General features: G+C 37.1%; 9 protein-coding genes and 2 long non-coding RNA genes across 17 annotated transcripts in view; 5 read left to right on the top strand and 6 right to left on the bottom strand.

The window, feature by feature from the left end:
- LOC579087 (teneurin-3) overlaps window positions 1-120,832 on the top strand; it is a 123,893-nt gene extending 3,061 nt beyond the window's left edge. The window contains exons 2-34 of one of the 7 annotated variants that reach the window (XM_030980405.1): window positions 36-129; window positions 24,313-24,465; window positions 47,504-47,586; window positions 66,715-66,779; window positions 83,921-84,377; window positions 84,792-85,002; window positions 94,514-94,668; window positions 96,140-96,254; window positions 96,624-96,896; window positions 97,533-97,770; window positions 98,202-98,419; window positions 98,951-99,088; window positions 99,546-100,049; window positions 100,433-100,531; window positions 100,909-101,103; window positions 101,548-101,760; window positions 102,298-102,444; window positions 102,848-103,070; window positions 103,558-103,677; window positions 104,094-104,379; window positions 104,810-105,083; window positions 105,496-105,636; window positions 106,136-106,385; window positions 106,775-107,007; window positions 107,415-107,572; window positions 107,884-108,818; window positions 109,248-109,423; window positions 109,885-110,129; window positions 111,881-112,054; window positions 112,598-112,726; window positions 113,174-114,773; window positions 115,189-115,340; window positions 116,736-120,832. In XM_030980405.1, coding sequence (XP_030836265.1) covers window positions 84,075-84,377; window positions 84,792-85,002; window positions 94,514-94,668; window positions 96,140-96,254; window positions 96,624-96,896; window positions 97,533-97,770; window positions 98,202-98,419; window positions 98,951-99,088; window positions 99,546-100,049; window positions 100,433-100,531; window positions 100,909-101,103; window positions 101,548-101,760; window positions 102,298-102,444; window positions 102,848-103,070; window positions 103,558-103,677; window positions 104,094-104,379; window positions 104,810-105,083; window positions 105,496-105,636; window positions 106,136-106,385; window positions 106,775-107,007; window positions 107,415-107,572; window positions 107,884-108,818; window positions 109,248-109,423; window positions 109,885-110,129; window positions 111,881-112,054; window positions 112,598-112,726; window positions 113,174-114,773; window positions 115,189-115,340; window positions 116,736-117,530 — 8,700 coding nt within the window. In that variant the 5' untranslated portion in view covers window positions 36-129; window positions 24,313-24,465; window positions 47,504-47,586; window positions 66,715-66,779; window positions 83,921-84,074 and the 3' untranslated portion in view covers window positions 117,531-120,832. Of the gene's footprint in view, window positions 1-35; window positions 130-24,235; window positions 24,466-47,503; window positions 47,587-49,168; window positions 49,280-66,391; window positions 66,455-66,476; window positions 66,612-66,714; window positions 66,780-83,920; window positions 84,378-84,791; window positions 85,003-89,323; window positions 90,137-94,513; window positions 94,669-96,139; window positions 96,255-96,623; window positions 96,897-97,532; window positions 97,771-98,201; window positions 98,420-98,950; window positions 99,089-99,545; window positions 100,050-100,432; window positions 100,532-100,908; window positions 101,104-101,547; window positions 101,761-102,297; window positions 102,445-102,847; window positions 103,071-103,557; window positions 103,678-104,093; window positions 104,380-104,809; window positions 105,084-105,495; window positions 105,637-106,135; window positions 106,386-106,774; window positions 107,008-107,414; window positions 107,573-107,883; window positions 108,819-109,247; window positions 109,424-109,884; window positions 110,130-111,880; window positions 112,055-112,597; window positions 112,727-113,173; window positions 114,774-115,188; window positions 115,341-116,735 lie in introns of those variants that run through there. The other 6 variants (XM_030980406.1, XM_030980408.1, XM_030980407.1 and 3 more) reach the window with 6 other exon arrangements.
- A 1,707-nt stretch (window positions 120,833-122,539) lies between these two features.
- On the bottom strand, window positions 122,540-125,251 carry LOC115918482 (fatty acid hydroxylase domain-containing protein 2-like). The gene is made up of 4 exons (XM_030980403.1): window positions 125,153-125,251; window positions 124,433-124,641; window positions 123,441-123,713; window positions 122,540-122,786 (listed from the first exon to the last, which is right to left on the bottom strand). The coding sequence occupies exons 1-4, from the start codon at window positions 125,213-125,215 to the stop codon at window positions 122,681-122,683; spliced, it is 651 nt and encodes a 216-aa protein (XP_030836263.1). The 5' UTR covers window positions 125,216-125,251; the 3' UTR covers window positions 122,540-122,680.
- Window positions 125,252-126,543: 1,292 nt separating this feature from the next.
- On the bottom strand, window positions 126,544-128,532 carry LOC115922160. Its single transcript, XR_004063345.1, has 3 exons — window positions 128,514-128,532; window positions 127,721-127,841; window positions 126,544-126,785 (listed from the first exon to the last, which is right to left on the bottom strand). It is a non-coding gene; the product is annotated as an uncharacterized LOC115922160 (long non-coding RNA).
- A 4,815-nt stretch (window positions 128,533-133,347) lies between these two features.
- On the bottom strand, window positions 133,348-140,629 carry LOC115922347 (fatty acid hydroxylase domain-containing protein 2-like). Its single transcript, XM_030981240.1, has 8 exons — window positions 140,520-140,629; window positions 139,037-139,141; window positions 137,494-137,701; window positions 136,506-136,624; window positions 135,319-135,527; window positions 134,528-134,800; window positions 134,198-134,470; window positions 133,348-133,495 (listed from the first exon to the last, which is right to left on the bottom strand). Exons 2-8 carry the CDS (start codon window positions 139,112-139,114, stop codon window positions 133,348-133,350), a joined length of 1,308 nt encoding a protein of 435 aa, XP_030837100.1. The 5' UTR covers window positions 139,115-139,141; window positions 140,520-140,629.
- A 2,784-nt stretch (window positions 140,630-143,413) lies between these two features.
- LOC115922346 lies at window positions 143,414-155,696 on the top strand. The gene is made up of 6 exons (XM_030981238.1): window positions 143,414-143,786; window positions 144,384-144,542; window positions 145,048-145,135; window positions 145,743-145,850; window positions 154,729-154,923; window positions 155,682-155,696. The coding sequence occupies exons 1-6, from the start codon at window positions 143,638-143,640 to the stop codon at window positions 155,694-155,696; spliced, it is 714 nt and encodes a 237-aa protein (XP_030837098.1). The 5' UTR covers window positions 143,414-143,637.
- On the bottom strand, window positions 146,053-146,638 carry LOC115922159. Its single transcript, XR_004063344.1, has 2 exons — window positions 146,482-146,638; window positions 146,053-146,146 (listed from the first exon to the last, which is right to left on the bottom strand). It is a non-coding gene; the product is annotated as an uncharacterized LOC115922159 (long non-coding RNA).
- A 673-nt stretch (window positions 155,697-156,369) lies between the features above and the next one.
- On the top strand, window positions 156,370-169,154 carry LOC105437990. The gene is made up of 12 exons (XM_030980401.1): window positions 156,370-156,533; window positions 156,888-157,058; window positions 159,058-159,218; window positions 159,679-162,262; window positions 162,638-162,743; window positions 163,358-163,470; window positions 164,102-164,189; window positions 164,991-165,402; window positions 166,155-166,233; window positions 166,746-166,823; window positions 167,497-167,586; window positions 168,512-169,154. The coding sequence occupies exons 1-12, from the start codon at window positions 156,429-156,431 to the stop codon at window positions 168,590-168,592; spliced, it is 4,068 nt and encodes a 1,355-aa protein (XP_030836261.1). The 5' UTR covers window positions 156,370-156,428; the 3' UTR covers window positions 168,593-169,154.
- A 2,417-nt stretch (window positions 169,155-171,571) lies between these two features.
- Window positions 171,572-181,330, top strand: LOC594706 (aminoacyl tRNA synthase complex-interacting multifunctional protein 1). The gene is made up of 7 exons (XM_030980400.1): window positions 171,572-171,661; window positions 175,694-175,836; window positions 176,137-176,238; window positions 177,450-177,614; window positions 178,035-178,249; window positions 178,748-178,916; window positions 179,990-181,330. Coding segments are annotated over exons 1-7 (969 nt in total). The 5' UTR covers window positions 171,572-171,659; the 3' UTR covers window positions 180,163-181,330.
- A 4,687-nt stretch (window positions 181,331-186,017) lies between these two features.
- Window positions 186,018-205,531, bottom strand: LOC115922158 (phthiocerol synthesis polyketide synthase type I PpsD-like). The gene is made up of 5 exons (XM_030980399.1): window positions 204,788-205,531; window positions 196,724-197,178; window positions 194,644-196,130; window positions 192,548-192,641; window positions 186,018-192,117 (listed from the first exon to the last, which is right to left on the bottom strand). The coding sequence occupies exons 2-5, from the start codon at window positions 197,145-197,147 to the stop codon at window positions 186,302-186,304; spliced, it is 7,821 nt and encodes a 2,606-aa protein (XP_030836259.1). The 5' UTR covers window positions 197,148-197,178; window positions 204,788-205,531; the 3' UTR covers window positions 186,018-186,301.
- Window positions 205,532-212,105: 6,574 nt separating this feature from the next.
- On the bottom strand, window positions 212,106-225,270 carry LOC115922157 (glutathione S-transferase C-terminal domain-containing protein-like). Its single transcript, XM_030980398.1, has 9 exons — window positions 224,859-225,270; window positions 223,390-223,940; window positions 222,033-223,066; window positions 221,199-221,353; window positions 220,402-220,517; window positions 217,155-217,328; window positions 216,059-216,226; window positions 215,193-215,262; window positions 212,106-214,373 (listed from the first exon to the last, which is right to left on the bottom strand). Exons 2-9 carry the CDS (start codon window positions 223,906-223,908, stop codon window positions 214,216-214,218), a joined length of 2,394 nt encoding a protein of 797 aa, XP_030836258.1. The 5' UTR covers window positions 223,909-223,940; window positions 224,859-225,270; the 3' UTR covers window positions 212,106-214,215.
- Window positions 225,271-226,563: 1,293 nt separating this feature from the next.
- On the top strand, window positions 226,564-276,532 carry LOC583760 (probable phosphorylase b kinase regulatory subunit alpha). Its single transcript, XM_030980397.1, has 26 exons — window positions 226,564-226,765; window positions 228,951-229,109; window positions 230,982-231,198; window positions 231,772-231,854; window positions 232,315-232,395; window positions 233,319-233,459; window positions 234,409-234,567; window positions 235,321-235,539; window positions 236,961-237,147; window positions 238,063-238,197; window positions 238,939-239,048; window positions 239,566-239,710; window positions 240,514-240,669; window positions 241,344-241,697; window positions 244,401-244,631; window positions 248,576-248,727; window positions 249,652-249,761; window positions 250,733-250,811; window positions 251,787-252,023; window positions 252,504-252,633; window positions 253,161-253,259; window positions 253,817-253,917; window positions 254,464-254,622; window positions 255,274-255,380; window positions 256,630-256,780; window positions 272,132-276,532. Exons 1-26 carry the CDS (start codon window positions 226,688-226,690, stop codon window positions 272,360-272,362), a joined length of 4,011 nt encoding a protein of 1,336 aa, XP_030836257.1. The 5' UTR covers window positions 226,564-226,687; the 3' UTR covers window positions 272,363-276,532.
- The last annotated feature ends 11,826 nt before the right edge of the window (window positions 276,533-288,358 follow it).

Below are 288,358 nucleotides of genomic sequence, written 5' to 3'. Positions count from 1 at the left end.
TCATTTCCTTCTGTTCTGCTTTATCTCTCTCTCAGGTAGCAATTTCCAGAGCTGTTCTCCATTACCATAAATTAGGGCTCAAACTGCTCTTCGCCATGGCAACAAGAATCTGCTGAATATTGAAACCAGGTAGGTATCTGTAACATGTGTAAGTCAGTTACACTATGTTTATATTGTTTTAGATCAGCTTCTTTATTATGATTGAAGATGTAATTCTTTAGATTCATCTTGGATTTTGTTTCCTACCAACGATATTCAAAGTGAAATTATGGTGAGATATTTAGGGCATCTGAAGAAAGATTATAAAATTAATCGCCATCAAGGTACGTGACTTTGAATGCTCATCCATATGTTCATACTTTTGAAAAAGAAAATGGAATCAGTATCTCTGAAGTATTTGAACCATATGTAGTTTGACAGAAAAGAAAAAGGACTAGACAAAATGACAGTATTAAAGTCAAATTTGCTGCATTGATTTCTGTGGATAGTTTCGATACGGTACCTAGTGACATTATTCTGAAGCATGTAAGTGGACCATAATACAGCAGAACATATACTTTTCTAAAACAGAATTATCAGACATTTTCCTCATCAGTAATTACTGATTTTGTTTTGAAAGGGAGGAGGAAAAAAAGGTTTTTATATATGTACCCATGATATGCACAATGCTGTTCCATTCAATGAAAAGAGAGAAAGAAAAAAAAATTGACAAATGAAGTCTCAACTTGAAAGAGATGTCAAATTCTCTGGAATGCAGACAACCATATTGTATCCCTTCTTTTTCATTGAATTTACGTAAATTTCCAAACTTAGATCCAATTTTCGGTTGCAAATAGTCCCAAATTGGCTCCCCACTGAAAGACTCTGCATGCATCTCTATACCGATCAATGAACGACAGAACTTCCTTGCTTCGCTGTATATGAATTTGCATGCGTGACACCTATTCTTTTCTTTTTTGTGGATGAAATCTTTCAAGTGATGGGATTTATTTTTCATCAGGAGATCCATCAAGGAAACCCTTTTTGCCTGGTGAATGTTTTATTCATGGCCCGTTGGAAGTATCTCATACACCTTTCATTCATTGAATTGAGAGGATGAATATCATTGCCTGCCATAGCCTGTAGCTTTCTCACTCTGTATTCTATCTCTAGTAATAGCATATTTAGCTATAATACACACCTTGCATATATTTTCAATTCCTCTTTTTATCTCCCACATCTCTTCTTGTTTGTTATTTCATTTTTTATATTGCCAAAACTCATCATCTCTCTTTCCCTGATTTCTTTCTTCTTTTTACAATCATCTATCAATTCTCATCCATTCCTCTTCTCTCTTATTTGTTTCTATCAATTCTTGCCTATCTCTCTTGCGTATCATATCTTTGCAATTTCATGCTTAATACTTGTTCTGCGCTTATAGCAAAGTGCTTTTTATCATGAATTAATAAACAAAAATTCATTAGGATTTCCCCAAATTTGATTAGAGTATATTTTCTTTGATGAAAACATGCATGAAGTCCTTGTATTGTAGAGAGTCTTTGAGGTACATAATGTATGTGGGGAGCCTATTGTATGGTAAAAATGCATTAGTTTCTCATGTTTGATTGTAAGTTGATTATGTCTTTGTAAAATTATGAGCAAAAGAAATTTGTGAGAAGTGGACTTTTCAAGATATTGGGTGTGCTCTAAGGTATTAATTTCACACTTTTCTGTTTATTCTATGTAATTGAAAACTCAATGCATTGGAGCTTTCAGCAAACAAAAAGTTGAACTCTGTAGGGATTAGCAACACAATCCACACACTAGGGTATTTGAGGGTCTTGTTTACTTTCATCCATTGTGAGCTGATAAGTCATCATTAATCCGTTTGTAAGAGAGAATTTAACTGATTTCATCCCAAAGTACATTCTTTGAAGTTCATCTAATAAAGTAGATTATAAATTTTATATTGAAATCTTGTAGAGAATTATATGCCCATATGTGAAATTATTGAAGCTGACTTAAGAAGTACAGGTACAATCAGCATGATATCCCTCTGCAATTTTTTTTCTCTCAACAATTTAAGCATTTATCGCGGATTGCGAAGTCAGTGCGGTTGCCAAGACGAACCCAGCCAAGCATGAAAGATTCAACGCACTTACGATTGAAACCGATATATTTATTCTTAGCGCTCACCCAGGTGTGTATTGCCATTATCAATTTTCTGATATTCTGTCAGTGAAATCGAGTGAAAGATATATGAGGCAAGTCAGGCGGAATGCTTTTGTCGAGTTAGACTCTAAGGTAGATATTAAGAGGAGCTGTAGAAGCTTTCTAAAGCATGCCAACGATTCTACAATTTAGAGAATCTCATGCATATTTTGCTTTGTACATTCTGATATTTTCCTCACATTTCATGTGTACATTAGTGCAGCCTATTCTCAAACCGCAACAACACAGGGGAGTGCAAATTGTGTGTGTTTGAATTAATCATAAAAATAGACAGAATAGCAAGATTGTAATGATATTTTTGTATTGAAATTAAAAAAAGAAGTACATTGAGTTTTGAAGAAGAAAAAAAATTATCAGCTTTGATTGCACCCAAGATAAAAATCTTTAGATTCAGCCTGAAAGTGGCAACTGATCAAAAACATACATGTATCATGTATGAACAAATGCCAAGATGAAGTGCTCTAACCATGTATCTCAGAAGCTACCAATACAATCTGGGTGATTAAGTATTTTGACAAATTTATGACATCCTGGCTAGTTGGAAAATTTGCTTGTGTGATCATGCGCAGATGCTATGATCCACTGATTGTAAATGTTGGCAAATCTCTTTTTGTTTTGAATACAATTTTAGCTATTTTTTCTTCACAATTTGGTCATTTCTTTCTACAATTGTTCCTGAATGGCAGACTTTAGGGCTGTGCACAACAGTGTAATGAGGTACCCGAGTACACTCCCAGGCTCACAGGCGAATACTCGAGTATTCGGATGCCATATTTTTTTATAATTTTTTTGAATTTTTTTGATTTTTTTGAATTTTTTTGAATTTTTTTTGAATTTTTTTGATTTTTTTTTAATATTTGGATTTTTGGATTTTTTTTCTTTTTTTTCTTTTTTTGCCACTACCATACCTCTCGGCAGTTTCTCAAGTCCCTTGCTGAAAACGCATGCAACTTTACTTTGAGTTGCAGTTGAAGGCGCCGATTTAATAAGAATAATAACAGTAAACAATGCTGTTTTAAAAACCAAAGATGGCAGAATAATCCATTTTCCTCCAAGTCCAAACAGAAATCTGGACATTTGGTCCCAGTTTCTGAAAGGTGAGTTTGACAGTGCTTGAGTTGGGAAACATTTTTACCGACGGTACCATGCCAGCGGACGCTGCTCTCCCTGGCACGGGTAAGCGTGGGCCTGGACATTTTTTTTTTTTTTTTTTTTTCTTTTTTTTTTTTTTTTTTTTTTTTTTGCGGCCGAATATTCGGGTACAAGAAATCGTACCCGAGTAGTTGTCAACCGTGCGGGTACTCGAGCATTCGACTACCCGTCGCAGCCTTAGCAGACTTGCTATAGCATGAGCCAGGGGATAAATAAAGATGGGTGGATATTGTTTGTGTGAGCCCTTCTGGCTCCAAACAAATGTTGTTCAAATGACAGCAAGCAAGTTAACCCTAGAATGTGAAAGTACTGATATCACTCGTTTCAAATTGCTATGTTAACCAGTTTAAAACATTGCAGAAATGTCTTATATATAGGACTTTCATTGCTTCTGAAAGATTGTTATTGTGTTCAGTTTCATTCATATTTCATAAGGAGAAGCTTTCCAAAATTTGAGGCCTTCAGTGCTCTTTCACTTCAGCAAGTCATACAGGGTAGGGCATGCACAGAATAACTTCTAGGTCCATAGGCAGGGTCAGACTCTAATTATCCAAGTTCCAAATTGCAAAGTTAGTCAGATTAGTCCATGCATACCCATGGCATGAACAAGCAGATGGTGACTAGCCACTCAAAGATGTCAACAGTTTAGCTTTTGGAAAGTTGTTTCTTCCAAACTCAAGGAAACTTCAAACACTGTCTGTTTGCAGAGTGTATTGTCATGACTAATTCCAAAGGGGTAGAATCAACTATGACTGGAGTCCCTTTCCTGGTCTGCTTATTTGGAGAGTGGTCATTAGAATAATCCAGGACTGTTGTCTCCACTTGTTTCCATTTTGTGGTGGGCAGTTGTTTGCCAACATTTTCTACTTGTTGGTGTTTTTGAAAAGAGGTTTTATTTGCAGTTTTTAAGACTTTAAGAGAGGAGAGAGTCTGAGTTGTTTCCATTAGTTGAAAGAAGGAAAGAATGTGGAGCGATTTTGGAGTACATTGCATAACGATACAGTTCACTGTACCTCTAAAATCTGTTGACATTTACATTTAACAGTGATTTTAATGATTATATGTAACACCTGCATAAAGTAACAACTGATCTGTACCCATTTACTCTGTAGAGCACCTTACCTGATGAAAATTATTTCAGAATGCTTGAGATACTGAACAGACAAGAAAAACAAACACACAAACAAAAAGGAACTGAAACAAAGTAACGAAAACGAAAACACAAAAAAGACAAGATAGACAGATAGATTTTGAAGCTCTCCCTATTGGACAAATGCTATTTACTTTGCGTACTCAATGTATTATGAGCATGGAATATACACTGTAAGGTGTACAGAAGTGTGCAGAGGTGTTGGTAGCTTTGATGATATTGTTTAGGTACTTCGGGTCAAGATGACCTAAAAGTGCTCTGTGAGTTATTGAAGATAATGTTTGAGATGACTCATAGGTATGTTGTGTAAGAGTGGAATGTCATCCATTGTGGTAGGGACCATGGTCTGACAGACGAAAGCCACAAGTAATAGAGCAATAATAGGCCTGTCCTCATCAGCTCGAGTTTGCCAAATAACCTGCTATTTGCTGACTCTTGATATTATCCCAAAGCTCGAAATTGCATCTTCACCAGACCGATACACTCATCACAAACTAGCTCGGACGAGCACAAATTAGCCCTCTTTTTCCCAAATAGCTGATATTTTGTTTAACAAGACCAAGATTTACTCTACCAAATATCCCGCTAATTGCAACTGTAGGCTGATGAGGACGCAAATTAAAATAGCGGGTTATTTTGCAAACTCGAACTGATGAAAACAGGCCTCTTGTCTGTTGAGAGCCAGAAGGGAGTTAATTAACCCCATGTAAAAGGATGACTTAATGGCCTTCTGGCTCTAAGCTGATGATGATCATCTTATGAATTCAGGTTGTGGGTGAAAAGACTTCCCATAAAACGTATCAGTCTGCAACCCTGCACTGTTGTTAATACCGAAATGTTGATATTCTTAATTGTCTTTATGGTTATTTAATAGTAATGATAATAAAGAGGAATTTTTTATAAATCGCATATTTAATAACTCTTCAGTCACTCTATGCTATGTATATAGAAAACGATTCAATACAGCCATGCTTACACATTCTAAACATTTTGTTTATAAATTGTACCACTTTGAAATATCAATATCAATATCAATTGTACAGTTTCAGTAGCACTGATGTTGTGTTAAGATTTCTCTTTTTATTGTTGAGATTTTGATCATTATATAGCCCCAATCACGTCACTTTTAAATGATCCATATAAATAAAGGAAATTCGCTCTTAACCCTTGCGATACTGCTGTAACTTTTATGTCACAAAGACCTGTAGAAGCAGAGGTGAGACAATTATGGAGATTTTTAAACAAGGGAGAAACTTTAATCAAATTACCTAGACTATGAGGTTTTTGTTGAATAGCCCATTAATATGTTTCACTAACCAAGAGGCTCCTTATGGTTAACCATTATTGACTGTCGTGTCTGTCTTAGTAAATTAGTGGACACTTTTAATTTAGACACCCTTGCAAATGGATTCTGGCGCAACCACTTTCATTAGATGTTGTCTTCAACATTTTGTAAATTCTGTTAAGGCATTGTGCAAGTGATGCTGTCACAATATGAATATTATTGATTTTGTGGTGCAGTCCTTGTTCCAATATTTCACCACATTTAGGTTTATTTAAAAGTATTGCAGAATATGACATTTCTCTGCAACCGCAATTCTAGAAATTTCATCATGAGAATTATGTTTGGTAGACCTTTAGAGATGTAGAAATCGATTACTTTGTCAATCCGTAAAGTTACATACATGTATTACCATGATAACAGTGTATGAAACAGTATTAATCTTGTATCTTACAGTCACACTCAATCTATTGCACGATTCTTTGAAGAAGATGTCATGAAAAGTTGAGTTATACTTAGATGATTATTGCTTGTTATTTGATAATATTTACTTTCAATATTTTGAATAATTTCTACTCAGCATCTGGAAACTAAATGTTTCATTATCTCCATTCGAATATGTGGCTACAAGTTACTTGTTTGCTGATTTTTTTTTTGATAGTGATTTATTCTGAATTTGGAACAAACATCACAATCAGAAATTCTTTTACAATGATATGCTGAAATCACATTCATGCGGTGGGCAATGTGAGGCCATTTAACAGCCAAATCATGTCATCCAGGTTCTCAAAAATGTATCTGACAACCCCATTATGGAGTGGGGGACATGGCGAGATAAGGCGAAAGAGAGAGGCGAAAGAGAGAAAGACAGAGACACAAAGAGAGAGACAGAGATTTTAAAAAATGAGAGAGAGATAGAAAGAGACAGGGAGAGATGTATATATTGTTAAAGAGAGAGAGAGAGAGAGAGAGAGAGAGAGATTTGGATGGAGATATAAACAAAAGTCATGATGGATTGAAATGTTCTGCTATTACCAGCAAATTGAGCCCTGAAGATTCCATTTTCAGACTTCAAAACAAAGTGAGCTAGTTCACCTGTGATTTTTGCAGTTTGTGCAGCTGAATATTATGGCATTCTTATAGGATACAGCATAGTATACAACATTTCTTTTGGCCTAAAAAAATTCTTGACAAATTGATGTGAATTTGCTTTTTAAATTCTTATAAAGATGGGTGAGTGTTAGTAACCTGTTGAATATATAAGACACTTATCATATATATCATTACTTTTGATATGATTATGACCACTTTTGAAAGTTCTCACAATTCACATTTTCTCATTCCAATATACATACAATAGCTAGCTTGCCATTGCGCTGCCACAAGTCCAAAATCGTGATTGACTTTTATAGACATACAATTTACCCATTGTAACAACAGGACTTTTAAAAGTTAGGACCATTTTGACAGTGACCCCTCTTGCTCCCTCAGCAAGACCCCTCTGCCAGAACGTCTGGAGTTTCACCATCAGCACTGCAACATGGGGCACTGCAGGGAGGGCGTTGACCTAGGCAGAGGAGGGGTGAGGGGTGACAATGTGGTCTAGCTCAACATCCCTCTCAGGGCCCTTCATGTGAAGATGACAGGATTTAAAGGGTCCATTAGCGAGCTTGACGTGGCATGGAAACTAAAGGCAGTGCATGCATGGATTAGAGGGATTTTGTAGGCAAGAATGATAATGGAGGTATATTAGTGCAGCCCCACTCCCCCAAACCACTGGCATATCAGACACGACAGGCTTTTTCAGCTTTTAATTTTTGTTTTCTTCTATAAAACGAATGGCAACTGCACGGAACAAAAGGCTTGCACATTTTCTCTAAGCCCTGTGTTCGATAAGATGTGAAGTATGTTACATTTAAAGTCATCTTGAAAAAAAAAAAATGCATTCTTGCTGCGTCATATCTCAACATGAAATTAGTAGGACATGGTGTTGACTGAACGTTAGGGGGGGGGGTGAAACTGTATCCATTTGATTTGATGAAAAACTTGAAATTCTTCACACCGAGAGCGTAAACTTCACAATTATACCAATGATTATTTGAATACACATTAAGCATAACAACCATAGTAATAGGATGTTGACACAGAAATCCTAAATACAGGTGCTAAATAGAAAACTATTATCATGTTAATGACCCTTTGACCCCATTGATTTATGGTACTTAAAATGAAGGGGGAAATTCCACTACATTTCTGGAAATGTGGAATACAATTATCATGTTAATGACCCTTTGACCCTATTGTTGCATTGTACATGAAATGAAGGGGGGGGGGGAATCCAATAATTTCTGGAGATCAATTTCTATATTAAAATTTAAATCTTTAAGATTGTATCTGACGTCACAGGAAGGTGACAGTCTGTGTTTAATTATACTGATTGATATCATTACCATTCCCAGTGCTCAAATTTTCTCTCCTTTTATTGTATTTTGTGAAACTGAAAATAATCTGGCCCTGTATTCCCGTTCCATTTTCTGGTTCATTTCCAAGTGATTGAGGTCAGATGAGGTTTCCACCTCACAACGTTCACCGACAGAAAACGTACCGGCAGATAGCGCAAGGGTGAAATAGCAAGAGAATGTGTCAACATTTCTAGGGAAGTTAATATGTCATCAAACTAGGGTATTTAAAAAAAGTATTTATAAGATAAGAATATTTTGGTCAAATAGTTTTGAATACAATGGAGGGCAAAAGCATGTTAACAGATTTATGACAAATGGTTTTAGGTCCTTCTATTGTCGCAGGCAAAATGGAAGTTATTTATGAATGTATAGGGTAGTAATGATTTCCATATTTCAGTAGAAGCTTGGTGGTGGAGAGGGGGGGGGGGGAGGTCTGATTTGTTTCTATTCTTTTGTAGATTGCTATGACTCACTGTAGGCATTAACATGTTCTCTCGCTTCATTCCTTTTATGTAGGTCTATCTAAAAACTCACCCTCTGACTCTGTTGAAAGAAATGGTATTTTGAAACTTAAACTTTCAGTTCAGTTATAAAAATCAAAAATTATTTATATTATGATCCTGATCTCTTCTTTGATTCTAATTTTCCACTGTATTCATTCTCCAGTTTACGAAACTGACCTAATTTTATGAGATTCTTTCATGATGTATCACTCATGGATACGCTTGGCTTGGACTGGTCTGGAGAGCGCAGAGGAAATGCCCCTAAGCTTAGAAACCATCGAGAGGCAGTCCCTGCAACAAGACATTTAGGCTAAAGACCTACCTGATATACAAGTGATTGGGGTGAACTGAGTGATGGTTTAGAGTAGGCAGTTAACCTGTGGGTTAGCAACACACAGACAGTCATTAGTTGACCTTGAATGACCTATGACCTTTAGGGTTTACCCCAAGGTCAATGCAGCCATCAGGGTTATGTTTATGGGATGAAGTTGGACAAGGGTGTTCTTTGTGTCTACTTGGTAATACCTCTTTGGGGGAAGTGGATATTGCTGCTTACGTTTTGATTTTTAAAAATGGAACAGGAGGTCTAGGCAGTTGTACCAGGATTTCCTAACTTTAAGCTACAGCCTACAGACAGATACTGTTGAAGTACGTTAGACCTGTTTATTTCAGGTCAAGAGGGATAGAAAATGACAAAAGTAGAACGCTTTAAACTTATTTTTAAAACAGCTTAATATTTTTAATTTGAAAAAATTATAAAAGTCCAAATAAATTATTAAAGAGTAGAATTGCACAATTTTGTTCTTCTTTTTTTTTGTCTTTGAATTTAAATTATTGGGCACTTAATTACCCTTGTCATTTGCACACACAAAAATTATGATATTAATGTAGGGTCTGATACTTTAAGCTTTAACATTATATAGTGGAGACCATTGATTTGACCAGGGAGGTGAAAAGACACCTCCCTGATTTGACTGACTGGTCTTTATGTGAGCAGCTACCTACAACTTTGATTTTAAACATTCTATTCCATATTTTCATCACATAGTTCCTTGAAACAAGTTGACATAACCATCACAATGTCCTTGCTACGTAATATCCAGTACTTTGTATCCAGTAGTTTCACAAGTTTCACTCTTGATCTAGAGTTTCGTGACTGTGGCATTATTACACCATTATACCTGCTTTCAAAACAAGAAACTACCACTCGTGCACTTGTTCACAGAGTGCGTACTAACCACACTGACAAGCAAGCTTGGAGGGTGACTGTATACCACACAGCATGCCGGAAGCAAGGAGATGAGAGGACTTTAGATTCCAACTTATAGCTAGAATACCTTGTGTGGTAGTACCAAACACTTTCTTTTATCGGTGAATTTTATGAACTTGTCATCACAAGAAACTTGTTGGCAGATATGTTGGATTTCTAATTTTCATTGGTTTTGGAGAAGATAACATTCTCCACTAGGACATCCTGACCTTTATTCATAGGTAAGTACAATGCATACTTTTAGCCATGTAAAACTTGTAAACTATCCTCTAAACAAATAAATGTGTATGACACCTACATTTTTTTCTCTCAAAAGTTCTCTTCTATGGTTTCATTGTATATGAATACATGAGTAGGAAACACTTTTGGTTGTAAACTTGTAATAAGAATACACTTTTCTGTTAAAACCGAAGACTACTAGAAGTTGATTTTGTATTTGCCAAGCAAACATGAAAACGATCAATCTGTGTTAGTAATCTAAAAAAATAATTCTGTTTTGACATTTAGTAGATTTAGTTTCCTTTGTAGATGTGGATGTTTTTCATCCTAATTTTGTGAATTTCATTTGAAATGTGGCATTGTGTTACAATGCTTGATTTGTTAAAATTCAGGAAGTGAAATTTAGCATGTTGATAGATGTGTTGAATGTTGAGTAGGGACAGGACAGGGTGAAATGTGCGGAAACCTGTCCCTTTTCATGGTAGACTTGATGTGATGTAAATACCGGGCTAATGGTTGAGATCTGGTAACATTCTTGCAAGGCCACTGGGTGGATGTTTACCTCGCTATGTTCTTTTCAGGTTCCTGTTTATATCCCCCTGCGATTGGTTTGGACATAAAAATGTGAATATGAAGACAATGGCATATTCCTCACTAATCCATTATCAGATGTTATTGTGGATGATATCATTTGCAAATGCTGTGAAATAAAATATGATAATACAAAAAATTCTTTAATTGATATCTTTATAACAGTAACAGTTAATAGGCCTACATGGACATATTAAAATAATGATTTCCAATTTACCAAGTTATAAGCTCAAGTCCTTCCAACAAAATTCCTTTGAGTTAACATTACATAATGCATCAAAATAATGTTCATAAAACCATAATTACTTACAAACATACCTTCTGCGTTGAGGCACAAGGGGTTTACTGGTAACCCTACTGGCTCTTAACAGATGAATTATGTTTCCATTATCTCCTCATTATCTTTAGTACTGGTAAGTGTATTACCATTATGTTTGTTATTACATGTGCCATCAATCGACATCATCAGTCATCAGTAATTAGCTAGTTTTATACCACTGTCATCAGTATAATTGTCCTAGCCATCATCAACATGATCTATTTTATGAACAATATTATGGTCATCACCTTCATTACATCATACAGTAATGACAGCAGAATCTGTGTACTTATCATCCTGCTAACCGATGAATGTACAATATAAATATTTATTATAGATTGGAAGTGATGTCATCTTTCTTAGACATTTTCAGATAAGTTAATTTTAATGAAGAAAAGGTCCATATTTCACAATTCATCTCTCTTTCATTTTCAAATCTTGTAATGAAAAACACTGTGTGATTATCATTGCCATCCCTAGTATTTAATTAATTTTCCTAATATGCATTTATCTTTTTAATGATGTATAAACCCTGCCAGAGTGCATTGTTATCAATTACTTATAGATAAACAACAATAACAACTATAACAAATTATGAAAGAGCATTCATACTATTGGCTTTGTTTGTGGTGCTTATATCACCAATACAAATTTATTGAGCGTACAAATTCTCAAGGCACTTCAAGTTCAACAATACCTGGGCTTTAGCTGGAGGCTTTCACATCGAGAAATCTCACTTGAATGAACTTGAAGAGTAACAAGTATAAAATATCTTTATATTAAAAGAGAGCTTTGTTTCTTTCAAAATTTCAGCTCATTCGTAAATTGCCTAGAGCAATGAACACATGAATAATCACAATTGTTTGATGCAAATTACATTTGATATTTATTAATATTATAGTCATAATCATCAAATTGGCTCCTAACATTGGTAAACACCATTCGATAGTGGCTAGAAACATTGACACCATTTCTCAATCATTCAAAAATGTAAGAAAAATAACTGACTTAAAGTCTTGACTCTTGAAAACAGCCTCCTTTGTTATTGAGGGTGATTACGATGCAGCTCAATTCTACAGTGAGAAATTTATAGAACAGTTTTGATTTCTAATAGCAATCCTGGGGCAAAGGTTCTCGTTTATTTCTATATACCGACTTCTCAGTTAGGTAGTATCATATTCACTTTCTGGACAGCTGAATGAAATACCAGTGGTGTGAGGTCATTGTGATATCTTCCAGAAAATTACTCTGGAAATTATGACAATGGTGTTGGGTGCAAACTTTCATATTCTGAAAATATTTTGTTCGGAAGAGGAAGAGTTCTGAACTTCTGAGGCATTTGTATTTGTGCCCTCTTTATGCATGTATGCCTACATTCCATTTTTAGAATTTCAAACCTGTCTTTTTTGTAACGACCTGTTCATTTATTATTGCATTTAACAATATCTTCTGTTTGAGCTCATGAAACAATTAGTCAGTGTTTTTCACCGACTATTATCATGTTCACCGACAATTCTTTTGTCACCGACTATTTTCCAGGCCTGTGATTGGTCAAATTTAGTCAGCGCTGACTAAATTGTTGGTGAACATGAAATTAGTCGGTGAAAACCACTGACTAATTGTTTCATGAAACGCCCCCCAGGTAGTCATCCTGCATGAACAACATTTATTTAAATTGTTATATTAACTAATTCAAGTTTTTTTTTTTTTTGGGGGGGGGGGATTATTTTCAATGATTTTAATGAAAATCGTATTGAAAAAAACTTTTGTAATGAAGTGATTCATCTTTGAAGAAATTGAAAAGAAACTTTTTATCGTCAATGCCAGGAGAAGAAACTTTGGATCTCTTCCCAGCATATTTTATGACTATTTAATCTATCAAGCTTGTGAAATATCCCCTTGATGTTCATGCTCAGTTTGTAGTCCTGATTGGAAAGACTTCATCTTGAATTAGCTTGTGTCATAATTCTCTAGTCTATATCAGGTGCAGCCCAATTATTTGCTGTAGTCCCACATGTCCATAGTGGCGTTATCAGGTTACATGGAATGCTTACACCATAGCAAAAAAGAGACTAGCTCTGTAATTGATTGATGGGAAGATACAAAATTGTGATACAAAATTGTGAGTCACCAAAGCTAGTTGTATACTCTCTTTCAGCCAACTCTCTTGGTGTTTGAATATGTTTTAATATAGTACCCCATTTGATTTAACCTTGTCAGTTTTTGACAACTTGTGTTCTTCAGATCTATTCTCAATGTATCTTTTTTGTTTATTTTGATTTCTAATATTGGGAAAAGAGATATTGTTGCTTATTTTGTGTAAAATTATTTTTGACATTCTATTTACAGATTCCTCTTCTGCCCAGTTTATGCATAATCGAAGGGTCAAAACTATTTCCACTCAGTCTTTCAATAGGGGGTCTTAATTGTCTGTAATAAGACCTCAAATTGTTAAGTTCAAGTTATTACCTTTGTATATCTTGCTATGCTGGAATATAAGAACAAAAATTGTATTTTGTGATGACATTTGCACATCCTAAACACATCCTAAACACTTCCTTTGAACCTGTCTGAAATGGAAGACACATTGTCAGACTATAGTAGTCCCATCCCTTCTGTTCTATGTTCTCACATTCTTGATTTCAAAGCCAGATATGAATACAGAAATGAGATTTGTTTAGAACATCTTTCCTCAGGTTGCCTGTTTACTAAACATGTGCAGTCTGCGGGCGTTCTAGGACAAACAAAACCTGACAGTGACGATGACAAAGTGACGCGGGAGGAGGATGGGGAAGGAGGAGGGTATGCACCACATAAGAAAAGAGTTTATGTTAGAAAAACAAAGAGTATTGTCAGAGTCAAGGAATGATTAGTTTGTGTTTGGAGGTTGGAATAGTCATGGTGTCTCTCAGACAACAAAAGCACTGTTCTTTAGGCTTATTGACTATCCATTAAATAGATGTAATGATTCCCAGATGACAACCATTTTTGTAGTGTGCCTGCAATGCCTCCATAAGACAGTGTCATTAGCTTGAACAGGATTTCTAATAATATTTTAGTGTCTATCAATATTACATTTTTATGAAAGTCTCAATGTTTCATTTTTTTAATGTTCTTATAAAAGTTAGAATGGTATTCCCGCCTTGGATTTCAGATTTATTTACTGCAGATTTACCTGTTCATTTGGATAATCATAAGTTTTGTCTACTTTAAAAAAAAAAAAAAAAAAAAAAAAAAAAAAATGAAATAAAGAAAAGTCATTTCTTAATTTTATAGATTACAAATAAGGTTTCTGATGTTACAAACCTTTCACGCGTCTCTAAATAATGAAATGCATTGAGATCTTGTTCACATTTAAGATGTAGCCTAGCTAGAAAGCCCCCTTGTGCAAGGCCAGCACCTTATTAGATTTGTAGTGTTCTACAATAATTCCTCAGCTGTGATCAGCGCTGCAATACATTTTCTTATTTGGAGGGTGGATGGAAGGGGGAGATTTGCTGTTATGTGTGATACAGACCCAGACATTACCTGGGTCCTTGGGGAAAAGAAAGATGGTTTGATTTGTATTTTGAAATATGAATATATTACTGCCTTCACTATAGATGTAATGATGACCTCTGCCTTCTGCCTACATTGGACTATTCATTTTGCTGAGCAGATTTTGTTCTGCAGGTTTTGATTTTCTTCCAAGAGGATTTTGCTAATACATGCATGAATGATATAGCAGTATTCTTGGATCATTCATCTAAAAAAAGTATATTCTAGAAAAAAGTTGATACGTTGTGAATGTGACATATCGTCCGTATTTTCACATGTGACGGTAATGAGGAAAAGTATATGCGATTTTCCTCATGACCGTCACTTCGTGAAAATAGGGACAATATATTTCAGCACATTGTGATATATTCTTGCTCTTCATATGTAATATTAACCTGATGTTATTAATGGCCCTGTTTACACTGGACCAGTCTTGTGGCTGAGCCTTTACTTCCTGACTTATAACAAAGGTTAGACAAAACAGCTCCTTGTGTGCCGCAAAGATCCCATAAGGCGCTGTTATGTTGTAAAACTGGACAATAAAATGACCATGAAATCTCATAGTTGCTAGGTTGTTCCAAGACATAAACCCTTTTGCGGTATTCATTTAATGTCAACTAGTCCAAAACAGTAGTCTCCCCTGTCCCCCCCCCCCCCCCCAGACATGTAATTTAAAAATAGCTTTTAGAGGGTCTAAGTTTTTATTTGTTATCTTTAGTGTACACTCATTCAAACCATCAATCATCAATCAAATGGCTAGCAACTCAACATGCTATTTGAAGGGACAGGATATGTTCTGGCCCCTTCCAATGATGTTGTTATGCAATTGTATGCTGCTGAAATGTCAAAGTTTGATATCGTACGTTCAGAACCACAACTTTAGAGGTACGGAAGGAACATTTTACCTCCTAGAATGTATTTTCAAACTACTAATACTATTGGGTTTATTAACAGACTAGTAAGATTTTAGTTGCAGAATCTATAACTTGCTTTAGGATTGATAATTTGTGATCTCTTCATAATCAAAGTGAATATCTTTTAGCAACTTTTAAAGTAAGTATCTTTTAAAACACTGTCTACACTACAGACTTATGAGGAATTTGATCCGCGATTCCTTGTAAAACAAGAATGAAAGAGAGAAGAAAGAAAGATACCTCAAATAAAACTCAAGGTTGTAGCAGAATCTATTGCTTCCCAAAACCTTTCATCTTGTTCAAACAAAAACAACTCCAGTGAAGCTAACATGTATTAATGGTAAATCAGTAGCATTGTATTGAACAAGCTGTGACAGTCATTTACCTGACAAATAAACATTATCTATAGAAAACGGTTGGATTGCCTTGCAAGATGTTACACACTATGTAAATAGAGCTCCAACAGAAAGAACTTGTTTATAGTTTGCTTACCGACTAGACACTGAAGAGATTGAGAAAAGAAGTCTCTTCAGTAGTGTATGATACTCAGGGTCTTACAGTCAAGCCGACAAAGCCCTTAGATTTAATTGGTACCTCATAATAAAAGGCAGGTTTAGATTGCTCATCAGAATCTCCTGGAATGGTAAATATGATACTTTATTTCTGTGCCAAATTAACTTCTTTTGTGGAATTAAGGGGGAAAAGGATTATTCAGTAGTATTTTCAAATTTGCTGCTTATTTTGTAGAGATATGTTTGGCCTTGTTTTAAAAGAAAACAAATTTGTTTTAGAATTGTTCATGTCTGCCTTGTATTCTAAAAAAATATTAATATCTACACATTTGTTATTGGTTGCAAGTATGGTAACTGTTTTTGTTATTTTCTATAGACCTGGCAAATATGACTATTTGCTTCACAATAAGGCAAACAACTTTTTGGTAGCCCTTGGAAAGGGGATAGTGGACTTGAAGTAGTATGCCAATTATCTTTCATTAGTCTTCAAAACAGTTACAATGAGAAATAATCCATATTTTGCAGCTCACATCTCTTTCATCTTCAAAAACTTGTTATGACCCAAAAGTGCACTCAGTGGAAAATATTGGCATTGTCACTGTTGCGAGTCTTCCGAACAAAATATTTTGCACAAATATGACTATAAGATAATCTACTTTGCACATTTGACTTTGAAAGTGGGCGCAACCTTTGATGGAGCTAGTGTTGCATGGCATCAAATCTTTTGTGGAAGAGTCTGATTTTGATTCCCTCACGCTCGAATCAGTTGTTGCAATTACTGGCTATTGTGCCGGCATAAACCATGCGTGAATACGCTGAAGGAATTGGTTTGCAACAAGGTTCTTTTCAAGCTGACAATGCAAATAAAAACAGCAATGTTCAAAATAATTTGTAAGTAATCCCCATGTAACAACTGTTTCTTTGACTGTGGGTTGAACAAGCTGGACTCCCCTCAGCTACCCTAAAGAAACTGAAATATTAAAAATGTTGAATTCCTTTTTATCTCTCCTGTGAATGGAATTCAAATGTAAAGTTTGACAGTGATTTATAAATCCGTTATTGAATCGCAAATCGTTTCTGAATGATGTAATTCTTCACTTATGACAACTGAGGAATATTGCCTGTGACATTCTGACTCTCTGCTTTTGTATCCATAAACGAGGTTCATCTAAAAGTAGAATTGGAGATTGGTTGCTCAAATATGCGGAACAACACATCCTTTGATGGGAGTTTAAATGGGGTTAATTTTCACCCCTATATGAGTTTAAGTTGATACCTCGGTTGAATTTATTGATAATCCATCATGAGAATCAGGGGATGACTAACAAGTTCATAAGTCATTCCAAGTTCAGCGGGTCAAATCACTGGCCCCCTAAACTATATGAAGTGATTTTATACTAGCACACTGAAATTTATCTCATCTGCAGAGAACACTAAGGATGTTTCAGTCATTTACTTTCAGTTCAGATTCAGTTTATTTCCATATTTCACATGTTGTATAATACATCATTACATTTGGCAGGTTACATTTTTGTACTCATTTTAGGATGCGTTTATACAAACAAAAAGAAAAATACATAAGACTAAGTTGTATAAAGGAAGAAATATGATGGAGCCTATAAAAGAGAAAGCAATGCTTGTAGGTCATAGCAACGAAAAAAATACACGGTGGCGACGGGCGATTCGCCCCCTAAACCTCTGAAATCGCCACGGTAAAAATCAAGACGAGGGCGAAAAAAAATCAATATATCTTGAAAAATCGCCCCCGCCATAAATTGATATTCCCTATGAATTAATAAACTAATTTATTGATGTGTCTGAGTGAAATCTCCGTTCCAACTACCAACTCCAAAACTAGAAACTTCCATCAACATTTTAAAAGTTTTGTGAGTTGCAGCGGATAGGCGGTCGTACCTACTGTAGCTAGATCTACAGCGGTATCCGCCTGCCTGCGCCTAAGCTCCCGGCGGCGTTATTTTTTTATGCGGCACAGATTGGGGCTTTTTTTAAAAAGGGGTCTTGATTTACAGACTATTACTGGTCGTGTGCGTACTAGACAGTATAAGTAGTAGAGGTCTGTTTTTAATAGTGTTACATTTAATCCACTACCGCATGGAAAATCATTACATCAACAATCAAAATCAAATTGGAAATCTGAAGAGGAGGCAGCACGTCAATAAGGAGAACATCACAATAATCAGTCAATGAAACTTAACTAACTTAAACGAAGAGGAATGTTATCTAAACACATAGTTCGCGATGGATATACAAACTTCTTCGCAGCGCTAATGCGCTTGCTAACATGACTAGTCTCACGTACGTGCAGACACTATTCACAAGGGAAAGAACGTACTTCCCATAGGTTTAACACGCGCCATGCCCCAATCTGTGCCGCATAAAAAAATAACGCCTCCCGGCGGCCGGACGCGCGTTTCCGTTTTACACCCTGCCCTAGGCTTTTCTCCAATAAAATTTTACAAACCGACTGGTATTCGGAGTCTAGTCGTCCACATCTTGCCTCGGCGCTCTGCACACCACCAGAACTCTGAAAACGTCACGTAGCGCTAGCTAACTCTCTATACTAGTTGATCTTCCTAGTCGTATCATTTATTTTTATCCATTAATACGCAATACTCTAAGAGCGTGAGGATGCGTGATCAGCTCGCAAAATTTAGCCCAGCGATAACAAAACAATAATATATCGGGAAAACCGTCTTGAACAAGAAGACCCTCGCATCCCCAATTGAAATTGTACTTTGGCTTCGCTATTCTTGACGTCGATATAAACCATAGAGATATATACTTAATTATCTCTATGATATAAACAAACTTAGACTTCGGATACAGCATGTTTCGTGTAATTTCTTGCCGAAAAGCCTAGGGCAGGGTGTAAAACGGAAACGCGCCGGCCGGACAGGCCACCGGCCCCGATGTAGTTTCGTGCACAGCATGAATGCATACGCAGTTCGCACACGTTCAAAATACACAGAAGCGTACTAGCTCAGCTCCAGCGCGCGCCCGCACGCTCTATCCTTGTATGAAGCAAATAAGTATTTGCGAGTGACGAGAGCTCAACTGCTAGCGACCAAATTGGTACGTAATATGTTTATTTAGTCTTTTTTCTGGCCCTAATTTTTATCATGGACAATGCAATCCCATTAAAAAAAATGTTATTCCGTCTAAAATTGTGTTATTTATAAGTTAAAACCATTAAATGCGAGTATATTTTTACTGTTGTCCCACATACTGATATATTTGTAATAACGAAACGTGCAGAATCAATGCCGGATTTTTTTCCTGTAAAATCGGTATAAAGCAAGTTTCGTACACAGAAATTGAATTTTGTTATAAAAAAAACCGTAAATAAATATATAAAGGGTGTTCCTACTCCTCAGAATCTTTCTTACAACTGTTTAATTAAATTAAATTATTTATATACGATCGATGCGCGATGACAGGCCAATTGTCATGAGTGATGATGACATCAATTTCTGTCTACGAAATGAAACTAGCTTTGGCTTGGCCTTTAGAATTAGAGTCTATAAAAAAAAAATAAGGCCATGATTTTGCATGCTTCGGCATAACAAATAGACCCTACATCGGTATGTGGGACAACAGTAAAAATATTTACTCACATTTAATGGTTATAAATGGTCTAAATAACACAATTTTAAAGGGAGTTGGTCTACATTTTTTTTAATGGGATTGCATTGTCCATGATAACAATTAAATTTGGGACAGAAAAAAGACTAAATAACATATTACCTACCAATTTGGTTGCTAGTAGTATGATGGCTAAGGAAAAACACAACTTATTGTTACAGCTTGCAATATGGCTTTAAGGAAGTAGCCCCTTGGTTTTTTTTAGGCAATGGGGAAAAGTAGCCCCCATAAAAAAATTAATTCCTAGCCCGCGTGTCAGTGATAATATTTTCTTAGGATATGAAAAACGAACGGTTAAACAAAACAATCCTTTTGACAAGTTTTAGTTACATGTATATGTAAATCATAAAGCCACACATTTAACACAAAGTGAATAAATCATGGGTATCTGAATGTCTGCAATACTCTACATATTATGTACGCTACAATTGTATCTATATTTCCCTTTGCTTGGAATTTAATTGGGTAAAACCGCGTTAAAAAAAAATACAACCTTTAAAAAAAAAAAAGCCCCCCTGAGCTCCAAAATAGCCACCGCAAAATAATTAAGGGGGGCTATTTTTTTAAGGGAAAATCTGAAAAGAGCCCTCGAAAAAAAAAGAGTAATTTTTTGGTTGGGTCATAGGCTCCGGAAGTTATAACAATGATGGTGACTATGGTTACTGCCCTTATGGCTCTCAATCAAGCACTACTTTGTGTCCCCAAAAACCAATACTATATTCTATGGGGGCTGATCTTTTGCAGTTGCTGGACCATAACTTTGGAACAATCTTCCCAAATTCATATGACAGGCACCAACTTCTGCAACGTTCAAATCTTTACTATAAATGCACCTCTTTGGCCTTAATTATTTAGCTTAAACTATCCTTAATTACGTTATTTGTTTTGACCTTGTTTGCTTTCTTTTTATTATGTTAATATTTACTATGTTAAGTTAGTCATTTTAGTAGTTATAAGATTTGTATATTTCTCTTTGTTGATTCCTTTTATGTGATTATGTTTCTTGTCATTCATGCTTGTACAGCGCATAGAGAAACTTAAGTTTATTATGCGCTTTATAAATATTGTATTTTTAAAATTATTATTATCTTGGAAATAAAAGGGCTTGACACCTATAGAGGTCTAGGGGTACACTTTGACCCCCACAATAACACTCGGACCCCTCAAATATCAAAATGTATATAAGAGCCTAGTGTCCACATCCCAATTTGATTCTCTGCACCCCAAGTATTTGAGGTTAGTGTGGAGCTGTGGATATATTGGGGCAGACGGAAATCTCTCAAAATTCTTGTTTTCCCTGAAGCTAACAAAGGTCCAAGTAATCTGTGATGTAGTGCAGACAACTTTCTCATTTGTTCCAACACACAAAATGACTAAATTTCAATTTTTCATGAATGTATGACTCTGGAATATCTATTCTCTCTTGAGTACCTATGATGATAAGCTATCCATACTATATTTTGAGTAGCTAGTACCCCAAGGGAGAATGCATTACTAGGAGTAAAACAGAACTATTCATGTTTTTGAACACAACAAAAGGGAGAGTTGACGGCGACTAAGTCACAATCCACTGACAAACTGCCAATTTGATATGTTAGCATATACTAAATGATCTCATATTTCCAACATTCATAAATTTCTTATGATTGGTTCGATTTATTTCAAACTTTCGCCATTCTGTTTATCTTATTTTTTGTTTTCATACAAATGAACTTATTACAAGGGTTAAATTGCCCTTTAAGATTATATCATCGACCAGGTTTGCTGAAATTTGAAAGAAACTCAAGTCATCTATAAAATCCATGTAGTAATAGTTCAAACCTGTTTACCAACCCTTATGATGTGGACTTATAAAGTAAGGTAATAAATCTTCAATCACATGTCCTAGCTTCATATTGTTGTGTTGTTTCATCTATTCCCGCAAAAGCTTTTCTACTTATTTCTAATCTGTTAAAAGGTAAACTTAATCCTCATGAATAATTCCCTTTGTGAGTTATGCTTTCTTTAGTTTCTATATTTTTTCAGTGGCATTAAAATAAGTATCAATATTGAGTATGCCATGAAAAATTGCTTATTTGTGATCCTTTATTTATACATTTTGATCATCTTGTGATAATGCGATCAGAGAATGGGACCACTGGGCAAATGCCAAAAAAAAGAATAAACAAATAAAAGGGACAACTGAATTATCTATTTTTAACAAAATATACTTTAAATATTGTTTCATGAAGATTGGAAAGTGTTAATCACATTATGCTTTTGCCAGACAGAAAAAGTTAGACTTTGTGTTTATAGGGCAACTCCAATATGTCCAATATCATTTAAACTTTCACCAGACGGCTTCTGTGATTTGTATGTCAAAGCTTCGGTACTTTATTTGGTTTGGATTTCCCTTTAAGAAAGAAAAGGTTTAAGATGAAACATTCCCAAATATTGTTAAGCCAAATAATCAACACCATAAGAGCCAGCAGGTGGTTAATTCTTCTTATCTTTCTTTCCAATGTTCAAAAGTCTTCATTATTCAAGACGATCTACTTGTTTCTCTGTTCAAATAGATCTTAACACTTGAAAAACACCGAAGTCCTTCTTTTAAAAAAACCTATAGTGTGTCTATATTGTTGACTGAGCATAAAGCCTGTCTTTCTAATACCCCATTCACAGTGGCCTCAAACACCGCGACAGCAGCGGGACTGTCCCGCTGCTATCGCGGTGTTGTCTTCAGTGTGAAGGCTCGGACCCGTTATAAACTATCGCGGGATAACACCGCCTCGCGATAACGCCGCGACAAACTATCGCTAGGTTCGCCTAGCTACAGCAGCGGGACAGTCCCGCTGCTGTCGCGGTGTTTACTCAGTGTGAAGGCTCTCCGCTATAACACCGCGACAAACACGTGTGATTTGTTTACTTACATGTACCTATCACTGACCTCTTTTCTCCAGCAATGGGGAACATAAAGTGAAATAGAAATAAAGTAACCAGTGGATTCAAATTGATTTTATTATTATGTAGATATTATAATTATCCAAATAAAAATATTTCACACTTCAAAAAATTAAAATATTCTGACTGGAAACAATAAAAATGCTAGTTTTTTAAAAAGTAAAGTAAAGTGTGTAAAGTACAGCTAGCGCGCGCGCAAACCCAGCGCTGAAGTATTTCCGGTCATATCGGGGTCACTCGCGGGTCATGAGCCATGCATACACGTGTTTGTTACGGAGGTAATAAAAATCACCCGCTGCAGCGTGAATGGGTACATGATATTTATCCCGCTGCTGCAGCGGGATAACTTTTCTACTGTGAATGCATTTGTAGCGGTGTTATGGCGGTGTCGCCGCTCCGCTACAACGCCGCTACAAATTTCAAAACCACTGTGAATGGGGTATAATGAAGATAATCTGAATTTTCTCTGTTGTTGTTTGATTTGCAGTCTCCTGCATAGTTTCAGTTTCTTTGCTAGCCTGGTTTTCAGGAGAAAGATTCCTCTATCCCTGATTGTGCTATAGTTCCAAGTTTAATTTAATTCACTTTCACTAAATCACTTTCTGCACCTCTATGCTTTTGCATTTGAATATCTGTTAACGTCAACAAGTGAATTATCATATTCTGTATGCTTATTGAAGGGCCAATCTGGTTTCCATAGCCATTAGTATGAATTTATTGAGAAGGTCTTGTATACCTCACAACACTCATCACAAGAGGGCATATGACCTAAGGCATTTCAGGAAGTTCAAGCTAAATTAACCAATTTTGATCATTTAACGCAATTCAGTAGAAAATTATTGTCATGCTGTCGATCTGGATGTCAGTGGTGTCGTTTAGTTCATCATGCCGTGTATTGATTGTACTTGCCAGTATCAGTTGTACTTCCAATAGCCGGGTTGTAAAACGTGTAAACTATATATGTAACCAATGTTTACTCTATGTGTTCTCCCAACAATGAGATGGGAGGGGAGGATGGGGGAAGGAGGGAGAGAGAGAGAGAGAGAGAGAGGGGGAAGAAGAGGGAGAGAGAGAGAGAGAGAGGTGAGAGAGAGAAAGAGAGAGGGGGAGAAGACAGAAAGAGGGAGAGAGAGGAAATAAGACATAAAGAGGGAGGGAGAGATGGACATCAGAGAAAGAGATAAAGAACAGACCAAACTGATTATTGCTTCCTATTATGGCACAATACCACAAAGTCCAATGAGCACCCCTTCACCCCTTACAATATAATCTATAGCACCCACTTAAGTGACAGGGGGTCGTTAACACCCCCTATAGAATCTCAATGCGGTGGAATCGTACCCCATTCATCCCACCCTCTTGTCTAGTCGACCCTTTTCAAGAGTGATCTGGGCAATTGGTTACCCCACAAATAACGGACACGTCTAAACAATACGCAATTGTGGGCACCAAGAAGATACCCCTCCTCCGAGCTCCCCACTCCCCGATCCCATGCCCAACTGTTGCCAGCAGTTGGAAGCTAGAGACGCCGAGTTCACCCAGGCGATTAACGCAAGGTGCTATCTCTTTTCTTCTTCGTTCGTACAGTGAGGAGACAGTTATACGAGTTCTGCTTTAGTTTAGCCAAAGGGATCATTGCAAGAGGATACTATCAGCTACGTCCAGGGAAAACGGCTCTTCTGTCATCATTGTGCCATCTCTTTGTTTCCTTCGCTGACTTTACAGTTGTATTACTAGCAGGTAAATATTAGTGTCTTCATCACTTTTATCTCTCTCTGTTTCCATCCCTCATTCAGTATGTGCTCTCTTTTTTTTTGGCTAGGGGAGTTATTTGGTGACCTGCTCTGTCAACCATAGCCAGCATTTTTAGAAAGTGGGTGTGAAATTTAGAAGTTTACCTCCATATACCCTGTGCCCTAATCCAAGTACAGTCAACTACCAACTGCTTGGTGAACATCTTTCATCTACAGGTGTAGGAAAATGCCTCTAGAACTACAGAACCATTTCTTTGTGAAAGATTTTTTGTCGTTTTGAATGATATCATATCAATGTACCTGCAGTGAATTATAGAGTGATCCACAGTCTTCATTTTGGATTCTTTATAGCTAAGTTATACATGAGGTTAGCTGTTATGATTATCAACAGGCTTGTGAAGCCATTCTTCAGTCCAAAATTGTATCATTTGTCATCATTTCATGTGCGGATGCCTTGATATGTGCTAGTGTTTCTATAGGCCTCGAAACTGCAGTCAGCATGAAAATAGCATTGTTAAAATATTACATTTAACTGATTTTTTAAAGATTTACTCAACTCCAATTCATATTTTAAAGGAGAATATACATTGACTTCATGTGATTTACAAAAAAACACAAAGTCTACGGTAATCATCTTGTCAGCATATTCTTTGAGTTGTAAATTGTTGAAAACATCTGTGAACATATTCTTGCAAATGATAATTTCTACACTGTTTTAGTTTGGATGTCACATAAACACAGCATTCTTTATAGCCTTTGCACACCTACAAAAATTATGGAGGAATAGGCTATTTTCGTAATGTAACCAAATCTAATGAATACGTCTTTGTGAAGTGCCTTGATACATATTATTTAATTTACCCATTGCATTCTTACTATTCTTAACAGGTGAATGAAATGATTTTTATTGGAGCACATCAGAAAGACTTATGCATCAAATTTGATTACATTATAAAAATAGCCTAGTGTGAACATGATGTATTTGAATTGTGCACAAATTCATGAATTGTTGGAAGACACATATTAAAAAGTTTCAGTCAGAATTGGAGCATTTAGAGACCTATATAATGTTTTTGTTCATATTTTTTTGGTTGCATTTTACAATGTGTCTTCTGAATGGATTTTTAAAAAAAAGATATAGAGAATATATTGATTATGTATCCTTTCAAAGGTGTTATTATCTGTCTTTTATACAACACCTATGTGGATCCTTGTCATTTGATTGGAGGATTGTTGGTCACATGATATTCAATAGATGTTATATTGCACGACCGTGCATTTTTGGTTATATGCAGACTGTGTACCTCTCCTCCGTGCGCATATTCCTGCGTGTATCTGACGCGAAGGCAATCTGAATGTAATCGAGAAGGTTCGACTCCAACCTTTATTTATCTTTAATATAAGGAGTAAAGCATAATTTGTTGATCAACGTTCTATTAGATCTTCTTCGATGTTGTATAAAACAAATAATGAATGTTTTTCATTCGTTCAATAGTGCGAATATTTTCATTTGTTGAAAGATTAACGCTAATTCTATTCAACTCCTGAAAATATTCGCACTATTGAACTCATAACCATTCATTATTTGTATAATATTGCCCATCGATTGAATATTGATTGAATATGAATGTGGATTGATAAGAATGCCACTGATGCATAAATATTATGATGCCAGCTAGATATAGATGATGTGATGAGAGACTGAGGTAGGGAGAGAGAGAGAGAAAGAGAGGGAGGGGGGGAGGGGCATATTTTATGTAGCAAATTCAGCTTGAATGAATCATAAATTTATCATTTCACAACATCAATAAGTCTAGTGATGTGAAAGAAAAGGTACATGAATCAATTATCTTGAGGTAGATTTATATTTAGCATGAAAGGACACAGTACCTATTCCTACCTTGGTATTGAGACATGGATTCATTGGAAGGGGGGGAGGGAGGGGTGCATTTATGTGCAGTGCTCCCGGTAGCCCTTTCCTGCAGAGCAGAAATCCCCTCCCATTTACAACATGCTGTGGCTCTATACAGGTTTCAAGCATTCTTTTATTGAAATGGTGAACCAGTAAAATGAGTTTGAGTTAATCTGTAACTAAGTCTCTCTCATCAATGACCAGACATAGCATGGTGTACTTTTCTTGACTCAGTAAAACGATACATGTTGATACCGTTTTAAGGGTTTAAAATTTCAATTGTTGTCTAAGAATGGAGTCAATACAGTGTGCAGACTGCTTTGTGTTAGTTTGCATATAATTCTAAGGACAATTTAAAGTTCAGATTAGTCCTTTTTATATTTTCTAAACACTGCATTTTTAGTTGTTGGAAAACTCCTGATTTTGTTGGGAGTAACTGTAGAGGTATTTGATGGATAACCAGGTGTCGTCTGAATAGTTCAAATTAGGCAAGATAAATATAATTCCCTTGAATAAACATAGTTGTATGAATGTATGTCAAGTCAGATGAAGTGAGGAGTGGTGAGGGGTTTTTGAATGAATTCTTGTTTGAAGAATATAAATTAATTGAAGCAAGGAATGTGAAATTATGTTTACCGGTAGTTCTTACAATAGATCTTGATAAAAAACACTAAGAATAAGGAGAATGGAAATGCAGATGTTGCTGCTGAATTAAAAAACATTTTCCCTTTACAATTTTCACTAATTTGATATGCTGGAATTTTTCATCATTTCTGCTTTATTTATTGAAAAAAAAATAGTTCAAACGACACTGGCAATTGTCGTTATTAAAGAAAATGCTTCACCCATTGAAAGATATTATTGTTGTGTAGGTTGTAATTTCAACAAAAAAACAAAGAAAATTATTTTTTTTTTAAATATAATAAGTCCTGTTTAAGTATGATATCAGCATAAAGTTCCTGACCTTCCTAGTGCAAAATCAACAATGTTTGGACTTGTGAGAGCAAAAGGGTTAAATACTTAAATTCTATAAAAAATGTGATAATTGAAAACTGATCCCGAGAAATGTGAGCCATATTCCAGGTGTGTTCATTCCCAGTATTATTGGTTTTCACCAAGGTTATGAACTGCTTGGTTTTTAGTATTTTACAAATTCAGAGGTTGGACATGAAGTGTTGTCTTTGTCACATACTACAGTTATTTGATGTTGACTTTTAAGAATAACTTCTGAGAGATAGGGTAATTGCTTAATTCTAGTAGTATAGCGTAATGTAGTATATAATCCCTTGTTATATTTTGAACGATGCGTGAAAGTATTATTCATTTAGAAGCTAAACCAAGATTGAGCGTTTTCTATTTTGATTTGATTGTGGACTGAGATGAGACTACATCAAGGTATGCATGTAATCATCATGTGCATGGGTACGGTCTGCGAATTGAAGGGTTGCTGAAAGATCATGTCATGAAGTGGAAATCTAATCTACCTATGGTAGTTTGTTCGTTTGATATCCTTACAAGAATCAATGTTTGTGGGGATCGGTTCAAGAAAGAAGATTGAACTTGAAGATAAAGTGAGAAGGAGAGGAAGAAAGGACAGTGTCTTAGAAATGTAATATGGTTTGTTTGGTGTGTGTTTTTTCCATTCAGTATGTGATTTACGCTTATAAATATGTACACAAAGTAGCCTTGAAATATGAGTAAAATTGATATAGTTTTGACCATGACATTTATAAATATTTTGTCTTGTCTGCATTTGCTTGAACAATCGTAAAACACTCAATTATATTCTCCCTCATTTTTATAAAACGGGGTTGAAATACGCTAGACTTAATTCAGATTCCTATTTGATATTGATCTAAAAGTCAATAAGCAGACAGACTCCAATGTAGCTATTTCATTTCCTCCATAAAACTCAATAAAATAGGGAAAACTTCCTATATTTTTGTATTTATCCCATATAATATCCCATCATGATACAGGTCAGATTTGAAATTTGATCATGATTAACGACATATTTTGGCTGAATGACCAGCGGCTCTCTTGTCACAATTTTTTAATCACACTTGGCTCAGAGAAGTATTTGGTGGTGATGAGAGATTGATCAGGCCCTAGTCCCACATATAGCAGATTTTTATGGGCTTTGAAAATGCAATGGAGAGAAGCCGTCTGAATCAGAGAGCGCTAACTTTTACTATTCTTTTATTTTAACGAAGAAAATTGCAAGCAATTGACCTTCCAGTAAAATTCAAGGGATATTAATTGCACTGTAAAAGTACACTGTAGTGTAAGCAATCATATATTTGAAAGAAAGTTTATAGACTAGTCAGATCTGGAATGGAACGCCAAACGTAGAAATCCAGATAATTCTTTGAGTTTGAAGTAGTCTTCAATATATCTCTGCTTTACAAGGCTCAAAACACAAATTGCAATCAATTAAAGGAAAGGAAGAACCAATTTCTCAACTGGTATTCATGTGTATACATGCAATTTATTCTCGTTATTTTCAAGTGTTACTTTATAGGCCTGTGAATCTTCACATGGCTACATGTAGCAATTTATGCTTTTAATGTAGTTGATTATAGATTTGGGAACATGGGCACTTACGCTTCATTATATGTCTACCTGGTACAATAACGTCTCAGGGAGGATCTACAAAAGCTTTACAGGTATCTTCATCTATCATCATAATAGACCCAATTAAGGAGAAATCGACTCCAAATTGCTCAGTTCATGATCCTTTGTGATAGCTGGGATGGGAGTTTGGTGTTCATCCATAAATCTATACAAACTTTTGCCAGTTAGGATTTATTATACCTCATTAAAATGAGATAAGTTTTTGTTTGGTATTGTTGGTGGGATTGGGGCTCTTATTTAGGATTGTCCTGTTGAGTGAGTTGTGATTGATGGTAATGATTATCATTGGGAAGCCCCCATGCTTTTTATTCCTAATGCGGGTTTACAATTTTGACGGGACTCTCTGACAGGCTAGGTTCAGAAGAGAGTGAGAAGGAAGAGGAGGGAAAAGAGACATAGAAGGGAAAACTTGAGACACAGGGGAGAGGTAGAAATAGAGAAGGGGAGAGGGATCTTCAAGTTGGAGAGGGGATTTGAACAAGAGTAGGGGGGATAAGGTGAATGGGAGAGCAAGAGAGGGTGAAGGAGAGAGGGAAATGGAGAGGGATGAGGGGTGGTGAAGGAGAATGACTTGAGAGAGGGGAAATGAGGGAAATAAAAGGAAAAAAATGTAGAAAAAAATAAGGGAAGGAGAGGTTGAAAAATACATGTGGTAAAAGAATAAAGACTAGATTGAAAAACACATGAACCGAAAATTGATACCTGAGAAAAAAATTACTGAAGAATCTTTTAAGGATGTCCCAGAAAAGAAGAAAGGAAATGTTAGGAGAGGAACATCAAGTATGTAAGATATGCTATAATATCTATAATGATGAAGATTTTAGGAGACCTGTATTGTATAGGTGTATAATAGGGAGTACTTTAAAAGAGCAATGTCAGATAAACAGAAATTGAAGAAAGTGATGGAAAAGTTGTTGATAACTCATCTGGACTCTTACTGGAAAACCAGAAATCTAAATACCTGTAGCATTAAAAGCATCTATGAAAAAGGATATCCGGCCATCCAAAGCCAAAGGAATAGCTGTTACATATCTGCATTAGTTCCAAGCATATGTCCTTCAGACAGTACAATATACAGGCCTTCTCCACATTCCGGTATCCCCAAGATTTTCCTTTTTTGGCCACTTGAAAGGTTCTATCTCCTTCAAGACAAAACAGTCTGAAAGCTACTGGGCTTTCGACCAAAAAAATCCATACTATAACAAGTGAAATAAATGAATAAAGATAAACGACTAATCCTGGTGCGGAATTAGAAAGTTTTATGCTGGAAAGGAAACTTTTTCTACCTGTCTGATTTAATTCATTAAGGTACATGGATGATTGGATCAGAAAGGCAACTGTCCTTGTTATTGAATGAAGTGGAGTAGAAGGAAGGAGAGGGGGGGAGAGAGAGAGAGAGAGAGAGAGAGAGAGAGAAAGAAAGAGAGAGAGAGAGAGCGATCAAGCAAGAGAGACAGAGATGGCATGAAATATTATTGAGAGGAAAGAAAGAGGTGGAGAGAGGGGGAGGAGAGAGAGAGAAAGAGGGGAAGAGAAAGAAAGAGAGAGAGAGAGAGAGAGATGAAGATTTTTTTTTTTTTTGGGGGGGGGGATAACGGTTGCAGCTGAATGGTTGTAATAGTGGAGACAAATATTGAAATTTATTTTGTCTACAGATTTAAAAGAAAAACTGATTGGAAGAAAAGAAAGATAGTTGTTGGTGGTATTCCATGAATCTAAAAGCAAGGCAGTTTTCTGAGGTTACCTCACTTTAATTCTACTTTGTCTTGGCATTTTCATGGCTATGTGGTGGTTGTTGCTTCAAACGAAACTCAATATTATATAACCCTGAGCAGCAACATACCCCTATACTGAGTCAAGTGATCGATCGATCATCGATCTCTATTGTTACCGTCACATGAATAGTGTCACAAAACCGCCGTTCAAATCATGCTATGATATCATTCTTTGTCCCCTACACCTTATGATTTTAGGGAGGGAGGGGGGGGGGGGGAGGGGGAGGGGGTTAGTGACATCAAAGACTCTCTATTATCTATGATTGACCTTCATCCCTTTCACAACTAATCCCTTTTACCCTTTCACAGTTAATCCCCTTTTCCCTTCTCTGTATAGGGGCTCCAGGTCCTGCCCCCTTTCTTAGCCGGGTTTTCAATAGATTAAGGGCGCGTTCATGCTTGATTTTGACGGCCAGAATCAGGCATCTGTTACGCGTTTAGTTTAAAACACGGTTGCGTCTTAGCTCACTTTTGTAGAATCACCGAAAAACGGCGATCACGATCGCCGATCGTAAACTCACAAAAAGATGCGTTTACAATTTGTAAACGCGTTTAAATGGGGTCAACGCACTGACCTCTAGTGGGTCTACGTAGCATGCACAGTGAAGGTTTGCGAATCCAGCTGGAAGACCAATTAAGGCCACACACTGAGAATTGCCTGGGGGAGCCAGAGAAGTAAGCATGAACACTACATCGTGGAACTGCGATCACGATGAGCGTTTACGATGAGCGTTTCAGATCGCTCATTCTGCCTTCAAAATTTAAGCATGAACGCAGCCTTATTGAACCATTGGGGTCTTTCCAGGGAGAGAAAGAGAAGTGTGTTTTGATGATCACCTTAGTGCAGATATCTACCTATTGATACTGGCTATTGATTGGTAGGATCAATTGAAAGAGGATTTAATTCTGTATTGAGGTCTACTCATGTAAATGTTGAATGTATACCCCCAAACAGTTTAGCAAGTTTTGTGTTGGATAAAAGAAGGAGGAAATAACTGTTTACGGTTATTTATCCGATTGAAACTTCAATTACCGGTATGTCATCATTGACTGTCAATTGAATGCCTGAGATTCTTAGGAATCACCCATATCAAAATATCATGGGCAGAAGCTTCTCTCAGCAATTCTTGACCGGTGAGTTTTGGAAATCATTTAAATTTTGTGTGTTTGAATTGAAAGTCTGGTCACAAAATTTGGAGGAAATTTCCTTTGGCAAAATGACAGTATCCGCCAGTAAACAAGTTGACCTTTATTGCAGCTATGAGGAGAAGCTACAAAACTATTGATTTTTTTGTTCTTGGGCTAAAAAGATTATGTGTCCATTTTTGCAGATACAGATAAAGAATTCCATTCGTTTACTAATCCATATTTCCTTCAATTCACTCTTTGCGAGGGGAAAATAAATTGATGTGAAATCTTTTCAAAAGAGTTGTTTTTAATGTGAGATAATTTACATTAAAAAGTACATGGGAGGGGAAAGATGATATTACTCTTGAAAATTTAAATAGAGATCTGGCAAAAAAATTAATCCCCATCTAGAAAATCTCTCTTATGCAAAAATTAATCCTAAATGAAACTCCTATGAACAAGAAAAAGGGTAATTTTCATACTGATCAATATTGTCACCGGTGTTTATACACTCCAAATGCTGTTCATTTATCAACTGGAAAGATTTTTCACCCCGCCAGCAATTTGCGTGTGACTAAAATTAACATAATTACTTCTTGGGCTTTAACTGTCATACATGATGTATTGCTCATTAAACGAATGTAATCCCCCGGGTTGTGCTGAGTCCCGATTAGTGCTACCCTTTCCTTATCCTCCTCTAGATTACTGTAGAAAATAACAAAGACATAAAGGCTAGTGCAATCTGGTTTCCATGGCAATCAAGATCCATGCTCTTGATTCAGTATACACTAGGTGGTTACTGAACTACGGATTTAGTGCAAATTGAATTTCTTGCGAACCTTGATTATTGGTGGCGATTTTTAACTATATTTTCTTTTTAAAAGATTAGAAGGAGTTGAGAAATCTCAGTGTTACTTATCAACACTCTAATGTGACATTTAAAGGGCATTCGTACTAAAGGACATTTACATGAGATTCGTATCAAGAAACATCATTAATTTGTAGTTTCATTGAACAAAACTTGAAATTAAACACTGGTGTTTAGGATATACTCCTACAAATGAAAAAACAAATTTGTTCACAAACTTGAAAGAAAAATGACTGTTAAGAGAAATTTGGAATGAAATGTTTCTTTGAAAGAAATATTAATTATGCTGGCAGTAGACAGCAATTATTTTATTTCTGGTGTGCATCATATAGACTCAAAATGTTATTACTATTTCTACAACTTGCACAACAAATCTCTGAATATTGTAGCTTGTAGTTTCAAAGTACAGAGCTAAAAATGGAAACTTGCATCTAAGATGCCATTACAAAATAATATGCTGATGTAGAAATTCATGAAGAAATACTGATTTTAAAGAAAACCATTGTAAAAAAAAGTGCTTTCTTGAAAGGAAGCATGATTGTTGTTTGTAACAATTACTTTGGCATATGGTAGTATGAAAAGTGCTTTGCATTCATTTCTTGGATATTTTCCCTCCAATGTGGTTTGAGTCTCAATTGAAGTGCCTGTAACCACAACTTAATCATTCTTGAAAAAATCTCCATCTTCATCATCATCTGACGGAATGGAGTAGAGAGCTGCGGACTAGAGCATTGATTTGAGCATCTTGTAGTGATCAAATGAACTGGAAGGTTGCACTGATGTGGTCTCTTTCTCAAACAGAGGAGAAACGGGGGAGAAATTAAAATATTGCCATTTTTTTGTTGTTTGTTGCTTAGGACTTTGGAATATAAGTGGGAATGTAGATTGTTGTGTGATGTACTATAGTGGTGTTTTGTTCGAATACAAGTACATATTTGAAGTGAGCAGATATTAGTGCTCACCTCAATTTTTTTTAAACTTTCTTGATTTTTTTAAGATTGACTTAGATTTTTTAAAGTTATTTTTTGCTTATGATTAAAATGAGGAGATTATGGTTTTGGAGCGTTTTTATTCCCCAGGTTTTATTGTTCATACTTCAGTTAAGATATTCATAAACTTAAAGAAAGAGAGAGAGAGAGAGAGGGGGGGATAGCAGATGGGTAAAATGATGACATTCCTTTGGTTGTCAACTAGGGCTGTGCACAACAGTGTAATGAGGTACCCGAGTACACTCCCAGGCTCACAGGCGAATACTCGAGTATTCGGATGCCATATTTTTTTATAATTTTTTTGAATTTTTTTGATTTTTTTGAATTTTTTTGAATTTTTTTTGAATTTTTTTGATTTTTTTTTAATATTTGGATTTTTGGATTTTTTTTCTTTTTTTTCTTTTTTTGCCACTACCATACCTCTCGGCAGTTTCTCAAGTCCCTTGCTGAAAACGCATGCAACTTTACTTTGAGTTGCAGTTGAAGGCGCCGATTTAATAAGAATAATAACAGTAAACAATGCTGTTTTAAAAACCAAAGATGGCAGAATAATCCATTTTCCTCCAAGTCCAAACAGAAATCTGGACATTTGGTCCCAGTTTCTGAAAGGTGAGTTTGACAGTGCTTGAGTTGGGAAACATTTTTACCGACGGTACCATGCCAGCGGACGCTGCTCTCCCTGGCACGGGTAAGCGTGGGCCTGGACATTTTTTTTTTTTTTTTTTTTTCTTTTTTTTTTTTTTTTTTTTTTTTGCGGCCGAATATTCGGGTACAAGAAATCGTACCCGAGTAGTTGTCAACCGTGCGGGTACTCGAGCATTCGACTACCCGTCGCAGCCTTATTGTCAACCACTTAAAATGATTGGGGGGGGGGGGGTCATATCATTTTGACAAAATAAGATTAATGCAATTTTCTGATTTGTCTTGAAATAGTCTCAGTTTCACAAAAACAGTACAATAGTGAATTAGTGATGCATGACTCTCGTCCTCATGTATGACAATAGTTTTTGAAAATGAAAAATCTTATTTTTGGGGTGAGAATAAATCACCAATGGGAAAACAAGTCGAATGAATGAATGATATAGAATCAGTTACAAAAGTCATAAATTGTGATGATATCAGCCAGTAAATATGGATCTGCCAGCCAATTTGTGGTTGCCAAGTGGTGAGGTAATTACTTGTTGTTATCTTGAGCGAGAAGAGACCTATCACCTTATTGCGTGGCCTTACTGACAGTTGTTCGTTGTTTTATGATGTGTGGACAGACAGGCTCCAGACACTTCAAAAAAATGTGGGATCCGTGGGATCCGGGTCGGACGTGAACTTGCGGTTGGAACAGTTCTTGTGACATTTGTAGGATCTCATAAGTTTTAATTTAACAGGTTAAAATGTACACAGGTATTTGATCTTGTTCCGAAGCTTTTAAAAAAAAAAACACATACATAGGGCCTAATGAAAGTTCATTTTAGATTGTGCTTCATTAGTTGGAGACCTGTAGGGTGTAGCTTGAATGTAGGTCTGTTAGGTTAGTAAGCTGAGATAGATTTAAGGGATGGTGTAACATTTAGCAGGCATTTTTATCAGACTTGATCCTTAGATATTCTTAACTTTAAAGTCTTTGATAGATCAAATGAAATATCTAAAAGTTTATTGATCTCACAGTATGGTTGTTTTAAATTCTAAGAAATAGAAAGAGTTTGCGCTGGGTCTGATCAAAAGCAACAGGGATATATTCTTAATTTACTGGTACAAAAAGCGTTGACAGTGGCAATAGTTTTGGAAGCTGCAGCACTTTTGACATTTATTAATACATCAATCTTTTGCCTGGGTCCAACATCAAAATAAATCCTGTTTTGCTTCCAAGAATAGCATAGAAACTAGGTAATAGAAACGCTGAGCTTTTAAATGACTTTTAAACTTGATGATTGATAATGTATTACTACGGCTCATGCCTTTTTGAAAATAAGACCTTTTCAAATGATTTTAACAGATTTCTGAACCCAGTGACACTGATATGTGTTTTTAAGAAAAGTGTTGATGTATCCCAAAATTTGGAGCAAATCTTGGTACATAAGTAAAACTACAGACTTGGTTATTTGTTTGTCTAAGCATGTTTACTTCATCAAATCGTTTGATCGATTTTCATTTTTGCCAAGTCTTACTTGTAGTCGATCAGGTAGGCCTATAACCTTAAATGATATTGAAGGAAATTTCAAGAGATATGTTGATACAAATCTTGTTTGTTAAACCCTCCCCCCCCCCCTCAATTTTTTTTTTTTTTTTAATTTCATACTGTGAAAGTGTATTTCAAATGATAGACTTTGCTTTATGTTTGCTTTATGTGAATGCACCCTGTAGATGAGACATAACAGCCTAGACATAAACAGCAACAAAGCAGGCCTATATACTTATTTGATGATAGGGAACCTCTGATATATCTGCTAACACTTTTTAATTACTCCGCATCAAGTCGCCTGAGAATAGTTACCAGACCTTGTGCATCATCGTCCCCATTCCCCAAGCAGAGAGTCGGATGGAGGCCACTTTCGGCAGTAAATGAGGCAGGGTCGAGCAGTGCTACGCTTGACTTAGATTTCAAACATGAGGGGGGTAGCCTTGTTAGCAGAATGGACCTGGTTTTTAACGGTCTGTAAGGTGCAGAGTTCAGATTAGCTCATTCCAAAACATATTTGGGAAGTGCCTATATGTTCTGCAAGTCATTTGATCCTGAAATTCTTAAACTTAAAGTCTATTGTAGGAAATATCACTGCTTCACTCAAATTCACTTATTTTTGGCAAAGTGTCAATTAATATGTGATTATTTTTCTACGGCATGAACAAAGCATCCGCTCCCATATCTTCTCAAGGTACAATATCTTGAGTTTAGAAATTAATTTCAGTTGCTTTGCAGCCTTCTTTTTTTTTTTTTGGGGGGGGGGGGATCAATCAAGTATACTAGTAAGGGGTCATAAGTATTTCTCTTAATCTCATACTGAATCGGAATTATAAGCTAAAAATTTATTGTTAAGTCTTACGTTATAATGGATCGTGAAAACACACCAACTTAAACATTTCAAACTTAAACTTTTACAAGTGAAAGTCCAGATGGAAAAAGTATTTTATCGGTGGAAAGCATGTTGTGTGTCCTTCGCTTCGAAGTACATCATTCCTACCATGTTCCAACAAAAGGCATGACTTTGTTTTCACAACAGTAACCCTGTTCTATTTTCCTCATGTGTTGTCAAGCTGTCTAGCTTTGTGAATGACATGTCAGGGAATGTTCCCATTAGCTGCATTTACACTGCAACCAAAAATCATTGATTTTTCTCACAGCCCGCTATTTCTGATTCTGGAAATTAGCCCCATCACGAAATAGCAAGCTATTTGGCAGGTGAAGACGCGAATAGTGGGCCATTTGCTCCAGAAATCTACCCAAGATATCTTGGGCTAGTTTGCAAAATTACCTGCTATTTGTCCGGTCTGTTTTCACCAGCCCGAAGACTCGCAAAAAAGAAGGGAAAAATAAAATCTAGCTCTTTTTGAGCTGATGAAGACACAATTTGTAACTTGGCCTTATTTCCCGAATCAGAATTAGAATAGCAGGCTATTTGGCAAACTCAAGCTGGTGAGGACAGGCCTATTGTGATTGTGATCTCAAATCCAGATCTAAACCCAGTAACTTTTGCAAGGTTCGGCATTGATTATATGCAAAGGTTTAAAGTGGCAAAACTCTGTGGTTTTACAGTATGTATACCTCATATGATGCTGTCATATGATCACCATTGTATTTCAATCAATCTTCTACTCAGTATTATTCTGAAATCAAATTGAAGAGCTTAAATCACCCTTTCTACAGATTATGGAAGAAAATCCTTACGCCAGAATCACTTCGCACTTCATTTGAAAGGGATGATCTAAAAATTAGATGAAGGATAAACAAAATCGTCCTCGTTGCAAGTCATTAGATATTTCCCCCTTTTGATGTGAAGGAGATTGCCTGTAGCGTATGCTGATCTACAAATAATACCTTTGATATTTGACAACTTGTCCAAAAGAGCCGCTACCATGTAAGGATGTAGCGTCTCTGATACCTACTCAAATTACCATCATTTCACAGGCTTCGTTTAGTTGAGATGCGTTTGAATTCGAAGCCATAAATGTCCCTTGTAGTAGTTCATGAAATCTTGTTCTTCACATCATACCTTCAGGGTACACCTTGGTATTCATGTTATCCATTTCATCAAGGAATCTCATGAAGCCTTCTTTCAAGGGCTCCATCATCTTCATCATCCAAACAAGATGATGGTCGATAATGTGGTCCAGTCCAGACATGATGACAATGGCATGTTTGCGTATCTAATCTGTACGAGATTAGCAAGATAATGGGCTCTTGTAAATATTGCAATTCGTGTATAAATCCTTTTTTTTTTTTTATATATACTTCTGTTATAATAAGTGGGCAAAAAAGAGGATACTTTGAATAATTCTTTACATCTTCTGCAGGTCTTCGGAACTTTAGAGGAGAGACCATTTATTATCTACTGAAGTCTGTTGTATACAACAGAAGGTCAGACAATAGGCGAGTCTGCAGTAGTATTAGTAATAAAGCAGTGTATAATGTGCTTTGCAGTATGTGGGGGCCATGCAAAATAAAAGACATTGCCTAAAAGAACTGTATACTCATGGGAATATTCTTTTTAGTCCCTTTGATTAATAGCTGTAGAAGTGTTCTTCTTTAGACATCTCTGTCCCTTCTCATCATGGGCTCGTGTGCAATAGGGCCCTTTTATTGCATTGTTTGTTGGTTAGACCTGTTTTCACTGAATGATTTATTGCATTAGTGTGGGCTACACTATTCCGTATTCAATTTATCTGCAAGTGATCTGCAAGTGATCTGCAAGTGATCACCATCACTAGCATACTTCCATCGTGCCATATGTTCAGAGCCAGAAGTGGGTTTAAATTTTTGTTTAATTAGCTGAATTAAAAACCTCACTCCAAACGGATGATACAGGGGCTAGCAGGATGCTACAGTTGTACAAACAAATTCACCCGCTTGTCCTAGGTAACAGAGTCTATGCAACGTTCAATTGCAGCCTACATATGTATTCACCCACTTTGTTTACTAAAGCATTTTAATATATCTTTAAAAAGTTGAACAGTAAAGTTGTAAGTATGCAGTATAGAGTTCTGCCTATAAACATGGGTGGATCAGGGTTGTTTGCAATCCTTTTGTCTGTTGTTTAAAACGAGTTGTTTATTAGTTTGGACCAGGAAATCCTGTGATCTATGAGCTCCCATGAGGACTACTATCCTTGCTTACATCTTTTTTCATTAGTCACCTGAGAGCATCAGTTGTATGGAAACAGAAGCCTCATGTCTCTGACAACATTATAAATGTTCTGGAATTTTATTTTCGAGAACGAGAATACTTATTTATTATCATTGGAGCGAAGTGACTTACTTTGAATTTCTTAGGCTAGGAATAATATTTTTTAACCATATATATTGTTAATGATGAGTATCTTCTTATCTTACATATAACCAAGACACTTGAGCTGGTAAACCAAGCCATCTTCAACAATAGTCCCATCAATTCATATTCTTGTTCAGTTCTAACAACAAATTGCTCTTTTTCTAAATTGCTCCGGATCTGTCCTGTGGGAGTCACAGCCATCTTTCGCCGTCATTTTTCATCACCATTTCTGCTCTTGGATTCTTCTTCTTCACGTCGTCGCAAGTTATCATCGTAGCCACCAGAGAGAGATTGGTAGCTAGCGTCCATTACCCAGAATTCTCTACGGGAATGTGATGAGAAATGGAAGTACCAATGATAGAAGCATGGCAGAAGCGATAGTTGAGCTTTTAGTCCAGAATTACGGCATCCATTAATAGCACTTGATGGTTGATGTGACTTCTAAGCGGATATCATTTCAGCTTTTCCTTTATGTAATATGGTTGTAGACATGAAAAAAACAACTCTAACTAGCAGCATTTTCTAGAAGAGAAAAGGAAAACCATAATGGAATATTACCAATTTTATTTGATGGAAAGACATTTACAATGTAATAGCTTTTTGCTTTAACTTCTGGATGTATTTATTGTTTATTTGCTGCTGCATAAAACCTTGTCCATCTTGAATATTTGAAGAAAAGAAATGACATTTCCATTCATCTATTTAAACGGAAAAATATACAATTGGGAACTGCTGAATCAATTCAAATTCCTAGTTATATACTTGTCAATCTAAAGAAATATAGAGGAGTAGAAATATGCCGGGAGCTATAGAGGTAAAGAAAAAGTCGTTCATTGGTGGAGAGGAGGAAAAGAATTATTATTATGATGTCAGAGAACACTGGGGTTGAATTGACATAGAGGTTAAACATTTCACTCTCTTATTATTGAGTGCCCCCAGAAAGGATTTAGCCAGCCCCAACACAATCTTTGTTCCGGGGATATTTGGTTTTTGTCAGAGTAATTAGGGGAGAAATGGTTACGAACTCTTGCCGCATTCTTCTCCCCTGCCTGGTCAATTGTTTGCTGTGGCTTGCAAGTACACGCAATACGCTAACATCCCGAGGCGAGAAAACCCAAAGACTAACCCGCTGCGCTCGTTTATGTCATGGTGGGAGTCCCGTCGAGTCGCTCCATAAATATAAAGATGATAGAGAGAGAGAGAAAGAAATTTTGTAATATATTTGAAGAAAATAGCAGGCTATATTTTTCAAGTAGTTCAAAGCAAATGATTATGGCATAGTGTCCTAATTCGATACCCTATCGCGACGTTGCCTAATTATATTTCTGGAAATATTACTACCTGATTTTCTACAATGTATCTGATATATTTGTGGATACATGCAAGTGTAATAACTATTTCTCTTTAGCTCTGAGAAAGGCAGCATGACTGGGAAACTTGCATGTGTAGAAGTTAGTTCCTCTTGTGTTTGGTTCATTTGCTATATTTAAAATATTGAATGAAAATTAGCAGGTACATTTTGAATAATTTTAATAAATGAACACCTTGAAATACAAGGGAACAAAACCATTTGAATTATGAATTCAAACCCTTCCTGCTTTCTAGTTATTGAAGTTAATGAGAGGCTTATAAATTGCTTTGAGGTTAGAAATGATTTTTGCAGATATTAAAGCAAGTGATTAGAATTAATTACGCACAAATAAACAAATATATATTATTTGTGGTTTTCTGGATGGAAAGTCAATTCTTGATATCAGTTTTTGCTCTGGGAAACAATTAATGGCAGAGAAAAAGAAAGAGCAAGGGCTATGCATGGAGAGAGTGATTATAATCTGGCTTTAAATTTTTAGTTTTTCATAAATAACATTTATAGAGAAATGTCCGCTTGCATGAACAGAGCTTTTTTATTGCTGCACGATCTAGAAGCAGTACATTTCTTGTTAATTTTACTTTAATTTACTTTTAGCTTTCTAATCTCTATCCTATACATCAAGTGAGCCAGGATAAACTTATGTACATGTACTTCTGATCCAGAGTACTAAGTAATAATGCTGATTTGTCATTAGCATGACGATGGTACAGTGTGACCAGGTCCAATATAGTTGGTTTTGCCAGTAGGGTCCCATCGTGACCTCAAGTTCATGAACTTAGTTTGGTCTAGGACAGAGTGCCTCCAGGTCTAGAGGTTCCATGTCTGGTAGAAAGACTCCACTCTGCCCCTCTTGTCCTCCTCCCTCCTTTGTTGGAGCCTTGCAGGGGGCGTGTAGCGCTCCCCTGATGACTCCCACCTGAGCCCCTATTATTTTGGTTGCGCTAAAGCAAGGGGAGAAGCAAGGGGGAGCGTATTAGAACCAATGCTGTGAGTTCTCAAAGTCTTATTACGTTAATCAAGGTTGGATTGTTGGGAAACATGATTGTGGAATTTTCATTTTGCTTCAACTGTTGTGTGATTCTGTCTGCACTCTGGAATATTTACCTTTTGTTCAGAAATCTTTAGTGGAGATTTTTGTACTACTGTACATGGGTGTGGGAGCTAAATAAAGTGAGATGTAATGAATCGTAAAATTTGTGAGTATGAAATATATTATCTTGATTTTTAATTGCAATAGGTCTAGTAGCACCCACGGCGGCGCATGAAAGTATTCAGCCTTTTGATTATTTCCTTGGAATTAATTTTGAGGAATAACAGAAGCAGTATGTTGGTATTTTGAGAGGAGGTGAAGATGGAGGGTAGAAAAATGGAGAGGGGAATTGGTGGAGGGTGGGGGAGAAGAGGGGCCAAATTAAAACATGTTACAACCAAAATTATGATTCCTAATGAATATCTTTTTGTATACACATAACATGAAAGAAATGAGGAAATTATCAAGCCACAAACTGTAGTAGTCAAGTGAGCGATATATACCCATGTTATTAACTCATTCACTCTCGACATGTCATGTGTAGAGGATGACAAAAGATGGGAGCTGAGAGCGATTCAGACAAGACATGTAGTTTTAAACCTGAGTTTATAGTGCAATGATGATGTGAAGAAGATGTTGGAGAGAGTTGGAAGGTATGTGACTGAGCATGATTGAGTAAATACATGTAGATGGAGAGATGGAGAGATAGTGGTGGGGAAGGGTAGAAAAATGGAAGGAAAATGATGAGGTAAAGACTAAAGACACAACCTCAGCTTGTTTCAATATTCCTAGATCTCGTGATAAGACCCACTTTGCACATGAGCTTGGTTTAATGTTATCAAGGTGTATTTTCTCTACGCTAATGTCTTGTGGAAGTAGAGATGTAAACAGCTCTATCAAGATGGTGGGATTTGACGGTTCAATGTTATAGGTGCCATCTTTTCCATCTGTATCTCCTTAGCAACGAATGCCTGCTTCATATTCAACAGTAGGCCAGTTCACACTTGTACATAACTTTAAGAAATTTTTTTTTTTTAAATTTGAACTCAAGATGTAATAATTTTGCAAGAACATAATTTATTGGAGTCTTTAAGCTCTCTCAAAATTGGTGAATTACAATGATGACTTTGTCTTTAAATAAATATTCCCCTGGTAGGCATTTGCGGTCGGTCGTCATTAAATTGAATTGGAAGAGAGAGAGAGAGAGAGAGAGAGAAGGAAGGGGAGGGGGAGAAGGGGGCAGAATAAAGTGAATATGTATTCTCTCAGCACTTTAAAGCAAAAATGTGTATCGTATCCTGAAACAGCGCCAACAGCTTTCCCCTCCAAAAAAGTATTTTTCTTTCTCCTGGAGCAACCATATTGTTTGTCATCACCTTCCGCAACTCTGGCCAAACTGACAGAAATTGAGTATCCACAAAAGTGCAAGACTGCTTCTCGATCGTTTATTAGGAAGTGCGAAGGATGGACAAAGTTGCCATTGTGCGAGCCTTATCCAGACAGGGATAAAAGAGATAGTCTGGTCTCATCGCGCAGGAATGTGATGTAAATGTTGGTGTTTGTTTGGGATTAGAGACTCAGGATATAGGGTGTTTGGGTTGGGGGTCTTTATAGGTTTTTACAGGATGCCATGCTGCAGGTTGAAATGTGTCTTCTTGCAGTGCTTTCCTGGAAGCGAAAGTTCATTGCTACTTTCTTTCTTTCGCTCATTCTTTCTTTCATTAGGGGCTTTTCGTTTGTGTGGACGAGGACGGCGTTCACGTCCTCTAACGATGCCAATTGGCGTCAGACACCCGTCCTGTTCACTACCATATAACCCTTTTCGTTTTAAGTCGACACCCATTCTCTACACGATGACGTAATGGCCCCCGCACGCTTAATCAATTTCTCCTTCTTTCACTTCTTATTTTGTTCTTCGTTTATTATTCTATTATACTCTCTCTATTTTCCTTATGTTATTCTTCGTTTTTCCTTCTTTCTTCTTCTCTTCTATCTTTCCATTGTCTATTCTTTATCATTTTCTCTTTCTGTCTTTAATGTTATTGTAGTTGTTCTTTCTATCTTTCCTCATACTATTTTTTGTTTCTTCTTTCTATCATCTTCTCTTATGTTATTCCTTGTTTTTATCATTCTATCACTTTCTCCTTTTGTATTTCCTTATGTTATTCTTTGTTTTTTTCCTTCTTCACCTTCTCTTTCTGTCTTTCCTTATGTTATTCTTTGTTTTTTCCTTCTTTCACCTTCTCTTTCTGTCTTTCCTTATGTTATTCTTTGTTTTTTCCTTCTTTCACTTTCTCTTCAGTCTTTCCTTATGTTAGTCTTTGTTTTTTCCCTTCTTTCACCTTCTCTTTCTGTCTTTCCTTATGTTATTCTTCGTTTCTTCCTTCTTTCATCTTCTCTTATGTTATTCTTTGTTTTTATCATTCTATCACTTTCACTTTCTGTCTTTCCTTATGTTATTCTTTGTTTCTTCCTTCTATCACCATTTCTTATGTTATTCTTTGCTTTTTTAATCATTCTATCACTTTCTCTTTCTGTTTTTACTTTCTGATTTACGCTGCGATGTAGCAAGATGACGTCATTCTGACGACGGGTCACTAGTTTTCTGACGAACCTCAAATCATCGATGAACGGGTTCGCAAATGTGGCCTGACGACGCCAGACGACCCGACGCATGCGCAGATCGCCGACATGACGTCGCATATTTGACGTCGACTATGTCGACGTGACAAACGAAAACCCCTATTGATTGGTGGTGTTGGTCAGGTTCATGGCTGTGCATGGTTTTCAAAAGCACTTCTTGTCAATTTTGTAACAATCACATTGGTGAAGTCCTTCAAACATGAATACAGAGGTGAAAACTATGAGTTTCGGGTGATAAGATATTCTGTTATAAGCCCTTTGCCCTGGAAGTTATTTATAGCACTTTTCAAAAAAGACAAATGGTCATTTGGAACTACATGTACATGACAAATTAATCCTACACTGCATATATATGTCTTATGTACTCAGTTCAGATGTTGTGTTTAAAAAAAGATCTGTTGAAATTCTGAGAGAGAATGTGCATATCGTTTTTATTTCCTTGTTTCCTTGTGCTATATTGTGCTTAATTTAGAACAAACAGGTAAATCTTTTATGTCTGGAACTATCTTTCTAAAACTAGATATATGCCTATGCTGCCATATAGGAAAACCTTATAATCTCATGATATTGGTGCCAGAAGAAGTAAACAATTATTATTATAATTGAAATATTATGATCTTCCTTAATACTATTACAGTAATAATATCCAGAGAAGTGTATGGAATATCATACATGACAATGTCTATGTCTGATCTTGATGATAACGACTGGTCTATATAACTTTTATTTATCTTTACACAGTGTTGGCAGTTATTTGAAGGGAGTGGAGATCATGTCTGGTGAAAGGGAGAATTTGTTTGATGACATTCACACTCTCAACAATGGGTCAATAATCCTAATGTATGTTTTGATAGACTTGTTCAAATACTCAGGAAGCAAGAAGTTTACGCAAAGGACAATTCCCATCTTGGCAAAGGGATGTTCAGCCGCAGTATAACGGAAAGGGAATGTATTGAATGATGGTTTTATTCATTGATTCTCTATAATCAAAGTTTAATGAACCAGCATAATGCACAACTGTAAATAAATAAAAATCAAGTTTTATCTATTTGACCAAATAACATGGAAATATTATCTATACATGGAGGCCTTGACATATAAGGGCTCTACTACTTTGTAGTAGAGTCATGTGAATGTAAGACAGACCTTGTTCTAGTCAGACAGGTTCTAACTTCCCAAGAACTTTGTATTTGCACAGGATGAAAACTTGTCAATTCTTGGTTGTGGCCGTGATTTGTTTAATTTAAAGGTTATTCTGTGATACAGTTATCATATCAAGCTATCAAAAGTGACAGCACTGCCATCTTCTCTTTGTTATCAATATTTTAGCTAGTTACTCTGCGGCCTTTATCACTTCATATATATATACTCCTGTGTGCCTTTAGTTTAGGTGCACTCACCAGATTCCAAGGTTGGTGATATCAGAATGCATCACTCTTTTTTCATTGTTGAGAAGATAAAATATATTTATGGGACCACCAGACACCCAAGGAGAAATATCAACACAATTAACCCACAAACATCTACAACAAACTCTACATCATCTTAAAAGAGATCATCAAAACATTGAAGATACCCCCTTGATAAACAGTTCCATCATGGTATCTTCTTGTTGTTCATGATGATGATGCTGATGATGGTGCCACTGCTAGCACAGCCATTACAGTGATAAGGAGAAAGCTTTTAGATGGCCGTGATGACACATTTACAGGTCGGACATGTCTTCCAAGGGAGAGGACCCTGGTCGTTGATCACCATTCATGTTTTTCTTGAGCGTCCATAAACAGCACTTTGTACTTGTTAGTGTCAATTTCACTGGTGCCTTCCTTCATGCTTAGAGTCATTTCGGTAAAAGTTGTGTTATTTTATAGCTAAAGTACAGATAAACAGTTGAATTAGTGGATAATGAAAGTTTGTGGGAGGTTGAGCCTTTTTAGGGTACAAAATTGATGATAATTATAGGATTTTAAACAAAATTAAAAGAAAGCAATTGACGAGAAATTATTAGGCTATTGAGTTTTATATAGATAAGTGATCATGCATTGTTATGGTATGATTTAAGTTTAGTAAAACATGCATTTTTCCAAAGAATCCAGACCAACCTTTGTATTCATTGGTTTTATTTGTGGATTATAAGGATATATACTGAAAACCATCTCTCAATCACATCAGAATTCAACATTTATTTGAAAATGAAGATACAAAGAAATGTAAGAAAGCTGTTCAGATCTCAAAACAATTCAATCTATTATTTGGAGTTTAAAATGTTTGAAAGCTTTCTGAATTTAGATAAACGATTTCATTAAACATTATTGTTTAAATAAGGCTGTAACATTAGAGTATCCGCATAGGATAGTATCTCTGATTGGAGTAAATTAATTCAGTTATATATATCAACTCGTATGTGATATTAAATGAAATCAAATATGTTAGCATACATGATGTATCCATGATTAAATTAGAGGTGATAGGCTCAACACCAGTCTCTAATTGATAATGATCTCTCTAAAGAGAGAGACGGCAAGCATTCCAACGTCCCTGGTACAGTTTGACTTGCTGACTCATAGATGTATATGGCATTGTCGTATAACATAATAATGTTCAATCTACAAATATTTGCTGCAATTTCAAAACTGGATTGAACTTTGAAGTTCTTGTCATTTTGTGCTTGCCAATCTCATGATCTGGTGATATCAATTATGATTTACTCAAAATATAAACTGTCAGGGATTATGGTTAAGGTTTTTGTACTTTGATAAATTATTCATTTAATTTCCTAGAGTAATTGGTAATACTACTAGGCCAGTAGACCGACAGCCCATGAGACTTGCAATGTAGGTCTGATGAACCCTCAGCAAGGCTCATGGGTCCAAAACATCAGTCTCATTGGCTGCCGGTCTTGTGGGCCCTCTGGATCGTGGGCTGTCGGTATCGCAAGCCTTCTGACGACTTTTCATCAGGTTTGCTAGACTGACTTTAACGGTCCTTTGGATTGTTGGAGGCATGGGCTGTTAGTTGGTCTCTTGGGCTGTATACATTCTTTTCATTGATACTTGTAGATGTTTGTTCAACTTGTAAAGTCTGATGACTGGAAGTTAGTTGAACTTGCTGTGATTCCAGTTTTATTCACAATAATGTTTTTGTATCTATACAAATATTAGTTATATTCCATTGTTTTACATTTTTCTTGCTAACAGGTCTTCTTTATGTGATGATACTATGGATGCCTATTGATTGGTAATGGGTGGATCTCTTTGCCCATTAGTGTTGAGTTATTGAGGTAAGTCAATTCTGTGTGTTATTTAGCTTCTTTCTTTTTTTTCATCTTTGATTAGTTCAAAATAGTTCCTCATCACAGTCAGTGCCTCTTTCACAATCAATGATTATCATCTTTATAATTGTTTCCATTCATCATCATCATAATCTTTTTTTGAATGTTTTACATTTCATATGGCATGTCTTAACTATTTCTTTCAATATCTTCATTGAACCTGAAAGTCCAATTCGTCCTCGCATATTTTCCCTATCAAATCTTTCTCTGTTTTTCCTTCATCTCTTTTGTCTGAAATAGCAGAGGAGTTAATCTTCGTTTTAATCTTCTTTAGTCTTCACTGACTCTTAGCTGTCTGTCTCCCTCTCTCTGTCTCTTTCTATAAAGTGCCCTACTTGCTCCAACCATGGATGGACCTTACCACAATTGCTCTAACAATGAACCTAGCAAGCTGCCTTTTGAATTGTTAGATTGGTATTATTTATCTGCCTTTGTGTTTGCTGGGTATCACCTCAGAGGTTTATCTAATGATAGCCTATCCTCCCATGCTTGGACTCTAATCTTGGTTGATTAGGTGACTCATCAGGCTGGTAAACATTAGTCAACTATTTCATAGAACTGTGCTATTTTATTGGTCGGTGGAGGTGACTTCAGGGTCCATGGGTCTTACAAGTCCTGTTCAATGTGACCTCTATTATATTGGATGTAATCAGAGTGAGGTTTAGTGCATCTTGTAGCTCTCTGTTTTGAAACTTCAGAGGTATAGAACTATGTAATGTAATGGTAAAAAAAGCAATAAAAGGCAGATGAGACCCACAACAACAAAAAATAATCTAGCTTATTTCCCCCACTTGCATATTCCAATTACATACTTGTTCTCTCCAAAAGTATCGCCTAATCCAAAAATGTTTGTTGTTTTATCATACCGGTTGTTCATCAAACCTGAACTGTTGTAATGGTCAGATAATGTTATAACAGATAACAAGGTCATTCTCCATATGTATGCAGTGCTAATGTTGAAATTATGTGATGTAGCCACATCCTTATAAAGTCTTCTAACTTTTAAAGATTATATTATGACATCATTAATGAGATATTTCACTTATGAATACCTTTGCAAGAAATGCATGTGGTCAATTATGGATTTTGAGGTTTGTGGTAGCAATAGGGTTACCGCAATGAAAGGGATGAGGTATGTGTTAGATTTTTTTAAGACCCTGAAGGCTGAACAAAAACAGTGGTCAGTTTAAGAGCATGTGATATTTGTCCAGACAGAGACATTCATAGAGATAGAACATGAATAGATTCTGACCAAGGTCTACAAATTGAGTCCACTTTTAGACCTGGTTTAATCCAAGCAAACCCCAAATTGAAAAAACTATTTTCCTCGCATTTCTATCAAGTTATTTGTGGGGAGACCAAGGACAGGTTTAGGACCCCAAAACATACATCATGTATGCTTGTGAGTCAGGAATTTATCTTCTTCTTCATTATCATACTGCCTGATACCCTGTTCAAACACTGACCCAACTCAGCGTACAAACACTCGTCATACATGTGTTGCTTTCGAGTGTATCTACCAGGAGTGAAGTGCTTATTCTGGGCCATTGTCTTGGAAACGTGGGCCGACATAGTTTTGACGCTTTTCCACTAATTGTCGCCCCCTCTTGATGAGGTAGCCCAGCATCCTTTGTTGTGGAAGGTAAGATAAATGCCTTACATAATCCTGCAAATATTTTCCCAGCTTTTGGGTTTTTGAAATCTTCCAGAGCACTTGATAGGTTGGAGTGATACTTAACATTCAACTGCCAAGAAAAATGGGTGTGACCAGTCCTATTATCGATTGGTAGAGAGAAAGTGATACTTACAATTCTTATCTCGATTCTATGTGAGAATGTGATGAATTGCGCAGGTATGTTACTTGGGTATCTAGGAGATAAAACTTTGTGGAAAACTGCATGAGTAATCTCCACTGTCTTTTCTGAGTAATTGACTTTGAATATCTTTCAGAGTACCTTCTCTAGATTATTGTAACTACATTGAATCTAGATAGTCGTGGATTTTTGTCAGTCCATATACCATTTACAGAAGCTATTTCAGTTGACTCCAGAAAGAAATGAAACAAACTAAACTTTCACACTATACTTCAGTCAAACAAACTACTCTGATATTATCACAATTTGAGATAGACAATAACATGGCCTTCTATTGTAAGAATGAAATATTGCACAGCCTTGATTTCCATATCAAAACTATGCTGTCAATAAATACCTCAATTCTAGCATCAGCACATAGCATGAAAGCTTTTCTCTATGAAGGAGAGTGACTCTTCGTCGACCATAGATAACACACCCTGTGAGCGATATAAAATGACTGAAGAGCCAATATGACAAGAGCATATGTCTGATAACCAACTTGAACCCTCCATTTAACTCCTAATTAGTTCCTTTAATTGGTATGGAGTTTTACAGATTGTTATTATTTTGCTTTCAGAGCCCAGACGAAATTAGATAAAAATAGAGCCCCATGATAAGGATCACACGTCTTGGGGAGAACAACACTATATTGCAGATGTCACCAGGGATGTTTTACATGAGTTACATGACATTCTATCTGATGTTATCAATTAAACTCTTTCATCCATCCACTCCCCAAATTAATTAAGCAGGTGTTTAATCAAGATGGGTCTGAGATAATCAAATGCATCCAGTTGTCTAGTTTTATTATCTGGACTGTAGGATAGTCTCCTCGTACAGACTTTTGGTTCAAATTCAGCCCTATTTTTTGTAATCGTTTCATGAATCGGTTGGGAACAGCATTGAGTACAAAACTACTCCTTAATATGATATTTGTTATTGCTACATGTTATATGAAATCCATCAGATACAAACAAAGACATGATTATTGAGGAAAAGAATTGAGAATATGAGATATAGGGAGATAAGAAAGAGATAGGTTAAAAACAAAAATGAAGGAAAGAACAAAATTAACAGACAGAGATTAGCTCAGTTGGATTTAAGAAGTTTTTAGACACCTTTGTACAAATTTGATTTTCTACCTCTATTGGTGATAGTTGCCATGGAGATATCTTATTAACGATGTTTTTGTGATTTGGGTATGAAATAGATTGGTTTGCACAAGGGCTATGCGTACCACAATGAGGGTGATAATCACTTTGATAATGATGTTATCTGGGTAATTTAGTTAATTTGCATGTGTATTGACCAGAAGGGTTTTGTGCCTTTTGTAATGAAAGAGAATTGTTCCTGTCTTTAACTCTTGTCTTAAATGGTATCCAACATGTGGTACCTTCAAAATAGAGAAGAAAAAAAAATTAAGTGCTAACATTTGAACATTGAAATGAAATCCATTAGCAATAGCAATAAACAAGTTTGATCAACCTTTTGGAACACAAAAATTGTACTATTAAGGTAATAAAACTTCTGCATGATTTTTCTTGTTGACACTGCTGCTGGGGATACATATAACTACAGTATGTTTATTATTCTTTATTTATTTTTTTTAAATTTATAACCTTTCTAACATTATTACAGAAAATGATGATTGTCATATACTTCTAATCTCAAAGCACTCCCCTGCATCTATCAAATATAAAAGAGTGAGAACATTTAGAGAAATTAGTCTTATTGTCTTGTAAGAATACAATAGATTTACCTTTAAGACATTCTCTTAATTGATTTGGATTGAGGTGATTTGTAAGTTGCATTTTTCTTTTAAAAAAACTTTTTTTTTTAAATTAAAAAAACAGAACAGAGGTAGGATTTTGGTTGGATTTTGGTTGGATTTTGGTTGTGTTCACCGGTAATAAGTTAGCAACTTCTAACAACACCGGAATGTGAGAAAAATCAAAGATTTTTGCTTGCACTGTAAATGCTGCTAATGTTTACTTGGGTCATGAACTGGTGAAATATTTACAAAGTTGAATCCTACCCATTAAGATATACTCCTCTTCACTAGTAGATCTGAAACAATCAGGCAAAAAACTCTGTAAAGATCTTGAGTAAATATTTATAGCTAGAAAGAATATAACAGCTTTTGGCAAGATTAGCTTATCAGGAAAATACAAAAACTGAACTGCTTTGATGAATGAAGTTGTCAGTTTGTAAGGAAGAGTGGATCAAAAAATGCATTAGACGAAGATCACACAGATAGGGTATGAAAGGAATAAAAAACGAACGTCCAACAAAAACTAAATCCGTTCTAACTAGAAATTTTATGGTAATGGCCTTTATCTGAAGCCTCAAGTGGGAAGATTTGTGTAATGCCCCAACCTTGTAGTTTACATGATATTTCAGCAAAATTTGAATTCCCACAATCACTGTAGGATCATTTTTGTGAGGGATTTTAAGTAGATTGTTATGATTTATTCATTTTGAAATGAATAAATCCCTGTCATCTCTTTCCATTAGTAGGGGAGTGCTAATCCAGTCACTATTATCAAATGTTAATTTATAGAATTTTCTACCTTTTCTTTCACAAGATGTGTTAATATGCTTAGAAGTATTGGCATTTAATATCAGCTTGTGACGGTAAAGCTTTAACTGACTGCATCCCTTCTTAAAGCTCATTCCCTCTGCTTTGCCGTTAGTAGTTTGTTGTCATCAGAAGTTGAAGTCTGAGGGAGCTTGCTTAGTAGTGTATCTTGTTTCTCTTCCAAAGACACAGCGATTGGTTGGAGGGCATCAATGATTGAATTTAGAGGCACCCCAGTACGAGTTTCCAAAGTTGAAAAAACAGTCGAACTCTCTTCGGATTAAAATTTTGACAGCCCTGTTTTGAGAGGATTTGTAACAGCCATTGCTTTCAAAACAAGAATGTCAAAATTCACAAGTCAGAAAGGGGATTTCTTGCTGTCTGTGCTTGGACAGGGTCTCAGGTTTTATAATTCTGGGACCGTAATGGACTAGAACAAAGACAACTGTCAGCACTGACCTACGACCTTTGAGGAGATTTAAAGAAATAAAGAGCGCCATCTCCGATTCCTGTCTAATTGCTTCAGTGATGTGATCTTATTTAGTTTTCGTCCACCATGACCAGGTATGTATATAAAGACACTGAAAGATGTCCATTGCACAATTTATCTGTCGCACCACCCAACCATCCAAATGAAATATAAGGAAAAAAAGGAAACTTTAGTCTATCATTAATGGAATTAATTAATTGACGAGAGGCATTAATTGGCAAACATAGCATTTTTCACCATCTCTCCTTCAATCTGTCACTGATTGAAATTAATAATATTAATAATATTTGGTTCTTATATAGCGCATATCACATTTAAACGTCTCTATGCACTTCAAAATTAACAAGGTAACAATTTATTTAGAAACCTTGGACCCTATTTAGCTTTCAAAACATCAAATGACATATGCAATTAGTCAGGTGTGATACTTTGTAATAATTTTTGTTTTTAAGTGAGAAAAACGAGGTCGTGCTGACAATGGGTAATGTTAGTTCTATGCAGAGATACGCAGAAAAAAGAAAGACACGAGGATACATTTTAATCACTATTCTTTAACACGTGTATTCCCAGATGTTCATAAGCAAGTAGTGTATTTTATATGCTTGTTATTAAGTTGAATCCTTTATATATTACATTTTTAAATCATTGAAGAAGTTTGAACCAGCTAATGAATGGAGCATGTTCTCATGGATCCCAATGACTCATTAAACGTTCCAAAAGGAGCCAGCAATTAACTCAAGATAAAAAGATGACTCTAGAGGATTTCATGGGCACTAAATCATCAGTCTTTCAAGGAATTATTTCCAGCTCCACTGATCACGCGAGACGGTCCCAGACAACGGTCCCGCGCCCAGTGCGGTCTAGCAGCACGGAGAAGGAAATACCCCATGACGGTATTATCTCTGAAACCCAGATGGACTTCTCATTGACTTTTGACTCTGACATTTTGCTCATGCACATTCCCCTCCTTCATTCGGCATGGGATGAAGTCACCAGAGGTATCTTCATTATTGTCTGCTGCTAATTTAAAGCCCCACTGTTCTACTTGTAGCTACTTGCTCCCTCTATATAGAAAACTTCCCCAATCAGTGCCTGTTGGTCCCCCATGATCCTCTTTTTCTTATGTTAGTTGAGAGCTCAGTTAATGAGATAGCCACCTGTCAGTGACCTTGCAGGGTGGCCTAATCCCTTCTGGCCCAGTAGTATTGACGGTCTTTAATGTCACTTTCCAGTTTCCATTTCTAGTTTATATCACAATCACCCAGCATTGCTGCTGAATGATATTGTTTAATTAAAACTGTTATTATAATGCCGTGATCCACCCATGGGATGATGCAGGGCTATGAAATATATAGTTTCTTTATTACAATGTACTATTTCACAGGATACCATAGCATCTAGATGCTGAAATAAGTCATAAATTAAGTGTAGCAGCTTTAAATGGACATCCTCACTGCTAGCACTGGCATTATTTAGGAAAATTCAAGGTACCCAGTATACTTTCCAGATATTTAGTAACTTTGGGGGGGGGGGGTATTTTTTTCCACTACAGAATGTATGACATATCTGTATGTGTCATTTCAGAAGTTATATTAAAGTCTGTGGCATATAATTGAAAATTGTTTTTTTGAGTTGATTTTACCCCTGGAAACATTTTAAAAGAAAACTAAAATATTTGATTCAGTAAGATTTTTATGGACCTCAATGGGGGAAAACAAGGCTCTAATTGTTACCAGGATACAAAGTACTGAGCAGTTACACCAGGTATGATTTTTATTGTGACTGATGGTGTCTCTTTTATGACCCATTTTGTGGTTTTTATACAATATTAAAAGAGTCATGAAAAAGTACACTCACCTTAGTTCTATTGACAAAGGGACACCAGTATCAGAGATTGGTAGGTGTGATGTCTCATATTGACAACTGTTGACAATATAAAGGGACTGTTTGTAATATAATTTGACACTTTAATAAAAAAAATAGTTGCATTTGCAAAATGACTCTGAAATATTAAACGTCCAGTAGGTGAGGGTTTTAAAAACAGCTCACTTATGAAAGGTGAATAAGATAGCATCTGTTTGACAATATTGATTGATTTTTAACTTTTCAAAACTCTATGTCTATTACAGTTCTCGCACTATATTGTAAGAAATCATGCAGTAGTCTACTTTCAGAATAAAAGGGACATACATGTAGGTCTTCATGAATACATGTCTAAATAAATTTTAGAATTTAAAATAACACCAGAAACTTTACTGTGTATGAAATATTTGCAAAAATTTGTGAGTGGTTCACCTTCACAAAGTTTCAGGACACAAAATGAACTAGAAATTTAATTCGTCACGAAGACGAATAAGGTGGTCTGTCTTCAAGTCTTATAATTGATTATAATATTTACTATATTGAAAAAGGGAGAAGTTATATAGACATGTAAACAATGATGATTATGATGATGATGATCTTGATAGTAGTGATTATGATGAGGATGATTATCATCATTATGATAATGAACATGAGCGTGATTCTGACATCTGATTGAAAAAATGAGGAAATATTTAGATAGAATATAGTCTCAGCTACAACATATTAAGATTTGGTTGAAAACTGTTTTGAATAACAACCGAGACACTGGTCAAAACACATTGTCATGTAGATTCATGTTTTGAAAAAAGTGACCTCCCATAGACATAACACGCAAATATGACAAATTATGCATTGCCGCCTTTAATCGAATATTATACTATGATGACGTCATCGAAATGAAATATGAATGGCATATTTTTGATAGAGAATAATCTCAGCTACAACATATCAAAATCTGAGAGAAAAGTGATCACAGATAAGTGAGATAATCTCAATTGAACAAAGACAAAAATGACGTCATCAACAAAATACATTTTCTTTAGTTTAGATGCAAATATGAAGATTTTGTTTCACTTTGTACGAGTCAGGGTGGTATGAAATCATATTTCCAACTCATGCTCTTTCCAACCATGATATAAAAATTGGGGGTCGACGGACTATCTGAAGAGCTATTTTGATTTATAAAGTAGCATGTTTTTGATCAAATTTACATTATATTGCCCATAGCAGCACGCGCAGAATTTGAACTTTTACGCGCGCTCACAGCCTTATGAAAGGTCAAGAGTGACTGAAATTAATGTAAATTGTCATTTACGGTAAGAGGAATCTAAATCATGTAAACAAATTGAATTTGACCTTTTCCGCGCGTTGTGAACGCGCGCACCGCGCGCGGGGACAAGTACGGACGGAAAATTTTGAAATGCTTCGAATGACCTGATTCGTACTCTCCTTTAGTAGTTAAGTGATTTTGAGCAATTTAAAATTTTGATGTGCGCATACGCGCGCGTCATGACCTTCATGTGACCTTTGATGACATGACTTGTTGACCCTTGACCTGAAGTATATGTGATATGAATATGAATGACCTTTGCTTAGGCATCATGAAGATATGATGGATAACGTGATTTCACAAAATGGCGCCTGGATGACGTCACGATGACCTGATGACCTTGAAAAGGTTACTGTCACGTCTCATGACAATGACCTATGACTGTGTCAAAATTGAAAAAAATTAACACAACCGATCTTGAGTTAACCGATGAACAAAAAACGGGGAGAAATAAAAATAAATAATAATAATAAACTAGATTTGTAATACTTGTTTGGAACGAGTATAGGTGGGCTGATCCAACAAAAAATTGAGACAAAATAAAGGGTACATTTGAGTAGTTTTTTGTCTCAGCTACAACATACTCGAAGTTCAGCGTAAATGAAGCTAAAACGACGTAGATATTGCTCGCGAAAGACGGGAATGTAGAATCGAGTTTTGAGAAAAAATCATGTCCCATAGAGAATACACGCAAAATGTGAAAATTGACATGCCTCCTTTAATCACAAAAATACGCCATGATGCTTTTGTCAAAATTAATAATTGTTACGACTTCATTTGTAGAAAATTGTCTCAGCTAGAACATTTTAAAATTTAGAAGAAAATCAATCACTATTTACAGAGATACAATCAATTTTCCATAAATATGCTGACGTCATAATATGCAAATTGAAATTTTGAGTTCGGAGGCCATTATAATGACGTCATGAGTTAATTGAAGGTCAAATGTGACATGAAACAATATCTCCGAATCATACTCTATCAAATTATGAAAACAAATTGGGGTCACCTTGTATCCTAAAGAGCTACAATGGATTTTGTATAGGCATGTTTTTGCCCATATATGCTATGTATTACAAGAGCTCGCGCGCACCGAGATTTATGTTAAACGGTCGATCATTCCGTTATTAATAGTCATAAAGAGACAAACATGGTATCAATTTGTTTGTAAATATATGTGGAATATCATAAAAGAAAAAAAATGGCGATTCTATGTTATGTAATAGTTTTACGCGCGAAAACGCGCGCGCATGAGCGTGTGCGCGATTTTTTATAAAATGCTTAGAATGGCCTAAAACGTATGCAAAATGATTTTGAGACGATTTTGAGCATTTCAAAATTTTGCGCGCGCATTGACGCGCGGACGTACGCGCACGCGCGCATTATTTGAGCTGAAATTAACCGGACGGATATTGACCTTAATCATGATAAATATGAATGAGAATTACCTTTTGGTTATGAAGATATGATCATGAGTTGATTTTCGTAAAATTTTACAAAATGGCGCCTAGATGACGTCATCAGTCAAGTTCAAGGTTGAAAACATTTCTGTCCTTTGTTCATATGTTTTTACTTATATGTGCTTAATTTCAAGGATTTTGATCGAGCCATTTTCGTGTTATCTTGTTCACAAAAAAGTGGTTAGAAATAAGAAAAATATTTAATAATAAATAAATAAAGGCAATTCTAACGAAATTATAAGGTGGTCTGTACGATATACAGCCCACCTGATGAATTACAACTGAATGCTTGCAATTCATGAAATTTTCTTTAAATGAAAGTCGCTGTGATGTACATCATAAAAGTTCCATGTCATGAACATTTCTGATTTTCAAGTACTGCTATTATACTGCCATTTCCCCCTGCTCATGTGCAGTGTATGTGAACTACAGAGTATGAGGGTCCATTAACAAGGCGAGGTAATCAGCGTGCAGTCTTTATACATGATAGCATGGGCTTTTCACATTCAATTTGGTAGCATCATTTATAACCATGATTGACCAACTGGTCTCCAGCATGCCAGTCTGTCACTGTACAGCCCATGCCCTAGCTGTTAGCCTCTTTCATGACTCTTTCATGACTCTATCTCTGGAACATACCCTTGTCGTTGTAGAATATAGTACGTGACAGTATACTAGAAAGTTTTAGAAAGTATAATAACATTTCCCAGAAGCCGATGGATATAGACATGATACTAAAATTAGATATTGAACTTCAATTCCCTACATAAAAAAAGAAGTGTAGAGATTCTAAATGAACATGACAACATAAAATGGTAGTCTAACTCTAAACACAACATTTCCCTTGTTTACAAGTACCCAGTCTAGGTCTATAGGATTCTTCACTCATTAGTCATCGGGGTATGTTGAGATAATGAAAATGTTTACACAGCAGTTTGCTTCCAAAATTAGCATGGAACAAGTTCCTTGAGAAAAGTTCACGTTTGCTTATGCTGCAGTTGGAATTACCCTGGCCCATATTTTATGCCACATGTTAGCTGGTGTCTAGATGCCTCAAAGATACTTAGGTAATAATAGTGCTACTAAATATTTAGAAATATAACTGTGTGGAAACTTTTCAATGAAAGCAGGGATCTATTTATTCTTACTTGCGTGGACATTGATGAAATGTGTGCTCTCAACCTTACTCATTACTAGAGAGGTGTTTTAAAATATAACTACAGTTAATTCCTGTCTTATTGGCCACCTCTCTACAAAGGCCCCCTGTCTATAGCAGTCATTCGCTTTATCTCCCTGTAGAAAGAAATATGTGTTGTAGAACCTGTCTTCAGTGACCAGTTTCTATGTTACCCTTGGGTTGCCTTTATAGACGGATTTGACTGTACTCGCTCCAGACTCTAGTGTTAACTTTTTTTTTATTTATGCGGGATATTCACTTTGTCCAATGTGTATTTCTATAGGATATTTCAAATCCAGGATTTGGAGCTACAAACCTCTATCTATTCTCCCACGTGATATATTTGTTGAGGCATGAACAGATGATCTCCCAGTGCCCTCATTATTTTTTGCTCAAAGTCCCTTGGGGCAAAGGAAGCAATGATGATCATGAAATTGAAAAATATCAGGTATCATTTTCTTAGCCATGCTGCCTCGCGGTAACTAAAGAGAAGGCTGTGATTAGTGTGTAGATAGTCTGAAGTCATGACAGCTCTCTCTCTCGCGATCTTCTTTATGCTTGTTTTGGGTGATACGCTAGAGGGAAAATATAAATCCTGAACACTCTATGCACAAGTTTATGGAAATATATGTACTGTCATGCTCATACATGACTTTATAAGCAGTGTTGTCCTTGTGAGATTTTAGTTATTGCTAAGATGGTATAAAGAAATATTGTACAGAGCATTAAATAATGAGCCCTATATAGACTTTTGAACATTTATTTTCACTTTTATTTTGTTTACCTTGATTTACATTATATATGCTGCATTATGTATGAAATATAATTAGAATTGATATGCACTATGAAACATGCCATAACCTTAACGTGTTTAAAAATGGAATTGTTATAGTTCATCTATAAAAGGAATGAGATGATAAATTAATGAGGGAATTCATAGATGCTAAAATGTCTGTAGTGGCTTTAGGTAATCTATACTTTCAATTTGTCTCATTTTGTCTATTGTAAACCTCCTCGCTGGCTGTCATCGCCTCCCACATTTCAAATTGCCTCATTGATCATACCTAGCAAGGTTTACAGGTATAGAAATAATGAAGGTGAAAGTAATGATATTTCAATCTTTAAATGACTGTGTAATGATCTGCAATCATTCAATTAATATCATTGCTGTCACCACATTCTTATGCTTGACTTCTCAGATTTATCATCATATCGTATTACTTATTTTTCTGCCAAGAATCTCAACCGTATCTATATTTGTTACCGGAATGATCATTTAAAAGAACTTAAAGAGATTAGTATGATCAATCAATGGAGAAATTATTATTATGTTGTTAAAGACATAATGATATATTCCTTGTTATGTGAAGAAAGGAATGGAGTGAAGAGAGGCAATAATACCAAAGTGTTTATCATTTACAAGTTTTAACTGTTAAGAATTATTGTGTCAGGAATAAATCCATTCTGTGTTTGTCAATATACCTTTATTTCCAGCAGTGCTACTTTTGAAATGTGTTACAAATTGGGCAAAACATGGAAACAGAGCAATAAATCAGGTTTTGTACAAACCACAAATAAACGATCTTGTATTAGAAGGCATTGCCCTGATTGTGGTGTGTATCAAGTTTCTAGTGAAAATGTATCCAAATTAAAAGCAAATTTGTACTTAAATATCCCATTTTGAGACGAATCAATTACTCCTACATGTGACACTTCTCAACTTTAGGTATGAAGTGGAGACATCATACATGATTTATTAGACACTATAGGAGCTCCTTCAGCCCCAAATTGTTGAGCTCCTTAGGCCTGTCCTCATCAGACCGAAGTTGCAAAATAACCCGCTATTTTAACTACCGGTAGCCCGATCTCAAATTAGCCAGCTCTAGAAATTTGCGTTTTTATCAGCCTGCAGTTGCAATTAGCGGGTTATTTGGTCAAGAAAATATCCCAAGAAATCTTGGTCTTGTTTCCAAAATAATCCAGGAATATTTGGGAAATAGCAGGCTAATTTGCGCCCATTCGAGCTAGTTTGTAATGAGGGTATTGGTCTGGTGATGACGAAATTTTGATTTTGGGGATAATATCCCAAGTCTGAAAATAGCTGGTTATTTGGCAAACTCAAGCTGATGAGGACAGGCCTATTGAGCGGTCTCCTCAGAAGGCATATCAAGTCTGACTTCATTGGATTGGTATGTTCACCCAGGGCTTGTAATAAATGGATTCCGCATCTAAGAGGGCCCTTTGAAGCAGTCCGTTGCACCGAGAGTCTTTTTTCCCCCTATCATAATCCCGTTAATCCCCCACCCGGACCGCACAGCTCGTAAATCTCACTCCCGAAACTGAGTGACATAGGGCTCGCGAAATGCATTGTTGGAAATACACATCGGCTGCTATCGACAAAAATGGCGGCGTACAGTAGGGAAGAGTATTTGGTAGGCGACGATTTAGACTTTCTGACTGATTTTGAGGAAGATTTTCTTGAGCCTGGTGTATGGGAAGTTGGAGACCAATACAAGTTATGCACGTGTGAAATTCCATCAACGGAAAATCTTATTCGTTGCAGCGAACCAGAATGTACGGTTAAATGGTTTCATCGTGAATGCGTAGGCCGCTCCATGTAAATAGGCAGCATTTGAATACATGAATAGTCAATACACTCACAACATACAGTACAAATGCACATAATCATCCCGATGCGGTTGATCGGCAAGTTTGACAGTAGACTCACAATTTTAATTTTTAAATTATTCTTTCTAACATCAGAAAGTTGAACAAATTGTATTTTAATGCTCTTTAGGTGTCATCAATCGTCACTATAGTACTGCCTTTGAATGAAATCAGTTGAGTTTTGTACAGTGGTGTTTGAAATGTTGAGAATCAATAGCACAACTTTCAATACACGGCCAGGGTAGAAATGCAGCTATGTGTGTTTCCACCAACACATCCAGCATGTACAGCCCAGCGAGCACGGCGGCTTTCGCGTCGCCGGCCCGTACTCGGGGTGAAAAGTGGTGATGAATTGACAACTTCTAACCCTCATTAAACCAAATGCGCAATTATACAACACAGTTTCATTTAGTTATTTTAAGAGATAAACTTATGGACTACCTTCCTAGCTATGTAAAAATTTCGGAAACTTTCGGAAAATGTCAATAATTAGAAGAGAACGTGATGATGATGAGAAACTTGCATTCACTCTAACTCACGATTTCCTTGGTCGATTTCGCTGGTTCAGATGGCTACGTCTTCAGAAGAGTTATCCGAGCACAGCGAAAGCATTTGATAACCAATAGCAGGTTGCCTTGTGCCATAAGTTGTCGATTTTGTATTTTTGTCTGTTATAGCTATATACATCTTCAATGAGTATGACGTCATTTTCTCGGTGACTCGCATGGCTTCAAAGCCTTTTTTTTACGACCAAGTGTTTGGAGAGCTTAGGGAAGCAGGCCGCGTTGCGTAACACTTCGTAACATTTGGATCGCCAGAGGGCATCTGTGGTCTGATAAGGGCGGCTGTTGATGGATTTGATGGCTGAAGAGGGTTACATTACTTGTTGTTAAGCCAAGTTAATCTTGAATATCTTTCCCTCGGGAAATTCTTTCGAGACGGAATCTCCATTTAAAGTCTCACCTCCCTGGTTCACCTCGTATTTACTTTTCTGGGAGGACATCTATAAATTTTACGATCTGAACAGGTAGCTGGAATGACTGGTGGTGACCCTTGTGCCTCTGTCTTGATTAGCAGGCCAGTGAGATACAAAGTATGGTTTCATGTGACACCCATCTCATGATTCGAGTTGATGACTTTTCTTCTATTTTTTATTTTTCAAGTTTAGAAGGACTTATCTTATTCCTAGTAAGTGAAAGAGGCATTCATTCATAAACATTAGTTGTAAAAAATGTTAAATCAAAGAGAGTGATTCTGGAGGGAATTGCACTTTTGTGTAGGCCCTACAGTTCTTATACTCTACAGGAAATCCCATAGTAAAATACATCTAGATTTGTTCTCAAATTTTGTGTACAAAACAACGCATGAACCATTTTAATACACATTCTTTCTCACAAAAATATGAAATAACTTCACCTTTTAATGATTTTCATACATCTTAAAAATTCAATAAATATCATTTTGTCCTGCGATTAGAAGATCTGAAACAAGTTGAAACTTACCAACCCATAATTTACGCTCAATCTGCTTGTAAATTATATTCAGTAAATAAACAAGAAACCAAATTTAATACATCCAGACCTTCCAGTTTGATGGAGTTGAGTTCAATTTTATGCTGTAATCATTTAGTTTTTGATTAGTCTGTAAGTACAAACGTATTGACCTTTATAAAGTTCATGGTGTTTTTTTAGTTGCTGTTTCTTTTTTGGCTTCTTCTCAGCTCTGAAAGAAAAAGAGAAAGAGAAGTCTTTGCAACCAGAAATCACAAAAATTGTATGATAAACTGAATTTGTGAAATTTACTCAAATTGATTTTCCTTATTTGTTGGGGGGGGGGGGGGTAAAGAAACATTGTCAAATCATCCTGTTCTAGCTATATGTCAATGGTGAAATAGGCGTAGGTGCAATCTGAAATGAGTTCAATTTAAAAAAAAAATCTTTTTCTGAACTGTTACCGAAATTATCCGTAAATTATCCTATTCAAATTCTGAATATGCTTTAATATTCACTGATGTAGCATGAGACAGCACTGAGAGGAAAACTTTTCTTTAATTACAGTGGTTCACATTTTGCAGGATATAGCTTTGATATAAAGTTTTCAGATAAGCACAACTGCTGTCTGGAGATAACACATATTAGAGCAATTCTGTCTTTCTAAACAAACATCAAAGTTCCTGGCTGAAAAATGTCAACTGCTGAAGTTCCGAGTCCGCAAAATATGTTTACCAATCTGAGTCACAGAGATAGGGTCTCTGAAAGAGACTACTCCCTTGCTTTTGATTTCTCAGACTTCTGCCTGTTTTTTGGTCCTGTTTGTTGGTAGCCTCTTGACAAGTGATCTGAATTATATATTCATGAGACCCGATTTCCTACTGAATTATGCATGTCTAGACCGCAGCGATTGTGTGTGTGTATGTGTGTGTTCGGGATTGCCCAACTAGGCTAGTCTGCAAGCACAGACCCTAATTTGACACTTTATCAAAAAATCATTGTGCCTTGAGAGAAGCCTAACCCAGCTATCTACTGGTACCTACTGGTTGTACCAATATAGGTCAGGAGCAGCTATAGTACGTGGCATATGGTAGTCTTATAGTGCACACTCTCTTTTACGACTGACCAGGGTTTGTGCTTGCAGACTACAACTAGGCGGCCAGTCTCGCTCTCACGGAAGGAATTCGCACAGAGCGGTAGATATTACGTCATAGTAGCTCTTTCTGATTGGATGACTTTCACCGAACTCTGCTGGGTCGGAATATTCGCCAAACAAAGTAAAACATAAGAAATTCATATCACTTGTCAAGAGGCCCTCCGCGCAAGCGCCTCGGTTTCTCTGACTCGCTTCGCTCGTCAGAATTTAGAGACTCCAACAGCGCGAGGGCATCGACAAGCGCCTCGGTTTCTCTGACTCGCTTCGCTCGTCAGAATTTAGAGACTCCAACAGCGCGAGGGCATCGACAAGAGGCTAGTTTGTTGGATGAAGAAAGGACTACAAATCTGTCGTCAAGCTCGTAACTGGGCTCCAATCTCAACCAAACTGGTATCCACAGGTTATACTGGTCAACAGATATATCATTGGGTTTGGATAGCTAGAATGCTGGTCCTATCTGAAAATGTGTCCTGAGGTCTACTTTTATATATTCTTGAAGATTTGTACCACATTATTATGCCTCATTTGATTATCGTTGATTACGAAACTAGAAGTCTAAAAGAACTATATGTATTGCTAGTGTAGATGGAGGCTCCTTTTCAGCATTATTCTTGTTGTTTCTTATTCGATTATGATGAAGAACCTTGACTTTCAATCAAGAAACCTAGTGTTTCTCAAAATCTAACAGTACACACTTGATGGTTAAAATGGGACATGTTTCGTGTGGACAATAACTCCTCATACATAAATTGGAAGGTTGGACTAAATAGTGGGCTTTTAAAAATAATTTTTAAATCAAGAAATGTTAGGAATGCGATTTAATCCTGCCATTTCTCTCCCCTTGAATGTTGATTTCATGAGTCATATGTCATCACAATTTATGTGGTGGAATAAATTGGCAGAGTTAGGGCGCGTTCATGCTTGATTTTGACGGCCAGAATCAGGCATCTGTTACGCGTTTAGTTTAAAACACGGTTGCGTCTTAGCTCACTTTTGTAGAATCACCGAAAAACGGCGATCACGATCGCCGATCGTAAACTCACAAAAAGATGCGTTTACAATTTGTAAACGCGTTTAAATGGGGTCAACGCACTGACCTCTAGTGGGTCTACGTAGCATGCACAGTGAAGGTTTGCGAATCCAGCTGGAAGACCAATTAAGGCCACACACTGAGAATTGCCTGGGGGAGCCAGAGAAGTAAGCATGAACACTACATCGTGGAACTGCGATCACGATGAGCGTTTACGATGAGCGTTTCAGATCGCTCATTCTGCCTTCAAAATTTAAGCATGAACGCAGCCTTAGACAAATTTGAATATAATGCTGCGAAAACCTGGTATTTTGTTCAATTTGTTGATGAACTTTCTATTTATAGTCATTGGTTCAGAGAAGTTGGGGGAGGGGGTGGAGGGAGGGGGGGGGGGGGGTGAGAAAATAATGTTTATGTCTTTCGAGTATATGTTTTCTCTTCAGGGCCAGAATGGCTTTAATTCTGATAAAGTATATGTATAAGTGTTAGCGCCCTTCTCGCTCAAATCAGTTGATGTGAGAATCGGCTCATCAATTATTAAAAATGAAAAGAGCACTCAGACATGTTAAAATACTGCATCCAGTCAAATGTATTAATCTTTTTGATATCTTCAGTTAATAATAATAATAATACATAAGATTTATAAGGTGCCAAATTCACTTGACAGTCAAATGCTCAAGGCGCAGCTTGTGCAAAAGATGAAAAATACATACTTGATACATTTATACAAAGTGCGATAGGAAAGGTACAGACATGAAAGTTCATGTAGTATTCTTTTTTGTTGGGGGGGGGGGGTATGGTGAAAGGTGAGTGTGATCTGTTCCTGAAAAGATTCCAAGAAAAGTTGTATTTGATTGTTTTTGACAAGACATAAGTGATTTAAATCGCACCCGGAAGTAGTTCATTGACCAGCATTTCCTTCCTGAATGCATTTAGGCTTCCAAAATGATGGAGATTTAGCCATCAAAGGAAAAACGCAAAGCATGTTGATACTTTTTAATATCATTCCACTTGCTTAGTTTAAAAAAAAGGATATTTAAATGTTATTGTTTGAATTTGTTTAGGATAAGTTTTTTGTTTTTTTGTTATTGTGTTAGGGGCATTCTTATGAATACCGGTATGGAAATGAAGCGGCAGACTCCCTAAAAAGGTAGTGAGATGCTACATAATACATGTAGGCAATTGGACAATCAGATTAACACAGCTTTTCCATGAAACTTTAACTTGTACCTTGTATATATAGTATCTTTATTGTTCTTTCAGAACAGGAAGTCTGAATGAAAAGACTAATGACTGCTAGCAAATGTTCTGATACCAATACAGTAAAACAATTCAATAGGGTCTTTAGACAAGAGGATAATGACCCTAGCTGGGGATTATGCTCAGAAGTCAGACAGCACCATTCTTTTGAACCACACTTCACCTTTCATCTATCATACACCCTATATTCAGCGCTTGAATGGACTAATCCGAAGTCTGGCCAGTGCCTTTTGTTTTCCAATCATTTGAGGCTGGCCAGCTCCATTCAGAAATAGGGGGGGGGGGGGATCAATGAATCTCTATTAAGTCAGGAGGGGGATAATCCTGTGGAGAACAAAAGGTATGTCCTATTGATCAAGAGGAGATAAGCTGATGGTGCCCCACTCATGTTTATATTGTGATGAATAGCAACGCAGCTGTGGTTTTCTTTGAAGTCTTCAGGTGAGGTGAAAAATCACTTGTAAGTACATCCAATGGACTTCCTGTCCAGGTATTGATTATAGGGTGTAAATGCAACATACTTCAAACCAAGAGTGGGCTGTTTTTATGGTCATCGAGGACACTTCAACCATTCTCTAAAAATCAATCGCATCGATCTTTTGTGTTTTAATCAGAAGGTGATGAAGATATCCAAATATGTGAATGTGGTATAAACACCTACATGTATTGATGAATCATGTTTTAAACAACTTTTCTTTTCATCTTTGATCTTGTTTTCAGAGCGAGAAGCTGTCAGACCGAGATAGTGCCATGGAGTAACTGAGACGAAGACAGCTTGTATTACGGTGAGTTTATTGTGGGGAGGTAGTTTTAATTGATAAGTTCCTTTTTTGTTTCTGTTGTTTTTATCTTTGTTGTATTGTGTTTTTTTTTTTGCTTGTTTATTTTGTGGATGGGTTTTATGTTGAATTTAATAGAGTATTATTCGCATCTTTGCCCTAATGCCCATGAATGTGTAAGGGAAAAAAAATACTTAAAAAATTTTGGGGGCTACTTTTCAATAATAATAATAATAATAATAACCTAATAGTCCACTCCAAATTTTATTAAACCGAAACGGAAATTCTTTTGGCCCAATTGATCGTGAGCCCGGCAGCCACTGAGCAGCGCCAGATCGACGTTGTTCTATCCCCTTATTGTTGAACGCCAAACAAGGTAGCAACAACTCCCATCTTTTAACGTCTTTTGGTATGACGCGGCCGGGGTTCGAACCCATGACCTCCCGGTTGTGAGGCAGACCCTCTACTTACTGAGCCAACACTCCGGTGTTTGCTTGCATGAAAATAACACTCTTTAATTTGTTTTACATTGAACTCTATGCAATTTTTTTGGCTCTTCTATGTCTTTTGGGGGCTAATTCGCCGCGAGTCCCAATTCGCCCCTAGCCTCCATGTATTTTTTTCACTGGAATGTGTTCATCACAAAGACATAATAACAAAGCAGAGGTCTATTCAGACATGTAGAATATACATCACAAAGATTGTGTGATAAACCCATTTACAACAGATTATGTACTTAGGCTTTCTTGTAGCAGTCACATACTACATCAATTATGTGGGATTATGCCAGTATGAAAAAGAAGTGTGAGAGAATTTTCCGCACTACTTTTATGCAGCGTCTTTGTTGTAAAAACACACATGTCACATTTGGCTCGACATTGGGAAAAGGAAATTAGATTATGTTGCGCTGTCAGAAGGGATTAAAAAAAACCTGTTCATGAATAATTGCACAAGAGGTATTTACGCTACATGTACATAAATTCCGTTTTACAGAGCACTTAAGTTTACGCTGTAGTCCTATTCAAAGTAAACCCATTTATTTCTGTACGCAATGTGCTTATATAGAATTGTCTTTAGATAGCTTGTGCAAACTTCCTAAATGGCTAGTTTTTGGAATGATAAACCCTTGTTAAATGTAGAATGATAGATTGAGAGATGGGTTAATCTAGGATGGAATTACTGTCATTCAATCCCCATTGCACTGTCAAATCTGTGAACATTTTTGTGGACTTTGTTTCCTGATTCAAAAACATAGAAAGATATTTATCATGAGGACTTTGATGATGGTTCTAGTATTGTTGAACAACAGCAATCCTTGTCATTCACTTTTTTCATTTTTGAACAGCTAAGATATAAAAATGATGCCATCAATGTGTAATTTTGACTTGGCTAATGCAAGTTATCTCATAGAGGGCTCATAAAATACGGTCTATAATGTATTTTGATACAATATGAAAGAAAATAGCCCTGGCTTTGGTTCCCAATTGGGACATTTGGGTTCGATTAAAGAGTCGACTCTTACTTCCAGTATTACTAATGGACTTGGTTATGGACTCTTAATTCCTTCTCTCTCATAAGAATGATTTTCTTTCCCTGCTAAAATGGGATGCATGCACATGTTCTTCCTTTTCTCCTCAAAATGGGATGGATGCATATATGTTTCACAATCTGAATAGAATGTACGCACTTTAATCCCCTCAACTTCTCTAGACCAAGACTCCTTGATTAGTCTAAAAACATGGTTCTTAAATGATTGGTTATTGTATGATTCTTTATTTTTAAAGTGACTAAAGTTGATTTGTTCAAAATTCAAGATAAGGCTCAATATATAAATATCATAACATGCATGCTACATGTATTTAATTGTTAATTACAAAATTGGAAGCCTTGTCTACTTTTCTTGCCACAGATACTTTTGTCTACATGACTCTACCTTTGGTTTGAGAATCAAATTTATTCCTAAAAATGGTTACAAATTAAGTATGCATCAAATTCTTTTATATGATGCAAACATTTTGTCAGTGCCTTGCTCCTATAAAGAATAAGTCATTTTGCACAGAAATATAAATGGACTGTACAGTAGCTCATTCAAACTTATTCATATGCTTCTTTTTTAAAACCCATCCGTGTCCTGGTGCTTTAACTGTCATGTTAACTCAATAGATTGTTATAATAGATCCTCTTAAATGAAGTTGCCAAATTAAATTGAGGCATTGAAATCAACTTGTAATAATCCTTTGCTCCCAAAATAGAGCAAATTGAGCAAATATTTCAACAATGATTTTATCTATGTCTTCTACATTAGAGCTAAACCCCCTTGTGTCAAAGTTGAATTCTCAGATAAAAGTCCTTGAAATGAACAGATTTTACTAATAAATGGCAGGAAGCTACAAAAGTGATTTGACAAATAGCTTAAATTTTAATGCAGACTGGATCTTTTTATTAAATTTATCTGCAAAAAGCCCATCTTGATAGTACTCAAATGATTATAAAGAAAGTGATAACTCTATCCTGGCATCAACTATTCTTTATACTGATAAATTACAAGGAAGTGCGGAATGGATTAAAGCTTATCTGCCATAGTTTACAGGAGGGATTAGAGCGCCCTGCAAGGTCACTGGACAGGTGGCTATCTCATCAACTCAGCTCTCAGTTAACATAAGAAAAAGAGGATCATGGGGGACCAATGGTCACCGATTAGGCATTGTTTGTTATATAGAGGGCGCAAGTAGCTACAAGTAGTGCAGTGGGCCTTTAAGAAAGACACATTAATCATGAAAAGTAGATTGTGAGTGAGTTCTATGGGGTTGTGGCATCGCTTTGTTATGACCATTTAGAAGTATGCCAAAATGATTGTTTGGGCCCATTTCACTTCATGCAGAGGGGTGGAAGTTTTTAGGGGTTACGTAGGCATCACTTTCTTGGAGTTGAATCCATTCCAAATTACAGTGGAATTCATTCCAAAGTAGTGGTTCATAAGCTTTTTGGAGAGTGGATTCATACTCAAATAATGTGATCCCTAATATGATTCCTGAACAAGTTGATTATCAAGGATTTATTTCAAACTTTATAGATCCGAACTACATTGTGTAGTGTAAAATTGCGTATAATTTTTCTTAAAGATCAGGAAGGTGTGAAAATTCTTCACAGGGATTTGATGTCAGTTCTGAAGGATAGGTTTCACTTCACTATGGATTTCAGGTTTTATAATGCTATGGATTGAAAGCTTCTTTATCATGCCAAGATGGCAGCACAGGATCTTCTTGTTATCTCATTTTCCTCTTATAAGTGTTTCGGTGTGGCTTTCAAACCTGAAGGGATATTTTGAGATTTCTAAAACCCTCTGAAAGGTAAAGAATAATGAAAAGGGGTTTTATTTTATAGCAAGTGCAATTTAAATTTCCGCATCCAATATAGTTTTGTTCCCCATCTCACTTCTTTATACATATACCGGTACCTAAAAAAAGAGCAAGGATAAAGTTGATATTGTATGCAATATTTGGCATTGGTGGGCCTATTAGTGGCCTAGCGATCCTTCCCAATTAGACCCATGTGGAGTTCTGTTGAAAAGCCAACATGAGGATATTATCTGCTGTTATGGATCCCATCACCAAACAGGAATGTGTTCACACTTAAATTGAGATGCGTATATAATATGTTTCTTTGCCCTTTTAAAATGTATCAGTAAGTAAGGGTGAAAAGGTGTTCAAAATAGCACTTATTGATGAACTTTTGACGAAGTTGGACCCTGATTGGATAAAAAGCAATGTGAATGTCGTCATGAATCTTGGCTTGGGCTACTGATATTTTATACCCTATGAAAGTGATGTATTTGTTTTGATAGTCCTAAAGGCCTGTATTTCAAGCTGGCTAAGTCATTTGTTTGGTCTGATATTTTGAATTATCCTTTGTAATTGTTAGTATGCACATAGTACATACCGGTAAATAAAAATTTGATGAAAACCCACAATAACATTATAGAAGTCGATATTCACTATATTGTAAGAATATTGTTAATCTTTAGTGCCTGTTGCATAAATAGAGAATATGTGAACATGTCCATTGTCTACATGTTGGCAGATTATCCACTTTCCGACACAGTCAAGATCAAATTATTGCCTTTAAAGAGGCGGTAATTGGAGGCCAACTATCACTAGGAGGAGACGAGGAGGAAGGAGGGATGTGGGATAGGGCAAAGCCAAGATGTAGTCCTCCAGTAATGAAATCTTGGCACCTCTGGGTGGTGAGTGAGTGAGAGGTCTTGGGTCGAACAGTTTTAGCAGCGGGACGGGATTGGGGGAATGGGACTGGGATGGAGAACCGGGTGGAGGATAATGGACACCAGTGGGGAGTAGGGAGAGGGAGCATTGCAGAGTGATTGCTGCAGTTATTAGGAAAATATACCCCCTCTTCCATCTTCTTCTGATTTACTGGAGGGAGGAGAAGGCCATTTATTTGAGCAAAGAATTTAGCATCTTTTAGGCGGTAAAGTGGAGAGAAAGAAATAGAGAGTGGGAGAGAGAGAAAGTGAGATATTAAAGGAGAGAGAGAGAGTGAGTTAGAGATTGAAAGAGAGAGAGAGAGTGAGTAAGAGATTACATGTGAGAGAGAGAGAGAGAGAGAGAGAGGGGGGTGCAGGGAAGGAAGACAACAAAAGAGAAAGAGAGGAAAGAAAGAAGGTGAATAAGCAATCAGTGAAAACAAAGTGAAAAAGAAAAAGTAATAAACAGAAAACATATACCGGTACAATAAAAGAAGGAGATAAGATAACTTTCATGCACAAAAGTAAAAAAATCTTTGTCTGAATTGCGAAAAGAAGGTCATTGGCATGAGTAGTTACAGGTGAGAACCTATCACCTAGAACCATTCCCCAGGCCTACATGTCTATGTATCCCTAGACCTCTATTGTTACCAAGAAGTTTTTGAGACTCCTTAGGCGTGTCTGCACTATCTCGAGATTGCCAAATATCCAGCTATTTGAATTATCCCGATCGCAAACTATCCAGCTTATTTGCGTCTTCATTAGACCGAAGTAGCAAATTAGCTGGATAGTTGGTCGGGATAATATCCCAAGATATCTCGGTCTAGTTTGCGGTTTTCCGTGTTTACTCGAGGTCAGTGTTTACGAGGTCAGCGCTGAGCGGTATAGATCGCATGTGCGAACCGGAAATCGTTGTGCATGATGGGATCGGGATAATTGACTCCGTACTTCGGTCTAATGAAGACGGTCGCAAACTATCCCGCTAGTTCGGAAATAGAAGGATATTTTGCAAACTAGACCGAGATATCTTGGGATATTATCCCGACCAACTATCCAGCTAATTTGCCACTTCGGTCTAATGAAGACGCAAATAGCTGGATAGTTTCGATCGGGATAGTTCAAAATAGCTGGATATTTGGCAATCTCGAGATAGTGCAGACACGCCTCATGATCTCAACTCTTATCACACTCATTTGTAAGAAAACAGCTGAGGAGTCTGTCCTTATCCGTCATGGTGTAGATGGTAATCCTACCAGAAGTTGTGGTTAATTGCTCTGTTCCAGCTCGTTCTCAAGAGTAACATTCAGAGAAAATGTAACTCTCCATCCCTCTCTGAAAAATGATATTCATCAAGCAGGCCCACAGGTTACCAATAGAATTACATCTTAAACATTCATGTAGTAGGACAAACAAATATTTCCCTGGAATAATCCTACATGAATGGAACCAATAATTGTTACTTTTACCATGACAGTTTAAAATGGAATGGAAAAAGCTTGGAAGAAATAGACTTTTTATTTTGTCACTATAATGTGATAAACATGATGATATGAAAGGCACAAAGAAAAGTGAGTATTTGCATAAACTTTCAAAAAAGTGAGTTGTACAACAGAGAGAAAAAAAGAAACTTGAGAAAGTAAATCAAATGAGTAGAAAGAAAGAAAGTAAATCAAATGAAGAAAAAAAGCATTAAAATCCTAATGTAAAATGAAATAAAAGCTTAGACTGTGTGATGATAGTAATACTAATATGATTAAAGTCTGTTTTAGGGTGAATTAGATGTGAGTGTGATTGTATTAGCCATGTGACGACTCCTTGGTATTAGAGACTGCATGCATGTATGCATATGAGACATCTAACGTGTTCAGATATCACAAATGTTGTCCGAACCCTACCCCTCCAAACCAAATCAGTTGGCATTCCAAGCAGAGTTGGGGATTATCAGCTGTGGCCGAGCCGCCGGCAGGAGAATTCCTGCGTTACGCAGCTCCCTTCCGTCCCGTCCTGGGCCTTTCATCGCGGCAGCGGCCTGCGTCAGATGATCGGTAGTGTCGTTGTTTACCTTTAGTCCCTTCTGAATCAAACTGGCATCAGATTGGGCGCTGTGTATGTGTCGGATGTTGAGTTGGGTCTTAACCTCCGCTTAGTACCAGATTTAGCTACAAATGAGAGACATATTCTGTAAACATTTCTGGTTTATTTCCCCTTTGTGTCTCTATCCAGAAACTGCTGGAAAGGGGCAAAAAGTTCGAAGAGGAAAAATCACGCATGTAGAGATTGTAGGACAGGTTGAAAAACAGAATCCCAAAACTTGTTTTTGATTTTTCCCCATTAAAATGGATAAGTCTACCCCTTATCAAATAATTCTTTGCGGCTACTTGATGAAGTGAGTTGACGGGAAGGGTGATATTACAATATTGAAAGTATGAAGCATTACTCATCCTCTGATTAATTATTGGAGATCTTGAGGTTACCTAAAGATTGAACATTGTGGGAATGACGCATCAAGGCGTGACAAGACATTCATCAATATGGTAAGACCAATGAACAAGATTCATCACTGTCCGTGTAATTATTTATTGATCAAAGGTTCATCATGTTTGTTTGTTTATTGTAAGGTAAAATGTGGTGAAATATTATGAAACAGAAAATAAACTTGTTTATTTCGTTGAATTTTATCCAGACCTCATTTTAACGATCGCGGAGAAACCATAATTTCTTTATTATTAGTCATCTTAGGTCGAAATCCTCAACAGGTTTTGGACATGCTCCAGCTTGACGAAGGAGCGACATGATTGGTCGCTTAGGCGGCCATTAACATTCCAGCGAATAATTTTTCCCATGTCACAACAAGCCCAGTTGTGCCAAAGATATAAACGATGGAGTCGTTAATAATCTCTTTACATTGATAGCAAGGCATCTTATTTCGCTGCTTCCACGAGTCCACCTCTTTAGTACAGTCTTGTACCTGAAGGGGATCTGAGAGAGGGTAGCAGCATCTGCTGCATTCCTCCTGGGTTAGGGAGACTGAACCCTTCCCATGAGTCATAGCAATATATCCGTCATCACCTGTGATTTGGGCGCAGGTATGCACCCCCTTGCAACCTCTCACAGACTGGGAGAAGGGCGCAAAAACAGGACTTGGGCAAATGGTCCTGGGCTTCGTCCATTCTCTTAGATGGGGGTGTAGAGGTAACACCAAGCTACCACCGCCAGAAACTTCAACTCGAGCTTAGAGAGATCTTGGTTTCGCCTCACAGACTCTTCACGTATGGGATGATATGCTATGCACGTTATCAATCAATCTTGTTTTTCATCCACTGCAATTAAAAACATCTCAAATCTAAATTGCCATTAAGATAAGTCGTAGGACAGAGATGCAGGCATCTGTAGAAGCTGTGCCTGTTTTCTTGTGAAAGGTAAATCTTTCATTACCCTCAAGTCAGGCAAGTTGAACTCCTGGTGCAGATTTGGAGTCTAGCGGGCCGGACGGAAAATCACGGTCTACCAGACACAACTAGTGAGTTAGTTCGGAAGGAAGGAGAACAGCGAGTTCAGGGATTTGTTCGTTCTTCGCTGTAGGCATTCGGTGTGGAAGGAAGATACTCTGTTTGTAGTAATGCCAAGAATTGAAAGGGAATGACATCCACTTGCTGTGTTATGTAGAGATTGTGATATTGTATACCGTTCTGTGCGTTCACGGTGGTGTATTGTTTCGTTAGCGTTGCGTTGCCTGGTACTGCCTTGGAACTGCCTTGGAACTCCCCTCAATTTGCTACAGGTTCTTTTTTATGGAATAACCATCTATGTAAGCAATTTACTCATTTCTGTTTCTTTTTATTACTTCTATATTTCTAGTTTATGTTATAACTATGGCTTGCTGGCATATTCATGCATCTGGTGTGAAGAGAAAACACAATGTTTAGGCCTACATGTTGACCTTATATTTACTTCACCAATATGTAGTATCCATTGCAACAAACATATTTATTTTTACATATTATACCTTGGTACTTGTATGAAATATAACATTGAAATGAGAAAATGACTTTTTATTGTGATACATAGTTATTTGAAACATACTGAAATGATGGCTACCGGTAAATAAAAATGTTGAGACACAAAAGCATGCTGTATGTTTAACTGCATTATGTAGGGAATAGGTATATGCCATTCTTTGGACTAGATTCAACAAAGTCATCCAATGTTATGCCCTATAGGCTTATACTGGTTAGTCATTTCACATAAAAAAGTTGCGTGCATATCTTTTCTTTAATAGGGCAATGTGGTTGTGAGATATCTTCAGTAATAGACATTCTGTTTAAATATGAAATTATTCAGCCCAGTTTGGAAGATTGTCATTGATTTCAGCGTCAATAAAATCCTACAAATTTTTCCTTTAGAAGACAACTTCTTGAAACCCTTATTCAAATACAGGTATTCTCTTGACTATATTTATGAAAAAGTCATACTTGTTACAAAAAAAGGTGGTGAAGAAAAGGATATTTCTTTTATAATCATTATATTTCTTTGGTTAGGATGTGCCTCTAATTGCTGAACATATTCCACCCCCACGTTATAATGGAAGAGACCACCTGTCAACAGATAGCATATGACATGGTCCACCTAGATATATATTATCACCAAACTATTTTCCTTTCTCACTGCCAATGTCATATCGTTACTTTCCCAAAGTACATTAGATAGCAACCCTTTCAACTGTCACGTTTATCTCGCTTAAGATTACGCAAATCGCGAGGCCTCGGTCGTCCAATCAGCCGCTTGGTGCGGTGGCGCTGGAGATTTATACTCGTACACCGCCCCGATGATGCAGACAACCATCTCAGACCAAAGCGATTTATTACATGAGGTTTTATGGAACTGATGATGGCGACGATTACAAAGCTGTTTTCGAAAACGGCGTGATCTCATGGGGCAAATGATAGCAGACTTAGATTTGACCGTGACTCATCAGCCAATCAGAATTACCGATTGATCAGTCTCATCAGGAGAGACTGGTAGGCTTACGGCGAAGGGCCACCAGTCTTACCTGGTTTCCAGGTAGCCCTTGGTGACTGATAGACGGATAGACAGGAACAGGTTCACATACCAATTACATTTAGTCATCAGAGAATTTGGTCTGAGAGGAAGAAAGATGTGTCTTTGTTATGTGATGCTCCAGTCAGACACCATCTACTTACTAACTCATCATTTCCAAGATGTTAAGTGGGGAACACTTGTGCTTTTTCTTGCTATGAACAGCTGCCATTCTCCACCATTGCCCCCTACCCGTGCTTTACCTTCAATGAGGTTGTTATGATAGACTTGACAGTTATGTTATTTGGTATGGACACGCAAGAATATTTTCTGTAAGTCATTCTATTTGAAGTCTTAGGAGAGATCGTATTTGTGTGATGAAGTTGCAGTTCTCACACTTCTTATTAATATATTCAAGGGCATTTTGTTAGTTGTATTTCAATCTCAAAAATTGCATCTGAAAATTCAAGTTTTTGCCAATGAGGCACAAAAAAGGAATAGTATTGTAGCCTTCACTATACATCTTGAAAATAATTATATTTTGAAGAAGGTTTAGCACTTGAAGAAACCAAAAATCAAATATGTTGACAGGCAGATTCATATAGCCTTTTTTCCTTTTACTTTTTTTTCATGCTTAGGTTTTCCACACCAAACACCCACTTTCAATTACTTGCTTCCTGTATTTCCAGCTATGCGTACTCTAAAATGGTTCAAGAATGCTGCATACACTGACAAATTATCATCTCGTGGTGTGAATAATAAAAGTCTACAATTTACTATCTACAAGTATACCTGTCCATTTGGTATTGAATAAAAAAAAACTGCTTGAATTGAGCATCACTTCATTGTCAAGATCATTGAATTGCGCGAAGGCATGTTTCAGACAATCAAAAAGTGCAGATCGTCCACCTATTAAACCATCACAATAGGAGCTAGCATCGTCATACACGCAATCTGTTGATCGTAGCTGGTATGGGTATTCACTCGCCTTCATCTACCCCACACTTTCTCTCTCTCCACTCGTCAGACGCACATCAACCCTCAATTGGGAGTGATTACCAGGAATATTTCCGCACGTGAATGTGATTGAGCCGTTTTGGAGTGTAAGAACTTGCCTCTCTTTTCATTTTCTCTTCAGTGATATCTTCTCCAGATGTCTCTTCTCCAAGCGGTTTCATTAAATCGTTACAGCACGCTGCCAGCTCTGGGTAAATGTTAGCTGTATTTTTGATTATCCTTGTCATTTGTAGAGAAAGAATCGAGGAATTGGCTGCTGTTGACAAAAGGGTCTATTGTTCCCTTCAGTTATTTTGCAGTATATTCAGGTACCAAATTGGTGTTGTTGTTTTTTTCTTTCTTAATTCACATCTGCCCTTTGTCAGCAGCTTTACTGGAAAATGCGTATATACTGTAGATGACTTACAATTTTGTTTAAAGAATTTTTTCTAATTGAGGTTTTGGTGTTGTAATGAAGTGTCAATGTACAAAGACAACACTTACATGTAGTACATCAACTTTTTAGATCTTTCTCTGTTTATACAAAGGTTTGTAGCAAGGTGCTGAAATGTTTTGAATTACTTACAAGTGATTTTTTTCATATTATTATTACCAAGTGACTTCCTACATATAAGTGTGTAATGCAAATATAGCTTAATACTTCTGCATATTGTGACTATCTACAGAAAGTCAAAACAGTCATTGGGAAAAGGATTTGCCAGTTAATGCATAATTAAGAGCCGAACGTGCCGAAGCCGGGTTAGGGTAGGCAAAAACAAAACGTTGATAATGCACGCAGATGGTATCTTAGGGAGATGTCAAGATACTCTCGTTTGTGAGTGCAAATATGATGATTATATTAAGTAATTAGCAGTGCTGCTGGAAAATACATCATTACACTTTTTCCAATTTATTTTTGTTTTCCTGTCTTTTGTTAAGTCTAATTCTTGCTGTTTTCACATCAACAGCGTTCACTTCTAATATTATTTTCATGGATAAGGTAAATGGAAGTTTGAGATTTGGTTTAAAGACAATTTTATCTTCTTGTTTGTAGGCACAGAGTCTTGTTTTCTACAGATGCTTTCTTCATTTGGTTTACATCACATGCATATTTTATCAATAGTAATATATCAAGTTTTACACTGTTAATGTAGAAAACCCCTTTTCTATGCGTCCTTTGTTTTCTAGAATGGTCTTTTTTTATTTGTACTCTTTACGTTTCCAATGTTGGGATTCTATGTGATATTTACGCAGCTACCATAAAGACCTTCACTGTGACTTGACCCTGATCGCCAAGTAGTCCTCCCTGGAGATCCCAGGCTAGAAATTAGTTCTAAATCCCAGCAAACCAATTAGTTGAAAGTCCCTAAACACCGGTCTTACCTGTGATCACCTATTGGTCTTACTTGATGGGGTTTCAAGCTGTGGAATGGCTAGATGGAAGCTCCTGAACTTGCTCCAAGGGATGAAAGAGATTCTAACCCCATTCTCCAGGAGCCATCAGAACACAATGATGCTTGAGATTGAAGACGGTGATGTGGTAGTGATGAACATTGCTTAGGATTAGTTGAGAAATCTGTAGAAGATTTGGTAGAAGATGGAAGAGGGGATCTGATTGTGATGGTGAAACACTTTGGGTGCTTCAGAAGTATTTTACTTGGGTTTTAATTACACTCTTCTTAAGGCAGAAGATTATTGATATTCTAAGTTTTATCTCAGTGATTATAATCCTCATCTGTCTCCTTTGTCACTCACATGTCATCACCATCATCTTGACAGCCATCAACATCACTACCGTTTATCCTCGGCCATTACCATAGTTTGGTAAGCGTTATCATTGTAGTTTGATCATTGGTAGGATTACTACTATTATCAGTATCATTATGATCATTAAGGCTTTCATCTTAAGTACCAACATGAAGATCATCTCCTACATCGCCTTTACTAAAACAGCATCTGTACATCTGTGATGATCTGTCTTTCTAATCGTTCATTCTGTGATGATATAAATAAAACCAGGACTTGACAAGGCACCAAATAGCAATGTCCAAACTTCCCCCACCCCCCCCCCCCCAAAAAAAAAAAAAAAATATATATATATATATATATATATATATTAAAAAATACATAAAAATGATAATATTAATAATAATTTTTTTTTTTTTAAGTTTTCACATTGGGCCCAGCATACAGCCTATAAAATATTCTGCCAGGACCATCTTCCAAAAAAAGTTAGTGTTATAATTATTCATCAATATCATGCTCTCACGATCTCTCACATCTACATATATATTATCGTGACACAAACAATTGCTTTCTTTTACATCACAAATGTTAATGATCACTGTCTGTTTGGTAAAACCTACCAAGACTATCCTTTAAAACAAACTCCTTTCCACTCTATCTCTGTGGCTTTCACTTGACAGGTAAGATGGATGATGTTTTTGAGCCCATAATGCCAGATTTTTTCTTCCCTCTTTGCTCCTCCTTGACAACGTCTGTAAACTTGCAACTATTCTTGTTAGCAGTAATCAGTTCATGCACACCTCAATTTGCGTGAGAACTTCTCCCAAGGAGTTCTTTCCCATCTTACCCCTCCCCCCCCCCCCCCCCCCCCAATCCTCTCTCTGCATCCTAACGAAACTTGGGTTGTCTCGGAGGATGATGTATTGGATGGAATGACCCGGCATTGACCTCTTAATGAGGCAATGCTCACCAGCACTCGGCACATCTGGCAAGCATGACACCAGGAGATGAACTCATCAAAATACCCCCACTTACATATACTTACAAGGAAGGGCAGGGCATGGTGGGAAGGGGAGGGGTCAGAGGTTACATCTTGTAAATATTGAGTTATGACCTACATAATCAGTAGATACAGTATAGGCCTATACAGTGTATATGGACACCCTAGAGGCTAGAACAATGTTTTTCTTTCTTCAATTGTTAAAACTAGTTTAATGTATTTTTTTTAAACTCAGGAGTGACTTGTGTCGAATTTACACACAATGTGTAATTCCAATTTACTTTACCGGTAATAATATGTGTTCCAAGATGAAAAGTATTGAATACCTTGCATTTCATGATCCTAGTATTACTTCAATTGTGTAGTAAGGGATGCCTTCTGCTGTTGGATATCAGCCATGTTGCACAGTTTCCTTCACTTGGCCCTTCTATGTCATCTCAATACCCAAGGTCCCGTCTGACTCAGAATGTAGTCTGATCCAAATTCCACTTCCTTTTTGTGTCCTGAAGTCTTAAATGTGCAGTTAGCTTCTCTTTTTATCATACTTACTGGTAGATGTTTTCATCACATCTTGAATGTGCAGATTGCTTCTCTTTATATCATACTTACATGTTTTCATCATATCTTAATGTGCCGATTGCTCCTCTTTGTTCCGTCCTTAGTCGTTTTCATCAGATTTTAGAATATATCCTTGTTGAGATCCATACTGACAGATGAAACAGAATTTTTCTTTCAAAATTGTTTTGTATCTCTTGATGACGGAGAAATTTTGAATAAAAATCTGCTTGAATTAAAGTAAATTAATTTCCACAAAGATTATGATCGTTTAGTACACAAAAAGATAAAGAAAACTTTTTTTTTTTTAATTAGGCATTTTCACCCCTCTAAACTTTAGTATGAAGTCTCCTTGTGGCGCAGTGGAGAATTTTGATTATGAAAAAGACAATTTTGAGCATATTTTGTGTCGGTAGAAAACCTCTTGTTTCACATTGACTTTATGTCTGAGTATGGTTAGTAAACTACATGTATTGATTGATCTGTACAAAATATAATTTAATATATTCCAACAGGTTTTCTGTTTCATTTCTACCTGTATTTAGCAGAATTCACAAACAAGTATATGAATAAATTATAACTGAATAGATGAAGCCTTATTGAAATGAGGCTTCTTATCCTCAGGGTGGAAAAAAACCTGTCTGTACCCAGGAAGATGACAGTAAAATTTTAAAGACTTAAAAAGTGCACTATTAGCAATGTTTAGTCTCGTTCATAACTGTGTCATTAGTTTCTCACAGGGACCAAAACAGGAAGTAACTGTAAACCATGTGCTACCTAGACTTAGCTGCAAAAGTCAAAGGCAAAAGGGATGCCAAAATCTAGGTCTGTCCTTTCTCTTCTGAATGACAGCACTGTCCTGGGCCATCTCTTCCTCTCGCCCGTCTCACTCGGTCTGTAGAGGATATCCTGAATAGGGGAGAAAAACCCTCCATCCATTGTGTCTTGATGAGGAAGACAGCAGCACCGGCTGGGTTCATTGTCTATCTCAGAAAGTTCTTTGACTCTATCAGACAAATCTCTGTGGTTGGGAATCCATTCCGCTCCATATCCTTGACTGATGCACAACTTGATAACTGTCTCATCTTCAGAGGCGTGTACGTCTTGCAAATTCATCCTCCATCACCGAGGTTTCTGTAGGCATGGCGATTGAAGTACTGGTTAGCTGTTGACAGTTGTTTTGTACAAATCTTTTATCCTCCCGTTTCGAGATAAGAAATTATGCATGACAGTGAAGTTCAAGTGTTTCTAGCTTGCCTAGTAAGATTACTTGATGGTCCAGTGATTTTCCATCCGCAGTCACTTTACAGATGTAGCCAATAACTTTTCTATCATGCTCAACGGGCTTGCTTTTGAAAACTCTAGATGTGGTTCTATACAACTTATTAGTTGCTACTAAGAGAATATGGGTTGTAGCAACATCTTTTTCTCAGGGTTGCCACTTGCCACAATGTATGGATGGGCAAGCAAAGAATTAACATCGTTTGGACCAAGTAAAATTGATACTTGATGAGAACAGTGGAAATAATTTACTTGGCTTTATTTTCTTCCTTGGGAGAGCAATGATATATTTCTTATTTCTTTGATCAAATTCAGACTAGTGAGTTGTGTACAATGTAGTTGAGCAAGTGGTTTATAAAATACATATACACGAAAGTATCACAGATTGGCAATTTTCTCTAGCATCTTGGTATGTGCTTGCATATTTTTGATATATTTATTGAATTTTATTGTTATAATGAAGACTTCTGTTTATTCATCTGCACAAGTTTGTTGCAGACTGTGAACTTGTTCATGAAGAAAACTATTGGATTTATTTTGCACAGACATTGAGAGGTTAATTTAAACTTTGTTGTAATGTTTAAAAATAGAGTGTTCCAGCAGACTATTCTTGAGTTTTTAAGACCAAACCCATACTTCATCCACCTACATGGATGTCATCTGCAAAGAGCTGATGTTGTTTTCCAACCTATTTCAAGAAGATTTAAACATGAAAATAACAAAACCATTACCGAGCATTCACCTACGTGTAATCCTTTTTCCTTTCATGGAAATCTCATTGCATATATTGGGATTCATTGAATTCTATTATTGTTTATCAAAATATAAACCTACGGCACAAACCTCTGCAACTGCAAATCTTTCAAAACCTCATCTCGCGTTGGGATGCAAATGTACTATCTTGTACAACTGTATTAGGAGCTTCTACATCACGTTTCCATGGAAACAGCACTAAAGCAGAAAAGCTGTTGCTAGCAAGAAACCACTGAAATATACATTACATGTAGGTGTGCACGCTTTGTGGTAAAGAAGAGAATGAAATAAAGATGAAATATGTTATCTAGGCTCTTTGAAAGTATTGGATAACATTGCCTGAAGCTTGTTTTATTTTTTAATGAAAGACATAAAGATTATAGTTGTAATATAAGTCGCGAACCAGCTAGCAAATTCACAAACACTTCTTTTTTATGGGGGAAAAGTGATCTTACATGCTTCATTGAAAGTTTAAACCTGTTTGTATTTTTGTCCTTTCATCTGTTGTTGTGTTTATGAAATCAGTGCTCCAATTTCCAGACAAATGCCATTCCATAAATTGTTTAGTACATCACCTACATGTTTTCCATCCTTGATATTTGGTCTATTTAAGGTTCTATAACCTCCTTTTTTCCCTTCTTTTTTAAAACTATGTATTAGGTTGTTAAGCTCAGAGTTTTGTACATCTCCCGCATCCATGCTGAATGCCAAAGTACCAGTATGGTTTAGAGATTTATTTTTGTTTCCATAGCAACACCACTCAAGCTGAAATACAGATTATCATTTTTCATTTATTTGCATTTATACATAAACCCTGTATTCATCTACTTTGTATAGATGGCAAAAAGGGAATAAGCATAGATGTAAATGCTGTGCAGTTGAGAATGTGTAATTATGGTTTTTACTATTTTTCATCGTTTTTCATGGAATTCTTGGTGAAATGACCTCTCGTAAAAGTCCAGACTTGCTGGTCTGAATGTCACCCTGACCCGCATCCATCCATCCATCCACTCATCTAGCGGTAGGTAGCACTGAAGGGTTCCCTCTGGGAAGGTAGCAAGGATTAGAGAAAGGGTTGATGGATAACCGACTAATCCAACTCACCAAGTAGCAGGAAATGAAATAGAAGATGGTTTATTTGTGAAGGATATGGAAACATTAGGTCTGTCCTGATCAGCCCGAGTTGGCCAAATAGCTTGCTATTTTGTGATCCAGGAAATTAGCTGTAAGTTACAAATCGCGTCCTCATCAGCTCAAAAACTCAAGTTCAAGAAATTTGCTCATTGTCCATGCATAGTGCGAGTCTCTGGACTGGTGAAGACAGACCATAAATAGAGTATATTTGACTATTTGGCCATCTAGAGCTGATGAGGACAGGCCTAATAGTTTTTGTTACTTCCCACTTTTGCTTGTACTGCAAGGTACTGTGAAGACTGCACTTATTGAATTCATTGATAAAGTAGTAAGTTCATACATGACTCTATGCATTTGTTGACTGTTTCCTCTTTATCTTTGCAGGTGTGAACTACTTGTTTTCTAGGTGAGGATAAAATCAAGTGGAACATTATCATCAGTGAGAATAGCTATAAGGACAATTTTTGAAGGAGCAGAATTAAGGTGGGCTATCGAGTCCCGTACTTGAGCTTTAAAAGTGACAAAGCTCAGCACCCCTATGGCTGCACGGGGCTCCGTACTGGCCTACTCAGTTCAACCTGTACCCCAGGAGTATTATCCCCAACAACCGTTGCAACAGTTGCAGCAACAACAACATCATCAGCCACAGCAACATCAGCCACCCTATCAACAACAACACCCACCACCACCACCACCAGAGGGCAACAGGAAAAGTCTGCATCACAGGCAGCGTCGCCAGCGGCAACCGCATCATCAGCAGCAGCAGCAGCAGGGGCAGCGTCATCAGCAGGCCCGGTCGTCATGTAGCAGCTCCTCACAAGAGGACGATCAATCGCAACAGGTCAGTACTATCAATCTATCAGGTCTTACTAGAAAAGATGAATTCCCTGTTGGGTGTCTCCACTAATTCCTCATCACCTAAGATATTTCTTGTGAAGTATTGTCTCTGAAATTTTTTGTGTAGGGAAACCATAAAAACAGTCTTGGCCCCAAATTTGTGTTTTATATGTACTTTATACTCATCTAGTCTCCCATCTAGAGTCAATCACTTAATCTTAGATCTTATTTATGACATGTTGATATTTCTAAATATCTGTCGTGTAGATTTTGAGTTAAATGCTTCAAATAAAAATCACAGCAAATGTATCGACTCCAAATAGCAAGAGATATCTCATATTGTAATCTAACCAATGTAGCAGAAAATTCAATAAAACCATTATGTCCACATTTTCCTTTACTTTGATTATCTTTGAAGGGATACGGTGTGAGAAACGGAGGCTATAGCTCCAACGAGACATTGCGGATGAGTGAGGTACCTATCTCCCCAATGAGTGAGGACGGGAAGGAAGCATTCCCTAATCAACAGCAGGAGGTACATCCCAAGGAAGAGAGTCTGTGCCACCCTGCTGTCAGAATGGAACCTCCCATTGCAGAACATATTGCTGAAGAAAGGCCCTATTATGATGGTATGTATATTCCCCCTTCCTGGATTTTATGTTTTTTGTTTTATGATCAGAGAGAGGAAGGAGATATGGTGAGGATGAGGGAGAGAAAGTGAGAGAGAGAGAGAGAGAGAAAGAGAGAGGGAAAGAGTGAGTTTTTCTGGGGGAGGGGGGGACATAACACAGATTTTTAAAATCTATGTTTAGTTGTAAATATTTTTTATGAAATGAGATAGTAATTAAAGTAAAAGGTTGTTATCTATCTCTAGTCAAGATTTAAAAAGCGGGCATCAGAAATGGCGCAGATAAAAAGTACCGTACTTCAAATAAAGAAGAAAGAAGATTCTGTGTAATATCAAACTTGATGAGTGATATTAATGACATAGTCTGGAATGCAAGAGAGATAGAGGGAGTGTGGAGAGATATGGGAAAAGAATACAATTCCCAATCAAATAAAGAAATCCCAATTACTGAGCATATCATGTTATCACTTTGTTTACAAAGGCAAGGATGAATCATACAACAATCTATTCTTCCTGACATGGCGATAAAAACACAAAAGCTGGTAGAAATAGATATGAAGCTGATGATTTGGGTGCCTAATTGGAGACCATTGCTAATTGATTAGAGGCCTATCTTTGTATTTGTCTTGATTATTAATCACCTTGCTGCAAGTTCACGAATGGATGACAAGGATTAATGACTTCAATGCTCAGCAAATATTGAGCTGTTGTAGAGTAGTTGTCCTGTCTTGGCAAAGATAAGACCTACAATTATATGTAGTTTATCTGTTCCAATTCCTCCTGATAACGTGGAGTGTGGATGTACAGACTAAGATATTAGCTTTCTGTACAGAGTGATCTTGAACTTCTTCAACACTTTGTAGTCTTGCGCAGTAGCTTTTCCCTCTCCTTTTTTGTTTCTTTTTAGTTACTTTAAACAAAAATATGATAACATAAAATCTTGCTTTTTAACAAATTAATTGTAAGAAACCTGATAACTTTATTGATTTTAGATGCTTACAATTTTATTTTATTTTATCAAGAAATTACTTTATTTTGTGTTTTATATGAAAAGACTTCTTTAGTATGCATGCTCGGTGGTTAGGGTAAATGGTAAACTGAATACCAATCAGCACTCGATCAATCAAAAGAATCAGTGCAGACACATGAATATCAAAGATAATTAAAGTTTTCCTTATTAGTTCTCGCTGCATCATATCTACACTGTACACCTGACCAAAGTGATAATTGGGGTAAAATCAATGTTGAGATGATGAAAACATGTTCATCTCTATCGACCGCTATCGGGATACCACAATCGCAAGCAAATATTATATCATGTTTGAGCATTCGTCAGGTGATGTGCATACTAATGGCTTGATCGACAGCCACAAAGTGAGAGAAGGATCCAGAAACGAAGGGAAAATGAGGAGGAGAAAAATCAAATCATTGATGATTCATTAACCAGTCCCGGAGACAAAGAGCATGTTTAATTAAGAATATTGACTTGGAGTAGAGGTTGGTTTGTTCCTCTCATGTAGTGATTGGATCGCAATGATTGACAGATAAAAGTGATGATTCTGGGAGTCCGAAATCATCCTGTTTTTCTTAATTTCTCCCCCTTCTTCACTATTTCTGCCATGATGTACAAAAAAATGCGTAGATTCATCAAAATAGTTTATTTATTCAACGTTTCTTCCTGAAGAATAAACACACATTCGATTATTGTACGGAATGACAACTTTAATTGCAACAATTTTTTAATATTCTTGGTCACCGAAATGTAATTTAAAATCATTGTTTCTTGTACATGTATGCCTATAGGAAGAGAAATACATCGAAAAGATTGGACTTGTCGCAAGTTGATGTATCCTGAAAAAAAATTGTCATTAAACCATTTCTTGATAAGGACAAACTATTTTGAAGCTTATACATATGGCTGTATGACTACTTATGCAATATTATTTTAAGAATTCAGAATTGTATGCTTCCTGTTGACAAATGTTTTTGTTGCAGAAGAACTATGAGAAATCTGTCTCATGCAAACATTGTCATACATCCTGAATACCATAGAATACCATCAAGCAAAATGAAACGACATTCTCAAATAGGAATAGACTCAATGATGTGAGGAATATGTTTATGTGGTTTTCATGTACTGGTATGAGGAATATGTTTATGTGGTTTTCATCTACTGGTAATCAATATGCATATTGTTCCTGGTATTTTCAAAAGTAAACTTCCATGGAAGAATGAACTCATCAACAAATGGGATAGGGCAGTGGGAAAGACCATGTCCATGGATTCCAAAACAAACAGAAGCGATAATTTATCAGGCGTGATGAGTTAATTGAGTCGGACGTCTAATTATACAAGAGATAATTGATTCCCTTGAAAAGAAGGATCTTTTGTATTTATTCAGTTAGCTCGCGGGGGTTGCTGCACTATGTCAATCATGTTAGACACTGGGAGAAATTAGCGAAACAACAATCATCAGCCCGAGTAAATATTTTACAGTGGTGTAAATAGAGAGAGAAGATTACATGCTAATTGTTGTTGGGCAATGGTGGTAGGTGGAAGAGAATTGGAAGATGGACAGGAAGCCAGAGGAATGGGAATGAGAGAGACAGAGGCAAAGAGAGAGACCGAGGCAAAGAGAGAAAAGGGGGGGGGGGGAGGAAAGACAGAGATGCTCAAGAACAGAAGTGAGAGAAGCCAAGACAGAGTAAAGAAAGAGAGAGAGAGGAGAGGAGAGAGGGAGTGAGGGAGAGGGAGATGAACATTGTATACTATTCTGTATGATTTTTATACTTATATAATAGCAGAACGTTAGAAGAAAGAGAAAACAAATGTGAGAAAGATACCATAAAAATGGACAAATAGGATTATAGTACAATGGCTCTAAAATAGAGGGAAAATCAGATAGTGCTAAAGATGAATGTGAATGAAATATATGGACAAATAGGATGGACAAGATTGACAAGAGAGTGAGAAAGAGAGGAGGAAAGAAGGATGGAGAGATGAAGAGAGTGGGAGAGTGAGAGAGAAAGAGAGAGAAAGAGAGAGAGAGAGGAAGGAAGAGAGAGAGAGAGAGCATGAATACAGAAGTCTCAAGCATTCTAAAGGCAATGAAAATAGAATTGTGAAGACATGCGTTGACAGATGGAGAGAGTTTGATGGACAGGTATGGTGTGTTCTGTGAGAAGATTGTAAGAAGTGGAGATTTGTGTTATTATTACCGAGATGTCAGGACAGAAATAGTGAGATGAAGAGATGCTCGACGTGGACTTCATTGCATGTCTAACATTTCTACTATTTGTTCGTCTTGGAAAGTGTCTCCATGGTGACATAAAGTGAAATGAACTGAAAATGAAATAAAACATAAATATGTGCAACACATGCAATAAAAGAAAAAGGTAAAAGGAGAGGGTGGTTTCTTCATAACTACAGTACATTTTAATTTGAATAGCTGAAGAAATAGATGGGGAAAAGAAAAGAGTAGAGTACAGAGTGAGGAAGGGAAAGAAAGAGACGGAGAGATGAGAGAGAGAGAGAGAGAGAGAGAGAGAGAGAGAGAGAGATGTAGAGAAAGGCAGACGGACAAGAAGAGGGGAATCACAAATGGAGGTAGGGGAGGAGGAGGGGGGGGGGGGAATATTTCATTTTCAAAGGAATTTGTGGTTTAAGCCAATGCTGAGGAATTGAAAATGTATTTTTTTTAAAGGAAATACTACATGTAAGTACATGACGTGAAAAAGAGATGATATCAAAAGGAATAAAGCAATTTGCTGAGGTTTTTTAAGAATGTAGGTAAATTGCTTGAAGACACTCGAGGGGGACATACAATATGGACTATGGTACTCAGTAAATTAAAGTTTAACAGGAAGAGAATGAGATTATGGTTAAAGGAGCAAAATATAAAGCAAAGCACAACATGGAGCAATTAGCCAGCTATCTGTTGGAGGTCCTCCAAATAGATACCGATGTTTGCATTATGCATACAATATTGATGGAAGTTTTGTTAATGATTTAGCTGTCTGTTGTTTATTTATCTGGCCTGACTCCCTTATCAGGTGCTAGGATCTGGGGCATCTTTGCACAACTGCAGGGGCTTAGCCCCCCTCTTCCTTCTTCATGTTAGTTAAGCATAATCCTGAGAACATACATACACCAGATTACTGATTGACCAACCCTGATGTGGAAACACAAAAGAAAATACCAGCAGTATCTTGCCTTTCTTTGTCCAGGATTCACCTGATTCTAATCCTAACTTCCAATGTGATGTTGTTGTGATATGTATCTTTGTCTGTTTGTTTAGGTTCTCTCTTTCTCAGTGCAGTGCCATGGGGTAGCCTTTATTGTGCTTTAATTAGCGAGGTGGTCGTAACTTTGTTCACAGTTCCAGTTGGCCTATTGTTCGGATGACTTGTTCTAGCTGCTTGTCTGTGTAGTGACTCTTCATTCATAGTCCAGTTCTTGTGTAAACATTGCACTTTGGTTACCTGAAATGCCTGTAACACCAGGCGGAGTTCATTTTATTACAGTGTTTTGAGTCAAGAGAAGAGCAAGGAAACATTCATTCATGTTCCTGCTACGTGTTTTTCTCACGCTACGTCATAGTGTCTTCTCCTAATTCTTGCCTTGCGTAGTTTGTGGTTGAATGAGGAATAGTTGCTCTTTGTTTGTAACAATTGGAGTTTGACTTGTTCATGCAGAGTCATGTCACAATAAGGATGGAACATTTATTTATATCCTCGCTGGTATCTCAAGCTTTTCAAGGAAAATGTGAAGGAAAATGAACAACCTTCAATTGGCTATTACTACTTGGGAATGATACATGTATGCCAATAGTTTCTGCTCATCGTCTCACAGAAACAGTGCATTTGATAAAATTTGCTTGGATAAATTTGCAATTGGATGATTGGACTTCTGAAGGAACAAATGAGTCTGAAGGAATTATATATGGAACATATTTGCATTTTCAATTAGACGAGCATTGTGAGTGACTTGTTGTAGGTGTTGAGAATCGTTTACAATGGAAGTACATAGAACAATTACCCCGGGGGAAACGCAAGGCGGCTCTCTCATGCGAAAGCCCTATTATCGTCTTCGAGATGGACAACCAGAGATGGCTGGGTGGATTGTGTTTGAGAAAGGTACATTCTTGTTATCATTTCTTACTTTCATAAAGCTGTTTGTCAGAGTCAATTATTTCTACCGTCCATTTGAATGGCACAAGATAGGATTTCATTTCCTTCATAAAAGAATATTTTTAATTTATTGAAGGAACATACCTTTTTTCTATTAATCTATTGGAAGCCTACTCTCTCTCTCATTGAATAAGAATTTAACTTCCCATACTTTTATTTATAGTGAGCATATACATGTAGCATCACCAGAGCACATTTTCTCTCAAATATTTTAAGGATGATTGTAAATGAATTGCATCCAAATTCCAAAGTAGGAGAGAAGAAAGCATTATTTTCTGTGAAATTGCAGATTTTTAGATTGAAGATGCCAGGTAATCATCCCAGTGATCCTTCGTGATACAGTCCAGTCCCCCACACAGTGACTCATCAGAGGGTCTATCTCGCACTCTGGTTGTGCCCGTAATCCTCTCGGTCTTACATTCTCATATCGCCCTCGGCAATGCCAAATACTGCCATCTCATACTTGTCAAAAACATGATGCGAGATTACGGTTGGGGAGAAAAGTTGCCTGTTTGGGGTGTTTATACAAGGTGAAATCCCCATAATGGGTGCACTTTAGATTGGGAGGAGTCAGAAGTTACATGGTACAAATCAAGATCTGATGTTTTAACCCCCTGGCATCTCTCCACTTCCAATGCGTGCACTCGTGTTTGGATTATTTTGCCACCAGAAATCCAATGTGGAGATGCAGGCTACTTTGAAATACCAGACTAAATTTGGCAATTCGTTTTGAAACTTGAATAAACTAATATCTTATTTGATAAAACAGAATAGAAAGAATATGTTTCACATCCATAAATGAACTCTCAAGATTTGACGTTTAACCCCCTGGCATCTCTCAACTTCCAATGCATGCACTCTGGTTTGGACTATTTTGCTACCAGAAAACCGACATGTAGTTTAATGCTACTGTGAAATACCAGACTAAATTTGGCAATTCATTTTGAAATTAGAAGACATAAAACTAAGATCTAATTTGATAAAAAGGAATGATAAAAATATCTTTCACATCTATAAATGAACTCTGCTTGTTCTGAATTGAAATTGGACCTACTCTATATTTTGGGGAAAAACATGTTTTTGAAAAAAAATTAGTCATTCTTTATTATTCATTTGCAAGTTGCAAAAGTTGCAAAACCACCGGATGTATTTATGAAAATTTGTTATATCAACACCCAAACTGAGATGAATACAACACATTTATTTCAAAGTAAAACTTTTGAATACAAAAGAATAATACGGTAGACCATACTGTGGTTAATCTTATATTTGTCTATGAATGCATTGGCTACAATACATTTATGTAGAACAAGATAAAGAATAGCTGATATTTTTAAAACATGAAGGAGAGACGGAGCTCATGAATTTAAGAGAATGGGCTGGGTTCGATATTGTTTCCATGTGTTCTGGCTGCACCATTAAGTGGGATGTCAGGCACGCTTGAATTCTATTCTTTTCAACATGCCCACGAGAGCATGAACTATGAAATGGGCCGTCATCACAGACAATCGGCAACACAAATATCACTGCTGCCTCATGGACAAAGTAAAACCGCTGTATTGTCAGTACAATAGTATCTAAAGTGGACAATACTCTGTGATTCCTAGTTGTGGTTATGTGTCAAATGGGAAGATAATAAAGGGTTATTCTTTATGGATTTGGAGTATTGTCTGTAATGCTGTCAATTTTGATTTATTTGTCCATAATTAACGGTATGACTTTTGGAAAAATGTAAACAAATCTAGTTATACTATACCTTGAATTTATGAATACTGTAGTTCTTCTGTAGAGCTGTATAATTTGTACATGCAATGTTTATTACTGACACGAGTATGAAATTCTACCAGACATGATGTTAAACTTTAGAATTAGGGGGAAAATGGAAAATGCTCATAGTCAAAACTAACTACTTCTAATTCTATAAAGTCAAATTCTTATTTTTGAAATGGTTAACCCTAAACTACTGCTGCTTATGTTATATCTGGAGGAATGGAATAAAATGACCTCCATCACTGCCATTTTTTGACATGTAGCAGTCTAGTGGTCTTGTTTATGTATAGCCTTTGGCATCACACCTCAGATAGCCGCAGACAGGTGTTTGGTGCGATGGAAGGCACCGATGACAAAAGAGAATAGTTGTGAAATGTTTTAAAAACAAGTTTTGGAATCCTACAGAAGCTACATGGATTTGGGATGTTGGATTGTTATTTTCTATCAGGTGGTATCAGTTGAAAGCAATGGGGATAAAAGATTTTGGTGTGGGGTGGTGGCTTTCTTGACTATTTTTGCAAGGGTTCACTAACTTGAAACAAATAACATTTAGTTCTCATGGATCTCTCTTATGTTTCATCTCTATTTCTCCTTATGTCTGTACTTTCCCATCTTTTCTAATCTCTATAAATTTCTTTCTCTCTTGCTCTCTGAGGCTCAACAGCTGATTTCTTTTTGTGTACTGTAACCACTTTGCTCTTGTTCCCAGAAAATTTATATCAATTTCATTTGTCTTCTCATGTTTTCATTATCTCATCTATCACTGCTATTAAGTGGGCCTTGCATTTAGCCAAATAGTTTATAAATTTGAACATTTGAGAGAACATGGCATATACAGTACGGATACAGCAATGTGCAAGTTAATTATTACAATTTTTGTTATCACCCTTACAAACAGAGTGGGCCTCATTATTTTATTTAGATTATACATCTAGATACCCAACACCAATCTACATTGTTAGCACACTCCACAGACACCCAACCATGGTCCTCTCTTTATTCCACATGATCTTCCAAGTTTATTTAGCTTTTCCTAATGAACTTGGCTCTCTAAGGCCTGTTTTATCCGGCCTAAATGCAGAGGTATATCGTTTTACAGGATAGACGTCCATTACCCTGAAGTGTAAGCTACCATGAACCCCCTCTTGCGTCTTCCGTTCTGATGAAAGGTCTCAAATCCGTATGATATACAGATATTGTTTATATGCTGTTCATACCCAGAACGCTTTACATCCATTAGCAAATGGATGGAGATTCCTCTGTCAGCCATTCCATTTCATTGTTCTTATATAATTCTTATCATGATGGTATATTATACAAGCGATTTCCGATTTTTGTTTGGTTCGGTCGATTAACTCTTACTTTGCCCAATTTACTCCAAGGGCATGTCATAGATGTGATTCATTCATTAATCAGAATACAAATAGCAATGATTTGTTCTGTATAGCAACGTTATATCTGCCAAATTAAGCCTTTTCAAACTTTTTGATAGGTATAGGAAGACAATGGACCAATATAATCATTTGGGAGTAATTGGCGAAACGAAAGACCTTTTGTATGAAGATGTTGTAAGGAAGAACTTGGATATTCCACCAGATGTTTACATTTCCTAATGATGCTGTGAGACTTGATAGGTTATGATATGGTGTGATCAATATTTAAGATAGTTATAAACTTGTCTCTTGTGATAATCTTGAGCATAGATTTGACTGACTGACCAACAATTGGAGCAATTATTTTGGGAGATTGAAATATATCTATCTGATGGACTTACTACCTTATAACACCCACTCTATGTTTCTTCTTCCTCTTGATCTAATGAGGTTGAATGCCATATTGAATCCTCCCTCCTCGCTCACCAGCGAGGGAGCACTCTACCCGTTAGATCCGCCAAATCCCCGGTCCCATCTGACGTGAGTTAGGACCTGATCTCAAGCCAAGCTGCCCGCTAAAGCTCTAACAACAAACCCTGTCGTCGCGGCGACAGCGGCTTCCACCCCCACCAACTTCCTCTAGAGTCTGTCTCAGATCAAGTGTCAGACAGGAGATTGTTCAAATTTCAAGAATATTTGGTAGAAATTGGGTGTTTTCATTTCTCTCCGTTGACTTTCTGTATTATCAGCCATCCTCATGGTTAGGGATTTGTTAAATGGATAAAGCAGGATTCACGTCTAATTGTCCCTTCTTCTGAATGTAGTTTTAAAGAAACTGTGACCTTTTTAGGAAAGATCCTTCTCGCCTCTTCCCCTGCCTTCATCGTTTCTTACTTGACTGCTGTGTTTTCTATGTTATTTTTAGTGAAGACTTCATATGTGTGAGAGCTTGAGTTATGTACCGATAAATTTTAAAAAGTACATCAAGTCATAAATACTTATAACTAGTTAAGGCAGTTGGAACATATTCTTAAAATTAAACTTTTTTATTTTTTATTTTACCAAGGTTTTAAAAAAAAGGTCAAATTACATGGAATACAATTATAAGCTTTTACAGAGGAGATATAATGAATGATAAAATTAACATATCTCTCCCCCTCTCTCTCTCTCTTTCTCTCAGGTAAAGAAAGGCCTTCAGATCTGAAATGTCCCTCAGTCTCAGATAACTTTGACTCCACCCTCGGAAGTATGGAAGGGTCCATCAACGTTAGCACCTCTACAAGGGGCGACATGAACCATGATCAACTACTACAAGAAGTCGATCACTATTTACATGTAAGTAGTCAAATCTAGTTAAATGAACAAATGTTTACATGTATATTTTGATGGTCTTTGTTTTTTTGCTCAAGGTAGCCTCATCGTTTCTATTTAGGGCCTTGTCAATCATAGTTTTATCCTGGCTTTAGCGGAACTACCATAATGAGGTACTTATATTAAGCAAGGAATTTGTTTCTTTTGGGAACCCATTAACTTCACTTGGAATCCTACGTAGAGAGTGGAAATTGTAAATTAATGTTCGAGTAGTTGCAGTCAATGAATATTTTATGATATAAAAAATGTGCTCAAAATCTTGATTTCTTGTTATTCTTTAGTTCATTTTTTCTCATTATTTTCTCTCATTTCACTCTCATTAAAAGAAGGAATTTAGGAAAAATTTATACCAATCCATCTTGAGCTTTTCCCTTCAAAGAAAAAGAATGACTATATCTTGTGATTAATCATCACTTGTGCATGATCCTCAGGAGTACTGAGTCTGCAAGAATTTTTGTGAGATACATATGAAAAGATAATCATTATCCATCACAAGCCTTATCCGTCTCTCACACTGCTTCAGTCACGAGGTTCTTCTGACTTGTAACTAGAGGCCCTCAATGTGGATTCTAATCCTTGCCTTCCAAGTTCCATCAAAATATTTAGAGCAGATTGGTTCTTTAAAGGCACTGGCATCGATTTCTAACAAATCATAGTTGATTCATAGTTTCTCCTGGCTAGAGCATATTTCTTTAAGAATACATAGTATAAAATCTTTGTAGATAGCGAAGTGTGAATGTTCATTCACAACCAAATAGATTGATAATATCCTCTGTCTTCTTAATGTGGTCGAAACTGGGTGAGAAAAAGCTGTTGCTGTGTCTAATTCAAATAAACCATTCAATGCAATGAAAGGCTGATGTAAACCCTTTTGAAAATCTCGAGTTAGTTCAGTTAGTATACGTATATACATTAATAAAGAATATATTCCTCTTTGTGTAAAACATGCATCTTAGATTAAAATGAACTTCATTATGAGGTAGAATATATCAAATATCTTATTTTAAAATGCTTTGTGATGAGTGAGAATCTCCTTGTGAGCTGAAAGTTCTAACCAATGCCAATGCCTTTAAACGTAATCCCTATTCAAACACGTTCTAACTGTGATTTAAAGCTCATCACCGACTTTCCAAGAAATTCATGAATACTAATGATTTGATGGAAGCAAATGAATAATGATTGGGTGTATCTTGTGAAGCTGCATGTATTTGCTTGAAAAGAAGAACGACAGAAATATCAGACATTTTATGCATGTTCAATCATCACACTCCAGATTGCAATTAAACAAAAAAATTCTAGATAGCCATCAAAATATTTGTTTGACATCACACTTTTTACCAATATTTTCTTTTTGTAATTATGTCATTACAAAGACAGTATGAAAAGCAGTGTTTGGATTCTCAATCATTTTTATTTTGATGTTTTCACTCCACAGAAACAGAGTTTAGATGGCCATTCTACAGGCAGTCGCAGTACAAGGTCTAGTTTGACAATGACAGAAAATGAGTTGGACCATGATATGTCATTACATAATCATGAAGATCAACAAGGTAGGTGCAATATATATGTGATGATGATGATGATGATGATGATGATGATGATGATGATGATGATGATGATGATGATGATGATGATGGCTTCTTGTAATACGCTGGTACCTGCCTCTGCTTTGCGCTCATGGACATATGACTTAGTTAGAATTTTATTCATGTCTCATATTTTGTGTTTTATTCTGTTTTGTTTCATTTTAAGCAGTTATATTACTTATGTACTTTTTTGTACAATTCACATAATGACCAATACTGGCTATGTCACACATTTTAACTGTAAATCTGACCCTAAGCAGTTTGTATCTTCTTTGTAATAACTATGAAATCATTGAATTTAGAGTCATTTCTCTTGTTTCCTACCCCCTCCAGGTGCAATAAGACTGGACCGTTTATCCAGCATGCCAGGCTACCCTCCTATTGGCCTCTCCACCTACCCCCACCTACAAAATGGAGCATTCCAAGGCATACCAGCCAATCAGATGCGAGGAGCCAGTCTTCCAACCAATGGGGTGCCTTACCCTCCCCATGGTATTGTTTATCATCAGTTGCAACCCACCATTGAGGATGAAGAAGAAACTACCTTCATGGGTTCATTACCACAATCATATAGTACTGGAACTGGCATTTATAGCTCAATAAAAGGTACATTTCTTCAGCCATTACCCTTCTAAATAAAATGGAAAAATTTACATTGTAAAGATTTTGTTTTTTAAAGCTTATCTGCCATAGTTTACAGGAGGATTAGACCGCCCTGCAAGGTCACTGGACAGGTGGTTATCTCATCAACTCAGCTCTCAGTTAACATAAGAAAAAGAGGATCATGGGGGACCAATGGTCACCGATTAGGCATTGTTTGTTATATAGAGGGCGCAAGTAGCTACAAGTAGTGCAGTGGGCCTTTAAAGTAACAGGTGGTGTTGGAAAACACCATGAATTAGGTGAAAATATTTCTTGATGCATCTAGGTGGCCTAAAACCTCATTGATGCTAACTTCTTCTGTTAGGTTAGAATGCTTTTTTGTTTTTTAACAAACCAGTCAGAAAGTACATCATGGCCACCAAATGTATTTTTTAGATGAAGAAATTTTGACAAACATTGTGCAAACAACAAGATATTTCAAATATAGGATATGGCAATATTCTTCTATCATGTAGCTTGTATTAGCGCAAATATTGTATTAAAAAAAATACTTTAAAATAAAGCTGTTGCCTGCACCGACATGTAATCCCTTCATGCAAGATGACCCAAATGTCAATTTGTTATTAATTTATTCTCCAGAAAATCAGTACAACTCAATAGGGGACCCTAACTCTCTGCGGCACTCCATGTCCAACACCGCCTGCCAGACGTTACCCGGAACCAGCGGGATGTACCTGCAGCCACGGACCGGTAACATCATCCACGCCGTACCCCTGATGACTACCTGTGATCTTCAGACGTTACATACAACCAGCAGCCTGGCTACCAACAGTGGTACCCTCAATGAACTCAACAATGCCAGGCATAGGCAGGAGAGGTAAGATGGCGGTGGTGGTGGGTGGTAGTGATGGTATCGGTTATGAAGGTGATGGTGTTCATTATAGTTTTGGTTACAATGCTTATTAGGATGATGATGATGATAAGGAAGAGATTTATGATGATGTTGATAATTATGAGGATGTGATGATAAGGAGGATGTTGGTAGCCATCATAGTTCTGGAGAAGGGGACCTTCGATGAGTAATTGCTGTTGTTTAGTGATGATGGTGTAAAAGATGAGGAGAATATACTTATGCTCCTTTTTCAAGATGTGAAGTCACATACAGAATAGTTATACAAACATTTTATACTCATTTCTGATATTAGTTATAATTATCAGATGAAGTGAAGGGCAATGAAATAACAGGAAAGAAGAAACTTAGCTTCATTCTATATCGTACCTCTCTTTTTCTTCCCTATTTTTCTGCAGGTTATTTGAATACCCTTTGAGCATGGGTACAGGAGTCCCCATGCCTGTATACCCAGGTATGAACAATGGTAAAGGGACCAACGAAGCCTCCGAGCTCAAATATCCAACGATGAAGAAGAAGTATGGCTGTAAAAAGGACAACATGTCGTGGCGCTGTTTAGCCGTCATTCTTGTCTTACTCACCATAGCCCTTCTTGCTCTTGTCGCATACTTTGCAGGTACGTGGAGTCATTGTTCTCCTGCTTTACTGTTGGTAATAGCTAAGATGATATAAAAAGGAAGGTGCTAGGCTTTTCAGCTATTGTCTAAACTCATTTTATTTCCACTTTTGTTCCTAATAAAACTAGTATTGTAGGAATATGATATTTGGGATAAATCTGTTACTTTGAACATGTGCATATATTAGGCATATATGCTAATATATTACTTTTTAACCCCCTTGTTCAAGATCATTTGTATATTCAATAGGGCAATTAGTTCAAAGACCATGTACTTGTACATTTTTATTTGTATCAATAATAGCTAAATGAGCCCCATTCCCTTCAAATCTGATATATCGTTATAACCTCTGTGACAGAATTTTGCATTCATTTAAATATATTCACGTTTAGTATATACATATATGTTCCAGCACACATATGAATATATCCTATATGTTCTGTATTCAGATATAATCTTCCTGTATCATCTTCAAATATAATCTTTTATGTTCTTCTTAATCCTTCACCCCTGTGACCTTTGTACCCCAGTGACCCTGAGTAGACCTCTAACCGGCATGCCCAACACAGTCAGTATTGATACCTGGCCAACATCCTCTGGTAACCTTGGTAACGAGGATAGAACAACAAGAAGGCCAAAGAGGCCTCAACCTCCATCCAATGAAATAGGTAAATGTTTGTGCTTTTGGGGAGTGCTGTGAAGTCTGTTAAAAAATGTCTAGTGTAAATATTAAGATATCTTGATAAAGATATTTTTGTGATATATATCTTTGATTATGCTGTTGTAATTAGATTGACATCGGTTCAGTACTGTATAAGTTTACATTTTTACTTACAGATTATTTGCAGATGACAAGGGCACAGATATTTTTGTGAGTTGTTGGTTTTGTGAAACTAAATCCAGGATTTTCAAAATGCAAAATGCTAGCTCATTTTTGCAAGGTGTCTAATTTATGACCGAGTTCATTCAAGAGTTGCATGTAATGCACAAAAGTAATTGGCTTACAATATTCTTAACCAGTCTATTCATTCAATAGATCTGTGTGTGTAAAGATGAAGAATTCAGAATTATATTGATTGAGGAAAGGGTAATAATCATTTACCGGTATGTTTCATTCCTGCACAGAATTAACGACGACATTGACCACAACCACAACACTCGTCCACAGTCCTGCCGTACCTTACACGTTCGGCTCGACGGCACGGAAGGAAATACCACCAGGTCACTTCTGGACCCTCTTCAGTCCTGTTGACTCCTCCACCTTCATCCAGTTCAACCTGACCCTGTCAAGACGGAATGGATTCGTCATGTACGGCCAGCAGGCGAGGGCGCCATCACACAGCTTCTACGACTTCATGCAGGTGCACGTCGGCACGGGCAGACGAGGGAAGCGCAGCGTCGACACGACGCTAGATGAAGAATTGCCTGAACTGACTTACCACGATGTGCTTAGGCTTGGTGGATTGAAGTATGAAGAGAGCAAGGCAGAGTCAAGGGTCAAGAGGTCAAATAGTCACCTGATGCATACCTGGTCATTCATGGAGGAGTTAAATGCTGGAGAATGGTATATTGCTGTATTCAATGATGGACCGTATGCTGAGGAAGTCAACCTCGTTACCAGACATAAAAGTAAGCCTCATTTTACAAATTACACCCAGAAATTATTTCTTTCATGAATGAAAATAGTACAAGGTAATTTTAGAATAAATGTGTGCAGTTGTGAAGTATTACATTTCTTTAAGTCCAGGAAACAAAAATTCTTGTAGGGAAAATCTTTTTATTGCATTTTGTCCATCTTTGCCACTATCCCTCTCTACTGCAGTAGCTTCACATCTCACTCAGATACTAGTCAATGTCACCGCCAAAAGAAAGTACACCATCAATAAATGGAACTACATATTCATGCTTCATTTATTGATAGACAAATATTGCAAAATGTAATTCAAAAGTGGCAATAACCCCAACAAAGTGTGTTAACTCCTCCAATTTTTTTTTATTTTTTTTTATTTTAGGTGGTTGGAGTTGCCCTGGAGACTGTAGCGGCCATGGTGAATGCCTTAGAGGGCAGTGTTTATGTCAGGAGCAGTATACAGGCGATGATTGCTCACAAGGTAATTCCCCAACCTCTTTTTATCCACAGTTAAATTAATGGATTGTGTATAGCTCCACTGTGAATCTTTGTCATACCAATTTGCTATTGAGATTTGTATTCAGCTCTTAACTGTGCTACAAAACATTAGAGTTGGTTCATTAAATGTGTTTAAGACAAGTGATTTTGGTGGAAAATGTTATTCGGTTCTTTTGTCGGTCCTGTTGGTATTTCTTATTTTCTTTATGGTAATTTTGAATGATTTTGCTGCTAGGAAATAAAATCAATAAATCTGTATAACAATTTTTTGCCAATAGGTTTATGTTTGAAGAAAAAGTAGTGTAGGTAATTTCCTTTTTAAGAAGTTTAAAATAATATGAATTTATACATTTGTTACAGGTGTATGTCCCGTGCTCTGTTCTGGCCGTGGTCAGTACGTGCATGGATTCTGTGAGTGCGTGGGAGGCTGGAAGGGACCTGAATGTAGCATCCCATGGGATCAGTGCCTGGTAGCTGACTGCAGTCGTCATGGGGTCTGTCTGGAGGGAGAGTGTGTCTGCAGCAGGGGATTCACAGGGGAGGCATGTCAACAAGGTGAGGTCAAGGGTCAACTTAAAGTAGAGGAACAAAATTGAATACAGAGCAGTGAAATATTGCCTTCCTTAAAAGTACTATACATCCCAATACTAATGTGAACAAGAAACTTTCATGAGTGGTCCAGACTAACCAAAATGTCATATTTCAGACCTAACTTAACTATTTTCTTGCATGAGTTCCTTGCCTTGAAACTGTCAGTTATAATGAATAAAGAATTGTTCATGTCTGAAAGTTTCTGCTATTTCATTAGAGAAAGTGCTACATTTTACTACTTTATGGACACCCCTACGATTGGAGAAATTTTGAACATGGAATTTTAATAAGTTATAATAAGTCTTATGCAGGCTTTTTTTTCTCCAACTTTTACTGTCCTGTTTATTCTTTATTCATCAAGACCTGATACATTGTTAGTTATAATTTCTGTTTCCTTCCATCCCTCAGAGGTGCTGGTAGATGACACCCTCCATTGCAGTAATGACACGGACTGCTTCCCCAATGCTCAATGCTTATCTGGAATGTGCCATTGTTTGGAGGGGTGGACAGGCTCAACCTGTGAGGAGGAGGAGTGTATCCTACCCTGCTCACCCCATGGAGAGTGTGTGGACAATGCATGTAACTGTGAAGAAGGCTGGAATGGAAAGCTGTGCGGACTTGGTAAGATTTTCATTCGTATTTTAACCCATTGAATTCCAAATTCTCTCACTTCCATAGGTTTAATACAGGAACCACTTATTTGGTGGACAGTGGGTTAACAACAAAGGTATTGATATTTTGTAGTGAGACAAGCTGTATAAACTATCACTAAGATAGGCAATATCTAGCTGAGATCAAATACAAATCCAGTTGATGAAATTCTACATGGAGATTATCACTCGACCATCTATATTATGAAATTTGATCTCATACAAAACAATTTGTTACAGTAATCATAACAGAAATAGAAGAAAAGAGTACTAATGATGTCGGGTTTAAGAATTCTTTTGTTACTCATTAAAGGGTAGAGGACTGAAATTGATCAAAGAATTCATTGATTTACTACTATTCTCGAGGTCTGAAGTCTGAATCGTTATGGTTACAGATTGCAAAGAAATTGTTTGATCAGGATCTAATCAGTGTTAGTTTTCGACCTATCATGTTTTCATGTTATTAAGATGTTTTGATGATCATTATGTGTGTGTTTTTTTTCAACAGATGGATGTCCATTTGGATGCAGTGGTCATGGTACATGTGAGATGCTCAATTCTACCTGGAGCTGTGTATGTGAGGGGCTCTACCATGGACCTGGATGTAGCATCGGCACGGAAACAGACTGCACGGATGAGGTGGATAATGACGGAGGTAAGAGAATCAATTTTTTTTTTTAATTTATGCGATTAATTAATGATTATAGTGGTAAGTGGTGGTTGATATGAGAATGATGATGATAACGATGATGATGGTCATGTTGATGACGATGATGATGAGATGAAATTATGGTTAAGAAGATGATGGTGTTGGCGTTGATTACGTTATGATGGTGATGATGTTGATGACAAAGATGGAAACATTGGATACAGCGATGATGTTGACATGAAAGATATTGACAGAGATAATAGTAACAACAATATTACTTTATACATGATATTTATGATCATGTTTACAACCTGTTGGCTATCATAGTAATTAAATGAATGATATTAATTTCATAATATGGGGTGTACTTGGAGAAATTTCATCTGTGCTTAACTCTGTTCCATCTCAGATTCCCTGATTGACTGTGAAGATCCAGACTGCTGCCTCAGTGCATCCATCTGCATCGGTGATGCCCTCTGTGAAGCGCCCCCTGACCCCATAGAGGTCATCCGCTCGTCCAATCAGTTTTCAGCCTTTACTCCATCCATCCTCTTCTACGATCGGGTCAAGTTTCTCATCGAGCCAAACAGCATCCATCGCAGTCCACCCCAGATCTTGTTTAGTAATGACAGGTAAGAACTGGTAACAAATGCAAAGAGAGTCGGTCGACCCAAGAGTAGAAAAGTCTTTCCCTTTAATATATCTTGAGAAGGGATGGAATAACTTTGCTTGTGATTTGGATACAGGAGTTGATAGCTTAAAGATATAACTCTGGTCCAAAATTAACCAGTTTATTTTCTGATTTGTTTACACCATAAGTGGAATTAATTTCAAATGACTGATTCATAAATTCATGTATTTGAGATTTATGTTTGAGTGCATGTTACAAATCTAAAATTCTCATCTGAGGTTTATGTTAGACTTAAACAATTTTGAGTCAAAACTAGCAGAAACATACATTCTAAGTCTTACAAAGTGATATTATAGCTTGTAGTTTACTAATGATATTTATCTATCTCGATGGTTTTCAATGGAAAATGTATTATTTCTTCGCAAAAGCGCTTTTATTGTAATGTTAGTAATATATATATATATTGATGTATTGTTTGCTTTATGCAGTGTGGTCTCTGTGGTGAGAGGTAAAGTCCTGTCACACAAAGGGTCACCAGTCGTAGGGGTCAGAGTTCAAGTGGACAACCGACCTTTCATGGGATTCACCTATACCCGAGAAGATGGAATGTAAGTGTGTCTCTGAGATCATTCATTGTATAATGTCTTTTCTTAGTTTATGCATTTGCAAGAATGATTTATAAATTTTGAATTGTATCATAGAGCTTGGAAATGTGACATCGAAGATTTACTTTTCTCTTTTCAGGAGAGAATTTTTGTCTGTGATAGGAGCTAATTGAACAGAATATATATACTAAACCAGAATAATGCTGAGAGTTGGATAATATAGTTACATAATCTCTTTCTAGTTAATTCATGAGACAATTTTACTAGTTTTCTGTCATTCTGCATTCTGCATTCAGCATTCAGCATTTGCTTTGTAAACCTTACGATTAACTACGGTGGAATGTGTAACAATGCATCATGATGGAGTGATGATTATTATTACTATTATTATTTCAATTGTCTTCTTTTTATAATCCTAGGTTTGACATGATGGTGGTAGGAGGTGGCTCCATCTCACTCTCCTTCGCCCGTCATCCCTTCATCACCGCCCACATTCCTACCTACATCCCATACAACGACATCGTTCTCATGGAGAACATCAACATGGAACTCCTCCCGGGTCGTCGCAGCGTGTCCTACTCCGTCCCTGAGACGATCCACTGCGTGGGCAGTGCTTACATCAAGCCTGAGTTCTCTCTCCTACCCCAGGCAGTGATGGATAGTTGTGGCTCACAGAGCATCCAGGGCGCAGTACTAGACCAAAGGGTAGGTAGCAGATGATGTTTGGAGAGTCATTGAATCCTTCAGTGTTGAGTTGTGCCATTTGTCTAGGGCCTGGCAGCTTTGGAGGAGGTTGCTGAGAATCAAGAAATAAAGTTAAATGTGTTGATAGCTTTTTATTTGTTATTTACATATTAAAGTAGTATATAGTGAAGATCATAGAACAACAATTTCAAGAGTTATGAGAAGTGATCAGAAAAGGTCTAGTTGATAGCCTGTCTAGATCAATCTACTTCTTGGTCTGTGAGAATTCAAAGACCCAAGACCAAATTGTTTGTCCATCACCATATTTAGTTTAACTAGCATCTCAACAATTCCTCATTCCTGTTCATAGAACTATGCTTATTCCAAGATATATTTTTAGTAACGATAAAAGAAATGGTTACTGATCATCTTGTCTTTTGATGACCTGCAGGCTATGCATGAGCAAATAGAAATCCCAGGCACCAGAGCTACCCTGGACTACTACAGCCAGCAAGCAGCGGTCAACAGCCTCCCGTCCACCTTCAGCGCCCGACTGACCGGTCACTTCATCCCACGTAACCTCAAGCTTGTCCATGCAGTGGTCTCTCTGGCTGGACGAAGGTTCCACAATGTCCTGGAGCCAGAGCCACTCCTGAACTACACCTTTAGCTGGGACAAACTCAATGCCTATGGGCAGCCTGTGTATGGGGATGAGGAAGCAGTGGGTAAGGATTCTATAGTTCTTTTGTGCCTATGGGCAGACCATATGCATCATGAATCTTTTGTTTAAAAGGGGAAGTTGATGTTCATTTGGTAAAGAAGTTTATCTTTGAATATTGATTTGACCAGGAAACAAAAATTAAGAGAAGGGGCCTTTATCAATATTCTTAAATTGATATCTGTGTGAACAAATTTCTCATTTAAAAAATATTATTATGGGGAGGCGTGAAAGCCTTGACAAATTCTGTGAGCTTTAAGGAAATGCTGTAGTTCTTGACATTGCATTTAATGCATTATGATTATTGGTGAATCATCAAGATTATTCTCAAGCAAATTACTATATTCAAGAATGGATACATGCACCTAGTTCACCATCGGTCATTTACCCCTGTGCCTTGATCTTTGTTGTCATTTCAGTTGCCATTGGTTATGAGTACCACACCTGCACAGAGATTATTTGGTCCCGACAGTCTACCTCCCTGCCTGGATATGACTGGAGCACAACATCACTGGCCGGTTGGAATCTACCCATGCATCATACATACAATCCCCAGAAAGGTAGGTAGACTCTCAAAGATATGAAGGAGTCTTGAGAATCAGTAAGATCATACCAATCGTCCCATCTTAAATGTTTGTGATGCTGTGCAAAAAGAGAGGTTTTCTCAACACCAATATAGTTTTGGATCTATTACCACTTTGAAGATTCATGATGTTTTTCCTTAATCCCTAATTAGATTATCCATAAACTTTCATTATTCTGTTTCTCACAAGTTGATTCTGTTGGAATGATTTGAGAAGCTTCTGAGATATGTCATAGTTCATTTTCATTCTATTTCAAATAAAAAATAAAGCACTTTCAAAGGACAATCATTGCAGTGCTCACTGAAGAACTTCATGATGTCATTGCTAGTGTTTTTTTATACCTTCTGGGCATGAGATCTTATATCTAATAGGATGGCACCAGTTTTTTTTAGTTTACACAATCTGTCTCTGATATGTATGCATCAAGTCTCTATTCATAATATAAACATTTTCCCGCTCTCTCTTCCTCATCCAGCCATTCTTCAGCTTGGTGACGGTTGCCAGGTGAAGTACTCCCAGCATCGTCCCATCATCCAGACCATCGTTGGTAACGGTCGCCCTCGTAATGCAGACTGTAACCAGTGCGAGGGCAAGGCTAAGGGTGCCCGGATACTGGCCCCAATGGCTGTGGCTAGCAGCCCCGATGGCGGCTACTATGTCGGAGATGGAGATTTCATTAGACGAGTCGGACCGGAAGGAAACATCACTAATGTCCTTCATCTTGGGTTAGTATTAATACATGAAGTTGATATGGTACTTCCTGTCAGCTTTTTATTGTAGCGTGTTTGTGTCTAATATTCGAAAGATATTTTTCAGTGTCTCATCACTATTCAATCAAAAGAAACAAACTAAAAGCAAGCAAAGATCATGTAAAATAATTGGAATGTATTTGCTGTACACAAATTCCCTTGTAATGTAAAAACAATAACTTTAATTATCTCCCCTGTAAGTCCCGTAGTTCCGAGAGCTCAATTCTTTTATATCATGCACTGTACCTAAAATGTATCTTTAAAAATATTGTAAAAAGTACATATGTTGTCTATTTTTCAACCTTTGTGGATTAACATGAACAGCATACAAAACATTTACACCTTTCTTCAATTGATTTTGACAGGTACATGCCAACGTACAAGTACTACTTAGCAGTGAGTCCTCTGGATGGCAAGGTCTACCTCTCAGACTCTCAGATGAGACAAGTCTTGAGGCTCAGAGACCACAAAGATGTCCCAGACATCAACAACAATGTGGTAGTGGTTGCTGGTACGGGTGAGGCGTGTCCACCCGTTGATGGTAGGGAGTGTGGCAACAATGGAGATGCAACGCAGGCCAGGCTGATTGCACCAAAAGGTAGGTGTTGAAATTGACCATCTAACACGTTACGGAGATCATGGATAGTGTTAAGAATGCTTCTAAACTTTGCTGCAATTTCTTTATTACTCTGCTTTCAAAGACATTTTTTTTTAATTGTCCATATTGTCCAAATATTTGAAAGATCTGTAAGTAATCAACTGCGAATAGTCATTTTGAAACTCCAAGACTGTTGGTACATTTAAATATGTCTTTGCTTCGGATTATGGATAGTTCTTTCCTGCAAATTTACTTAGCACATTGTGCATGGCTTTACTGCAAATGTAGATTTTTTTGTGGTGTGATATATTGTGAACATTCATGTAGTTGTCAGCATCAAATTGCTTTATTGACAAAATGAATTTCAGTGATAATAATCTCTCTCCTTTTCAACTTTTCTCTCTCAGGCATAGCAGTTGGCAAGGACGGCACGGTGTACTTTGTGGATGGTACCGTCATTCGTAAGATCACCACCGATGGTATCATACATGCCTTCCTTGGTACCCCTGGTATCCAGGGACCTCTCAGACTACCACAGTGCAGGGGTACCATGGCTTTCAGTCAGGTAAGTACAGAGGTTATGGACATGCTTACAGGAAGGGCATCATTAGAAAGGGTAATAAAGTATCTTAGATGACCATAAATTCTTGTAATATATATATATATATATATATCTCAGATCTTCATACATTATCATTTTGGAAAGTCAGCCAAAAAAAAAAAAAGGGGGGCTGTCGTAAAAGTCTATTTGATTTTGGCATAATCCTGTGAAAGTCTAGAAATTGTTGAAAAGATTTGAAGCCTATTGACAATTCAGTAATCTCTATTTTTGTAAATAACAAGTATAAATTATTAGTATTTCTCATTCTACCTCAGGTCAAACTTCAGTTTCCAACTGAGCTAGCTGTCAACCCTCTGGATGACTCTGTCTACGTTGCTGATGATGACATCATCATTCGTCTGGGCCAGGATAAGAGGGCATCGGTCCTTGCAGGAGTTCCTTACAACTGTCCCTTGGCATACTCCATTGACCTGGGTGAGTCGGACGGCAGTGCACCAGATGATAACATCAGCACCTATGAATACCTGAGGCCTAGACCTGCCAATGAGGTCGCTCTCATCATGCCCAGCTCAATGGCATTCTCCAGGAAGGGGGACCTCTACGTTGCAGAAGCCAACCATAGGGCGATCAACCGCATCAGCAAGATATCAACCGATGGATTTATCTCCAGGTATGCAGGGCAGGAGACAACTTGTGATTGTCTGCTGGAGGATTGTGATTGTTTTGCTGGTGATAAGTTCTATGCCATGGATGCCAGGCTACACGGACCCATCGCCCTCACAGTCATGCCCAACGACGAGTTGATTGTTGCGGATCAAGGAAATTTGCGTTTGCGAAAGATCGCGCCAAGGACTCCGAAGCATCGCCTGGGTCGCTACCATGCCTATCAGATCGCGTCGCCTGATCGCGAGGAAGTTTACTTCTTTGACATGTATGGCGTTCATACCATCACCAAGAACTTGATTTCGGATCAGGTGGTATATAACATCAGCCATTCAGGCATCCTTCTAGACTCTGTGACAGATTCTGCAGGTGTCGTCCTAGGGGTTCATCGAAGGCTAGATGGCCAACCTTCTAATATCATCATCTCTGGGATGGGCACTCTCTTACAGACATCTATAGATTCTTTGGGGAGACTGAGTACTGTCCAAGATACCCTGAGGAATGTCATCCATCAATTTGGTTACCATGGAGACACAGATTTGTTGACATTGAGATGGGAGGGTCAGAGCTTGAAAAGGATGTATGAGTAAGTTATGCTTCTACATTGTTCTCAATCTTTAGTCTGTGTAGATGATGCATTTTATTAATTCTCAATTAAATTCAGATGACTCTTTCACAAAGAAAATATTTTCTTAAATTCAGTGTAATGAAATTGCCTGAAATATCATGATGATAAGTTCATTGTACATCAATGATTTGAAATATTGGAAACAGAAAACAATGGTATTAGTACAATTTATGTGTGAAATGTAGAATTCAACTTTTAGCAATCTGCACTGATTGATATCCCTGCAATAGTTGGTGCATTTCCAGGTATAGATTGTTCCCCCAAATTGTCGAGCCTTAGAAAATATCTGTATAGGCCTCTCTCTATCTTATAGTTACAATGTTTACAATAGAAAAGAAGCTTTATAAATATTATTGTAATGATAAAATCCCATCATGTCATTTCCAGGTATGAGGAGAATGGTCAGCTGTCCTCTGTGAGATACCTCAATGGTCAGATGGTCACTTTGGAATCAGCGGTCAACTCATCGGCATCATCGGTCATCATCAACCAGCCTTGGCAGACAAGCCTTGCCTCTGATGTCATCCATCTGGCTGGATACATCTCCAGCAATTTCTCTCAAGGTATGGATGGGACTTCATCATTAACAATTTTTTTTAATGAAGCAGTAAAATTGGTGCAGTCTTAGTGGCCACCTCTTCATGAAGGTTGTTTGTCCTAGGTAATCTTTTATGATCTCCCTCTAGAAGTAAATAAGTAATGTAGAACCTGTCTAGGAAGTTGTCTACTTGTCTGCTTGGCTCCAGTGGCAATTTTTAAAATCTTTTTCCTGTAGATACCCTTTCATAGACAGGTTTGACTGCTTTCATCATCCTCCATGCTAATTGTAACGGGATGACTGAGCAGTACAAAAAGATATCTCCTAGTTGTGGTGCATTTGGGAGGAAAGTAACTACAAAGGCTTGGATCGTAGATACATACATGCACTAAGACATCTCCATCTGTGATAGAATGAAAGACTTAATGAAATCAACACCTTGTTTTCCTGCAACTTAATGTGACTCTTATTCTGTCACTTACACAGCTGACCTTGTTGATTCTGTGGTCATCGACCATGACAAATCGACATCGATCACCTTCCCCAACGGACTGATCATGGGTATGGAGTCCCAGCCTCATCCCTTGCTTGAGATGGAAGTAGAGGGCTCGCTCTCGAAGCGTAAGATCAAGCTTCCTGAGACGAGCCCCCACCGCTTGGATTGGAACTTCTACGTTAGAAAGGGAGGCCGTAACAGGGATAGAGTACTGGTTGTTGGACGCAAACTCAAGGTAATTAGTGTGGCAGTTTGTAAGAGTCATGGTGGGATTTCTGTATGTTGACCACTAAATGTGAGCCATTAGTTGTTGTCGGTCTTGTCTCAATTTTTCTTACACTAAGGGTTAGATGACGAAATTCGCTTCTATAAACAAGATGACAAGATTCCTTTATAATTCTTCTTTTTCTTTCTTCTTTTCTTTTTATTACCAGAGCTATTTTCAATTGTATTGTCTTGGGATAATCACTTTCTCAAGGCTCATTCCACAAAGCAACTGTTTTTATGCCTCCGCCACCGAAGGTGGTGCCGGAGGCATCATGTTTTCGGGTTGTCCGTCCGTACGTCCGTACGTCCGTACGTCCGTCCGTACGTCCGTCCGTCCGTACGTCCGTCCGTCCGTCCCGTTTGACCGTTATCACAATATCTCAAGAACCATTTAAGATTTAAACTTAAGACTCGGGAATAGTATTTATCACCATAGGAAGACGATCTGATTAGATTTTGGAGTACGTAGGTCAAAGGTCACAGGTCACAGAGGTCAACTTATGAAATTCCTTGTATTGAGTTTGTTAGCGCGATATCTCAAGAACCATTTGAGATTTAAACTTCAAACTTAAGGATAGTATGTATCACCATAGGAAGACGATCTGATTAGATTTTGGAGCATGTATGTCAAAGGTCAAGGGTCACAGAGGTCAACTTATGAAATTCCATACATTGAGATTGTTATCATGATATCTCAAGAACCACTGGAGATTTAAACTTCAAACTTAGTGATAGTGTGTATCACTATAGGAAAACAATCTGATTAGATTTTGGAGCACGTATGTCAAAGGTCAAGGGTCACAGAGGTCAACTTATGAAATTCCATACGTTGAGATTTTTATCATGATATCTCAAGAACCACTGGAGATTTAAACTTCAAACTTAGTGATAGTGTGTATCACCATAGGAAGACGATCTGATTAGATTTTGGAGCACATAGGTCAAAGGTCAAAGGCCACAGCGCACATTATGAATGCAAAAACAGCTTGTGATCGCGTTATCTCAAGAACCGATTGATGGATTCATGCCAAAATTAGGTCATGTTTGTTACTTGCAGAGCCAATGAACTGAGTAGATTCTTGGTTCATAAGGTCAAAGGTCAAAGGTCATGGGCCCATTATGTATGCAAAAATAGCTTGTGAACGCATTCTCATTAGAACTGACAGATGGATTACTATTTAACTCAGAACATCTTGCAGAGCCAATGAACTGAGTAGATTTTATGGTCATGAGGTCAAAGATCAAAGGGTCATATATGTATATGAGAAATTGCTTGTAATCACAATATTCTGAGAACCTGTCAATGGATTACCATTGAACGTGAATTCAATTTTTTTTTTCTGTTTTGGTTTGTAAAATTGCTCTTTAACGGAGGCATCATTTTCGACTGCGCGCAGTCGAATTCCATCTAGTTTAATTGTGATATATTTCTGCTGATTAACTAGGCTAGGACTTCATGATGTACACAAATTTCCATTTTACACAAGCAAATCAGGGCCTCGTTTTATAAAACCTGTTATCAATAACAAGTTAGAATAACTGTTACAAGCTACTGAAATCGTAGCTTTTGTTATTCATAACAACTTTTATGAAACGGCCCAGTACAGCATTAATATATGTACTGTGTGAGGAAATGATAGGACTAACAAGTCAAAAATTGTCTTCGATAGAATGTAACTTCATTGAAGTTCTAATTATCAAATGTGTCTTTTAATACAGATCAATGGTGAAAACATCCTCTCCATGGAGTACAACCGTCTCCTCCGTAAGGACACCGTGCTTGACCATGATAACTCTCAGCTCCTAGAGATATCCTACAACAGTGCCAAGCTTCCCATGGAATGGAAACCTGCTTATGGATTCGTCCTTACCAACGCCTCTTATGACTCCCAGGTATATAACCACTTTGAAAATCGAAATGTAAAAATGCCTTTCAAAAATATAGCTTGGTGGTTTCTTGTATCAATTGTTAAAAGACCTTTGGGTTTCAGTTATTTAGTTAATCTTTTTCTTTCCCGGCATCCATGTGACTCTTTTCCAAATGTACTCTTGTCTTGTATTCCATAATTTTCTTTGTTTTTACCGAATAAATAATAATAATAATGATATGTTTTTATTGGCGCAGCTTAGTGAATTATTCTTATTGTTAAGTGGAGCTAATTGCAAGTGCTTTATAACCTCAAGGAAAAGAGGATAAACAGATTTTTTTGTAGATTGGATATGATTGGTTTATATTAGACAGGATGCACTTCATTGTATGAGTGTTTGTACCCAAAACTTTGTCAATAATTAAAAAATAGTATGTAGTTTTGAAATAGAAACAGCTGTATCAGTATGACACTGCAACTGTATCCTACAGATGCCAGTAATCTTCCTTTTCACACCAATATCTGAATTCCATTCATGACCTATTTTATTCTTGAATTTTGATTACAGGGGAGACTCACAAGGTGGCAGAGGGACCTTATCTCAGAGTCGTACGGTTACGATACCTTAGGCCGCCTCAAGAGAATCCATCGTGGGAATAACGGTACATGGCGCTTCACCTACAACACAGGCATGCTGGTAAGAATCAGACCGATTGTTTTTTAATTTGTCAATCTTAAGTAATTAGTCAATCTGAATCTGAATGGCTTTGGAAGTGAAAACCTAAGCTTGTTCTGAGTAATGTACGCTGATGGTAATACAATGTTTGATTAGTAAATTACAATTTTATCATTTTTTCAATTTTATAAAGTATACATCATACGATGATGATGACATTCAGCAGTAGAGGGAAATTAAGGCTTGGGTGGTGATTAATTTTGCATTTGATATGCACATTATTTGTGCCTAGTTCATCTACATATCATTTCTTTTCCAGTTCGATTTTTAAGGTCTTGATATGGTTAATATATGAAATATACTTCAGGAATATTTTAGAAATGAATGTTTTTGAGGTCCTATTGTAATAAATCTGTACATCATTGAGGTATTAAAACAAGAAATTCTTTTGTCTCACTTACCTTACAGCCCTCTGAAGTAGCTTTACCAAACAGACAACATTATGCAATAACATATGATGGAGCTGGTAACGTAGCAAGGGTTACCATGCCAACAGGAAAGCATCACTACATCAATTCAATACCGTCAGTAGGTTATCAAAGGATCCTCTACTCTGATGGAAGTAGGCCGTGGTTGATTCTTGACCAGACCGAGGAAGGCTTGCCTCTTCGGCGCTACAGTCCAGGGACAAGTCGGAGAATGGCATACGTCTACGACAACAAGGGTCGCATATCTGAAGTGTACCATGACCAGACCAGCGTGAAGTATAAGTACAACAGAGAGGAGTCCCAAGTCAAGCTGCTGGAGCTTCAGGTGGGTGACTTCCAGAATGCTGAACGACTGCGTTACGATGGTCCCATGGTCAAGCAGAAGATGATCCGTACCAGTGGCTTCGGGGGCTTCATGAATGGAAGGTTTGAGTATATCTACGATCGCAACATGCGCCTCCTGAATGTATTCGCAGAGTTCAACACAACGGTTCTTCCAGAGCACAACCGAGCTTATGATCCTGTCTACGGACGCCTGACGCAGCTTGGAGCTTTTACGCTGTCTTATCCTCACATCACCATCCAGAATTATACTGATCAGAATTTCGAGATGACCAAGAAGTTTGGAACATACATTCTTCTTCAGGAAGTTCAGTACAAAGTCAAAGCTGTAACTGTTGGAAGACTTGAGCTTTTATTTGATATCTCTAGTCGTATCATTTGGAACCAACTTCAAGTTGGAGATTCTTCACACACAACTGACTACGCTTATGATGCGAATGGACAGCTCATGGAGGTGAAGACAGATTCCCAGATCGCATGGCAGTACACCTACGACAGCAATGGTAACCTTGCCTCGTTCACCCACAGGCAGAACACAACACAGCTCTACTATGATGACTTTGACCGTATCACACGCATTGGTCAGATAGAGTATCTCCATGATGAAGATGGCTTCCTTCTGCAGCGTGGCGGTGAACGCTTTACCTATGACTCCAGAGGTCAGCTTGTTCATGCCTTCCAGCTCAACGTATATGAGGTTCGTTACAAGTATGATGGAGTAGGGAGGAGAATCTGGCGAAAGGACCACACTGGGCGACAGATTCAGTACTTCTATGCCGACATTTACCACCCTCACAGAATCACCCATGTCTACGACCACAGCCGCCAAGAAATCTGGTCCTACGAGTATGACCTTCAGGGTTACCTGTTTGCAGTGAAGCAGAATCAGCGCCAGCTCTACGTCTGCGTTGATCAGGTCGGCTCACCCATCGCTGTCTTTGATGAAAACCGAACCCCTCGCAAGATAGTGGAGTATGATCCTCGAGGAAACATTCTGCACGACTCCTCACCGGCATTCATGCTCCATGTCGGCTTCCGTGGCGGTCTCTACGATGCTCACACCAAACTTGTCCAATTCAATGGCCGTGACTATGACTCGCTGAGTGGGCAGTGGACGTCTGCGGATGAGAGCTTCTATGAGAACATCGCCAGACCACAGAAGACGATGTACTTCAACTTGTACACCTTCCATGGAAACAACCCTATCAACCCCAAGCTAAACCCCAATTATCTCATGAGTAAGTATACCACAATTACATAACTTGTTATATATATCTCAGTTATGTCAAAAACATTGTTAGACATACAAGTTTTGGATAATACCTTACAACCAGTTTTTTCAAAACTCTTAAAATTATTTTGTTTAGCTTGAAACTGTAGAAAGTACTACATTTATGATATTGCTTCCAAGCATATGGATGGTACTTACATGACCCTCTAAGAAGATTCATAATCGCCTCAAGGTTCATCTGAGGGGTAAATAATTATTACGGGGGTAGTTGAGCCAGCAAAATTTATTCCTTGACTTTACTATTAAAACAAAAAGCTACCCAATGATCAGATTATGATGTGATGTGCCCAAGAATTCTCTCAACAAATGTCAATAAGCTGCATTTTATATCTCCTCTCTCCTCTCTCTCTCTCTCTCTCCAGGTATGGAAGACTGGCTTCCTGTGCTAGGATACGACATGACAAGCCTTATACCTGAGGTCAATCGATATGGCAACCCTCTACCCTCCGTGAGTCTGGGACGATACAGAGATCTCGAACAGTCTGCCACTCAGGACTATGTCAATTGGGCTAAGGTAGGAAATTAGTTTGAAATTCTCTTTTTTGCTCTTGTTAGCCATAGTGTTGATAACAGAAACGATCTAATGAATACCGGTAGGTAGTTTTAGGCTATGTCAAAAACTAACTCTCAAGATATTTGCAGCATTTTTATGCCTCCGTTACGAAGTAGCCGGAGGCATTATGTTTTCGGGTTGTCCGTCCGTCCGTCCGTCCGTACGTCCGTACGTCCGTACGTCCGTCCGTCCGTCCGTACGTCCCGTTCTCGTGATCGCGTTATCTGAAGAACCGATTGATGGATTCCTGCCAAACTTTGGTCATGTATGTTACTTGCAGAGCCGATGAACTGATTAGATTTTGGGGTCACGAGGTCAAAGGTCAAAGGTCACAGGGCTCATTATGTATGCAAAAACAGCTCGTGATCGCGTTATCTGAAGAACCGATTGATGGATTCCTGCCAAACTTTGGTCTTGTATGTATCTTGCAGAGCCGATGAACTGATTAGATTTTGGGGTCACAAGGTCAAAGGTCACAGGTCACAGGGCTCATTAGGTATGCAAAAATAGCTCGTGATCGCATTATCTCAAGAACCGATCGATGGATTCCTGCCAAACTTTGGTCATGTATGTATCTTGCAGAGCCGATGAACTGAATAGATTTTGGGGTCACGAGGTCAAAGGTCAAAGGTCACAGGGCTCATTATGTATGCAAAAATAGCTTGTGATCGCATTCTCATTAGAACAGATTGATGGATTCCTGCCAAATTTCGATCATGTATGTATCTTGCAGAGCCAATGAACTGAGTAGATTCATGGGTCATGAGGTCAAAGGTCATGGGCTCATTATGTATCCAAAAATAACTTGTGAACGCATTCTCATTAGAACTGACAGATGGATTACTATTTAACTCAGGACATCTTGCAGAGCCAATGAACTGAGTAGATTTTAGGGTCATCAGGTCAAAGATCAAAGGGTCATATATGTATATGAGAAATTGCTTGTAATCACGATATTCTGAGAACCTCTTAATGGATTACAATTGAACTTGAATTTGAAAAATTTCTTCTGTTTTGGTTTGTAAAATTGCTCTATGACGGAGGCATCATTTTCGACTGCGCGCAGTCGAAGTTCCATCTAGTTAATGTATATGAAAAACAAATATGCGGATGAAGGGATTATACCTTTATATGTTAAGTCAAGGCTTAACCACAAACAAACTTTGCCTGGTGTGGTATTTTTGTATATCCGTTTATCGCTGATCTTTTTTAAACCTTTGTACTTCTGACAGGTTTTGTTGGTATGGGCAGTCTTTCATCTCATGCATTGGGACAAGTATTTTCTGTAATTTTGTTGTACTTAATAGTAAAATGCTGGACAGTCTGTCTTATGATTTTTTTCCTTTTTTTTTCCAGGTAAAATGGGGATATGAGCAGCAGGTGATGGCGGCCAGTTACTCTTCCAATACCAACTTCCATGCAATCCCTAATAGACACACTGTCTCAGAGACTTCACCTACCAGTGACCTAGGGATGTCACCGGTCAGAGAGTCATCGGTCCATTATGCCACACTACCAACGCTTATAGACAAAGGGGTGATCCTAGCTATTTCTGGGGAGAGAGTCATCTGCCAGAAGGCTCCTGATGTAGAGAGCGATGCACTGAACATTGCCACTGTGGTAAATAATTCCCTGGTGCTGGATAGATGGCATTACTCTGACGGGCAGCGCGAGGTCAGGTTCTTTGTCAAATCAGACTTGACAAGGTACGTGAGCGATTTGAGGAGCCTAGGATACAACTCCAATATAACAGACACTTCAGATGTTGTGAACCTTCATGTAGGCACTATACACATTGCCGCGCAGATGTACGAGGTGCCTTACGAGTTCGTGGTGATCTCTCTGTCAAACAATTACACCACATGGAAGATCTTCTACGGAGTGACCATGCGTCAGGCGGCAGAGGTGGTATTGGAGTCGGCGCGAGAGGTAGCCATGCACCAGGCCTGGCTCAATGAACGGCGAGTCCTGGCTAGTGGTCTTAGAGGAACTTATTTCTGGACAAGCGAAGAGAGGATATCATTGCTTCAGAACAATATGGTACCAGGGTATGAGGGCCAGTACACCCTGGATCCCATGTTATATCCAGAAATCGCATTTGATGGAAATAATATCAAAATTGTTAGATCACCTTCGGAAACAAGAAGGTGATCGAAGGAAGAGACTGAGGTTCTTCCTAGGACTTCTTAGTTTTATTTCTACCGTCTGTATATTTATTTCCAAACGATTTACAGGATGTAGATATCAGAAGTTATTTGAAACTCCAATTCCTTTTTTGCCTTGTGTGTGTTCATTTTGTTGTCCAATAATAAGAATTAATAACTGTATCAACACTTGTTTAGGGAAACTTCACAAGTGGCAACCCCTGTGATGCATTAGCTACTTGAATTATTGGCCAGCTTGATTCTGTATTCAAAAGGAGCATACCAAATTACTTGTGGGAAGGGCTTATTAATATATATATTCAGACTTATGAAAGATACTGGTTTTAGTTCCCATATCACATCATGTCTTAAGGAGATCTTCAGGTGTTAGGAGATTGGGAAATCTAAATACAACAATAATTTAGAGATACTTGGTGTTTTTTAAATCTGGTGCTTTTGTGCATAATACATTACTTGGCCCTGAAAGAATATACCACTATAATCTTCCTTCTACGTAAGGGAGAAAAAAGATGATATGTGATGTCTTTCATAATGGACAAGAGACGTATGTCCATGGCGATACTACGAATGTGGCACTTATTGATATTATAATCTGATAATTTATTTTTTAATGTGTTTTTAAGCTGTATATTTTTTATTGATAGGTGAACGATATTGCCAAGACTTATATAAATAGATTAGGAAAGATAGATATTGAATGAATAGCTAGCATATTCGCCGAATTAAAGAATGCTACAATTACTGTTAAATGATATTACTCCAAAAATGCTGTACAGATGGGAAAGCATATCTTTAAAGCATTCATTGTGGGAGGCATGTATAAAATGATAGTTCTCAATTGATGTCACCTTGAAGATGTATAAATGAACTGAGAGTTTAGAGGAAGAGATGAAAAAAAATTGAGTTTATCATTTGTGTCTTGCTGGATGAATTCCATTTGAACACATCAAGACAGTATGCAAATATATTGAAATGCCATCACACAAGAGCTTAACAGGTACTTGGTGCTATAGACAAGGTCGTACAATGAAGTCTCAAGACAAATGAGTAATGAAACAACCGTTTAGATCAAGTACATGTAATTTGTGAGATCATGTAATGGATCAAGTTTATTGTTAACCCTGCGCATCCTGCGTTGGATCAAATTTATTGTGAAGTCATGTCAGAAATCATCAGTCAAATCAATATATTGTGAAACTGTGTATTATGTACAACCAAGTACACACCGAGTAAAGTGTGAAATCATGTCTCAGATCAAATTCATTTTGAAAAGCACAGTCAGATCAAGTACATTTTAGGCATCAAGAGCATTGTAAATTATCTGATTCTTTATTTTGTTGAATCATTTATCAGCTAGAGTATTGATGAAATATATTGATGAGATCCAGTATGTTTGTGATATAACTGAAGTGATCAATTACATCATGGTAGATCAAATTAAGTAACTGCACTGTGAAGTCATGAATTTGATTTTTGTGGACCATCAATCGGAAGTAGGATTCATTGAATGACTTTTTGACAACAAGCACTAGGTGTTCGGACAATGAAGTTGTCAAAGGTCTTTTTGTATGTGAACATGCATATATTCACCTTTTTATGTATTCCTATCTTTAATGTTTTACATGATGTTTTATTGACTTGATCCAGTTGGTAGTAATGTTTGTTTCATATTGAAAGGTTTTAATAGCGACAAGAAGAGACGTGCCTATTTTGTAGAAGATTTTGAAGACATCAGACAAGATAAGCTTGAAGTCTTCACGTATTGATTATGTATTTGTAGATAATTGAAGAGCCTTCCTTGCCACGATGATATGTGTTTCGATCACGTTTTTGTGTATTTGTATTTTCTCTTTTGACAATCAAGTGTGCTAATTAGTGTTTATTTTAGAGAAAAACACTGAATAATTTAGAGGAAGACCAGTCCCAACTTCATTTAGAAGTTAGGACTTAATTAGGACCATAGCTTTATATCATTGTTAAGAGAAATGCATCATGAAATAAATTGTCAACTTGTTTTGAAGAAAGGACATCTTCAAAACACTAGCTTTGTTGATGTTAACTTTTCAATCAATAGTTGGGTCTATGCTTCATGAGTTATGACTATTTTATAGCAAGTTTTTATAAATGAAAAGTGATCTGAATTGAGACATCTGGTGTCCAGTCTTTAGGCAGTATATGCTTACTGCAAAAGGAAATCAAGACTTCAGTGAAGTTTTGGGATATTCTTGTCTCTTACGTTGATTAAAACCTAGATTTAAGATTATATTTATGTTAATTGCAATCATGTAAATAAAGTCATGATCAACTCGTGTATATGCAATAATTGTCTTAAGATCAAGTGTGCCAAATTTTGTTTTTCTCGTACTGCGTCATGCATTAGCTGTACTATGAATTATGCACATGTAATGTATGTACAAATATTATTGATCAAATGTATTCTAAAAGGGAAATGAATTTTTGCCTTAAAATTCACTCTGAACAAGTTTTTTCTGTGAAATCATATTATCTGTTCCGTGTTATTCAGATTAAGCGTCACAAAACCAAACTCACATCCTTTGATTCTTTTAAACAATACAAAGCTTTTTATGTATCAACAACAAAAATTGGAAGAGGGATTTTTTTCTTCTTGATAACAGGGCTACAAATTTTGTTGATAATTCTGAAAAGGAAGGGACATACGGTGAGTGGTTATGTTTTCACACCATACTCACTTGTCAAGTTGAGGCAGTTAGAAATTGGAGCATGATGAAATTCTACTTAAATTTGATTATATATATATGTATTTATAATTTATGGTGGATGGCATTTTCAGTAATGATCTAGGTGAGATGAATTCCTTTTCTAAAATCCAATTTGAAATGTCCTCCATTCCTGCATCACGTTTTTTGAGTCAGGAACTCAATAAGTGTATGAACCGTTTGACATTTCAGATATCTTAATAAATCATTACATGGTTTTTGCTCATGTATCTTTAAAGCTTTAAATGTGGTTTGTGAAAAAGGGGAAAATATTATGATATGAAAATAACATTATGTATATTTACTACGTAATTTTGTCATCGATTTCCATCCACTTTTGTCTCTGTAATGTCTCACTTAAGTGCATGTAGATGATTATAGATCAGTGTGTAATTGATGAGAACATGTGTTTCTTGTTGAAAAGAAAATATGTTATCCATTATGATGCTTTTGACGATGTGTATAAACCAACTGCTATGATAAATATATTTGTACAAAAAATAGTACCAAATACTTTGTATAACTATATTAAATGTTTTATAATCAATGACGTTGGTATGATTATAGTTTTATCTTTGCAAACTGAAAGTCTGTAATGCTATGTTCGGAATATGAAGAGAAAGAGAGAACTTAAAGAGAGAGAAACCTAAAGACAGACAGAGAAAGAAAGAGAAACCTAAAGAGTTATAGAGAAAGAATGAGAGAAACCTAAAGAGGGAGAGAGAAAGAGAAAAACCAAAAGTGAGGTGGCTTGAGAAAGAAGGCAAGAGACTGAGTTCGAGGAAGGAGAGATACATTGATGAAGGAAGAATATACATGTATTTGAAGAAATCCAGAGAGGGGGAAAGAGGAGAGAACATGCAAAATATAAGCAGTAAAAATGGAAAAGGGGATAATTGGAAGACGGAAGAGTAATGCATTGCTATAATGTGAAGATGGTCATTTACATTTCTCATTGTGTACAGTTTGAGAAAGCAAAGAAAGCAATATAGAAATGTCTTATTATTTAGGAGAGATATATTTCACTTGCTTATTGTGATGTCCATAACAGTATGAATATGTTTTAGGTCATAGCCGCTAGAACAGACTATAACTAGAGATTGTACTGTACTGAAAGGTTTGAACAAGTTGGCATTTAATCATTTTAGACACGGCATTAGAAACTGCATAACAAAATGATATCATTATAAAACATTGTTTGTTTGATACTACATACGGCTATCATGTGAATACAAAAATGAAAAATAATAATTTTAGACGAATAATTTATATATTTATACATGAGTTTCTAATCAATTAAAACAATTAATCGCACCAATATTGCGGCTATTCGCAAATAAAAATGACATTCTACATTGTTATAAGACATACAATTTATGATAATCTTGGCTAGTAACCTTACAAATCCACATATCAAGTAGAAAATCAGTAGGTCTTATATGGAATGTATACATGGATACGGCATCCAACGAACAAGGATGATTTTGCACAATCTTTTGATATTTTGAATTTCAAGCTCAGCTTTTAATGTATCTACATGTTGAGTAATTTAACAAATACTGGTACCTTACACATCTATAACTATGGAGCTTGACTGCCAAACATGTGATTGATTTAATTCTTATTATTTCATTTTCACAGTCACATTAGGCACGTTACATTATATCAAAACTCATGTTGGCTCCAAAGATGTTAATATGAAATGCTTGCCCAAATGGCTGATGTTTTTAAACTGCATTTTGCCAAAATGCAGCTTACCAAAATGAGAATAACAAAATGAAGTTATCAATAATTGATTACTTGGCACTCTTAGGGTAAACTGGTACAATTACCAGTATGATCTTCCCATCACATTTTTTAAAACACAGTTGCAAAAACTTCCAAAAATTAAAGGAATAGACCAGTTCTGGTCATGCAATTTCATTGTGAAAGAAATGTTGTGGAATTGATCAGAAAAGGTTGATCTAGCCAGGGATATGTAAACTCACATATCCCTGATCTAGCATATAAGTATTGGTGTGTACTGCAAGGTTCTGGAATCATCAAAATGATAAGAAATTTGGCCCAGTCTTGGTAAAGTTACAAGCACTGTACACAGAAAGATGTATATATATATGGGACTACCCTATATCTATCCAGTCCGGATAGATATAATAATTTACCAAATATATCAATTAGAAGCCGGTTTCCCGCCTATTAATGTATCATCACGTATTAGTCAAAACATATTCTTTCACAGTCATGATTGTTAAAAAGAGCTTCCATCCGAACAAGATTTCTATTGGATATCCAATAGGGTATTGAAATTGCCCATTGGGTTGAATTTCCAAAGTCTTTTATAACGATTGTGTTTTTGCTTCTTTCGTTTTTAAATTAGTCTTGGTTGTCAAGAATGAGTTTACTGAGTGATCTGTTGGCGTTGGAGTTCTTTTGATTTCCTGAAGTGTACATCTGTTCCGTGTAGCCAGTCCAAGATCCCAAGAACACCATAGTTGTTTGTGAATCTGAAAAGGGAGGAATCCTTCCATCATCAAAATGATAATACCTAACATACTATCCTACGACTCAACCTTCCTGCTAAGGTACAACCATATATCGCCTTATGGTCACTATCATCATTATTATCATCATCATCATCATCATCACAATCATCATCATCATAATTATCATCATCATCACCATGATCATCATGTACTGTACTGCCTCTTCCGACGATCAGTACTACAATCACACCAGAACTACCACTCACTGCAAGTATAACACTTTTGACACCTCAACACACACATACACACACACTCATTTAGTCACCAGGGGTGTATGATCTACGGTAGATGTCAAAGTTACATTTTACAATTGGATTGATATCCCACCGCTGCCACCATCATCAAATATTCAAAAAAAAAGAAAGAAAGAAATCCAGAACATTTAGGCCAAAGGTGAAGTTCTACGAGTGCCTTTATTTGATTACCTTCATCGTGGTGAAGCAAAGAGGCTACTATTTTAACACATATTATGAAATCTACTGTAGATCATACATCGTATAAAAGACATCGACCTAAGAAATCTGTGGAGGATGTATGCATAGGATGTAAATACATAGTAGGCGATCTGACATGTTTAAGGCGGGTATTTTTATAAATGACTAAGAAGCTACTTACTTGAAGTGATGATAGTCATGATACTCTGGTGAGGGCAGGAAGGGCAGATAGTAACCAGAGTGAGTGACGATAGTCACGAAGAGAGTAATCCTAAACCACAGCGAGGTTACAAGCATGTGGGAACCAGCGACGACCGCGCCCAGGGCCACGGGGAAGGTGTTAGACAAGAAGTAGTCAAATGGATGACTGTAGAGGGACACCATACCGAATGGAGCAGTCCACTCGTGATGCTTCTTGTGGAAGGTCTTGTACATCGATGGATGGTGAAGCAATCTGTGAATATTCAGGAAGAACAGTGTTATGAGAGTGGATGGCATGACACTTGTTTCACTGGCAATGGTGAATGATGTCAATGGTTCTTATGCCGGTGGCATGTCGGGGCAAAGAAGGATAAGCCATTCTTCCTCGTGTCTACGTTAATTCTTCTTCTTCTCTGTTTTGGCTTATTGGCAATTAGTCAGTTGTGACTACCATTAAGGGTACTACGAAGAGCATTTCCCCAAAAGATATGACCAAGGAAGCAATGAAGCCAAGGAAGCAGAAGCCAAAGAAGAACACATTCTGATACACTACATCGGGTTTATACAAGTTACCTTAATGGATTGATGGACTCACACTATACATCAAACAGTATATGTTTTCATTTGGTATTAAGACCTTAATCGATAATGACTTTTGACATTTAATCTTAAATAATTAACATGAGTTACAATTTAAACAGGTATTTTTAGCAGCTTAAATGCAGATTTATATTTCAGTTTTAGTCTGTTGGACGAAAGACTCTATATTCCTTTTGACCTCTTTTTTCTTCTTCTCAGTAACCTACAAAAGAGTATCTAACCATCCGAAGGTTATATTCTGCAAGTAGAGTCATTGATGAGTCTCTGATATCATGAGAAAATGCTTTCAAACAAAAATTTAAAAATTAGAAAAATAAAATAGATCTCGATATCTCATTTAAATATCTGTAGAAGGCATGTGATAAAGCTTACCTGTGAGTATAGTAGAAGCCGATTTCTTCAACCACAACACAGATAGCCAGTTGACAGATTGCAGTCTGGAAGCTTGGTAGCTCATCGACAGTGATCCCACTTCCTCTCCATACAGTACCATAATGAAGAGCAACCAGAATAGGAAGACTGTAGATGGTTTGGTTCAGGAATACTGTCCATAGGGCCTTCAGCAACCTACCTGTGGGAATCTATATAAAGATATTACAGGTTACTTACTTTCTTACCCTGTATCTTCTCTCTCTCTCTCTCTCTCTCTCTCTCTCTATCGCTCGCTCTTTCGTTCTGTCTTCTCTGTCTGTCTGTCCCCCTATCCCCCCTCTCTCTCTGATAATCAGCACCAGATAAGTTTTAACAGACATTGCTAATCTCTTCTGTCAATATCCATGCATTGATCGAATTCAATGACACAGCATCTCCATAATAACAGAGATGGTTGCAATGGTAAACATTTTGGGCCAGTTTCAAACGTACTACATCTTTACACATATAATTTTGTAAATATTGTGTCCTGAAAGCTTGATCTTTCTATATTCTGAATCTAAACAATTATATTTATTGACCAAGAAAATATGTATGCAGTTTTAACAATTTATAATATGAAATCCTCCCTGAAAATATATAGGAGTATATTCCATGTTAATACAAATGAAGATAACATTTCTTTTCGCTCTCTTGAGGAGCGTGCTTTCTTTGCTTTACCTCGGTTTGATCAGCTTGAATTTTGAGCTTGGTAATGAACTTTGGTTTTCCAGTCAGATCCATGATCAGGAACAAACATCCCACAAACCAATGCTCCAAGACAGAATAACAATGCAGAACTGAAAAATTGCATCAAGAAGAAAGTAAGAACTTATATCATCAAAGCAATATTTCCGCGTTGTTCTAAACTCTAAATTTTTGAAATACATAACTAGAGCCCATTAGAAGGATGGTTTAAGTAACCCACCAATTTTTGGCAGTGTTAGTTTGGCAGCTGGGTAACATTTTAGTATATATTTTTCTACTTAAATCGGGAAAACTATTTTTACTCGAAAAAAGAGAATGCATCTATAATTATGCATCCCTCCAAACATTCATGAGTCTCTAAGATTCAAAGTTTTCAACACTGTGCATTAGGCAGAGGACTTGCCTCTTGAGTTGAAGCTGAAGCTGAAACTGAAAGGGCCTGATGATATAGAGGAAATATCTTAAAGGTATTACAAAGTTTTGGGAAATTTTGAAAAATGGGTTGATAGTGATTCTTTACAATTTTGATATATTTGGATGCCCCTGTGGATGTATTAAAAGCACTAGAAATTTTAGCCCCTAAAATACCTACGGCCGTACAATAGTAGCTGCGTTCTCGGCTGAATCAGTTTGTAACTTCCACTGTTAGCTGGATTACAGGCGCACGCCACAACGCCTAGTTTTATAGCTTAATTAATATCTTGATCTTGAGAGGGAGCTATACCACATAAAGTGTTTATTATTTACAATTTCATATTTTTAGAGTCGATTTCGACCGCGACAACGATCAGTGAATATTGTTGGATCACATTATGCTTCCAATATGTTCATTCGAACCAAATTTAAGACCCCATACCGAAACTTTGTATTACCTTTAAGCTCATTATACTCTCTTACGATTACCGGAACAAGCCAAATTCAACTTATGAAGTCAAAATCACTCCTCAAATCAGTTTTGTTCTTGTGTATTATTTACTTGCCAGAAAATCTCCTATGCAAATACTTTGAAGAACAAAGTGCTTACACTGATAAGATTGCTTTTTAAGGGCACTTGATTATCTTAATGATATGCGTTTGAGGGCAAAATAGCTACAGTAACTACACTGAAGATAGTGTGCATAAGACATCAGACAATGTTATACCTCAAATTATAATAAATGTATACAATAAAATACCATGTAGATAAACATTTTGACAAATTTAATGTTGTGTAAGGGTTCAACAGATTATATGCAGAATGAGTTAGAACGCCTGCATCTCGGGAGATCAAAGTCAGATCATTTAACTTATGTGAGTCTCTGATGATTATATTGTGTTGTGTTGGATGATTTACTTCGATATTTAAACAAAAACATGATCTAGGTGACACAAGTGCTTTGTACTTAAAAATTAGAATTTACATATACGACATACCTAAACCCATTTTGACCTGATTTCCTTCGAAATAGTCATAGAAGTTTCCCCATTGTCTGGCTATGAAGTTCCCTGATGAAATCCAGAATGATTGGCCGTGGTGAAGAAGAGAGGTTCGAAAGACAGCACAGACTACAGCTAATGTAACAGCGAGAAGAGATAGAACTGCAGTCATCATGCTCGCTTCGTGCTTCTAAAGATAGAGTTAGAAAGGGAGAGTGGGAAATCGATGATTAGAAGAGAGAGAGAGGTGGGTTATAGTGATATACTAGTCTAACGAAACGCAGGTTTGGGCATCGTTTCGAACTGAAACTCAATAAAGAATCACGCCTAATCACGGAAATGTTGTGTGTGGACAGGGGGACCCCCTGGGGGAGTGTAACTAGTGTAACTAACTGGGCGGGGCTTAACGTGACCTCGAGCGAAATGAGACCAGACCTCTTATCACTATCGCGAAACTCTATAAAGAATCACGGAAAATGTTGTGTGTGGACAGGGGGCATTTTATACGATGATTCTTTAGTGACGACGTTTCTTGTGTGTGGACATCCTGGAATTTATACGATGATTCTTTATACGACGTATCGTTATAGAGTTTCGCGATAAATTGTTTTGTGTGTGGACACGCTGATAGAGTCATATAAACATACAGAACAAAAATTGACCTTGGGTTTTGTTTATTAGCCGACAGAGGTGAATAATTATATAACGCGACAGCAACCACTTAGGACAAAATTACTCAGGGCAATTTCAGTACCGGTACCTATATTATTGTATATCCCATAGAAATGTTCGGTTAGTACGCCATGATAAAGTTCGCACAGCTCAAAAGAAGATCAAGAAGGCTTTTGAAAATGCCTATGTCTTAAAAAAACATTACTTCAGACTGCCTGAAATCGGGCATGGGTGACTTCTTGATAATGGTTTTGGTGTCATAAGAAGATTCTCGAGTAATTTACCAACTAACATAGGTTTCCTTTTTACGGAAACACTCTTTATATAAATTGGATAAACCTCATCCCAAAACCGTTACAGTGGAGGTACGATCGAGTGAGAGTTTCTCTACATAAATCAATAGAACACATAAAATTCCTCATCAACAACAGATATCCCCATTTTACAACTTACCTTCGACTTAAAATTTTCGTCGGGGACTGTCTTGTCCTTTTCAACATGGCATCCATTATTCTCCTTTTGGCGACGAACCATGGTGATATATCATGGATGATTTCTTCGAATTTGTATGACTCTAAATTGAGAGAGACGATTTTCATATAGTAAATGTTTACTCCTCTTCCAGTATATACGGTTAAGACCATCAACGGCGTATCATCGTACCTTATAGAGATTGTTGGTTTTTCAAAACACAATACATGTATATGATTAATCAACTATACCAGCTAAAGTCTATGAAGTCTACATCTCCAAGCTCTGCCTTATGTTTCTTGGAATAAATTAGTATGTAGGATATGTGGTAAGGCCGTAAGGAATTCATTAAAAAAATCTGCAGCTTTTCAACTGTTCTTGTCTATATACAATTATACATTGCAAACAATATTGATTTTCGTCCTTCAAACACCACCACAACTGGTATTTGACCTGAACACAAAAAGAAATTGAAAATTGAATGGGATCACACGTACATCAGAAACACAACACATTCACAATACAAATACACTCAGTCGTACAAGTATACAGTAATAAGGAAAGATATATATCTGTTTACAGTGGTTGTTTCACTGGCCCGTAGAGTTGTTATCGCTAGTACAGTGTCATATTTTGTATAGCAGAATCCGCCATAAATTAACCGACGCTTGTGTCTTCTCTGTCTTCAGCATATATAGCACTGTTCACGTACATTTAACATGGTTATTATTATAACTGAAATTCACTTCATAACATAAACAAATAATTTACTTACGACTCTGAAGCGACGAGACTGAGCGATCGGCACTTATAAAACTGAACCCCTTGTGCTATGGCCCAACTCGTCACGGACGAGTTCTGTTACATAATAACAAACTTTTAACCGACCTTTGTCATCATGTGTATGAATTGTTGACATGATTATAACAGTCCTTGGTATACCAATCTACATAGGCTGTAATTGTATTCAGGGATGTTTTGTATAGACCTACGTATGTAGTACCCAGTTCAAAACAAATCAAAACTTGATATTTCAGGAAATTGTCAACCAATTTTCCTTTTAAGATGCTACGATCAAGTATATATAAAATTTGGAGCCTTTCAATATGTGTCGAATTGAAGCGTATGTAATAGTTTGTGATGGTATACGGTTAAATCTTAAATAGAAGTAGTTAATGATTAGTGGATGTTACTTGTTAGATTAGATGGGTACCAAATCGTGCAATATGTAATCCTATCATAGCTTTTTTTTAATTATCTAAAATGATTACAATACCTAAATTATTTACGTTAATGTAACTCGATTTAACTGAGTAAAAATTTATTCAGCAAAATAAGTAAATTCTACTTAAGATTCCGTAGGTAATATTTACTTAATAAAAATAAGGCAATTCTTTTCCTCAATTTTATTGAGTTATTTCGACTATTATTTTTTTACAGTGTACGTAAGAACGTAAATGCATCACGTGATTCAGTAGCGTAATATTGGTCAGTGGGTCAGTATGTTTTCCTCTCGTCCAATCAAATATCAGGACCTTCCTAAGCAATAACTTTCAACCAATCAGAAACTGAATAGGGATGCATACAGCGCTGGCGTTAGTTGCAGGGCTCAAATTAAATTTGTGTCCACGGGGGCTCTTCCAAAAAAAAATAGCCCCCGTGAACCTTCTCACGGGGGCTCTTTTAGTGCTGACGGGGGCTCTTATTTTAATACAAATTTCCATTGGATTGGTACCCATGAAACTCCTAAATTCCTTGGTATTTTATCATAATCATTTATTTAGGTCGGCATTCTCCCTCTTAGAAATTTACTTGTTACATAGCTGTATACTGTTATCCCCGTGATCAGTGGCGGATCGAGGGGGGCGGCCCGCCCGCCCCCCCCCCCCCCCGGGAAAAAAGAAGGGGGACAAAAAGGGGAATTTTCTTCTTTCTTTTTTTTTGAAAAAAGAAGTGTTCCTTTTCCCACTCGTATCACAGAGAAACAACAGTTTAAGTTAAGTCTAACGTTAACGTTAATTTGTTATTAAAATGTAGAGTATAGCCCTTGGCCTTAGGCCTAATTTAGGTCGTAACTGTTACTGTTTAAAAATCTAAAGTAAAACTAGACGGTTTTCATTGTTAGACCAAGTAATTGAGAAAAAAAAGTTTACCCGTCACTGAGACCAAGTCAATCAATCTTCTAGATCCATTATTAGGGTCTAACGTTAGTAGATATAAGGTAGATGCAGGCGCGGAACCAGCGGGGGTAAGCGGGCCTTGCCCCCCCCCCCCCCCCCCCCCTTCCGCAAAAGAGAGAGAGAGAGAGAGAGAGAAAGAGAGAGAGAGAGAGAGAAGGAAAAGAGGGAAAGGGAAAGAGGAGAGAAAGGGAAAGAAAGAAGAGGAAGAAGAAAAGAAGAGTGGGAAGAAGGAGATCGGGGGAGGGGGCGAAAGGGCCTTGCCTCCCAGGCTGTTGCCTCCCCCCAATAAAACAAAATAAGAGAGAAGGAAGGAAGGAAATGAAAAGAAAAAAGGAAAAGAGGAGATAAATGGAAGGAAAATCGAGGAAGAAGTAAAGAAAAGAAGGGGGATATCACTTGCAATTTTCCCGCCAACAAGTTGCGGATGGGAGTGAGGCAAAAGGCCTTTGCCTCCCCCGCCCCCGCTTAAAAAAAAAGAGAGAGAGAAGGAAGGAAAAGGAAAAAAGGAGAGCTAAAAGGGACCAAAAAAGAAGAAGAAGGAAAAAAAGGGTGACAAGAATTTCGATGCGGTGTTCGAGTAGAATTCTGTGAGATGATGATATACTTTCTCGTAGCTTGATGTGACGAAGTGTCTCTATCCAGATATCTGTTGATAGTATCATAAAATATAGAAGCCTGATATGACCTTCTGCTCGTAACCGACAAGTCACCGCATTAAAATTAAATTGCAAATAGTTTTCAACAACACGATGGTGGATGAAACTTTCTAATATTCGAAGATATATGACCTTCAGACCATATTGTTTCATTATTTTTTATTCAATCAATCAACGTCAAAGAATTGATTTATCATCGCACTTCAATTTATTATTTCACCTTTTAATGTACTTTCATTCTTATGCATCACGAAAGAACACTGAATTGGATTCTTCAATGTTTGTTTTGATTAATTTCCTCCTCTTTCCTTCTCCCTGTTTAATACTGATAACATTTTCAATTTTTCTTAATCAAGGCAAAATATTATTTTCATATTTTCTTTATGGAAGACAGGAGAGAGAGAGAGAGAGAGAGAGAGAGAGAGAGAGAGAGAGAGAATATGTTAAGTGAGAATTATCGAGTACAACTATGAATTGCATCCTTTTCAATATTATTCAATTCGCTGAAAATCTTTATTTTATAATTCCACGGGGGCGATTTTTAATTTTGCAATCGCCCCCGTGGACAACCTGATGGGGGCGATTATGGAGCTCACGGGGGCGAATCGCCCATCACCCCCGTTTATTTTGAGCGCTGGTTAGTTGCATGGAGATCGAAGACCATTATATTTCTGAGCTTTTCTATCTAACGGTTTATATTTTGATTTAAGATTCTTTTGACATCCTTATATTTTTGGATTCAATGATAATATTTTCAAATTTACAGAATGAAATCATATACAAAATTAAAATATACGTCAGTCAGTAGAAAGGGAAAAGAGGAGAAAAGAGTATGAGCATTCAGACTGATAAAGTCTTGAATGTAATTATATTTGATGGATAAAACATTATTGCTGCCTTTCGTGTTAAAAGTCAATTTGGTGCATAAGTTCATTATAAGTTCATTTTATCGGTCAATTAAAACAATATCATTAAAATGTATACTTTAAGTGAAATAAAATGGGTTTGAACATCGGCCTATTTTTTAGGTAAAAAACAACAACAACAACAACAAGCTGAGTATCGAACTCGATACCTTCCAATTACCAGGCGATCATCTATCCACGAGAGGTGCCTCAAAAGATGTAGATAAAATGTTACGACCACAAAAACAAAAATAAAACAAAACAGAAAACTGTGACAGCTTGAGAAGGTTCATATCTACATAATACTGATTGGTTGTGTAAAGATATTTAAAAAAGTAGGCCTACTTCTAAACAATAAACTATAAAGCCAATCATAAGCGGTCTACACTGTTACCCATAAAGTTGATTTAAAGTTTGTTTACCTCTTTTCATGAAATGATTGTGACAATATGATTTGTAGCCTACTTGACAGAAGAGTTTTTACATTTCCTCAGAGTTTTATTTATCAATCTTTTGATTCTTAAGATTGATCAATACAATTCTGAGAAGATTTAAACTTTATCTATCAAGAATAAATCATATTGTCACAATCATTTAATGAAAAGAGGTTAACAAAAAAATATTCCAACTTTATGGGTACCAATGTTTCATACAAAATGAGCACTGCATGAGTAAGCGTAAAGGTTAAATTGCAAAGTACGATAAAAGAATATATTTCAATATGAAATAAACAAACCCTCGGAGTGAATACAAAATTACTAAAAAAATTTGCAGTGTATCAATTTTTAATGGAATGGAATGCTTTAAGTGCTAAAAGATTTAATGTACTCCTTCACAAGGAGAAAAATGAAATACCATTTGAGATAATACGATTCAATAACGATAGTACAAATAATAGGTCCATTTATATAGCGCAGTTAATACTATATGAATATACTCTACTGCACTTAATACAAACTATCATGATTATTGGGCCGGCTGTTGCTGAGCTGCCAAAACAAGGCGCTAAAATATTCAAGGAATTTCTTCCTACCAGGTACACAATTACTGCACCTGGATGGAGAGTGGCAAATGCAATAAACTAGTACACGATTGCATAATAACTCTCTCATGTAGTCAATTATTTCAGCTTTATTCTATCAACAGTCTAGAGCTTCATTTCCTCTCCAACGCAATATAGGAGTTACAGAAAATTTGTAGTTATTTATTATTTTGAAGTCAAAAGGAAACTTAGTCTTAGGGTGAAAAGCAATGTATTATAAAACAGTATTTACTTGCATACATTCTGTTGGAATTAACAATCTCGCATAAATCTGAAATTTGGGGTTTTAAGATATACATGTACGTCTACTTAATATCTAGAACATTATGATTCATCCTCTTCGAGTATTAAGAAGCTCACAAATGATTACATGTACTTTGTAATATTTTGAGCATTACTATATATTATTTCAGTGCAAGATATGGTACATTGAGTTATCACCATTTTTTGTGGTATTTTTACCCTGCGATATATATTATTATTATTGGAATGCATGATAAATTTGAGTGAAAACATTGAATAGCCATGTATCTCGTAATTTTGGTTGTACAAAAAGAACACTCTGCATGTGTTTGTCTGTGAAGACTTGGTACGGTTTATTATCGAGTAAGTTAAATGGTATCAACATCAAGAATAACAACAAGAACACAATCATAGGAATAGTTGAGAGCCTTAGATAAACTAAAACACAAATTGTCCACATCTGACAGATCAGGCTTTATTCACGGTGTTGTAATTACTAACCATTATTTGCATAGTTTGAAAAGAAATACATTACGCAAAATCTTTTCATTTTTCCGTGATCACAGATTGACTTAAAAGTGCTTTATTTTGTGTTGTCAGGAATGACTTCGTTGAGTGGTTTGACTCCAAGAAGGGCCTTGTGTCTCTGGAACTGTTTGGATTTCCTGAAGTTGACATCCGTCCCGTGAAGCCAGTCCAGGATGCCAAGTACACCATAGTTGTTATTGAATCTGAACGAAGAAGAAGAAGGAATTGCAGACCAATTATTATCAAATTTGAAATGTAGCTTCCACGACCACCCCTTAAATGACTATTGTTTAAAACTTTACCCCCTTACAGTCACGACGGAGTCGGGGAAACGGCACACGGCAGTGCCATTGATTAGACGAGTTTGGCCATCCTGGTTTGAATTGGCCACAATATATAGCGACTACTGCTTTATTGAGCAAGCACGAAGCAAAATAATATAAGGCATATTGTGACCGAGTGAAACCAAGTTGGCTAAACTCTGTGTATAGATGACTTTGTCGGAGGCATTGTCTTACTAAGTGGATGTAATATATAAACGAGCAAAGCGATCTAAGATTAGCTAGAAAGTAAGCTGTGGACGCAAAAATGTAATGTGTAGGAAATGGTGAGTATTCTAGGTTCATTTTTTGTCAGTTCTTTTTGCTTATGAATAGTTTGTTTCATTTTGATGTATGCTGCCGAATGAATAATGATAACATGGATGAAAAAAATGTCAAGCAGCCTTTTGTATTTTATTACTAATATTTCCAATATACAGAATAGAGCCACATCATGTACTAACATATCAAATAAATTCTACACGCATGTGATAGCAAACACAATGAATCACGGACTTGTATTTGACATGTTATGGAAATAAAAACATACAAACAAACAGTGAATGAATGAATACGTGTACTTACTTTAGATGGTGATAGTCATGGAATTCTGGTGATGGAAGCAGTGGAAGATGGTAGCCAGAGTGAGTGATGGTTGTTACGGTGAGAGCAAGCTGGAACCATAATGATGCTACAAGCATGTGAGAGCCAGCAATGACCACACCCAAAACCGCGGGGAATGTGTTGGAGAGGAAGCTCTCGAATGGATGACTGTATAAGGACACCAGGCCGATAGGCGCCGTCCACTCGTGGTGTATTTTGTGGATTCTCTTGTACAGCCATGGATGATGGAGCAATCTGCGGATTTACAGAGAGAAGATGAGAGGAGGGGTGTGGATGAGGAATGGCACTCACTTGAGATGGTGGTAGTCGTGAGCTTCTGGAGACGGGAGAAGGGGAAGGTGGTATCCGGAGTGGTGAATCATGGAGACATATTGAGCCAGCAGGAGCCAGATGTGGAAGGTGAGAAGATGAGAGCCTACGAGGAGAGGACCGGTGATGGCTGGGAGGGAGCTGGCGAGGAGGTTCTCCACCGGGTGGGCGTACATGGTGACTAGACCGATGGGTGCGGTCCATTCGTGGTGCATCTTGTGGACGTTCTTGTAGAGGAAGGGGTGGTGGAGCAACCTTCAGAAGGAAATTTAGTAAAAACTCTCCAACTATACAGCTGCTCACGATTGCACTGAAGATCTTGGGTTTGATTATTTGTTAAATTATAGCGGAAATGAATTTTATCTTTTTAATAGACAGTGATGCGAAATAGATAGTAAGGTGTTGCATCATAATATAGGGAAATGTTGAAAGATAAAGACAGATGTTTAAACATGAGTTAAAATCAAACCTACAAAGATAAAAAGGAATGGAATGATTATAAGAACATAATACAAAATAAATCATGGAGCCGAAAGGAAGACTGGATACGGAAGTGAGAGAACAGATAGAGAAAATTAATCAGGGTTAGGCAATATTTCCTGTGGTATAATGGTAAAAAAAAAAGTTTATCAGCAAATTGCAATTTGTGAGGACTCCCTTGAATCCTATTTCGATTTTTTTTCTTAGAAATTACGAAATGCACTCCCTGTTTTTAAACACTTCAAAGTAATTAAAAGCAAAAGCTTGAAGAAAAAAAAACCTCTTGTACCCACCTGTGACTGTAGTAAAACCCGATTTCTTCCACTACAACAAAGACAGCCAGATGATAGAGGGCGGTCTGGAAGGTTGGTAGCTCCTCGACAGTGGATCCGCATCCTCGACGTACTGCAGCATAGTAGAGCCCGATCAGGATGGGCACATTGTAGATGGTTTGGTTCAGGAAAACAGTCCACAAAGTTCGTCGCAACTTGTCTGCCGGAATCTAAGAAAAGGTTGAATCAAAATTAATGTTACCTCAGTATTATATGAATCCTTTAACATGACTTAATGCGCATATTATGGTACAGTATACGGAATTGTATACCATATGTTGTCAGAGATAAATTCCCTTTACCATAATTATAACTGCCTAAACTTGAGAAACTCAACTACAAATTGAAGTAATAATGTTGTATAAGAAGAATATCGGTGTATTGTTTGTACATGTCTCTTTCTTTTAGGTTCTCTTTGTTACTGTTATATTTTGCCAGTTTTGCATTACTTAAATAATATCTAACCAAGTTTGATCCTAATTTGGCTTCAACTTCGGTTCAACAAACTATTGCTATATAAATATATACAATGAAAGATAACACTCTGGTATTATCTTTGAAGTAATGTATGCATACGTTACATCCCAACGTCTGTCAGTAAATGTATTTGTTCTATGAACGAACATATAAATAAGTTCATTGTAATCATATCAAGTGTGTCGATTGTAATCGAACACCGATAGGATTTTAGATACAATATATAGAAAATAATGACATTGTTGATCGGTAAAGTCATTACAGTGTTGAGATCATGTGATCCCACTGTCTTCAATCATGATGACAAAACAAAAAAGTTTGCTTATATATCTGTCAGCTACCATTCATCAAGTCACCAACTTACTTGCCATCTAATGATAAAGGATTTATATAATGTATAATGATGCAAAAAATGTAAAATCTTTATTTCGGAAACTTCACAAACCATCTAATTGGTTAATATAACTGAATTTCATGACTTCAAAACTTCTTCCAGAAGTTCTGGCCTTTCTGAACATAGATGAAAATAATAATGTATTTACATAATAATTATGTATGTATTTTAACTCCTTGAAAATCAAGATTCGTAAATCGTAAATAAATTCTAGTCAAATTAGAATACACAAGTACATATTACTCATCTTATCATTTTTAATGATATCCCTTAATACCTCGGTTTGATCCAACTGCACTTTGTATTTGGTGATGAACTTGGGTCTACCAGTCAGGTCTATGATTAAGAACAGTCCTCCTAGCAACCAATGCTCCAGAACAGACAGACAGTGAAGAGCTTGGGAGTCACAAGAAGCACAGAAAATAAGAAATGTGAATTTGATCAGAGGTCTGGCAATCATTACTTATCATCGTTTTCCAAGCTTTAACTGGATTGAATACCTGACATAGTATGGCGGTAAAGCCATCAAGAGGCTTACAATAATTATTGTAAGTCTTGCGGCAGATAATCTAAAGAAAGCCACCTACAGGTAATTCTTTCTGAATGTACCCTGCAGGGAGACAGCGTCCATTTTGGGAAACAGTTTTTGAACTACTTTTTGAATAAATCATTTGACTAACTATTTTGTATTAGTTTAACTATCCAGAATATTTTAACATCATGGTTGACTGATATTTAATATCAACCTTTAAATCTATAACATGTTAACCACAACAGCAAGAACAAGAACAACAATAATAATAATGATATTAATAATAATAATAATAATAATGATAAAAAGATTAATAATAATGATAATAAATAGATTGATGATGATAATAATAATGCTGTATATTCAGGGAAGCCTCATCAGCTACCCCAGTTACAGTTACCCCAGCAGTTGCCAGGTACCCATTTGCACTTGCGCGGAGAGCTACAATTTTTAGATAAAGCTATTAATAAGCAGGAAGTTTGCCAAATCTTTCGTAGACATGGAGATAACCCAAATCTTAAAATGGAAAGCAAATACTTCAAAGAACAAAGTGCTAAACTGATAACACGATAATGAAATATTATCGCAGTAACAATAAATTGCAATAATATTAATCAAGATGAACGTTGAGAAGAAGAATATTATGGTGCATCGTCATGGTTAAAGCATTTTAGAAAAATTGTGTTTTGATGAGATTCCCATATACCGACATAGAAGGGTTGTCCATACTTACCTATCCCCATTTTGGCAAAATTTCCCTCAAAATAGTCATAGAAGTGTCCCCATTGTCTGGCTATGAAGTCCCCTGATGAAATCCAGAATGATTGACCATGGTGAAGCAAAGAGCTTCGGAATGCAGCACAGAATATTGCAAACATTACAGCTATGACTGACAGGATGGCAGTCGTCAGGTTGGCTCCTTGCTTACCGAGATGCGGTGACTAAATAGAAATTAAAGAGTAAGAAGAAAGACAGAGATAGAAAGAGAGGGAGTGGAAGAGAGAGAGAGAGAGAGAGAGAAAGGGAGAAAGAGGGAGAGAGAGAGAGAGAGGGAGAGACACTCAGAGAGAGATAAATAGAATAGAATAGAAAGGTTTTATTGAACAAATTCCATCGTCGCAGTCTTACAACTGAATTGCCAGTGGAATACAATTGAAAAGTACATGTATTTACAAGTTAAAAGTACAATAGTCTTAGGTCTATGACATAATATATATATATATATATATATATATATATATATATATATATATATATCATATTACATCTCTATATCAAAATTCAATAAGTATGGAAAGAAAGAAGTGATGAATGAGGAATAGGAGCAAGGAGCAAGAATCAACAACAGGTGAGAGAAGAATGAAAGGAAAAGAAAGGAAGGGTAAGTAAGAGGAATATATCAAGAAAGATGAGGTGAAAAAGATGTGTAATGAGCCTTCTATTAATTAGCTTTAAAATGTACAGATCCTCATGGCTTGTACAAAGAAAGAAAACAAAAAGCAAATTAATACAAACAGGTTAAAGGTTTGAAAGAAAGAAAAAGACAACAAGTTTTAGAAAAACGAGGCGATATAATTAGAGAAAGCAATAGAGATAGATGGAAGAGGAGAGAGAGAGAGAGAGAGAGAGAGGGGGGGGAGAGAGGGGGGGGAGAGAGAAACAGAGGGAGAGAGAGAGAGAGAGAGAGAGTGTGTGTGTGTGTGTGTGTGTGTGAAAGAGAGAGAGAGAGAGAGAGAGAGAGAGAGTGGGAGAGAGGGAGAAGTGGGAAAATGGTGAAAGTGAAATGGGAGAGAAATCAAAGAAACGGGAAAAAGAAAGAAAACATAAAAAGAGATAAGGATAACATGAGGTACACAATATATAATGAAAGATAGAGAAATAATTAGAGAGGCGTATAATAAAAGAAAAGAGCAGCTAATATACAAGAATATAGACGAGGGAGGTAGATAGAGAGCGAGAGAGAGAGAGAGAGAGAGAGGGGGGGCGAAAGAAAGGAGGGAAATATATATAATATATTTATATAGAGAGATGGGGTATATGATAACAAAAATCATGAGATGGATATAATGAAAGAAAAGACACACATAATAATTATGCTCGACTGTCACCAGTACTAATTTAGAGATGGTGTACACAATAATGTAGGTTATTTTTAGAAACTAAAGAAAATAAAGCCAGATTTTTAAAAAATATCGGAAATGTTTGTTTACAGAAGAACAAATCGCAATAATCAGTTATTGTTTTTTCTCTGACGTTTCTCCTGGCGTTTCTCTTACCTTTAGCTTTACATTCTCATGTGGATCTCCTTTGTCTCTTTCCAAATGTACTCCATTCTGCTTGTGGTGATTAGCCATGACTGCTCACTTGCTTGTTTGTTCTAACTATGAACAGAAAATTGTGAGTGTGGAAGCACACACACAGCGTTATACTCAAGTCAGATACCAAGGCAGTGACAAATCATGTGATAGAATTCAATGGTAATGGAGGCAATAATCATAATAGGCCTGATTCACAAAGGAGGTTTAAATTTAACCCATGGTTTAAACATAAGCATGGGTTATGTAAATGAGGGTTTAAACCATGGGTTAAAATGTAAACCTCCTTTATGAATTCGGGCCTATTAGTCCGATAGCAGAAACTTTGGAAAAAATCAACCTTTGGCAATTTGCATATCATCGACCATTACCTATAACGTTAAATCCAAACGTGGTTTCTGTGGAATATACATTATAGGGTATTAAAATTGCCCTCTAATGTCTCTCGATAAGCTTTGCGATTGTGTTTAATTGTTCATGGTTAAAAATCGAATAGTCCGAATATTTATATATTCTGTTTATGTATAGCGCATTTGTATGCGTTTCCAAAAATAGATTATGTTTGCATGGCTTCTTGCTCAATTGATCGATTGATTGATTGATTTTTATTCGACAAGCTTCCAATATACAACAATATACAATAATAATAATAGATCAAAATTAAGTCAGCTTGAACAGGATAACCCACGAAAGCTCGAGAGCTTATTTCCGATGGGGTCCCCTACACTGCATGTACAGAATGAATAAGTTAAAATAGTAATATTTACAGACAGATAATAAAATTCAAAATAATTACTCACAATAATGATAATAATGATAACTGATGATAGAAATGATAATAAGTACAAGAAGAAAAAGAAGAAAGAGCAGAAGAAAAAGAGGAGGAGGAAGAAGAGAAAAATAAAGATTTTGTAGAATTTCTATAACGTACAAAAACTTCAATCATATAACATGTCATTCACTTCTCTTTTCTGACTCTCAAGTATTAGGTATTCCTTTAATTTCCTCTTAAAATGAGCATAGTTTTTTTTTACTTCCTTTATACCATTGGGAAGTGAATTCCAATGTTTTATGGCATTGTAATAAAACGAATTTCCAATACTACCTACTCTTTCTAGTATAGTCAAAGTTGAATCGGCTATTTCTTGTATTATAATCATGTAAGTCAGTAACAAGATCGAAGTTGGATCGAATATAATGATTCGACCTAGTATGATATCAACAGTGCTGGCAAAATATAACAATCTACTCAACATTCAGCACGAATACAACGCAACCACTATTATGTCCCAGTCGTTCCAAGTTACTATAGCACACAGCACAATAAACAAAGTATCTCAAATTCTTACGTATATTATTACCGCGTAATATCGTATGCCCGTTGAACAAATTAATATACATTATGAAATTACCAAATGAATTATAGAATCTGAATTACTCTTACTTTTTATTCGGAAACGAAGAAAGATTTGATATTCTGGTTTCTGATACGCAGTAACTGCACCTAGTCAACTTGTCTGAAGCAAGTGGAGGCCTTCGGCTAAGTATTTATACATGAACCATCACATTAATAATCGACCTTTGGACTTTGTGAGCTTACTTAGCCTTTCTATAGTTTCTAACCTTGACCCAAATTCACTTCTATAATCGAGTTTGAATATTAATAGTATAATACAAAGGTTGCTCAAAAATGAGTGCAAAGCACTTTACCCCCCTCCCCTTACTACCACCACCAGCCTATAATTATATACCTCATAAAGACAATGCAAAATGTTATCTAAAATAAATGCAACATAATAGAGAAAACACAATATACAGTGGCGTAGCTAAGTAGTAAAAGACTAATCCGTGACAATTTGGAGTCCTCTGTTGAGCAGTGGCGCAATTAGCAAAAACCTTTTTTGGAGGGGGGGGGGGGGGAGAAAGAAACCTCGGAAAATCATGTAAGCCTAATTTCAGCAACATCAATTTGAAAATCATTGGTATCGAATTAGAAGTAAACCACGTTTGAATGTTTTTTTTTGGGGGGGGGGGGGGGGCAACTGCCCCGAGCCCCCCCCCCCCCATCTGTACGCCAGTGCTTTTGAGTGAATTCATTTTTTTCCAACATCCGAGTTGAGAAATTATAGTAGTTTGAAGCTCTTTGCTTTTATCACATAGACTCTATATCACTAAATTTGTATTTTATGAAATAAACCGGGAACTAAACACCCTAGATAAGATAAGATATCATGTATGCGGGCACCTCGCTGCCCAATACATGAATCAAAAGTCATATATTTAGTCACCTCGATCCCTATAAAAAAAAAAAAAAAATAGACCTATAATCATATAATGTTGAGGGTTTAGTAAGATATTGACCTGACTCCAGATCATTTTGGAAGAGTCGCTGTCTGGGCATTAGCAAAAGAAGTACATTTCAAACTAGCAATGCAGTGTGAAAAATAACTTCGCACTGGCTGATTTTATTTGTTATAAAGAAGGGGGAGGGGCCGGGGAGGGGGGGGGGGGCAAAACAGGGTTGTTGTTTTTTCTCATTTTTACCACATTACGAACAAATTTGGCCCGTGCCGACAACTATATACTAACTCACCGTTAAAAAGTGCTGCATATTTTTGTCATTATATGTAAGTATTGTTGGGGCCCACGTTACCAAGTTTGATTATAGGTCTGAATGATAACGATAATGATAACGATAATGATTAATAAACCATAATCCTCTCAAAGCGGCAGCCCTTGTGAATTAGCAGCCGGCCTAAAAAAAAAAATCGGCAAGCGAATATACAAAACAGAAAGGAGAGTATTACTACATGCATGGCAATTTAAATTTGAAACTAACACTAAATAGCCAAGTCGTCAATGACCTATAAATTGTGGCGTATGGATCAAATTGACATAAAAAATTGTTATTTCAGTCGATAATGTGATCCAATCTCTTGTAGACCTAAGGTCAGATAATGTATAATAAAATATGTGATACATGTATTATGGTTGGAAACTTGTGGGGCAAAACATCGCCGAACAATTATACAATTATTATATTGCGTACGCCAAGGGCAAGGTGGCGGGGGGGGGGGGGCACGGCCCCTTTGTTGCCCCCTCTTGCCCATGCATGCACTGCCAGCTACGCCTATTTCTGTTTTACCTTTTGACTTACAGCACTTGTAGAATTAAATAGAATAATTGGGCTAACTTCAATGTTCGATTTAAATATGTGTACAATATTGGTCGCTAAATTCACTTCACGACTTGAAAGAGCTAGAGCTGAGAGTCTGCTTGAATGAAACGGCCTAATCTTTCTACTATTCTACATCAAACTCTTCTCTTTCGAAGTGTTTTATTGTAAGTTGTAGAATGAAATGTTTTAGTGAAGTACTGTTTTTATTGTTTACCTGCAGAGGCCTATTTGATTATGATTATACAATTACAAATGAAAAATGATAAGATGGCATTTTCAGTCTAGTCCCACATGTCTATTTTTGTGTGGTATCTGACTTAGAATAGAGTTAATGGCCCGAGCTGTTGTTTGTTGTTAGGGAATTTAATCACCTAAATTTGTTTTACCTGACGTACTGCTAAAAAGCATGTGTATGCTTGTATAAAGTACACAACCAGGAACCAGGGACAGATGGCTTTAAGTCCTCTCTAAGGGCGTTAAATTTGCTGGATGATTTGACTCTGCATTCTTCAAATAGGGTAGCGCGCCCAGTATTCGGTCCATTCCCAGTATTCGGTCAGAGTCAGACAGCCATTTCAACAGCTGTAACAATTTAAAAAATAATTAATGAGCCGCGAAACTTGCACAAATCAGGCAGCTAAACAACTTTTCTTAACTCTCAAAATTAAATCAGATATAGACCTAGTGCCCCGGAAAGATCTCCAACTTAGCTCGAAATTGGTCAGTGTCGCACCACTTTCTGCACTTCCGCATTCTGTTAGCACATGCGCTAACATGCATAGCCATATGTAGAAGTCTATTGCGAAACAACTTTGTGTGCTGTCGCAATGAATTTAGTATGTGTGTGAAGAGGAGCTCTTCCGTGTTCGCTCCATCGCAGCGAATTTGCAAATGACGCACATGCCGATGTGCAAGAGGTATTTATACGATACCCTTGCCATGCGGTATCGCTCGTCCAGTATTCGGTCAACGCATTGACAATCAGTGCTTTATCGCGCAATTGTGTGAAAATAGCGCACAGAAATTCAACGCACAAATCGCGTGACCGAATTCTAATCGGCGCGACCGAATTCTGGGCAGAAAAATGCTCCGTCTTCTTTCGGAAATATTTTTCTTATCATCATTCTTTATTTTAAGTAAAAAAAATCCTGTCAGAGGAATATTTTTTCGTTCTTTTGATGGGTAGATTGGAAAATAAAAGAGGTAAGAATTCAAAATATCAGTGATTTCCCCTTAAGTGACCAAATACTGGGCACTCTACCCTACACTCAATTTTAGAGTTTCAAAAGTCAAACTCAAAGACCCTTTGCCTTTGTAAAGCCACACAGCAAAAGTGTTTCATGTTTTTTCCTAGAAAGTAGAAACCTATGATTCTACTGCATGCATGATGGATGAGCATACTCAGCTTGCTATGGCCTTGTCCATATCAATGATAGGGGATAAGGAGCAAGGTAGCACAGCCATTGAAGTACCCATCAAGGATCCAGCAGTGAAACCAAAGAAGAAGAGAGGCAGGAAAAAGAAGAAAACAGAGTAAGTTTTTTGCAGTCCATACCATCAAGAGATGGCTTCCTTGATATTTAATTAAGAATTGTGTGATTGATAATGATATTAATGATAGTATAATCCATTGACTAATTAACTATTTATTCCCATGGGGTTTATACAGGAGACACTCAGTTCCCGTAGGTGATTGGATAAAGTGATTTTTCCTGAAAATACAAAAAAAAAAACGCTTAACAGTATTACCATCCTGGCTTTAGCTGAGGTTCCATGATAAAGTGCTCAAGCATCTTCTTGCTTGTGAGAATTTTTTTATTTCACCAGAGGAATGCAAATTATAATTGAAATTGGTGATCATGTATGAATTATATATTTTAGTATTAGACACTGTAGCATAGTAAAGAAGAAAAAAAATTCAGGAGAACCCTTTTTAGATTTATGTATAGGTAATCTGGACATGATATAAATTTTCCAAAGCTCTATATTTTATCCCCACTTTGAATTCTTGGTCTGGGAATTAAATTCATAGCTTTAAGAATGGATTCTAGTTTTGCTTGCAATATTGAAAACAACAATTTTGACCAGGAACGAGAACGTCATAAATCTAGATTGATGTACTTTTTACAGTGAGGACCCTGATGAGCAAACCCGGATTGCCATGGCGATATCGGCATCCCTGGCTGATGAGACGAAGCAGAAGAATAAAGATCTTGGGAAGAATGAAGAGAGACCAGGAAAGAAGACCAGGGCTAAGGCTAAAAAAAAGCTCAAGAAGATTCATGCTGAGTAAGTTCAGTATTCAAGGACCATACTTCAGAAAATGATATAAATCATTGCATAAATTTTGTACAATTTCATTTTCTTGCTATTTCTTTATTAAAATTTTTTTTTTTTTCCTTTTCATTTTATATTATATTTAACATTTGATATATGTTGAATTCAAGAGTTAGAAAATCATATCTGATTGAAAGCTATTTTCAAATTGTGTTGTTTAAATATATTTCATAGCAACTATAAAGAAGTAAATTAAACCTGGCTGTCTGGGTGCTTTTTCCTTTTCATTTTATATTATACTAAACATTTGATATATGTTGAATTCAAGAGTTAGAAAATCATATCTGATTGAAAGCTATTTTCAAATTATGTTGTTTAAATATATTTCATAGCAACTATAAAGAAGTAAATTAAACCTGGCTGTCTGGGTGTTATGTCTGTTATTCATATATCATAATGTAACAAACATTTTTTAAATGCAGCTTTAAACAAGTATGAGTTTTGATCGTATGTTCAGATTTCCAGTTCTGTTAACAAGGCTAGATGATGAACGACAGAAAATTTTGGAAGGACGCATCAGTGCTCTTCTGGAACCTAAACACTCTGTAAGTATATAACATGTCTCTACACAGTTCTGTTTCATAGACCTTTAAAATCAGATCTCCAATACTTTCTTTAACTAGCATTTTAGTTGAATTAGACACCAGGAAAAATGAAGTCCAAGCTTCTTGCTATGTACAAAAAGATGTGAATTAATTTTTACCAGCTCTGACAAAATTATCAGTTTGATTTCTTAGCTGGTCTCAAATGTTCTAGAATAGTATTCCCATCGAGAAAAGCAATTTTTGTTTTTGTTAGTGTTTAAAGGAAAATTTAGCCACATTGTTCATTAAAGAACTACTATGCGACATTCTTTCTTTCCTCTACAGGGTGTGTGAAGTAAATTTCCATAAACCTTGTAGTCAATGAAAGTATTGTTTTACTATATAATGTATGTATTTTTTTACTTTATAATGTATGTATTGTATTCAATACACACTACCAGGTTTGTGAAGAAATATGAACATTATCATAGTTGATCAAAGAAGTTATATCTTTACAAATTATTAATTCTTACTAAAGTACAGGGAACATAGATAATTTTTTGCTACCCCCTAAAGTGTTCTATGAAGTGATAGCCTAATGAGTTGTTCATTTATGTTTTTAACCTAGGAGGACATTATTTTCTCTGACCATGTGTTTCAACGGAGTAACATCAGGACAAAATATTCAGACCCTGACAGTCGGCCTCTCACAGAGACCTACCCTGGGAATATCAGAGTAAGCTTTTTTAGTTGATAAAATATAGAGTTTTGCTCACCTTGTCAAGTGATAAACACATGCAGTCATTAGCAAGGATCAACTGCCAAAGAGTTAGCAAAAAATTAGAAATACTAACAAAATACCCTGTCAGATATTAAAGTCAAAAGTATGGTAATCAATACTGTAACTGCAGCCAATCAATAACGACAAGTTAACAAGGTTTTTACGGGAGTGTTCTTTTATTCTTTGGTAGGAGCGTAGCTTCCTTTCTTTGACTCCTTTCTTTTAACTCTGTTCTTTTCACTCCGTGAAAACTGTGAGAAAACAAACAACAAAAAATGGGCATTAATTAAAATGCAATAATAATTACAGGTTCCTTATCCATGTAATAATTACAGGTTTCTTAATACAAATTTGGGCGTGACCCATAGGCATTATACCAAACCTTGCCATTTACTTAACCTTACTATTTCTTTGTGTTTCCTGAATAGTCTTCACACTTCTATAAATTAATACAACTTAAGTTCTTATACACAGATTCATCAACATAAATTCTTATACATGGGCACCTGCCTCAAAGTTATGGCATAAATATCAAAATTATACACATATTTCCCACAACTGAAACACTGCAAGCTTAAGTACTGACCTTCTTGCCTCCTTTTAGTCAATTAACTTGTCTGCAGCTAAGAATATGTTGCAATTAATCATCGATTTCTCATTGTTCTTCATTGATCATTGTTTGACTTTGAAACTCTGTCTATAAAAGTCTGTCGCCGAAGATGGCGCTCTAAACTTTTGGTCGACTAAATCAAATACACTTACATGGCTCCTTTAAATTAGTACAACTAATTTACCATAATAAACTATTTGACATACCTGCGATAAATCTTACGTGTTCTACAAAACTAACATTTCTAACTTTGTATATATACAAAGCACATCTAGAAGTAAATGTAATGCATCTAGCTGTACTCGCTAGCTTTATATACTAGCTTCAATCTATAAGTTTAACTGGTTTTACAACTTATAATGTTCAATTCTAATCCTTCTATAACAGACGTTCAGAGATCAAGAATCTAAACAAAGGCATAAATTTGACTCTGTAACCAAAACACCATCCATGTATTGTATAGTAATACATGACTTCAAATTTTGTTTCAAATTAGTCTCGGCCCTTAATCTTAAAAATTATTTTATGCATGTATAATTTTTGTTAAATAACATTAACTCCTTAGTCTTGCATCAGACACATAGATATGATTTAATGAGCATCAACCTTATGTCTACAATTCATTTTGCAAACAAATGAAATGTCACAAAGTTACAAGTCTGACTTCAGACCCTAGTAAGTTTACACTGAAATGAATAATCTTAAATATAGTCTCACTTGACTCTTAGATGTAGTTTTCATCTCAGACACAGATATACCTTTACTAAGGAGGGAATAGTTTTATATTCCAAATTGACCTTTTCAGAAAATAAAGCATGTTTAACCTTAAACATTTCAATTTAGTCTTACATCCAGACTCTAGCATTATGATCAAACCAGTATACATATACATAAAACAAAGCGGCATTTAGAAAATTGAAGGTATTCTCCCTTTCAGACTTTAGAATTTTGGTTGAAATCACATTTATCAAACACAATGTCTGCGAAAATTCAAATTGGTTTCAATTTCAGACACAATGAACAATATCAAATGATAACATAAATTAGTCTTAATTCAGACCCCTTGGCTCCTTGTTATCCAATGCCAGGCTCAATCTCTAAACATGGCGTTTTGGACATAACAATTATTACTTTAGGTTAATTAAGTTAAACCCCCTAGCCTCGTGGCTCCTTGTCAATCAAGTTCAACCTCCTAGCCTTGTGGCTCCTTGTCAACCAAGTTCAACCCCCTAGCCTTGTGGCTCCTTGTCAGGGAATTTCCCCTGGTCTTCATGCGCGACTAACAAGATAAGCTTATGTATTGGTCGTTCGAAATAACGTTGTTGGAAGATTCGCTTCCCGCGACTGTTTATCTTGGGGTCACCCATCACCAATTTAACCTTACGCACATGATTGTCCGAGGATGGGTAAACATCAACTACTCTGGCTAGCGTCCATTGGTTTCTTGGATTGTCGTCTTTCATTATTACGACATCACCTATACGGGCTTCACGCTGTGGGCAAGTCCATTTCTGACGTGATTGGAGACTCTGGAGAAACTCTCGCTTCCAACGCTTCCAGAATTCGTTAGCGAGATGCTGAACTCTCCTCCATCTTTTCCTAGAGTACAAGTCCTCTCGTTGGAAGTGTCCTGGAGGCGGCAACAGCACGTTGGTTTTCATCGTCAGAAGATGATTCGGTGTCAGGGGCTCAGGATGTGTAGGGTCATTCAAATTGTCGACAGTCAGAGGTCTGCTATTTACGATAGCTGCTGCTTCGTTCATGAGGGTGCGCAGGGACTCATCATCAAGCTGCTGTCCAGCTTCATACAGCAATGTTTCTAGCACACGACGTATACTGCGTATTTGTCTTTCCCATACACCTCCCATGTGACTAGCCGAAGGGACATTGAATTTGAAGTGAATATAATCACAGTCGTTCCTCAGAAGAAATTCCTGAATCTTGTCCTGGTGTGTATTACTACCTTCTCTTAGCTCAGCTATCTGAACGAAGCTGGCGCACAGGACCTCTAATGGATAGGAATCGTCGAAGAGCGTTGATGAAAGAGTCGGTTGTCATCGAATTTAGTGTCTCAATGTGCACAGCCCTAGAAGCCATACAACTGAAGAGGAGGCCGTACCTTTTCAGTTCCTTTCGGCCTTCTTTGATTACCCATGGACCAAACACGTCCATACAGCTGTATGTGAAGGGTGGTGTAGGCTCAACTCTGTCCTTAGGCAGGTTTGACATCTTCTGCCATTGAGATTCGCCACGTAGCCTACGACATGTGACACACTTCCTTATGAGTCTAGAGACTGTTGAGCTCCCAGATAAGACCCAGAAGCCGCTGGACCTCAGTTGGTTGATGGTCATACCTCGTCCCTGGTGTGCTGTCTGAATGTGACAATGTCGTATTATCAACTCTGTAATATGGTGGTCCTGAGGTAGAATAGCTGGATGCTTACTTTCATAGGAACCTTCAGCACAACTTAGGCGTCCACCTACTCTCAGTATCCCATCAGCGTCGATGAAAGGGTCAAGACGATGAAAGCGACTATACCCTTGCTGCTTACGCCTGTGTCTCTTGTTTGCATTCATCTCACTACCTTTACCAGACTGGTTCTGTATAGCTGTCAGTTCATTACTGAATGCATCTCTCTGTACGGTCTTCAGGATTTCACATTGTGCTTTGTTGAGTTCCTTTGTAGTAAGCTTCTGTAGCTCACCATGGAATGAAGTCTTCCCAGTGGTGGATGACTTGCTCAGACCTCGCTCTCGACATGGCCTTCTCAAATGCGCCTTCAGTCTCATGCAGTTTGCTACTGCTCTTTTAGCTCTGTGCCAAGAGGAAAATCTGTCCAAACGATCGATTTCAAAGGTACAAGGCTTAGAGTGACCATGTACAACGTTTGCATGAGCTTTCTTCACTTCTGGATCATCCAACTTCACATCAAACTTATCACCTTGAATGAACTTCTCTGCGTTGCTCTCCCACAGGAACTTTGGGCCAGTAAACCAAGAGGAAGACAGGAGTTGGTTGACTGTAGCTCCTCGAGAAGCAATATCAGCTGGGTTATCCTGTGTACCCACATGTCTCCATTGTGAGGGGGAAGAGTGTTGTCTAATCTGATGCACACGGTTGGCAACAAAGACATGAAAGCGCTTTGAGTCGTTACTAACGTAGCCCATTACTACATTGCTGTCCGTCCAATAGAACTCTTCAGTGTCTGAGGGTACAAACTCTCTCTGAAGAAATGCACTGACTCTAACTGAAACAACTGCAGCTGTCAGCTCCAGACGTGGTACAGTGATTGGTTTGAGAGGTACAACTCTGGCCTTCCCCATCAGGAGTGTACAATGCACCTTTCCTTTATCATTAGTCAGCCTTAGATATGTGCACTCGCCATAACCAGTAGTACTGGCATCAGAAAAATGATGAAGCTGCGTTGTCTTTACTTCTCCGAAATGTGCAGGCTTGTAGCATCTTTGTATGGAGATTGAGTCCAGATTATGCAAATCAGCTCTCCATTTCTCCCAGCTGCTTCTCTGTTCATCAGGCAGTTGATCATCCCAGTCTACTGCTTTCCTGCATAGTTCTTGCAAGATCTGTTTTCCTCGCAGTACAACTGGCGCCAGCAGACCCAATGGATCGTAGATTGACATAACTGTTGCTAAGACTCCTCTTCTTGTCAGGGGTTTGTCATGTAGAGTGAGCCTGAACTTAAGTGTGTCGGACTCAACACACCATAGAACTCCCAGAGCCTTTTCCATGGGTGAATCAACTCCCATAAGATCCGTCTTGGAGACTCCCTTCGCTCTATCAGGCTCCGGAACAGATTCCATTACTTCTCTGCTGTTAGATATGAACTTGTGTAGATGCAGTCCACTTTTCTTACACAGTTGTCTTGTTCTCGAAACTAGGTCGATAGCATCCTTTGTAGAAGGAACGGATTTCAAGCCATCGTCCACATAGAAATCCCGATGGATGAAGTCCTTCACATCATTTCCAAATTCGGCTGCGTGATCAGTAGCTGTCTGCTTCAAGCAAAAATTGGAGCAGCCTGGGGAGGAAGATGCGCCAAACAAATGGACAGTCATACGCAGCTCGATGGGTTCTCGAAGAATATCTCCGTCTTTCCACCACAAATATCTCAAGTAGTGACGGTGGTCTTCTCTCACCTTGAATTGGTGAAACATTTCCTTTATGTCGCAACTGAATGCAATCTCGTCTCTCCTGAATCTGCAGAGTACGCCTACGAGAGCATTTGTCAGGTCTGGTCCAGTGAGAAGATAATCGTTAAGGGATTCCCCCTTGTACTGTGCACTGCAGTCGTATACGACCCGAAGTTTGTTGGGCTGTATAACACCGTGGTGGGGAATATACCAGACTGGACTATCAGCTGTCTTGATTTCTGGTGCTAACTCTGCGTACCCTTTCTCTAAGAGTGCTTCCATCTTTTCTGTGTATCTACGGTGGTAGTTTGAATCTCTTTCAAACTTTCGTTTGAGATGTTGTAGTCTCTTGTTTGTCATATACCTGTTGTTTGGCAGATCTGGTTCCTTTTCCTTGAAGGGAAGTGGAGTTTCGTAATGTCCATCTTCTGTTAAGCGAACATTATTCTTCATGATGTTCATGAATCTGACATCATTATGTGAGGAAGGTTCGCTGTTGTCTCTTAGGTCCGAGAAGTCTGCTTCCATTATCCTCAGCACCGATGAAGGACTTATCTCTTCCTTGATGGTGACGTTGTGTGAGAACATCACCTTTTCCTTGGTTGCAGTTTTGCTTTCAGTCAGCTCAGGGAGTATCTCACAGGTGATTAATCGATGACTGAACCCTATTCTGTCGTCAGGGCTGACAGCAAACTCCTTCTGACTTGATATACCCACAACACACCAACCTAGATCTGTCTTCATCCCAAAGGGTCCATCATCATCGTCAGGAGAAAGAATTATGCTGCGAGGAATTAGAGCACGTGCACAATCATATCCGATCAGCAATTCTACCTCACAGTCTTGTAGTGGTAGCAGTTCTTCTGCAATTTCAGTCAGGTGAGGAAAGGACATAGCCACTTCAGGCACTGGAATATACTCCCTATTTGCGGGCATGATGTCTCGTGTATAGACTGCAGGGAGATCAATCGTCTTCATACTGTTGTGAGCACGAACCGTGAGTCCTTGAATTTTCTCACTAGGGATCCTCTCATCCTTCTTGGACATAGTAGAAAGAAGAAGATTCACCTTTGAACCTTGTAGATTCATGGCTTCCTTGGTAGATTCCAGCAAGAATGTGGTGTCCGACTGAGTATCCAATAATGCATATATCAGCCTTTCATCAAATCTGCCCTTCTGTGATATCCAGACTGGAACAACTGCTGAACACTTTACAGCCTGTTTCTTCAAGGTCATGTGGTTTACTGTTGTGTGAGAACTCGATGACCGGAGTTCTTCTGTTGCGTTAGAACTCTCATGATCAGACGATTGGATCTCCATTCTCACATCATCTCTCTCTTGTACTACTTGATTACTCCGATTGCAGTCTTCATGAAGAGAAGTGGGATGTCGCCGTTTGCAGACACTGCATGTGTCTCTCCTTCTGCATTCTCTTGATGTGTGTCCTCTTATGAGACAACCATAACACAGTCCATTGTCTCGTACGTAGGTCTTTCGCTCCTTCAAAGTCATTGAAAGGAACCTTTTACAAACTCCTAGTTGGTGGTTTTCCTTACAGAGCACACATACATACTCCTGCTTCTTTCCCTTTCTTGGATGCTGAGGGCGTTGATCTGTCGAGGCATACATGGATGTTGCGCCCGGAATCGTCCGCTGCTTGTCTACCTTCAGCTCCTTTACACTATACAAAGAGGTAATTGGGTCGCATGCGATATTGGCCTCCTCCTCAATGAAGTCACTGAACTCATGAAATGATGGGAAATTTCCATGGGTTTTCTTCCAATGAGCAACTTTCCTACCCCAACTCACAATCAGGTGGTCTGGGAGTTTAGCCAAGATCTTCCTATTTTCCCTCTCATCATTCAATTGAGCCAGATTTCCGATGGTTGTCATTGCTGTACAGCACTGTTTCACAAAGTCAGACAGCATTCGAAGACCTTGGCCATCTCTGTTGCTGATTCTGGGCCAAGAGTCCAATTTATCCCTGTAGGCGCTAGATAGGACAAAGGGATCTCCGTACCTCCTTTCTAGGGCCATCTTTGCTGCAGCATAAGAGTTGGTATCACCTAGCAATGCGTATCCTTGTACCAGTTGCAAGGGTTGGCCCTTTATGTACTTCAGAAGATAATAGAACTTATCTGCTGCGTTTATCTCTCTTCTTTCTATTAGGAGGTCGTAGCTTCTTTTCCAAGTTGGATATTGGAGGGGACTTCCATCGAACTGAGTGGGCTCTGGAGGGGGCAGGTGACTTATTCTCATCTGGTCCACTAAACTCGCTGCTAACGAGTTTCCCGTCTCAATGTCCTGAGCTCTTGGGTTAATCTTCTCCATCGTAGGTGGGTCATCTTTTGGTTCGGCGTTGACCCACTCTTCACAATCATTCTGTCGTTTTGGAGAAGGTTTAGAGGATTGTCTGGATGACGTCGATTGAGTTACAGAGCCTCCTTGTAGAACCTTCACTCTTTCGTGGGTTTGTTTCATCAGCTCTGCGTGCTGCTCCTCCACCTCTTCAATCTTGTCGAAGCTGTCATCATGCAATTTTAAGGACACCTTTATCTTGCTGAGAGAATCCTGAACTACCGTTGCCTTGTCCATAGCAGCTTGGACTTCATCTCTCTGTTGCTTGATAACCAATACAAGTTCTTCATCACTTAAAGCAGCTCTCAACTTATTGGCCGCTTGACGCCAACCTCTTAATGAATAACGAAACTCCAGTTCACGTTGGTCGTTTTGGTGCTGGAGTCCAAGTTCGGTTGGCTTCGGGTCGGATCTCGTTCGCTTAGCCTCTTCTTCCTCTGGCATCTTGTCGACAGTGAACAGTAACCAATCTTAGAGCCAGAAGTTTTCACTGTAACTGCAGCCAATCAATAACGACAAGTTAACAAGGTTTTTACGGGAGTGTTCTTTTATTCTTTGGTAGGAGCGTAGCTTCCTTTCTTTGACTCCTTTCTTTTAACTCTGTTCTTTTCACTCTGTGAAAACTGTGAGAAAACAAACAACAAAAAATGGGCATTAATTAAAATGCAATAATAATTACAGGTTCCTTATCCATGTAATAATTACAGGTTTCTTAATACAAATTTGGGCGTGACCCATAGGCATTATACCAAACCTTGCCATTTACTTAACCTTACTATTTCTTTGTGTTTCCTGAATAGTCTTCACACTTCTATAAATTAATACAACTTAAGTTCTTATACACAGATTCATCAACATAAATTCTTATACATGGGCACCTGCCTCAAAGTTATGGCATAAATATCAAAATTATACACATATTTCCCACAACTGAAACACTGCAAGCTTAAGTACTGACCTTCTTGCCTCCTTTTAGTCAATTAACTTGTCTGCAGCTAAGAATATGTTGCAATTAATCATCGATTTCTCATTGTTCTTCATTGATCATTGTTTGACTTTGAAACTCTGTCTATAAAAGTCTGTCGCCGAAGATGGCGCTCTAAACTTTTGGTCGACTAAATCAAATACAAATACCCTCCTTTATGTTTTCCTCCTTTCCCTTAATTTAAATTGATCTTAATTTCATGTGTGTGTTGCTAAAGATCTCTGTATTTTCAGGGGAAATGATGTTATTTAATGGAATATTAATTTGCCATTGATAAGTGTATAATCATTTTCTGTGGAAATTTGTCCTTCTGATTTTTGTGATATAAAGCAAAAATGACATATTTTGGAATCACCTTAAAATCAACCACTGGTCTCCTTTGCCTTTTGGTGCAGATTATAGCCACAAAATATAATCTAATATAGTATTGCACGTCCACCGTTTTATTGTAAATCATAGACTTCATGCACTGCCACTATGCCAGCACGTTGCACGGACATCCCAGTTTAGCTGTATGATAGCAGCCATCGGGATTATATCTACAAGTAACAAGCAATCACCATCTGGGATTATGCTCCAAATTCAAATTAAATGTATTTTTAATTTATCACTTCATGAGCAACCGACTGAAGCATATATCAGAAGAACTAGTCATGAAATTCAGTAGGAACCAAACTCTCCTTTCTTGCAAATAAAGTATTAGTTTCCATTATTGCCAACCTTCACAGATAAAGTCTGGTCTTCAGCTATGGAATGCCACAGGAGCAGACCTATCGTGGAAGCAGACTGGTAGGTCACCCTTTTATGTAGAGCAGCTGCAGCCAACGATTGTACCCTTGACTCCAAAAAGCCATACCAGTCCCATCTCACATCAAGTTTTCAGCAAGACTCCTACTAAGACTCCTATCAAGCAGTCTCCAAAGGTATGTGTACTTCTCTCTCACAAAAAAGTATGCCTTCCAGAATTCATCCTCAAAGTGTTTTCAAAGGGGATTGAAAGAATTAGTCAATATTGTCTGTTTAGAGCCAGGAGGGGGTTAACTCTGTGTATAATGATATGGTTTACAGGCATTTCGGATCTAAACAGATGATATATATAATCTATTTCATTATGTAGTCACTGTGTAGTTTACCTTTGATTGAGAACATGTCTGTAAGCCAGTATGGTGATGAATCAACTCCACCTGTGGTCAGACTAGTCATACAAATCTGTCTTAAAAAGTTTATCTTATATTTTCATACTAGTACAGAATTCTAATTTCAGGAATAGTGCCAGATATTTTAAAACTATGCAATCAGTTTAGTTTGATAGTATAGTATTAATGATTGCTTTGAGATAAATAGTTGTTTTTATACGCTCAAGGGAAGGTTACAATTGTGCTATTGCCCCGAGGCGTGCCGAGGGCAATAGCCCAATTGTAACCTTTCTCGAATACTAAAGCAGTCATTAATACTTTTATATGCCGAAAACAAAAGAGTCAACTAATGACACCACCTTGGCCTTTCTCTAGTTTATCTGCACGGTTGTTTTTTATGAGTGTATCTTTGAGAGTAGACTAGATCTAGATTCTAGTCTAAGCAAGATATTTTTACAATTTTGGGGGTGGGCCGGCCCTGTGGGGAATAGAGAGAAGAACCTGCGCTTTCATATGACATCTCACTTATTGAGTATCACCTTCAGGATCACAACAGATAAAAGTTTTAATCTCGAATCGAAAAAAAAAACTTGACTTTTTTTGCATGGTCGCGCAGTGCACGTAGACTGCATAGAGACTGCATTGCGTGTAATCTCTATGGGAAGAATATAGCACACAACATCGGGTGCGCAATCAGACACCCTGACAACTAGATCTATTTTCGTCTACGTCTATGCTGGTACTCCATTTTCAGCAACTAAACTCATGTTTATGGATAATTTCACGTACCTTTTTTGTTGTTCTTGCTGTCAGCGAGTCTTGCATTTGATAAGTTGAAATCTTGGGACAGTTTCTTTAGCCATTTTTGTCTTGTTTGGAATTGTCTTGTCTTGTATGAAAATACCGACCAATTCTTCGCACACGTACGGTATCTTTGATCAAACCATTTTTTAACATGTAAACCTATGGGGTAACCATGGAGACTGAACTATTTTCCCGGTAACCATGGTTACTGGGATTTTAGAACTGTTTTAACCATGGTTACTGGGAATTTTACAGAAATAGTTAAAGTTTATGAATGCAATTTCGACCAATCAGATGGCTGGATTTCTTAAGTGAGGTATATAATCTATTTTATTTTGATGCTATTGTGTGGTATGACATAGGTCTTAATGTGCAATATTCAAATCACCCCTCATAAAGTTTTTTTTTGCTTGTGAATTTACCAGGCTGTAGTACTATCAAACATAGGGAGTGTAGAAGAGAGCTTCAGTACGACGCAGTCCTTGGGTATGACGGTGCAATGCCTGGCTGAGCTAGCGGAGGAAGGACTGCTAGACTCAACATCTATGTCATCAGATAAATGTGGGTTTATTCCACAGGAGACAGCTCACAGGGTATGAATTTTGTATCTGGGGGTAATGTCCTCATGTTAGAGTAGAATTAGAAGTAGAAATTTGTAAACAATGTAGTAGAAATGGTAGTGATATTAGAATAATATAAGTGGTAGTGGTAGTTGTGATAGTGATAGTGGCAGTGGTAGTGGCAGCAGCAGCAGGTTTTAACACCAACAAAGCATCTCCTATCACTTAATGCAATCATTTTGATATGAGCAATGACGGTAATGTTTTCTGTCCAAATTCAATTCAACCTAGCTTTTTTACAGACATATTTTTTTCCTTGAAATCATGATGTAGATGGTGTGAATAGCAAAACTATTCATACTAACTTTTGATGATGTTTTTTTTCAGGTGGACAGCCCAGAGAATCGGCTGAGTGATGACCAGTTGACCCTCTTAGAAGATCTGTCTAGTTTAGTGAACTCACCCACTATGAGTGATGCTGTCATACAGATAGATGATGGCAGTAAACTTCATGTGCATAGCTTCATGATCCAACTGAGATGCCCCGCCTTAGCAACGGTAAGTATGCCCATTAGGTTGGGGAATTGCTTTGGAAATGATACTGTGACACAAAGAAAGTTTGGTTTTCATTTGGTTTATTCTCATTTAGGTCATTGTAATTAATCTCAAGGGTAATATAAAATTATTACGATGTTGATTCATTATTGGATATTGATATTGACATAGCTGCCAACCAATGTTATTACGGAGAAATTATTCTGATGATTCTGCCTTCAAACTAATGTTATGAACCCTATATTCCTCAAGTTTTCTGATCACATCTGTATAAAATGATGTCAATACACTATATCCTTAATTTTGGCATTGGAAATTCAAGTTTTGCTGTGGAAGGTTGCCAGATGCATTTAAAACCCTCTAAAGTGTTGGGGGCCTAAATTCGCCAACAATTTGATGGTAAAATTTCACTTAAATTGTATCATAATGTAAAAGAAGATGTCATTTAAATGTCATACTTCTGCAAAAAACAAAACAAACAAAAAATGTGTTTGAAGGCAAATATTGATAAAAGAATACAAATTGTGGGTTTTTGTCTCGCCTGCGTAGCAAAAAGCGAGACATAGGCGCCGCTTTTCCGGTGACGGCGGCGGCGACGGCGACGGCGACGGCGACGGCGTCAACATCAAAAACTTAACCTAAGGTTAAGTTTTTGAATTTTTGGTATAATTTTTAAAGTATAAGTTCTTAGTCAATGAAACTTTGACTATATGGTAATCAAGTATCCCCAATCATGTGAGTAGAATTTCAGATCACAAAGTCAAGGTCAAAGGTCATTTCAGGTCAACAGACTTGGACTATGTTGTAGCATCATCATCGAAAACTTAACCTAAGGTTAAGTTTTTGAATTTTTGATATAATTTTGAAAGTATAAGTTCTTAGTCAATGAAACTTGGACTATAGGGTTATCAAGTCTCCCCAATCATGTGAGTAGAATTTCAGGTCTCTAAGTTAAGGTCAAATGCCATTTAAGGTCAACAAACTTAGACTTTGTTGTGGCATCAACATTAAGATTTTCAAAATGCTTCTTCTTAGTTATTTTTCAACCGATTTTGATTCTGATTGTTTCATATGATAGGGCTAGGAGGGGATTTAAAATTTCTACACAGAATCGTGAAATTCATTATCTATGCTAATTTATGCTAATTTATTCGAAATCACAAAAAAGGCTTCTTCTCCTTCATTTCTCGACCGATTTTGATTTGGTTTGCTTTATATGGTAGAGCTAACTTTGGTACACTAAACTTCTACACAGAATTTTGAAATTGTTCTCCATTAATTAATTATGGTAATTTATGCAAATTTATTCCAAAAATAACAAAAATTGCTTCTTTTCCCTCATTTCTTGACCAATTTTGCCTTATCTGGTAGAGCTAAATTTGGAGCAATAAACTTCTACACAGAATTGTGAGATTTTGCTCCATTGATTATTTATGGTACTTTATGCAAATGAAATGAAATTATGTCCCTTCCAGGGCATCAAATTTCTATTTTTTGACCAGTTCAAAAGTGTACCACATAAAATTTACGATATTTGTTGTTGTGAGATGCGGATGAGCGCTACGTCATTGACGTTCTGGTTTATCACATTGAATTGCGTTATGCAGGCGAGACCGCCGAGAGCGTTTCCCTTGTTTGTTGTACGCAGAAAACCTAAATTTTGTATTATTTCATCAATATTCGACTTCAAACACATTTGTTTTGAAAATCCTTAAATGACATTCTCTCTCACATTATGATACAATTTAAGTGAAATTCTTCATCAACTTTTGGGGCTCCCAACACTTTAGAGGGGCTTTAATGAGGATAGGGATGATGGTGGTGGTGGTGGTGGGGTGGTTGTGGTGGAGGTGGTAATGATGATGACGATGATGATGATTATAAAGAAGATGATGATGATGACAAATATAAGTAAGACGAAGGAGGTGATTGAAAAGTTTGATAAGTCAGATATTTCCTTTCATTATCCAGTAATGTTTATGTCGTTTTCATTTTCCAACAGCTTCTGGCTAAACCATTTGGGAGAAAAAGCACCGGCCTTCCATCCATTGTTGTGAGTGATATGGGCTATGAAGCAATGGAGAACGTTCTGAGTTATATTTATTCAGCCACTGTCAATATTACCAATGATACAGCAGTCGAAACCCACAAATTCGCTGAAAGGTAAGTGAATTTCCCTCTTAGTAAAATTATGTTTTAGGGTACAAGAGCTTCATTTTGGTGCATAATACATGAGCTTGTAAGTTGCTAATTCTGGGAAAGGTCATTGATTTGGGGTTATCAAAACCATAAAGAAAATATGGGTTGAGAATATGTTTGTACATACATTTTTTGAAAAAAATAGACAATTAAGCTATCTAGAGACATTTCTGAGCATAAAGTAAAGCTACGGAAATCTTTCTATCTATCTATCTATGTTCCATAGCTTGAAGGCCGTTGGGGTGACAATGAAACGGACCTTGAGACACAGGTTCTACATAACTTTCTGCCTTCAGCTGTTCTAGTTACCTGCTCAAATGGCACTCACATCCACTGTTTGATGTTATTAGTCAGAAATAGATACAAGCAATTATTGCAAGATAATGTTACACTTTACTTTTACATCTCTATGTTTGCCAAATAGATTTGAAATGGCCGATTTAGCCTCACACTGCAAGCCATATCTTCAGGATGACACTGACTCTAAGATAACACGGAAAGAAAGTGAGCTGGACATTGTGGATAAAGACCTCAACCAACTCATCGACAGTCTGTGGGAAGATGAAGAAGATGACAAGGAGGAGAAAAATAGAGATGCTGGTAGAACGTCGGATGATGACGTGAATGATGCCCTCGACGATGATGAGATCAAAGAGATTTATGAGTCATCCCAACGATTCAGGACGATAATGTTGGAAGATGAGGAGTTGGAGGATGATTCCCCCTTTAGGGAATTTGTCCACTCTAGTGTCAGCAGCCCGAAGAATATCGAGAATGATGGTGAAAGGATGATGGATGAGGAGGAGAAGGAGGAGGAGGAGCTTCACAAGATGATGTTGACACAAGGGTGTAGACGGGGTAATACCAGTAGTTACTGTTCCCGTGACAACAGCAATAGTGATGGTGATAATGAGGATTGGAGCATGGCAATAGATGATGAAGTGGTAGTACAAGGTGAAGTAAATGCCCAATGCGTGACCCCCTTAGCAAAGAGGACTACTGATGAAAGGAAAGATATGATTGGAGAGAACTTAAATGAGTGTACTGAAGACATCGTTGATGAAACTCCAAAGGAAACATATCATAGCAGAAGGAGGGTCAGTGTTAGTTCCTCATCAACAAATGAAACAATTACTGATGAACATCATCATATGTCGTTTGAGGAAAGTCATCATTCTTTCTTAAATCAGACACTAGTGTGTGAGAGTAATGTCAGTGCAATATCCGTGACGGACCGTCAGAAGAAAAGGAAGGCATCCCCAGAGACTTCAAACATATCTAAGGGTGGCAGTATGGGTTTAGAATGTGGTGATGGGGTCAAAGTTTTGCATAAGCGCTTTTTGGATGCTGGTGTAGAGCACTCAGAGAGTCCTGATGACGAAGTACTATTCCTTCGGATGGATTCTGCAGAATCTGAGAGTGATGGGCAGAACAGAACTTTGGAGAAGAGTCTGCAAAGTGTACGGGAAACAAGTTTACAGGTAGAAAATAGTACAGGGTTGAACGGTAAGGTCCAAGATCGTGGCTTTGATGACATTGATCAAGGGAGATTAAGTTCTTCAAGGAAAAAGAAACTGTTGATACAGCAATACTCTCCACAGACTGATTCTGATGATAATCGCTCACCACCAGAGCAAGTAGCATCTCATGATGGGAATGAGATACAAGTGGTTAGGATAAAGGAATCAGAGTCTGGAGAAATCATAGATAAGATCCATCGTAACTCTTCAGTAGTTCTTAAGAAACTCTCCATGACCTTAAAGTGTAATAAGCTTGATAAAGATGGCGAATCAAGGCAGAAAAGGCTTGCATCGCAGTCATCAACAGAAAACCATGATGATCGAGGATTCAAAAAAAGACAAGGGTCCTTAGATTGGAGTCTCTCTGAAGATATTCTATCTCCATCACCACCACCATCGCCCAAATTTTCCAAGGCATCTCAGATTCCAAGGTTGGAGAAAATGGTAGAGAGTAAAAGAGGTCCAGTCAGCAGAAATAATCATTTAGGATTGGATCACAGCAGGAGTTTGAAAGCATCCCCGAAGATCAAAGCAGAGAGCCTTGAGGAGGAGGAGGAGGATGATCCATACCAACTCTCTCCATCATCTTCAACTTCTTCAAGAAAAGGGAGCAAGCATCCATCCTCTTCCAAGCGCAAGAAGAAAATGAGGGTTAAAAGAGAAACCCCGCAACGTGGGAATGGCAGCAGCTTGTCTAGCCCTTCCTTTGAATCCAGTGCAAGCTCCAAAGACACTAACAGAAGATGGTCCAGTCTAAAGATGGACCAGGATCTTCCCTCCTGCAGATCTAGAGACTCGTTTCATTGTGAAGCATCACCTGAGCTGATGCATGACTTATCTCCTTCCACTTCTCCACCCGTATTGCATAGAATATCACCGTCTCCTTCCTTTGAAAGGTCTCCACCTCCTGGAGCCTCTTCTGTTCCATTGCATAGAATATCACTGTCTCCTTCCATGGAAAGATCTTCAGCTCCTGGAGCCTCTCCTGTTCCAGGTGCTTCTCCTGCTGTATCAACATCTCCTTCAGTATCGTCCAGGCAGTCTCCATACCCTGCCATGCAGGACATGGATGAGGAGCCAGAAGAGAGATTTGCCTATGACATGGAGGAGGGATGCGGTTATAATGACTTCCATGTTGGGATGGATCATCCAAATGATGAGGATGATGATAGTGATGCAGGAATTGCACACCAGAATGAGAAGTCCGTGAAAGATGGGGAAGGGTCTCACAGAATTGGTGAAATAAGTGAAGGCATTATGACTGGGAGTCATCAAAATGAACACTTTGAAGAAGAAAATGAAATTGACTTAACACATGAGGAGGAGGAGAAGGAAGACAGACTCATGGATGATGTTCACCTCCCTTCTTCAGCCTTCAGAGATAGGAGTCGTGATGGTAGTGGTTTTCCAATGCAAGTTGGTCACAAAGAGCCTGAACAGAAAGATGAATATAACAATATCGGAACCCCACATGTCAAACATTATCAGGTGAGCTAATGACATAGTTACATGTACAATTGCAATAATGGAAATTAGTTAAATTCTTCACAGTTGTAATGGGATAATGGTCTTAGGATTATTAATTGCAATTAGGGCACCCCTATATATTTTTCATGACACATTCAGGTATATTGATTCCTCATAATTGTGTCCCATATTTGTATTATTAGTGAAATAACCTATAAACTGTTTTTAAACTAATAAGGTGGTCTATATATGGCACAAAAATAGATTAAAAGTAACCTTGTATATACAAACAAAAAGATGTCCACTTGTGCCAGATCCTCTGATAAGTGCTGGACTTTGTGTATGGTATTATGGAAACATGAAATAAATATTGACTTCTGTTAAAAATGTTTTCAGAGACCACTTTTAGGAGGAGGACCAGGAGATGGACCAAAAGGTCATAGACTTTCTCAATCATTGACAACAACCCCTAGAACTTCACAGTCAAACGCAGTCTCCACAGGTATACTTAGTTATGTTAAAACCAAAGTTGTACTAAAGTGTATTTAGAGCAAATAAGAAGACCTTGCAGATTAAAAACAAAATTGGGATGCACCTGTAAAAGTGAAAATAGGGCCTTTAAAAATATTTGTTTGATACATTTTGAAAAAAAATTACAATTTCTATGTATGTTTTTGACAAATAAATGGCCAAACAAATAAGATTAGTGTTATTGGTAGGGTCAGTTGGAAATTCAAAATTATTCAACATGGTCTCATGACCACTCCCATTGTTTTATTGATACTGTATTGTTATCAGATATGATCATCACAAGGAGGTAATTATATTCATTGAATACGCTTAGCTCCTTATGGCAGCATATCTAAAGCCAAGATACTAGTATTATTTTGTAGGTGCCTTGAGCATCCCCTGGGACGGGTATGTGTGCAACATGAATGTAGTTATTATTGTTTTTAAATCGATGGAACACTACCTATAATTCATTCACAATTTGATCAGACTTTATGGTTGAAAAGAACAAAATATTAAGTTAAAGATTGGTGCTGCAGCGTAATGCAGTGTGAGTGAGCCGTCCATGTAACAGAAAAATTGCTGTATCCTGATTGACATTATTAGGTGCTGTTCTGAAGACACCGTCGATATCCCGTCTGATAAGAGACGAGTATTACCCTCCAGCTCCAATCACCCCGATGCCCAACTATGACTCTATGATGACTCCAGAACTCAAGGTAGGCATCACTAATAGTTTTCTTTTCTAAAGCCAGTTGTATCAGTTTGACCTGGTTATGAAAGTAGTTGAATTGCAGTAAACTTTTTCTCTCAGTGTCATCATCATTTATCGTCCATTTTTCCCATGCAGTGGAGTTGGACGCTTCATTTCCCTTTAATATGGCTTCCGCTTGAGTGAGGTCTCCTTCCAAGTTGTAGGTTTTGAAAATTTGGCAGCATGAGAAATATATATCCCTGAAAGTTTCAGGAAAAAGGATTGATGTTTAGAGAGAGAAAATTTGATATTGATTTACAGTAAGAGTTCCCTTTTTGAAATGATCTATGCATAATATTGGTGTTGTTTGATTTAATCTGATTTGATTGAGTTTTATTTTGACGAGGTAGCCTCATCAGAAAACAAAATACTTTTCTTCCTTGGGGAATTGTATGAAAGCCAGATTAAACGGTTGAATTATAAATTCATAAAACATAATACAGAATCAACAAATAGGGTAACAAATGTTGAGATATATTAAATATGACATTAGTTTAGTAATAAACCATTGTATCACATTATTGTGATTCATTTAAGAATTTATTAATGGATTTCACAACATTACTTATAATGTTTTATACTATTTTTACATTCAGAAAGAGCTGAAGAGGTATGGAGTTAAGCCCCTAGGTAAAAAGAAGGCCAAGCTACTACTGTCTGAAATATATTCTTATTTACATCAAGGTAAGAATTATTGAGGTGTTTTTTTGTTTTATAGGAATATTCTTTATCATATGGCCAAGATTAAGAAGCTTTATGATAACCTATCTAGGAAGGGCATTCCTCAGAGTCACTTATTATTACCATTTTTATAAGTAGGTTCAATCTAAAAATACATGCATGTGTCTAAAAAGCCTATTCTCAAGCTTATGTATCTGTTTTTCATTTGCTCTATGTGTCAAATGTATAAAATGTATTTTCTTACCTTGTATATTCTTCTGGTTTTTAATGTGGAAAATAAATGAAATGAAATGAAAAATGAAATATGTGTAGGTGCAATGTTACAGGGAAGAGGTGAATATTTCTCTCCCTATGATACGCCATATTTGTCCCAAAATGTTGACACCCTGTTTGTTTTGTTTTTTAAATTTTTTATTCATTGCTTATCAGAGACTTTGAACACTTTAATGCTTCATAGAAACATGAAACTGATTTTCTTTTGATTGTTAGAGATTTTTTAAGGTATGTGCCCTCATACAAAGAGTCAGCTTACACCAAGGCATACATGTACATGCATACTTATACCCATGCTTCTCAAATGAGAAACATGACTATTAGTATATACAGTCAAACTTGTCTACGGCGACCGCCCAAGGGAAACATAAAAAAGGGTCTTGGTAGACAGTTGGTCTTTGTAGACAGGTTCATTTAGTACATGTTTCAATGAGAAACCATTTTCAAGGGAAACAAACAATGTGCTTGTTGTAGACAGGTGGTCACTAAAGCAGGTTAGACTGTATAATCATCTTTCTTTCTTTCTCCCAGTCATGCCAGGAGATGAATCCGATGAAGACACATCATCCACCGCCATGACCAAAGCAGAGCCGGAACCATCCAAGGGAAGATCTAAAAAGGGAAAGGCCACAACAAAGCAGAAACCAGCAACAAAGAGAGGCAAAGCTCAGCCAAAGCCAAGGGAGGAGTCTTCATCCGATGATAGACAATTCAAGGAAACGAACAATAAGAAATCCAATATCCAGAAGAAGCAGACTAAGCCAAGGAAACGCAAGAAAGCAGAGGGATGTCTGGACGAGACACCGACGAAGAGGGTGAAGACGGAGATACCTTTGAAGGAGAGGATCCTGGATACTGCCAGGAGGGGCGTAGAAACAGAGGATAGCACAGGCTTGGATGAGCCAGTGTCTAGCCAAGGTAGTCATAGCTCAAGTATTGATAGGTGAGTCGAGTCTTTCTTGTGAGCAACTGCCTATCTTTTTAGAAGCATTCTTGGTCTGTCTCGTAAAGAGTTCCAGCCCTCCAATCAATCGCAAGTTTGCAGTCTCTTATCTCTTACGTACATAGTTCTGATTGATATTGATTGCAAATAAGTTGAGATTGATAACAACTGTTTATAAGATGGGGCCCTAGGACCTGTTTTACAAAGCCTGTTTTCAATGACAAATGACAAAAATCAGTAACAAATCTGCTGATAACCAAACAGAACCAAGGATTTCACTAGCTTATAACAAAAAACTGTCATTTGTCACTGATGACAAGTTAGTCGAATTGAAATCAGATTTACAAGATTGTTTTTTAAACTAAAAGAATGCAAAAATTGATCATATCAAAGTTCAACTGATATGGAAATTATAATTTGCTATATTTCAAGGAGAAAAATGGGCATAAGTTTCAGATTTGTTACCGGCATTTATGTCGTTTTTTTACCTTGCAAAGATTATATGTCTACGGGTATGCTATATCTTGTATAGATGAATAGATGAATGACATTGTTAGAATAGGGATAGATGTTATACATATACTTAAGGGTAGCACATTATCTCCAAATGTAATTGTCATGATTTGCAATATTTATTCTGTATCTGTTTTTTTTTTAACCAGAGAATAACACCAAGATGATTTATTACAAGATATATTAGTAATGTTTGTTCAATAATTTAATATTCATGTTTCATGTATTCATGTTTACAGTAATAAGAGTGACTTTGGAGAAAGCATTTACTATGAGGACATGGAAGATGAAGATGACGATGTCATGGAAACACAACAGGTGTGAATTCTTCTGATTTTAATTGAATGCAATACTGGTATATATATATTACATTTTAAATTCATTATCATGCATAAGAAAGTTTTGCGCAGTGCTCTAACAGGACTCTAAGATTTTCACTTGTTTTTCACAATTATTATGAAACTGTTACAATAAATATCTTGACAGAGGTAAGATAGCAGAGCCCACCTCCATTTTAATGGGATTTAACTCCTGTGAAAGAATAATATGATGTAAAAATTAGGAAAAAGCTGCCAACCACTACCACTGAGGGTAATTATAATTGACATGTCTTCATTTTTTGGTCATTTCTTAAGTAGATCAAGGCCCCGTCTTACAAAGAGTTTTATATCACTCACTACTTATTTGCAATTGAAATAGGATAGGAGACTGCAAACTTGCGATTGATTGGAGGACTTGCGATTTATTTGGTTCAATCGTAACTCTTTGTAAGACGGGGCCCAGACCTATAGTTAATATAATATGTACTTTTTTTCTGTGTGACACATCAGGAACAAGATATGTCCACCGAGGTAAAGAGATATATCATGAGGAATAAGGAGCTACATCAGAAGATCCTCCACTATGAGGTAAGCACAAACATTGCTATGTCAAGAACATTTTGTTCCTTTTCAGTTGATTTGTTAGTTCATGAAGAGATGAAATGATGATGCCCTCATAAGAATGCTAGATTAGGAGAATATAATCTTTTGAAAATGATGTACTACCCTAAGAGCATGATTACATTTTATGCAGAATATAAGGCAAGTTTTTATTGTTAGTCTTGTGCCTCTTCCAGTTTTATTTCCCAATTTCTTGTAGTGTTTACTGAGCAATTATACATTTTTATTTAAAGTTTGTGCGGCAGATATTTATTTGTAGTCTTTAACATTAACATACATTTTATTGGAATTGGGTGTAGGCTTTAAAAAAAAATATATTATAGCATTCGTTGTTCTCCCATCCTCACAACTGAGGGTCGAGGGTCATGGATTCATTCACTAATTCTCTCCACTGCCACCTCTCTCTCTCTCTCTCTCTCTCTGTTTCTCTGCTTCTGTGCATTCTGCAAGGGATCTCCCTGTCCACTGTTTGATATCATCTGTCCATCTCCTGCTTTGCCTTCCTCTTGACCTTATCTCATTGGTTTGACCCTCAAGGATGCGGGTACAGAGATTTCGGGCCCTGATGATGTGTCCCACATTTTAGCATTATCACAATTAAAAGGTTGCCATGAATAAATTAGGTTATTATTTTTTTCAGGCGTTGAATCTGGAAGAGTTTTACAAAGAACTGAAAGAAGCAAAAGTACAGTGTTCTAAAGTCAAGCTTGTGGAGTTTCTAGATCATCAAGTAAGTCATGTCATATGAATGGACATTACTTGTACTTATTTTTTCAGTAGTCTAATGATGATTGTAGAAGTATACCAAGACGTTATGTATCTGGATCATTGATTTAAAGAAGTTTATGAGCAATATTTCATAAATTTTCTAAGACTTATGTTGGAAAATATTATAAAGAATAAATATTCATGCAGTTAGTGCTATTTAATGAATATTTTTTGTTAAATCTTAGGGCAAGACAGAAGGCTTTATGTTCGTTAAGTGTCAAAACACACACTTCTCCATCATGAAATAAAAAATGTGTGTTTACAGTGTGTTATAGTACAAATAACCAGGTCTTTGTGCTATACTTGACATTGTGTCTGTCCCTCATATACAACAGAAGAGTATAAAATCAAGGATTATTGATTATTCATATTTGACATTAGCCACTAAAAAGAGTTTTCACAACTGTATGACTTACCATATTAATGTTATTGAATTAAACTAAAAGCATATTATTGAAATCAAATGGGTCACTAGTTCGATTCAAACTTATTATTTTCATTGTGATTTTTATTCTTCAAAAATATTAATGTTCCTCTATCTCAAGTTACGTTACTCTGTATGATGTACCTCACCATAAGCATTATGTATTGCAACGTGTCTGACACGGCCGGTTGTAGCAACTACTCCGAAGATCAAGATTTAATCTTGATCTAAGGAGACACAAACGAACGAACGATTGTCTCTCTTTCTCTCTCTTTCTGTCTTTTGTCTTTCAGTCTTTGTAATTTGAACAGTTAATTTCTTTTTGCTCCCACATTTTTTAGTGTAAGAGCTGAACAAAAACATTTTAACCATACTTGAGATATCAACTAGAAATATTGCATTTTATCAATTATAGGGCTGAGAAATGATTTTCTATGCCATTATTCTCTTATTTTGTCTCCAGTGTATCACCTTTCGAGGCCAAGGAGGCAGTCGACAGCGCAAACCAAAGAATACCAAGACCAAGACCAAGACCAAGAGATAACCAAAGTCCTTCACTCTACTCGTTCATCAAGCAGAACAAAACCATTTTAGCCTACTTTGACAAAGATCTTATGCAGATTGGTTCTGTGTGGGATCCGAGATAATTTTGAGAGTGGAATTGGGTTCCATTCTCAAGACACAGAGAAGGCGTAAAACTCACCCTTGAGGTCAGATGAAAGCGCAGTAATGGCTGGTGTCACAGTGAGAGCAAAATATACTGTGATCCTTAAAAATCACTGAAGAGGTTCATCTGATTGGTGATGTAACTTGAAAACTTGGTAATTTTTCTTCTGATTGTGAAGAAAGATGTTGTTTTCAAGTTCATTTCACATTGTGTTCCCTTTAATTTGTTGGTATTCACAACTTCCTGAAAACTGTTTACATGATTTCCATTGGAATTGGAAATTGGAATTACAAAAGTAATGGAAAACAAAAGAGATTTATATCATGACTATGTGTTAACATAATGCTGCATGTAATTCATAGAATAAGACCTATGAATTTGGGTTTGTTAATGTATATGGCTTTAAAAGCTATTGTGTATTTTGGTTATGGAATAAAATTTTGAGTCAGCATTGTTTATCAATTACTTGATGGGTTTATTGAATCAGAATATTTGATCACATTCATGATATTTTGATGGAAATTATACTTAATAAAAAGCTCAATTGCTCGCATTTACACGCTGGAGTAATTTGATTAGAGTACTGTCTAGATTTCTTTGTGTTTTTTTTTGCTCATCACTCAGGTATTACGATCTCACTTATCCAGATAAATCATAAATCTTATTGTTTTCAATCAAGTATCAGGTTATCTCAAATATGTGCAATAAACATGAATAATGCAATGCAGTGATTTTATGTTGATCATGCAGTATTCTTGGTTTACTGGTGTATAGTACTGATTGAACAGTAGGGCCTATATACAGCAAATGGCATGGTGCAGAGTGAAGCCTGCCCCCCCTTTTATATATAAAGAAATTAACTACAACTGCATGACATGCTACCTTTCTGTCTAGTAATTAAATTATTGTCTATTCTTGGAAGTGGCTTTTAGAATTTAAACCTTGCTTATAACTTAGTTGTGGTTTGTTCACTTATTTATGGAATACCAAGTGTCAACCATTTGATTCCATATAAATTACTGTTATTATGAAACAAAACTGATAAGTAAAATTAATTTGGTCATAAAATGATTATTGAGAAAGTAATTTCACAATGACAAGTTTGTTTGTTTGGTGGTGTTTTTTTGTCACAAAATTATGACAATTAACGGAGGACGAAGAGACTGATGGTTGCACACCATAAATCAATGGACCATCAAAATCTGTCTAGGTGTGGTTTGAACCTGGCCTTAAATGGGGTAGCTTTCAAGAATAGAGGTCCTAGTTCTAACTGTGTTGTAAATGAAGCTAAAGATGGTACCCTTCAAGCATACAGAAAATTTACTCCTTATTTGATCAATAGTTGATCGTTGATAGTTTGATCGATGTGCAATTTTGTATGTATCTTGAAGATAAGAATATTCTTGATCTCGCTTCACAAGTGTCCTAATATAAGATAAATATTATATTTATGTTCTTGTTTTGCCAAATATTATATTTATGTTCTTGTTTTGCCAAGCTTAGTTGTGCTTATTTCTGCCCAAGGCTTGCTCTGTAAAGAAAAAGTAATAGTATTTATATGAAAAACTTTAAATAGTATTTTGATGTTTCAAATATATTACTGCTTCTTACCTTAAAATGTCAAAACATTGGGAGGCCTATGGTTGAGAACTGCGAAGAATAGGAATGAAGCATGTTTGTGATAGAAAGTTTTTGAATCAATTATCACCAAACTCAAAGATTCATTCCATAAACAGGGAATGTATGATCCACACGGCTTATTTTGAATCGGGGGTTATCATGTCCGGTCAGATGGTCGCGTTACACGACCTTTCGCGAAAACGCTTGAGAACACGACCTTTTGTAGCTTAATTTTGCTGTGGGTTTTCACAACGTGTCAGATAAATTAGACCAAACAAGTTGTAGATGAGAGGAGTTTATTTCACAAACATTGCCCACGAAATTTCGTGAATAAAGGGGCATGTTTTCACAAAAGGTCGGGTAACGTGATGACCTGACCCGAAGCGATGACCCAATGATTTGAAGTAAGACTATCCTCACAAACCTTTTCATGTATTCATTTGTCTCATTAATTGTATGTTACAAACATTTCTTTCAAGAGAGAAAGGGGTCTCTGTTGCAATAAAAGTGTTTTAAAAATCCATTTTAATCGTTGTCTGTCTTGTGATTTTATTTCCCATAGTATTTCTATAGATACTTATAGTCAATGTTACAATTTTCATGCAGACTAATATATTTAACCACATTTTTTTGTGGTATGGGGAAGATCTGACTCAGATTTGTTGCATTTTCTCTAGTGGCTGTGGTATGCATTTACAACAGTGAGGGAAAGATATGACAAAAGATAAACACAGAAATAATAGTGACAAATGTAAATGCTAAAATCAAGGGGATATGTTGACTAAATTTTAAAATGTTAGGAAACTATTCTAAAATAGTGAAAATGTGGAAGTTTGTTAGGTTTGTATGTTTTTGCTGCTTTTGGGATGGGGGAGAAAGAGAAGGAGAGAGAGAGAGAGAGAGAGAGAAAAGAAGAAATGGGGGGGGGGGCAGCTTGTGTACTTGTGAGATGAAATAGTTCACTGTTACAATTTCATTTCACAGACTCATATTTAAAAAATATTGCTTAAATGATGATGAAAAAGAGAAGAAGGAAAAGGGAGAAAAAAAGTGGGGGCCGGAAGAAGGAGGAGGAAGAAGAACGAAATAAAGATTGAAAAGGGTCGGAGATCAGATGGAATAGGAGAAGTGAGAATAGGATAAACAATATGAAGGAGAGTAGTACATGTAGTAGGAAAACAAAACAAGATGTAAGTAGAATATAAAATGGTGGGGGACTAATCGAATTGACATTTTCCCAATTCATGAAACAAACAATATTTTTCCTTTTTATGAATACCTTGAACTTTAAAGGTACCATACGTGAGATCGACTAAAATTTCACATGTGAGTATTATTTATTGAAAATTTGAAATAGTCTATTGAACGTTTGACATTCATTTTTCAAGATTTTTAGTCTCATCATTGGCTACGAAGTAGATTTGTTGTATTGGTATAGAAAACAGGGATACATTTTCGTCCAAATGAGAAACAGATTACTCGACAGCTACAGTGCAGTCTGGAGTCACGACAGTAATCTACAGTCCCATATGCTAGCTTTTATGCTGCTATCAATGCACGCTGTGCCAAATGTTTTTAATTACTTTTACTTTTTGATTAGATCTACTTTTACTTTTAGTTCTTCAATTTTTCAAAACGATATTGTTTTGACACTCCTACGGAGCCCCGGAAGTGACATGGAGAAATTTTTTTTTTTCTCGTTTTCCTGAGATAAATTCTCGTTTTCCTGAGATAATTTTTCGTTTTCCTGAGATAAATTCTCGTTTTCCTGAGATAATTTTTCGTTTTCCTGAGATAAATTCTCGTTTTCCTGAGATAATTTTTCGTTTTCCTGAGATAACTCCCGTTTTCCTGAGATAAATTCTCGTTTTCCTGAGATAAATTCTCGTTTTCCTGAGATAATTTTTCGTTTTCCTGAGATAAATTCTCGTTTTCCTGAGATAATTTTTCGTTTTCCTGAGATAACTCCCGTTTTCCTGAGATAAATTCTCGTTTTCCTGAGATAAATTCTCGTTTTCCTGAGATAATTTTTCGTTTTCCTGAGATAACTCCCGTTTTCCTGAGATAAATTCTCGTTTTCCTGAGATAATTTTTCGTTTTCCTGAGATAATTTTTCGTTTTCCTGAGATAACTCCCGTTTTCCTGAGATAAATTCTCGTTTTCCTGAGATAACTCCCGTTTTCCTGAGATAAATTCTCGTTTTCCTGAGATAATTTTTCGTTTTCCTGAGATAATTTTTCGTTTTCCTGAGATAAATTCTCGTTTTCCTGAGATAATTTTTCGTTTTCCTGAGATAACTCCCGTTTTCCTGAGATAAATTCTCGTTTTCCTGAGATAAATTCTCGTTTTCCTGAGATAATTTTTCGTTTTCCTGAGATAACTCCCGTTTTCCTGAGATAAATTCTCGTTTTCCTGAGATAATTTTTCGTTTTCCTGAGATAACTCCCGTTTTCCTGAGATAAATTCTCGTTTTCCTGAGATAATTTTTCGTTTTCCTGAGATAATTTTTCGTTTTCCTGAGATAAATTCTCGTTTTCCTGAGATAATTTTTCGTTTTCCTGAGATAACTCCCGTTTTCCTGAGATAAATTCTCGTTTTCCTGAGATAATTTTTCGTTTTCCTGAGATAATTTTTCGTTTTCCTGAGATAAATTCTCGTTTTCCTGAGATAATTTTTCGTTTTCCTGAGATAAATTCTCGTTTTCCTGAGATAATTTTTCGTTTTCCTGAGATAAATTCTCGTTTTCCTGAGATAATTTTTCGTTTTCCTGAGATAACTCCCGTTTTCCTGAGATAAATTCTCGTTTTCCTGAGATAAATTCTCGTTTTCCTGAGATAATTTTTCGTTTTCCTGAGATAAATTCTCGTTTTCCTGAGATAATTTTTCGTTTTCCTGAGATAACTCCCGTTTTCCTGAGATAAATTCTTGTTTTCCTGAGATAAATTCTCGTTTTCCTGAGATAATTTTTCGTTTTCCTGAGATAAATTCTCGTTTTCCTGAGATAATATTTCGTTTTCCTGAGATAAATTCTCGTTTTCCTGAGATAATATTTCAATGAACAGTTAAAATGAATTGAAAAAATACAATTTTCTTCTAATTTTATAACGTTTTGGCATCTGAATGCCCCCCCCCCCCTGAGTACGATGTCATATATATTTACTGTAAATTGCGAGCGAACAGACTGCCCGATTACAATAGGGGACAGCCCACGAGGCTGACGGCCGTCGGCCTCGTGGGCTGTCCCCTATTGTAATCGGGCAGTCTGTTAATAAAGTGTTCTTGAATCAAGATAGATTTATCATCCAAATTGGTATTGTACCTAAATTTGTACGAGTAAGACTAGTGTCTTTTATTTGTTAATTGCGCTCTTCGCTCGCTCGCAATTTACAGTAAATATATATGACATCGTACTCAGGGGGGGGGGGGGCATTCAGATGCCAAAACGTTATAAAATTAGAAGAAAATTGTATTTTTTCAATTCATTTTAACTGTTCATTTTACAACGGAAATTATCTCAGGAAAACGAAATATTATCTCAGGAAAACGAGAATTTATCTCAGGAAAACGAAATATTATCTCAGGAAAACGAGAATTTATCTCAGGAAAACGAAATATTATCTCAGGAAAACGAGAATTTATCTCAGGAAAACGAGAATTTATCTCAGGAAAACGAGAATTTATCTCAGGAAAACGGGAATTATCTCAGGAAAACGAAATATTATCTCAGGAAAACGAGAATTTATCTCAGGAAAACGAAAAATTATCTCAGGAAAACGAGAATTTATCTCAGGAAAACGGGAATTATCTCAGGAAAACGAAATATTATCTCAGGAAAACGAGAATTTATCTCAGGAAAACGAAAAATTATCTCAGGAAAACGAGAATTTATCTCAGGAAAACGAGAATTATCTCAGGAAAACGAAATATTATCTCAGGAAAACGAGAATTTATCTCAGGAAAACGGGAGTTATCTCAGGAAAACGAAAAATTATCTCAGGAAAACGAGAATTTATCTCAGGAAAACGAAAAATTATCTCAGGAAAACGAGAATTTATCTCAGGAAAACGGGAGTTATCTCAGGAAAACGAAAAATTATCTCAGGAAAACGAGAATTTATCTCAGGAAAACGGGAATTATCTCAGGAAAACGAAAAATTATCTCAGGAAAACGAGAATTTATCTCAGGAAAACGAAAAATTATCTCAGGAAAACGAGAATTTATCTCAGGAAAACGAGAATTTATCTCAGGAAAACGGGAGTTATCTCAGGAAAACGAAAAATTATCTCAGGAAAACGAGAATTTATCTCAGGAAAACGAAAAATTATCTCAGGAAAACGAAAAAATATCTCAGGAAAACGAGAATTTATCTCAGGAAAACGAGAATTTATCTCAGGAAAACGAAAAATTATCTCAGGAAAACGAAAAATTATCTCAGGAAAACGGGAATTATCTCAGGAAAACGAAAAATTATCTCAGGAAAACGAGAATTTATCTCAGGAAAACGAAAAATTATCTCAGGAAAACGAAAAATTATCTCAGGAAAACGAGAATTTATCTCAGGAAAACGAAAAATTATCTCAGGAAAACGAAAAATTATCTCAGGAAAACGAGAATTTATCTCAGGAAAACGAGAAAAAAAAAAATTCTCCATGTCACTTCCGGGGCTCCGTACACTCCTTTGAAAAGTCTCAAAATAAATTATTGTTCAAAAGAGCTTTTTCTGTTCATTTATATTTATAATGTGCTGCAATTTCTGCAGTTTTAAATTTCATTATTTTTTTTCTTTCTGTGAATTTGAGTTTTGTTGTGTTTTAACCAGATCGAGCCCTTAATTAGTTTTTTTTCTTCTTCTCCCTGTTCTTGTGAGAGAAAAAAAATCAAATATAACCACCACTCGTGCCTTATTTGGTTCAATGCATATACACTCAACTTTTGTGTCAATAACAAGGTTTTCTGGGATAAATAAATTGGAGAAAAATGAAGAAAAAAAGGTAAATTTTCAGTTTGACTTTCTTTAAAAAGTAAAAGAAAGTTCTTGTATTCTAGCAATTCATCTCCATCCTCTTGCTTGCAAAGTTGTTTGAAAAGAATAAAATAAAGAAAAAGGTAATGTAACTTCAACTCCAAGTATAAATTAATAGATGCACGTTAGCAGAATTTTTTCAATAAGTGTAGGCCTACCTAGTTGAGAAATTTGTCATTAACTTGAATAAGATGATGAATGCTTAGTATTACATGTTCTAATAACGGTTACTTAATCTTTTACTGGACTGTATCTTGTATTCTATGCTTTTATTGAAAGTAAGTCAATACCTTGATGGACTTCTCTTTTAAAGTTTGTATGATTCTTTCTGATAGGTTTGTTGCTAGAAGCTTGATTAGGTCAGGAGTCATGTCGGCAACTAGTGGAGTAGTCCAGCGTCTGGAGCAACGAGCTCAGCTGGCAGATGAAATCATCTTGAGACTCCAGCAACAGGTTGGGCAACTCCGCAGGACAATTGGTAGGTTCTCAATTTCTCCATATCTCAAGCTGTACCAATTGGAATAAGAGTAAACCTACTCAGTTAGAGTTAGCATATTCCAAAATCACAATGCATTCACATCTGACCGTTAAGTTTTAAATTTTTTAAAGTACTAATTTCTTTTACTGAAATATACATTTGTATCCAGATTATCACATTTGCTTACCACCTTTACAGAGTCCTTCAATTCAGCCAAAGTCCTGGCTTTTAACATACTAAACAATATCTCATTTAACACTGTGGTAACTTGACTTTCATGGCTGTGTCTCTATCCTTTAGTGGGTCGTGAGGAGCAACGCTTGGCTGAGGAGAATAGTCTTCTGAGACAGGAGGTTACCCAGCTGAAGGCCACACTGGTTGGAGCAGAAACAAGAAACGGTGGTTAGTTGATTTCAAACTTTACCTTAGCTATGCTTATCATATTGAGGTGCCAGTGACACAAAGACGTAACTCCATTTTGGCCATTTTGAGAAAAAGTGGTTTATGTGTCACTGAGCACTTGAGCCTTAAGGAGTTAAGTCTATATTTCACTAGCCATTGATTTCAATGGGGTGTTGGGTGGAGTTAAGTCTTTGTGTTTCCTGGAAAGCCCACATTTTTCTGAACATTTTGTTAAAACACACGTAGTCCCAATTTTTGAATTGATTCAATTTAATACTCGCATATTTATGTTTAAATTTCAAAATCGCCTATTGCCAGAAATTCCTAATATAAACTTTGTTATTAATAGTGATATTCACTCGTATTCTACTCGTCAGAAAAATCATTTACATTTATTTAAAGTTCGTACGACAAATGCACAAAATTCTTTCTATTAAAATGGCATTAAGGAATGGAATAATTTGAGTAATGATATTAAGGAAAGTACAACTCTATCTCGATTTAAAGTACGATGTACACAGTTATTATTTAATGATTTATGTAAACAAGTTTGAGCAGAGGAGGATATTTTGAATGTATATGTGTATGTATATGTGTGAGCGTGCTTGTGGGTTTGTATCATGTTATTTTAAAGTTTTTAAACTGTATAATTTATGTGTAGTTTGTTTTTCTTTTTAAGGCCCCACCACAAGCAATTTGCTTCTAAGGGTGTCCTTTACCGTATTATGTTTACTATGTTACTCATTTGTATGTACATGTTTCATTTTATGGTTAAATAAACTTTACTTACTTACTATATCAAATACTCATTTTGGCAAAATATAGAGTTACGTCCTTGTTTCACTGAACTCTCGACATATGAATCATTTGAAATTGTATAGTTTCAGGAGAGCTGGTTAATCTTCCTGAAATAATTGGAAGTATACAATTCAAATTTTAAAAACTGTGCGATCAAAGCTTATATAATGGAAAAAAAGAGTTGCAATTTATATTCCTCTTTTTCACTGAATATAAAGCTCTTTGAAATGCCACACCTGGGTCAGAATTCAAGTTGAAATATATATATTTTTCAGAGTACTCATGGCTAACATCATATACTGTTGTGGAAATATCCTTGAAATATCCTTGGAAATGAGATAATTCCTCAGTATTTTACTCTTCAATTGTGATTGTAGTAAAAGGGTACACTTTATTATTCTTTGCCAATGCAGTGAAGCAGATTCCTGTGCCCAAAGCAGGATCTACTGTAGCTGCTTCAGCTGTGAAGCCACCAACTCAGCCAGCTGCCTCTGCCAAAGCTCAAGCCCCAGCTCAAGCCCCTGCCGACCAGAAGCAACAAGGAGCCCCAGAAAATCAAAAGAAGAAAGAAAAGAAAGGTAGCTTGTTAACATGTTGAATACCACGCCTGAGATATTTGGAGCTGGGTGTCATCCGAAGATCAAATTGTATTGAATTAGCTGAGTGGGCTAATTAGATGATTGGAATTCTTGTTAGATTTAATTATGATGTTTAACACCCAAATGTGGTGGACAAAAATGATACAAAAGGTATAGCAACTTCATTTAAAGTATGGATTGTTATATTTTTCATAAGTATCTTTTTATGATTTTAAATTTATTTTGAGTACAATCTAATGGTATTGGAAAGAGATAGAAGAAAGTTTAAGTCTTCTTGTTAGATTGATTGTGTCGTTAAATTTGATACTTTGATGTATTCATTAATTGTCCTGCATACCAATAAGGTAGTATAATTACCTATTTGGAGTAAACTACACTATTGATTTACTCTTTTAACAGAGAAACCCAAGAAAGAGGCCAAGAAGGATGGTAAACAGGATGACCAAGCTGCTGCTGAGGTGGACTTCCGTAACCTAGACCTTCGTATTGGTAAGATCACCAATGTGAAAAAGCACCCTGATGCAGACTCACTCTATGTGGAGGAGGTGGAGCTGGGCGAGACACAGCCTAGGACTGTGGTGTCGGGATTGGTCAAGCATATTCCTATTGAAGAGGTGAGTGATGCCTTGTTTGTGGAGGATGGGTTGTCATCTGCTTGATAAAAAAATTGTAATTAGAAATGTGCCTCACAAAAGTCAATGCAGTAGATGTCGCCAATAAAATCTGATGATTTGTAATGAAATATCATTTAAAAAGCATTCTTATGGAACGGATGGTATGGAATGGAGAGTTACATGTGAATCTGTAGATCAGACATACAAAGTAGAACTATTTTTCAGGCCTAGTTGGAAACTATATATTGCATCAACAATATCATTTCATCAATATTATGGTCACGGATATTCATTCTTTGCTAAATATTACTACTAAATCTTAGTAGTCTGTTGCATTCATGCATCTACATGTATACAACACACTAGGATAATGTTATTAATGTTTCATGTGATATTGGATGCTTGCTGCAGGTCTGGTAAAGACATCTAGTTTGTTACTCCTTTTCTTAGTGATGATTCTAATGCTCTTTTTGTAAACCTATAAACTTTGACCTGTAGATGCAAGACCGCATGGTGATCCTGTGCTGTAACCTGAAGCCGGCTAAGATGCGAGGTGTCCTCAGTCAAGCCATGGTCATGTGTGCCTCATCACCAGACAAGGTTGAGATTCTTTCTCCGCCCTCGGATGCAGTGCCAGGGGACAGGGTCTGCTGTGAGGGCTATGAAAGTGAGTAATGTTTGGTTTATAGTGCCCCACCCCTCTAAATGACGTTAAAGATAAAGACCAGTTATGGTCATACGATTACATTGTGAAAGAAACGTTGTGGAATCGATCAGAACAGGTTGATCCTCTAGCATATAAGTATTGGTGTGTACTGCAAGGTTCTGGAATCATCAAAATTATAAGAAATTTGGCCCAGTCTTGGGAAAGTTACAAGCACTGTACACAGAAAGATTTATATGGGACTACGTGACACGTGCATGATGTCTATCAGGTCCAAATAGATATAATAATTTACCAAATATATCAATTAGTAGGCGGTTTCTCAGTAAAATTTGTATCATCACATATTAGTCAAAACATATTCTTTCACATGATTGGTAATAAGAGCTTCCATTTCATTTTTTGAGAGGGGGGCGTTTCCAAAACTAATCTTTACCGTTAAGCTCCTTGCCCCACGCCCAGGTGCTGTTCCAGGGAACAGACTTGATTATGAGGGCTATGAAAGTAATTTTTGTCTGGATTTTAAATCTGGTTGTTGATGCCTACCCAACCCTCTTCATGTCCCCCCCCCCCCCTCCCCCACAAAGTTCCCCACAAAGTTTAGATCCTTGCCCCGCCCTTGTATGCACTGCCAGGGGATAGACAGCTGTGAGGGCTATTAAAGTAATTTATGTCTAACTTTTGAGGCAGGGGAGGGCGAATGGCTCTGTATTTAAAGAGTAATGTCATACCCAGAGACATTAGTGGTTGACTTGGTTTTGAACCTGAGATCTTGGACCTGTCACACGACTGTCCCTGATTACAAATTAAGTGGGCTTATTCTCTGAAATAGGTCATCTTTTCATACAATGCACATTAACTTTCTTATTATTATTATTGTTGTGAGATTTTATATTCTTATAACTACAAGTTGGGGCATGTTGAATTGCATTCAGAGCTAAATAAGCATTACCATTTCACAAAAAATAATTGAGTTTGATGCTTGCTTACTCATGTTAACAATGGATTGACTGAAATTCTTTGAGAAAGCAAAAAGTGTGCTACTCTTTTTTTTTTCCTCTCTCTTTTCCATGCAGTGAGTGAGAGTTTCCCAGTCCAAATGAATCCCAAGAGGAAGATCTTTGAAAGAATCCAGCCTGATCTCAAGACTGATGACAAGCTTCAAGCAACCTATAAGGGGTCACTGTGGAAGGTTGAGGGCAAAGGTCATATTGTCGCTGCTACCATGGCTAACTCTGGTATCAAATAATGATGGGGAGATACGCCCCTTGTTTGGAATTTTAGTCAGTCATTATTTGATAAAACATGATCACAAAGATTTTCAAGAAATCATCTTGAGGTCACTTCCATTGTCTTGATGTAGTGCCTTTTAAAATCATGGTTTAAGTCAGTATAAGGTTCACAGATTTCAAAAAGTGGTGCACAAGACTATTGGAAATACTGTACTTTATAAGATTTTGTAAAAGTTTTTGTGATCGTGTTTAAGGTACAATTATAGTAAGTAAATGGTACATAAATGAAGGCTCCACTCTTGTCTGCTTGGCTGTAGGATTAAGATTAGATGATTCCATTTTATTGATAAGGTAGTCTTTCTGATATTTTATTTGTGACACATTGTGACGAAAATAAAGAATACCTATCAATTGTACTGATTATCGATTTAGGTCAGAATTAGAGAACACACTTTCATGACATTCCATGATTGATACTTGCAATTATCAAAGAGTTAATTCAAACTATATATACAAGTACTATCATAATTATTTAAAGTGGGAGCTGTTTTGATGTCTTCTGGTTTTGATCAAGAAGCATTGAAACATGTTGAGATGCTTAACCTAAGATGTATGTCATTCCTTCTTAAATGAGACTGTAATGCAGGCAAACTAACTACAAGCAAAAATGTACCACATGTATAAAATGAAATCTATAAGTACGATTTCTTGAAAATGTGTGACTTAAAGAGTGCATATTTAAGGGGATATGTTTTGTATTCACAGGGATATTCTAAACATAAGAACATTAAAGTGGTACTCTGACCTCTGCTGATTGCAAATTTTAAGTTGTTTAACAAATAAATTAGTATGATGACTTTTTGGTACATATAATTCGGTTCAGCATTTGGGAAATGGCATGTTAATTGTTAACATTCTCTGTTTATGATATGATTAGTTTATTACTTTTGAAAACAAGAAAGTATTGGAGCATGTAGTAATGAAGAGATTGAGTATTTACAAGAGAAGTAGATTACCTTTTCATGAGAATTGTAACTGGATGGTAAATAACATTGTGGTAAATGTGCATTAAAGTGCAAATTCAAAATATAGGTAGGTAGTTATATAGTTCCACAGATAAAGGAATATTAGAAACAGTAATAATATTTGAATATGTAACAAATACATGATATTATGACAAATACACTTGGAAGACTTGTACTGTATCATACTCAGTTTAAATAGTGTTCGAGTTAAGGAGAGAGAGAGAGAGAGAGAGAGAGAGAGGGGGGGGAGAGGGAGAGAGAGAGAGAGAGAGAGAGGGAGGAATAGAGAAGAAGAGTGAGAGATTGAAAAGAGAAAAGAAGAGCAGGAGCGGGAAATATAAAGAGGAAAGAGCTAGAGAGAGGGAAAAAGTAAAGAAGTAAATTGCATATGCATGTTCAAAGGATGTCCGACAACGGTTCTATATGTACAGTCTAGTCACTGTCTGGTTGCACTTTTATTATTGCTTCCAAGTTTGTTAGCAATGATCCAAACAGATAAGAAGTAGAGAACAAGATAAATATATATAGAGAGGGGGAATTTAATAATAATGAAGACAGATTGAGAGAGAAGGGGGGGGCGGAGGAGTATAAAGAAAGAGATATGGGGTATCGAGAGAAAGGGAGAGAAAGATATATTAAGAGAGAGATGAAGAGATAAAATATTAATAGAGAAAGTGAGAGTAATATGATAGGAATGAAGACATGTATAAAGAGCGAGTGTGTGGATGAAATGAGAGAATGAAGAAATAGGAAGGCATAGATAAAGAGAAAGGGACAGCGTGAGGAAAGAGGATGGTCCAGTGAGAGAAAGAGGGGGGGGGGGGCAGTGATGGAGAGAAAGAAATAGAAAGGAAGAATGAGAGAGAGACAGACAGAGATGGAAATAAATATCTTGATATAAATGGAAATGAAAACCAATAGATGGGGAAATTATACAATGAGGGAGACTTCATGTGTCGTTTTAAATCAACTATTTTGACTTTGGTGATTTCTCGAAAGTATAAGGCAGACACTTTAGAACTTCTTGTGTTATGTCTTATAAAGCCCCTTATAGCAAACTGCCATATGACATTTTCGCTGTATTGGTAGAACGTTATTCACTTATCAAAATCACAATCATCAATATGACAGTCATCACGATGCCATCATTATCATCATCATCATTATTATCATTACCACCACCACCACCACCATCATCATCATCATCACCACCATCACCATAATTAATATCATTATCTTTACCACCACCACCACCATCATCATCATCACCATTACCATCATCACTATCGTCATAATCATCATCATCATCCCCATTATAATCATCATTACTATCATCATCATTACCACCATCATCTTCATCATCATTACCACCACCCCCATCATCATCATTATCATCATCATCATTATTATCATCATCATTACTACCATTATCATCGTCATCATCATCATCATCACCATCATCATCATCATCATCACCATTATCATCCTCATCATCATTATCATCATCACTATTATTAATTATTATCATCATCATCATCATCATCATTATCATCACCATCATCACTATTAACATGAGCATCATCATTATCATCATCATCATCATCATCACTATCACCATCGTCATTATCATCATCACTATCATTATCATCATCACTATTATTATTATCATCTTCGTCATCATCATCATTATCATCACCATCATCATTATTATCATGAGCATCATCATTATCATCACCATCATCACCATCATCATCATCATCAATAGTAATAGTACATTTGTAAAGCGCTTAGAGACATTGTATTAAGCGCTATATAAAAGCTATATATTATTATTATTATATCACAATTGCTATCATCATCATCACCATTATCATCATCATCATCATCATCACTATCACCATCATCATCACCCTTATCATCATCATCATCATCATCACCACCATTATCATCATCATCATCATCACCACCATCATCATTGTCATCACCATCACCATTTTCATCATCATCATCATCATCATCATCACTATCACCATTATGATGATCATCATCACTATCACCATCATTATTATCACTATCACTATCATCATCATCATCATCACCATCATCATCACCATCATCACAAGCACCCTCTTCATCATCACAAGCACCATCTTCAGCAAGCTCAATGGCGTAAATGCTAGCGAGAGTTTAACAAATTGTACGTACTGGTATTATATTCGTTTCATTTTTATTGCTGAAATTTGATGTTACAAAGTAAGAAAACACAAGTACAAAGTTTCGTCAGGGATCCAAAAATACAAAATTGTGAATAAAACGAGGCTTAAGGTAACCAAAGTAATGAGTAGAATATATTCAACAGTTATCAGTATGTTAATTATAAATAAAATAACAAGCTACTTGTAAACAAACGTTAGAAATTCCTGAATTACAAAACAAAATTCACCTCAGCAGTAAGAAGGGCGTTGAAATATACACTTCTATCAAATTAATAGAAGACAATTACATGTAGTATAATGTTGCTTCATGATATTTAGCATGTAGAAATATTCATCTAACTTATCTCATCTCAACATATGTGTTACAAATGCGAATATATCGTACACATGTTGAAGTAACATATTATCAATACATTGCAATTTAAACAAACTTCAAACTCAAAATAGAACTTACAGAAGAGATTAATTTTCATGAACATACAAGATATTACATATTCAAGATATATCATAGGGATATAGCTAAATCGTACGTCTAACAAACTAATTAATGTAAACAATCAACTGTTCAAAATACAAAAGAGTGTCACTCCGTGTTTCAAAATATCTTTTATTAAACAAGATAATATAACATTTTGCAATTACAAGGCACGTATAAGTGTATAGCCATGTCTTATCAAATGCATAGGTCATGTAAATAATAAATTAATATTTCCATACACATATACCTTTGCATAGATATCTTAATAAACGAGAAATTGCACAACACTGAATAATAAAGAACTGTCTTAAAACAATTTAACATCTCATACAGTCGTATATTCAATAATCCATTTCCATACAATCATAAAACAAACAGTGAAAAACATTCAATCATTTACATGTATTTTGTAATGTTCAATCAAGTATATCGATATAAAGACTACATAAACTGTCATATAGTTATATTTATTTGCACGTCAGGGCCCCGTCTTGTAAATAGTTGATATTATTCACAACTTATTTGCGATTGATATCAATCGCAACTATGTACATAGGAGATAAGAGAATGCAAACTTATGATTGATTAGACGACTTGCGATCGATTTGGATCAATCATGACTCTTTAAAAGTCGGAGCCCAGGTCTTAATCCACTGACCATGATACATTACCTTATACAGAACTTATTCTAAAAAGCAATTTATCACAAATAATGTCAGCAATTATTACAATTAAATACGAACAACAATACATGATTCCTTATCGTATGCTAAATTGGAAGAACATCATCAATAATAAAGTAAACGGATCTCAAATGTAATTGCATTTTCTGTATTCAACTTCTTATATATTCATATCATATCTTATCTTACACACACAAACTTTATCTCAATGTGGAAATAATGTGATATAATTTTCAAATGTGTATCTAATTCTATCACATTGAAAACAATGGTACAGTATATTAACTTAAATTGATTTAATTGACTAATATCAATTCGAAATACCATACCAACTGATTGTGAGTGACGTGAAGCCACAGGCGACCTAACCGCATTAGAAATCATACTATATTTTCCTTTCTTACATGACTGAGTACGCATTCATTTGCTTTGTTTTTGTGAAGAAAGTTTCTTATACAAAATCACATTTCTAAATGCAAATGACGAAAAGGATAACCGAAATTTGAAGAAAAATAAAATCAATGCACGGGACCCTTTACTACACAAATAATCAGTAAACAGACTATATACATATCTTACATGTGAATAAAAGCAAACTGTTGCATTTCTTCAGAGTTTGCTATAAACACAATTTGCACTTGGTTTAATGGTAAGAAAACAAATATTCTAAAGATGTAAACTGCATTTAATCATCAATAACTCCAATTATTTATATAAGTTTTCTATCTATAGTCATTCTTAATTTTGGCAGAACAAAAAAAAAGATTTGAGAACGTGTCAAATCAATTGTTATATATTGTTATTCATATCATTACATTGACATAAAATAGACATTATACACATCTTATTGGGAATTATACCATAAATACTTTACTAAAGTGAACATGAATAACTAATTTATCATTTCCAAAGAGTGCATATTATAACATTTATTTGATATCGTAATACTTTATAAATTGAATCGTATTTTACAGTTTCTTAATGTTATCTCATTGAAGCATTTCTATATGACAATATACACGACATGTTAGCTACTTATATATTTACAATTGAAAGACACAGTGAGAATCTCATGAATACAATAAACGTCAATATCGTTTCATCTGATACATATATATATGAAAATATTCATTGTCATTCATATTACATCAATTTGTTCAAATCTATTTACATTGTATTGCACATTGCCCGGCCGTTTTACGAGCCTCATCAATTAAGATTGAGCGATCGAAAGTTCATTACATTACAAGCGAAATACTTAACATATTAAAATAAGAAAGTAATAGAAGTGATTAAGATATAGAGAGGCTATAGGAGAGAGAGAGAGAGCATGAGGAGGAGAGTGAAAGAAAGAGAGATATAGAGAATGAGGGAGAGAGAGAGAGAGAGAGAGAAGAAAAAGAGAGAGAGAAAGAGAGAGAGAAAGAAAGAGAAATAGAGAGAGAGAGAGAAAGAAAGAGAAATAGAGAGAGAGAGAAAGAAAGAGAAATAGAGAGGATCACAAAGACAACAAGATACACCATTCGTTAAAAACGCGGACTATAACCACATACATGTCAAAATCACTAGAATACTCATTATGTCAGCATCAACAACATCATCTCAAATACAATTACATTAATATCACAAGAAATAGTGCATGTTTTAACACGCAAATCATTGATGAATAATACTATTTGACTCACTTATTCTCTCCTTCATACGAGTGTCCTTATATTTCTTTGATTACTTCAACATTTCGCATGAACTCACATTTAGGAGAAGCTTGTTTTGCGAGGCTTAGGCACCGGCTTATGCTCAGCCTCGCTGGGATCTGGTGGAGCCGATGCGACGGTAGGAGAAGCAGACAAAGGCCTGACATCCGCCACAGGTATAGGTGGCGGGGTGGATGGTGGTTGTTGGTTAGTCTGCATCACTCGCATAGCAATCATAATCTCCTTCAAGAGATGCTTGGAAGCAGAGAGGATGTACATATGCTTGCCAGGGTAAAGGACCTTCCTGAATCGAGATTCTGGTGAGATCTGCTTGCTCCAGTCATCTAGGAGTGAGGGGTTGACGAATGGATCGCTCTTGCCTCCAAAGACGGTCATTTGACAAGGAAGCTTGTCTTTGTGTCTGAAGCGATACTTCTTACAGGTAATGATGGCTGCTTCAATGCTTGGAATGAGACGGGTCATGAGGCGGACGTTGTTCATAACAGACTGATCAAGGAAGCTGAACTTGATTGGCATGGCATCAGGAAGTGGTGTCCTGGTTGAATCCAGGTGGCTGGTCAGGATGCGCTGCATCTTCCTGTAGACATCTCCTGTCACCTCTAGCTCTTCAGGATGTGGGTAAGGCAAGGTTGGTGCATACCAGGCGCTGATGAAGATATGCGCAGGGTATACATTGAAGTTCTTCCATAGATAGTGAGCCAACTCGAATGCGATGAGACCACCGAGACTGTGTCCGAAGAAAGCAAAGCGTCCCTGTAGCAGTCTAGGCATAAGTGCCTCGGCCAGCTTACTAACGATGTCGTTGATATTATGAAGTGGTTTTTCATGCTCACGGCGTTCCCAACCAGGGAGTTGCGTCGTTATCATCTGAATGTCGTACTCAGCCAGATGACTCTTCCACGGCAGGAACATGGTGGGGCCACCACCAACAGATGGGAAACAGATCAACTGTGCTGCCGGCGTATCAAGGTTGTCTTCAATGCGATACCACATTTCACTTCGAATATTCAGTGTCGGAGTGATCTGTGTTGATGCCTCCTCTCCCTCATCGTCGCAGGAAAGAACGCGTTCGTAGATGGTGTCTGTTAGGCTCCCGAGGGTCAAGCTGTCATTGAGGAGTTCCATAGCTGTCAAAGTAACACCAAAGTTCTCATGGATGATGCTACTCAACTCCGTGGACATGTGGGAGTCCAATCCCAAGGACATTGGTGTCGCGTCTTGAGACACATCTCCACTTAGCCCTAAACGTTCGACCAAATGAGTTGACAGTGTTGCAAAGATCACTCCCTTAGCCTCTGTTGGCGTGAGCAACCTAATCCGCATTCTGATGTCAGTGTCAGCCGCCAGGAATGTATCCCGGTTAGGGAAAAGTGACTTGAGGATGGAAAATGTACCACCAGGCTCACTGAAATGATGTGACAGCATGACGCTAAAAGCTCTGGCATATTCACGCCTGTCAACAGCACCTGTAAGGCCAAGCTCTGGATAGTCGGTGGCTAGGATGCAGCCCAGGCCTTTCAGGATCTCTGATGGAGGTAGACTTCCAAGTCCGACGTTCTCCCATCGTTTCACGAATCCTTCACGCGCGGCATGCCCATGAGTGTTGATTACCCCAGGGCAGAGCAGAGTGGCTGGTAGGCCAATCTTCCTTCTCATGCTGCACAATGCGGACAGGAAACTATTGGCAGCGCAGTAACTTCCTTGCCCTTCATTGCCAATCATCTCTACAATCGAAGACATCATCACGAAGTACTTGATTGGGAAACCAAGTTTGGTTGTCAATTGGTGAAGAATCAGTGAGCCGTACGCCTTTGGAATCATGACGTCATTCCAAGCTTCAGTAGTCATATGACGAAGGATTGCATCATTGTAGACTGTGGCGCAGTGGAAGATACCTTCAAGTGGCTGGTCTTCGTTGTCCTTGATGGCCAGGAGTGCCTTCTCTACTTCATGCTCACGCCCCATATCAACCTTCAGATGAGTAATCCTAGCTCCAGAATCACGGAATGATTTGAATTTTAAGATCGTCTCTTCTTCTGGTGTATTACGTGAAATGACGTAGACATGACGAGCTCCACATTGAACCAGCCACTCTACCATAGATAGTCCGAATCCCTTGGAACCTCCTGTCACTAAGAATGATGCCTTTGGATTAGCAGTGAAGTGGATATCATCGAAATTCAAAGTGGCAGGAATACTGTCTTCATCAATGTTGACGGTTATCTCCTCGAGTGATGCATGGGGAGATCGTGCCAACTTAGATATTGGAGCAGTTGGGACCGTGAGAGACTTGAGTGCCTGGAAGCCATTGTGGACGCTGAAAAGATGCAAGAGGCGGGACATTGCATCCTGCATGCGTGCACGCATATCCTCGAACCGACCAAGAGCCATGTCAATAGACAGAAAGTAGATGTTAGGAGGCAAGTTGCTGATCCTAGAATCCCCAGCAACGGCGTCTCTTCCATGGATCTGGACAATGGTTCCGAAAGGCCGCAGTTTCCCAACTAGCCTCTTCAAACTGCTTGTATCGTGAGGAAGCTCTCCAGCAAACAGCAGAACATCCACAGAGAAGTCATTGATGAGAGTATTGAAGTTCTCATTCGAAGTGATAACCACTCTGGAATCACCGAGGATTCCAAGGAGCTTCTCAACGGGTAATATGTTTCCATCATCTGATTCTACATGGATGAACACTGTAGCTCCTTGCTCAAGTGCGAGATGTGTCGTCGCCAGGCCAACTCGATCACTAAGAGATGATAAACAGACAATAACTGTGCCATTCTCTGTGAGTTTCAGTGTATCATGAAAAGCGACGAAGGCTGGGAGGTAATCTCGCACGATGTTGATAGCCTCTATTGGTGTGAGGTTAGCTGGAATGGGGATTAAGTCAGATGTCTTAGCGTGGAGAGATGCAGTGATCTGATTTCCCGTTCGAAATCCAAGGACGTTGGTTCTCATTCTGAACATGACTTGCACCTCTTCACTACAGCTGAGTATCTTTCCGGCATAGAGATAGCCACATCCGACCTTCCTGTCATTTGCATCTACTAGCTGCTGCACGGAGAAAGCCGTTACTTTGATGGCGAGTTCCTTGTCAGATGTCTTGGCTGGCATTTCATGACTCTGCTTGACCGTGAGACGTTTCTGTTTCAAGCTCTCATTCAGATCGACCTGCCAATTTGTAGATAGAGTAGGAGCAGAGAAGCTTGATTGTGGTTGCATGATGATGCGCATCGCATGAGCTTCAAAGGCGAGTTCTTTTGGATCGTCACCAGCTGGAGCTGGTACCTTTCTCCTGAGAGCAACATAGTTTTCCTCATTCGGGGCAGACTTCATGTACTGGTATAACCAATGTGCCGATTCTTCAGGCTCTTGTAGTGACGGGAGATCTACAGTCACTACAGGAAACTCAGGGTCTTCATGCATGAGTGTCAATCCGAATGATCCAGCTGGAGCCATCATGGGGTCTACTACGTCAACATCCATGACCGAGTGTGCACCTCTGGTGATAACCCACAACCTTGGTTTGGGTTTAGTGTCGTGTCGGCTGACTGCTCGGTAGAGGCTGATAGGAGAGAGTGCTGTCATCGTCTGTGATTCTTCAAAGCTCTGCTTACTGATACCTCCGATCGCTCCAAACTGCTTCACATCCAGGGGAGAGAGGAGGATTAGGTCAGTCACCATACCGAGAGAACGCAGTACTCGGCGGAATCTCTCGTCACCGTCAATCAGAATGCGTGGATCTAGGACGCTAACTACACTCTCAACTTCCATCCGACGTTTCAGTTCCATTGATACACCTTGCTTGTCCTTGATGATGATAATTGCACCTGGAGCTTCTGAGCCTATTGCACTGAGTGGTCTGGTTGGTGGAGGTACCTTTTGTGGGACACGCAGGGCACTGTCATCAACCTCTATGTGAAATGGTACCCATTCTCTTCTCCACAACTGAACTCTTTCCTCTGGCTCATTGGAATGTACATTCTCGAACATCATGCTGTCAACTTGTGCGAAAACTCTCTGGTTTGTAGCATCAGCAACGACGGCATTACCATAGGTGATACCATTCGCTTTGGTCATCTTCACATGGAATGCCATTTGAGTGGGGGCCTTGCCCTTCATATGTATCTTACGAACAGAACGTGGTACTTGGAACCAGGTTCGGAAATTTGAGTTCGTTGTTCGTGCTTTCTCTTGCTCCTGGAACATCTGACAGATACCAAAGCCCTGGAAGACACTGTCAAAGAGTGCAGGGTGGAAGTTGTACAGCTTGAATTCTCGCTCGAGTGCCTCTGGCACAGATGCATACAACAGCGCCTCATTGTAGTCATGGCTGAAGTAAGCTGTGTTGACGCACTTGAATGTCTCACCAAGATGGAAACCGCCTCGCCATAGCCTGGCGTAGAATTCTTGTTGATCGGTCTCATAAGGACATTTTCTTCTGATGTCGTCTGTTGCTAGCTTCACGGAGTGGAATCCTTCCTCAATCTGATGAATTGAGTTGCGCACTTTGCCTGGTGCATCAATTGATGACTTACTATGAAGTGTCCAGCTGCGATCTGTTTGGTTGTAGCTACGTAGAGCGAAGAGAGCTTCCCGTGATCTTGTCTCAAGGCTGATTTCTAGGACACCCTCAAGCTCTGAGGCGAACACAAATCTCTCAAACTTCACATCCCTCAGCGTTACAACCTCGGAATCAGGGTAGACTTCTCTTGCTGCAGCAATCATAGTTTCTGTGTGAGCAGCTGCTGGGATGACGATGTTGCCTTGAAGCTTGTGATCTCGAAGCCAGGGCACAGTTGATTTCGAGAACTTGGATCGCCACACTTTTGGAGAATTTTCTCCACTGAAGTGTGAGAGGTGCTGCTGCTTACCCAAGAGTGGATGACAACTGATGGGAAACCTGAACATCTTGTGACTCTTCTGTGTAGTTGCCGAACAGAGGACGCGTTGCCATGGGTAGCTTGGGAGTGACATCACTTTGTAAGGACCCTCCTGGAAGAGATGATGAAGATCGAAGGGGTAGCCCTCAACATGAAGTTTCGCCATTGAGCGAAGGAGGTTCACTCTGTCATCTGCTACCTCTCGGGTATCCGATGGTCTCCTAAGGGAACCTGTTACAAACACGTTGCTGTTGTTCATCACTGATGTTCCCAGAGTGTCCCTTATAGCAGGTGATAGCACAGGATGCGGACTGATCTCTAGAAAGCAATTGTAGCCATCTTGGAGGAGCTTCTCGATTGCCATCTTGAACTGGACGGGTTGTCTGACATTCTTCCACCAGTAGGCAGCGCTGTTGACCTGGTCCCTATCAAGGTACTGGTTGGAAACCGTCGATATCAAAGGCACAACAGGTATCATGTTGAAGTTCTCCCTAGCTGCCGCTGAATCCAAGAACTTGACCTTCTTCAGGAAGTCCTTCCTGATCTCTTCTTGCTGGTAGCTGTGGAATGCGTTGTTAACCTTCAGCGTCACGCACCTTATCCCTTCTCGCCTGAGATTCTCCGAGAAGGCAGCGAGTGATTCCTTGTCACCAGAAAGCACTATCTGACTGGGGCTGTTGATTGCTGCCACGTCGATGACACTGACATACTCGCTGCTTTCTAGTCTGGCTTGGATTTCCTCTGCCGAGTGCAGGATGGCAACCATGCTTCCCATCCCACTTGTTTTCCTGAGCTGTCTCCCTCTGGTGTAGATCAATCGGATAGCATCTTCTAGAGCCAGGAGACCAGCAGCATGGGCTGCCGCTACCTCCCCCACGCTGTGGCCAACGATGGCATCTGGAGTGATGCCTCTGATGCGGTAGAACTCTGCCATACCAATTTGAACGGCGCAGATACATGGCTGGGCGATTTCTGTATAAAAAAAATCACCAAAAATAATATGATAACGATTTAGTATATATAATGAAGTGCTAAACAGATATACATGTATACTCATCATTTATAATTACTGATACATACCGCCTGACATACATACACTGAAAGGATGATTTAATCAACGAGAGAGGAGGGTAGGTTGTGCTTCAAATACTTCCATTCATACAAATAAATGTAAATGTAGCTAAAACTACGTTTGATATATCGAATCCCATATCCATTCAAATACATGGATGTGCATCATTATCAATTACAGAGATTTAGTTATACTTTTTTTGGGAATTATGATTTCACGTTTCATGCACAAAGAAAGTGGAGAGAGAAAAATATGAATACATTTTCACATCAATTTAGAATATGATTATAATCATGTATATAGACCAAGTTTAACAGAGCAATTGATTACCTGTTTGGTTGATTTTCTCTCGATCCACTTCTCTTGTGAGTAGATGTATCAAAGACCACTTAGCTCCACACTTTGTCAAGATCTTATCGATGCGCTGTAAACAAAAATAACAAGTATGAAAAATGAGATGCTACCTTTAATATTTATGCGTGTTTACTTTTCTCATTATATTGTCTCAAAATACAAGTAAATATACGCAGTATGTAAACCGAGCTAAATTAAAGTAGCCAAAATGGAGAGGAATTATCGGCCAGACCATGCAATCAACATGTGTACAGTCAAATTAATATCCAGACCACTGAAGAGAAATAAATATTAGTCTTTATATATAGGCAGATGGTCCGTCTATGTCCCTTTTGCGGCCAACCTCAAATTCTGTAGAACTTTGCAGGAATTATGAATATGTCATGTATGTCCTATCTGTAAAATGTAAACGTTAGCAGTGTCCTCATATTCAAATTATGCAAGGAAACCCGTTTACTTGCTAGACTTCACTGTCAGACACTATTAGGTGACTGACTGGCTTTTTTTCTTCTTTGGTAATAACATACATGAAAAGAGTTGTAAAGGGTACATGAGCATTTGTCTACATCAATAACCCACTTCTTGTGATGGCCAAGATTAAACTGATTGAATCTTTGCGCAGCATAAAACGTATGACCATTCGGTACAATTGTCTGAAAATCAAGACTATTACTTTTGGGCTCTATAGCCCTAAAGTCGATTTGACAACTAATAGTTATTATTTTCCCACTTGAAAACATTTTTAAGCCCCACCTTTTTTGGGAAGTTCTAAATAAGTATTATCTTTCAAATGCAGTTGGAATTTAACTTTTTCATTTTTTAGGCCTGCAAATGGGACATAGTACCTTTAAATACATTTTAAAATGAGAAATCTATATTCAAGAGATAACATTTGTTTTTTCATAGACAGGCAGTCTTTTGATCGAGAGGTCTCTAAGGCAAGTTCGACTGTATAGCTGATATGAAATGCATTCGAATTACCGTTTGAGTAATCATATTTTGCTTTTTAATATAACTTTTTTATCATAAAAACGCAACGAGGAATCAGAAACTCCCTTATCTATCGTCTGAGGTCGATAGAGGTACATTAAATGTGATTAATGTTAAACTGGTCAGACCTTCCTGTGTAAATACCTTCAAGAATTCATCCGACACTAAACAGAAATCTCCTTTAACCCTTTCAACCTCGCGTATTAACCAAGCAAATTACATTACTACACGTTACAGGGAGCATGAAGCCCGTGAAAGGTTAACGTGATTGTGTGATATTAAGTGATGACGGGGGCAGCAGAACGAGCCAGGAACGCTTCCGTTTTAACAGTGATATTTCAGGTGAAGAGAGACGGGAGAGACAAAAATAGATCCAGAAAATCTCAGGAGACTTTGGGAATATGCCAACGTGGCGTACCGGTTGCTACCGGTAAAAACTTGTACTAGAACCTTCCCATGTGTCTTTTTGCAGACATTCGAGATCAAAATAATGAAGAAATACTTAGCGATCCTTACATTATTTTAAATGCAAATTTGTGGAACATGCCTTTATTGAAAGGGATGTGACCCCATTCCCATTCGAAACTCTTGACGGAAATTCCTAGAACACTGTTTAATCTGTCGGTAAATGTGAAAGTCCAAAAACCTACTCTAAAATTTGCTTGTTGGAAAATTTTGAGCTTAAATTTGATCTAACACCTCCACCCTCAATCGAAAGTGGTTTAGGAACCCCTATAAATATGTAGCATATTTGGTCCACGGAAGTAAATGTAAACGTATTTTTAGTAGATTTGTCCATAAATATGAAAATTGATTTCGAATAACTCACTAAAGTAATGATTACAATTTTAATGTAGATCGAGGGAATAGTCTCAAATTTTGGTTTGATTTTCTTGGGAAGGAGCGGACGTGGGAGTGATTTATACATTATTCGATCGTCCCTTTAACATATATTTGGGGGAATTCAGTTACTGTTACAGTTATAAGGTTACAGATTCTTAGCCTATTGATAAACAGGAATATCTTGCACTATACGTTTCAATGTCACATTAGCTTGATAGTGAAACTGATTGAATAAATACCTTGATGATGTTTCTGAAATGGACGTCATCATCCATAAGCTGTCTTGCCATGGCCCACCACTGCGACCCCATCCCAGAGAAAACGAATACCAGTCGATGCACTGACAGGTGTGGTTCCGGGGCTTTTCCTTCGATGACATTGTAGGATACCCTCGGATCTTGGTCTATTTTCAATCGGACCTGTTCTGTAGCATCTCTGGGTGACCTTGCGATAATACCCATTCGAAACTGGTGGTGTGTGGATCGGACAGCTGCTGTGTACAAGGCATTGTTGTAAGCCCTTGTATCGTTCCCGATCACTTCGTTGAGGTAGCTTCCCCATTCCTCCAGATGTTGCTTGAGGGCGTCCTTGCTCGCAGCCGACAAAAACAGAATCGAAGGTTTTCCAGAGTCTCTTTCGTTGGAACCATGCGAGGAGTATGAGCGTTCATTCCGGTTGGTTCCTTGTTGGTATCCTTCGAGAACGATGTGAGCATTAGCTCCACCGAACCCAAATGAACTGCACCCTACAAGCTTCTTAGCAGCCTTTGGCCACCTTGTAAGCTCACCGGGGACTCTAATGTTCAAGCTTTCAAAGTCAACACTCTCATTTCCTGACCTAAAGTGAACCACCTTAGGGATCTGTTCATGATACAAACACAGTGCTGCCTTGATGACACCAGCGATACCAGCAGCGCCCTCTGAATGTCCGAAGTTTGATTTCACAGATCCGAGGTAGAGTGGTGGTTGTTCTACTTTTCGATTTAGTCCCATAGCTTCTCCAATGGCACTCGCTTCCGTTCGGTCGCCGACCTGTGTACCTGTACCATGCGCTTCCACGTATACGACTTCCTCTGGAAGGGTGTTTGCGTTTTTATACGCATTTTCAATGAGCGATACCTGACCATCATAACTTGGTAGGGCAATACCAGGAGTGCGACCATCATTCGCGATAGCTCCACCACGGATCACTCCGTAGATTCTATCACCGTCATCGATTGCGCGTTGAAGAGGTTTGAGAATGACAGCCCCTACACCCTCTCCTCGAGCATATCCATCTGCTGATTTGTCAAAGCTTTTACATTTGCCATCAGGGGCCAGCATCCCCGCCTGGCAAAAGCCGATGCTGGTGATGGGAAGTAACGAGACGTTCACACCACCCGCCACAGCCATCTCACATTGTCCATTCTTTAATGCTTCACAGGCCAGATGGACGGAATACATGGATGACGAGCAGGCTGTGTCTACTGTAAAGCTCGGTCCGCGGAAGTCGAACTCGTATGAAACTCTGTTTGCCGTCATGCACGAGTTGGTTCCCGAATTGGTGTACTGGTTGATGTTGTCGTTTGGCATGCCGATGAGTACACCGTACTCACTAGCTGTCACTCCCATGTAGACACCAGTCTTAGAACCTCTGGCTGAATGGGCTGGGATACCTGCGTCCTGGAGTGACTCCCAGACTACTTCTAACAGCATACGGATTTGAGGGTCCAGGTGATTGGCTTCCTCTGTCAAACGAAGTATATCAAACATTTAAGTTAGTTTCATGTTTTACATACATCTTAACTCTATAAATAAAAACATAACTGTGTATTTTGACTTAAATAATTGAATTTGAAAGTAATTCGGCACACTGTACGTGACACAATAGCATGCCTGTTTTGTTTACAACTTCTAATTACTTATTATAATTAGATCAATTATACAGCGCATCTACTATACGAATATACTCTACTGTGCTGTGATGAAAACAAAACTCCTAATAGTGCTACTTAACAGACACGTAATAAAACAAAAACATTAACAAGATCTTGAAAATAAGTGCGTCTTCAACATACTCGGAAGACAGCAACATATGATGATTTTCTTATGTCTAGTGGTAGATTCTTCCAAAGCTTTGGAGTGGCGCAACTGAAAGCTCAATCTCTAAAAGTTACTTTTATCATGAAGTTTGTTAATAGATCTGAATCTAAAGTGTACCTCAGCAGAATACAATATCGTCTTTATCATCCTAAATACTTTAAATATCCATTAAAAATAACCATGATTTTATAATATGAAGTCATTTTATATCTTGCACAAATATACATAATTGTCTTACCTGGTGATATCCTGAAGAACTGGCGATCAAAGTGTTCTGGATTCTGCGATAGATACCCTGCACACTTATTGTACATCTTCCCTTGTATCTTGCTTCCCGGGAAGAGGAAGAAAGATGAATCGAAGCGATCACTGGGAGGCGGCGTGGTACAGTCCATCCCCTTGGCCAACATCTCCCAGAACTTGCGGACGCCGTTGATGCCGTTGGCGTAGCGGCATCCGATGCCAACGATGGCGACTTTCTTGTCGATGGGCATGGTGGGGTCGTCGATGGAACTCATGATGGCGGCTTTGTGTTTCTTGCCGGTGATTTCCTGTGAGACAGTCTTGGTGAGGCGTGCTCCTCGTGAGAGTGAGAACGCTCCTCGGAGGGTTCCTGATCGGCTTCTGTGGCCGCCTGTAGCGCCCCTCCAACTATCGTCCATAACTCAAGGTGACCAACAAGAGAAGATTAATCTGAATGTTTGGAAAAAGGAAGGAAACAAAAAATGTATGATAATTAATGAAACTATTCAACAACAGTTTGGTTCGGTTTTCCTGGGCAAGGTCTGAAAATCTTGACCCCTACAAAATTTAATGTTATATCTTTAAATATTTTAGGGGAAAATGCAAAATTGTATGTACATAGTGAGCTTCATGTTAACAAATGTTAACAAATCATTCATAATAGTTTGATTAGTTAGTACCGCATAGTGCATGCAGTCATTATTTCCAAAGAAAATTAATGGTGTGATGATAAATGCAACTTTTTGTTACCCCTCCTGAAAAGACGGTCGCTTAATTTTATTAATTTTTGTTGGGGGGGGGGATAGTGGGTCTGGTCGCAAGGTATTATTCGACGAGGTTGCAGTTCGGATGCTGGCTATATGGCTATGGGGTACAGACATGCCTTGAATGTCACACTCAAGCAGTTAACATTCATTTCCGCCGGGACCCATGATATACTGATAGTCCTCATCTGTGCTTTCCCGTGTCTTATGAGATTGATTCATGGCTGCAACCAGGCGCGTACGCAGGGGGGGGGGGGTGTTTGGGGGTTAAACCCCCCCTTTGGTATTTTTATGTGTGTAAACCCCCCTAAAAAATCCCTAAACCACCCCCCCCCCCCCCTTTGGATTTTTTTTTTTTTTTTTTTTTTAATTATTAAAAAAAAAATAATAAAAAAAAATTACCCCCATGGCTGACCTAAGAAAGGTGACCTTACCCCCCCCCCTAACGGAGCAAAATGTCAAATTTTCAAATTTTGAGACCAAAAAAAAAAAAAAAAAGTGTCCGCTTACCCCCCCCCCCCCCCCCCCCCCCCCCCCCCCCCCCCCCCCCCCCCCCCCCACTGAGCGACTTTTCGGCCGGCGCGATTTTCAAATTTCCCTGAGTCGTTGCGAAATTCTGGACCCGATTTTAAAACCCCCCCCCCCCCTTGAAAAAATCCTGCGTACGCCACTGGCTGCAACGTTGTATCCGTGTTATACTTGGGGTCCCCGTGTATGGATTGGGAAGGGGTGTATGTGTGTGCGTGTGTGTGTGGGGGGGGGGGTTAAGGTAAGCATAATTTGATTTTTGTTTTTCTTCTGATTTCATTCAAAATTAGCGCTTAGAGACTTCGGTGGAAAACGCTTTATATAAGCACCATTTTTATTATTATTGCTATTTTTTTTTTTAATCGATCTTTATGTATGACTTGTACACGTATTAAGTTAATTGAGTTAGGCTATGTTATTATAATACAAAAAAAGATTGTATTTTGAATAGCTAGTTGTATTGCTGTTATAGTTAATGAAATTTACGGGAAAAAACCCCAATCCTACATAGCATACATTAATTTGTAGCACATTCAATCACCTATTTTGTTCAAAATTTACAATCATTCGATATTCCTATTTCTACACTGTTGGTCATAATGGTGGAATATTTATTTTTACCCCAGTTTAGGGAAGGATTTTTAAAAATTATTCATTTCTATTAGATCTAGATAATTGCATACATTCTCAGATTTTATTGAATATTAATTTGCGAGTGTCTGTTTTGCCTGACTGCTTAATTATATGTGTGCTACTATGCTAATCAGTTAAGGGACCTACGTCCTTAAGTCATAATTGACAATAATGAGGATTAATGACTCAAAAAAGGGCACTAATAAAGCTGATCAGAACGATTTTTATCCTGGGGCCTCACAGTAACGAGGCCATTGCTTAGCCCCTGAATCATGACTGTACACAGTGTTTGCTAGGGTACGCGGCCCCTTCCACAAATCCCCCAAAACGAAGAAAATGCAATAAATTGTCAAAAATTCATTGCATTTTCCCCCGGCCCCCTACAGGAAAAATTCCTCTGTGTGGCCATGCCTTGAACCATACTGCATGGCCCTACAGAGGATTTTTTTTCCTGTTGGGGGCCGGGGGAAAATGCAATGAATTTTTGACAATTTATTGCATTTTCTTCGTTTTGGGGGATTTGTGGAAGGGGCCGCGTACCCTAGCAAACACTGCGTACAGTCATGATTCAGGGGCTAAGCAATGGCCTCGTTACTGTGAAGCCCAAGGATAAAAATCGTGTCGATCAGCTTTATATTAGTGCCCTTTTGTGAGGCATTAATCCTCATTACTGTCAATTATGACTTAAGGACGTAGGTCCCTTAACTGATTAGCATAGTAGCACACATATGATTAAGTAGTCAGGCAAAACAAACACTCGCAAATTAATATTCAATAAAAACTGAGAATGTATGCCGTTATCTAGATCTATTAGAAATAAATAATGTTTAAAAATCCTTCCCTAAACTGGGGTAAAAATAAATATTCCACCATTATGACCAACAGTGTAGTTTTTAATGATTTTTTCCTCATTTTCTACCGATTACTTTTACTGTTCCCGCAAATATTTGCATTTTAATCTTAGGGGTGAATAGATAAAGCTAGCTTCTCCAAAAGATCCATTATTATACTGAGAAGATCTTTCACTTCAGCATTGCTGTGTTTTTTTTCAAGGAGAGCGAGAAAAAAGAAAGTTATGTATACAACTTTGAGAGTACACGGAAACTTTTGTTCTGACCACGCCCAATACCAATTTTCCTGGATGATAGTTTAGATAAGGTGCCTATTTCAATTTATGGTAACGTTCATGATCACTAGTGAAATAAAGGACATACCTTCCGCTTTATTCTTGATAGGCCTTTTTTTTCTTTCCTTTTTATTTATTGATTATTATCATTATTATTATAATTATTATTACTATTGTTATTATCATATTTTTTGGTTACAGTTTTTACTATTTTACTCTCCTGCGCTTTACATCCTGCATGACAGTTCTCAGCGTTGTGTTATCATATTTCAACAGCATTGGATCTTTAATTCAAATGCAGGAAACTACTTATAATAATTGCGTAATATCAGGATGACTGTTTTCTTAGGGCCAATTAATATCGGACGTGGAGTATAATATGTCATATGGCTATATAGGTTTAAATTATTTGAGAATGTTGAAGCTTTAAATTGGTTAAATTCTATCTAGTATTGTAATCGTACAGTAGAATCAAGGTTCAAATGATACTAGTATAGATTGGAATAAAATGTATAAACACACATTAACATTATACGGCAAGGCTTTTTTTTTTTAAAGAAGTCACAATGAACCAATAATATTTATGGCAATTGTTATTAATAGCGTTATTGTTGAATGTTGATGTCCGTTGACGCCCTTAAAGCTTACAACCCCCTCCTGTTTTTCCACTCTCTCTCTCTCTCTCTCTCTCTCTCTCTCTCCCCCCACAGCCGATGATTGTGAGCTGTTCATCTGCATTAGTCTCCTTATCAATTAGAGAAATGAATCATTATCATCCAACTGGGATGGTATGTTGTTAAAGTACACGGCACCCCACTTTTTAGAGACACAAAGCCAACGAAGGAAAACAAAATACTTTCGGAGTTCATTTTTAGCACTGACAATGTTATTGTACTGTCACGGTTTTTCGATTTTAATTAATGATAATTCAGAACTTTGATGTTATCTGTTTGACATTCATTTCAAGCATTATAGCTGTGGTGTTAGCTTTATTAGAATGCCACAGGCGAGGTAAAAGAATTTGACCTTTATAGGGTTAAGATATTGGCAGAGAAAGAACTTGTACCCCCTCCTCTGACGAAGTTTGACATACCGGTTTCCGGTCTGGTCTTTATACTGCAGGAAACTTGTCGAAAGGTCATGAACCCGTTTCATTGTATGTGTACAAAATCCGTAGTTATAGAGGTCTGCTCTATTTGATATGAATGTGAAATTGGATTAAGATAAAGAATGTCCAAAAGACTTAAATCTATGATTTTTTTAATCATACAATTATTATAGGAATAATCGTATCTGGGGCTTCTTGGACAAGCAAAACTGAAATAATTACATATTATTGTAAACAATGACCATGTAATTCTCACTTTATCGTATAGGGAAGGTGCGTAGGTAATACTGTAATACGGGCATAACGGTTCGAAGATTACCGTCTCCTCCAATAGAAAGAATTTCAAGTTTAATTCAAAAGCTTTATAAAAAAATCTGTAGCTGAACTAGTCATAATTTAGATTGAAATTGTATCGGTTCCTGTACTTATTTCATTCAATTTAGGTTTTTACCCACTTGTTGCAAACCTGCTTAAAAAACCCACAGTCATAACACCGATATGAATGACGGCTGGTAATTAGTTCTTAAATCGCCTAAAAATCATTCCTTCCTCCGAGTCATTCATTGGAAACAAAGAACAGGAAAATCGAGTCTAATGCAAACTGGAAGTGGAGTATTTCGACAACCAGAGCTTGCCTATATGGGCTTTCTTTCTGCCTTTTTCATCAATAACCAGACGGTAGTTTATAATTAGGACTGTCAATTGTTGTTTGGGTGTGACAGCGGGATACTCATTAAATGTGACAATTCCTGTCTTCAGGATTTGAGGTAAAGTTTAGATTTGGTGTGATTATGTTTTCTTTAAATACGTGTAGGTCTAAATCAAGCTTTCTTTAGCAAACGAGTCAATACAGTATCTATCATGAATTATAATCCTAACGTAATATGATCTCTGAATGGATAAAACAAGCAGAAGAAGCATGTAAGAATAAGGTGTTGTTGTTGCTAAATGATAGTAAAAAGAGAAAGATGCAATGAAATAAAAAATTAATGAATATAGAATATAATAGATAAGAAAGCATCGAAGGAAGGCGGAAATCAGAACAAAGCACTTAATTTCCATCCTTATTTATTGTACCGGAAAGAAATCAAGTAGAAATCATGGAATTAAAATGCCGGAAATATCGACAATAGTAAATAAAACAAGGTGAGCGTAATTGGAATTCGAAACTCATGTTAACACTACTATAATAGTATTCAGTTTGATTCTTTATTTGTAAACCATCCCAATTATTCGCCTTAATGAAATGTCAATCTACATCCAGAGGATAGGTTTCATTTATAATATGAAACGCACTGACTGCTATACATAGTAGTGGTTCGAGAATAACCCCAAGCCACCATTCTATTTTAAGGTCACCAATTTAGCATCCATGGACATATTTAATCTGTTTTATGAAGAAATTCCTGTCATATTTCGGCATCATCTTCATCATCATTCGGTCTAAGATGGGTTCTTCCTTCCACTCGAGTTAAAAGCTTCCTTACATTAACTCTATTCAGAACCCCCTAAGACCCCCATAAGTTCAATGTAAAAAGAAGGGGTACGAATATATATTTCCTTCTAAAAGTTGACATAAATATGACGAGGGGCGCCTAGGAAATGAATGTTGTACTAAAAATATATACATAATTCAAATACTAGCAGGAGGAAAAAATTCATACAATATATATCTACTTGATTTGATTGGGTTTGACCTGTATTGCAATGGAGGAGGGTGTCCCCCTGGACCCCCACATGGCTACGCCATCGAGACTAGACAGGCGAGTCGGAAGGGCAGATTAGAGGTTTAAATCGAGGGTTTCTGCCCCCACGCACGTTTTACCTAACCAATAAAGACATCAGCACACTCTTCTATACAGACAAGGAATAGTAAAACTTCTCCATGTAGGCCTATTCCCATTTGTGTAACTTTGAAGGAAAAAATGGACACTATTTCTGGTTAATGGCATATCTAAAATTGTGGATACTCCTCCCATTTGAGATTAGAATACTATTTCTGGACAGCCCTACGTGCTGTAGACTCATAAGTGTTTTCTGGGGGGGGGGGGGGAGGTGCGTACGCGGGCTTTATGTTCAATATACTGGATACTCCACTGCTGGTTTCAGAATTGTAATTTGATGCAGCTTTGATCATCTATTTCCATGACAAGCAATTCAAATTTATATAATTCTGTATACAATTATAAGGACAAAAAAAAAGAGATAGTCGTAGTGACCCCCCCCCCCATGAATAGTTTTAATATGCGCCCTAAACTTGAAACAGAAGTAGCGATCGAGGGAACGATATGTGGACATGATGTTTAACTGAAACGAGTGATGAGTCTGACGAATTTTTAATCCTCATCATAATATATCCGGCCATTTGGTTTAGATTAATGTTTAGGAGGTCCAATATGTGAAGTCATTGAAATCATTCACTTCAGTTTCCTTCTATAATGACTAGTGCCAGAAATTCATTTCCCATCTGTGTTACTGATATAATAGAACATAATTGATGATCAGAGTATTCTTTTTAAAACAACGTTTGAGGGAGTAATCGAAGCAGAATTTTTTCTGATCAATATATTTCCAGATAATTTTGATGCTATAATGTTGATAATCTCGCTGTAATTACATTTTCATTTGAAGCAAAATTTCTATTACTCTCAGAAATGTCATTGGTTTGAAAGTAAAAGTACATTTCCAGGTTAATTGACTGGCATTATTACTCACCCCCGAATAATACATATTGATCTGTATTAAACTCTAAAACTCTAAGGGCGCTTGACTTTTTTTTTTTTTTTGGGGGGGGGGGAGGAGCTACAACACATAAAGTTTATGACTTGCATAATTATTGTCTGGCTTGTTTGATAATGTACGTGTACATGTATGCGTGAAAGAAAGGATGACGTCATTTTAATCTGATCTTTCATTGGACAGATAGATTCTGTCTGGCATTCTGAGTGTAACATTATTCCGACCATCTTCACGTTATAGCTCTAAAAGACGTATCATTATAATGTAGTCATGAGTGGACTCTATTATGTGAATGCAGAGATGAATGGCGCTTTTTCAGTGAAATGGCAAATACCGAAGAAAAAGATGGAGGAAATGAAAACGAGCCCCACATTAAAAAAAAAAATCGTCAGTCCATGCAGAATTAAGATGCGCTACATTAATTTAAATAAAACCTTTATTTATACCTGAATAAATTAGTCAAGGTCTGCAAAATATTTTAGTATTTATAAAATAGATGTCAAGAAAATGATGTTTATCAGAAGCGTAAAACAAATAAATAACATGACTAAATAAAAAATAAAAATGCGACCATTCGGATATCCTAATTTCAGAAGTTTAAAGCATGTTGTTGCTTTTATAATACATCCATGGTTGAAGTAAGAACTTCCGTAATGGTTTCAATGATGTGCACAGGGGCCTATACCCTTGAAAGTTAAAAGCTTTAACAACAGGTGTCATCCAGACATAGGGAGCCTATATGATTACGTCATACCAGTACGAGCAAAAACAACGAGCAGATACTGCTCTCATACTTCAGGAAATCGATAATTACCTTTAATAACTTCTCTTTCTCCATTAAAACAAATTGCCCTTCGCAAATCCGTTGCTTATCCGTTGCTTATTAAACTGTATAATTTTCAGAAATACAGTCATATGTGACTTCTTATGATAACAAACTAAAGACTCTCTGTTCCCCGATAAAGAAAGTGGAAAATATCACGATAGGGGAGGGGGAGGGGGAGGGGGAGGGAGAGGGGGGAATTTTTGGCAATTAATAATGAATAAATGATAAAAAGGTAGAATCAGAATGAGGTTTGGATGAAAGGCTGAATATGAGAAAAAGAGGGAAAAAAATTATAACAAACAACAATAACTAGCATTGTAAAAACAAAAACTTACCGTTTCTTGACAACTTCATTCTTGTGCGTGGAGTTTCCTTTTCTACCGGAATAAATGGTTGAGCGTTAGCGATCCTCCAACTTCAACCAAGTGTAAATGGCTACCCTAGGAGTTATCCTGACGTCATGGATCCAAATGTTTAGTTGGCAAAATACAACCTCCGAAGTTCTCCAAGAAAATTCAATAGATTCTCTTCAGATTTCTGAAAAATGATGATTCGACTCTTTCCCGAAATAAAAATTCGCAAATGTGGGATACACTTTTTTTTCTTCTTCAAGCTGATAAAGAGATGAGAAAATGGCGACCCTCCTATGCTCCGCAAGCATGTGCGTGTTTCCGCAGTTAGTTCAAGCTTTACAATGTCCGATGTATGCACGTCTACTCCACTAAGTAACCTTTTGCAGAATGAACCTCTAAACCCCCTCCTCGTCTTTTTAAAGCACACCTTTCCAGACGAAAAAAACTTCCAGCGAACCAAAAGCGTCCATCCAGATCGGTTCAAGAATATACCCTCGCTAAATAAGAGCGTCCGACGGGAGGGGTTTATATACCAAGCCCCCTCGACAACTCGTTAATTAAATCTCGTGAGTTGAGAAGGACTGCTGTACACGTTCCCCCGTCGTGGTTCAAGCTTTAACAACCCCAAAGCTGAATAGTTTGAAAGAAGGGGAGGGGGTTCTATTTCTCTATAGGAGTTGTCGGCTCTCTAATGCGCAAAGACTTATATACGCTGTATCGGTGCATGGCTAGACCTCAAGCCAGAAACTGACAACGAGTTTGCCTTGCCTGCTAATCTAACTTCCCAGATGAGTCATCAAAAGTTTTGCACAGTGTTTCCCTTTTCGTTCTAGGTCTCCCTCTCCCTCAAATCCTACAGTTTCAACACAGTATCTGTGCATCCCTTGGAACTGCCCTATACCCGTTTGCGAACTCTAATCAAAACCCGAAGGGAATGTTACCCTGTATAAATACAAAGAAACGTACAATCTATGACTTGCAGAAACATCAGTTTAGTTGAAAAAATGATGCCATTCCCCAAACACCTGACCATGACAATGGAGAGTGAATTCTAAAACAAAACTATGCAAAATACTCTGGAAATTGTCTAATCAAGAAGACAATGAAGGGCATACATGGATCATACATGTCATTACACATGTAACAAATCGGAAGTGTTCCATTAACTCAAAAAGAAAGAATGGCTGTTACATTGCTTTTCATCTTCGTACAAGACAAACAATTCGTATTATCGTATATTTATTTATATATTGGTCTATAAGAACTGACTAGCAGCACGAGCTGAAGGGATCAGTTTAAAATAAGAATAATACAATGTATTAAATGTAATATACAATAATATTATAAACATAGAATGTTAAAAAGAAAATATAGCATAAAAAACAGATTAAACAACGAATCATATCTTGATTTTCTCAACCTTAATAAACTTCTGATTTAAATGTAATAGCACCAGGGCGTCGCGGTGTAGGACTACACCACTTGTATTTGTCTACCTGCTTCTTCCCCGACGAGGCTGATTTTTTTTTTAAAATCCCTCCCATCGGCAAAACCCCTAACATCCCTGATGATAACTTATCCAAATGTTGTTATCTAATTTGATGAAGATAGATGCGTTATCAATGCAACTAAACAACTGTTCATGAGTGTTATATCAAAATAACTGGAGATGGATGAAGGAAGACCTTTTTATTTGGACAATGCGGCCAGAGAAAAGGGCAACCGAATTGCAAAAGCCGAAAAAAATTGAATCCATTTAGCATTACAATATTAAATGTGTGTGGGGATTATTTTTATTCACTTCTCCAAAAGTCGTCTGTCCTTTACTCATTTCAATTAAAGGCATTGCTTGATATAGTCATAGTTGATTGCAAACTATCACGTGCGATTAGAATTGCAACCGATGTGATTAATCATAACCATATGTTCGAGCATTTATGCAATTGAATGAGGCACTTGATTCTGCAATTAGAAAATTGTCTGTTTCCTTTTTTATCTGATACCCCAGGCATGTGTGGCATTTTATAGAGTTATCATCATGCGGAATATCGCGATATGAAGTCATGCTTAAAGATAAACTTGAGTTCTGGTAAACAAAAAAAAAAAAATTCTCACAGAATCTAACGAAACTTACATTGAATGTTCAAGATTACAAATAAATGTCATGTGACAAACAATTTTGGAAGAAAAATGTATACTGGCTGAGTAATGAGCATAGAAAGATAAGGAAATCAAGGTAGTACTATAGCCCCGACACCAGTGATTGTTACTTTACCAAGACTGGACCAAATTTATGATGATTTTGATGACCCCAGAACCTTGCAGTACACACCAATACTTACATGCTATATGATCAACTTTTTCTGATCCATTCTACACCTTCTCTTTCACAATGCAATCGCATTACCAGAACTCACCTTTATCTTTAAATGCAAGAAACAAAATCAAAGCAGTGGAGGGGAAAAGAAAGAAAGAGAGAACCCCCACAAAACAAACAAACAGACAAACATTATTATACTGGCATGTATTTTTTCCTGGAAATATTTTAGATAAGGGGCATGTGCACAGGTTCCAAATTCAAATTCTAGTAATGTTCATGCATCATTAATGAATTGAGGGGCACGCCATCCCCCTTTTTCTTGATATATTTACTTTCTTTCCCTTGTTTCTAACGTGTTAGCGTGTCTAAGGATTTGGAAACATTGTTCAGATGAGAGAAAATGGTGGTAAGGTATTGACTTCAATGCTAGATTATTAATGATAAATTCTCCCAACTGTATTATTATAATATTTAATAAAATTTTAGGTGAATGTCAATTTTCACAAAGAAATGAATTGGCTCTATATACAATTCCAAATATTAAAGTGTTAAAGATTTTTAAAAGCCTGTTCTGTTATGAAACAACGGTTGGGAAATTCAAGAATCGGTTGGACATTGACGTCTTCAAAGAAAACCATAAATATGCATGTTAGAGGCTTAGTACAGTATAAGGAATATCATAAGTGACTTTTTTAAAATTTAATCATGTCCCTGGTCAGGGTGAGCCTTAACTGACTATAGAGTGAGGCATTGTCTTTGTGTTGTACTGTTTTGTGTTGTGTTGTCCTGTGTTATACCGTGTTCTGTATACATCCATTTACTTTATTTATATGATATTATTGTCAATATGTTATGTCGTTGAATTTTATTTTCAATTAAAAAAAAATCAACCTTAAACAAATGTTACCTGTTCACTTTAAAACCAAACGTTGTCAAAAATATAAAAAAAAAACTATGATCGTCATCATGCTAGGAGCAAAATGTAAGAGTTTTAGAATTAAGGGCATATCTTTGATGTAACAAGTGCATCTTTGCAGGTCTTATGTCATGGACAAGACACATGGAAATTATTTATTAGCAGCAGCTCCTATTTACACCTCTCCATGTTTACAAGCCAAGCTTGGCTATTTGTTTCGTTTACTACGAACTCCAATGTCGGGGTATCGCTAATGAGTTGATTCCCGGAACAGGGAGGGGTCGTAGGCAAATTAGACATGATATATTGTTCAGGAAATATGAATGAACACAAACAACAATGCCCTCATCAATTTCAATTTCTCTTTCTCCTTGATCATGCTAACTACTTTGGAGCATTGAGTTGCAGGGGTTCGTTAATTAGTTAGAACCCCCTATCCCTTGTTATATTCAAGACCCCGTACACAAGACATGTTGGTCGAACTTATATTATAATACGGGCGTAAACAAAATGTTTACCTGGTAGATAGCGGATCGCGACATTTCTTCCTAAACCATATTCTTGTAGTTGTTCTTTATGGGGTTGTTATGATTTTGTTCTGTTTAATTTTGCCTTTTTTACCATTTTTTTCCTTCGTTTTTTTAATTTTTAATTTTTAATTTTTTTTCCTCATTTTTTCCCATTAAAAAAAAAAAAAAAAAATTTGTTGGGGGGGGGGGGGTCTCACCAAAATATCGACAAATCACATGTCCCCGTCATATTGAAATAATATAAATTTCATTAAAATTGATTTAGTCAATATACGATTTTATTCCATTTAAATAATATTATGTTGAAATGAAGGCTTTATTGAAATAAAATCCTAATATAAGTTTATAAATTCTGTATTTGAAATATATCACTTACACTTCATATTCATAATGGGCAAACTTAGCTTCGAGATCGATCGGGTTTTGACCCCCTCCAATGAATTTTCTTTATGATATCAACAGTTTCCGAGGTTTGAAAACAGAAGTCATGTTCCCTTCAATACCTAGAATATTATAAATAGAACATAATCAAGTTGCGCGGCAGTTGTGTTTAGGTTTGTCCATTGATATTTAAACTATACAGTGTGTATCAAAAAAAGTATACCCAACTTTGAAAGCTCATCATGATCAAAGTATAACCTCTTGGAGTTTGAATTTGATTTCATAGTAAAGAGTAAAGATGCTGTCGAATAAAACATTGTTGATTATAAATCACCGTAGATTGTTCTTATATACATTTGTCATCACCCTGCACCTTCAAATTATACAAGAAGGGGAATCGATCTCAATATGTGGAAGGTCTATTTTCCTTTGCCTAATTATTTGAATTAAAGCTGATATGCGTCCATATATTTCCAGTTCTCATTTAGCATTAGAGAATGGATTGATCATCAAGCATAAATTAAAATTTTCCTGAATCTAATACTTGCTTAAAAAGACAACAACCGGATTCAACTTGGCATGGCACTTAACCTCAACTATACAACAACAAAATCTGTTTTTCTTCTTCTAGTGGGCCTACATGCTGTTATGATGGTGAAAGAATGGTTGATGGATACACCCAAAGTTCTTCAGGGCATTTAAACTTTAAATCGCCAGTTCCTGGTCTTATGAAGTCAAACAAATTATCTCCTTGTTCCGCTTCCAAGGTGCTTTGACAATTTCCACTTCGGGAAATTCAGTTATTAGAATTCCCCGTCACCAAATTGGTACGTCCCATAATCAAGATGGATGAAAGAAAAGATGCGCATGGGTGTAAAGAAATGAGAAATAGAAAATTAAGTATTCATATTTCTAGGTCATGACCTTCCGAAAGGCAGTAAATAATCACAGATTGGAAAGAACGTCATGTTCCTTATTCCTATTCAAATGCATCCTTTGTTGCACCTCTGGAGTGATCTCCGTCATCTTGTTAAAACTATCACTTATACAAGGGTATAAGCCGTCATTAATATATTGAAAGTTAGTGCAAAGAAGTAGAAGATGAAAAAAATATGAAAAAGAGTATTTGAGGAGATAGTTAAAGGAGAAGCGGAGAAGGAGAAGGGGAAGCGGAGAAGGAGAAGCGGAGAAGGAGAAGGGGAAGCGGAAGGAGAAGCGAAGAAGGAGAAGGGGAATGAGAAGGAGAAGCGGAGAAGGAGAAGGGGAAGGAGAAGGAGAAGGAGAAGCGGAGAAGGAGAAGGGGAAGCGGAAGGAGAAGCGGAGAAGGAGAAGGGGAAAGAGAAGGAGAAGCGGAGAAGGAGAAGGGGAAGGAGAAGGAGAAGCGGAGAAGGAGAAGGGGAAGGAAAAGGAGAAGCGGAGAAGGAAGGAAAGCGTTGAAGACTAGGTCTAACAAATAATGGGATTGGAGGAAGATGTGCCGCCAGAAGATAATAAGTACTGTATCAAAAGTGAAAAAGAATAGCATCAACTCGACTTCACTTATCATGTGGAATGCACACAAAGCCTACAACTTGTTTACAGCGTTTAATTAATATGCGTGGATTTGTAGGTATTACGGCAAGAAGGAGAGAGAGAGAGGGTGAGGGGTGGAAAGTACGGTCGACAAGAACATATCACAGCGTCGTCAATTAGAAAGAGAAAGAAAGAACAGGATACGAAGTAATTTGTTTTGATGGGTCGGATGGGAGAAGAAGGTGATGCGTCATTCCGAGGTCTAGCAAACATAAAAGTCTCCACTACATACAAATATGAAAATGCCATCATGAAAGATATAAATTTAACCGATTCTCATAAGTGTGTGTTATGACAAGTTTTATGGATGAAAGCCTGATAATAATAATAATAATAATAATAATAATAATAATAATAATAATAATAATAATAATAATAATAATAATAATAATAATAATAATAATAATAATAATAATAATAATAATAATAGCAATGTGATAATAATCAAATAGCCTGTACAAAAGGGGGAAAAAATGGCTAATATATTATATATCTATACGCTATAATGATCGAAAGCAACTTAACAAAGTAAATCATACTGTATAATGTATTTGTTCTTTGGGTTGCATAAGATATCTCTTAATTTTGTTAAAACATTACAATTTTGATATGATATCTGCCAGTACAATCAACACACAGTATCACTTTCACCCTACGATGGTATCCCGGATGTAATCATATCTCGTTATATTTGTGTACACGTGTGAAAGTACTTCAGGCATTTGATACGAGTTAGCCATGAACAATCTAGTTCCCTCTTAGTCATGTTTCTTTGAATTTTCTTTCTTCTGAGCTACAATAACTAGTACGTCGAATCATCGAAGATACCCTTCTTCAGTTCCCCCATTCCTGTTAATGTACCCCCTTGTTGTACCTTACATCCGTCTATTTTCTCACGTAATCAGCTGTTCTCCCCCCCTCGATTTCCCATCCACCAATCCCGTTCTTGTTCTCTCCATCATCTCCTTCTTATCCTTCTCCCTCGTTTATTTTCCATTCCTTTAACGTTAGTTTCACCCTATCTTTCTCTAACGCTCCACCCTCTTGAAAATTCTTTAATCTTTTCATTCTGCTCCTCTTTCTTTTACTCTTGATCTATTGTGCTCATCTTCCATTACACACTCTCCCTTCTTTTATTTTTATACCACCGTGAAGTTCTCTCTCACATCACCTCTCCGTAACCTCATTCATCAGACTTTCTACTTCCCAGAACTCAGAAAAAGAATGTAAAGCAACATAACCCGACTGACTCATGAGCAGATCGCCTCAGCAGTATGAAGGTACATTCCCATTGCTAAACCATTTCCCGTTCGCACCCATCTCTATCTATGCAGTGCACAGCCCCCATTTACGCCTGGTGTCAATACAAAGTAACCCCTTCCTTCACAAACACATGTAACCCTATCAGTCTGCTATGATACTGTGCAAGCAAGATACTGATTCGCAATGAGACAGGCAGCTATCTTAGCAGTGGGTACAGCGCACATTACATTATGAGTCACCCCATTGCAGTCCAAAAATAATCCAACATTGGGCTGTAAAAACCAAACTTATAAATAGCAAACAGACTAGGAATATTGCAAATTTTCAAGATATTATCAGCAGACATTTTATTTAAGGAGACTTGGCAATCCGAGGCACTTTTAAACTCTGCAGCACTTATGAATCAGTCATTGTACATGTAAAGTACATATATAGTCACACAATGTACACAACATACATGACATAATGTACCAGCTGCAGGGGGGAGGGGGGGGGGGGGGAGTTCTAGGAGGGGGATTTTCCTGGGAAATTGTTGCTATGACAATGCAGAATTTGGAGCACATCTTGGCAAAACATATACCGCTATGGACACACATGAAGTATAATCCAGCAGAATCTAAACACTCCTCTAAATACAAAATCTGACAACTTCAGCTATCATAGGAAGTGGTGAATTGTTAATAAACCTTCATTTCACATGTCTCCAGAAAGGAAACATGGAGAGGTTCCTTTTTTTTTAGTCAAGATACCCTCAAAACGTCACACTGCATTACACAAGATACCTCAGTGAAGCTAGCACTGAAGGGTATCTTGAGCATGATCTTAACTCATTCAAGATTATGGTTACACACATGGATATGAACACATTGGGCTAAGGAGGACATAACCTTTGAAATATTATCTGCAGCCCCATTCCCACCAAAAAGGAGAAAATGTATAAAAAATACCTGATAATATATAAAAATGACATCAACCTTGACCCTCTCCAGTTTTATGTAATCAAAATTTGTAATTTTTTTTATTAGCAGGTTCATCACATCTTAAAAATATTTTCATTCAATTTCATAGTAGTCTTCCCAGACGAAGGCCTCATCTTTACAAATACTAAAATTAATAAAACAATACTGGTAATATACCATTCAAGCATCATGTTAAATAATAAAACAAATAAAATCTGAATTACACCCATGTGAGTAATAGACCAATCCATGATATAAAAAGGACACATTGATGGGAATGACCAAAATGATACTTTCCTGGACAGGCACTATTCCTCTAGTAACATAATAAGAAATAACATATCTATAATCTATATACATCACAAATAGGATAATATCTTGAATAACCAACTTTCATACAGAATTATATTCAATATTTGGTACTTCACAAATAACTGAACAAGTCAATAAAGCTATTGAATTGAATTAATGGATTGGATTACAAGCTGATCAGTAGGTCAATTAGTTCACTTACAACTAATGATAATAATAATATTCCCCTTTTATATAGTGCTTAATACATAATCTTCAGTTCTGGTAATGACACTGTATTATAGACAAAAGTTCTGGCAATTTTATCACTAGAATTCTAGACAACCTTCTATTGAGAGAATCACTGGAAAGATGTACATTCACTCCACATGATTTTTAACTCTGCTAACATGGGAAACCAATATCAACATCATAACAAATTTGTAGCCATGGTAACTATCCACTTATAATAATAACAATTTCTCATATGGTATATAATACTTGGAATTAATGATAACATGGGTTTATAAGATGAATTTCCTTTTTCCTGTATCATTTTTCTGACACACATTGGTTTTGTAACTTCCTTAAAACCCCTTTAGTAATATTGTCTGTTTTGCGATCAAATAATGTATATTTGTCATTGTACTTTTCTTTGTTGTACTATAATTCTGCTGTGACATGATCTTTGTTATTGTTTAACCAATGGAATAAGAATATCTGTTGTATGACAGATGAATCAATAAATGTAATCATTTCATTTTAATCATTTAACTGTTAACCATCAACTTACCGGTACTGTATTTATGACAAAATAAAGGCCCTTTTCCTCCTTCTACAGTGCATTTGCTTGCACAATCAGTTAAAACTGGAGACAAAATGTGGAATCTAATTTTTTCCAGAGTTCAAAGGTTTCAAAAGACTAAATTGACAATATTGACCATACACTTTGATTTTCACATGAAATTAAAAAGATTTCAAGTTTTTAAGTTACAATATAACTTTTAATGATGATGTAATGAATAAATCCGATTATAAACAGGTTGACGGAAATATCCTTTTAGGAGCCCATTACATGCCATAGACAAAATACTGTACATAATTTAAATAAAACATTTAAAAAATATAAAAAATTGGTTCTGGATAGATTACAGTTAAAAGGAAGAGGAGTGTGATTATCATGCTTTGATGCCCTGTTTGTGAGGGGAAACCCCTATCAGGAGGTTGTTCTTGGGTGAACAGGTCTCTGGTTTCAATGAACATATCGTCACATGATAGCCATACTCTCTGGCTAACTCAGCTCTGTCTCTGTCTATATAACCCATGCACCGCTTCCCTGTATCAACAGAAACACAATCAAGATGGAGAATTTATGAGATTAAAATATTTTCTTTTGTATATAGAATTGAATCCATTGAATCTTTAATCATTCAACAAACAATAAGCATTCAACAAGCATCCATTACAATAAAAATGAAAAAGACATACACCTGACTCAGTTATGTAAACTTTTATGTTAAACATAAAACCAGACTCGAAAAAGACAGAACTTAAAAGAAGAAAAAGAAAAACAAATAAAAACAAATATGTTTATGCCTCTGCTCTGTGTGCCCAGTGGGAGCTCGGCTGTCTGATTACTCACATCCCTCTAAAATGATATACATGTATCTCTCTATTTACAACTGAATCAAAGGGGAATCCCCATATTTGCTCCTAATTTTCCCTCTTACTATGTTTGTTTCACACCAAGCAGGGTTTAACCTGAAATGGTTTTGACTGCTAACTTATTACTTCCTTTAATCCCTGAAGGGTACGGGTGTAAACAGAATTGCTAGCCATTGAAAGCACCTAATTTACCTTTAAGAGTTAGAGGGAGTATCAAACAATATGTGTCACAAATTCTTATAGAATTATGAGAAATATCAACAAAAAGTAATGTACATTTACAAAGAGATATTATTTTCATATTTTAGCTAACTACATCATCAGCATTAAATGTCCTTGAAACGTTCTCATGAATATTTCTAAATATAATTATTTCTTATTCCAACAGAGTTGTCTAAGTTTGGTGACCTATATGGCTGACATGACCTTTAACCCCAAGCCTGAATGGATAGTTAGTTAGATAAAGGTATGGATTAGCTCTAGTCTTTACCTTGCTTAGAAAGATTGCTGTCAAAGTCCCAACACGTCTGATCAGCTGCATGAGCAACCAAGAAATAGTTCTGAAAACAAATCATATTCAGTCACATTTAACTTAAAAGATCTTCATGATATTCTTTTTGCATATAGAAAGCAATAAACAAAGAAAAAGGAAGAAAAAAAAAGAAGAAATCTATCTGAAGTAGACGAGAAATTTCAACATCAATGTAGATACATAACTTGGCAATACTATCAAACTATTTGTTGCACAAAAGTAGAATGTCAATCATTTCATAACTTTTCTTAGTTTTAGCAAAAATGCAAAAGACTGATATTGATACCCTTCTAAGAATACAAAAATAGCATGCCTGACAGGTTGATCAAATCCATCAACCAGATAGTCAGCAATCAAGTAATTTTGTATTTCATTCATAAATCTACCAGGCCAGTTATCCTTTGACCTATCCTGTCTTTCCATCTACCTCATTCATCATTACCATTTAATCCGTTGTCTACCGAGTTCTCTCTTTCCCATAGACTTTAATACAGGAGCCACCAGTTTCTCATTGGTAATGGGTTAACAGATGGTGAAAATTCCTTACATCCATCTATCCACTCGTTCGTTCGTGTCTCCTTAGATCAAGATTAACGTATCCTGATCTTCGGAGTAGTTGCTACAATCTATCCACTAAAATGTATCCATCTTATCATCAGTTCACAGACAATCACTAGATCCATGCATCTTTTGATCCATTCATCCATCAATCTTTCCATCTTAACTCTTCTTTCAGTTTCCTTTCAAGAGATTTTGGCAATCCATCTACCATTCCACCCTCCCATCTTCTTCCCCACTATTCATCCTCCCATTCTTTCTCTCACCTTCTTGGAGATGCTGCTCTCCCTGAATACCTGGCTTCGTGGGTACGTCAGGTGATGTGTGTTATGTAATGAACCATAGCAACAGGGACTGCTCACAAACGAGGCTCCCTGCTTCACACATTTACTGAGAACTATGTCCGTAGCTACTCCACAGGCATGTAGAGATACCTGGGAAGGGGGGGGGGGGGGGGGAGAAGTGAAGAATTGCATGTTAAATAACATCAAGGCTTTTTTTTCTCACAAAGATCTAAAGTTGAACTTATCTTTAGACCTAACAATTATGGAAAGCCGTTAGCATCTTTGAAAATATTATATAAATATTATTTAAAAGAAATAAAATGTTGATGCAAATCATTCCTATTTTTCTATTATCAAGGAGATTTCATTTTCTTGATGTGGAATTTATGAAAAGTTTAAAATATTTGAATTTTTGCTTTTGAATATATTTTATTTTAAGGCTACAAATGGCTCTCCATAATGTTTAAGTCCAACTTAGAGTTAAGTTCGAGTTAGGATCTTTGTGAAACACCCCCCAGCTCACTTATATTATACAAAGTCCATGTCTGAGAGCTACATCGCAATCAATCTACGACTCAACTAAACACAGTTTTTTCCCCTTTTAATGCTAAACAAAACCCCCCATCACCTGGCAGTCATCACTAGCTACCGGTAACCATTTATCAACCAACCTATGGAGCCATAGGTGAGCCCAAGGGACACTGCAACACACTACATTATGAAAGAACTACATTACATAGGTTGAAAAGATTCCACAGTGTCTTCAAAATATCAAAGAACAACATCACCGCGCAAATATATATCTATATCATACATGCCAACATTTGAAAATCAGAAATCTGTACAAATTATGCTATTTTCAAAAAAAAGAGGAACAATCCTAACTCTCCTATTCAATACTACAGACAAATTTGTACAGGAAGAGGAACACCTGCATTAAAATGATAATTATCTTCTCCCAAAAAGAGGAATGTTCCTCTTTAATCTGAACAGTTGGCATGTATGCTATATATCTAAATATTGTTATTATTATTATTATGATGTACCATTGCTCAATGATGAATACGTTTGTACTCACCCCAATATCAAATTGTCCATAGAAGTAATCAATGTTGCTCAGGTACAAGGTGACATTCTGAAGTCCTAAGGTTTGGACGCGACCAAGCGCTCGCTTCAATGACTCTTCCTTGTTTTCTATCATGATCACATGACAGCCTGGTAGGCAGTAGGCAAGAGCAATACCAAGGTGGCCCTGAAGAGAATAAGACAAAACGATTCATTGAAGAGATAGCCCACCTACAAAATATTAAACTGTTAAACCAATAATATCACGGGGGTGTTTCACAAAGATCCTAAATTGAACTTATCTCTAAGTTGGACTTAACAATTATGGAAAGCCATTAACGTCTTTGAAAATATTTTGTAAAAGTTGTTTTAAAAGGCATAAAATGTTGATTCAAATCATTCATATTTTCTATGATATCAAGGAGATTTCATTTTCTTGATGTGGAATTTATGAAAAGTCTAAAATACTTAAGTTTTTGCTTTTGAATATGTTTTATTTTAAGGCTACAAATGGCTCTCCATAATGTTTAACTTGTCCAACTTAGAGTTAAGTTTGACTGTAATCTTTGTGAAACACACCCCATGTCTTGTATTAGCAGGGTAGCTTCATCAGTACTTATGCTGCTTTCCTTGAGGTCCCTGCAGTCACATTATTAACCCAGCTTCAGCAGAGCTATTCTATGTTTCACAAATAATCTCTAGATTTTCAAATTTACAGGTTTTAAGAGATCAATTCATTCTGAGCTAAAATGTATCAGAACTTAATCAAACTTACAGTAACATAAATGATCAATAACGGGTCATTCCATGTCAAATCACCCAATGGTTTTAACCCGACCATTTTTGATTTTGATGAAACTTAGTGTACTTGTTGAGTGTGATCTCACAGCACCAAATCCCAAATTTTAGGTCAATCGGGTGAGGGGTTTGGGAGATACGGCCCACCAAATTTTGAGATTTTTTCAAAAATGGGGGTGGCGGGCCTACCTTTGAACCCTTGTATCTCGGGACCTAATGGGTCAATCTTCACAAAATTTGTATTGTTGGAAAGGGTATTCAATAAGGATTCCAAATCTGCCGCCATTTTGAAAATTCGTACATGTTGGGGTACTTTGACCTCCTGACCTAAGATTTGACCTTGAAATTGACCTTGTGGATCACGTGACCTTGACAACATTTTTCATGAAATGTAATCTCTGACATGTTCACTTAAACATATAAAAGTTTCAGAGATATAATATTTTTGGTTTAGGAGCAATAAGGATTGAAAGTATTCATACTTACAGATATTCACAATAAACCCTATTATAATGTATACAATACATGCAATATGCACAGTACAACATACATCTTCCACATGCTTTTTTGTTCTAGGCATATCCATTCTAAATGTCAGCGGTACTTGAATAGAAATAAAATGACAAGTTCATATAGGCCTAAAGGGTTAACAGGATGTATGGCTTTAGGCCTCTGAGTCAGTTCTAGGATAATTACCCCCCTGGGAATGTTCCCCCCCAGGACAATTACCCCCCGAGGACTATCACACCCAGAGGACAATTACCCCCCAGAAAATTACCTCTTAGGACAATCTGTCCCCCCCCCCTCCAAGGACAATTACCTCCCGGACAATTACACCCTCGGACAATTACCCCCCGGACAACTACCCCCCCCCCCCTCTATTAGTTGAAGGGGAAGTTTATCCTGATAATAAGTTGGTTTTAATCAAAGCAGATTTTTTTTTTGGGAGGTAATTATCCTTGAGTAATTTTCCAGGGGGGGGGGGGATGGGGTAATTCTCCGGGGGGGAATTGTCCTGGGGAGGGGGACAAATTGTCCTAGGAAGTTATTTTCTGGGGGGTAATTGTCCTCTGGGTGTGAAAGTCCTCGGGGGTAATTGTCCTCGGGGGGGGGGGGGGGGGACATTTCCTGGGGGTTAATTTTCCAGGGGGGTAATTATCCTAGAACAGACTCAGAGGCCTAAAGCCATACATCCTGTTAACCCTTTAGGCCTATATGAACTTGTCATTTTATTTCTATTTAAGTACTGCTGACATTTAGAATGGAAATGACTAGAACAAAAAAGCATGTGGAAGATGTATGTTGTACTGTGCATATTGCATGTGTTGTATACATTATAATAGGGTTTATTGTGAATATCTGTAAGTATGAATACTTTCAATCCTTATTGCTCCTAAACCAAAAATATTATATCTCTGAAACTTTTATATGTTTTAGTGAACATGTCAGAGATTACATTTCATGAAAAATGTTGTCAAGGTCACGTGATCCACAAGGTCAATTTCAAGGTCAAATCTTAGGTCAGGAGGTCAAAGTACCCCAACATGTACGAATTTTCAAAATGGCGGCAGATTTGGAATCCTTATTGAATACCCTTTCCAACAATACAAATTTTGTGAAGATTGACCCATTAGGTCCCAAGATACAAGGGTTCAAAGGTAGGCCCGCCACCCCCATTTTTGAAAAAATCTCAAAATTTGGTGGGCCGTATCTCCCAAGCCCCTCACCCAATTGACCTAAAATTTGGGATTTGGTGCTGTGAGATCACACTCAACAAGTACACTAAGTTTCATCAAAATAAAAAATGGTCGGGTTAAGATTTTCAGATTTTTTGGGTGATTTGACATGGAATGACCCTAACCTAATACTAACCGAATCCTGCATCTCTCTTGACAAGATCAGAATGGGTTGTGAACTGCATTTAAAGTTCCATATCTTGGAATACTATTTGTATCAAAATTAACATTGACAACTCTACAATGTTTTCTGGGGTTTAAGAGAAGGTCGAGTTCTTGGAAGAGCTGCAAAATAATTTGTGAGCGTTATCATTGTTATAATGCAAGTGTGGAAGAACATCAGATAAAAAAAAATCCCCAAAAAGCATGGCTCCTTAAATACCCCAATATTCTAAATATGGCATGTAACATCATAAAAATCAGGACAGATTTTTATGCCCCATGTTTGTGTAGTCCCTTATACTTCTGTGCACAGTGCTTGTATTTTTACCAAGACTGGGCCAAATTTCTTATCATTTTGATGATTCCAGAACCTTGCAGTACACACCAATACTAATATGCTAGATGATGAACCTTTTCTGATCGATTCCACACCGTTTCTTTCACAATGCAATTGCATGACCAGAACTCAACTTTATCTTTAACTCTGTATATAAGGAAAACAAAGAAAATATATCCACTTAAATATCTTACTATGCATTATGTGAGAAGCCTATGATTACGTACCCCACCACTGCAGAAGTCAAGAATTCTGGAACCTGGATGAGCTATTTGCTGGACCACTGTAACAATGCTTTCGAGCTGCTGTTCTTTCCCTCTGGCTCGACGGGCTTCAACTTCACCTGTAGTGAATATATCACGTCAAACTTATTCAAGTTCTAAATAGGGTTTGGTTTCTTTTTCACAAAGTTTTAAGAAAACAAGCACAAAATCTAGAATACCCACTGCTTAAAATGTCATCCAGTGGACTAGATCGATACCCTCCCCAGAGAGCACTGAAACACCAACTGATATTTCTGTTCCTCATTCACTGCTCTCACCACTGCACTGCTGCCCCCTTCACTTGGAGAAACTATTCTAAATTCAGTACTGCACAGTTGAGTAGTAGCCTTTGAATTAGGACATCCAGTTTTGAAATGAAATCATTAACCTAGTGTTCCTTGAGTACAGACATCAATCCCTAATTATATCATCTGTATATTACATATACTTCGAGCCCTCCATCCAAACAATCATCTACCCATCCATCTCTTGATCAGTCAATCAATCAATCACATATATATAAAACCTTGTCGCCCTCGATTGGACTAACTGGGTCCATGTTCCTCAAATCCGGTGATGTCTTCTTCCTTTCATCCATTCATCATTCACTTATACATCCATTTACCTATCCATCCATATCCCATCTATCAAATAAAACCTTGCTACCGGGGTAATAATATATATCTGTAAAGCGCTTTAAGAGGGCCTTCGGTCCTGAAAAGCGCAATATAAGAACTAGCTATTATTCTTATTATTATTACCTTCTATTGGGCTAACAACTGGATCCATGTTCCTCCAATCCAGAGTTGTATCCTTAGAGGGGTGATCCATGAACCCTGCACTCAATCCCTGATCCTCTAGCGTCAGGATCACATCCGGTAACACCTTCTTCAGACGCTCTCTCACTACACCACGACTAGAAGGAGAAAAAAAAAAGGAAGCACAAAAGTCAAATGAGTTTTGAGCATACTTGGCATCTTAATACATCAATGAACTCACTTGCCTCGAATCACTCCTGGAAAATCTACCACTAGCTCCTAGAAGGCCAATACATTATCTTCCAATTCTTCAATACAAACAGAAGTTTACTTGATGGATATAAGAACACTGTAGATTTCTATTCCTCTGATTCTTATCTATAATTTGTGGTCCGTCTTGGGACAATTAATTGTGATATTCTGGGCCCTGTATAGTTATTGGTTTGCGTAAATCGCAACTGTGTACTTCAGAGATAGTAGATTTATATTTGCGACTGATTGGAGGACTTAATATCCAGTCTTCAATCTATAGGTGCTCACAAAATCCATTTTGTTTGATAATATTGTTGGTTTATCTGGATACATTACATTTAGTTTTATATTTGTTTAAAATATATAAGGCACTGAAAAATAAACCATTCAACTGTTGCTATGACATAAATGTAAGTTATGGCTAAATGTATGCCTGGATCACATTTCAAGTGGTCAGTAAACTGAAAATAACAGAATATATATATGCCGAAATTGATCTGTATCTTGTGTTTGACACAGTTCATATACATGTAGTTAAAATGATAAAATCACACTGTTTTTGGCCTAACAGAACAAACAACATACCTGACACCCAGACTCCCAACGTGAGGTCGAACATCTTCTTCCGATAGGTAACTGTCAGCTTTGGAGTTTTCTCCGACAGTTGCATCATCATCACCAGAATGACCAGATGTTTCCTTGAGGGATGTAATATCCACTTCCCTCAACCCTAGACAGGTTGATGCCACCTGCCTCACACTTGGAACATCCCACATGCGCTGGTACCACTCAAAGACCAAAGGCACAGTCCTGGGAGCGCTGTGGGCTGTTCCATTCAGACTGGAGGTGTGTAACCATAGGTGGATGGGAATAAACAAGGCAAAATCGGCAAGAGTGACATCAACACCATGTGCAAATAGATGAGTGAGCTCTGGCAGAGAGTCCTTGTGAATCTTCTTCTTATTCTTTGTTTTTTTTCTCCTTCTCTGGTTTTCACCTTCAGGTTGAGAAGACATCTCACCACTTGCATTTGTTTCAACTCTGTCAATAGCACCATCAGGCACATCAGTTGATGTTTGCCCTGCCTTCGTTTCTACAGTTATATAATTTCTCGAAAGATCTTTGTCTATTGCAGCATTCTCTCTATTCTGTTCTCTTTTTCTCCTGCGAATTTCTTTCTTGTTACCCAAGTTCATCTTGGACTGGAACTCAGACGTCAACTCCTTACTATTACCTTCACACGATGTAGCCGGATCATCTAAGGGCTTTTGCATCTTACTGTTTTCTGATCCACTTCCTTTCTCATCTTTTCCTTTTTCTCTTTCATCCAGTTTTCCAGCATCATCAGTTTTCCTCTTTTCATTAGACTCTCCTCTTCCTTGGATGCTGTTACCACTCATCTGCTTGCTCTTCAACAGTTTTCTTCTCAATTTCTCAGAATTATGAGTCGACACAGGCTGGGCCAAGATTTCTTGAAACTTATTCAAAAATAGAGGACAAGAGGACACTTCTGAAGGATTCTTGAGGAAGTTGGTGACCTCTTGAGGGGTGTCCACCTCACAAAGCTTGGTCCAGATGCTGGTTTCTGAACAGCATCTCAGGCAAGTTTGTCTGAAACCCTGCAAATAAGATAATCATAAAAATGGTATCAGACAGGCAAAATACATGGATTAAAAACTACTTCACAAGTACTTCAGTTTCTACAGTTTCCAAGCATATGCCCTCTTTAATTCTTTCTGATTTTCATTAACACTTTCTGACATTGTGCTTGTTAATAAATACTGCAGAATTTTTCTTGCACATTTTGAAATTTGAGTGAAAAGTACTATTTCACATGAGTTGGATAAGAGAGTAGTTGAATTCATTATAATCTTTCTTCCTATAACATTTTGCTTGGTTTCAGCATAAGGGTTAAAGATGCAGCCTTCAAGCTTTCACTTACAAGAAGGGTTTCTAAATTTCGATGTGGCTCCAAAGGTACCGCTGCTTGGATTATGTGTCTTAAGACGTTCGCCAGACCGGAAACACAGAGCTGTCTTCCTGGTAGCAATATGCAAGGAAGCTGACAATCCTGCACCACACGAGGGAGACAGACATGTTTCAGTACTCTGTACTCAATGCTTTTTGGTGTTTCTAGAAGATTGAGCCCGACATCATCACTGCGAATAGAGTTGCTATCAAGGTTATCATCAGATGTCGATATGTTTGTATCCTTGTGCTCAACTCCTCCTTCATGGCCCAGATCTAGATGAGACTTTAGAGGAGCTTTTGAAGAATCTTTTGCCTCCTGATTTAGTTCACTTCCACACACAAGAATCACGTCAAGGTTATGATAGTGGCAGTACTGCTGAAGGAAGATTACGATGAGAGATGGTAGCGTCACATGACTGGTATCCCCGCTGAGCTCGAGATAGAGAGTATCTCTAAGCATATCTTCTGTGGGCTTGGTGTCCATTTCCATTCTTGAATGGATATCAGATGAGAGGTCTATCTCTATGATTAAAAAAAAGGAAAGAAAAAAGAAGTGGCACAAATATGATAAATATAACGAGTCAATTGCATATTTTCTGATTCCCTTTGGAGTATGGATTCTACTAAGATTTCAACCTGCAGCATCCTACATATAATTTCTCCTTTCAGATTTAGCAATAAAATATTTACTCTTCTTCAAACAATTACAAATTTATAACTAGTATTTTAAGCCTTTAGTATAGACTAGGCCATACTAAATTACTAGGCTATACTACGGCTGTAGAAAGAAAAAATGTCATTAAAGCTAAAATTATTTCTAAAGTAAACAGAATATCAGAGCTATGCAGAGGGTTTTCTTTAAAGCCCCACTGCACTACTTATAGCGACCTGTGCCCTCTATATAGCAAACAATGCTAATCAGTGACCATTTGTCCCCCATGATCCTCTTTTATTTCTTATGTTAATTGAGAGCTTATTTGATGAGATAACTACCTGTCAGTGAACATTTAGGGAGGTCTAATCCCTCCTGGCCTGGTCAAACTTAGCCTTTAAGGGCTTGGTGATAATATTTTTATGATATTGATATCACCAAGCCTCAAGTCTCAACTTGCTCCCATAGGCATAGACGTGCACGAAAAGGCAGGTAAACAAACCCTAAAATGTGTCTGAATTCACCACTTCCCGCACCCAACGAATATGGGACAGTGGCCTTAACGTTTGCTATGCCGCTCCTTGGTGATAATATCATAAAAACATTATCACCAACTTAGCCAAGCCCAAGGACAAACTAGTGCATGCGGTGGGGCTTTAAGTTTGATATTCAAGATTTGCATCATAGACCCCTAGACCTAAATGGGTTTTTATCTATGGGTTTTTATCTATACCTTTTAAACCCTAAATTAGACCCCCTATTCAAGTTAATTTTGATCAATCAAATACAAAGAAGTTGCAGTTGTAATATAGTCAACATGGACAAAGCTCCTCCAGCTCAACCCTCCAGAATCAGATGACCGAATCAACCGCGGACGACACGAAGACACAGCTCACACAGCTCCAGCCTGGCTGTAGCAACGGGGGACAATAACCTCCTAGTTCCAATCGGGGCGCGCGGCGATGTTGTTCGGCTAGCTGTGTTGTCTGCTAAAGCAAGGCCTCCGACACGGCGTATTCTATGGAGCACAGAGAATTTATCAAACTTTATAAAAGCAATTTTGTTGGTATCCTGTAATGATCAGGAATATGATCTCTAAACAAAGGTGTCCATTAGAGAGAATATAGATTAATTAACACAGTTTGAGTTTGATTGTCACGACGTGCGATTCGCATGGTGCATATCACGTGTTGTATGGTATTCGACCATAGAGATATATATGTATTCGACCGACCGCGTTGTATTCGTGTTGTTGTCACTGACCTCTACTGCCGAATTCTAGTTAGGACCAATTTAATGATTTTTAATGATTTTAAACATGAATTCAATTTTGAATTTAATTACAGGTGTGAAATAAATAACCATTCGATTCTTCTTTAGTTTTGATTTGATGTATTCTAGAGGTAATGAAATGTTTAGCCATTGATGAAATATACAAATGAAATGGACACAATTACCCAACTTGTTTTCTGACTTTCGCAACAAATTCAGTGAACGAAAATTTCTACTTTCAAGAGTGTATTGTTATTATTGTCATATTCGGAACTGATATACACACGAGCTCATTCGTGAGCACATTTTTTTTTTTTGGCCCTCGAAAATTTGCACCCCCCCCCCCTTGAGTGCCAGGGGGGGGGCATCCCCCCCCAAAAAGCTAAAAATCACGTGTTTTTACATGATTTTTTTTTCTCCAGGGGAGGGGGGCGGGCCGGGCCCCCCCCCCCCCCCCCGGATCCGCCACTGATTTGGACATTGATATTAATTATTTGTCGGTAATTGTGGCTAGTTGTGTCGGTAATCGGTGGCCTCTACACACCCCCCCCCCCCCCCCTCCCACTGAAAAAAGTATAGCAATCGACGATCCTGATAACAACACAGTTTAAACACTCGAAGCAATTTTTGCAAGTACTACTGTACTGGTGAAGTACCAGACCACCGTCTTGTGCATTGTGCAGCAACGAAGCATAATACAACGTCTCGCGACGTGACAGATCACTTTTGTCTAACTTCTAACCAATCAGAAGGCCTCATTTTGTTCCAGGAAGTGCCTGTGCATGGCCATGAATACGCCAAATGTGGTTCCCAAAGTTCAAGGAGGGAGTAGGAGAAAGCAATTTTACGTCATATCACTCCAGGAAGTGGTGCCTGAAAATGCACCTAATGTGGTTTTAATATCGCAAATGCTTCCTACTCTGGGAGTGGGTTCTGCTGACCCCCTCCTACACCCCCCCCCCCCCCCCCGGCTTGGTCGCTCCGCCCCCTCGCCGCTAACGACTCACTCCATCGTTTTTCATACCTTGCGATTTTGTTATCTTATCTTGTCATCTTATCACATCTTTTCTTATCATGTTATATTGGAAATGGAAGAAATAAGACTGAAGAATCTTAAAAACAAAAATGTCGCTGCAACTATAGTATACACTGATTGCTTCGTGATCATTAGTGATCCTGAAATCGTAAACAGTGTTAAAATTAAGCAGCTATGTTCTACCGGCGAAGAATGGCGAAAATGTAAACATGAAAATAGTGTGTCCTTTTGATCTAGACTTTGCGGAAGAAAATAGAAATACTCATGAGTCTTAGTGAAATCGGGTAACGGAACGTCGAATATTTCAGGATGAGGAGCAGAAGTAATTCAGGAGTTCGACTAGATTACTACTATCGTCTAGTTTCAGAGACAATTCTTGCTTATCAGGTAGGCCGTATACCGTACGTTATTTATAATTCGCCTTCGCGTCGGCCTTCCTTCTCGCGTGAAGTATACAGTGCCTGGCCTGCTGCCATGCCATGCCATTGCCCGCTGGCTATTGGCTATTGCACCACCAGAATAGTGTAGTGGATGTGGATGTGAATTTAAATTTGAATTTATTAACAACATAACACAATGTTACAAATGTACTCAAGTGGGTAACAACAACTAAATTAAACAGATGATGTCGTATACATATAGGGTGTCTGATCGCGCACCCGATGTTGTGTGCTAAAATTCTTCCCATAGAGATTACACGCATCCCTATGCAGCCTACGTGCATTGCGCGACCATGCAAAAAAAGTCAATTTTTTTTTTTCAAATCGAGATTCAAACCTTTATCAGTTGTGATCCTGAAGGTGATGATCAATGAATGAGGTGTCATATGAAAGAGCAGGTGAATTCCAATATTTCCAAAGGGGCGTAGCCCCCGAAATTCTAAAAATATCTTGGTCAAAACAGCAATTTAAACATTGTGTCCTGGCTAACTCTGAGGTTTGTCACTTTTGAGATATGACGCCCCGATCGATAAGTAGTCCCAGTCCTAAGGAACAATTCTATGTGATTATATTTTCGCTAGCCCCCAGGGATCACAACTGATAACAGTTTAAAAATACCCTTCTCGCTATTTGGTGGATCAGCTAATTAGGAGGCGTGCGCTCCGCTCAGTCCAAACCATGGTTACATCGCGTAACATCTCCGCGCACGAACGAAACCCCAAATTCAATTACACATTATAGTGACTGAAATTATGGTTGGCAATTCCCTCGATAAACCCGGAAGTGAATACACGTTATAGTCAATGGCAATATCGCGGAGACAACGTGCGTTGTCTCCGCGATATTGCCATTGACTATAACGTGCATTCACTTCCGGGTTTATTGTGCGACGAACGCCAACCATACTAGTCAATCGCACATGTCGCGGAGACAGCGTAGCTCAAGCTGCAAGTCGCGGATTGGCTTAGCAGCATGCGTACGATATGCATACGCTTGCATATCGCGCGATACAGCTGTTTGGCTAAATTTAGCAAAACAACATCACTCTGCGTGGACGTCTTTTTCGTCGATTTTGACCAAAATGATATGAATATACCAGCGTGTTGGAGGGGCTGTAACTTTTGATAGAAACATCGGTGAGACTTGAAATTTGAAATGTATTATTCTGATAACATTTTTTATTCAAATATCAAACAAAAATGGTGAAAAACGATCCCAAATTGAAAATTGAAAAATCGTTCAGACACCCTAATACATATCCATAGACCATATTCATGAGTTATAAAGAAAGAGAAAATGTCCATAGATCTAGATCTAGACTAGAGTAGGTCTAGAGTCTCCGCACACACTTAGAGGTAGTGTAGTAGATCTAGACCTTCTAAGTTCGGTGCTTGTTCAGAAACCGTTCAAAAATTTGACCCCTAACCTTGTGTGGAGATCCCCTACTAAAACATACCCAAAATGAAGTAAATATTCATTAAATGTCCAAATAAAGATCGTGAGTTAAAAGTCGTTATGTTTATCGCCTGTTTTGTTATTTTTCTTGTTATTTTTGGAGTATTTTTTGGAAAAACATTGATATTAGTATACACTTTTTTCAAAGGTTGTGCAGCGGTTTGGAGTGAAACCTGTGAAAAAGTATATTAATATCAATGTTTATCCCAAAAATACTTTAATAGGCTCTCTCAGAGTTGCAGGACTTTTTAAAATTTAAACTTATTACATGTAGATCTAGGTTGACGTGTTCCTAGACAGATAGAACGGACAAAATAATTTCTCATTAAAATGTATTTTCAATAGGAATTAATTCCTTCAGAACCACTCTGATATGTTTTAATAATTGTTACATATTAAAATAATTTACTGAGTAAATGCTGACAGAATAATTGGCTACATGTAGTTGATTTCAGTCTCTACAGTTAACAGGCAGAAGGTTTGCATTCCTCAGGCCAGTAAATTTAACTACCACTTTTTGTGCATGCAGCAGACAGCAGCACCATACTAACCAATTTGTTGTTTACTGTGGAGAACCTTTATTTATGTTCACAGATAAATTTCCAAACCCAAAGTATCATACAGCTAATTTTCTAAACATTTCTGTTTCTCCTTTTCGCTCTTCTGATTCTCTGTAGAACCCTATATCTGGTTTATTACAAGCAACTGCAGATCAAAAGCATGCCTGGGTCAGGGATAATGTCTACAGCATCATCTCCGTCTGGGGCCTGGCCTTGGCCTATCGCAAGCAGGCGGACCTCGATGAAGACAGGGCCAAAGCTTACGAGCTGGAACAGGTATGGATAGAAGGATTAGTGTGATAAGGTTTCTACTGTAATTGCAACAAGATTCTTTATACATGAAAGAGAGTTTTGAATGTCAGGAAGGCAACTTTGAACCCTTTTTATTCATTCGGGAAGGAAACTATTTCACATGAGTGAAAGAATTCAAACTTTAAACTTGGGGTTTGAGTCAAGTATGACTTAAACGAATCGCCAGGTAGGGAAAAGTGAAGATATACTAATTGTTGCATTATATTTTAGTATCACCAAAGAATACGTATACAGGTAGACCTCCAGCATTCAACTGCATCATTTTTTGTTCACTTTTGTTATGGATGTAATTAAAGCTTCACATTTCTTAGTTGATTCCTCCACTATTTTGGAGATTCCTGGAGTCCAAATAAAGTAAACGTGTAAATCGAACCAGTTACGAGCTTTGGATAGCATTACAATGACAGGCATTAATTTTGTATAGAAAAAAGAGGGATAGTAGAAGAAGGCTATTATGAATTTTGGAAGGCAGGCATTGATGAAAGGGTAACAGAGTAGCAGGGGTACAAGTTTAAACAGATGGGATAATCAATGAGGCATTCTTTGACTTTGCTGATAAATTCTTGACTGAGATGGTCCAGATTGGAGTAGAGTCCAACAAAGTGGACATGTACAGATAGGGGATGTTTTTTTGCTTGAAGAGACGGCATTGTGTCAAGTACGTGGATGTGAGTAGTTTGGATCTCACTATAAAAGCTCTTTGGATGGAAGGAGATAGGAGATTTGCAGAGGGTGGAGTGTTATCTATTCAGAACTTGAGAGAGGACTTAGAGCGGATTTCTTGTAGTGTGTGATGTTTTGCCGCCAGGTTGACTTTGTAGTTATTCATCCGTTTCCAGGTTTAGAACAGGGATGGGTTCGAGACGAGGCTATGGAGGTCTGGAAGATCATACTTCCTCACTGTCTCTTGTAGGACCAGTATTGAGGGTGTAATCATTATGAGGGCTTCTAAAAATGTTCTGAACTCAAAATAGCTGGGGTCAAGCTTGGTGAGTTGGCCTAGAAGCAACAGCCTGCCAGTGTCTTTCTGCATGGAAACTAGCAGGAGGTTGGTGAGCAGGTAGACAATCTCATCAGCAGCAGACTTTGGCACCCCTAATATCTGTTTGAAAAGATGTGATTGGGCCCTATCTAGTTTCGACAGCATTGATTTTGTGAATATGATTATGGATGAGCCATGGAACATTCTCGGGATGCAGAAGGTTTTCCACAGTTTGGATACAAGTGTAGGGATGAGACCATCGGTATATGCACCTGTACCAGAGAGGGCATAGAAAGTATGGAGTTCCAATGATGTTATCTGTTGGGTCGTGCCGTGAGCCGGATTTGAAGATACCAAGATGCGGATGACTGACTTTCTCCTCAATGGTTGACCCATTTACTACCCAAGCTGACCCTGTAGGTTGCTTTGTCTTGCTGGTTACAATCACTGCACTTTTTGAAGAATTGATTTTGTAATGCCAGTGTCTAACGCAGTCAAAGGTGATCTCCAACATCTGTTGAAGTTCTGCCGATGAGTTGCTGAGGAGAGTAACATCATCAGCGAATACAATAAAGCCGGAGAAACGGCCACCTATTGGGCATCCTGGGTTCTTCTCTAGCAGTTCCTTTATAAGGCCGTCAACGAACGCTGTGTACAATATGTGCGGTGATCAAATACATTTTATAACACATTAAAAATGAAAATTTATAGGAAAAAATTAAACTTTTTTGGACATTTCCAAACTTTTCTCTATGTCATGATATTTCAATTTTCCAGATAGTAGACTGTCAGCCCTAAACATATATATGCTTGTGATAATGAGAAAGAGATTGTATCTTCTCTCCAAATAACAGCGAGTTGTAAAGCTGATGCGTGGCCTGCTAACCAGTATGATGAAACAGGTGGACAAGGTAGAATCCTTCAAACTCACCCAAAGCCCTGGAGACTGCTTGCATGCCAAGTACGACAGTGAGACAGGTGACACGTGTGTCAGCGACAGTGAATGGGGACATCTTCAGCTTGATGCTACGTCTCTCTACCTGCTGCTCCTCTCACAAATGACTGTGTCTGGTATGTGTCATATGTAGTCCAGTTGTCAAACCTAATCTGGGGGGGGGGACCAAAAGAAAATGGCCCTATAATATTCAGGAAATTCCATACACCTCCAGACTCTATGCCATATCTCCTTCTAATCTCACAAACGACAGGGTCAGATATGTTTTATATTTCGCTTGTACATGTACCTTAACAGACACTAACAGAGACTCAGCTGAAAATGACTGTAATATCCAAATAATAGGAGACAGTTCTTTTTTTAATGTACAATGTTTTATAGACAATGTAAAATGTGCCATTTACTTAAAAGTCAGCTTGGAGACCTGTCTTGCCTTTGGGCCACCATTTTGGGTCCAAGGTTACTCTGGTGAAAGTCTATTAGACATGCATAATGAAATTATTATCTTAATATTGTTGAAAGTCTCTTCCTCTACTGATCCTTTCATAAAGCTAATGTACAGCAATTGCTTTATTTATTATTGCCTTATTGTCATATTGATTGAAAGTGGGCCATCAGTAATATTGATTTTTTTTTTTTTTTTTTAATTTTTTTTTTATTCAAAAATGTTTATGTTTACTTACAAATAGGTTTGCAGATAGTATTCACATTAGATGAAGTGGCATTTATCCAGAACCTTGTCTTTTACATCGAAGAAGCTTACAGGATAGCGGTGAGTTGATTTATTGAAGAATTTATGTTTTAACTGAAGGAAGTCTAATATATCAAACAGTAATATGCTCCTGAAATTTTTAGTTTAAAATTAATCACTACAATGAAATATGCGGCACATGTATTTCAATCTCTTCTAAAAATCTCTGACAATGATATTGTTACTAGGTCATACACTGATATCATATAAAGCAGGGGCTGGAATTACTTGAAATATGAGTTATCAAGTTCATTCTCATTTAGAGGAACATGACACAGCTTTGTGGTACACATGGATTGTTGATTGTTAATTACATGAAACTGATGAGAGAAAAAAAAACCCAGTAATATTGTAAGTTTATAACTAGATTTTAGAAACTTTACATTTCATGCAATTCTCATTCATATAGCACTAGAATATAAGACCATCGAAAATGAAAACATAGTAATGCATTCAACTTTCATCCATTCTTCCTCTGTAGGATTATGGTGTATGGGAGAGAGGAGACAAGACCAATCATGGTCAACCAGAATTGAACTCCACCTCTATAGGAATGGCCAAGGTACTGTAAGCAGCTTCAAATTCATCTATATATTCATTCTTTAACTTTATTAAGAATTGATTATTGAAAGCATCTGCAATCACACACAAGTGTTTGCCCTAAAGGCTTCCTTTGTTTATGAAAAAATAAATATATAAAAATATATATATTTCGGTCATCCCGTGATATGTTTTGACTGAAAAGATTTTGTTGCATTCAGATTTTTTGTCTGTAACATGCGCAACAAATCATTTAGAGTATCCAAGCTACATGTAAACAAGCCTGTGTTTTTATTTCATGATAACAGCAAAAAAGAGCAAATGTTTGCACTCTTTCCCACTTGTATTTCTAAGTTTGTAGCTCATGCCTGAGAGAGTACTTGCCCCTTTAGATGCCTTGAGCATCCTTTTGGATAGTGAACTACAAATATTATAATTGATTATTATATCACTTTATGATGAAGTAATGCCCCTTATATTGATTATTATTAGTAAATCATTAATAATATATGTGTAAAAGCCACCATCTCATATCTTATGAATGTCTATACTTGTTATGTTTCCCCTTTCTTTGTTGTTTTGCTCTTTGTTTTGTAATCATTTGTTTGTTCTCTTTATTTTCTTTAACAAAAAGTGATTCCTCATTAAATTAGTTAATGTACTTATCTTATTCTTCCATGCAGACAGAAAGAGTTTGTTTGGACGCTCGTATTAATTTAGCCATTATCCCGGTATAACTGGCTGGCAATAAGTCTAACTTACTGTTACCTTAGACAGCCAATCAGAGCTTGTTATATTCATGCCTTGTTCCTTTTAGTTTACGTTTACATTGTTCGATTTTGGCTTTTTGTTTCATTCTTGCATTTTGATATGATGAGTTCCAGACGAAAAACTTTAGTATGGCTCTTTTCAACGCAATTCTCTGTACTTATTATGTTATATCAGGGTGCTATGGAGGCGATCAATGATTTAGACCTGTTTGGAGCTAGAGGTGGTAGGAAGTCAGTCATCCATGTTCACTCTGATAAGATAGCCCAATGTCAAGCCATCCTTCACTCCATGCTGCCTCGGGAGTCAAGTTCAAAGGTCAGTGATCTCTTCATATAAATACAGTCAAACCTGGTTAAGTGACCACCTGTCTACAAAGACCCCATTTTCCGTTTCCCTTGAAAATGATTTCTCATTGAAACATGTCTACAAAGACCTCCTGCCTATAAAGACCACTTTTCTTATCTCCCTTGGGTGGTCTTTATAGACAGGTTTCACTGTATTTGAATGGTTGGATAGTGTCAGGGTGATTCTGTTGAAGATAAGACACTGTAAGCATTCCACTAACATGTCTCCCAAGCGCCATATGGGCGTGACTTGTATTCTTTGAAAACAAAGTTAATGTCCATCAGACTTTCAGGATATTATGCTAAATAATTCATGAAGAAAAGTCTAGAAAAATATTTTAAGAATAGTGTTGTTATTAAAAGTGTTAAGCCATCCTTCACTCCATGTTACTTAGAGAATAAAGTTCAAAGGTTAGTGCTATCTTCATATATATATATTTGAGTGTTGGATAGTGTCAGGATGATTCTTTGGAAGATTAGATACTGTAAGTATTCCAACAAAGTTAATGTCCTTAGCAGATTTTATGCTGAATCATTTGATGCAGGAAAGTAAAGAAAATTCCCATTAGAATAGTCCTGTTATTTAAAAAAAAAATCACAATAATTTTATAGAAGCTTTTATTTGAGGTCCCCTTATAAAAATATTGTCTAATGACCATGTAAATTGCTTGTTCATGAGCATCATCAGGATACAAGTGTTTCACATTGAAGTTGAGACAGGTTTTGAACTAAATGTGACCAATAATATGGTTACCTCTGATCATGTAGAGGTAATGCAAGTTTAAACAAAGCCCCAGTCTTGTGACCACATTTAACTATTAACAAGTCAAATTTGTGACAATTCTACATTGCAAATAGATACTTTGTCCATGAACCATTTCCATGTATTGATTGAACGTTCCTTTGCCTTGACATCTTAGGAGATAGATGCAGGGTTGCTAAGTGTCATTGGTTACCCTGCCTTCGCAGTGGATGATGAATCCATTATCAACGTGACAAGACAACAGATCCTAGACAAGCTCCAAGGGAGATATGGGTGCAAGCGATTCCTCAGAGATGGACACCAAACTGCTAAAGAGGTAAAGTACTTGTAATTTCTTTCTAGCTGTGTTATGGCTGAGTGTTGAAGGCTAGAGTTTCTCAGTAGAGGTAGGGTGAGGTTATTGCAATGGTGATAAGATGATCACCACTTTAAAGCCCCACTGCACTACTTATAGCTACTTGTGCCCTCTATATAGCAAACAATGCCTAATCAGTGACTGATGATCCCCTTTTTCTCATATTAATTGAGAGCTGATTTGATGAGATAACCACCTGTCAGTGACCTTGCAGGGAGGTCTAATTCCCCCTGGCCAAACTAGTGCAGACAGACTTTTAAAAAGAAAAGCAATGATAATATATGTTAATGATATGGATCCGATCAAGTCCAACTTATGATTGTAATAATGGTAATTCCAGAGATAACAGTTGTTTTGGTACTTGTGATTTTTGTAATGATGATGATGTCTAGGAGGTATTTGTGACTCTAATCAAGTCCCAGTTATGATGGTGGTGATGATGATTTAAACAATGATGATGATGATGGTGGTGGTATAATTGCCATGGTTTTATGAAGTCAAATTGGTCAGTATCCCAAAGACTAACAGATTCAAGTCCTACCGTATCTGTAGGAGAAGGTAATTGAGGCGTTTCATTCTTGCCCTTATGGCAAGAGTGTACTGAATTAGTCCATTGAGTGTCGATATTTTTTTTCCAAGATCACTACTGACTGAGCCCTATATGTCTTCTCATACAAATTCACAATTCTTTATCTACCGTACTTGTCTTCCCAGGACCCGAACAGACTGTACTACGAGCCTGCAGAACTGAAGGTCTTTGAGAACATTGAGTGTGAGTGGCCTCTGTTCTGGACTTACCTTGTCCTGGATGGTATCTTTAGAGGCAGCAAAGAACAGGTGGATGAATACAGTGAAGCCCTTGAGGAACTCATTCAAAGGAACCCCAATGGCACCAAGGTCATGCCAGAACTCTACTATGTACCAGCTGATAAGGTAATTCAGATCCATTTGCTTATTTATGTATTTGTAATTACAAGGAGGATATTGATATGATTGATTATTGATTTGACCAGGTATTTTCTTGTAGTCATCTAGTCAATCGTTACTTATATCCTGGTATGGTATGTGAACAAATTTCATTACAAACCAATTTGTAATTATGTGCAAATTATTTGATAATAGATTGGATGCTGAAAGCCACAGGAAAGGCTTCACCAGGTACAATTGTTCTTTCTGTATGACCTTCATAAAAAACTTCAATGTGACCTTCAATATGACCTTCTCCATGTTTTACAGGTTGAGCTGGAATACAAGAACCCTGGCAGCCAGGACCGTTTACCCGGTGGTAAGATGCCTCAGCTGTGGGGGCAGTCTCTGTACATCCTGGGATGTCTCATCAGGGAGGGCTTCACCAGGTTCAATTGTCCTCCCTATATGACCTTCATTGTAACCTTCAGAGTGACCTTCAATATGACCTTCTCAATGTTTTTACAGGTCGAGCTTAAATACAAGAACCCAGGCAGCCAGGGCCGTTTACCCGGTGGTAAGATGCCTCAGCTGTGGGGGCAGTCCCTGTACATCCTAGGATGTCTCCTCAGGAAAGGCTTCACCAGGTTCAATTGTCCTCCCTATATGACCTTCATAGTGACCTTCAATATGACCTTCTTTGTGTTTTACAGGTTGAGCTGGAATACAAGAACCCTGGCAGCCAGGACCGTTTACCCGGTGGTAAGATGCCTCAGCTGTGGGGGCAGTCCCTGTACATCCTAGGATGTCTCCTCAGGAAAGGCATCACCAGGTTCAATTGTCCTCCCTATATGACCTTCATAGTGACCTTCAATATGACCTTCTTTGTGTTTTACAGGTTGAGCTGGAATACAAGAACCCTGGCAGCCAGGACCGTTAACCCGGTGGTAAGATGCCTCACCTGTGGGGGCAGTCCTTGTACATCCTTGGCTGTCTCCCTATATGACCTTCATTATGACCTTCAGAGTGACTGTCAATATGACCTTTTCCATATTTTACAGTTCGAGCTTGAATACAAGAACCCTGGCAGCCAGGACCGTTTGCCCGGTGGTAAGATGCTTCAGCTGTGGGGGCAGTCTCTGTACATCCCGGTATGTCTCCTCAGGGAAGGCTTCACCAGGTCCACCTTGTATGACCTTCATTGTATCCTTCAGAGTGACCTTCAATATGACCTTCTCAATGTTTTTACAGGTCGAGCTTAAATACAAGAACCCAGGCAGCCAGGACCGTTTGCCCGGTGGTAAGATGCCTCAGCTGTGGGGACAGTCCCTGTACATCCTGGGCTGTCTCCTTAGGGAAGGCTTCACCAGGTTCAATTGTCCTCCCTCTATGACCTTCATTATGACCTTCAGAGTGACCTTCAATATGACCTTCTCCATGTTTTACAGGTTGAGCTGGAATACAAGAACCCTGGCAGCCAGGACCGTTTACCCGGTGGTAAGATGCCTCAGCTGTGGGGGCAGTCCCTGTACATCCTGGGCTGTCTCCTCAGGGAAGGCTTCATAGCACCGGGTGAGATTGACCCCCTCAACAGACGACTCTCTACGGAACCCAAACCGGATCTTGTCATTCAAGGTATGGTGGAACAGTCGACAAGAATCATGCAAAGCATATCCTAACGCCTATCTGCACTAGTTTGGCCAGGAGGGATTAGACCTCCTTGTGTGGTCACTGGCAGGTGGTTATCTCATCAAATCAGCTCTCAATTAACATAAGAAAAATGGGATCTTGGGGGACCAACAGGTACTGCTTAGGCATTGTTGGCTATATAGAGGCACAGGTAGCTACAAGTAGTGCAGTCCCTCTTTAAAAGACCCTACTGTCTACTCTCAGCATATGTTACATACACTTGTTATAAGCCAAAGCAAAAGAGTTGAAAGTATTCTATATTTAGGGCATTTTATGCAGAGCAGTTTCTTGGAGCACAAGTCCTCATGATTTGTTGGTAACCTTTGCTTTAAATTAACCATGAGAACTTCTAAAACAATATGAGACAAAATGTTTTGGTGTGTAGGTTAGGATTAGCTGCAATTCAACACTTGCTTTGTATAAGACTAGAGTATGAGATAATTCAGTGTTTTGAATAGTGCTGAGAATCAAATGATGAAATGATTTACATTGAGTGTCTGTGTGTTTTGTAGACCTTGCATGTAGTACCTGGTTTTGTATTTGTATTGTAGCCTTGCAGCTTAGTACATCTGTATGAGCATTAAGAGGTCACATGTACTTTTCATTACATATCATATCAATTGTATGACATGGATCTAATTTGATTTTTAGTTCAGGTATCCTATTTTGATTCATGTGTGAGGTCTAATACTCTTGATATTACTCATGATGACATGTATGTCTGACTAACATAATGCCTTCCTTTGTCACTGATGAAAACTTACAGGTGAAAGGGGTTGTGCATGTTTTTCATTTACCTGTGAGCTGTTTTGGCATGTCTAAACTTGGAACCACTTTTTTTGTCCTTCCTAAAATCTTCAGTTGCATTATTGGCCGAAGATAATTACATTCAGGAAAAGATGAAAGAACACGGCATCCAGATCCAGACGGTAGCAGAGGTCGCTCCTATCAAAATACGTCCTGCGAAGGCGCTGTGCAATATAACAAGACTCATGGGTGAGTAATTGAAGTACAGCCAGGTCAAGTGCATTTATGCTTGTATGCATGATCAATTATGTAATTGTAATTGAACACCTGTTATATATTTGATACAATCAGACTGTCTATATTTTTATGTTTGCTCATTTTATTATCTAGAATTTGATTATTCCAAGTGATGGACATTTTACTTTTGATACTCGTATGAATATTTAAATTCTTCATGTCCTTTTATGTATTCTTATTTATTTTTGAAACTTACCAGTACCAGTAGTGTTATATATTATATCAAGGAAATATGGTAGAAAGTTTCTGTGATTATGCTGTGGTCATCTAATCATGAATCTTTACCAGAGAGATTGTATGGCTATTAAGTAAAGCATTATGGTGGTCTACATATATGTTATGCCAGGCATTCATAATAAGATGTTGTAATACATGTCCTTTACTCATGAATTCCACTTTCTTTAGCTTACACGGGTGAACACATGATTTGTTATGATTTTTTTGGACAAGTATTAATTGAACTAATGTCCTTTGGCAAGACATTGATCTACATTTGCCACACTCAACCCAGGTGATGTAAATGGGTACCTGGCAGGAATTAATTCCTTGAAATGCTGGAGCGCTGTATAAAGGGCTGCTAGGCTAAAGCCAGGGTAATAATAAATGTGCCTCGGAATAGAATTATCTAGATACATGGCGCTATAGAAATGCCTATTATTATTATTATCGAATGGATTTACTTCATATATGTAGGTCACAATGATAAACTGGGATTATCTGGAAACGTGAAGAAAGAAGTGGGTATCCTTAGCACCAGTAAACTCTACGCAATCCATGAAAAAATCATAGCTTTTCTACCACAGGTAAGTTATTAATCCTCTTAGTACCACACACTCACTCATCATACACAGAAAATAGATTAAGTTACTGAAAGGAGCCTTTATAATTAGTGTTTTCTTGATTGTATAATGCTGGTCAAAGCTAGGTTCATTCAATTTTTCCTTATGTTTAGGATATGCTTCATAGCATTTAAAAATCCCTGAAACATATTCATTTTAGTTATATATTTTTTTTTAGTGCACATACATATGAATCATGTATTTTCTTTTTAAATATGCAATATTGGATAGCATTAAAACTAAAAGACTTTACATGACTGTGTAGTTGCCACCCATGATGCAGACTTACAGGGCTAAAAGACTACAAAGCAACTCGTAAGAGGGCATCACGCCTCCAATATAAGTAGATCTGTCATTTTACCCTTTCATACCGGTACGTGTATATATATATATCTATAATTTCCATGGCACCATTGTTCTTCAGTTGACCAGTACTTTTTTATATATATATATATTTTTTTTTCCTCTCATCGTGCTTCAGTTCTTGGACCATCATCAGTTCTACCTTGCCCTTGACAATGACCTTCTAGCCAGCATCTGTATGAATGACATGTCCTATCTCAGGTATAACTGGAGAGAGCTAGGTCGACCAACCATGTGCATAGAGGTCAGGCACAGCATGATGGGTAGGTCAAGACCAATTCAGGAGATTGCTGACATCTTGGCCCAAATTCACAAAGGAGGTTTAAATTTAACCCATGGTTTAAATCTTCATTTACATAAACCATGGTATAAAATCAGCGCAAAATAAGCGTGACACAAGTCAGAGGTCCAATATTAGACCATGGGTTATGTAAATGAGGGTTTAAACGATGGGTTAAATTTAAACCTCATTGTGAACTTAGGCCCTTGTGTCTCAGTCATGCTTTTTTAGTTTTTCAAGCCAATCCCATGTCTTCTGTATGAAAAGCATATGCCATATCTATGGTTTTGTCCGATATATATGCACACTTATTATTATCAAGGGGTAGTAAACCTTAAAAGAGACATATTTTGCTATATTAGGGTATGTAGGTTTTCTTTTGAAGCTTGATGTTGCATTTTTATAGCTATTCACTATTATAATTGAATTTGCAGTATACAGCTATGTCTCTTTGAAATAATAACACTGTTATAAAAAGAAATACATGTATTTGATTTGGTTTATATATTCTAATGTTAGAACTTTGCAATTTTTTTAGTTTTTGTTCATGATATTTCATAAAGGCCTATAAAGATGCAGATGCCAATATTTCAAAACCATTTGAATTCTGTAATTTTTAAGATATCTGTATGATTCATATATTTTCCTCTTACAGGTTATATGTATTCTTTAGTCCCCCCCCCCCCCCTTTGCACCCTCTACTTTCCCTCAATTTTATTTTCCTGTTTTTCATTTGTGATCTTTTCATTATCTCCCCCCCATCTCCTCTTTCTTGACCTCTTGCAGAAGATGATGATGTCCAGAGAGCCATGATCAACATCTTTCAAAAGTTTCAATCTGGATATGTGAACGGTGTTCAGGTCCAGTTGAGGAATCTATCTGACATCATCAACACATCATGCATAGAGAAACTAAGCTATCTGGAGGGCTTTTCCACCTCAGGTATTGTAAACTTGTATTCAGTACTACTTAGAACATACGATGAGTGTGACATGATTTTTTTGTGTGTTTTGATAGGCTATCATACCAGCAGAATACCACAATTATGTGGTATATTTTTAAGATCAACCTGAAACTGATCATCCCTTTAAATGATAGTGTTCCCTCTTCTTTCACATTTCTGTGGTAATCATACGATCGCTCAAGGTTTCATTTTGTCAAAGGTGAAGGATACATGTTTAGGTTGTAAATGGGGTTTGAGGTTAATTTCAATTTTTGGTTTAGGGTACGGGTTAGGTGAAGCTACGGTCACAAAGGTTCGTACGAACGATTATTTCGTACAAATCTCCGTTTTTCCATTGTCTTCCCAAATTTCCATTATCTGAAAATCGTTCGTACGGCGTTCGTAGCAGTTCGTAACGGTATTTGTGACCGAGGCTTTAAGGGTTATGTTCAGTGTTGGGTCTAGGGTTGAAGTTAGAAATTTGGTATAAAAAAAAATTTAAAAATCTGTGGTTCCCTCAGGTTTATGCTATCTTATCTTATTTTTCTGCAATCTTATTTTTCAATCTCTTTGACACGCTCTGTCTGTATCTCTCTGCATGTATCTTTACTAACTGTTGATATCTCAGATTACTAACATTCTATTATTATCATTCTTTATGACTACTTTCCAGGTTCAGAACTCTCTCAGGCCCTAGAGCCATCCAGTGACTCCTCTGTCCCCGAGCCTTGCCTACGAGGTGCAAAGCAATTAGACCCCACCGCCTCCCACCACCATCACCACGGCAACCACCATGACCTTCAACATCATCTGCACATCCTGCACCAGGAGCAACTCCAGCAGTCCTCCGATGAAGACGAAGGAGGGATTCACCTCTTGACCTCGACCCCGATAGAGATTCCACGCTCATCATCTATTCACACCTCGGATAAGGGCACGGGAGATAACCCCCGGTCCTCCTCTCGTTTTCATGGCATCGTCCAAAGAACAAGGTCCATCTATATAGAAGAGAGCTCTGCTAATCCAGGTTAGTCAAAAGGGATCTTGCATGATCTATGTCCTTGTTCGGCATGTTGTATTTTAAACCCAGCGCACTCTATACGATCTGACAGCGATCTGATTTTCGAATAAGTCGCAATAACATTTGATATGAACATTCAAGCTTCTAGACTCTAATGATTGATGATTTGAATAGTCATATAATTAATGAAATTAATATTTCAAGGGATTTCAAGCTTCCTTGGAGGAGGAATAGGTAAATCTGCTCAGATTCGTAATGATGTCATACCAGTAGTGCGATTGTATACAATTTGAAGCCGATTCAGCTTTTATTCTGAATAGAAGGCTTAAATGCACTGAAATTGTGGTTGTTAGTATTCTTATCATTATTTAGAACCTGCATCAGAGATTTAGGTTTCTATATATATCTATAATTGTAATTTCTTTGAAAATCGGATCGCAGGAAGATCATATAGCGTGTGGTGGGCTTTAGGGAGAAATGAGGCCTTTGAAGCAACATTCAAACAATACACCAAGGGGAAAGAATGCTTTTTTAAAATGTATTAATAAACCAGTTCACAAAAGATTTTTTTTTTTAATGTTCGCCATAGTTCTTGCGTGAGTTTAGATATAACTACTGATGTATGCAACATAAAGTTTAATTATAACAGGTAAAACAGTTTTTCATTATATGACTTAGAGGGAAAAACCGTTTAGAATCTTGACTACATTTGAAGACAGATCATTTTGTTACAGATAGTGTTTAAAAGTATTACAATATTTTTTAAATGCAGTGTTCAGTATTGACCGTTTTCTTTTTTTGCCTTGTTCGGCAACAAAATTCATTTTCTCAAAATTTGGTAGATAGAGGAAATAAGGCTAGACCTTAGTATCACCAAGATTTCATTTTTTTTTACCTTTTCAGGCACAGTAGACCTAGGAGGATTAATAATATTTATTAATCGATAATCATAATGATAAATCAAATATATTTTTGCAATATAATAATTTTGTGTAAATGTTTTTAATGAAAGTGCATATATATATATATACATATTTATCTATGTCTTGTGTTGTCCAGTCCTTCTTAATTTTATATTATATTTGTATTTGCAACAAATTATACATGTGCTTTCCATTAATACAGTTGTGCGCTTGGTTCAAATGTCTTTAAATCTCTATATGAAGGCTCTTGTATAATCATATATTCTCAATGAACAACTCTTATTTAGGCTTTAGAAAATAGTGTCATTTATACATCTGGACAGAAACTGAATAATTGAATTTGGTTAATTAAGGCTTGTGATGAATTCAATGCAAAGAGATAAATCTAGAACTTGTAGATTTCTAATCATCCTTCCTTCTGCATGCTCTTATAGGCATCATATCTCCTATAGGATCGTATGGTAAGATCAGTTCTTTTTTCTAAGAATGATTTGAAGCAAACATCAAATTGAGCAATAAATTTGTTGTCCATTGCACTCATATGTCATCTCTGCCATGCTATTGAACAATGGGTAAGATGTGTGTCCGCATTACCAATGCCCATGGTTTACTGCACCCAGTATGCTGAGGAAGTCATTCTGGGAATTACAGCTTAAAGCCCGTCAGTACAAGTTTGGCCAGGGGGGATTAGACCTCCCTGCATGGTCTCATCAAATCACTGAGCTCTCACTTAACATAAGAAAAAAGGATCATGGGGGACCAACAGGTACCGCTAATGCATTGTTTGCCATATAGAGGGCGCAAGTAGCTACAAGTAGTACAGTGGGGCTTAAGAGTTCCATCCAGGGGATTCAGAGGAGCTGCCAAATTTAACATATTTTGATACTGAAATCAAGCAAGATTAATGAAATGAGCAATTGCATTCTTGGGTATTCTCACAAGCTGATCACACAAAACATTTTTCATAGAGTAAGGCACGATTTGCCACCAATCAAAACTCACTCATTTTGATGCAATATTTCTTGACATTTTGCAAATCTTCATCGTGAAATTCAAGTTCTCATTCATCCATCAAGTTAAATATAATTTTTGTTGTAGTGCTTCTTGATAGATCTACATCCACATCCACCTTTGCCATGTTTAAATAATTTGCTTCAAGATCTAGGATTTTAGACGAAAATCAATATGTTTGTAGATGTACAGTATCTGTGTTTTAGCATCTATAGTGATTGTGATTTTAGTAGATTTTAGTCTCTGTGATCACCTCATGTCCAATTTGAGCAAAAGTGGTGGGTAATATTTTCCAACTTTTGTTTTAATTTCTCTCCATTGAATGATAACACCTGTGTAGTACTCTATTCATGTTAAAAAGGAGTCGGTCTGGTGAAAATGATTTCAAAATTTACTTTTTAGGTTTATTTTTAGAAGGGGTTATCAATTTAGGCTAACATGTAGTTAGTATCAATCATTGGTTTAAGGAGAGTCCATCCTGGGGCTAGAAGCTACATTGCTGAGATACTCTGAAAATTTATTTTAAACAATATTTTCTCTTGTAAAGAATGTGAAACTAAAATAATTCAAATCCAGAAGAAGTTTACCAACGCTCTTGCAAATCAATATACTGCTGCTGTAGTACTTATCACTAACTGTAGAAAGGAAATTGTATGTTTTTGTTGTATGTAATGAGTGCATAGAATATGAATGAAAATGAAAGTTGCATCAGTTGTATTTATAAGCTTTCCTGTTATTGGTATTCCAATACTCTGTGCTTCTCCACGACCACTAGATACACGGCCGCTCATGTACCTTTTGAATCGCAAGGCCTCCATTCACTTTAACATGCCCTCCATACGTCATGTGGAGTCCCCCACGCTCACCCACATCAGAGAGCAGTTCATTGAGCAACAAAAGCAACAAGAACAAGAGCACCATCATCATCAGCATCATCCTAAGCTTAAGCGGGAAGGCAGCGTGGAGTCGTACACGACCCCGTATACGACCTCCTTGCTACAAGAAGGTAACACGATCGAGGAGGATGACGATGAAGTGTTTGACTCGTCCCCTACTCTGGTATTAGACCTTCCTGATAAAAGCTCCTCTCCCACCAGCAGCAGCTGCAGCAGCTGCTGCAGCGGTACGATTTGCTCGCTATTAAAAGAAACAAACTCATTCTTACCAAATTCCATTTGTCTGCAGTGCAATACTAATAGCTAGGAGTCAATTGGTTTAGGCTGCATCTTGCATTTGGAGGGGGGAGGGGCCATTTTCATCCTCATAATTTTCTTTTTTTAGAGGGCCTCTGAGGGTTCGGATTTGATTCATTACAAAGGAGTATTCATCAAAAATCCATAAAATATCATTATGCATGATTTCTTGGATTTTTAATTTGTTTTTACATGGAGAAGGGAATTCTGTATTTCCCACGATCTTTGTTTTTTAAAATAATTCTACCCAATTTGAGTAGCAACTTTGTGTTTAGTATCAATAATAAAATCAAATTGTAAAATAGCGAAAATTTTGCATTGCTGTTTAGATGTACATTCCATTTTCACATTGGTTGCAAAAATTCATTATCCTATGAGATGCCCCTAGTAACCCAATATCCAATAATCTAGAATAAAATGCAGTGAGGGGGGGGGGGGGATGTTGAACTGATGAAATATATCTAAGGCAATTTTAATCTCACTTTAACAAAAACAATATCATTTTAAAATGATCCCGCAACATGTAGTTGCACATAAAATAAGATTAGATCGCCAATAGAGCATGGACAAATATTGTTTCTATGTAATATTAAGTGTTAGAGGATTCTTAAACACTGAACAGTGACTAATAGCTGAATTGTTTTCAAATTAATCATGGATGCTTTGCAGTTTTATTGACTGTGTAATCGCATGAAGCCAGATTTAGCAAAACATTGACAACTTTTCCATTCTTTTTAGTTCAAATTTTTATGATCAATTGAGTTTGTTTGCATATTTGGTTTCTGACACCCCTATATTTTTTTTCTTCCAATCTTTCTTTCAATTTTTGTTGGAAATTTTTTCAAGGTAAACATGAAATATTATGTTTATGCAGTGTACTCATTTTATCTTCCTATTTTTTGCAATATGATTTATATTTTATGAATATTACTTGTACTATTTTGGTAAATAATTATCATGTAAAAAGTCTTTGTAAAAGAAAAAAAAATGTCTTTAAATATTTTATACCAATTAATTTGTTAATGACCATCCTTAAGAATCATAAAATTGGGGGATAAGGCAATTGTTACAGCTTAATTGGTATTGTATTTGTGAGTGTGCAGATTGATGTGCTTCTGCTCCCTCCTCCCCCTCTCTCTCCGCCTCTTCTCTCCCCGCCCTCTCTTTCTTTCTCTCTCTCTCTCCCTCCCACTCTATCATGTCTCTCTCCCCTCCCTCCACCCCCTCTCTCCTCCCTCCACCCTCTCTCTCTCTCTCTCTCTCTCTCTCTCTCTCTCTCTCTTCCTCCCTCTCTCTGTCTTTGTCTCTGTCTCTCTTCATCTTTATTTCTGTCTCTTTTTCTCCTATTCTTTTTTTAACTCTGTTTCAGTTCCTCTTAATCTCTCTCCACTCTATAAAAGTAGGTGCATAAAGTGAATTAGTAGTGGGGGTTACTGACTCTCACAGGTTTTGTAATTGCAGAATGTGCAGTATCTTAAATGCTTCCTGTTATCAATGGCAGCTATTAAATGGCTGAGTGCGTAGTTAGGCCTTGCCTTCACTCTATCTCTGTCCGCAAGTGTGCTATCTGCAGGGGCTGTTGAAGGCAGGCCACCACCCTTTTGGCATCTCCAAAAGTATTTTAATTTGGGACTTTCCAAGAAGTTTAAACAAGCCTAGCATCCTTCTTTTGGCACCCTTTCACTTTGGACCCCTTTCACTTTGGACCTGGATTATATAGTCGCACTTTTGTATCCTCTGTCACTGGTCTGTAGATTGGTATTACTTTGTTGAATTTGACAATGTTGGACAATGCAATGCATTAAAACTTAAAGCGCACAGTAACTGATGTAGCCCCTCTCTTTTGGAAGTTGTAGCAGTCCAGTGCACTTAGCTATGCACCTGTATGAAAGATTTTAATTATCTTTTGATAATTTCCTGATGTAGTTTCTAGCTAAAAGTGTATGTGTATAGATGTTAGAATCACAATTCCAGAGTATTGCACACCTCCAGTAGTGTGTATTAGATGTATATACCACATATGAAGATTCTAGGCCTGTGATTGGTCAAAACTGCAAGCATGAAATTCCCTACTGACTGCTGGGCAGTATAGCAAAAGATATTAAGCGGGCATAGTTCTACTTACAATGTACAATGCTAGGATGCAATGGTTATGCATGAAGTTAACAATGGATACACACAGTGAGACTCTACAAATAAATAGATTTTGACAGGCACATTTTGTTGAAATATTTTTTTTTTGAGAATTGACACAGGGATGCGGTATATAAAACAAATATTGACGACCGGTACTTATTCTTCAGCTCACGTTTAAAACTATATCTCCTCTGTGATTTTGAGACTGCACTACACCCCTCAAATTTGTCTCAGGTCACAGTGCAGTTTCGAGATCACCTTTGGCAATAGTTTTAACCGTGTCCCTCAAAGCGTTCAATATTTGTATATTAGATAATAGTTAGTTCCTCCGTCCTGCAATTTTTAAAAGCACACTTACTATCACCCAAGATATATTGCATGTGCTGTAACAGGTGTAACTTATAAGTAGTGTTGTAACCAGCTATCACAATATTTAATGTAACATCTTTAAGTAATAGTACACTGTTTATTTTTAATTTAATTTGCTTTTGTTATGAATATTGTAACTACATGTACAGAAATGGCTTCTGTGATACTCATATTTTTTATAGCAGTAACCTGAAATTTAAATAACTTGCACAGATTGTAAAGCATGCATATCTTTACAGATTATCTGCTTCTGATCTGGGCCCTGTTTTACAAAACTTGTTATCAATATTAACCAGTTACAGTAATTGATATAAGCTGCAGAAATCATTGTATTTGATGGGCTGAGATTGAAATTATTATAAGATATCAGCCTTTGTTACTGATAGCAAGTTTTGTGAAACGGGGTCCTGGTGGAAACTCATTCCTAAAAGTTGTTCTGCTTCAGGCTTGCTTGCTTGCAGATTGATACACCCACAATGATGCTTGCTTGTATACAAGTATGGTAGCATATCAATATAGGCAATGGTTGTAAATAATGACAATTTGATGCATGTTTCTCTATATAGTGTCTTAAAAAATAAATATATTTAAAAGAATTGTAGTTATGATCAACTTATGTTTTTAATTTTCAGCTGATACACAATTTGGTGATGGTCCTGTGTACCTAATAGGGGTGTTCACTGATGTGTCTTTGGAGATGGAAGAACAATATTTTCAATTTGTTCTGTCTGTTTAATATTATATCTAATCTCTACAGGGTCCTGGTGTGTGTACTATGTTTGTGTGTGCGTTTGTTTTGTTTTATTTTGTTTATTTCTGTTCTTTTCAAGTGCATGATTTTGATTTTCATCTACAGATATAATGCTGTGCTACTATTATGCTCATTGTGACATTTTTCATTAGAATTTTTTTGTTTAATGATTCAAATAGCTAACATAAATTTCATTTTTTCAAAGGAAAGTAGCAAGTTTTAAAAAGAATGTACACAAAATTTCACCTTTCACCTTCACCCTTCCAACAATCTCTGTTTCATTGTCACGGAAATTTGTTCTCTCCATTGCTGAAGCAATACATTGTTTTAGTTCAATATTTAGAAGAAACAGATTCTCAGTTCAACCTATTGATAGAACAATCAAGGTATTAATGCTATATTTTCTCATCGTATCATCATGTATTCATGCTATATTGAATGTCAGAATTGTCAGAAAGCAGAAATTTATTTCATCTTCATTGTTACATTCCAATATTTCAGATGATACGGACTCGCATGAAACTGTCTTTGAAAATACTGGCATTGAAATTCCGCTCTCGTCATCTCCGGGTAAATTTCACCTCCGTCCCGACGCTGATGGGTCGTTTGGCTCCCCTATGAAGAGGACGCCATCTTGGTTTGAGTACAAGGAGGTTAGTTTTGCCTGAAAAGATAAGATTATGACGAAGATAAGGTGTAGTGTGTCCCTTAAAGGGATCCGGTAACTTTGTCTCAGATTCTGAAACAAAATCCTGGATTTAGCTCATGCTGCAATGATAATTATAAACCTTTAGGTCAGTCAGGAATCCCATGACTTTTACAAGCCGATCGCCTGTCTGGTTATCAAGATAGTTACGATTGGAAATCGAAATTTCATTTTTCGTTTTCCTAACGGTTTTCTTAACACTACAGCCTATTGGGGGAAAACGAGTATGGTAAAACCGGTCAAAGATTTTTTACTTTTTTGAGGCACTTCTTGATCATTTTGAAGTGCAATTTTTTTAGGGCTTCAATATTACACCATATCACAGACACTGATAACACATAGGGCCATGCATCTCAGATTTAACATTGTTAAACGATGCCTTTAAGCATTGTTCGAGGATTCAGTCAATTCACGTCAATTAATCTTTCAAGGCATGCTGAAACTCACCAAAAAAATTATGAAATGTTTCAGTATTGTATTGAGGAGATGAAGTCTTTAAAATGGAGAGACAGATAGCCCAAGAAATGGGAACTGTGAGTCTACTTTTGGAAGTAAGTGACTGAAGATCACACACAAGATATGAGCTTCAAGGGAATTATTCATTTACCATTCACTCATAACTGGTGTGTGTGTGTGTGTGTCATGTCAGATCTCTCAAAACCTGGAAGGAGACACTAGAAGAAGATTTGAGAGAATCTGACCTCACCCAAGCAGATGCTGCAGACTGGAAGTCTTTGAGAAGAGCCATCAGGGAAATGAAACCTCCAACCCCACAGTGTGGAGAAAATAGACGCTAAGCTATGATGACGACGTGTCTCTTAATCATTTGTGTATTTTCTTTTCATTCTCTTAATTTCTTAATTTGTAATAGTTGGAAGAGATCTATAAAGGCCAGGAGGCTGCCCAGTTAGTCCAACAGCTTCAGGAGTCAGACTCTCTGCATGAACAGGCTGACATAGTGCACTACCTGTATGAGTCAAAGTGAGTATGTTCATTAGATTACATTACTTTTCTGTGATATTGCTCCATGCTTAGGGTTTCCATGGTCATAGAAAAAGCCGGAAAGTCATTGGAAAATAAATTCTACTGGAAAATCATAGAAAGTCATGGAAAATTTGTTTCCCCCAAAGTCATTAAAAGTCTAGGAAATTTTGAGGGGGGGGGGGGCGCAGAGACCATCACAAACAAGAAAAAATATATGTTACTGTGTGGTAGCCATACACCGCTTGGATGCCGCATCCCATATCAAAATGGTAGTTATCGGGTCACGGGAAAAGGCAAAAGTGGGTCATGGAAAGTCATGGAATTTAGTTCTCAACTTCCTGTGGGAACCCTGTCACATGTACATAGTCATGTTGAGTAATGTTCATTAGATATTAAACATTAGGTGAAGTTTGTTAGACATTGTTCACTCTCTCTATGAGTCAAAGACTTCCAATCCAATCCAGGGGTTGTAGTAGAACCTCATGCAACAAATGTAATTCTGTAGATCAGGGACCCGTTTCACAAAGCCTTTTTTTCAATAACAAATGACAAAAATCAGTGACAAATCTGCTGATAACCAACCAGAAGCAAGGATTTCACGAGCTTAAAGAAAAACTGTCATTTGTCACTGATGACAGGTTTTGTGAAATGGGGCCCTGATACATATATTGCTCATAGTGTAGCATGGAAAATCTTTACCCTGCTTTAAAACTCACTGGCACAAAAAATTGTTTAATACCAAGACAATGCTTGGTTTAATGCCGTTTTAAAATAGAAAGCATAAAATGATGTATATTAACATTATGGAATGATATTTTTGATTGGCCAGTGATGTGATTTGTGTCAGTAAAGGGAATTCTTGTCTCCACAGTGACATGGAACAGAAATAGTACATCATCATCATGAATGTGTGTGGATTGTGCATAGAATCCCACTTAACTACTTATTTAATTCAACATTCTTTTTAGGGGTATGGATTGGGACACAAAAATCAATGGTAAACCTGGAGTGACTGTCAAGGCATTGATTGAGGAGCTTTATTACAAGGTGAGACGAAAAATCAACCTAATTTAAATGATTCTCATTCAACCCATTAGTAGCTTAAAACCTGTCTGCACTACTTGTAGCTACTTGCGCCCTCTATATTGCAAACAATGCCTAAGCGGTACCTGTTGGTCCCACATGATCCACTTTTTCTTATGTTAATTGAGAGCTGATTTGAAAAGATAACCATATGTCAGTGACCATGCTGGCAGGTCCAATCCCTCCTGGCAAAACTAGTGCAGACAGGCTTTAATGGATTCTTTTCTGTCAGCTAATACAAGAACTGTCTGATTGCATTGGACAAGTGGGGTTAATAAATTAGTCAAATGAGGGTTATAATATTTTTTTGGATGAAGATGTAGTTTATTTTTATTGTTGTCTTTGATTATGTCATTAGTACTGATACTACTGTTTTAGTTTCAATTTCTACCATTATTACTTTTGATATCTTTGTAAGATTAGTCAGTTTTGCTTGAATGGGAAGCAGAGATACACTACCTGTACATGTACCTTCTGCGTTCATTCCCTCAAAAGGAAAAGGGTATTTTTTATTGATTCACTCCTGTGGTCAGTATGATGCTGTTTTATTCATGTAATGAACTTTTCAATCAGATTCATCTATAGCCTAGCATCTGATTTGTTATGATGCCTTCATTATCATGAACTAGAAAACCACTTGTACAGTCATGTTTCGTCAAACCAAGGACAGTCAAACCTGCTATAGTGACCACCTGTCTATAATTCCTCTTGTCTACAAAGACCAAATTTTTTGTTTCCTTTGAAAATGGTTTCCCATTGAAACATGTTTTGAAGGAACCTGTCTACAAAGACCACGTTTTGTGTTTCCCTTGGGTGGTCGCTATAGACAGGTTTGACTGTATTGTCTTCTATCTTCTGTATATGTTATACGCACGTTTGTGCATATATGCAAGACTGATTGTGGTGTTTCCCATTTGTTCATCTACTTTATCCCTGCAGAGTGCCCATCACAAGACATGGTCCGTGGTGCGTCACACGGCCGGTATCCTATGCAAGAGGGTGGAGCACCTTGCCAAGTCAGTGACTGACCTCTTAGTAAGGCAGAAGCAGGTGTCAGTGGGTCTACCCCCAGAGCCCAGGGAGAAGATCATCACTGCTCCCCTCCCACCGGAGGAACTAGAGACACTCATCTATGAGGCCTGCGGAGAGGATCGCAGCTCGGCTGTGCTTACACAGGTAAATTACAGAGAGACAATGGTTCTACGATATGTGCTGTGGTGACAGGTCCTCCATGGTCAATTTGCCACACTCTTTTTCAATCTCAGGACCCAACACTTTACCTCACTACAACTATACCCCAGTAGGAAATATACCCCATTGTTTCCAGGCGACTAGAGGGATTTAATACTTTCAAATATTTGTTTAAATATCTCTGATACCTTTTGTATTATAAGATCATTTCAATCAAATCTTTTGAAATTTTATTTCATTCTTTTTATGGTGTCTTCATGGGTATTAATTGGGATTTCTACTCCCTTTCCTTTTTCAATCACCTTTCTCTCCTCTTCTTTCATTTCTCCTATAGTTCATCTTTCCATCATACTTTTTATTCTCAGTTTAACAAACAAAATTGTTTAGACGCTTTTTGTTCTGTAAACATTTTTCCCTTAGTTTGAAGTATTTTATTTTCATTTTATTCTCTCTCCTCCTGCTCAGGAATTACTGATCTACCTCTCCATGTTCATCTGTACGGAGCCAAACCTCTTCACTGAGATGTTGAGATTGAGGGTGGGACTGATCGTACAGGTCATGACCTCTGAACTTGCTAGAGCCATGGAATGTGAAGGTAACGACCCCAAGAAATATAATGTAATAATAATAATAATGATAACATGATAATGTTGGCTTCTTGTAGTCGTTATGCCTATCATGCCAATATTTTCTTGGTGTTCCTTTATTTTCCTCACTTTAACCCTGTTGTCACTATATAATGCTTGAACTTATTTGATTCCATTTAATTTCTTAATAACATACATTTTTCAAAGACTCCGGCTGGATATCTTGCTTAGTTAGTTTTCAATCACTTGAAGAACTCAGAGACTGAACTGCATTTCAACCTTAGGACAACAAGCATGTGAAACAAATTAAAAGCATGAATCAGTTTATGATTTCCAAGTGATATAGCAAAATAAATGATTTTTGCACAGAACAGATGATCCCTTTCAACCATCTTCTATGTTTTGAACAACTTCAATTTTTTGTTTATGTGCAACAGCATCTCACTGCTATCCTTCTTTTGAATATATGTCATTATGCATATCATTACTCATTTCCCTCCATTTAAAATCAAATTGCTTTACTCCTTTCTTGCAGTGAATGAAGCATATGAGCAGCTGGTGACATTAAGTCCTTTTGAAATTAAGGATCTTCTGCATCACATCCTCAGCAGTAGAGAATTCATGGTCAACACAAGTAAGACATTATTCTTTTTTTTCTTATATTGATTATTTGCTTATTTTCATTGATATATTTATGTCAGTTACATCATTTATGATCCTGTCTCCCCCATCACTTTTTATCATATGATCAAAGGCTTTTCTTATTCAGTGGTTGTTTGGTCATAATGGGACATTCTAAAGACCCCTTGTGGACTAAAAGCAAAACAAAATGTCCTATTCACAACTCTAGCCATAATTTGTGTAGTCTGATCAGGTAAATTATACTTTTTAATCTTGAATTCTAGTAACCCCAAAAGCTTTGTTGTCCAGGGTGGGGGTAATGGTGATATAAGGCCTTGATCAGCTTGATTTGCCAAAAACCCACTATTTCAACTATCCCGATCGCAAATTAGCCAGTTAATTTGCTTCTTCATCAGTCTTCTCAGGATATTTGGTTGAGAAGATATCCTGAGAAATCTTGGTCTTGTTTCCAAAATATCCCGCTATTTAGGAAATAGGCTTGTTTACGCCTGTCCGAGCTAGCAAGTGAAAGTAAGATTAATTGTCTTTGATCATGCATCTTCTTTACAGCATCACATCGTGCTGGTACGATGGAACGCCAGCTGTCTATTGTGAGTTCACGATCCAACAAGTTCCATGGGATGTCCTACCTCAAGGGTCAGATATCCACAGTGAGTATCCACGTACTTGAATGCAACCTCCCTGGTATTAGCCAATCAGCAAACAGCCATCTGCTATCAGTTGTGGAAAGACGGACCCTGATTGGTTAATGTTTCAGAAGAGTTTGATTGTTACTTGCATTGAGATTCAAATTTACAACATGGCACAGTGTAAAGCATAACATATGCCTGTCCTTTTTAATGTGATTTCTATTTTTGGTGTGTGTGACTTGTTTCTGATTTGTAGTACGAGGTTCACATGTTCAAGTTATAATGTGGTATATTCATGTGCATTGTACTATGTGTATATATTGAGGGAGCAGGGATCTGCTTACCTTTATTCATAAATTAATACCTTTTAGGCCTCTGGATGATCTGTTCTTTTACAAAAAGAAGACTTCTGATTACAAAATTTATTGGAAAATGATTATTATTTGTATTATTCCTATTCTCAAAAAATTAATTGGCATTAATTAAAATTTTGTGCAGGAGCATTATGGATATGGATAGCAAGGATTTCAAAGCAGTACTATCCTAATGTTTTTCTGTGCTTTTCAGAGTTCCTCAGACAAGCCCTATTCGACCGTGAGTGGTGACTTGATGGAGGAGGAGCTGACGGAGCGTCAGGGTCAGTGGTTGAGGAGAAGACGGTTAGATGGCGCCCTCAACAGGGCACCTCCAGACTTTTACTTTAAAGTTTGGAAGATTCTAGAAAAGGTCTGTTTATTTTTTAACATCATATGTTAGAGATGTTATATTTTGGAGCAATACATAGCCCCCCCCCCCCCCCCAACAGAATTTGCAGCATGCCTATTGTATTAAAGATAAAAACTTGAGTAACTTGAGTTCTCACAGAATCAAATGAAGCTTACACTGAATGCTCAAGATTACAAATAAATGTCATTTGCCAAACAATTTTGGTAAAAAATGTATACTGGCTGAGTAATAAGCATAGAAAGATAAGGAAATCAAGGTATGTAGGCCCAACACCATTTGTGTAGTCCCATATACATCTTTCTGTGTACAGTGCTTGTTACTTTACCAAGACCGGGCCAAATTTATTATGATTTTGATAACTCTAGAACCTTGCAGTACACACCAATACTTAAATGCTACATGATCAACTTTGTCTGATCCATTCCGCACCTTTTCTTTCACAATGCAATCGCATGACCAGAACTCTACTTTATCTTTAATCGTAAGGGCTTGGGGCATCAATATTTTGCTTATCTTGGAGCTTCAGTTTCATTTAGAATATAAGACTTGTGTTTCATGTTTGTAAATTGTACTTCAACTCGGAGCTGAAGTGTAATGCATTGAAGAAAAAAAACGTTCTTAACGTTTTAGTTTTTGATATTTTTCTTACAGTGTCAAGGCCTACGTATTGTGAGTCACTTCTTACCCCAGCACCTGACCCGTGAGATGACCCCTCATGAGTTCAAGTTTGCACTCAGAGTGGAAGAGGTTCTCAACAGGTTCGTTCTCATGCCTCTTAACCATCTTATCATTATAAATCCATTGCCTACTGAAACCAGGTGCCCCCTGTATTAAACCTATGGAGATGAATGAAGTCAGTAGTCAACGGGTTAATAAATGATTTACCCTGACCTGTCACTATAGCCCATAGAACACTTCCCTAGGTATAACTCATTGGGATACAAAGGTGTAATAGTATATGGGGTTCCCTTCCTACTCTTTATGAAGAGTGACTTTGTGTGCTTAACATACTTGAGGGATGAGCCTCATCCACGCAAATAACTGGAAGAATTACCCGTGGATAGGTCATGAATACATTTGTAAGTGAACATGCATTAAGAATATTTCACATATTTAAAAAAATATATACCGGTATCCATTTCAACTGTAAAATATTTTCTTTGAGGTTGTCATTATGTTTAATTTAGCTATCATTTTTACAACCTTTTATTGGAGCTTTGTGATGCATTTAGTTTGATGACAATAATGAGAAAATTAGATCCATTGGCTTGTTTAGAATCTCTTTTACTTGTTGTTGTAGTGGTCTAAAGTGGAATTACTGCCATGTTTTTCTCATATCGTCGCCTGGCTGGAGAAGGGCGTTAGCTCAAATTTTAGGTCAATAATGAAACTTTTAAGCAGAAGGGTGTAAGCACTAAATCGCCTCAAACTTTTATAAAACTGACTTATTTCTGAGAAAAAAATTGTGGCCGTGTTCTACTACTACATTTCTATTAGTCTTTTCTGTTTTAAACCAATTTTCGGGACGGAAAGCATTTTAAATATAAAACAAATCTTTAAATGCGAATAATTTGAAAAGTAGTTTTTAAGTCGCTCGCGCGATATCTATTATTTCTTGTTAAATTTAACGACCAGGGGAGTGTTTCACAAAGATCCTCAGTTGAACTTGTCTCTAACTTGGACTTAACAATTATGGAAAGCCGTTAGCATCTTTGAAAATATTTTGTAAAACTTATTTTAAAAGGCATAAAATGTTGATTCAAATCATTCATATTTTCTATTATCAAGGAGATTTCATGTTCTTCATGTGGAATTTATGGAAAATCTAAAATACTTAAATTTCTGATTTTGAATATATTTTATTTTAAGGCTACAAATGGCTCTCCATAATATTTAAGCCCAACTTAGAGTTAAGTTTGACTTAGAATCTTTGTGAAACACCCCCCCCCCCCCGATCCATTATGCCATTCCTTCTAATGAATTGTTTTTGTTTGATTTAAATTGTAGGATTCCTGAGCAGGAGTACCGCCAGCTGATGGTGGAGTGCTTGATGGTTATCTCTCTCGTCGTTGAGAATGAGTGGTTACATAACCTTGGAGGGGTCATAGCAACAGACAGACTGGTAGCAGAGGCTAATGAACTCTTCTTACAAGATCAGGTATGTACCCTTTTATCACGTTTCGCTATTTATTTTCAATTCAAATTGTTTTTGTGACATATTTATTATGTATTTATTTCATTAAATACATGATATTGTTTATACATGCTGGTACTAGTGATTTAATGGCCAAGGTGTTACATGTACTGTATAAGCCAATTTTTTCGCGTATCAAGGATTCAAGGACAAATTTGTGAGTCGTTAAGTTCATTTAAAGCCACAACCACTACCAATTATGTACTTTTCAGTAATTATCATATTATTTCCATGGAGCATGAACTCATTACTGTATATCATGATCATCATGATATAAGAGTTATCTTTGAAGAAATAAATGAAAATAAAAGTCTCAAAATGCGATACATGACTTGGGGACAGCTATATTGTATAGACACTGTGTGTGACATGCAACAGGCCTTACTTTTGTAATGCAACATTACTTGCTGGAAAAAAATTGTGTGTTGTTACATTTGCTAGTACTAGTACAGCAATTGCTATTACTGTTATCAGTTCCGGTTCTTAAACACTGAGCCATCATTTCCTCGTCATGGCAAGACATCGATCTACATTTGCCACACTCAACCCAGGTGATGTAAATGGGTACCTGGCAGGAATTAATTCCTTGAAATGCTGGAGCACTGTTTAAACTGCAGCTAGGCTAAAGTTGGGGTAATAATAAATGCGCCTCGGAATAGAATTATTTAGATAGACAGCGCTATAGAAATGCCTATTATTATTATTATTATTATTAGATGTCCAATGTAACCTGAATTGCACATCTTTTCACACATTTTCCATGCAGTTACTCATTGCTCTGCTTTAAAAGAAATATATAGATCACTTCAAATGATCCGTTTAGCTCAAACAATCCATATTCTCCTCAGGACTCCTCAATCCTCTCTCTCTCTCTCTCTCTCACATGGTGCACCCGCAAGTCTACTGTAAATCCATATTCTGTAGGAAAATAAATGGACTGCAGTAGTTTTATACCATGGTGGCCTAGAAATCCAGGCATTCTTTATGTAATGTACCTTGAACATGAGAAGTTGAATGACAGATGGAAAACAGAACGTGACTGTATTTTCTAAGAATATGAGCACAGCCTTGCTTTTTATGTGTGAATAGGTTGTTTACACCTGAGACTGTCTACAGGTAGGCCTACCAGGTTTTAGGGCTTTAATTTAAGGTGTGACAGCTTTGGTTTCATAATTATCAAGGTAATTGTAATATGCCTATTATGTCATAACAGCTATATGATACTGGATGTCCATGAGGTTATTACATGAAAATATTGGATGAGATATATTAGACGATTCCAAGTGGAGTACAACATTGTTTGCATGTGGAGTTCAGTATTACCTATATTGCCAAAATTCTGACAGCAATATTATTTCAATTGAAGCTATTTTTAATTTTTGTCATTTTTCAAAATTAGAAATATCACATAATCTCTCTCTTGTGCAAAGTCAAGATGCTATGAAAGTCTGTATTCGGTACTTGATCCATTTTCATGCCGAGGCATCGTTATACCTGCCAACCCTTCCGAATAATGAGGAATATTCTGATTTTCAAATTTTTTGTTGTTGTTGCTAAAGCCAAATTAAGCTTGTATTATCATGTGAATGGCTGCACGATCGGGCAGCGAATTTGCATTCGCTTTTTTGTACAAATTTACCGCGTGTTGCCAGTTACACTACCGCTGCATGTGCAAACACCTGTTAACAAGGGTTCGAGGGCATACCATGCTAGAAATTCCTCATTCTTATTTCAAATGTTGGCAGGTATGCAGGTCTGTCTGTTCTGTTTTTTATAGTGCGATAAATCGAGAACTGACGCGAAAAAGGCTGTTAGCATATGAAAGTTCGTACTAAAGGTACAAACAAATTCGATTTGAATGTGTAAAACAAATTGTTCAACCATCAAGAAGTATTGAGCGGATTTTAACCAAACTTAGATCAAGTATGTATTAGCATGCAAGGATGAACTGATTAAATTTGTGGGAAGAGGTCAAAGATCTTAGGGTCATAAAGAGTCAAAGGTTATATGGGTTAAAGGTAAAATAAAACAAAATACCACAAAATATCTTGTTAACATGATAACTTGAAAAACCTGAAAGCTATTTAAACCAACTGAGCATACAATGATGAACTGATTAGTTTTTGGAAGTTAGAGGTCAAAGGTGAAAGATCACAGGGTCATGAAAGTGTTAGAAATAAAAAAAAAAAAACATCTTATTACTGTGATTATTCACCAAAAATGTACCCAATGTTGACCAAATTTGGCTCAAGTATCTAAGAGCATGAAAAGATTACCAGTAAATGAAAAGAGGTTGGGTTCGTGTGATCAAATATGAAAGACCACAGGATCAATCATTGATGAACAAACATACGAGGGAGGCATATCAGAGATGTAGTCGCATCCATCTCATATCATGTTCATCAACGTAAAGGAAAGTGAAAGTGCAAGTTGAATGAATGTGCAAAACTAAAAACTAAACAAATTCGGACACACACCCATACTGTTTTATGCACAAAATAGCTGAAGCAATTTCCTTTTCTATTATTTTGTCAACAGCAATAAAAATGATTTGCAACAAGCATTTTGATGTGTGTATGCATTGTCTAGCCTGGCATGTTTGAAGGTGTCTTTATCATTAATGCAAATGCCTTTTGCTTAAAATAAATCCAATAAATAATACTCCGCTTTTGTAGAGCACATACTGCACTTACATTAGCATGGTATAATAGTCTGATGCAATTCCAAAGATCCTTGGAAATCATTACCCAGCTTCAGAACCAGCGAGTATCAGCAGTGCTCACTTAGTGCATTTCAAGGATTACCAGACCCATCTACCACACCTGAGTGGAGTGTTAAAGTGTGGCAAGACATTAATCTTGCCACATTTGAGCACTCTGCTCAAGGATGTAATAGAGAAGCACTAAGAGGTCGCAAACCATGTACCTTGTCATTTTGATCAACAGTCCAGTGACATGTCCACTGGACCATGATGATTAAAAATATACACTGTTTAATGATCTTACTAGTATTAGTTTGATAACAGAAAGAGAAATTATAAAATAATTTAGATCCTAATCTTGGGTCATTAATTTGATTGTTTTCATTGTTTGAAATTAGTTCTATAAAGGAGAAGAAAAGACATGACAGCAAGTTAGAGCAAGTACATGTATCTTTCTTTGTATCAACAAAAGTGAAAGAGGGAGAAATAGGGGGAGGGGATGGGGGCTTATCAAAGTATACATTTTCATGTAAGATGTACCTAAGGGGTAATTGTTGCACAGTCAAGCCTGTCTATAGCGACCGCCCAAGGGAAACACAAAAAGTGGTCTTTGAAGACAGGTGATTTTGTAGACAGTTTCCTTTAATACATGTTTCAATGAGAAACCACTTTCAAGGGAAACAAAAGATGTGGTCTTTGTAGACAGGTGGTCACTAAAGCAGGTTTGACTGTTTAAGGGTTAGTTGACCAAATGTAAGTCTTTGTAGGAGTGTCATTTAGTTGATTTCAAAGTGATAGCTAAAGATAATGACTTTTGGAAAGTAAAAAGCCACAAATGGCACCGCAAGAGTCATAATGTACATGTAGGTGCATGGGAAGACAGTTCATGGGTATCTGATGTCAATTACTACACTATGACTTTGATTCATTCAGTTCCTGAAGACAACTTAAGTTTGTTGACTCTGGTTTACTTTAATTAGAAGTTGTTTATGGTTAAGACCTACATACATAAGTCATTCCTACATTCTGTGAAGTAATATGAGATGAGGGTATTGACTCATTGAGAGGCATTAGAATATCAAATGAAGTGCTCTTACGATGTAGGTTAGGTCATGATGGGCAAGGCACCTGGGGGCTTTGTTGTTTTGTTTACTTGCGTAATGTTCATTGTATTTTCCACAATGATACATATAAATAGATATCAAGGACATTTAAAGATAAAGTTGAGTTCTGGTCATGCGATTGCATTGTGAAGGAAACGGTGTGGAATCGATCAGAAAAAGTTGATTGTAAGATTGATTGTAAGTTTTTATTGACTCTATCGACCCCCTCTCAGGGTATGAGAGTACAAACATATTTACAACATAGTATCAATATTTAATACTAAACAATGATAAACATGTGATAAATATGAACAATGATAAACAAAATATGATAATATAAACAAAGACAAACTTGTGATAATATGAACAATAATAAACATGTGATCATACAAACAATGATAAACATCTGATAATATGATCAAATAAACATATTTACAAATCAAGGCGAACTGGGCAATTCACCCTCCTACTGCTACGTGAGTGCCTAACAACATTGCTTACTTGTGAGCTATCATTTACAGAATTACCATCTACATGTACCCTTGGCTCCTGTGACATAATTATTCTAACAAATTTGGCTTAGTTTCTTTAGCTGGCAAGCATGAGCTGTATTAAAAACCTTATCCATGTGCAACGCACTTAGTCTTATTAAAGCTACTACTACCATATACATTTTTCTCTCATTTTGAAAGAATGGACATACAAAAATATAATAAAATGATAATGATGATAATGTAGCATTTAAGTATTTGTGTGTACTACATAGTTCTGGAATCATCAAAATGATAAGAAATTTGACTCAGTCTTGGTAAAAGTAACAAGCAAGAAAGATGTATATTGGACTACACAAATATGTGGCATAAAAATGAGGCCCACATTTATAAGCTGTCACATGTCATATTTAGAATATGAAGGCATTGAGAGCTATGCTTTTCACATTTTCACTCTGATGTTCTTCCATACTTGCATAATACCAATAAAAACGCTCACAAATTATTGTTCACCTCTCCCCAGAACTCAACCTTCTCTTTAAGTGCTATGGATGCGTATTTCAAGGTGGAACTGAATACTCAAAATCTGTGAATGTGTTGTCATGATATTTGATATTAGAACATCTGCAGATAGTTTTGAATTCTCTGTAGTTTTCCCAGCTTTAAGAATAATATGTTGTTTTTTTATGATTATAATATCATGACTTGTATATCAATTTTTAATGACCTGTCATTTTTTAATGTTCATCAATTTTGTTGTTGTTTTGTTCCCACTTCAAACAGATCACCTTGAAACTCCTAGGGCCCGGGTATCATTTACAATGCAACAACAGATATCACATATACAATGGGGACATAACAAAACATCCCGTTGGGTCAAATTACACAATATAGATTTATTAAAGAGAACCAGTAACATTGTTGAAGGTTGATGAAAAAACTGGGCCAATTCATTGCTTTGTGACGATTTATATTCACCTCAAATTTAATTAAAATATAATAATACAGTTGGGAGAATTCAGGAATCGACCAGATCAATTTTTCCCAATTTTCATTATTAATAATGGTCTGTTTTCACTCAAACTTTCAGATTATCTTTAATTGTACATCTAGCACCATTTTCTCTCATCTGAACAATATTACCAAGTTCCTTTAAGACATGAAGCAATACAAAATTTAAATATTTAAACAAAATCCCTTTAAAACATGAACCTCCGAGGTTACATAATTAAACTTTTGAAAGTTAATGCAGCACCTTTGGGTAGAGTCCAGGCGTAAAGCTCTTTACCATGCCATCATTTGGTGGATCAGCGCCGTGATTAAAAGATGAAAACCGACAAACTCAAAGTATAAATAATCTCAATATCCCATCCTCCTGACGTCACAGAAATTCTTTGGTAATTGGCTGTGGTCTGGTGAACTCTTCAGAGAGAGAGAGAGAGAGGGAGGGAGGGAGGGAGGGAGGGAGGGAGGGAGAGAGAGAGAGAGAGAGAGAGAGAGAGAGAGAGAGAGAGAGAGGGAGGGAGAGAGAGAGAGAGAGAGAGAGAGAGAGCAGATGGAGGATGGCTTGTTGGCTAACATACCAGCAGATGATTAGATTTACAAACTGATGTGGGACAGGGTTATGAAGAGGATGAAATGAGTTATTGATTGTAGCCAGCCTAGAAAGATGAGAAAAAGGCTACTTCGATCATGAGGGTCACTTTCCTGTTATCTTTTGCCAATGACTTTTAGACAAATAATGTAAATGAATTTTAAATGCCAGCCTTATTTTTTTTGTGTGAATAAAACTGAATATTATAAATGACAATATTATGAGTAAAGTAAGGAAGCTTAGTGAAATCTAGTGGCACAAAATGATGTGTCCGCAATAAAAAAGGGATAATAGTTTGTGATGTCTGGTGGTTAAAAGTTTTTTGAGGGACATATCTGATTGAATTTTAGGTAATATTAAACCTAATTGAGATAGTACATGTACTTTTCCAGCTCCATACCCTAACTATGACATATGGTTCTACCTATATGTGATATATATATGTGTGTGATTTTCAACAACTATGCATTTTGCATTCCAAAGCCAACTTTTTGTGCCACTACATTTTGCTCAGCTTCCTAAGATGTATCCAGTATCCTAGAGCTTGTTTACCTCCAGTATGAAAGTGCGTAAAAGCATGTGTGTATGTTCTCTGCTACAGTGTAAAACTCATAAGTAGCATTGCATATCTTGCCATTACACTTAAAAACTTATTAAACCTCATGTGATAGCATTTAAGCTACTGCTAAGGAAATGTGCACAATATGATGTAAACAAGTATTACTTGTTTATGTCTGCTTAACTTGGTTTGGTATAAGTTCCTATGTGCAGAGAATCACAGTTCACTTACTCCATATGTGGTTAGAGAATTCCCATTGCTTTCAGACTTATTGGAGAAAACCAACTGGTATTCCTGAAGAAAGTTTGATAGTACATTCAAATGCAATCTGGATCAGTTACATCAGATTTGTTAGAATAATGTTTTTTGTATTTTGTACTTATCGGTATCAGAAAACTTCATTCATGTGTTACACGTACATGAATATTTTGTTTTGCAATACATAGGCATATTGATCATGACAAATATGGAGGGGAAAAAAAATCGTTTGACAGATGAATGAAATTTTCATTATATTTATACCTTGTGGCTTAGACATAGATGGATAGGGAGCATGGAATGTCAGTATCAATTTGAAGTTGCAGGTAATGAAACTGCTTTCAGTGGTTTTGATCCAAATCCACCAAATAATCAGATTTTTATTGGATTTTTCAAACCCTCCTCCTCCACCACAACTCTCAATTGATTATACCCAATGTGAACTGACCACAATTATATTCGGAGGGAATTACCGACTGATCTACGTAATAAACTTCCAACCCAATTTGAGCGTGATCTTGATAATGACTTATACATGCACCCACACACAGACATCCCACACCCTCTATCAGTTAGCATTCTCATTCATTACCACGCTCCATCTGCATCATTCACATCGTATTCACACTCTGTAATGGGGGCTTTCACACTCATCCCAGGTTGAACACTTAACTGATCTCTAAGAAGTGACTAACTTTTGTTTATAAGTGGCCCAAACATTGTGGAGGGATGTGTGCAGCGCTTTGTAATTGCAAGGAAAAGATGTTATATCAAATATCTTTTGGATGGATGGATGGAACAAAATTTCAAACATGAGAAGCTAGGACCATGTATGAAATTGCTGGGACCAAGATCGCTTTATAACATATTTCAAGTTCATCTTTAAATCTGATGAAGGCAGAAAATGTTCCTTCACAGAATTATTCAAACACTGAGGCCCGAATTCACAAAGCAAGGTTTGAGCTCAAACCTCCTTTTGTTTCGCCAAACCTGCTTTTGTTCTTTACAAACCAGGTTTGTAAAAAATGCGTAAAACGCATCATATGACGTACGAAAACCAAGGTTTGTTGACAAACCTCCTTTGTGAATTCGGGCCATTATGTTCAAGGCTATATAAACTGTATGATATCTGCTCAACTTATTTGTTAGGATTAATATATACCATCTGAGTTGTGAGGAAAGAAAGATATAAAGGATATCAAGCTAGCAAAAAGATAGGACGTGATCACTTGTTCCAATTCAGTGTGACTATTTTGAAGTAGGAGGGGGTGGGGAGGGGGGGGGGTGTGACATTAACATGTAGAAGACCCCTCTACCAGTGCGGTCCTGTTTCCATTGATATCTATTCGCCATATTCCGGAACTTGCAAATGAATAAAGGAATACATGGCCAGTGAAAAGCAGGGTTCCTGCACATCGATGCGTTTCTCAGGTTGCAGGAACCAGTGCGATGATATGTGTCATAGATGAAGAATGTTGTGTGCAGAGATGTGCCTTCTCTTCGTACCTTCTGCTAAAATCATTACCATTAATATTTCATCATAAAAATACATTGATACTATCCATTACTGTTACGGATGTTGTTGTTTTGTCTGTTAGACTGTTAGACAGCCATTTAGTTTTGTCAGTATATCGTTCTGTACTGTGTTATTACAAAACAGCTATTACAGATGTTTGTTGTTTTAAAATTATTATTATTATGATTTTGTTGGGGAGTGATCTTGGCGGCTTTGCTATCTTCCCTTGCCTTCAGCTTGGCAAGATAGTAGCCCATAGATCACCTCTGCGATGAAAGTTTGTCCCAATGCCAGAGTAGTCGGTCATTATTTGCTTACTGTTTCTACCAACTCTTTCCTACCCCCTCCCCCAAATTCTAACAGCAACTTTTTATAAAAGTGGTGAACTTTGAAAAGTATTTCTTTTGAGCAGGCCAGCTCTTGGGTGATATTATGAAATGAAAATGAAATGATTGATTTTTATTTCTCATGCAAAACATAATACAAAAATAATTATATCACAACAAATATGTAATGAAACGATAAATATAGTGGAAATAGCACGAGAAAAGAGGAACTAACTTGAAGCAGAGCTTGTTGAAGTGTTAGTTCCTCAGATGCAAATTTTACAATTAAACATGAACAAAGTATGCTTATAGATCAATAAATAGACAATATGTAGCTAGGAAGAAGGAAAAAAAAAAAGAAGGAAAAAATGAGGAAGAAAAAGAAAAAAAAGAAAAAAAAATGAATGGAGGAAAATAGTAGAAGACAAAAAACAAAAGCTCTAGAAAAGGGAGATTGAGAAAGAGATTGAGTCGAGAGTCAAACAAACCGAGATTCTATCATGTACATCTATATGTGTCTAAAAGTGTTAGGTGTTTGTGAAAGTTGAAGGTCCAAAAATATCTTATAATTCATTTTGATTTTTGATTTATGGACGAGGGTTAGAAATTGGGTAAAGCAATGATTGTGATGTTATGTTACACCTAATTTCACTCAAGTGTAAAGTATATGAATGATTGATTATGAGTATTTCATGGTTGAACAAAGTTCTTCCATATTGATGTTGATATACCATGATAATTCTGGAATGCCAAAAGCAGAGCAGTTAATTGAAAGGGGAAAACAGGGATCCAGCAGGACAGATGCTTATGAAGATCTAACTATGTTATCCTCTCTCAACTTTTTTGACTAACTGAAGAAGATAATGTATATTATTGATGTGTTCTAAGACCAAATAGATGCCCTGAGAAAAAACATTTTCACCTCGACCAACACTGTTTAATTACCTTTAAATGAATCAATCTGAACTCTTATTCCAGGTGAACATGTCATGTGGAATGCACCATCTTTGCTTTGCTTGGTATGCATTTGCAATATCAATCATATATAGAGCTTGCTTGAAGGCTATCATCCATACATTATTAATTTTCCACTCGACATTATTTTATGTAGATTTTTATATCCATGTAGAGAGCTAGAGAGCTACCCAGCATATTCCATTTTGTGTCTCACAGATTTATGCATGGGATTAAAACCAATCAACAACAAAAAAAGAAATTGCCGTATGGTACAAGTTACATGTTTCGTCATGCGATGAGAAAAATGTAAATAGCATGGTAGACATATTTCAATACTGCAGCAAATATTATCTACCGGGTATTTGTATCTCATAGAAACTCAGCTGGCTACATGTATCTAGCTCTGTAATTGAAACTTCCAATTTTTGATGGAGAATCAGAAAAACGGAAGACGAAAAAAAGACTTTTGGGTGATAGAAAAGTGCTTCTCACCCTATATGATTGATGTAATGAAATCCTTTTAGAAAGGGATATGTTAACATTTTTAGAAAATTTTGAGTAACATTTGTTTATTTTCTGTGTGACAGTCACACTCAAAGAGACTAGTCATTCTTACTGGGTCACTAATTGCCATGAAAGTCACCAACCTTTTTTTTGTGAAGCTGGACTACCGGAACATTCCAAAGTGCCACAAGTCTAAAAGATTTAGAGCAGTGCCAATTAGATGAAAGAGGGTGCTTATCCATTATCCCAAACAAGCTAAAGCTTGAGCTGTTAGACCAATCAGTGCTTCTCAAGAAAATAATTTGAGTTCATTTTCAAGTGTTTGAGTCAATAATAATGATAATAATAGTCATATTTGTAAAGAGCTTTATATTCTATTTATTATTACCCTGGTTATTTGATTCAATTGCTAATCCGCACATGATAGAGCATACTTTCTGCTCCCTGGGGAGTATTCTGGCCAGGTGCCATTTTACAAGCACACACATCCCAATCCAACCACATCAACGTTCACATCCTACCGGTATCCATTTAACACCTGGGTGGAGAGTGGCGAATGTAGATCAATGTCTTGCCCAAGGACATTAGCGATGCGACTGGACCCGCACCACGAACGATGTGATCATCAGTCCAGTTACATATTCACTAGACCACAACATTTTTATGTTAAAGATGAAGTTGAGTTCTGGTCATGCGATTGCATTGTGAAAGAAACGATGTGGAACTGACCAGAAAAGGTTGATCATCTAGCATATAAGAATTTGTGTGTATTGCAAGGTTCTGGAATCATCAAAATGATAAGAAATTTGGCCAAGTCTTGGTAAAGTTACAAACACTGTACACCGAAAGATGTATATGGGACTACACGAACACGTGGCGTAAAAAGCCGGCCCCCCGATTTTTACGATGTTACATGCATATTTAGAATATGAAGGCATTTGAAGAGCCATGCTTTTCAGGGAACATGTCTTATCTGATGTTCTTCCACACTTGCATAATAAGAATGAGTAAAGCTCACAAATTATTTTTCACCTCTTCCCAGAACTCAACCTTCTCTTTAAGTAACCCTTGATCGCTTGAGGAATAGACTTGAGCTGCAGTGTGTAATAGTCCTATTGCATCTTTATCAGTGAATCAGCCCATTAATTGGACAAACAATGGGCTATTTCACAAACGAACCATAGTTTAATTGGAATAATAACTCAAGTTGTCTTGCCCAAGGACATTAGTGCTGCCGCAATGAGACTCGAATTGCGAACCATGTGATCCACAGTCCGGTGACGTATCCACTAGACCATGACATTTTTATGTTAAGCAACCCTTGCTTGCTTAAGAAATTAACTTGAGATGCTGAGTGGAAGCTTCACCAGTGAAACAGCCCGCTAATTAGACAAATAGCTAATTCACAAACAACCCCTTTGCGTGGGATAATAACTCAAGTTGATATCCCCAGCAAAATGGTGGAATACATGCAGCCAGTTTTCACTCAAATTATCTCAAAGTTAAATTAAGTTCAGGGGGTTGTTTCACAAAGATCCTAAGTTGAAATTATCTCTAAGTTGGACTTAACGATTATGGAAAGCCGTTAGCATCTATGAAAATATTTTGTAAAAAGATATATCATATTTCAAAAGGCAAAAAATGTTGATTCAAATCATTCTTATTTTCAATTATCAAGGAGATTTCATGTTCTTGATGTGGAATTTATGAAAAGTCTAAAATACTTCAATTTTCACTTTTAACATATTTATTTTCGCTTTCGATATATTTATTTTAAGGCTACAACTGGCTCTCCATATTGTTAAGTCCAACTTAGAGTTAAGTTCGACTTAGGATCTTTGTGAACCCCCCCCCCCCCCCCCCCTGGTCCCGTAATTTCTCCCCAGTCTGAATGAGGGGGCTGTTTCGAAAACTGAGGCTAATGGAGACGGGCCTTCTAGAGAGAGAGAGGGGTCTGCTTGTGAGATGGAGATCAGTCCAGATTGACTAATTATCATGAGATAACCATCCCTCTATCACCATCTGTTTGGACAAGATCCCTTTCTGGATTTGATTTGTTTAAAGAGAACTAGCTGTGACCAGAGACTCAGCTTCTGACTCATCTACACTAAAAGTTCTTGATACTATACTTGCTTCTCATCTGTGTGCACCATCATATTCTGTTTTCATCTTTACTTCAGAAAATATATCTCATTTCTCTCTTGATCTCTGTCCCTCTTTTCTTTTTCTCTTTCCCCAACACCTTTCCATTATTGTGTCTCTTTCTCCTCTCTCTTTACATCTTGCCTCCCTCTTTCTCTCTAAAAGTCTCTACATAATACTTTCTTACTATTTTCTCTTTTTCTATTCCATTACTTCTCTCTTTTCTGTTTTCTATTATTATTATTTTTTTAAATCTCATCCTTTACTTAATCTATCCCCTTGTGCTCAACACTGATGGAATACCAATCACAAGCCAATCACAGAAGGTCATTTCTCATATCATGTCTTATAGATTAAAATATTTGATACATTGACACAATCTACTCTCATGGGTTTCATTCACACTGTTCGCATTTTGTGCGCGCAGTGTTAACAATTAGAAATGTAATTCTCTGGATTCATAAACTGCAAATATCTTTTTAAGGTTGGCCTATATTTAAGTATAATCATTCACGTCTAATATACATGTACAATGATTTTAATATTTCATTATTTAAAAAAAGGATGAAGAATAACACTTTGCATTTTATTTTAAGAAAGAATATATTGTACATTGCAATTTACAAGACTAAGTGAAATGGAACTGTCATTCATGTTGTGAATGAGTCCTTGTTATAAAGACTATTCTGTTCTCATTTAAATGATCTCGTAAATCATGTATTCTCTGAAGTAAGAATGATGCACTATCTTTTAGTGCAAAGTAGGTATGGGCATTAGAAAGCTGTACAGCATTCCACTATTGGATGCTTTATCAGGTCAGTAGGTCAATCTGCCATGTGAATATCTTTAATTGCAGGAGAATTGCAAACAATTGCCCCCTTTTCTCCAAATTAAGATATGTTATACACTTGTTTTCTATGATATGTAGGCCTACCCCATTTAATAGGTTCACTCAAACTGAATGATAGTAAAACTGAATTAATTTTATTGGGTTCCAAATCAAATCTTGCTAAGATACAGTCGTTCAATATATCCATATCAGATTCTGTAATTAGTCCTTCCTCGCAATGTCGTAACCTTGGTGTCATGTTAAACTCGTCTATGTCATTGTCAACTCATGTTTCTAGTATTTGTAAGTCAGTCAGATATCAACTGAGAAATCTAGGTTTTATTAGGAAATACTTAAGTCGTTCAACCACAGAGAAACTTGTACATGCTCTTATTTCATCACGCTTAGATTTCTGTAATTCTATTCTCTATCTGCTCCCTAACACACAACTTTCTCGACTCCAGAAACTGCAAAATACTGCTGCACGTATTGTCACACTTTCTTCTCGTAGAACCCACATCACCCCCATTCTCAAAACTCTTCACTGGCTCCCGGTATGTGACCGAATTATTTTTAAGTTGTTGTTGCTAGTTTTCCATTCCTTGTATGACTCTGCTCCTTCCTACAATATCAAGTTGATTGTTAAGTATAAGCCTACAAGACATCTTCGTTCATCTCAATCCTCCTTATTAGTTGTCCCTAAGACGCGCAGTTCCTGGGGGGATAGAGCATTTTCTCATTCTGGTCCGTCCCTTTGGAATAAGCTGCCAGTTAGTATTCGTAATTTAACTACCCTTCATGCCTTCAAAGTTGCTCTAAAAACCCATCTCTTTCTAAACAGTGCTATCTAATCATGTCAATGTAGCGTTATAATTTGTGTTGTTTTAGTTTACTTTATTTTAGTTAAGAAGTTATATTTTTGTGATAGTAATACATGTATGTACAGCGCCATGAGCGTCAGAGCCTGGCGGATACCGGCGCTATATAAATATCCATATTATTATTATTATTATTATTATTATTATCCAAACATTGAAACTGTGGGTTTTTCACACCATGCATATGTTCTTATACGGATCTGTCTCTGGTGTGAAAGACCTTAAAGTTTCAGAGTGTGGATGAATCCTATTGCATCGTGTTTATCTCATCAATATAAAGGTAATACGGAGTTCAACAAGTTAATGAAGATACCAAAATTCATACCGAACAAAATGATGATCTGTTCAACAACAGACAAATAACAGTTAAATTGGAAATATGGATAGGATATATCTCTAGATAGGATAGCTGGCAGTGTGATTATAATTTTGAACATTTTTTGTTGTGGATGATTTTAGTGACTATTTTCCCCCCATCTAAAATTTAAATTGAGACACAAATATATTCTATGACCTTCAATGTGTACTCTTTCATACTTCCCTTTGCATGTCACAGTCCATATGTTATTGACCACATCTACGACCTTAGTATGCCCCGTAATTGTGTTAATTTGCCAGCCCTACTAGATGTTAGGTAATTTGAGTCAGAAAAAAAGAAGGAGTAAAAGGACACTCATTGGTGTCAATCTATGCTCACATTACCGTAACACTTGGACAAGTATGGGACACCAAACAACTGAATACCGGTACCCTAAACATACCCGTTTAATAAAAACAGTACTTGATCAAATGATTTTGAATTGTATAATTTTGTTTTTTTTAGGTGGAAGAGAGTTGCAGAAAATACTAAATTACTTTTATTCCATTCCTTCTGTATAATTGAAAGCATTCTTCTTTTTTTATACAACGAGGAAATTCAGTGCACTCATTTTCTTGGCCCTTTCCCAAGCACCAGATAACAGTGAAGATAATTTCATATTTCTTGTATTAAATAAGACATTCATTTGGAAGCCCCCTTGTTAGTAGTCAACTATCAGGTCATTTAATTAACTACTATAGAAGCCATATAACCCATACCTACCATTACACTCTTTTTTTTTTAGGGAAGGAAGGGGGGGGGGCTATTACAGGCTTGCATAACAATATTACATAAATTTGTTATTCTGAAATATTTTAAAGAAATGTTTTGAATGTTTTCATGTCCTCAAAATATTGCATAGTATAAACCATTTTTTTTTTAGTTCAGGGGGATATTTCTATATTTGTTATTTGCTTGTAAAACCTTGAAAAATTATCATACAATATATATATATATATATATATATAGTGTTTTGAGATTAAAAAGACACCATAATACTTGATAGACACACTCATGGGCTTCACTTGACAGTATTGTTTTATGATGATGTCATTTTTTGTTTTCTGTTACACAATGCAATGTTTGTCTCCCTCTACAGGTGACCTATGATGGTGATGCTACTCTCTGCTGTGCGACCCCTGACCGTAGAGGACCTTCACCTCTTCCTCTGACCTGTGGCGGCATTGCAGGTATATGCCTCCACTTCTATGATACTGCCCCCATTGGCCGCTATGGAACAATGACATACCTTGCTCGTGCTGTTGCCAAGCAACTCAACTTGACGCAGCATTTTGGTGCTGATGCTAAGGTGGAATGCAAAGTTAGCTGATTATTTGAATAAAATTGATTTGGGGGTTTGGGGAAAGGAAGGCATTTACTTTTCTTTATTATTACTTATTGCTGGTCTATTCTAATTATGATAATTCATACAAAATCATGAAGGAAGGAGGGTTCTTACAGATTTGAAAGATTTACAGATTTCCTTCAATTTTTGCTAATTTGTAAATTGAATGTGCTTGTAATGTACAAATATTTATTGCACACAGCTAAGGTGCTAATAATGATTTTAAATGTTAGTAAATACTCCATGATAGATTCATATAAGTGTTGCATACATTCAGATGTTCTACAGAAGAAAGATAAACAGACGGATTGATTAAAAATATTTGTTTAGAAAGCAGTTTAGTTATGTCTTACTTACCCGTCTCAGTGCCATTAGGTGGTTTAACTGCTCAAATTAAAAAATGAATTCTACCAGTTTTACAGTTGGTGAAACTTGTCTTTCCACTCTGAAATTGAATCAAAATTGGTTGCAGAAAAGTTTGATGTCGTTGAACTCTGTTTTTATCAAATACAACAACCCCCCCCCCCTCCTCCCCCTCCACACACACACACAAAAAACTTCTTTTTAAAAACCCTTGATTTTTTAAACTTCTGTATTGAAATCATAATCCTGATCAGTGTTTCAAAACTTAGTAGCTGCATATTTTTAAATATTAACATTGTAAAATTAAAGAAACATGTATTTGATCATTGGAGGAGCTTTATGATTCATATTTGTTACCTGCTCTTACAAATACCATTTAAATTTCTGGATGAAGTCCCACAAAATCATTTTAAAAAAGTGAACTGTAACCAAGTGAGCTATCTTTCTCAACATTTTTAATGATCCTCTCATAACTCTTAAAATGAAAATTATTTCTCTTAAAATTAGGCAAATATTTAACGTTAAAAGAGAAAACTCACAAAGGCTTATTAGTACTTCAAAGTGACTGTTGATTAAGCTCTCAATTCGATTCAGAAGAGAAGAAATTATATGGATTATATCTTGTCTTTTTCCCTCCGATCTAGTTGTGTAATCAAAGAAAACAATACAATGCCTAAAGTGTGGATGTTTTTTCTGATTATTATTATATAACGGTGTTTTTTATATGGATTGCTGTATTTTTAGGGTGAAATATTTGTGTGTAACAATAGACAGCTGAAATAAATATATTGATATATTTGTATATTTCCTTAGTTTTTAGCGACACAAGCTTTGCACATACATCCTTGTAGGATGGTCCTAGTGTTTCAAAAATGTACTGACATGAATCACCATTGTGTGGCGATTGTGCTAGGTTTGGATATGACTACAAAGTTTCCCATTGTCCTAGAATAATTTTTGGCTGCGTTTAAGCTCAACTTTGAAGGCAGAATGAGCGATATGAAACGCTCATCATAATTGCTCATCGTAATCGCAATTCCACGGTGTACTGTTTATGCTCACTTCTCTGGCTCCTCCAGGCAATTCTTGCTGGGTGGCCCTAATTGGTCTTGCAGCTGGATTCGCAAACCTGCGCTGTGCATGCTACGTAGACCCACTAGAGGCGATCGTGATTGCCATTTTTCAGTGATTCTACAAAAGTGAGAAAGGACGCAACCGTGTTTTAAACTAAACGCGTAACAGATGCCTGATTCTGGCCAGAAAAAGTTGAGCATAAACACCCCCTTAGAGTGTGCACTCCTGTTTAGATAATTTGTGCGCTAGTACTAGATATAATTTGGATAATTCCATCTATATGCTTTAATATCATAGATTTTCTTACGATTATCAAAATTCTATACACAGTTGTACAATTTCAAGCTGTGATGTCTTATATTAAGTAAGTGACTAGCGTATGTAACTTTGCTGAGATTCCTTCCCCCTTTGGACATAAAAAAAAAGATATACAGTATATATGAATGAATCAGTGAATATAAAATTGTGAGAACCCAGTATATTGGTGCATTTGTCTTCCAAGGCAATGCCATAATTTATAAATCATGTATCTCATTGCATAATGATATGTCGTAATAAAGTGACTACCCTATTTTCTTAGGGTTTTGCTATTTTAATCACGTATGAGGAAATTTCTTATAAATATAACTTTTTGGTAATGTCAAGGGGTACACGAGGTACTACTTGGTTGTTGTTTTTTTTACTAGGTTACCATTCTGTAAAATCTAAAAAGAATCCAAACAGATACATGTAGGTTACACTGAAGTAGATACACACTATTTTATACATGTAGTTACAAAAGCTTGTATTGGATGATGCAAAGTTGCCTAAAACATGGTGTAAACAGCAATAATTCTTCCTTTTTCAGTTTGCTTAGACTTTATGAATCTGGTTTACTATTTAGGTACAAGGTGAAATCTTATTTTGTTGAAGATGAAGTGTTGCATTCTTATTGTAGATAGTTACAGCTATTTTTTAATTTTTTTTTTTATTGTTGATTGAAAATTTGTAGTGTGTGTTTTGAGAAGCTTTGTACTCTAATGATGTACTGATGTCCAGTTGGATGACTATTTGTTGTTTTTATCAGGTAGATGTATGTGTGTTTGTACAGAAAATGTATATTGTACATAAAGCTTATTTATTTATAGTACATATGGGTATTATTAACTGAGCAGCTTTTCTATTTTATCTGCTTCCTGCATTTTTCATGAGGAAAATATGACGGTAATACGAGACTGATTTATTAAAAGAGGGACTCCATTTGAGCGATTTTGTCTGTTTATTGTTAACTGACAGATAAGTTCTTGTTTCACAAGCTTGTCGTATCCTTAAGCAAGGCATTTCATTTGCAATGGTTCCACCCACCCAAGTGGATATGAACACCACTGTGGTTGGATTAGTAATTTGCATCTCTTTATAATCGCACCTGGCTGTATTGCTTACCAGGGAGTGGAGAATGTGCACACAGTGTGTGCAGGCAAGCCTGATTCCAATGATTGGGGTAACAATATATCTGTAAAGTGCTAGAGACATCAGATGCATTGAATCATATATATTGGATACGTCAGATGGTTATTAAAGTTATTTTGTGTCCCTTATTCATAAAGATTGATGTGCATTTGCAGGAGTGGTTTTTTGTTTTTTGCCTATACCATATGAGTATTATACATGTTTCCTGAATGATACCCAGTGTCAAATAAAAAGGAAAGATCTTGCTGAAGCACGAGTGAAGGATTCATTTCCTGATTTTCCTCAGCAAAAATCATCAAGTTCCCATATTGTAGATATCTTCACTACCCAATGTAGGACCTAAAATATTGCATTGTGCAAAGAACCTCACCAAATGAAACACTAGGTTAGAAAATTTTGATGCAGTCATACGCTCTTTTTTATATTAGCTGTTTAAAATGTTATTATATCATGACAGAAATGCTAAAACTGGAGCAATTTTTAAAGCCCTTTTTATATCTTTTTATGTCATTAGTTACTTACAATCCTAATTTTTCAGGTTATACAAGATAAAGGTTATCTTTAGTTTATGTAATGGAATCTCATTTTATGATTAATAGTGTACAAGGCATTCTGAATATTTTACCATGCATTAATTAGTTGTTTAGACCAGCAAAACTATAAAACGCATCCTTGTAGATATGCACTCATGAATGCCTACATCATTCTACTGATGATTCAGATTGATGATCAAACCAATTTCATCTCATTTCTTTTCTTTGCTGTCATATCAAAGGAAACATGCAGTTATTAATTATGTTTTACTTGCATTGATTAACGCTCGACGCTTCACATTTGTCACTTGAGATTTGATGATTCAGAAGGAACTTGAAAAGTCTTTTGATAAAATGACGCACTTGCAATGTAACAGGGCATAATTTATTAATATAAATATGAATTTATTTTCTCACCTGTAATGTATGGAACATGTCCATTTTGGCATTTATAAATAGTCAAGTGTCAATTGCCTGTGGCTGTGTACACACATGGTGTGAATTGCCGCACCATTGAGATTGTGGTTGATGTCCAACTGTGGCGATTTTTTTATTTTTTTTTTGCCCCAGATTTCTTTTTTGTCCTCTTTCTCCCTCTTCAAGTTCTTAAAACAGTCATAATCTTATTTTGATTTCATTTAATTGAGCTGATTGTTTTTATTTCTCGCAGTACAAAAACAATTTCTTTGTTTATTGAGCTGGTGATGATGTAAATCATGATTTGCATTAATCAAAATTCATGAGTTTGAGTCATAATTTCCTCAAATTTAGGATTGCTCTAAATTGAAAGTAGAGAGGGTAGTGGAAGTATTGAAGCAAAAAAAAGAAAGTGAAGAGAGTGAGAGAGAAGAAGGAGAGAGGGGAGAAAGAAAAGGAAGAAAAGAAAGAGAGGGATATAGGGAGGGAAAAAAGAAAGAAGAACAACAAGGAGAAAAGGAAAGAGGGAAAGAGAGAGAGAGGGGGAGAAAGAGATAGAGAGGTCTGATAAAAGAAAATTTAGAAGAGAGAAAAAAATAGATATGAAAAGAGGAGGGAGAACGAAAAGGAAAGAATGAGAGGGAGAGGGAGGAGTAAAAGAAAGAAATAATGTGAAAAGAACGATAAAGAGAAAGAGGAGGGAGAGATAGAGAGAGATTTGATAGAAAATTTGGTATTTAAGCGGTAGGGAAGGGAGAGAAAATAGAAAAGAGAGAGAGAGAGTGCCAATAGAAGAAATATGTCATACAATCGGGAGTACAATAGAGAAGCATGATGACAAAATATGAAAAGGATTGCTGTTACCAGTAGTCTGTTATGAAGGGTCATAACTCCGTAAATAAAATAGAGTTACCGAATTCGAGAAAAAAACAATAGAGTTCCCTTTTAGTTTATTTTCGGAATTACGAACTATCATTATTTCATATTTAAAATGTAAAACATTAATTCCATCTTCGGAATTATTAAAGGAAGTTGTTTTCACTCTCTTTTAATTGGAATTATGAATCCGAGGGGTTAATCAAAATGACTCCAGAACCAAAACTAAAACCAAAAACTATTACTACTTTAAAATGTGTGGATGTACGCCAGATGAATGCTCATGACTTCTAAACAATAGCTAACAAGATGATATCTTCGAAACACCATTACCACTATCAACCACAACAATAACAAAGTTAACGACGACACCATTCGATCGTCCAAAAGGGTTTTCAGTTATCAGAACTTAATAACAACTTTATATTTGTTTTGGTACTATTATGAAACATCAATTATCCGAGCAGAACAAAAAGCAAGTAAGCAAACAAACAAACAAACAAACAAATACAATAAAACATAAAACAAAATAAAACAAATACTAGTATTATTATAACACATTGAATCTAAATCAAATGAATGAATATGGATATATCGTCGCTGTTTTCACGAAGTGACGGTAGTGGAAAAAAAATTGCATTCACTTTTCGTTACGATTTTCCTCACTACCGTCACTTCGTGAAAACAAGGACGATATTATGCTGAAGTTTATCTCTTAGCTCATCAAAGGACATTCTTCGCGAACATGTTTCATTCGAATTATTTTTGCATTTCCATTTGACACAGCGGCGAGATGACGTATTGCACCGGAAGAGATGGCGAAATATTTGAAAGCGAGAAATGATACATCGAAATATGCATTCTGATGTTTCAAGGTATCAGGATAGATAATTTGCGGTCCTCCGTACAATGAGAGCCTTCTCCTCTCGGGCTGGAGGATGACCAACATTCCGACTTGGATGGGTCATACGTCATACTCATCATGGGATGCGAGCCGGAAGATGGATGACAGGGGGATGGGGTAGACTAGGAGCACTGAACGACCCAAGGGCTATTAGCAGAAGATTAGTAGAACGCGGGGTTACTTAAACTCAATATAGGATACTGTAGTACATGGGCAGGAAAGGGGTTGCAAAAAGTTGATGTTTTTGTTAACGAAATTAAATCAAAGAACATGTAATACTCTAGATTAGAGACCAGGAGAGGACTGAATATGGAACTGGAGAAGATTCAAATCTTAATTTTAGATAATTATTTCAACACTTTATTTTGGTCATATAAAATCCACGATTTCATGAAGAATAACTTCAGAATCGTCTGTACAATATCAGTGTTACTGGAAAGATTGCTCCGTAAAATATGCCTGCACAGCGCCATCACCGTTTCAGAACCGCAAAGCCTGGCCATTTCTACATACATACGACCGTCTGCACTCAATTACTTTGTATTGTACATGTATTTGCACATTTGTAATATTGAAATGTTTCACGTCATGATACAAAAACCAATAACATTATCCATGTACCTGGGTAAATTCCATGTCCTAGGTTGTGACCCCTAATTGAAGATTTGCGTTAAACAGAGCATCATGTGAGTGTGACTATACGTTCAATACAAGAAATAACATTAAAAGGGTGGGGAGGAGGAGAGGGAGATCGGGAAAAGGAGAGTCACATCAGGAAGAAAAAGAATGAGTAAAAATAGATGAAAAAGGAAATTAAAATGTACTGTAACCATTTCGATATCTTTGATTTCTCTCTCAAATTCTGCAAGCCCTCTAATTTTTTCCTTTTGTCTCCCGTAAATAGCCGATATCATTATCATCAGGATACAGAACAAGGAGGAGAAGAAGACGAAAGAGCTGGAGGAAGAGGTGAAACCGGGCATGGTGGCTCAGTGGTTAGAGCGCCTGCCCGCCTCATGAATGGGAGGTCGTGGGTTCGAACCCCGGCCGAGTAATTCCAAAGACTTATAACATTGGGACCTTCTGCCTTCTAGCTAGGCGCTCAGCATATTATATTGGACTAGGGTAGTAATAACATATTATGTTATGCAGGGCCTGCTGGAAGAGCAGTTTCATAACTGAAGTGGCTACCCTGGGGTAAATAAAACGTTATTATACTGTATAAACGGAAACGCAGACAGAAAGATAGACTTCATTATTGAAGGAAGGTAGGATATATTAGTTAGGCCTAATATTGTTTTTTTCCAAGATCATTAAGCGCAACTGAACTTCTGTTTATATCTCCCTAACTATTTTTTAGGTGGAAGAACATGTCTGAGAAGAAAGAAGGAAGATGAAGAGGAATCCGAGAAGAAGACAGAAAGAAAGATAGATTACAGTTTTGAAGGAAGGTAAAGTATCTTAGATAATATTCGTAGACACAGTAAGAGTATGACGAGGTGCTCTATGAGTAATTGGCGGTTCACCCAGTAAACATTTCTTGGTAGACCAAACTTGATTGAAGTCAGAGTCCAAGTCCGGAAGAAAGTAATATCGTGATGATGATGTTATAATATGAGGAGGAAGAAAATATGAATCGATGGCTTGAACAGACTCTTCACTTCTTTCCTCTTCTCTGCATTATTAAACAATTTTCCAATCTCTCCCCAGGGGCGCCGCTTGGCTATTTGAATGGTCGCGTGTCCAGGGAGCGGAGGGGGTGGGAGGGGGGGGGGGGGGGGAGAAAATTGACAAAATTCTTACGCAGTGACCCCCTCCCCCCCCCCCCACACACACACCTCCCTTTCTGTCCTTCTCTCTTTCTTCTTTTCTCTCTTTCTCCTTCCCTCTACCTCACCATTTCCTCTCTTCCATCCAAGTCCTTTTTTTTAAAGAACACATAATGTATTGATCTTTGTCGAAGATCTGTATAGTAATCCCCAAAGAGAAAAAATAAATAAAGCAGCTTACACATGGAAAGAATGAACCATTTACCAGATGTTTGCGAGGGTATTAACGGTGGTAAACAATATTTATGATTAATTCTACACACGTCGTGTTGTTGCGGTGTTTTCCCTGTGAATTTGTTCGATTTTTCATGCGGGGGATGATCTAGTAAACATTATGTGAATGGTAACATCGTTAGGTCAAACAATTCCAGATTAAATACCATTTTGGGGGCCCAGATTGTGTTTTTCCTCTTTATAATGACAAGTATTGTGGTTCAAGTGATATCACAGGTTCTACCATGTCAGTCTGAATTATGAAGTTAGCCTCCCCCTTCCCTCGCCTATCTAGATTTCCAGAATGGTATACCATTTCAGCTGTAACATTATTACATCTGTATTCATACCAGAGAGCTAAACACTGATAACATTGAAAAAAAGCAATGTCTATCGACAAAAAGCCTTTTTGATTCTCAACAGATTGATGTAAGCTCAAAAAAGAAAACCAACTTAACAATGCTTTATGTAATATCCAGTTTTGGGATTATCATGTAAATTGGTGATATATCTATTTGGAACATTGGGTAATGTAAACATATCATAGTCATATAAGTATCGAATTTCATTGGTTCATTTTGAAATAGATAAGGCCCTTTAGTCTGATTTGGTTATGTAATTATGTCTTTTTGTTCCAGAACAAACCCAACATGCATCAAATATATTTGAAATAAAATATATTTACAGTGCATTTTGCAAAATGCCACACGAACTAATCATTGCATTTACGATTTGCACAAAGCTTGAAATCTAGATTCTTATTTGGTTTTAAATGATATAATAACAACTTTTATTAATGACCTGTCATCACTACAAAACATATTAATATTTTCGTTTCCATGACAGTTAGAAGCAACTATTGAGTCATCACATGACAACAATACCCTTGTCATATTTTGTTCATTGTTATTAAATGCTAATGACAACATTTCATTTATTTGGCATTTGCCCAAAACCTGATTGACATTCAGAGACCGGAGAAAGCAGACATCTGACAAGAATATTATTAAAAGACTTGTTCTTTGAATAATATTAGACAGTCAAGGTGAATATTTTGTTGCAAAGAATTAATGTTAGGTAAAGGTTTCACTAGCGTGTCCAGGGGGGGGGGGGAGGGTGGAGGCTCCAACCCCCCCCCCCCCCCAAAAAAAAAAAAAAAAAAAAAAAAAAAGAGAAAGAAAGATGAATACTCCTCTTAGAAACCAATGATTTTAGAAGCAGTAAATAATTCGTGGCCTGGCAGTCTTGGTTGTACTTGAAACCTGGAAGGTCCCCGCCCACACCCCTCAATTTCAAATTCTCATTGTGGAGCTTGAAACTACATAGAGAGAGAGAGGGGAGAGAGAGAGAGAGAGAGAGAGAAGAACAAAGAGAGAGAGAGAGAGAGAGAGAGAGAGAGAGAAAGAGGGGAGGATAGGAAGCGTGGTTTTGTTTTTCTTACCTAACGTTCATAATTGTAAGTACAAATATTTTAATTTGCATTTTAAGTATAGCGCACTTCTAAACACTGAGAACTTCCTCCTAACGAGATTATGATAGAACATTAAAGTTTTCTCTTTGGCAGTGTCCAGTCACTGAAGGGGTAATAATATGGGAGGGGGTGGGATGGGCATGGTATACCGAGATGGATGAAATGCGAGAGAGCAACTCCATCGGGTTCATTGGGGGGGGGGGGGGGGGTCTTATCACCTTTTGTTTACGATTTCCTTCACAGTTACTCCCTTCCTTTCTTTCTTTCACCAATTTCTCCCAAACTATTAATCAATTTTCTGTTTCTTTTTTTCTGTTTACATTTCAGTATGTTTTAGATAATCTTTTGTTTTATTTCTCTTTTCATACATTATTTTTAAATTTAAAGTATTCGATGGTGATAGGGGAATTTTTGTCACTGTGTAATTGCGATAAACCCATATTCATACATCCTTGACACCCCCCCCCCCCCCCCTTTTACCCCACAAGCATTTCCCGCATCCAAATTTCCGGTGGGAGATCATCCCTGCAAAATCTGCGGAGGCGAATCGGTGGGGGAAAAAGAAAAGTGATTCAGAGAGATTAATAAAAGCGTTGGACGGGAGTGGAAATAAAAATGAATATTAGGAGAGTGATGACGTTAAAGAAGATAGACATCCGACGGTTAATGGTGACGTATCTCCGGAACAGTACCGAACGACTTCCCTGGCAGAGAGAGAGTATACAGCTGCTGGGCTGACTGGCTACTAGTGACTGTGCTCAAGTCAACCCCACCAAAGTTCGTTGGGTGGTCAAATGATTACTCAGTACCATTAGGCATTAGTCATTGACAGTATTCTGTCTTAGTGATCTGTCATAGAGCTGTAGGTATGAAAGATGAGCAGGCGATCGGATGGCGAGTAGAGGAATGCCGATGATGGCATCCCCGTACCATGGTATACCCTCATTTCAAAACGATACCAAAAAGCCGAACCGTCCTCGAGCCAAGCATATACGCCGTAGCCTGGAATGAGGTGTAGACCTGTAATAGATATTTACCATTCTAGATTATCATACTATCAAAACTGTCTTTATATTATCATTCAACAGAATGGAAAGTGCGACGCCTTAATAGTTTATGTAAGCCTCTTTGCAACACACCTTTTAGCAATTAGGTCCGGAAGCCAGTGATGATACATTTGTAAAACAATGTTTGTGTTTTTGTTTGTCTTGTTCTGTTTTGTTCCGTTTTCACATTACCTTCCCGTACATCCCTATTATTTATAATTAAAAGTGGGGAAATAATGTACTTTAGAGCAGCCTCTGGTTGATCCCGGTAATAAATAAATACTACTGTACATGACTTTGTATATTAATTCAAATGAAAATCATACCCAAAAAAAATGTTATATACGTCACTTTTATTGCATATTATTTTGATCGATTCAGAATGAAACTTTTTCTAGACTTACAAAATGGTGATTGGCATTTAGATTTTATACACTTAAATTCGATGAATTATCCAGATCAAATACATATTTTCTCTTCTTCATGTTGATCCATTATCCAAAGGTGCAATGAAATTGAATAATTAAGTGTAACACATCTCACATCTTTAGAGGGGAAGGGAGAGAGAGAGAGAGAGAGAGAGAGAGAGAGAGAGAGAGAGAGAAGAGGTCGATGGGTTAAGTTAAAAGTTACTCGTCTTATCGTATTAGTCGATCATCGGATAGCCTCACCTATGATATTGGTTGTGTCATATGAGGACAGAGGGAGCGAGCAAGCGATATGAGTCATCGTCACGTGACCAATTACCATTCTCATATAAATGGGCGTAGCGTGGATGTTTTGTATGGGAGGGAAAATATTTAAAAAAGCAGGGGTAACCTTAACATTTTGCAGCCATAATCATGATAATGTATTATCGTTCATTTTCTTTCAATTAATGTTGTCAGCTTAATGCATTATCGAGACCTTTACTTGGGGGGGGGGGGGGGTGTAAAAGAAAAGTATATTTCGTCAGTCTTGATCTTTCATCAAATATATATAAAATGAAAGAAAGCTACAGAGCATCTGGGATCTGGGTGAGTTTGGGCTATGACGAATAATACGGTCACAGAATTCAAGATATCAAAATATGTAATGAAAACGAAAAGCTAGTGAGAAATTTCCCTTCAAAGAAAAATATTGTGATGTTTTCCTTACAGGCCACTCATTAAACAAAATAAATGCAAAATAAGCATATTTTATCAGCCTCCACCCTCCCCCCCCCGCAATATGGAACTCTTTTTTTTCTTCTTACCCTTTCATGTATCATTCTTTACTCTAAGTGTTGTATATTTTGATTATAGTAATTTCTGAAAGCCATCAAGATTGAAAAACCGTAAAAGAAACTGCTCGCAATTTGGATTATGAATTGGAGGCGTGGTATCATGACAGAACAGCAAAGGAATATGAATCGAGGAAAAAAGGAAACAAAGAAAATGAAGTAAGCAAACAATTTATTCCGTAACAAAAATCTCACTGAAGGTTTAAGAAGATACGCCCCCATATCATAACTAAAGTTCCCAGGACCCTGGGCGTGCGCGTCAGGCTGTTACCCCTGGGATCCTGTAAACTTTAGCCTTCACCCCTAGTTACAGACACCATTTACTGGTTTGGGGGTGTCTGATCATACACCAATGGTGTATTACCAATGTCTATAACAAATGTTCTTCTCACGTTTTACTCATCGCACTGCTGTCTTCCACCCATTCTTCCACTTTCCCTTTCTTTGAGTGTCTTCCTCTATCTCTCTGTCTCTTTCTATTATGTTATATCCATGTCTGTCTCTTTCCTTCCAACATAATGCATCCCATCTCTCCCCCCCCCCCCAATCTCTCTCTCTCTCTCCCTCTTTCCCCCTATTTCTCTCTCTCCCTCTTTCTCTCTCTCTCTCTCCCTCTTTCTCTCTCTTTCTCTCTCTCTCTCTCTCTCACTTCCTCTCCTCCCTCCCCCTCTCTCTAATTCTCTATCTATCTCTCTGCATGTCTATCTCTCCCCTCTCTCTCTCTCTCTCTCTCTCTCGCTCCCTCTCTCTCTCTCGCTCCCTCTTTCTCTCCCATCTCTCTCTCTCTTCCTCTTTCTCTCCCATCTTTCTCTCTCTCCCTCTTTCTCTCCCCTTTCCCTCTATATCTCCCATCTCTCTCTCTCCCTCTCTCTCTCTCTCTCCCCTCCGCCTCTCTCTAATTCCCAATCTTTCTCTCTACATGTCTATCTCTCATTGTATCTCATACTTTGTCCCATGTTCTTCATTATGTATCCTCTTATCTGTTTGTCTCTTACTCTCTAACCACTCTCGCCTCTTTGGTTTCTGCCTACCTTTTCCTCTTTTGTTGCTCTCTCCTCATCCGACTCTGTCACATTTTTTCAAATTTAATCCCGCTAGCCCAAACGAACTATCAGCCTAAATATCTCGTGTAGTCATTCTTGGCTACTGATATGAGGCGCCTCATAAAATTGATTTAATTTCACCATCACATAATACCCTCAAATTAATTTCATTATACAAATGGAAGGAAAGCAAGGTTTATTGAATTCACACTATGACATGTGTTTGTTGTAAATATTATTTCAGGATAGCGACAAGAGGAAGGTGCTGAAACATAATATAGCGGCTTCGCGAACTGTTGTGATTATTACAGTGTATCATTGATTAATTAAGCGATTTACTAGCAGCTGCTATGGTTCTGATACATTTATATCCAAAGTGATAAAGAATCGTAGATAGTGAAATCCTAGCTTGCAGGGGCCCTGATGAAGAACATTATTTTAATACTGACGATACTACCTTGGTTAAAAAAGACATATTATTGTTATAATCATCATTATTATTATTATCATTATCATTATTTTATTACTGTCATACTGGTCATCATTATTGTCATTTGAATTATATTATTATCTCAATTACATAAATAGGCCCATATTTTACCAGGATAATCATTTAAATTATCTCCATAAAATAAATAAAATATTATGCAACGTTACCACAATTCATCATTTCTTAATACATTTTCATTTTTGATTGGCGAAGATTTTAATTAGTGTCTCTCCTAATAATGTACACGTTTCCTCTGAAGCTCAAGGCAACAATAAAGTCATTTAGGCAACATTAATTTTGATAAAACAATGACGATCACTGGGTGCTTCACATTAATTATATTCACTCCGGTCATTGGAATGATCTCATAATAGTGCACACGCTCTGTTCCCTGGGGAGTATTCCGTTTGGGGGCCCTTTTTTTTTACAAACGATATGATATGCATTGCTTTGGATTTTTCGAAACATAATTATCTGGAATTGAATGGCAAAGTCATCAACTTGAGCGACCTTCAATAATTCTTACTTTTACTGACAGTCAAAACCATAATTTCAAATTATATTCGTCTGTGATAAAATCTCTTTTCAACATAATTTATTGTGATTCTGATCTATATATCTCTCTCTCTCTCTCTCTTTCTCTTTCTCTCTCTCCCTCGCTCACTTCCTCCCTCTTTCTCGCTATATTTTTCTATCCCTCCAAAGTTTGAATGTTTGAACAATACTACTAATAATAAAACTAACAATAATGATAATAATAATAACAGCAGTGAAGTCTGGTAATGTCTGGCACGTTGCGACTCCTGGCACTCCACCATTACAACGGTCGAGCATTTAAATGAAATAATTCCTGCCAGGGACCCATTCACATCACCTGGGTGGAGTGTGGCAAATATAGATAAATATCTTGCTAAATGACGTAAGTGCTGCGACAGGGATTCGAACCTCGTACCTTGTGGTTCACAGTCCGGAGACGTATCCACTGGACATCTATATTTAGATTTTGAGGAGAATATCTTATGTGAGGACAAGACTATGTTTGTGGCACAGGATGTATCAGAACAATACATCAACGTCATCAATGGCTTCACCTGTTTTCGTTCTTTATATATGTTTATTTCTCACCTCTTTCTCTCTCTCTCTCTCTCTCTCTCTCTCTCTCTCTCTCTCTCTCTCTCTCTCGGTCTCTCTCTCTCCCTCCCCCTCTCTCTCCCTCTCTTTCTCCCTCTCTCTCTCTCTCTCTCTCTCTTTCTCTCTCTCTCTCTCACCATCCCTGTCTATCCCTTCTCTCCCTCCCGAGTTTGAATGTTACATGACCCTTATTCTCGAATCATTTCAAACTTTCTAACATGTTTAAATATTAATCAAATATTAATTAGTCCAAGGGAGTGTTTCAAAAAGACTAAGATCGACTTTAAGTTGGACTTAACTATGGCAGGCCATTCGTGTCACTGGTTTCTCTCACCATTATGATCTTTAGATAATATGTTTCCCTTCAATAATGAACTATCAAAAAATGTAAATTCTGTAGATTTGTGACCATGATTTGTAAGTCCCTTGAGACACCAATGCTAGTAGATAGTGAGAGAAAACAGTGGCATGAACAGCCTGCCATAGTTAAGTCCAACTTGAAGTCGATCTTAATCTTTGTGAAACACCCACCCCCCCCCCCCTGCATATCAAGATGCAATTACCTGGGTGGAGGTTGTCAACTCAAAGAATACAAGTAGATTAGAGAAAATCTTTTAATTCATTAAATGATACAAGAGTTATATATTGTTGATATCTATGAAAGTGATATAGATCACCTCCTATTGGGAAGTCGCTCAAGATGACGACGTGACGTTAAACATGGAATAAAATGTACCATTTCGGTTTCGGTTTCGGTTTCGGTTGCGTCGGTATACTCAGGATTAACTGTACTTCACCAACTTTTTAATTAGTATGGTCGTGGTTGTGCTATGGAAGGAGAGGTGTTTCACATTTGAAGTTTCTGCTTGAAGAATGCACTGGAGGTAGACATAACTGTTTCCTCCTTGAGTAGGTTCCAATCTGCTGCTGTTGATTTGAATATGTTTGTCAGCCTTGATTTCCACTTCTTCATTCATGATCTTGTACAAGAGTTGAAGTCTAGCAACCCTCCTTCTATTATCCAGTGTGTCCCACTCCAGATCCTTGATCATTTGGGAAACACTGCTCTGTTGCTTGTAGTCGTTCATGCATCTAGCGGCCTTCCGTTGGAATGATTTGATGAGAAGGATGTCCTCGTTACGGTACGGGTCCCAAGAACTACTGGTATGGTATGATCCAAGATGGGTCTGATCTAGTGTGAAAGCTTCTTATTTGAAACGATGTAATAATAATAAATAATAATAATAGGCATTTCTATAGCGCCGTCTATCTAGAAATTCTATTCCGAGGCGCATTTATTATATACGAAGTTCAGTCTTTCTCTGCAAGGCACTTTAACAAACAAAAAAGTAAGAACAATAATTGAGTTGATTTTAAATGACTAAACAGAATACTGAAAATAAGAATTTTCTGAATAGTATTAATAATGATAATAATAACAATATGGAGTATGCTATTAAGGCACATCGCGACTCCTGGCGCTCCACTATTATTACCCTTCAGCACGACTGCCATTACAGCGCTCGAGCATTTAAAGGAATTAATTTCTGCCAGGTTCACATCACCTGGGTGGAGTGTGGCAAATGCAGATTAATATCTTACCAAATGACGTCAGTGCTGCGACAGGGATTCGAACCCCGTACCTTGTGGTTCACAGTCCGGAGACGCATCCACCCGACATCTACCTGTATGTTTAGATTTTGAGGAGAATATCTTAAGTGAGGACAAGACTTCAACATTGAGATAAATATATATTTGTGAAATACATCAACGTCATCAATGGCTTCACCTATTGCGTGGAGCGACAAGGGTAGTGGGATTATCGTTAATACACAAGAATAATGAACACACTTGTCTGTCATTTTAAAGAATGCAGACCAG

This window comes from Strongylocentrotus purpuratus, unplaced genomic scaffold, assembly GCF_000002235.5.
Source record: "Strongylocentrotus purpuratus isolate Spur 01 unplaced genomic scaffold, Spur_5.0 spur5_scaffold_11, whole genome shotgun sequence".
NCBI lineage: Eukaryota > Metazoa > Echinodermata > Echinoidea > Camarodonta > Strongylocentrotidae > Strongylocentrotus > Strongylocentrotus purpuratus.
Note: the sequence above shows the minus strand (reverse complement) of the source record. Positions and strands in the feature narration are given on the sequence as shown.

Excerpts from the sequence above, each read along its gene's own strand:
- LOC115918482 (XM_030980403.1), bottom strand. The coding sequence starts at position 125,215 with ATGGATCTGACTGGAAAACCAAAGTTCATTACCAAGCTCAAAATTCAA. Across the intron at positions 124,642-125,152 it reads TTCAAGCTGATCAAACCGAG|ATTCCCACAGGTAGGTTGCT; the intron begins GTAAAGCAAAGA and ends ATCTTTATATAG. Across the intron at positions 123,714-124,432 it reads GGCTTCTACTATACTCACAG|ATTGCTTCACCATCCATCGA; the intron begins GTAAGCTTTATC and ends GAATATTCACAG.
- LOC115922347 (XM_030981240.1), bottom strand. The coding sequence starts at position 139,114 with ATGGCTAATCACCACAAGCAGAATGGAGTACATTTGGAAAGAGACAAA. Across the intron at positions 135,528-136,505 it reads TGCAGTTGGATCAAACCGAG|ATTCCGGCAGACAAGTTGCG; the intron begins GTATTAAGGGAT and ends ACCTTTTCTTAG. Across the intron at positions 134,471-134,527 it reads CACGACTACCACCATCTCAA|ATTGCTCCATCATCCATGGC; the intron begins GTGAGTGCCATT and ends GTAAATCCGCAG.
- LOC115922346 (XM_030981238.1), top strand. The coding sequence starts at position 143,638 with ATGATGGATGAGCATACTCAGCTTGCTATGGCCTTGTCCATATCAATG. Across the intron at positions 143,787-144,383 it reads AGGAAAAAGAAGAAAACAGA|TGAGGACCCTGATGAGCAAA; the intron begins GTAAGTTTTTTG and ends TACTTTTTACAG. Across the intron at positions 144,543-145,047 it reads CTCAAGAAGATTCATGCTGA|ATTTCCAGTTCTGTTAACAA; the intron begins GTAAGTTCAGTA and ends TCGTATGTTCAG.
- LOC105437990 (XM_030980401.1), top strand. The coding sequence starts at position 156,429 with ATGACGGTGCAATGCCTGGCTGAGCTAGCGGAGGAAGGACTGCTAGAC. Across the intron at positions 156,534-156,887 it reads CACAGGAGACAGCTCACAGG|GTGGACAGCCCAGAGAATCG; the intron begins GTATGAATTTTG and ends GTTTTTTTTCAG. Across the intron at positions 164,190-164,990 it reads ATATTCTTATTTACATCAAG|TCATGCCAGGAGATGAATCC; the intron begins GTAAGAATTATT and ends TCTTTCTCCCAG.
- LOC594706 (XM_030980400.1), top strand. Across the intron at positions 177,615-178,034 it reads AAAGAAGAAAGAAAAGAAAG|AGAAACCCAAGAAAGAGGCC; the intron begins GTAGCTTGTTAA and ends CTCTTTTAACAG. Across the intron at positions 178,250-178,747 it reads AGCATATTCCTATTGAAGAG|ATGCAAGACCGCATGGTGAT; the intron begins GTGAGTGATGCC and ends TTTGACCTGTAG.
- LOC115922158 (XM_030980399.1), bottom strand. The coding sequence starts at position 197,147 with ATGGACGATAGTTGGAGGGGCGCTACAGGCGGCCACAGAAGCCGATCA. Across the intron at positions 192,642-194,643 it reads ATTTCAGAAACATCATCAAG|CGCATCGATAAGATCTTGAC; the intron begins GTATTTATTCAA and ends TTTTGTTTACAG. Across the intron at positions 192,118-192,547 it reads AGAGAAAATCAACCAAACAG|AAATCGCCCAGCCATGTATC; the intron begins GTAATCAATTGC and ends TTTTTTATACAG.
- LOC115922157 (XM_030980398.1), bottom strand. The coding sequence starts at position 223,908 with ATGGAAATGGACACCAAGCCCACAGAAGATATGCTTAGAGATACTCTC. Across the intron at positions 217,329-220,401 it reads TTGACTTCTGCAGTGGTGGG|GGCCACCTTGGTATTGCTCT; the intron begins GTACGTAATCAT and ends TATTCTCTTCAG. Across the intron at positions 216,227-217,154 it reads ATGGACAATTTGATATTGGG|GTATCTCTACATGCCTGTGG; the intron begins GTGAGTACAAAC and ends CCCCCTTCCCAG.
- LOC583760 (XM_030980397.1), top strand. The coding sequence starts at position 226,688 with ATGAGGAGCAGAAGTAATTCAGGAGTTCGACTAGATTACTACTATCGT. Across the intron at positions 234,568-235,320 it reads GACACCAAACTGCTAAAGAG|GACCCGAACAGACTGTACTA; the intron begins GTAAAGTACTTG and ends TTGTCTTCCCAG. Across the intron at positions 256,781-272,131 it reads AACTCTTCTTACAAGATCAG|GTGACCTATGATGGTGATGC; the intron begins GTATGTACCCTT and ends CTCCCTCTACAG.